General features: G+C 44.3%; 1 protein-coding gene across 4 annotated transcripts; it reads right to left on the minus strand.

The window, feature by feature from the left end:
• Nucleotides 1-16,668: 16,668 nt before the first annotated feature.
• Nucleotides 16,669-218,984, minus strand: LOC121568045 (kin of IRRE-like protein 3). Of its 4 annotated transcripts, none has more exons than XM_041878607.2 (16): nt 218,509-218,984; nt 81,698-81,847; nt 73,930-74,079; nt 56,280-56,437; nt 48,184-48,334; nt 40,775-40,880; nt 34,602-34,750; nt 34,307-34,434; nt 33,565-33,691; nt 28,895-28,995; nt 27,910-28,108; nt 25,394-25,501; nt 25,057-25,140; nt 24,660-24,769; nt 23,886-23,972; nt 16,669-20,903 (listed from the first exon to the last, which is right to left on the minus strand). In XM_041878607.2, exons 1-16 carry the CDS (start codon nt 218,549-218,551, stop codon nt 20,433-20,435), a joined length of 2,322 nt encoding a protein of 773 aa, XP_041734541.1. In that variant the 5' UTR covers nt 218,552-218,984; the 3' UTR covers nt 16,669-20,432. The 4 variants fall into 4 exon arrangements, with proteins under 4 accessions (XP_041734541.1, XP_041734540.1, XP_041734543.1 ...); XM_041878606.2 differs by having other exon boundaries at nt 24,654-24,769; XM_041878609.2 differs by lacking the exon at nt 25,057-25,140.
• Nucleotides 218,985-288,358: the final 69,374 nt, after the last annotated feature.

Here is a 288,358-nt window from a genome sequence, read left to right on the forward strand (position 1 = left end):
GGTTCGGGATAGGCCCCTTAGTTGCAGTGAAGCCGAAATCTTAACGCTACAGCATACAATGACATTCTAGATGATTCTGTGCTTCCAACTTTATTTATTTATTTATTTATTTAACCTTTATTTAACTAGTGTCACGCCCTGACTCATGGGACTCTTGTATGTTGAGTCAGGGTGTGGATAGTCTATGTTAGTTTTTCTATGTTTACGTTCTAGGTGTTGTAGTTCTATGTTTGGCCGGGTGTGATTCACAATCAGAGACAGCTGTCGCTCGTTGTCTCTGATTGGGGATCATACTTAGGCAGCCTATTGGCATTCATTAGTTGTGGGATCTTGTTCCGTGTTAGAGGCTTGTATTGTGTTTAGCCTTAGGACTTCACGTTTCGTTGTTTTGTTAGTGTGTTTAGTGTGTTTTGCCTTGGTCTGACCCGTCCTTAAACGAACGTGACAACTAGAGAAGTCAGTTAAGAACAAATTCTTATTTACAGTGACGACCTACCAAAAGGCAAAAGGCCTCCTGCTGGGACGGGGGCTGGGATTAAAAATTTAAATATTAGACAAAACACACATCATAACAAGAGAGACACCACAACACGACATAAAGAGAGACCTAAGACAACAACACAGCATGGCAGCAACACATGACAACACAGCATGGTAGCAACACAACATGACAGCAGCACAACATGGTAACAGCACAAAACATGGTACGAACATTATTGGGCACAGACAACAGCACAAAGGGCAAGAAGGTAGAGACAACAATACATCACGCGAATCAGCCACAAGTGTCAGTAAGATTGTCCATGATTGAGTCTTTTAAAGAAGAGATGGCGATAAAACTTTCCAGTTTGTGTGTTTTTTGCAGCTCGTTCCAGTCGCTAGCTGCAGCGAACTGAAAAGAGGAGCGACCCAGGGTTGTGTGTGCTTTGGGGACCTTTAACAGAATGTGACTGGCAGAACGGGTGTTGTATGTGGAGGATGAGGGCTGCAGTAGGTATCTCAGATAGGAGGGAGTGAGGCCTAAGAGGGTTTTATAAAAAAGCATCAACCAGTTGGTCTTGCAACGGGTATACAGAGATGACCAGTTTACAGAGGAGTATAGAGTGCAGTGATATGGCAACAGTTTGGGGATGGCCCTTTCCTGTTTCAGCATGACAATGCCCCCGTGCACAAAGCGAGGTCCACACAGAAATGGTTTGTCGAGATCGGTGTGGAAGAACTTGACTGGCCTGCACAGTCAACTGTAAACTTCTGACCCACTGGAATTGTGATACAGTGAATTATAAGTGAAATAATCGGTCTGTAAACAATTGTTGGAAAAATTACTTGTGTCATGCACAAAGTAGATGTCCTAACCAACTTGCCAAAACTATAGTTTGTTAACAATACATTTGTGGAGTGGTTGAAAAACAAGTTTTAATGACTCCAACCTAAGTTTATGTAAACTTCCGTATTCAACTGTACCTCGTACCACTGCACATCGACTCGGTGCTGGTACTCCCTCTATATAGCCATGTTATTTTTACTCATTATTGTTATTCGTTATTCACAGTGGTGGAAAAAGTACCCAATTGTCATACATGAGTAAAAGTAAAGATACCTTAATAGAAAATTACTCAAGTAAATGTGAAAGTCACCCAGTAAAATACTACTTGAGTAAAAGTCTAAAAGTATTTGGTTGTAAATATAATTAAGTATCAAAAGTAAAAGTAAAAGTATAAATCATTTCACATTCCTTATATTAAGCAAACCAGACGGCACGATCTTCTTGATTTTGTTATTTACAGATAGTCAGGGGCATACTCCAACACTCAGACATTATTTACAAACAAAGCATTTGTGTTTAGTGAGTCCGCCAGATCAGAGGCAGTAGGGATGACCAAATATATTATCTTTGATAATTGCGTCAATTGGACCATTTTCCTGTCCTGCTAAGCATTCGAAATGTAAAGAGTACTTTGGGGTGTCAGAGAAAATGTATGGAGTATAAAGTACATTATTTTCTTTAGGAATGTAGGGGAGTAAAAGTTGTCAAAAATAGAAATAGTAAAGTACAGATAACCATAAAAACTACTTACAGTAGGTTGTACTTTACACCACTGGTTATTCAATGTGTATTTATTCCTATATTTTTTTGTGTTTTTTATCTTTATCGTTAACTCTGCATTGTTCACATGTTATTAAACATTAGATTTGATTTCAGACTATCCCTTGGCCTTGCCAGGGCACTGAAAATCAACTGCCGTAGGACTTTTGGCTTTGTTTTTACCAGGGAATCTGGATTAAATGTTAGGAATAGATAAATAAATCTCCCCTCTTGATTACAAGTAGAGTTAAGAGCAGAATCCCTGTCAACATCTTAAATTGATTATTGATCCTGTGACCTTTCTCTGGTTTAAGGTTTTCTCTTGTTTGTTCCAGTGGTGTTGACTTAACTCACACTATAGACAGTGTTGATTCATCAAACATTAATTTCCATATTAGACTGTCAATTACCCACGCCTATGTTTGCACACAATTTAAACAGGTGACACGTGACAAAGAGGAGTCGCTCTCTCGTAACGCTATCACCTGCTTCTCAGCCTGTTTGGACATGGTTGTACTCTAGTATTGAATTGAATTACTTTTATTTTTCCAGAAGGAACTTCAGCTGTTGGACAAGATAAAGATACAGATATACTGTATAGTAAACATATAAACAGCAACATTCACATATGACCAATACAAATGCTTACATGGTACACTACATGACTCGTTTTTCAACCACTCCACAAATGTCTTGTTAACAAACTATAGTTTTGACAAGTTGGTTAGGACATCTACTTTGTGCATGACACAAGTAAGTTTTCCAACAATTGTTTACAGACAGATTATTTCACCTATAATTCACTGTATCACAATTCCAGTGGGTCAGAAGTTTATATACACTAAGTTGACTGTGCCTTTAAACAGCTTGTAAAATTCCAGAAAATGATGTCATGGCTTTAGAAGTTTCTGATAGGCTAATTGACATAATTTGAGTCAATTGGAGGTGTACCTGTGGATGTATTTCAAGGCCTACCTTCAAACCCAGTGCCTCTTTGCTTGACATCATGGGAAAATCAAAAGAAATCAGCCAAGACCTCAGAAAAATAATTGTAGACCTCCACAAGTCTGGTTCATCCTTAGGAGCAATTTCCAAACGCCTGAAGGTACCACGTTCATCTGTACAAACAATAGTACGCAAGTATAAACACCATGGGACCACACAGCCGTCATACCACTCAGGAAGGAGACGCGTTCTGTCTCCTAGAGATGAACGTACCTTGGTGCGAAAAGTGAAAATCAATCCCAGAACAACAGCAAAGGACCTTGTGAAGATGCTGGAGGAAACAGGTACAAAAGTATCTATATCCACAGTAAAATTAGTCCTATATCGACATAACCTGAAAGGCAGCTCAGAAAGGAAGAAGCCACTGCTCCTAAACCGCCATAAAACAGCCAGACTACGGTTTGCAACTGCACATGGGGACAAAGATCGTACTTTTTGGAGAAATGTCCTCTGGTCTGATGAAACAAAAATAGAACTGTTTGGCCATAATGACCATCTTTATGTTTGGAGGAAAAAGGGGGTGGCTTGCAAGCTGAAGAACATCATCCCAACCGTGAAGCACGGGGTGGCAGCATCATGCTGTGGGGGTGCTTTCCTGCAGGAGGGATTGGTGCACTTCACAAAATAGATGGTATCATGAGGAAGGAAAATTATGTGGATATATTGAAGCAACATCTCAAGACATCAGTCAGGAAGTTAAAGCTTGGTCGCAAATGGGTCTTCCAAATGGACAATGACCCCAAGCATACTTCCAAAGTTGTGGCAAAATGGCTTAAGGACAACAAAGTCAAGGTATTGGAGTGACCATCACAAAGCCCTGACCTCAATCCTATAGAAAATGTGTGGGCAGAACGGAAAAAGCCTGTGCAAGCAAGGATGCCTACAAACCTGACTCAGTTACATCAGATTCTGTCAGGAGGAATGGGCCAAAATTCACCCAACTTATTGTGGGAAGCTTGTGGAAGGCTACCGGAAACGTTTGACCCAAGTTAAACAATTGAAAGGCAATGCTACCAAATACTAGTTGAGTGTATGTAAACTTCTGACCCGCTGGGAATGTGATGAAAGAAATAAAAGCTGAAATAAATCATTCTCTCTACTATTATTCTGACATTTCACATTCTTAAATTAAAGTGGTGATCCTAACTGACCTAAGACAGGGAATTTAGGATTAAATGTCAGGAATTGTGAAAAACTGAGTTTAAATGTATAAGGTGTATGTAAACTTCTGACTTCAACTGTAAATGATGTAGCAATGTAGGCCTACATACTGTATAAAGCATCTTAACACACCACAACACACACATACATTTTTTTGCACTAACTCTCCTGCCTGATTCTATGCACACATATTGATGCCACACACACACACGCATGCACACGCACACATAACATGCACACACATGCACACTGACACCACACACACTCACACATACAATTTCACACACCACAAATACTTCTGCTACTGTCTAATAACAGGATAGATAATAGACAGTAGCAGCAGGGTATGTGGTATGTGAAAGTGTGTGTGTGTGTGAATGTGTGTGGCATCAGCGTGCATGTGTGCGCGTGTTATGTGTGTGTGGGCGTATGTAGTGAGTGTGTGGGTAGAGTCCAGTGTGTATGCATAGAGTTAATGCAAAAAAGGGTCAATGCAGGTAGTCTGGGTAGCCATTTGATTAGCTATTTAGCAGTCTTGTTTAGCAGTCTTATGGCTTTGGGGAAGAAGCTGTTCAGGGTCCTGTTGGTTCCTGACTTGGTGCACTGGTACCGCTTGCTGTGCGGAAGCAGAGATAACAGTCTACGGCTTGGGTGGCTGGAGTCTTTGACAATTTTTAGGCCTTCCTCTGACACTGCCTAGTATAGAGTTCCTGGATGACAGGTAGCTCGGCCCCAGTGATGTACTGGGCCGTACTCACCACCCTCTGTAGTGCCGTTCGGTCAGGTGGCTTGCAGTTGCCGTACCAAGCGGTGATGCAGCCAGTCAAGATGCTCTCAATGGTGCAGCTGTAGATCATTCTGAGGATCTGAGGGCCCATGCCACATCTTTTCAGCCTCCTGAGGGGGAAGAGGCACTGTCGTGCCGTCTTCACAACTGTGTTGGTGTGTGTGTGGACCATGTCAATTCCTTAGTGATGTGGACACAGAGGAACTTGAAGCCCTCCACCTGTTCCATTACAGCCCCATCAATGTAGATGGGGGCATGCTCATCCCTTCATTTTTCTGTAGTCCACGATTAGCTCCTTTGTCTTGCTGTCGTTGAGGGAGAGGTTGTTGTCCTTGCACCACACTGCCAAGTCTCTGACCTCCTCCCTATAGGCTGCCTCATCATCATCTGTGTTCAGTCCTACCACCGTCGTGTCATCAGCAGACTTCATGATGGTGTTGGAGTTGTGCTCGGCCACGCAGTAGTGGGTGAACAGGGAGTACAGGAGGGGACTAAGCACACACCCTTGAGGGGCCCCCATTTTGATGATCAGCATGGCGGATGTGTTGTTGCCTACCCTCACAGCCTGGGGGCGGCCCATCAGGAAGTCTAGGAGGTGTTCAGTCCCAGGGTCCTGAGCTTGGTGATGAGCTTGGAGGGGATTATGGTGTTGAATACTGAGCTGTAGTCAATGAACAGCATTCTTACATAGGTTTTGCTTTTGTCCAGGTGGGTGAGGGCAGTGTGGAGAGCAATAGAGATTGCGTAATCTGAGGATCTGTTGGGGCGGTATGCGAATTAGAGTGGGTCCAGGGTGTCTGGGATGATGATGTTGATGTGAGCCATGACCAGCCTTTCAAAGCATTTCATGGCTACAGATGTGAGTGCAACCAGGAGACAGTCATTTAGGCAGGTTACCTTGGCATTCTTGGGCATGGGGACTATGGGACTATGGTGATCTGCTTGAAACAAGTTGTCAGGATAGGTTAAAAATGTCAGTGAATACACTTGCCAGCTGGTCAGCGCATGCTCTGAGTTCACATCCTGGTATTCCGTCTGGCCTGCAGCCTTACAAATGTTAACCTGTTTAAAGGTCTTACTCACATCATCTACGGGGAGCGAGATCACACAGTCGTCTGGAACAGCTGGTGCTCTCATGCATGGTTCAGTGTTGCTTGCCTCGAAGCGAGCATAAGCTCGTCTGATAGGCTCACGTCGCTGGGCAGCTCGCGGCTGGGATTCCATTATTTACAAGCCATGCCACACCAATCGAGCGTCAGAGCCGGAATAGTAGGATTCGATCTTAGTCCTTAATATTGACGTTTTGCCTGTTTGATGGCTCATCGGAGGTCGTACTGGGATTTCTTATAAGAGTCCGGATTAGTGTCCTGCTCCTTGAAAGCGTGTCAGCTCTTGCCTTTAACTCAGTGCGGATGTTGCCTGTAATCCATGGTTTCTGGTTGAAGTATGTACGTATGGTCACTGTGGGGACGACGTCGTCGATGCACTTATTAAGCCGGTGACTGATGTGGTAAACTCCACTATGTTATCGGATGAATCCAGGAACATACAGTCTGTGCTAGAGAAAGAGTAGCTTAGCATCCTCTTCATCCGACTACTTCCGTATTGTGATGGGTGATTTGAAGGAGTCAGGCGCAGGAGGGTAAATCACAGAATACAGAGTTAATTCTGGAATACAGAGTTACGCAGGAATAGCGTCAAACAGTCCAGTGCGCAAAACAGCCGCACTGGAACAAAACAGGCACACGGGGAAAATATACCGCGGCAATACAAAAAACATGCAACCGAGCTACTCTCTCCTCACATTAAACAATCACCCACAAGGACAAGGGGGCAGAGGAAACACTTATACACGTACTAATGAGGGGATATGAACCAGGTGTGTGTAATAGACAAGACAAAACAAATGGAATGATGAGATGTGATGCGGCAATGGCTAGACGGCCGGTGAAGACGAACGCCAAAGCCTGCCCGAACAAGGAGAGGAGGCAGCTTCGGAGGAAGTCGTGACAGTTAACCACCCCCCCCCACCCCCCCGCAACAGGGAGGGATTGAGGATATCTCTCACCGGGACCCAGCACCGTTCTCCGGACCGTACCCCTCCCACTCCACAAGGTACTAAAGGCCCCCCACCAGACGCCTTAAATCCAGGATGGAACGGACGGAGTACGCCGGGGCCCCCTCGATGTCCAGAGGAAGCGGAGGGACCTCCAGCACCTCAGACTCCTGGAGTGGACCAGCCACCACTGGCCTGAGGAGAGACACATGAAACGAGGGGTTAATACGATAATCATGGGGAAGTAGTAACCTATAAGTAACCTCGTTGATCCTCCTCAGGACTTTGAACGGCCCCACGAACCGCGGGCTCAGCTTCCGGCAGGGCAGGGTCGAGAGCCAGACCCAATCACCCGGTACAAAGACCGGGGCCTCAATGTGGTGGCGGTCAGCGTTGGCCTTCTGACGAAGCACGGCACATTGGAGGTGGAAGTGAGCAGTGTTCTGCGTCTCCTCCATGCGCAGAAACCAGTCATCCACCGCAGGAGCCTCGGACTGGCTCTGGTGCCACGGTGCCAGAACCGGTTGGTAACCTAAAATACATTGGAATGGCGTTAGTTTAGTGGAGAAGTGACGGAAAGAGTTCTGGGCATATTCGGCCCATGTCAAGAACACCGACCACTCCCCCGGCCGGTCCTTGCAGTAGGACCGCAGGAACCTACCCACATCCTGATTAACCCGTTCCACCTGCCCATTAGACTCGGGGTGGAAACCAGAGGTCAGGCTGACCGAGACCCCCAGATGTTCCATGAACACCTTCCCGACCTTGGATGTGAACTGGGGACTCCGGTCAGACATTATGTCCTCTGGTACCCCGTAGTGCCGGAAGACATGTGTAAACAGGGCCTCCACAATCTGCAGGGCCGTGGGGAGACCGGGCAGAGGAAGGAGGCAGCAGGCCTTGGAAAAGCGGTCCACAACGACCAGGATGGGTGTGTTACCTTGAGAGAGGGGCAGATCAGTCAGGATATCAATACTTAGGTGAGACCATGGCCGTTGTGGAACTGGTTAAGGCTGTAACTTACCCGCTGGGAGGTGCCTAGGTGCCTTACTCTGGGCGCACACCGAGCAGGAGGAGACATACACCCTCACGTCCTTAACCAAGGTAGGCCACCAGTACTTTCCGGTCAAGCGGCGCACTGTATGACCGATACCTGGGTGACCAGAGGAGGGGGACGTGTGTGCCCAGTAGATCAGACGGTCACGGACAAGAGCAGGCACGTACTGCAGCCCAGCTGGACACTGAGGTGGAGATGGCTCTTTGCGTAATGCCTGCTCTATATCCGCATCCATCGCCCATACTACCAGCACCAGAATGCAGGAGGCCGGGAGTATGGGGGTGTTGTCTCTGGGCCTCTCCTCTGTGTCGTACAGCCGTGACAGTGCGTCTGCCTTCACGTTCTTCGTACCCGGGATGTATGATAGAGTGAAGTCAATCCGGGTGAAGAATAAGGCCCACCTGGCCTGGTGAGGGTTCAGCCTGCCCGGATGTACTCCAGGTTACGGTGGTCCGTCCAGCTGAGGAAAGGGTGTTTCGCCCCTTCGAGCCAGTGCCTCCACATGGTCAGGGCTCGGACAACAGCCAACAGCTCCCGATCACCAACGTCGTAGTTCTGCTCCGCCGGGCTGAGCTTCTTGGAGAAGAAGGCACAGGGGCGGAGCTTGGGTGGCATGCCCGAGCGTTGAGATAGGACAACGCCTATCCCTACCTCGGACGCATCCACCTCCACAATGAACGGTAGTGATGGATCGGGGTGGGCCAGTACCGGTGCTGAGATGAACAGGCCCCTCAGAATACTGAAGGCCCTGTCAACCTCAGCAGACCAGCAGAGCCGGGACGGCCCACCCTTCAACAGAGATGTGATGGGAGATGCGACCTTGCCAAAGTCCCAGATAAACCTCCAATAGTGGTTGGCAAAGCCAATAAAGCGCTGCACCTCCTTTACCGTGGTTGGAGTCGGCCAATTATGCACGGCTGAAATGCGGTCTCCCTCCATCGCCACACCTGAGGTGGTAATGCAGTATCCGAGGAAGGAGACGGACTGTTGGAAAAACAGACACTTTTCTGCCTTGGCATGAAGTTCATTTTCCAATAGTCGGGCCAGCACTTTGCGAACCAGGGACATGATCGGTGCGCATAACGGAATACACCAGAATGTCATCGATATAGACCACTACACCGCGACCAAACATGTCCCTAAACACCACGTTCACAAAGGACTGGAAGACGGATGGAGCATTCATTAAACCGTAAGGCATCACCAGGTATTCGTAATGCCCCGTGGTTGTGCTGAATGCTGTCTTCCACTCATCCCCTTCTCGGACACCTACCAGGTTGTATGCACTCCGGAGATCTAATTTGGTAAAGAAGCTCGCCACATGCATTGACTCAATCACCGAATGAATGAGTGGGAGAGAATAACTCAATCGTGTCGTCTCCTTGTTCAGTGATCGATAATCAATGCACGGGTGCAGACCGCCGTCTTTCTTCTTCACAAAAAAGAAACTAGAGGAGGCGGGTGAAGTGGAGGAACGTATAAACCCCTGGGGCAGGGACTCGTGACATATGTCTCCATAGCCTCCGTTTCAGCCTGTGACAGGTGATACACATGACTCCTGGGAGGCACAGCGTCTACCTGGAGGTTTATCATGCAATCCCCCGCCCAATGAGGTGATAACTTGGTCGCCTGCGTTTTGGAAAACTTGTGCGCCAAATCGAGGTATTCGGGGGGAATGTGCACGGTGGAGGCACTGTCGGGACTTTCCACCGTGGTTGCACCAACGGAAACACCGAGACACCTACCCTGACACTCTCACGACCACCGCGTAGGAACCCCCTTGCGGCCATGAGAAGGTGGGGTTGTGGAGTGCTAACCAAGAAATTCCTAATACAACAGGGAAAGCAGGAGATTCAATAATAAAAACAAGTGACTTGCTCGCGATGAGTCTCGTGGGTAACCATAGTGACTGGTGCAGTAACTTCCCTAACAAACCCGGACCCAAATGGTCGACTGGCAGGTGCTCTGATGGGGAGTGGAATGGATAGGGGAACCAATGAAATGCCTAGACTGTGTGAGAATGACCTGTCCATAAAGTTCCCAGCTGCGCCTGAATCGACTAGCGCCTTACACTGGGGAACTACAACGTAAACAGGAAAGTGGATGGGTAGGGTACAGTGCGCTGCAGAGGGCTCTGAACGAGTGTGGGTGTTTGGTACCTGGGGTGACGCGAGAGTGCCCTGCCTGCCGCCTCCAGACTCAAAAGAATGCTGACGAAATCGTGTGGTGATACAGTGGGGAAAAAAAGTATTTAGTCAGCCACCAATTGTGCAAGTTCTCCCACTTAAAAAGATGAGAGAGGCCTGTAATTTTCATCATAGGTACACGTCAACTATGACAGACAAATTGAGGAAAAAAAATCCAGAAAATCACATTGTAGGATTTTTTATGAATTTATTTGCAAATGATGGTGGAAAATAAGTATTTGGTCACCTACAAACAAGCAAGATTTCTGGCTCTCACAGACCTGTAACGTCTTCTTTAAGAGGCTCCTCTGTCCTCCACTCGTTACCTGTATTAATGGCACCTGTTTGAACTTGTTATCAGTATAAAAGACACCTGTCCACAACCTCAAACAGTCACACTCCAAACTCCACTATGGCCAAGACCAAAGAGCTGTCAAAGGACACCAGAAACAAAATTGTAGACCTGCACAAGGCTGGGAAGACTAAATCTGCAATAGGTAAGCAGCTTGGTTTGAAGAAATCAACTGTGGGAGCAATTATTAGGAAATGGAAGACATACAAGACCACTGATAATCTCCCTCGATCTGGGGCTCCACGCAAGATCTCACCCCGTGGGGTCAAAATGATCACAAGAACGGTGAGCAAAAATCCCAGAACCACACGGGGGACCTAGTGAATGACCTGCAGAGAGCTGGGACCAAAGTAACAAAGCCTACCATCAGTAACACACTACGCCGCCAGGGACTCAAATCCTGCAGTGCAAGATGTGTCCCCCTGCTTAAGCCAGTACATGTCCAGGCCCGTCTGAAGTTTGCTAGAGTGCATTTGGATGATCCAGAAGAGGATTGGGAGAATGTCATATGGTCATATGAAACAAAAATAGAAAATGTTGGTAAAAACTCAACTTGTCGTGTTTGGAGGACAAAGAATGCTGAGTTGCATCCAAAGAACACCATACCTACTGTGAAGCATGGGGGTGGAAACATCATGCTTTGGGGTTGTTTTTTTGCAAAGGGACCAGGACAACTGATCCGTGTAAAGGAAATAATGAATGGGGCCATATATCATGAGATTTTGAGTGAAAACCTCCTTCCATCAGCAAGGGCATTGAAGATGAAACGTGGCTGGGTCTTTCAGCATGACAATGATCCCAAACACACTGCCCGGGCAACGAAGGAGTTTCTTCGTAAGAAGCATTTCAAGGTCCTGGAGTGGCCTAGCCAGTCTCCAGATCTCAACCCTATAGAAAATCTTTGGAGGGAGTTGAAAGTCCGTGTTGCCCAGCGACAGCCCCAAAACATCACTGCTCTAGAGGAGATCTGCATGGAGGAATGGGGCAAAATACCAGCAACAGTGTGTGAAAACCTTGTGAAGACTTACAGAAAACGTTTGACCTGTGTCATTGCCAACAAAGGGTATATAACAAAGTATTGAGAAACTTTTGTTATTGACCAAATACTTATTTTCCACCATAATTTGCAAATAAATTCATTAAAAATCCTACAATGTGATTTTCTGGAAAAGTTTTTCTCATTTTGTCTGTCATAGTTGACGTGTACCTATGATGAAAATTACAGGCCTCTCTCATCTTTTTAAGTGGGAGAACTTGCACAATTGGTGGCTGACTAAATACTTTTTTCCCCCACTGTATGTCCTCTAGTGCCACCAGAGGGACACTGGCGCTGTCGTCGTTCGCTCTCTCGGATCGCCGCTCCACCCAGCTCCATCAGCTCGTGATCCGAGTCGGGCAGGGTTGGAACGGGCAGACCCCCTCCAGGACGTCCTCTGGCTGCCAGCAGGTTGTCCAAGCGGATGGCCATGTCCACCAGTTGAGTGAAGGACAACATGGTGTCCCGGTAGGCTAGCTCCCTTCGGATGTCCTCCCGCAGATGGCACTGGAAGGGGTCGATGAGGGCCCGCTCGTTCCACCCGGACCCAGCTGCTAGAGTCCGGAACTCCAGGGCGAAGTCCTGCGCGGTCCTCGTCCCCTGCCTCAGGTGGACCAGCCGCTCGCCCGCCTCTCAACCCTCAGCCGGATGATCGAAGACAGCCCGAAAGAGGCGAGAGAACTCCCTGTAGTTGTCCAACGCGGCTCCTCCTTCATTCCAGACCGCGTTGGCCCACTCCAGGGCTTTCCCCGAGAGACAGGAGACGAGGGCAGACACCTTCTCCTGCTCCGATGGGGCCGGGCTGATGCTGGAATTAATAGAGCTCCAGTTGGAGGAGGAATCCCTGGCAGAGAGCAGCTGTCCTGTCGAAATCCCTTGGTCGGGATATATGGATCCCTCTGGGTGCTGGGGTGTGGGTGGCTGGATCCGGTCGCCAAGCTGGTCTCGACAGATCGGGTCCTCTCCTCTACAGGCGTTGGACGACCTGGAGAACCCGATCCATCGCTTCTCCCAAGCTGGCAAGCATTGTCGAATGCTCCTGGACCCGTGCCACAACTCCAGGCATGCGCTCCTCTCCCGCTGACTCCATAGCAGGTGGGTGATTCTGTGAGGGGTTATTTGAAGGAGTCAGGTGCAGGAGGGTAAATCACAGAAATTCACAGAGTTAATTCCGGAATACAGAGTTACGCAGGAATAGCGTCAAACAGTCCAGTGCGCAAAAAAGGCGCACTGGAACCAAACAGGCACACAGGGAAAATATACCCCGGCAATACAAAATACACGGAGCTCAACCGAGCTACTCTCTCCTCACATGGGCTCCCGAGTGGCGCAGCGTTCTAAGGCACTGCATCTCAGTGCTTGAGGCGTCACTACAGACCCCCTGGTTCGATTCCAGGCTGTATCACAACCGGCCGTGACTGGGAGTCCCATAGGGCGGAGCACAATTGGCCCAGTGTCGTCCGGGTTTGGCCGGTGTAGGCCGTCATTGTAAATAAGAATTTGTTCTTAACTGACTTGCCTAGTTAAATAAAGGACAAGGGTGCAGAGGGAACACATATACATGTACTAATGAGGGGATATGAACTAGGTGTGTGTAATAGACAAAACAAATGGAATGATGAGATGTGATGCGGCAGTGGCTAGAAGGCCTGTGACGACGAGCGCTGAAGCCTCCCCGAACAAGGAGAGGAGGCAGTCGTGACACGTATTGAGCGCATCACTGGGACTTCCTGTTTGAGTTTTTGCATGTAAGGAGGAATCAGGAAGATAGAGTTATGGTCTGATTTGCCAAAATTAGGGCGAGGGAGGGCCTTGTATGCATTCTTGTGTGTGGAGTAAAGGTGATGTAGAGTTTTGTCGCATAGGTGACATGCTGAGAAAAAAGAGGTAAAATGGATTTCAGTTTCCCTGCATTAAAATCACCAGCCAAGGTGAGTCCGGAACTATGCCGGTTTGTCCTCCTTTTGCCAGTATGTGGTAAATCAAAAAAGTAATTACCATTGTCAAAAGTTTTCGTTTGGTTTGAACTTTGAACATGTTGAAAACTTTTTGGTTCAAAGAGAGAGAAGACACAGGACACCTATAAATGAGTCATTTTATGCCAGCTTTAGTTGGGGGCTTTAGTTAGAGGATCCATAATATACTAAAAGACAGATGTTGGTATAATGAGCTTTCCACTGCAACATCTGTCCTTAAACAAATGACAGTAAGGGAGGGAGTTTACAGGCAATTGCATTGAGGCTACAGCAGCATAGGACTTTGCCAAGTATTGACGTGTTACTCAACTCTATTCAATATCCCATAAAGACACCAGGAGGAAACATTTAGATGAATATTAGTCTGGCATATGCCTACAAGAATAGAATAGATATTGTCACGATCGCTGACTGATGAAACGGACCAAGGCGCAGCATGATAAGCGTACATACTTTATTATACTTAACACACGATCAAAACAATAAACAAACGATACGTGAAGTCCTAGGTTACAACACAAACCCTTTCGGAACAAGATCCCACAAAATACTAGTGCCAAAAGGCTTCCTAAGTATGGTCCCCAATCAGAGACAACGAGCTACAGCTGTCTCTGATTGGGAACCACCCTGGCCAACATAGAAACTAAATGATCTAGAACAAAAACCAATGAAAACTAAACATAGAAAATCCACACCCTGGCTCAACAACTAAGAGTCCCCAGAGCCAGGGCGTGACAGATATATAACATTATTTCCAGAGAACCAAGGTAAGAGGCAGATTTGAGAGAAGTTCAATTAATATGGTCCTCTGTAGCTCAGCTGGTAGAGCACGGCGCTTGTAACGCCAAGGTAGTGGGTTCGATCCCCGGGACCACCCATACACAAAAAATGTATGCACGCATGACTGTAAGTCGCTTTGGATAAAAGCGTCTGCTAAATGGCATATTATTATTATTATTATTAATATTACTGGGTACATCCATTAAGGTTACTGGTATGGACTTAAGAGAGGGAGCACCTTTGTTTGTGTGTATATTTCCGATAAAGAAATGATTGCAGACATAATTTGCATGTCTTCCATGTCAATATCTTTTTGTAGCATGTTACTGAAAGACTAACAAGATATTGATTGGTAGAAAAGAAAATGGAGGGTGTTGTAGCATTTACACCGTAACTGTAGAGATTTACTGTCAGTTTTTCCAGTTTGGTTGGCATCTTCTCATGTGCACTCTCTCAGTGATGGTAAAGATTTGAGAGAAGTTCAATTAATATTACTGGGTACATCCATTAAGGTTACTGGTATGGACTTAAGAGAGGGAGCACCTTTGTTTGTGTGTATATTTCCGATAAAGAAATGATTGCAGACATAATTTGCATGTCGGGCCTCACTACGCAGGCCGTCGTTGTACAGTTCCCTCCCTCTTTCCCTCTTTCCATCTCTCTCTGCCACCTCTCATATGCCATGTAATAGCTGTCTGTAGATAATTCTGTAATGGAGTGCTTCAGTGCATCAAATGCTGATTCTGCCATCCGCACCAATTTTGGGCCTTTTGTCAAATTGGATTTCAAATCCAATTATCAGGCAAGGTAATTCACAACATAATAACCTGCTGTAATCACTCATTTGGGAGGATGCAGAGTCATTTGGGAGTTGTTTCGGGAACAATCCTGCATCTGTGGGAATAGGTGATGATGCCCGGGGAGGGTTTGGGGAGGGAGTTGAGGAAGCCCCCTACTTTGTCTGGAAATGTAATAATTAGAGGTCAGTCAGGAATATGTGTTTCAAATGTATTGGTGAGGTGGATGTGGATGACTTTACTGTAATGTTGTTATGCACCGTCTGGGTTGTATTGAATTAGTTTCTTGATGATTTTACTGGTCCAATTCATGTTGTATTTTCCGTACTATGCAGATGCTGTGTTTATCATCAAATATATTTCATGACACATTTTCAATGACAGGTAAGTGTTACATTTTAAGACCACAAGAGAACTTGAGAACTTGTCGTGGCATTGGCTTTGAAGAAACTTTCTTTACATGCAGGAACAACAAGTGCACCGTCTGTCTGGTTACCTGTTTGATGTAGAGAAGAAAATGTCTTATTTTTCATAGGCTTTCAGGGCTCACAAAGAGAGATAATGCTGTCTGAGACAGGATTTCAAGACTGCAGCTAACACTGTGAGAAGGATAATTTTTTGGAACACAAGTGTTCTGTCTCAGTCGCCTCTTTCTTTCCCTTCACACATATTTGATCCTCAATGGGAATTCTCCATCTGATCAGATGGTGAGCTGATTATAGTTTCAAAGACTAAGAAGAGCATTTTTTTCTCAACTGTATAATAATTCTATAGCTATGTAGACAAGCACCCACACATCTTTTTAGTATTATGTTATTTGTTTTTACCCCTTTTTCTCCCCAATTTCGTGGTATCCAATTGGTAGTTACAGTCTTGTCCCATCGCTGCAACTCCCGTACGGACTCAGGAGAGGCAAAGGTCGAGAGCCGTGCGTCCTCTGAAACCCAACCCAACCGAGCCGCACTGCTTCTTGACACAATACCCGCTCAACCCGGAAGCCAGCCACACCAATGTGTCATAGGAAACATCGTACACCTGGCGACCATGTCAACGTGCACGGCGCCCAGCCCGCCACAGGAGTCGCTAGTGTGCGATGGGACAAGAACATCCCTGCCGGCCAAACCATCCCCTAACCTTGACGACGCTGGGTCAATTTTGCGCCGCCCCATGGGTCTCCCGTTCACGGCTGGCTGCGACAAAGCCTGGACTTTCACCAGGATCTCTAGTGGCACAGCTAGCACTGCGATGCAGTGCCTTAGACCACTGCGCCACTCGGGAGGCAAGCACTCACACATCTGACTCATACATAAACACTCACTCTTCTCTCAATGACAAACAAACAAGCACTCTTGAAGGTGAAATCAAGACACGTTCAGAATTTTGTTTTAAATCTTTTATCTTTTTTCTTCAACCAATATACAGAGCAAAAGCATCATAGATTCACAGACCAGTACGGGTAAAATACATTAGTTTCGTATTTTTTAAAATTTGTTTTAAATACAGAGGGCCACTGCGTGAAAATAGTGGTTTACCCAGTACAATGTTCACTTTCTCTTTACATTACAGTATATACGTTGAGGATTATTTATATTGACTTTTAAAACTTCCATGTCAATATCTTTTTGTAGCATGTTACTGAAAGACTAACAAGATATTGATTGGTAGAAAAGAAAATGGAGGGTGTTGTAGCATTTACACCGTAACTGTAGAGATTTACTGTCCGTTTTTCCAGTTTGGTTGGCATCTTCTCATGTGCACTCTCTCAGTGATGGTAAAGCCATCATTCGGTGAGAGAAACTACACATAACCTAGTGAAAACCACAATTTTCAGGCAGAGCTACATTATGACAGTATCAGTGTTTGGCATGATATATTTCTTCATATATTTTTTTCTACTATTTAATTCAGACCAAGCAAAAGGTTCTGCAGGGCACAAGTCACTGATGCAATATAGCCACTGGGCACAGAAATCATTACAAAGAGAAATATCTACTAATCTGAGACTAGCTCACCGCTCTCTCCCCTACCCAGAAACAGCCTTGTGGGATGGGGAAAATGTGGACCAAACAGTGGTCTTCAACACCACTGAAAAATAGAGGATTTACCTCCCTGGCTCGATGACCCTGGAAATGGATGTTGTGTTTTATCAGGGAAGGGCAGCAACCCCGTGTTATCGTTGTAGGCATATTTATTCATCTGTTTGGCCAAGGCATATTTCTACAACATGGCAAACAGCACCAGCTGGTGCCAAACAAACACCCATTCTCAGGTCAAACATGCAGACTGGTGTACGTGTACCCACATGGGCTTTGATTCCCACAGCAGTACATGTGATGAGCATGGCACAGGTGATATACAGACTCCCACGGTAGCAAGTTGGCGGTGGGAGGTTGGTAGAGTAGCATTTCATTTATTAATCCATGAAGTTTGCTGGTCACACAAAGAGAGATGTTATTAAACCTTACAAACGTTGTGTGTCTGGAGTTGCTGCACCACAGCCCAAGTCAGTTGGTACCATTCTAACCCATCAGTAAGACAGAGCTGTATCTGGGAAGGGAAACAAGTGAAAGAGAGTCTCTTTTCTCTAGGGACATTCTAGCTCCCATCTCACCCCATGAAGAGTTCCCGTGCCACACCCAAGAGCCAAACAGCTTTGACCGTGTAACTGTGTGAGAGAGACTGCCACAAAGAGATTAAAAACTGCTCACACAAACAACTCGTTTGCAAAGACAAGCTTGGTTGGAGATGTCAATGAATGCTGAGAGAAAAAAAAAGGAACGGAAAATTGATTGTCTGTCTGTACAATATTGATGGTATAGGGATTTGTTTTGCACTAATATACTGAAAACTGACTGAGAAAATAAATAACTGCTAAATTATATACAGAGCGCATTGGAGATTTATATACAGTGTTCTAAGAGCCAAGCTGAATTATCAGCATTGAAACAGACCTTTTTGTGTTTAAGCCGTACAATGGGCACCAATCCATTTGTAAAATTAGTCAAACCACCACCACTCAAGTAGAAAAGCCCATTGAAATGCCTTGAATATAATCACATGTAAAGTGCTTACAGCAACAACTTTCTCATTTGTCGAAGGTACAGTCTAACTCTTACAAAGGATAGTCAATTTTCAGCAAGACAACAAAAGTGAAGGACTAGTTCGTACATTTATCTATTCCATTGGCAGAGTATTCCCGCAGAAGAAGACTCATGTAAAATGATTAGATACGAGAGGACTGTTTAAGATTTGAAAAACAGGAAATTACATCATCATTACAACTCAGTGTCTACTGTATTGCGGTAAAACTGGAATATGTTGTTTTCCTGGCATTAGGCTACATTTTACCCTTCTCTAATATATATCTAATACCAATCAAACTGATGTTAGAAAGCAGGGCCTGTCTGTACAGACCTAGAAGCCACCCACAGGAAAACATATTTTACAGGCTTTTGAAAGCTAACTGATGATGTAACCTATTATATAATTGTGAGGGTGAATTGCAGACGAGTAATATACTGTAACTAACTGACACTCCAAGAACTGCCCTTGATAATTACTGTAATTCTGCCCCACCCTACTTAAGACCTCTACAATGGAGGACTCATAAGTATTGTACTGTATGGTAGCTCAGGCCTGACTATATGGTATGTGGTGATATGTAGTGTGGTGGCAAAATGATGTACTGTATATTTTAGTAATTATCACCAACACAACCACATTGATTATCTCCTCCAATACAGTGTGCTGTACTGGATTAACATTATCGTGATTGGTCTTGCCTGGTGTTATACTACTTGTCCTGTACGTGACATGCCCTGTGTTTCATGTGACCGTGTGCCCCTCCACAGCAGGCTAGCTAGCAGAGAGGAGGAATTGTGGATCTACCATACAAGTCCTTTTGTATTAATCAGTGATGTGGTTTGTTTCTGTGTTTCCCTAATCTCTCGACTAAAATGACAACAATGATAATGGTAAAAAAAGTGAACTTTCATATCTGGTATGAATAATACGCTCACTTAAAACAGTCAGCGTATATACAGTAGTCTCACAGCAGCCAAATGAACAAAATACAGGAAATCAAAACAACAATTTACATCATATATTCCTATCCATTGACATTGATGAGCAGCTAGATCACAGTAGGTATCCAGTCTGGATTGACTGAGCTCCAGTGTTAACATGGTATTGGGAAAGCAACATGATGAGAAGCTCTGATACACAAGAAGAAAAAAGGGGAACAAACTCTACTCTCATTTTCCAGTCCGAGTCCTCAAAACAAGTAAAATCAAACAGCCGAGTAAAAATAAAGAATGCCGAATAAAAGATGCATAATGTACACTGATATTATTCCTTTATCTCAGAGTGGCAAACTGTGAAACGACGACTCAGGCTTTCCGGTTGAGATCACGGGCCTCCTTATCTGCAGAGTTCTGAGGGCCGGGAGCCCGGGGAAAAGACTGGCATCAGTTAATTGTTTGGCAAGTCTGGGCAAATGTTGAGAGTTTTACTCCACCCACACACGGGATGAAGTTAGATCAGCCAAGCTTAACATACAGTGTGTGTGAGGGGAGGCTGGGGGGAGAGGGGATAAGAGAGAGGAAAAGCTTTGACAATTAACACACATTCACAGTTGTGCTTAGAACTATAAGAAAGCAGCAGAATATTGGCTTACACGTACCAAGTGATGGGTTACTTTTGCCACCCATAAGAGAGTGGTCTCGCTTTGTTTGAAAGAGAACTTGCTGTAGACCAAGACTCCTAGCCCCAAGCCACAGCGTTATTTTGCTGTCTTATATGGGATCCTATTTCCACTGAAATCAGTGCAACAACCACCTCCACACTTGAGTTGTGTCCATATTGGCAAAATAATTATCTGTGGCACAACTACTGTATGTTTATGGGTTAGTGAAAAACTGGGCAACAGGAGGTGGTTTCTGATGAGCTTAGGATGGGACGTGGGGGGAACGCAAGGCTTCTTGATCCACTGGTTGGAACACAGAGAAGTCTGAACAAGTCCAATGTGAATTAAAGCCACCTATTTCAAGGCTTCCCACAAACACACAATAAACTTTCAAACGTAGTTCCCTTCTCTGTCTCTGGAAGCTGTGTTTCCCATAGCCCCAACCCATGGCTGGATACCCCAGGACAGGTCAGACGTGGGTCTGCATGCGCTTCTGGAGGGGCCGTGTAAGGTCTGAGTTCTGGGAGGAGGACTGGGAGTAGTGGGATGAGGAGGAGGCGGAGGCCTTGCTGTCCTTGTCGAATTGCACGTAGCCGTCCTGCTTGCTGTAGCTGCTGACACTGCTGTCGCACTGCGTGTCGATGAAGGAACTGGAGTCGCTGAGTGATCCTCTCTGGAACTCCCTCTCGCACAGCTCGATGGAGCTGCTGCCCATGCCCAGCACGAAGCGTTGGCTGTAGTCATACAGGCGGTTTGGCCCGGCACCTAGGGTGGAGTAGATGTTGGTGAAGGACATGCCCGTGGGTACCCGCTGCTTGCCCCCAGTGGTGGCAGCGTTGGGATTCCGCATCTCTGTAGTCTGGTTACCTTGCAGGGTGATGGTGGGGGTGGAGTGGTGCTCCTTGAAGGTGTTGACACTGTAGTATCCATTGGTGGGGTCCTTTTGGAGACATTATGGGAGAGGAGAGGAGAGGAGAGGAGAGGAGAGGAGAGGAGAGGAGAGGAGAGGAGAGGAGAGGAGAGGAGAGGAGAGGAGAGGAGAGGAGAGGAGAGGAGAGGAGAGGAGAGGAGAGGAGAGGAGAAAGTTAAAGTAGTTTAATTTGTTTTATCATTGTCAAGTTTGAAAAAATTACCTGACTGGGTATGCCTTGTTGGCAATGCACAATAGATGAGGCAAAACGTCTGAAAACCAGTACATCTTTGGAGGGAAACAGAGAAAAGTAAGCAATCCCCTCGTTTATATGTATTTATTATTCTCAAAGCTTAACCTGTGTTAAGGTCAAACTGGCTTTAATTACCTTTCAAATTGGCAAATAAATAAGGAAACAGGCTGCTGCTGCTGCATGTGTCAGGTCTGAACCGGAATGTTTTTTTAGCTAAAGCTCAATATTATGATTAAGTCTTCTTCTGCATAAACCTCTACAATCATGTTACTTTCTAATTAACAAGCCTTGATGATTCACAGTTTGGAATCCAACAAGTCCTCCCAAAGTTCACTAATACCCCAGTTTTAATTGGTCCAAAATGGTTTGTGAAAACAAAGTCTTGAATTTGATATATGCAAAATAAATGACTTGTGTGGAGCCATGGTTGCTGTTGTCACACAGCTCCTGGCTCTTGCCTCGGCGATTGCTGTTGCTAAGAAGCAGACGTGACAAGGCTGTGAGAATGAACGTGAATGTCAAGACCAACGAGCACAATGCTGCCATTGCTGCAGTGCAGAGGTTGAGGTTGTCACACAGCTCCTGGCTCCTGCATCAACGATGCTGTTGCTAAGAACGTAAATGTCAAGCCCAACGAGAACAATACTGGATCCCAGAAGAGCCATTCTAATCATGGGGAAATGACACAACTATGACAACCTGAGAAAATCCTCATCATTATCCGACTTTGTGTCCCCTTATCTTGTGTCTGGTCCCAGGCGATCTCCTCCCATACACAGACTCATCAATGTGGATCAAAAGAGTCAGGTCCAATGGGAACAGACAGAACACCAGATGAATACTCTCGGGTACTGGGGGAACAATCGTCTGTACAATGGCATAAATAAACAGGACCACCATTTTGTTTTCAACTCCTGATTGGCTTAGGCGTTCTGTGTGTTGAGTCTGCATTGGATATTATTCATAGTGAATTGCTTGTTCCATAGTCTAATGATATTATCTGTGCGTCTTGTTTGAAGGAGGTTTTTATTTCAATATAAAAAATGTTAGAAGTATAACGCCATATCTCCCACACTGTAGATGTGCTAAACTGTGCATGCAGAGTGAGGTAATGGTGCTGTCAGCACAGTGCTTGTCAAATTGAGGAATTTGCATATCTGAGAACCAGGGGGTCTCTTGTTAAAAGACCCCATACTGACTCTTTGCCTGTCTGTTTTAACTATAGCTTCCTCAACTGCCTTATATACCACTCCAAGTGAGAGTGTTTATGTAGAAATAACAAGAATTGGTGTCATGTGTGAGAAGGATTTGGAAAAAAAAGCTTACTGCTCTCCTCATTATCAACATAGAAAGGTACAGGATATCCACCTTTATATTATACAGAGGGAACGTTGTTTAATACTTGTAGCTTATACAGTAAGTCCAGACAGGTATAGTGCGCTGGATTTTGTGAGTTTGTTATAGTGCTATTAACTTACAGTAATATATCTGTTGTCAGAGTGTTGGCAAATTAAAAGCATCTCCCTTGCGATGCACAGACTCACCAAGTCCTCCAAACCGTATCTAAAGTAGCAGTAATGGGGCTTCTCTGGCATAACAAGTATTGTTGACTGAGCATACTGCAATTCTAGCACACTAACCTTTCACAAAATGTTTATCACATTAAGAGCTCTTTCATTACAGTGAAAATATGAGGAAGGAAATCACCGCACTGATTGATCAATTATTGGTTTTGGTTGAAAATAATGGCTCTAGAAATTTGTTTCCACTTTTTAAGTGATTTGATTGCAGAAATGGTTTAACACTAATTCTGCTTTGCCGAAGTGTGACTATATATTACAATGCATCATACGATTCTCTATCTGGTAACTAATAACTTTATGCATTTATTTTTCCAAACCATCCATCAATGTTTACAAATATAATTTTGCCATACACATACTTTATACTGGTTTTCTTTCTAAGTCATTGGTAACTGGAAATGTCAATGTATTCTGCATTCTACAGCATGGCTCCTTCACTTTGAACCTCCAGGGCCAGACACATCCTGATTCCTTATACACCACCTTTGATGACCAACTAATTAATCAAATTAAACCTTAATTGGATACATTTGACCCCTGGTCTTATCCACTCCAAAGCCAAGGTGGACAGAAAATGGTCCTGATTTGAAGATCAATTGGCCCAGTGTCGTCCGGGTTTGGCCGGTGTTGGCCGTCATTGTAAATAAGAATTTGTTCTTAACTGACTTGCCTAGTTAAATAAAGGTAAAATAAAAAATAAATAAAACATTTGATCCCTCTTGCCTGCTTCCTCCCCTCTTACTCCTTCTCCACCTCTATCTCCTTCTGTCCTCCCTCCATCCTCCATGCTCCTGGACCTACCTTGATATGCTGGTACTCCTTCTCCACCTCTATCTCCTTCTGTCCTCCCTCCATCCTCCATGCTCCTGGACCTACCTTGATATGCTGGTACTCCTTCTCCACCTCTATCTCCTTCTGTCCTCCCTCCATCCTCCATGCTCCTGGACCTACCTTGATATGCTGGTACTCCTTCTCCACCTCTATCTCCTTCTGTCCTCCCTCCATCCTCCATGCTCCTGGACCTACCTTGATATGCTGGTACTCCTTCTCCACCTCTATCTCCTTCTGTCCTCCCTCCATCCTCCATGCTCCTGGACCTACCTTGATATGCTGGTACTCCTTCTCCACCTCTATCTCCTTCTGTCCTCCCTCCATCCTCCATGCTCCTGGACCTACCTTGATATGCTGGTACTCTTTCTCCTCCTCTTGCAGCACCTCTAGCTGCTTCAGCACTGACTCCTGCTGGAACTCCCCACGTTCTACCTGCACATAGGCAAAGTACGTTTAGAAATATGAAAATAAGTGTTGGGCTCTCAGCTTCTTTGGTCTCCCTGACGTTATCAAAACAGTCAGAACACAGGAATTTTGCTTTCGAAAAATTCTGTAATAATATTCGGACACATTTCAACTTCAGTGAATCTCCAATTAATCTCATTAGAGAAATGCTGATATGTAAGGTATCACATGCAGACACATTAACTCCCATGAAATGTTACGGAGCATAATATTATCAAAGTCCCCTTGCTGAAACCATAGCCCTGCCCCTTTGCCCTTTCAAAGTACTTATGTAATTCCCCAAAATGATGCAGGTTTTTTTAATAGGCATACAGAGGGCACAATTAAAAATGCCTGCGTCCCCATACGAGTTTCAACATCTCCATAGATACGTCTTACAGCGGCCTTTTCCCTCACAGGGAGAAAGAACGTGGGCCTGTTCTCTAAATATAGGCCAACACAGTGCCTTGATCACAGTGCATACAGCTACACACCTCAGTCCTGTTCCATTATTCAGCAGGTCGCTTTTGTGTCCTAGAACAGTGCTATTAATGCTATCCTAGAGATAATTAACATGAATTATCTGTGAGTATGAAGAGGGCTGGAGGGGATAGGGCTTTCTGTTGTTTTTACGTTGGGTACAGGTGGAAATGGTGGCAGGACACTCACACTCACCATCAGTTGCTTCATGGCGGTGTGCTCCTCGTTTTCCCGGGCCGCGTTGTGGTCTTTGTGGACAATCTCCACTCGGATGTCGTTCTTGGCCGACACCACCCCTTTTAGATCTGGTGGAAACAACAGTAAATTACAGCTCAAGATGCTGAGAAACACAATATTCACAAAGACATTGCACTTCCCCCAATATATTCAATACACTGTACTTAAAATTCCCTTGGCATGGCTATTGAGAGTAGAGTCCCCTTCCTCAACAATACTGAGCAAGAGATGCAGTTTATTTTGTTTTGTTGTCAAGATAAGATTATTTTCTGCGTACATAAGCACATCTCAAACTGGCCTGACGGTGGCTCATTTAGGACAATGCAGTTCATACTGTCGTATAACAAAGTCTTACTTTCTGTCTTAATTTTGCTTGCAAGTTCTCTCTGGTGAGCACAGATGGAGACGGGTAGTGAGGGCATAACCAGGTGTGCTTCCTCTGTGGTATACAACAACAACATGCTGAACGCTAGTAAAGGGTCCCACACAGGAACTCACGCACGCAGCAGCACAGTTTTAGAAAAGCGCAATGCCTGACTGTTTCTAACCTGAGGCACTATTATGGATGGAATATGAGAAAGGATGGAAGTAACTGTAGCTAGCAATTAATAGTGAGGTAAGTTATACTGCTCAATTATGAGACATGAGCCCTCACACCCTGCACTGGGTGACACAGGTACAAGGATACGTACTTCTCTGAGAGCGGGTACAACAGAAAGCTCCGATGGTCCCCATGAGGACGATGAAAGCCACCAAGGCCCCGACTGCCACCCCGATGATGACCGCCACCGGGAGAGACTCTGTGGATGACAAAACATTCCCTTCTACAATAACACATTGCAAATACAACCAGCACACTACACATATATCAATTATACATAAATACAAACATGTAAAATGACGACCAAAGTACAAACAATTCCATTTTAAAATAATAAAGACCACTTCGTTTTACAAATACCCACATCTCAATAACATATTAATCATGAATATTTTCCCAAATGTTTTGGGGGCCAACATAAGAAAAATCTATGTAAGGTTGATAGAAAACATGATTTGTGAACCGTCTTTGTATTTTTTTTACCAAAATCAATTTTAACAGACAGTACATTACCAAAAGTATGTGGACACCTGCTCATCGAACATCTCATTCCAGAATCATGGGGATTAATATGGAGTTGGTCCCCCCTTTGCTGCTATAACAGCCTCCACTCTTCTGGGAAGGCTTTCAACTAGATGTTGAAACATTGCTGCGTGGACTTGCTTCCATTCAGCCACAAGATCATTAGTGAAGTCAGGCACTGATGTTGGGCGATTAGGCCTGGCCCGGAGTCGGCTTTCCAATTCACCCCAAAGGTGTTAGATGGGGTTGAGGTCAGGGCTCTGTGCAGGCCAGTCAAGTTCTTCCACACCGATCTCAACAAACCATTTATTTGTGCACAGGGGCTTTATCATGCTGAAACAGGAAAGGGCCTTCCCCAAACTGTTGCCACATTGTTGGAAGCATAGAATCGTCTAGAATGTCATTGTATGCTGTAGCGTTAAGATTTCTCTTCACTTGAAGTAAGGGGCCTAGCCAGAACCATGAAAAACAGCCCCAGACCATTATTCTTCCTCCACCATACTTTACAGTTGGCACTGTGCATTGGGGCAGGTAGTGTTCTCCTGTCATCCGCCAAAGCCAGATTGTCCGTCGTACTGCCAGGTGGTGAGGCGTGATTCATCACTCCAGAGAACCCGTTTCCACTGCTCCAGAGTCCAATGGCGGCGAGCTTTACACCACTCCAGCAGACGCTTGGCAGTGCGAATGGTAATCTTAGGCTTGTGTGCAGCTGCTCATATATATAGTGTATTTCTTATTACAGTGATGATTCCTTCCATTCACATTTAATGTATAGTCACTTACAGAAGCAGCTGACTGTTGTTTCATTGAGTGGTTAAATAGCAACAGGGCTGTGATTTGAATCAGCCTTAAAGGGATACTTTGAGATTTTGGCAGTGAAGCCCATTATCTAGTTCCCCAGAGTCAGATGAACTCGTGGATACCTTTGTATTGTCTCTGTGTGCAGTTTAAAGAAAGTACCGCAATTACTAACTTGGCGTCAGCGCAATGACTGGAAATCTATGGGAACAGCTAGCATGCTCCTGTAGACGTTCAGTCATTTCGCTTACGTTACAGTAGTTATCATTGGCTTGCGAAACTACCTCTAACTTCCTTCATACTGGACAGAGACATTAAAACGTTATGTTCGAGTTCATCTGACTGGGGAATTACAGTAGATAAAGGGCTTGATTGCCAACATCTTGAAGTATCCCTTTAAAATATCTATGAGTGTCCCGATTTCACTGCTATAATGACGACTTAGTCACCCACCTACATTAATTACCTCCCCGCACTTTAAACAAATGCAACACAACAGAGTGCCTTTTCCCCAGCATTAACGTCTATTTAATGCGTTCATTAATCAATGTCCCTTTCAAATAAGCCAGCAATACATTATAATTTATGGGGAGTGAATAAAAACAAATCTTCCCCATTGAAAAGACAGAGCCACATGTCCAGCTATGAAGCCCAGCCAAACAAATAAAGGCTTTTAATAATAAAGCATTGGTTTAAATAAAGCCATAGTTATATTTGTGTTGTCGTGTGGTATGACTACTGATGTGGTATGACTACGTGACTCTGCACTTGAGTTGCATCTTTTCTTAACTAGCTAATTAATTGCCTACAAATTAATCACACTGTCATTGAAGATATAAAATGAGTGCATTAACTACAAATGCATTGGCTGTTTATTTAATATCTGTCTGATTTCAACAGTCTGGGTCATCCTATTGTCCTAAAGCGAAATAATGTGAAGTGTTGATAAAACAGATACAATAAAAATGTCCCACCCAAATGAGATAGGTGTTGTCAACTCCTAAACACTGAATGGTGCATGTGGGTTTCATTGTGGTTTGTGACTGATAATGATATAATGGTTGGTTCAACACTTGTAAACCCATCAAATCCATTGACATTCATACTGTCTAGTTCTTTTACACGCACGCATGCACACACACACACACACACACACACAAACACACACACACACACAAACCAAAACACAGCACTACTCTATTTGACACTACTCTACAGTATACTAGAACCACGGCCACCACAGTGTTAAAGTAGAGAAGGTGGAACCTGTCGATCCTTGGCTCCCACCTTGTTCCTTGAGGCGGATGATCTCTGTGTCAGACCCAAAGCTGTTCCAGGCTGTGCAGTTGTAGATGGTCTGGAAGTCTGCAGGGACGATGTTACTCATGGTCAGAGTAGAGATGACCCCTTCCTCGGTGCTGACCGTCTCCACCGTGTAACGGCCAGATGTCCCTGACTCCAGCACTGTCTCCTTCCATGACCAGGCCTGTAAGGGGATCACAAGTTAAACATGAGGGGGGAGGAGTTCCCCATATTTCACTGGGTGATCTGGAGCAATTGACAACAATTGATTGCAGACGAAGAAGATTAATTGCAAGCACTTTTCTGGTTGTTAAAGCATATTCATAAGCATGAAAGCAAAATTACTTTCACATTTATCCTGGATAAATATACCTCTTTAGAACCTGCCATCAAATCAACAGCATAGTAATTATGCAGCAAGGTAATGGCCAGCATCAATACACAAAACACTAATTAGTAGATTACAATTATGCAAAAACACACACACTCACATGTGAACTCACATGTGTACGCATGCACGCACGCACGCACACACACACACACACACACACACACACACACACACACACACACACACACACACACACACACACACACACACACACAGTTAATGGAACAAGAGAGGGCTCTGAGAGTAAGCTGTTTATCTAAGGGCCATAAATCTTAATGGGATCTGTGCTAAAAGAGCATCAGCATGCATTCAATTACAAATGAAGTGTCTAAGCTTGCCATGCTTCATACCTTCTCATTCATTCAACAATAAACAGTTAGAATACTATTATAATCATTAAACTGATATCTTTCTCAGTTGTATTGCATGTGTTCTTAGATGGTTTAATCAAATGCTAATAACGCAACAGGAGCCCTGTCAGGTCACCATGGCCGTAATGCAACCCATATACCATGCAATGCTGTGGCCAGTAGAGTAGAAGAGATAGATATTGAAGGAAGTGGTGTTGGTGTTACTCACGATGCGGTCTGGAGGTGGAGTGCTCCGGATGAAGCACTTGATCTCTCCCTTCTCCCCGTGGAGAGCCTGATGTGTCTGGGTACTGGAGATGGTGGGCGGGCCTGTGGAGAGGGCACAGACGATAACATATCAACACTGTACCATGAAGGCCTGTGGAGAGGGCACAGAGGAGAACATATCAACACTGTACCATGAAGGCCTGTGGAGAGGGCACAGAGGAGAACATATCAACACTGTACCAATCACAAACCCACACATTACCACAAACAACCACTTCCAGATTCCTGTGGGTTCACATTCATGCCATGTAACACTGATGCAATCAAGTTGTGCTGCAGTCAATTAAGCGGTATACCCCTAACAGCATTCTTTCACAGTAAACCCTACTTCCAATTTCCAACCGACTCGACATGCCGGCAGTAAACAGTAATTTTAGACTCCCGGCGCTGAGGATTGCATTGTGGTTCGATACGAACATCGCATTTAACCTCCACAATATCACCAAGGGCATGTTAGGGCTGTATGAAGGGCATTCATGTGGGCCCAGCCTTCATTCTGAATTGTGAAAAAGTGGATTTATGGTGCTCTTGATTTCTCCCACTAAGATAAGGGTCATGGTGGCGAGAAGAGAGGCATTTCTATGGGCGTAATCATGATGGGAGAAATGTCATTGCGGAGAGATAACACTCCTCCCTGTGTCTCTGCACATTCAATTTAGCTCTCCAGAGCCTTGCACTTTGACCCGCAGCGATGCCATCAATTGGATAACCTCCAGTCCTCCCTCATGACAACAGAGGAAGCAATCTATCTGCTTAAACAACCAGTAAAAACATTGGAAAAACAATTTATAGTGATTTAAGAGGTTTAAGTATAGAGTAGTGGGGAAACAACTTCATTAGTAAGAAGGTGAGCTTCCTACCAACTCCCCTCCAACCCGTTCCTGTTCTCTCTGCCGATACATAATTGCAGTTTATTACCTGTCTCTTATTAAAATAAATTAGCATTTTAATTAGATTCTGGCAGATGGTGTCTTGGTATTCCACTGCATGCAGGAGACTGGGAGCTAGGCTGCTGCTGCTGTGGAATGATTGCTGCAAACTAACAGCACCGCATTGAGCACTATATGTTGTGAAATTGTTAGATATTCCTTGTTAGATATTACTGCACGGTCGGAGCTAGAAGCACAAGCATTTTGCTACACCTGCAATAACATCTGCTAAACACGTGTATGTGACAAATAAAATGATATTTTATTTTATTTTATTTATGCCGCAACACCACTGTCTTAGTAGCCTATGGTGGACTGGCATGGGCGGTCCGGTCTATGTGGTTGCATGCATAAGAATGTGTGTGTGTGTGGGAGTGTGTGGGTGTGTGTGGCTGGAATGGGCTCCTGTGGTAAACACACTCAGATCTATTCCTCCCGGGCTGCCCAAGGCGAGCGCTGGTGGCTCAGGAGAATCTGCTCTGTGGATCAGGGCTGCAAATGAGGAATATAATTAGATGGTTTTATCTCCCTGCCTCAGACTGCTGGGGTGTGGTGGCTCCTCCAGAGGATAGGGAGGAGTGTGTGTGTGTGTGTGTGTGTGTGTGTGTGTGTGTGTGTGTGTGTGTGTGTGTGTGTGTGTGTGTGTGTGTGTGTGCGTGCGTGCGTGCGTGTGCGTGCGTGCGTGCGTGCGTGCGTGCGTGTGTGTGTGTGCGCGTGCACAAACTGTGTGATCAGAGCAAGAGGGAGTTGGTGGGTGGTGTGAATGGCACAACTACACTGCTCCAACTGTCAGTAGACACAGTCGATATGGTAGGAGACATGTTTTTTTTAGAGAGGCGGGGAGGCTATGGAGTGGGCCGCCTCACAATCTGATTCTTTGTTATCGTTTATTCATCACCTTGTCGAAAGAGCCTACGTCAAAGACCGGGCCTTGCATTTCCAAACAGAGTTGGAAGTATAGTCTGAGCTTTGAAAAGATGTGTCACTTTGTGCTTCCTTGCAGCAGCTCATTTCAAAGCACCTCAGAGCTGTTGTACTCTATTAGTTTCTCTGTCACATCCATTTGAATGGCATTTCTCCGCTGAATTATTCATTTGCGCTGGTTTCTTTAAGCTCTGTCTTGGCACTTGGAGAAGGAATTAAATTCTATTTTATTGAGCATATAAAGACTATGTCTGGGAGAGAAAAAAATAACTACAACAACAAGATGCCCTGTGGGGGACAAGAAGGCACATCGGCCCACTTTCTCCATTAATGTGTTAATGTACTCCCTCTCCCTGGGCTGCCTGACATCTGATTAGACACACATGCAGACAGACATACAGGACAGGAACACCAAGAGATACACATGTGGAAAGATGAAAAGACTCATACCTCTACGAACAAACAGACACACAAATATAATATATTCATGTTCATCGATAGGGACACAAACACATGCAGGCTACAAATCTCATGCATAAATTCAGTCATATACCTACTAGTTTTCTGTGTGCGTACAATGCTTCAGGATGCATTGAACATACAATCAAAAGAACAAGCACCATACAATAGCTTCACTCAAACAAATATTGAAGCTCAGACTGACTGTGAGGATGTAAACTAGGGTGAGCAATATGTATCCAATAGTGACTCCAACATAAACTGCCTCGCCTGATAGCTATTTGACTATAATTAAATTACACCAGTCCCCAGGGAAGGAGAGGATTCTCTTGTCTGTGTTGCTGCGCAGTGGGAGTCGTTGACATGCAACAGAGGAAAGAACATATTGACATATTCTAAACACGTGCATTTTAATTGTTTGGGTAAAATGATCCAGTCATAAGCGATGGGAAGCAAATAACAAAACATCAAACACATACACACACACTCCCCCATACTGTGCATATACTCTTGAGTATTCCTCAGTCTTTCTCACACATGATCAAGGCAGTCTCCCAAAATGCACGGTCATCTGTCATAACTTTCCCTCACTGTCAGAGCCAATTGGATTCTATTGGATGTCAAAGACTGCAGGTTGATGAGGGCTGAGGAGGATGACGCTTCATCTGCCATAAAGACGACAACTTAAAACAATCAAGAAGCAAACCGCGAGTCCTCTCCACGTGCTGCCACTTCAAAGACTCTGTTTGTACTTTCTCGGCTTGACAGTCTGATTCACAGAGAGGACTTGGTAGGGTAGATATGTGAACATTTTGACTGAGGACCCCTTGTGTGGTTTTCAGAAAGCGTGGATTTAAATTATTCAAAAGGTAAAAAATGATGTGGCTTTTTAATGTCAGAGACAGATCCAGGCCGTGAGGCAAGAGAGGTAGAAGAACAGGCTAACATAAACAAATTAAAGAGAAGTCAAAGACCAATAAAGAACTGAACTCTGCAGAGACCAAGTAAACATTTTCCGCTTTGTGTTATTTTTCACAATGATTGTCCTATGAGTTCTGCTATCATATCGTCTTTATTAAAACAATGCATCTTCTCTTTGTATTGTGTTATATACAGAAGTAATGCAATCCCCATAGATAGTTGTACATAAAAGAAAGAACACATCAATTGGAAAAATAAACTTCAACAGAGATTTTGTTTACTAGTCCAGACAGTAAAAATGATGCTGGGATGAAACAAAACTGTTAAGATGTGAATTAGGAATGACTTTGCTCCATAGTATTGGAGCGCTGATCTTGAACAGAACTAGGCTATTGATAGAACAGGGCCTCATAGCACACACTAGTGGTTGTAATCCAATGCCGAAGGGGGCATTTGGATGCTATTCTCTCTGATAAACAGCTACTGTACAAGTTTGAAAATAAGCTCTTGACAAGCAATGTTTGGTACTTGATGTATATTCAGTCCCAAACTAGCAACAACGCTGCTAACGACAGACATTGTACGGTCGCATTCAAGATATCCAATATATTGTTGAGGACAATACCTCATGAAAACATTCATCTCAACATCTTATCTTCTTTTCTTCTATCTACCACCCATGCAAACGGACATGGTGACAAAAAGTCCTTTAAAGAACATGTACATTCTGTGACTGAAAGCTGCTGCAACGCTAATGCACGCTCTGTGAATACCAAGTGGTGGTAATGAAGTCATTTGTCTGAGAGTTGCCGGGTCTCCCACTATTCCATTCCCCGACATTCATTAGTCAGTCACTGCCTGAAAACGTCAACCTCCCTCTCCTCAACTCCTTCAGAATCTAATCGGCATGAAAGCACATTTTCCTGTGTTTAAGGAACGTAAGGCTACATGTGTGCTAGCTATATTTATCCATCCATCCCCGTGTCTTTCTAATAAGGACTGATGAAGCGTAATGGAAAATCAAGTGTAAAGGAAATTAATTGTATCTAATCTGTTACTGTGCGTGCTGTTTCAATAAGGCTGTTAATCTCTCTGCTGTAGTCTACTACACTGAAGCAGAGATGTCTGCAGAGTTGAATTTGAACCCTTTTTCTATTGTAAATGCATTGAGAGATGGCCTCACCAAAAACATTTATTCAGAGCTTAAAGACATGGACAGACTGAGGCCCAATAGCAAACCTTCTCCTTTCACTGTTTTGTTGGAGAGTCCTTGGGGTGAAGATGTGTTTTTGTGTGTAAACCAATGACAAATTGCTTTCTTCTTAGCAGATGTGACCCCCAATCCACCCAAAACATTCCTGACCAGTGTGACACTTACCGTTGACGGTGAGAGAAACCTCCTTCTCCCCAGCGCCTACTCGTGGGACCACGGCACGGCACACATATTTCCCAGCATCTTCCTGTTTCACAGCCTTGAGTGTCAGGATGTTCTCGTTACTTAGTACCTGCCACACAGAGGTCAAGGGTCACTGAATTAGCAGCGAGAGGTCACCTTCACATTTGAGGCAGCACAAAGCAGCCCGTGCTCCTCTTAACGACTTAAAGGCCACCCCTCTTCTATTATTAAAATCCAATTTGGGACCAGGCTCATATGAGAGACGGGCGGTTTTGGTCTCCATCTCCATGCTCTTATGGTTGATGTATACGGAGTTGAGGAATGAGCCTGGCAGATCAATTGCATGCCCCTCTGCTCACCTCAACACATCTCCAGCCAGGAGTCAGGGAGCAGGGGCACTAACGAGCCCAAACCGCTAGCTGCCTCAGGATGTTTGGATTAATGAGACTTTGAAAACAACTGATTTGAGCTCAAAGGGCACTGCTTGGTCACATGAATCCTGAATGACCTCTACAGTTAGATTTTTTTGGTTTTCAAATAGAATAATTAATGAAGTTACTGCTGTGGCCAGCATGATATGGGGGTGGTTGTGGAAAATATATCACTATAAAGTACATGAAATTGAAAGTATCGGCTAAACTGATTGGAACAATCTACAGTGTATTGCACCTACTCAAAACAAATACCAGAAATGATGAAAGACATTGAATATGGGAATACATACCACTCCAGAGCCCCTCTTCATCCAGACGATGGTGAGGGAGGGGTTTCCCGTCCAGGCACAGTTGAACACAGCATCAGACCCCAGATCCACCTGTAAGGACTGGGGCTCTGCAGCCATGCGTGGACCAACTGCAGGAACACAGAGAGACACCCAGTCAGCATCTAATCAATACAACACCACCAGCACCTCAGAAGACTCTATAAATGGTCAGATACAGAATGTCTATAATCTAAATAGGATGCATAACGTTGGCTGGATATCACCACAGAAAGAGCAACACATTAGTAGCACTCACAGTAGACGTCGACATTGCGGCTGATGTTGGTGCTGCCCAGAGGGTTGGTGACCTCACAGGAGACAGGTTCAGTGTAGAAGGAGTGGTCCACAATGACCTCATAAGTGTCCCCAGAGACCTCCTTGATCACGTTGCCTCCTTTGGCCCACCTGTAGTGAAGGGCGAGAGAGAGAGAGAGAGAGAGAGAGAGAGAGAGAGAGAGAGAGAGAGAGAGAGAGAGAGAGAGAGAGAGAGAGAGAGAGAGAGAGAGAGAGAGAGAGAGAGAGAGAGAGAGAGAGAGAGAGAGAGAGAGGAGACCTTGCATGAGAGGGGTGATCTGATAAGAAGCTGTTATTCGCAACTTGCTTTGACCTTAACATTGACCTATGGTCACCTGGCCTATGGTGGTAAGGAAATACTCTGCTGATGGCCCGGAATACCTGCAGTAGAAATACATTTTGAACACAAGTTAGCACCAGACCAATATGAAGAATGGGTTGCTTCTGATTTATAACGTTTCAGTCCTGGTCATCAGTGAGGGATGATGGCACCTGTCTGAAGGATGGTAGGATGTGAGGATGAGGGGAGAGGAAGGTGGGATGAAACATTAAGACCGTTTCTCTCCTTCCCTGTCCATGTCACATTGTTCTCAGAATAAATCATTCCTGTGCAGGTTCTCTGCTGGCTTCAGCATGTTTTTGTGGCAGCCATTCATGCTGTGACATCACAAGCGTCTCAGTGACTGGGGGAGCAGACAGCACGTTCCTCATTACGACAAGCGGAGCGGCGCAGAGCGCAGAGTGGCTAAGAAAAATGTATCACTAAATGACAAACAGGTAGAGTCCCCCCCTGATGATGCCGGATGAAACGTACTGTATGCACATAAAGGCACCTGACGTTAATCAATTTACACAGGATTGCATGAAGAACATCCGTTTGTGTTGGAGCCATGCCTTCTGTCAGAGGGATGCTTTCTCCCAACTGCTGGGTTAATACTTTTCTGATGTCACCGCTTCTGTCTTGCTCGGCACGCCATACTGGATGGTTCCCTGTTGCTGTGGGAGACAGGGACCATTTATTAAAGCGAGCCAGGGCATGAGTGGATATATTGGGCTTCTTCTCTGGAACATTTACAAGGTATTTTGGGACATTCAACTCTATATACTCCTAAACCTCTCCACTTGCTCAGAAAGAGATGTGTTTGCATGCTGATATGGGCGAAGATAACCTTTCAACTTCTAGCTGTCACAAAACATGGATCTATTTTCTCACCCAAGAGCACAGGGAGCACTGTGCAGTATTCCAGGAATAGGGGACTCGCAGTATTCCAGGGATAGGGGACTCATTTGCTATCCATGAGTGAAGCCTTGGTCTATGCTTGACTCAAATAGTATAATTTAAATGAGAATAGACCTCAATCATTCAGAAAGTGAAGTGAAGCACCTTTCTAATTGGCTCCAGTAGATTATTCTCTGCTGCACATTGTGCTGCTGAGGAGACTATGTTTCCACACTATAAGAGCTAGTTCACTGTGTGCAAAATGAAGTCGCTGAGAGCACTGTCAGCTTAATATGCACAGGGACACTTGGGTTTCCAAAAATATTATAATTAGGACAGATGGGTGTGTTTGGCTCATCTGTCCCTTCCTTACATATTTGGTCCAGGAGGAGAATGTGCTGGATTTGGGAAAACATATTATTACCATTGCAGTAAGCTACACACAGCTACACACACACTGTCTGTATTGTCCCTCAAGAAAACAATTCTGTACACAAACTGTTCAATAAAAGATTACGATAATGACTACGATAATGATGATGATGATGATGGTTTCTAAATCTCACAACACACTGTCTATGAATATTAGATAAGAATTCCCTAGACAATGTCAATAAATCCGCTGATGATGACAGCAATCATCAATGCCCTCTGAATCTCAGTGTCGGATGATGAATGACTCCACAGGCTGTGACTGAGAGTGTATGGTTGATAGAGTACTGGAGGAGTTACAGTGAGTTAAGCACAGAAGTTTGGCCAGCAGGTCTCTCCCAATTGGAGTGTGAGGCTGCCAGGGCTGGGAGGTCCACAGTGTAGCGAGAGCAGAGACAGAATGCTAGTGCCTGCAGGGAGTGTGAGAGCTCGGCTGATGTGCTGGTCCCCATCCAAGAGAGTCTAAACATAGCCAGCTCTGCATCCATCAGACACCTGCATCTCCTCTGGGAGGGCAGAGGGGCCAGCGAAAACTTACTCAACAGCTCACTTACCACCCGGACCTATTCAGGGTTTAGGTCACACAATGAGGTGCAAGTCAGGTGTATGCCTCAGGGTGTTTGTGTACGTGTGTGTGTGTGTGTGTGTGTGCGCGCGTGGCAATATCAGTGAAATCAGTGTGTAGCAGGGAAAGAACAACCTTGTTCTCTCCCACTGATATGATTAAGGGGATAGCAATGGTAAACTGAATTATATTAAATTCAACAGCTATCTATGTCATTAGCATATAAAATAAATTGTTATTATTATTATTATCAGCATGGTTAAGTACACCACAGCACAGATTATGTTGCTCATTTGCATTTTCTTAATGTTGAATATATCAAATAACTTATTTCAATGGAAAGTAGAGACTTTGAATGAAATGTTTATATGAAATAAGACAGAAATGTCTCTTGGTTTGACATAATATGACAAAAGGCCCAATATTAGAAGGGAGAACAAAAACATTGTCTATAGTTCCAACACAGTGTGAATGACATTCCAATATTCTGTCTGCCATGAGGTAGGGGACATGAGCAAAGATGATGAGACTGTCAGTTTGGTGCCTCACAATTCATATAAAACCAGGAAGTCTGTTTGTCTGGCAATGAAATCACAACATGGTAGAACATCGCTGTTGTACCTTCCTTTAAAACATTACTGGCATTAGCGGCATGGTACCAGTCAAGATAGTGTGCACAGCCAAAGTGTTTATGCCAGTAGAGCAGACAAGATGGATTTAATTTGCTGTGCCTGCTGCTGTTTTTCTTTTCTCTCTCGCTATCCTCCTCGTCGGCTGGATGCACTGGGTGGCACAAAGCGAGTCGCAGGGGAAGCACGGTCATGGAAAAACAAACAGTGGCGGTGCCCACAGACAACCTGATGGAAAGCGCCATGATGTAAAACCTCTTCATTAGCCACCTCAGAGACACAGACGAGGAGAAGGTAGATGATAGAACTGACAAAGAAAATCAACAAACTAGCAACATCATCATCATTGTTAAACTGGGGAAAGAATTGGGGATGGTGTTTGCTGGGCGTGGAGAGGGATGTCTTTGTTGTCGCGTGGTAGAATGCTCTGACGAGGGACCTGAAACTCCTCTTCTGTCGTGTCCCTCTCTGGAGCGCCTCTTCTTTGAGTAGTGAAAAAAAACCTTTGTGTATTTATGACCAGGGTGTTGAATATGATGTTGATGTATTGTGGTTGCCCCTCATGCTTCCATTAGGCAATGAAGATTCCATAACAGCTCTATTGTTTTACAATTCCTCAATTTACACCAACACACTCAGACAAAAACACAAACTTACTTCCAACAGTACTTCCCTCCCTATCTAGCCTATGCGGAGTCGCAAAAATCAGGTTTTTCAACCTAACTTCCGTTTCCCCTTAAAAATATAAGTGGGAACTCCGCTCAGGCGTCTTTCTACGCCTGCTAAATTAGGTCACTCCCTCTACTCAGTACTATCCCTGAGACACATGCTCTCTCCACCCAGGAGTTAGAGTGCTGGCTCTGCCTGAGAGATATCTGTAGACTAGAGACTTATTTCCATTAGCGTCATAGATCGGCCAATCACAGCAAATAGAAATCACCATGTCATTGTCTCCTCCTCTGCTACCTTGGCTCTGTCTGTGTGCTTATTGAAATGGAGGATGGGATGGCAGTGTGGGCGTGCTGGGGAGGTTGGCAGAGGGGCCATCACTCTAAGGCCTGCCCTGTCCTTGTTCCGTATCTGATCTCCAGAGACAGGGTGTATTAGAGCTGACTAACGGCCACACCACACCGCTAGCTCCCTTCTCTGCACTGCTGTAACTCTCTCTGGGGGACAAGGGGGGTTCTCCTCAGTCAACTCCCCAGTGGAGAGCTCTCCCTGGGAGACATTTACATTTTAGTCATTTAGCAGACACTCTTATCCAGAGTGCATACATTATTTTTTTCATACTGGCCCCCCGTGGGAATCAAACCCACAACCCTGCAAATGCCATGCTCTACCAACTGAGCTACATTCCTGCTGGCCATTGCCTCCCCTACCCTGGACGAATTGTGCGCCGCCCCATGGGTCTCCCGGTCGCGGCCGGCTACGACAGAGCCTGGATACGAACCAGGATCTCTAGTGGCACAGCTAGCACTGCGATGCAGTGCCTTAGACCACTGCGCCACTCGGGAGACAGGAGTGTCCAACACTCCCCCATGTGGACTGAGGCAGGGTAGAGATAAAATAACGTATGGTTCTTTATGAGAACGTGTGCTAAAAGTATCGTAAACTAATCTGCACTGATGCATATTAGAAAAAGGTTACATATTATCACAGTCCAGTGAACAGAAGTGAAGTGTGGGTTCAGATGTGCAAAGGACTCAACTGAAAGTGGTATTGGATCCTAACACTAGTGAAACCCTTCTAGAAAGTGCCTATTTCAGCCTGAAGTTCAACACCCCTCCTTCTTTCATTACTTTTTCCCATGGTTTCCCAGGCCAAAGGAAAATACATCTCAACCACCAAGGCTCCTTAGGACCCAGGCCCTGTAGACATGTCAGCGGAACATTGATCCCCACTACAAAGGAGACTGATTTCCACAGTGATTGTAGCAGAAGACCTGCCTTTGGTGTATACCTGCACAATCAAACACAAGTCTTGTTTGCCTTGATATCTGTTTTTTAAAAGGGCAGAATCCATCAAAGGACCGTCTCTGTTTTGCCACCTGTGAGTGTGTTGTAGATCCATTTAATTTCCCAATACTGCTTCAGACTCAGTGTCGGCCGGGCAATTCCCTTTGCTATTGATTTTGTTCCACTTACTCTTCCCTTGGTTTTAAAACCCACACAGAAAAGCATGTCTTGACAAATCACCTTGGCATTACACCTCTTCAAGGACCAAGTAAGATTTCATGAGAAGAAATAACTTATATTTCTTCTTTATCCCCAATACTCTCTGAGAAGAAAGGAAATGTTTCTTGTGAGAATTGAAAAACTCAGTGCTCCAAATCAAGTCTCTCAGTGTGTGCTTGCAGTTGTCAGGCAAAATCCAAAAAGGATTGCGAAAAATAATAAGACATGGGTTCTGCGTAGGTTCAGAAGATCAACCCACTCCTTCCACTCAAATATCCATTGGCCCTGCTTCAGTACTCTGAGTCCAATGTCGCCCTTTTAACATGAGACCTTGTAACCTTGACAACCTCATCAGATACAACACAATGCCAGCTGTTCTCCCACTCATGGTAGTGTATCTATGTTCAGGGGATATTGACAACATTATCTCAAAACAAAAGCCATGCAAGTCAATCCATTAATTAGTCTCTAAGTACATGACTGGGAATGAATTTCAACAGACATTTGTCATTCGATTTTCCTCTGTATGGCTCTCTGTGAATATTTTCCAAATTGACAAGAGATTTAATAGTGTCACGGCATCATAAGAATTCTCTGACAGTGATTAATACCATCAATAATGAAGTGCCACATTTCACTTAATGTGAGAAGTTATTAGTTACAAGCAACATAAATCAGAGAGGACCTTTGTATATCATTTGAAATTTGTTTCAGCCTTTTTCTTTCTCATTACGGGGCATTGCATAATACAGTATGTCTGGCCCACATATATTTTTCTATGATACATTTCTCCTTTAGGGACTACTAATGGAGTTTAAACTAAAGTTCCCAGACAGCATGTTCAAAGTCTTGCCAAGGAATCAAGTTCAGAGTGAAAATAATCTAATATAGACTTTCATGAGAGAGGGGTGGAGAGAGAGAGAGAGAGAGAGAGAGAGAGAGAGAGAGAGAGAGAGAGAGAGAGAGAGAGAGAGAGAGAGAGAGACAGACAGACAGACAGACAGACAGACAGACAGACAGACAGACAGACAGACAGACAGACAGACAGACAGACAGACAGACAGACAGACAGACAGACATTAGGTATGCATGTACAGTATAGGTAGGTAATCTCACCTATACAGTGTGACGGGTGGGTTAGCCTTGGCCGAGCAGTGGAACTTGACCAGGTTTCCTTCCAGAATGGGTTGAGGCTCCACTGACAGATTGACAAGTGGCAAATCTGTATGGACACACACCAGAGACAGACGACCAATTATAAAAGGCCCCCGTAACTACCTTACAGGAATCTAGGGCAGTTGCTCCATACAGTAGCTTGTGTTGTGTGATATTTTCACAGGTGCGGAAATACACGAACTAAACCAAAAAAAAAAAGTTAATTAGAGACATTAAAGAGCAGAAAAACACAAGAAATCAAAGCAAATACTACAACTCTTGATAATGAGTTTTTCAGTAATTGGCGATTTGCAAATAAGGATGAATTGAAACAGTGATTTGCCCGCTAAACACTCCATTATAATTACAATAATGAATAAACACAGAGATAGACACTATTAAAACTACTCTTAAAATAGCAAACACATAGATTATGTTAATTCAATAAACAGCAATTCAATGTATCTAAATGAAAAAGGTAAAGCATTCTTTTTGAAAATACGTTTTAATCGCTTTTCATCTCTGGAAGGCAAATAGTGTATCCTCCACTTCGGTCCTCCTTTATGTTCAGATAAAACTTTTCAAATACAGCAAGCTATTTTTCAATTAAGTCCAGCATTGATGAAAGGGCCATTGGGATAGCCTGTAAAGTATGTAAAGGGTTTGGAGGGCCAAAAGGCCTCATCAAATACTGGCAGTCTGAGTGATAAAAAAACAATGGTCTTTCAGTATAAGCTCCATCTCTCAACATCATGGGGCGACTCAAAGGTTGTCTGATATCACTAATGGAACACGGCAGTAATGAGCATGGCCCCTCTCGTCTTTCTCTACGGCTGCTGCTTCAATCCAAATGGACTACTGCCTCTTAACTTCTACTGTGGCAACAGTCCAAGCCTTTTCCATTTCTAGCTTCATATGTAGATTGCTTTTAATTCAATCAAGTCCTTGATTCAACTTTGCTTGATGAAATCTAAAGCAACTCTGCTGGGAAATAGGGTGGCATGGCATAAATGATATGACTAATCATATGTACAGTGGGTTCCAGAATTATTGACACCCTTGATAAAGATGAGCAATAATAACTGTATAAAATAAATAATTATAATACTGAGCTATATTGTATGCTAAGGAAATTGGGAAATTATATTATTTTATACATACACTTGCTCAGAAAAATAGATTTAGTTTAACAAGTGATATTTTTTTTCTCAAAAATCTAGAGGTCAAAATTATTGACACCCCTGAAGAGTTTAGTATTTGTCCCATATTCATACTGTAGCACGCAATGACTACATAAAGCTTGGGACACTTGCATTTGCAGTTCGTTTAGGTTGTGTTTCAGTTTAATTTGTGCCCAATTTAAAAGGAATGGTATATAATGTATTGTGTCATTTTGGAGACACCTTTATTGTAAATAAGAATATAATATGTTTCTAAACACTTCTATATGAATGTGGATGCTACCATGATTACAGATAATCCTGAATGAATCGTGAATAATGATGAGTGAGAAAGTTACATAGGGTCAAAGAACATACCCCCAAAGCATGCTAACCTCTCACCATTACCAATACCAGGGGAGGTTAGCATGTCTTGGGGGTATGATCTTTGACCCTCTGTAACTTTCTCACTCACCATTATTCATGATTCATAAAGTAAACTTTTGACAACTTTATCTATTAAAAAAATCTGCAAAATTATGATTACAGGATGTTGTTTCCAATGATAAATTTGGCTTGACCCTACAGCCTACAGATGAATATATGAATGAAGAATGATAGATATGTGCAGCAAGATGTTACATCATCATTATTTCAAACTGGAAAGGTCCAAAGCCTCACCAGACCATAGACCTCCCTAGCCTTAAACTTTGAGAAAGTAGAATAATTACACATCTGTCGTTATGTAATTTGGACAGCCTTGGGCACATTAGCAAAAACAGCAGTAGATTTGACATGGAGAGAAATACAGAGATCCCAGGGGTTGGTGCAGGTGCAGCAAACATCCATTTGGATGGTCCTGTCTCCATGTGCTCTGTGTCCAATTACACTAATGTAACATCCAGGGGCCCAGTTATTTGGATGCAGCGGTAACAGTGTGGTGGGCTGTGGGCACAGCCACTGAGAACAGTTAGGCTGCTGTTGCTCAGCCCAATCCTCCCAGCGTTGTAGGAAGAAGCTTACACTTGAGTCATTCAGCAGACACTCTTATCCAAATCATCTTACGGTAGTGAGTACCTACATTTTCATACTTTTATTCCATACTGTTGCCCCATGGGAATCGAACCCACAACCCTGGCGTTGTAAGCACCATGCTCTAACAACTGAGCCACACGGGACCAGGATGCATGTGAGTGATGAGGTGTGTGTGTGTTTCTGTGTGTGTGTTTGTTCTTGCGCGTAAGTGTGCACAGTGGTGGAAAAAGTACCCAATTGTTGTACTTTAGTAAAAGTAAAGATACCTCAATAGAAAATGACTTAAGTAAAATTGAAAGTCACCCAGTAAAATCCTACTTGAGTAAAAGTCTAAAAGTATTTGGTTTTAAATATACTTAAGTATCAAAAGTAAAAGTAAATGTATAAATTATTTCAAATTCCTTATATTAAGCAAACCAGACAGCACCATTTTCTTGTTTTTTAAATTACGGATGGCTAGGGGCACACTCCAACACTCAGACATCATTTACAAACAAAGCATGTGTTTAGTGAGTCTGTCAGATCAGAGGCAGTAGGGATGACCAGGGATGTTCTCTTGATAAGTGCGTGAATTAGACAATTTTCCTGTCCTGCTAAGCATTCAAAATGTAACGAGTACTTTTGGGTGTCAGGAACAATGTAGGGGTAGGGGGGCTGTTTGCCCTGTGGATGTACAGCTGCTCTAGGCAAGCTCAGCTGCCGCCGCACCCCAGAGGGAGGGTGGTCCAGGTGCCATGCATACCCCTCATCTACTCCCTCAGCAGCTTTTTAGGACACTATGCCCCCTTACAAACATACAACAGCCCACACACCCGTGCCAGGTCTTTCCGGCAGGCCAATGAAGGTAGGAACAACATGCTGGATCCTGGAATACACCAGGCGATCACTAACATGAACCTAGGCCAAGATGTGAGCAGCAGTGTTAGCAGCAGGGTAGGTGTGTAGCACTATGGCTGGCTAACTGGGCAGACAAAGAGGCAGGCAGAGGGAACTGCAGAGAGGCAGAATGGCAGATGTGGAGGCGGTGGCAGTGTACCCTGCTCCTCTGCTTTGTGGTGGGAGATTTTCCATGGTTTACTACCTCGACAAAATTATCCTTATTGTGTGCTTGGACTCTTATTTTTAAATTTTTCAGCTGCTAATGAGACTGTCTATTTTATTTGCAATTGGGCCAGGGAGTTCTTTCATGTCAATCAGCCTGTGAAGACTGACCCTCCCTGAATGAGAGAAGCACCCGAGTGTCTCTCACTTATGAGACATTGTGGCATATTGCCATTATGTCTTTTGTAAATAATAAGGTGAGCGACTTAGCTCTTCTGCTTGGATAGCTCTGTCCTTGGAGAACCAGGGGAAGGGAGTGATTGCTGCCAAAACGCCCGATGAGAGGGACTCTGGGATGGGATCTCTGGTCACCAACTTGCCGCCTCCTGACCCCCATGCAGACAGACAGCCACTTAATAAAGAAGTCTGTTTGTCACTTTGATGTATAAATGCATGAGTGGGAGTGAGCTCGTTTGAGGCTTCATGCGACAGGTTCATCAATATGCAGGGCCGTTATGTCTTCAGATTCATCAGGAGGGTGATATGGAGAGGGTTGGAGGGGAGCTGGGAAAAGCAGAGCTGGTGATGATGGCAGTGGTGGCGACAACAACAGCATGGCTAAAAAAGGAGGAAGACAGTGTAGACTGCTGACAGCTTTTGATCGGAAGTTCAAAGAGAGGAGCAGATGGCATTTTTTAACAATCAGCCAACTTCTCTAGATTTCTCAGAGATGATGCCAACGTAAATTGCTTTCTTCCCTTTCTAAAAGCTCAATTTCCACTCTCTTTGGGTCATTGTAGACAGCTGTTCCTCCATGAGGATAAGCCTCCAGGAGCAACGGCTGGTTCTGAAGGATGGGGAGTCTGTTTATTCGCTACTAGAGCGGAGGCATATCCCTAGCAATATGGAGATGGATGCTGCCTGCTGGTTGGCCAAGTGTATTACTGGAGGCGAGCACACAGGGGCATACAACTGCAGGTTCACAGCTTGACTAACACACAAAGCCAACACCATGCATTTATTTACCCACTCACACAATGCAGACATATGTTTTTGCCATTCAGACTGTAGGCCATATGTTTGGGCTTTTTACATTTTCAAGTATACCTGCAAGGTTCAACAGTAGATCTGACACATGTTTTTTTTTTTCAAAAGTTTGAAGAGAAAACAGTGGAGGCAGGTGCGCATAGCTTAGTTGAGGGTTGGTACAGATACTACTGATTTTCATTCAAAACGTGACATGAAAGTGACGATACAATGAATCCAGATTGAGCCACTGCTCACAAATGCATTCCTTATGATAACATCATTACACCATTACGCCCAAAACTAATTCTAACCCATGTTTCCCTCTCTTTTTTCCAGATCAATTTGTCATTATGTGCTTGATTGGGCACCGAGAGCATGAAGCGGAGCTGGGTAACAAACACAAATCCTCCCCCACCACACATCTGCACTGCATGTTTTCTATTAATTAGTCTCAACAAATGGTATTATTTTGCTGCTGCTAGCCAATGCAAACACATGGTAGCCTTAACCCTCACCCCACTCCTTGTGTGTAGGATGCTGTGCCCTCATGTTTCACTCTGTATGCGTGACAGAAGATCACCATCAACCCTCTCCACAACCATCCTCTCTTTTCCTCTCCCATAATAAGTGGCCTCCATTGAAATAGATAAATAAATCAAAAGCACAACCTAAATACTCAGCGTTCCAGAGAGAATTCCATGCTGGGGGAGCAGACTAACTAAAATAGGACATGGTGTGTGGATGTGTAGCGTTGCTTCACCAGCACCTCAAAGACTCTCTGTACTGTATCTAACCTTCATGAAAGCCTAGGCAGGACTAATAGCCTTCATTCACCTGGAACTGGCATCGATCCTGCCTGCCTTGTTGAAGGGGCCTGGGAACACTTGTTCACCAGTCATAACACATGAGATACAACATACAAAGGCAACGAACATTGATTTTTTCTTAGTACTTGACATGGACTACACAAATGGCTGTAATGTATGCTATTCAAGGCTTTTCATCTAGAGTTTGTCTCTGTAACACAGCAACTGTACTATTAAGTTACCCATTCAGGTTTGAATGTTGTGTGGGGCCCAATGGAATATTTGGTTTGAGGAGGGTTTAAAGCAACCCTCAAGAGTTGTAGCGAACATGGTCATGTATTCTCTTAGCTTAGCCTTGATCTGGTGGGTGCCGAAAAAATTAAACATGTTCAATCTACATCATCCTGCAAAATGGCTTGACTTAGTCTTACATCTCTGTGTGTGTCTGTTTCGGTGTGAAAGGGCTGGAGTGGTATTTATTTTGGTCCTTCCTCCACTATTCCACTCCCCCAGGTACCTCCCTGTTCTGTGAGCAGACAGCTGTCTTTCATCAATATTTACCGCCCCCTGTCCTACACTGTCCCCTGTAGAGAGGAAAACAGGGCCTCTGTGGTGACTACTCTGCCAACGGGAGGTTTGGGGGGAAAGAGGATGCATGTCTACCTCTCTCTACCTTGCCAATCGCTCCATCATTTATTCATTCGACACCTGTTTTATTTTGTAGCAATGGGAAACCAGATGGATACCTATCTTTACACACTTCCTCTACTAGAAAATTCTCCCTTTGTATTCACACTCAAGTGGTCTTTAGGCTGTCTATAAATGCTCATTGGAATCTGATCCTATTAGCTCTATCAAGTGTTTAAACTCTCATCACCCACCTCCTGATATATACCTCATTGCACATAGGCTACAAACTCATCGCTCTCATTTTCCTCTGAATTATAATATTTTCAACAATGTATTTTGAGCGTTTCATATCCAGTTGCCGAGGCATGAACCCTATAATCAAATGAGTCAGCATTGGAAGTTATTAAATTGCTACCCAGCACCAATGACTCAAAGTTAAAGGAAAGTGCCTTTTATTTCTCATGTGGCTTAATTAGTGTGGATCTCATCTTGAGCACCGGAGACAGAGGCGGGGAACACCAGCCTCGCTACCTGTCCACAGGCTAAGAGTGGAGGTGGAGGTGGAGAGTGGCAGAAGGTGAGTGGGAGGCCTGGGGTTACACAAGAGGTGAGTGGGAGGCCTGGGGTTATATGAGGTGAGTGGGACGCAACATAACGCTAGTCAATTTCCTCCTGCTCACACTCATTTGTTCTTCACCCTGTGAAAAGCTGTAGTTGAAGCCCCAGTTTTGCAAGTTGCAAATATTGTTTTTCGGGATTGTTTGTTAGCAACTACTCCTTCCCTTTGTTAAGCCTTGTGGCACGCCCACAGGAACACCGATGTGGAGCGTGGAGGGAACACGCCCGTCACAGCCATCATACCGTAGCTCCTCACTACTCTCCGTTTCACACAATCACACCACACTTCCTCTCACTTTGCATGACAAAAACATTAGAACAAACTGTGAGGGTTGCAAACACCAACAACTGTTAATCATTTTTACACAGGCGCCTCCATTCGCCTGCATGCTGGCAATGAGCCGGAATGCGCCTCTTGTGGCATATATAATGAAAAGAATGGAGCCGTCACTTGTAATTGATCTCTAAATAGCATTTTCTGCTTTATTAGTCGTACTTAATGGTGTTGAAGGGGGCTGATGCGAAATCCCTTTGTTCAGAATCACACTCTTACTGTGAATAGTTATTGATCAAAAAAGATTCTCTGACAATTGAGGCTCAATGTGTTTTACACGCTGGGCTTACTTTTCCTATTTTGAGGGGAATTGTGCATGCTTTCGTCAAAAAGATTGATGGCATAGGAGAGGAAATAAAAGAGCCAGGGATATGTGCATAATGCTGCGGAGAGATTGTTGGAGCAAAGAGAAAATCCCATTCACTTATATTTCATCACTGGACCAACCCACACAAGAAATGTGAACTCAATACCAATTATGCATATGCATCAGAGCTTATTAAAATGAATCTAGATGTTTATAACTGCAACTGTCAAAATGGCCTCTTTGTGCTCAAAATACCTCGTCTTTCAAGATGAAATGGTAAACATAGAGAGACACAAACAAACATATTATCCATCGAGTCTGGGGCTGATACTGTGGTGGGAAATACCTTAGGGCACACTAAAGTTTGGTCAGGGACCAGGGTATAGGCCTTTAGAGGAGGGGAAACTCACGCTGGATGTCGATATTGACGCTGGTCTCTTTGCCATTGGGCACAGCCTTGTTGGATGCTCGACAGATGATCTGCTGGCCTGTCTCAATGTTGGATGCAGACAGGTAGAGGGTGCTAACCGTACTCTCCCTCCTTCCATCACGAAGCAGTGTCTGAGAGGAAAAGAGAAAAGGAAAGAGTTCAGAGTTCACAGATGAAGTGGTAGTGGACATAGTGGAACATTTTGAATAACATCATCAATCGAAACTCAAGGCCTGGAACCCAAATGCAGCAAGTCACCTGGATGCCCTGGGGACAACAAAGACAAATACCCCTGGCATGCTCAAGCCTGTAGTCTTGCTCCAAGGCTGATTGAGCTGAAAAAAGGAATCTGTTTCTGAGCCTCTTTTGTGTGACTGGAGAGTTGTGCTCTGGCGCATGGCTTGTCATACACCACAAAGGAAATCAATCTTCTTTTCAGTGCTCATCCTCTGAGCTGCAGCCCTACTCGCATTGTGAGAGACATCTGAAGGCCGCCCGGTACAATTCTGCCTTGCCTGGTTCTCAGGGAGGACTGTGGGAGCCCTGCTAACCACCATGCCACAGTGCATGCTCACCCACCAGAACAAATTGGCCATGCCAGGAGCACTGTGTAGCCAACCACAAAGTCAAGACTGACATGGCTTCAAATTATAAACTATTGGTGCTCTATACAAAGATACTGTCAATTACCACGACCTTTGGGTTGGCTTTACAAATAAACTACTGGGATTCACAGTAGAAGCTCTTTCAATATCATATTATTTTCTTGGCTCTGCTGGTCCCACACTATGAAACGAGCAAAAACGTGATGGCCATTCAGTTTTATTTTCACTTATAGAGGTCCAGCTATAGAGGACATATTAGATAAGGCCAAGTTGGGACATGTTGCTCTTCATTATTTAAATGCCCTTGTTGCTTTGTGTGTGTGTGTGTTTGTGTGTGTTTGTGTGTGTGTGTTTGTGTGTGTCACACTATAGCCACAAAACAAAATGCTCCTCTGCAATTTCTCTACAGTTTATTCAGGATTTAATGACACAATTCACAAACAAATAGGTTGTGATGAAACCCTTTATTTGCTAGCAGTACTATGAGGAGCTCTGATGAGAAAATAGCACAGACAAGAAAGCTCCTCAAACTTCCTTTGAGGATCTTTATGCACTTTTCAAACCGAGGTTATGACTCGCATGGGAGGACAGTTGAGACATCACAGATGCCCTCTTAAACCGGCTCTCCACAAGTCCTTGTATTATAATCATCTCTGTAAGTTCGCCAAAGGTGAAAATATATATTTTAGCCGCAATAATCGTTACGTATTAAGGTGTCAGAATGAAAGCTATTGACAGGTTGCCGGATAATAGTAGTAAGTACCTCCTAATTTCTCTCCCTTCATGGAAGTTTGAGAATCCTAATGAAACCCAGCTAGATGTGCCACACACTGACTGCATATTAAAGTGTTAAGGAACCTGATATTATATTAGTTGTGTGGCAGGAGGTTTGGAGGCTTTGACATACATGTACAGTTGAAGTCGGAAGTTTACATACACATTAGCCAAATACATTTAAACTCAGTGTTTAACAATTCCTGACATTTAATCCTAGTAAAAATTCCTGTCTTAGGTCAGTTAGGATCACCACTTTATTTTAAGAATGTGAAATGTCAGAATAATAGTAGAGAGAATGATTTATTTCAGCTTTTATTTATTTCATCACATTCCCAATGGGTCAGAAGTTTACATCCACACAATTAGTATTTGGTAGCATTGCCTTTAAATTGTTTAACTTGGGTCAAACGTTTCGGGTGGCCTTCCAAAAGCTTCCCACAATAAGTTGGGTGAATGTTGGCCCATTCCTCCTGACAGAGCTGGTGTAACTGAGTCAGGTTTGTAGGCCTCCTTGCTCGCACATGCTTTTTCAGTTCTGCCCACGCATTTTCTATAGGATTGAGGTCAGGGCTTTGTGATGGCCTCTCCAATACCTTGACTTTGTTGTCCTTAAGCAATTTTGCCACAATTTAGTATGCTTGTCCATTTGGAAGACCCATTTGCGACCAAGCTTTAACTTCCTGACTGATGTCTTGAGATGTTGCTTCAAAATATCCACATCATTTTCCTTCCTCATGATGCCATCTATTTTGTGAAGTGCACCAGTCCCTCCTGCAGCAAAGCACCCCCACAGCATGATGCTGCCACCCCCGTGCTTCACGTTTGCGATGGTGTTCTTCGGCTTGCAAGCCACCCGCTTTTTCCTCCAAATATTACGGTGGTCATTATGGCCAAACAGTTCTATTTTTGTTTCATCAGACCAGAGGACATTTCTCCAAAAAGTACGATCTTCGTCCCCATGTGCAGTTGCAAACCGTAGTCTGGCTTTTTAATGGCGGTTTTGGAGCAGTGGCTTCTTCTTTGCTGAGCGGCCTTTCAGGTTATGTCGATATAGGACTCGTTTTACTGTGGATATAAATACTTTTGTACCTGTTTCCGCCAGCATCTTCAGAAAGTCCTTTGCTGTTGTCCTGGGATTGATTGGCACTTTTCGCACCAAAGTACGTTCATCTCTAGGAGACAGAACGCGTCTCCTTCCTGAGCGGTATGACGGCTGCATGGTCCCATGGTGTTTATACTTGCGTACTATTGTTTGTACAGATGAACGTGGTACCTTCAGGCGTTTGGAAATTGCTCCTAAGGATGAAGCAGACTTGTGGAGATCTACAATTGTTTTTCTGAGGTCTTGGCTGATTTATTTTAATTATTCCATAATGTCAAGCAAAGAGGCACTGAGTTTGAAGGTAGGCCTTGAACTACATCCACAGGTACACCTCCAATTGACTCAGATGATGTCAATTAGCCTATCAGAAGCTTCTAAAGCCATGACATCATTTTCTGGAATTTTCCAAGCTGTTTAAAGGCACACTCAACTTAGTGTATGTAAACTTCTGACCCACTGGAATTGTGATACAGTGAATTCTAAGTGAAATAATCTGTCTGTAAACAATTGTTGGAAAAATTACTTGTGTCATGCACAAAGTAGATGTCCAAACCGACTTGCCAAAACCATAGTTTGTTAACAAGAAATGTGTGGAGTGGTTGAAAAACGAGTTTTAATGACTCCAACCTAAGTGTATGAAAACTTCCGACTTCAACTGTATGCCTTTTCATCTTATTACTTTTCTGCTTTCTCCAGTCAATGACTATAAGTCTACTGCCAAAATGTCTTAATAGGGCGTTGGGCCACCATAACCAGAACTGCTTCACTGCACCTTGGCATAGATTCTACAAGTGTCTGGAACTCTATTGGAGGGATGCGACACCATTCTTCCACGAGAAATTCATAATTTGGTGTTTTGTTGATGGAGATGGAAAGCGCTGTCTCAGGCGCTGCTCCAGAATCTACCATAAATGTTCAATTGGGTTGAGATCTGGTGACTGAGATGGCCATTGTATATGGTTTACATCGTTTTCATGCTCATCAAACCATTCAGTCACCATTCATGCCCTTTGGATGGTTGCATTGTTATCCTATGGATTTTTATACATGAACCTAAGCATGATGGGATGTTAATTGATTAATTAACTCAGGAACCACACCTGTGTGGAAGCACCTGCTTTCAATATACTTTGTGTCCCTCATTTACTCAAGTGTTACCTGTACCTAGCCAAGCAAAAATACTATTGTCTTGGAGTTAAATAATATTTATGTAAGGAATACGCAAAATAGCATAAAGATGCATTCATATTTTGTTCTTCTGCATTTGCATGAAAACAAAATGCTTTTGTGAAGAGTGTCTCAGATCTCTCCAGGCTACAGAAGTCCTGCCACTCACCTCTAAAGCAGAACGTATTAGCTGTCAACAGTGGGATGTGTCAATGTAATATCCTTTCTGACACAATCAGGATTGTTTCTCTCATAGCTCTGGACATGTCTAAAGTCATTAATCTTGTACAGGCCCAGCTACAGCATAGAACTCAACACCGAGCCACTAGCTGTTTTAAAATAGCCCGAATTACACACGATTTCTCATGTCACTGCCTGGAGCATGTGAGGAGAATACCTTTCCCAAGTTAAGAAAGGAACTGAAAAATGGAGAGGGAGAGAGTGACGGTTGCTCTTCAAGATATGGGATAAGGGGGCAGAGACAGTAGAAGGTCATATTGAGTGAATATGAGTGAATCTATAGTATAGTGATACATTAGTGATGGTTACATTTCTACTGATAAATATGGAGCTTTTTCGATTTTCAGGAATACCTGCAAGTTTTGTAGTCAATAATATAATTCTGACAGGCTGTATATTGTTTTTACCTAACCTTTACACTAATTGTTTTTCTGTTTATTACAATTAACAGGAAGGCTAATAAACAGTGCTCAGCCTGCAGGCATGTCTGAAATGCCTTGATTAGTTTAGGTTAGAATCCCAGTGAAAGGGAATATGAAGGGAGGCTCAGAGAGATCTCTAGTCCCTGTTTACACTAATCATTTGGCTGACATTAATATTCTGCTGTTAATCTAACGAGCCTTTGATATGTCCAAACTTGAAATATGGCTCCAGGTTAAATTAAATCAGCAATTTTTTAATTGCAGACCACACCAGAAGCACATTTCAAATCCCAACACTGGATATTAATTTCACTTAGGAATAAGATATTTTGCATAAGCTTTGTACTATCTATTTCTACAAAATAATATATTTACATCATTTTTTCTGGTCATGGGGTTAAAGAGGCCTTATTTGATTAACTTATCTTATCCTACTACCTGAAAGTCAGATCCTTTCTACCATTCTGTTTAATAATATTAATAATATTACTATTTTAGTGCTCCCAAGGCCTGGTTTAAATTTCTCTTGCACAAAGCCAGTGAGGTTAATTACATTGACAAGAGAGAAAAACAATGGAAGAGCGAGAGACAGATACTTTTTGAATAATTTGAAACAGGTTAAATGTAGTGAGTAATATGGAAATACTGGAAAAATAGGGGGTATTATAGAATAATATGCAGATAAACTACTGGGAACTCTACCTGTCTCTTGAATGTGAAAAATGTGACATGTATAATACATTCTCTGAAGTTAATTAGCTACTTTTTCCCGGAATGATTTCCCCCTGCCTCACTTGGTGGTGAGCATTACTATTGAAAGGAAATCTCTCTAATTACACAGCAAACTTTGCTGAGATGAAGGTTGGGAGGAAAATAATGAAATTGAAAGACAGATAAAGAAGCATCTTTGAAGGTTTGTGGGGGAGGAATGAGCAGGGACAATATGCAGATCTTCCTTTCTGGTGTCATGCATTTGAATGCTTCACAGAGTAATGGATTCCCTGTGGCTGTTCCTACAGTGACACCCCTTGTGTATTTTCATCAGTTCATCCATGAGGAGCTGACTGAAATGTGGTTTACATTTATATTTACATTATACATTTTAGTCATTTAGTAGACATTCTTATCCAGAGCAACATACAGTAGTGAGTGCATTCATTTTCATACTTTCTTCGCACTGGTCCCCCGTGGGAATCGAACCAATAATGGGACTGTTAGGGTTTCGATATGTTTTCATGATCTGAAGCTTCTACTAGGCCTCCTCAGTGGCTTGTGAAAGCATTCACCCCCCTTTGCATTTTTCCTAATTTAATTTAATTGATTTTTGGGGGGGTTGTATCATTTGATTTACACAATATGCCTACCACTTTGAAGATGCAAAATATTTTTTAATGTGAAACAAACAAGAAATAAGACAAAAAAACAGAAAACTTGAGCGTGCATAACTATTCACCCCCCCTCCCCCAAGTCAATACTTTGTAGAGCCACCTTTTGCAGCAATTACAGCTGCAAGTCTCTTGGGATATGTCTCTATAAGCTTGGCACATCCAGCCACTGGGATTTTTGCCCATTCTTCAAGGCAAAACTGCTCCAGCTCCTTCAAGTTGGATGGCCATATTCTTTCCATTTTAAAAAATGAATTTGATGGTGCTCCGTGGGATGTTCAAAGTTTCAGATATTTTTTTATAACCCAACCCTGATCTTTACTTCTCCACAACTTTGTCCCTGACCTGTTTGGAGAGCTCCTTGGTCTTCATGGTGCCGCTTGCTTGGTGGTGCCCCTTGCTTAGTGGTGTTGCAGACTCTGGGGCCTTTCAGAACAGGTGTATATATACTGAGATCATGTGACAGATCATGTGATACTTAGATTGCACACAGGTGGACTTTATTTAACTAATTATGTGACTTCTGAAGGTAATTGGTTGCACCAGATCTTATTTAGGGGCTTCATAGCAAAGGGGGTGAATACATATGCACGCACCACTTTTCCGTTATTTATTGTTTCAAATTTTTTGAAAAAAGTATATATATTTTTTTACTTCACCAATTTGGACTATTTTGTGTATGTCCATTACATGAAATTCAAATAAAAATCCATTTAAATTACAAGTTGTAATGCAACAAAATAGGAAAACTGGTAAGGGGGATGAATACTTTTGCAAGGCACTGTTCATCCGTAGCTACCAGGTCCAGCCCATACTCAATGCCATTCACATGCAGTATAACCAGATCTTTTTAATGACTGCTTCATACAGTAAGACCATACCAGGTCCAAGTACTTACCACAAAGTAACACCTTAATGAAAGATAAATGGTATATAATTTATCCATAAGGATATTGAGGGAGGTGATTCTGAGACCTATAGGGGTCAAAGCCATCCTGGGAGTGTAGAGGTTGCCATCATCAGGAAACTCCCATCTCACTCTAGCACATTTGGCCACATTACCTCCCATCATCTGTGGGGTGTGGAGCGAGGCAAGGTACCGAGGTGAGGCAGGATGGCCAATTATCCTCTCTAAACCTCCATTATTCAGGAGACAATCATCCGCTTTTAATTGAACGCATTTCTTTTTAATGGTAGTGATATGAGGGGAGGGCAGTGCCTAGAGACTGCATGGCTCAGCTGCTGCTTCTATCCATCAGCTGGGCGACAATGTCCCACATCACTGCTGCTGCTGTTTCAGAAAGAGGAAGTGCAGGCAGGAAGCACGCTATCCCCCTACTGTTAGCAAAAACCACCTCTGGCAATCGTTTTATTCAAATGGATTGAGCCGTATCCCAGCACAATCAATAGAATTGATCTGCTCTTTGGAAATAGCTGATAATGGAATGAGACAGCAGAGAGAGAGTTGGTGCCCGCTCACTCTCCTCGTTTATAAAGAAATTCACACAGCGGTGTTCATTAGCCCGCGGGTTATTGTAATTGAAGTGCCAGAGGGGTCAGATGGCAGTGTGGTGTGGCATGACGTGTGGTGGAATGAATGTTGAGTTGAAGGCTAGGGTTGGTTGGCAGAGCATCTTCTGTGAATACCACAGATCAGGGACGGCTTCTCCAACAGAGAAGTGACCGAACGGATCTCTATATGGACTCTGGATCTCCTTATAGACCCTTGATCTCTATATAGACCCTGGATCTCTATATAGACCCTGGATCTCTATATAGACCCTGGATCTCTATATAGACCCTGGAACTCTTTATAGACCCTGGATCTCTATATACACCCTGGATCTCTATATGAACCCTGGATCTCTATATATACCCTGGATCTCTATATGAACCCTGCCACTGAAAAGAGAGAAGCAGGGCACCTAGTAGACAGCAAAGGTGCTGGAGAGTCACCGACTTTCATTCTTATGGTCCCACCATCTGGTTGTTTGAGTAGAGGAGAAACATCCTTTAGATATCCCAGAGAAGACCTTGGATTTTCAGGGGATTTTATTCCAACCAATCCAGGCTGAATGCTGAGGCACAGTTTACAGATGGCACAAGTAAACACCCGTCACAGATGGTAGTGCTCTTAAAGTGGCTATTCACAACAAACTTCAAGGAAAGGATTGACTAGCTTCAACTGGAATTTGATGAGTGACATAAGCTATTACATAGAGTAAAATATTGTTTGGTTCACTTTGCCGGTGATAATGATTGAGGTCTTTTGCTTTCTATCTATGGGAATGGGTAACTGTCTAACAACCCCCTCAAAAACCCCAGCCCTCCCTCCACCTTTAAAAAACAAACTGTGTATTACACACCTCGATGCTTACCTTGGAGTACATGGCTCCATTGAGTACCTCTCCATTGCGGATCCAGATGATGGATGCGGCTGGCTTGGCGTTGTCAGCATGGCAGGTCAGGTTTAGGGGATCTCCTGCTCTCAGGCTCACCACCGGACCACCACTGATTACTGGGTCCTCAGGAGGAACTGGAGGGAAAACAGCAAGGCATTATGTTGTAGCTATGTTATAAACATGTAATGGCATATACATGTATACAACAACAACTGTTGTTTTCAAGTCAGAGTGTTATATGTTCACTGATGAATGTATTGGTCAAGCCTCAGACTTGTCCATTGGATTGAAAGAAGACATGTCTTGGACTTAAGAAGGTTCATATAAGGTGAGCTCTGCATCTGTGTGACTACAGTGGGGGAAAAAAGTATTTAGTCAGCCACCAATTGTGCAAGTTCTCCCACTTAAAAAGATGAGAGAGGCCTGTAATTTTCATCATAGGTACACGTCAACTATGACAGACAAAATGAGAAAAAAAATCCAGAAAATCACATTGTAGGATTTTTAATGAATTTATTTGCAAATTATGGTGCAAAATAAGTATTTGGTCAATAACAAAAGTTTCTCAATAGTTTGTTATATACCCTTTGTTGGCAATGACACAGGTCAAACGTTTTCTGTAAGTCTTCACAAGGTTTTCACACACTGTTGCTGGTATTTTGGCCCATTCCTCCATGCAGATCTCCTCTAGAGCAGTGATGTTTTGGGGCTGTCGCTGGGCAACACGGACTTTCAACTCCCTCCAAAGATGTTCTATGGGGTTGAGATCTGGAGACTGGCTAGGCCACTCCAGGACCTTGAAATGCTTCTTACGAAGCCACTCCTTCGTTGCCCGGGCGGTGTGTTTGGGATCATTGTCATGCTGAAAGACCCAGCCACGTTTAATCTTCAATGCCCTTGATGGAAGGAGGTTTTCACTCAAAATCTCATGATACATGGCCCCATTCATTCTTTCCTTTACACAAATCAGTCGTCCTGGTCCCTTTGCAGAAAAACAGCCCCAAAGCATGATGTTTCCACCCCCATGCTTCACAGTAGATATGGTGTTCTTTGGATGCAACTCAGCATTCTTTGTCCTCCAAACACGACGAGTTGAGTTTTTACCAAAAAGTTCTATTTTGGTTTCATCTGACCATATGACATTCTCCCAATCCTCTTCTGGATCATCCAAATGCACTCTAGCAAACTTCAGACGGGCCTGAACATGTACTGGCTTAAGCAGGGGGACACGTCTGGCACTGCAGGATTTGAGTCCCTGGCGGCGTAGTGTGTTACTGATGGTAGGCTTTGTTACTTTGGTCCCAGCTCTCTGCAGGTCATTCACTAGGTCCCCCCGTGTAGTTCTGGGATTTTTGCTCACCGTTCTTGTGATCATTTTGACCCCATGGGGTGAGATCTTGCGTGGAGCCCCAGATCGAGGGAGATTATCAGTGGTCTTGTATGTCTTCCATTTCCTAATATTTGCTCCCACAGTTGATTTCTTCTAACCAAGCTGCTTCCCTATTGCAGATTCAGTCTTCCCAGCCTGGTGCAGGTCTACAATTTTGTTTCTGGTGTCCTTTGACAGCTCTTTGGTCTTGGCCATAGTGGAGTTTGGAGTGTGACTGTTTGAGGTTGTGGACAGGTGTCTTTTATACTGACAACAAGTTCAAACAGGTGCCATTAATACAGGTAACGAGTGGAGGACAGAGGAGCCTCTTAAAGAAGAAGTTACAGGTCTGTGAGAGCCAGAAAAATCTTGCTTGTTTGTAGGTGACCAAATACTTATTTTCCACCATAATTTGCAAATAAATTATTAAAAATCCTACAATGTGATTTTCTGGAGAAAAAAAATCTCAATTTGTCTGTCATAGTTGACGTGTACCTATGATGAAAATTACAGGCCTCTCTCATCTTTTTAAGTGGGAAAACTTGCACAATTGGTGGCTGACTAAATACTTTTTTGCCCCACTGTATGTGTAAAACTGCCTGTTCTCTCTTTTTTAATAAAACCTGTGCAAGCCAAGGACAGGGATATTTCTTCAAACACAATACAGCTTTGTGAAGGACAGGTAAGGTGAATGGTTTCAGTTTTTTTTCCTTTTCTCTCCTGTGAAATTGAAATCTCTTGTGTCCATATGCACTGATGCAGCGATGTCATAGGCATATTTGGCAGACTTTGGTCTCATAATATGTGTGGCATGTAAGCAACAATGGAATTAGAATAAGATGCCTCAGAAATCCAAAACACCGTTCAGCTTTGTGCTGTTACTGACAATGTGAATGGATGAAACAGACACTGCTGAATTTTAATCATGACTTTCATATGTCCATACATGGAGGCAAATGGAGCAATCAAACCTTTGAATAGAATTTACAGATTGCTCGGGAATGGCAGTCAGTCGTCATCTCATTCGCAGAAAAGAGACAGATAGAGGAAGAGTGTGGTGGATAACTGTAGAATGCAGGCCCCTGAATGCCACTGATTACACTCCTCTTTTTACACACATGCTGATCACCCTGTTTTTATTCAAACTCAAGTGAATTATTGATTGGCCTGCACACTCATTATAGTGCAGATCTGGGGCATGATGAAATCAAAGGCTACTAGCAGCTGGCATATTCGACTGTGAGGGTGAGAGGGTCGGAGAGAGTGGGCGGGGGTCTTCTGTCAAACAACCAAGGGTTGGTATGAAAAAGGGGGAACTATGGATGGAGTGCTACACTGATTAATTCTTTTATAGATAATGGGGGTTCTTCTAAGCTATATGGAATTGGTTTAAGAAGGTCATACAAATGATAATTTTGCTATTTGATTTTGAATTTTAAGACCCCTTGAAGTATAATTTTAATTAAATTTAAAAAATGATTTGATGAACATTTTTATTTGGCCTTACTGCTATTAGCCCATACAAATGCATTGAATAACAGATTCACTATATGGAACAACAGATAGTCCCCCCAGAAAATCTAATGGAAGTTTGTTATGAAGTGTCTGTCCTATATCTGAGAGATATAAGTAAGATCAGGATTCTTTGTTTGTTTATATATCCATACCAGTCAAAAGTTTGGACACACCTACTCATTCAAGGGTTTTTCTTTATTTGTACTATTTTCTACATTTTAGAATAATAGTGAAGACATCAAAACTATGAAATAACACATGGAATCATGTAGTAACCAAAAAAGTGTTAAACAAATCAAAATGTATTTTATACTTGAGATTCTTCAAAGTAGCCACCCTTTGCCTTGATGACAGCTTTGCACACTCTTGGCATTCTCTCAACCAGCTTCATGAGGAATGCTTTTCCAACAGTCTTGAAGGAGTTCCCACATATGCTGAGCACTTGTTGGCTACTTTTCCTTCACTCTGCGGTCCAACGTCATCTGATGCAGCACTCCATCACTCTCCGTATTGGTCAAATAGCCCTTACAGAGCCTTGAGGTGTGTTTTGGGTCACTGTCCTGTTGAAAAACAAATGATAGTCCCATAAGCGCAAACCAGATGGGATGGCGTATCGTTGCAGAATGCTGTGGTAGCCATGCTGGTTAAGTGTGCCTTGAATTCTAAATAAATCACTGACAGTGTCATCAGCAAAGCACCCCCACACCATCACACCTCCTCCTCCATGCTTCATGGTGGGAACCACTCATGCGGAGATCATCCGTTCACCTACTCTGTATCTCACAAAGGACAGATTTTCACCCGTCTAATGTCCATTGCTTGTGTGTCTTGGCCCAAGCATGTCTCTTCTTCTTATTGGTGTCCTTTAGTAGTGGTTTCTTTGCAGCTATTCGACCATTAAGGCCTGATTCAGTTGATGTTGAGATGTGTCTGTTATTTGAACTCTGAAGCATTTATTTGGGATGCAATCTGAGGTACAGGTAACTCTAATTAACATATAATCTGCAGCAGAGGTAACTCTGGGTCTTCCTTTCCTGTGGCGGTAATCATGAGAGCCAGTTTCATCATAGCACTTGATGGTTTTGCGACTGGACTTGAAGAAATTTTAAATGTTCTTGACATTTTCCAAATCCACCTTCATGTCTTGAAGTAAATATGGACTGTCATTTCACTTTTCACTGTTCTTGCCATAATATGGACTTGGTCTTTTATCAAATAGGGCTATTTTCTCACAACACAACTGATTGGCTCAAATGCATTAAGAAGGAAATAAATTCCACAAATTAACTTTTAACAAGGCATACCTGTTAATTGAAATGCATTCCAGGTGACTACCTCATGAAGCTGGTTGAGAGAATGCCAAGAGTGTGCAAATCTGTCATCAAGGCAAAGGGTGGCTACTTTGAAGAAACTAAAATCTAATTTGATTAATACTTTTTAGGTTACTACATGATTCCATATGTGTTATTTCATAGTTTTGTTGTCTTCACTATTATTCTTCAAAGTAGAAAATAGTAAAAATAAAGAAAAACCCTGGAATGAGTAGGTGTGTCCAAACCTTGACTGGTACTGTATGTATTTAACCCTTATTTTTGGCACTAAACAGTCTCCATATACTGTAGGTGGATGCGGTGGATTGAGATGCATCCAATGCAAAAAAACTTATCTCTAGCTTAAACTGACAGATTTTCATGAGGATTTTTTAATTATACTAATTACATTCCCGCTGGGAATGCAGTCCGGGATGCAGTCCGGGATCTGTTCGAATTGTATTTTTAACATACCATATGAAATTGCTAAAAAACATACATTGTATTTAAAGAAATGCAGGACGTAATATATCATACGAAATAGATGATGTAGTACACAATTGGATGAAGTACTGTAGTGCACAAAAACAGGGACCTCTTTTGGCTCGTGACTTTCAAAACTACTGGATGAAATTATACAAAAGTTCCAGACATCACTTTAATGGTTGGCCTTCCATTCATGACTGAGCCTTACAGTACTAAACAACCCACTTTCAACAGGATCGACACTTACAACCATTCATCAGAATCATGGAGCACTGCCTAGTTAACATCCTGTTTGAGTCATAGCAGACTGTGGATGATCAACAAGGACTGTGTCACCGTCAATACATCTACAACTTCTGACGTAAAATAGAGCTAACATCCAAACTCAGGAAGGAAGCTCATACAGGTTAATTTAACTGCCTCTAGTTAATTTCATTTTGGGGGTTATGGGAGGAAAGAAAACTGCAGACTAAATATAACTGATGCTTTCCCCTGTTTCCACCCACTTCCTCCTTCCTTGGGACAAGCAATTAAAAAGGCAGGGCTGTATAGTATCGGTGACAAAGTGTGAGATTGTGCAGCAGGGGAGCACTGGGGGAAGGGCTGCTTTTCTGCTTTGCCAGTTGAGTCCGGCTAAGCCTTGTGACTCAGCTCCCAGTTGATTCTCCAACCTGTTTCTAGACCAGACCCATAGACAAATTCCTGCCTCTTCAGATGCCTCTGGCATATAGTGTGAAAGGTTTTGTTTGTACAGAAAATATAGTGGTTATTTCATGACCTTTTGATCTGTTGTTCTTCATGATGTAAAGTTTGTGGAAGATATAAATACTGGTTCTTATTTAGAAGACAAAGATATTTGCGGATCTGAACAAATGGACGTACATTGTGGTATGGTAATATTGTGGTGTAAGATTGGAAACAAGGTTTATCCTTCTCTTTGTCACCAGAATGAGAAAAGCCCTATCTGATCAACTTCCATACTGGCCAACCAACCCTCTCATTTGTTTATGAATATATGAATAACAGTGAGGAACAGAGATAGAGAGATGACAGTTGCTTCTAGAGATCCAGTGTTATTGGCTTGCTGTCAGTGCTCACTCAATGCTGCTGAAACATTAATTAATTGTCAAGTTTTTTGAGGTATGCAAAGCTCCCGTCTTCTGAAGGGGCAAATTGAATGGAAAAACTGCTCCATTTGGAGTTCTCTGAGAGCCTAACACTATGTGACTGATGACAGCACAGACATGTATATTAAAGATGGAGTAAGTGGGTTGTGAATTCAGGATGGTATTGGCTGTCACCACTCCAGTCAAAATATCATGCCATCAAGGAAGAGCAATGGCTGTCAACTAATCCAGGTAAAATGTGTTGACTTTCTTCCATAGAACATGACAGCTCAAGGCTTCCAGAAACCAGCTACCCACTGGGCACACACTGGTTGAATCAACTTTGTTTCCACGTCATTTCAATGAAATTGCATTGAACCAACGTGGAATAGACATTACATTGATGTCTGTGCCCAGTAGGTACAGTACAGCCAGGAAGTGATGCGATGCCACTACAGAATATCAAAGAGTGTAATAGTTTAAAGGCTATTTTCAACCCCTCTCCTAAACCCCTACAACTTATCCAGAACGCTGCAGCCCATCTGGTGTTCAACCTTCCCAAAATCTCTCATGTCACCCCGCTCCTCTGCACACTCCACTGGCTTCCAGTTGAAGCTCGCATCTACTACAAAACCATGGTGCTTGCCTACGGAGCTGTGAGGGGAACGGCACCTCCTTACCTTCAGGCTCTGATCAGACCCTACACCCAAACGAGGGCACTACGTTCATCCACCTCTGGCCTGCTAGCCCCCCTACCTCTACGGAAGCACAGTTCCCGCTCAGCCCAGTCAAAGCTATTCGCTGCTCTGGCACCCCAATGGTGGAACAAGCTCCCCCATGACGCCAGGACAGCGGATTCACTGACCACCTTCTGGAGACACTTGAAACCCTACCTCTTTAAGGAATACCTGGAATATTATAACAGTAATCCTTCTACCCCCACTCCCCCACCCCCCATAAAAAATAAATAGGGAGTGGTTGTCCCACTGGCTATCCTAAGTTGAATGCACCAATTTGTAAGTCGCTCTGGATAAGAGTGTCTGCTGAATGACTTAAATGTAAATGTAGAGATGTTATTGACCCATCTTGACCTGTAAAACTGATAATAGTTTATTCTTTAAACCATCCATAAGGTTTCCCTCAGAGAGGACCTGAGTGCCGCTGTAGCGAAGGTTAAACTCTTAAGGATCTAACCCTATTTTTCAATTTTCGCCTAAAATGAAATACCCAAATCTAACTGCCTGTAGCTCAGGACCTGAAGCAAGGATATGCATATTCTTGATACCATTTGAAAGGAAACACTTTGAAGTTTGTGGAAATGTGAAATTAATGTAGGAGAATATAACACATTAGATCTGGTAAAAGATAATACAAACAAAAAAACATATTTTTTTGTTTTTTTGTTCCATCTTCTTCAAAATGCAAGAGAAAGGACACAATATAATATTACAGTTTAGGCGCAATTTAGATTTTGGCCACTAGATGGTAGCAGTGTGTGTGCAAAGTTTCAGATTGATCCAGTAAAGCATTGCAATACTGGACTATTTTGTATCAAGTCTGCCCAAATGTGCTGAATTGGTCAATTGATACATTTTCAAGTACATAACTACAGAGAACATACAAAAATGATATGGTAATACAAAATGTATGGATCATTAGCTTATACACTAACTTTCACACATCTAGATGGCCAGGCGGGGTGGGTGTGGAGCCAGAGACAGCAGGGGTTGAAACTGTAGAACCCAGTTCCTACATTTGAATATAAAAATGGATTTTATCAAACAAAACTATGCTACATTTTATCTCTGGGACCCTTAGGATGACAAATCAGAGCAAGATTACTGAATGTAAGTACATTACTTACCTTCAGAGGTGAATGTATCAAACCAGTTGCCGTGATAAGTTTTTTGTTTTTGTGCACTCTCCTCAAACAACAGCATGGTATTTTTTCACTGTAATAGCTACTGTAAATTGGACAGTGCAGTTAGATTAACAAGAATTTAAGCTTTCTGCCCAAATAAGACAACTCTATGTTCTGGAAAGTTTACTGTTACTTACAACAATCATGCTAATCACATTAGCGCACGTTAGCTCAACCGTCCCGTATACGGGACACCGATCCCGTAGAGGTTAAGATTTAATTAATGGTAATCTCCATGGACGCTGAGGACCATGGCAGCGCACACAGATATTCATTACGCTTTCAGGTCGTGTGCTCAGCTCTGGGAGACAGGAGGTGATGTGTCAAGGGTGGATGGAAAACAGACAAAGAGAACGTCTAGCTTGGCTGCCTCCGACAGGGCCTTTTTCATTTCCTCCATGTGTCTGATGTCTGTCACAAGGATGACGCCGAGGATCTCTGTGTAGAATAAGAGCCAGTGTAATCTCTTTGCTAAGTGATTGGTACAGGTGGCATGCTCTCCATCTGCACACCTCAAGCTCCCACTGTGGGTTCCCCATTTAGGGACGCAGGGGCAATCCCCTCACAAAACAAAAGGCTCATTCAGACGTACTGTAAGTGCTGCCTGACTGAACAAGGAGCAGGTAATTTACCTTAACCCCTCTACCTTACATGCCATAGATCTACGATTGTACATTCTACAATGGACTTTTTACAGTGGACATTGAAGCAACATTAAAGAGTAGCCTATTCTGAGTCACAGTCTAACTGCCAGGACAGTTATAAAAGGAGGTGTAATTCCAGTTCTCTCTCTCTCTCTCTCTCTCTCTCTCTCTCTCTCTCTCTCTCTCTCTCTCTCTCTCTCTCTCTCTCTCTCTCTCTCTCTCTCTCTCTCTCTCTCTCTCTCTCTCTCTTCATACAGGGCTGCTGTTAAGCCATCTTTCCACCACCACCGTCCCTCTTGTGGGCCGGTCTGACAGCCACACAAAGGCCTCGAACCACGCCAGTCATCATCATTACAGGCCTGTTTGCAAACTCGGCAGCCCCTAATGGTTCCAAATTAGCCCTTTACTGCGGCCCCGCGATGAATTTCTCACGAGCCGGTCAGCGGCTCGGATTGATCGCTCCTCTTTAATTACCAGCTGGCTCGCTGAAATACTTCCTCTTTCCCCATTTCTCTCTGGGAGAGTATAATGCAATCTCACACCACACACTTCCACACACATACTGTTCAATAGTTTCGCAACTCCTCGGCTGGAGAGCAAAAAACATCCTCTTGTTGTCTGAGATAGGGCGTGGAAGAGAGATATTCTGTGAGTTTTCTTTAAAGGAGTATATTAATCAAGAGAAGATTAGTTCTGTAGTATGTGTTCTCGTCTTACTTGGCTCATACTGCTAGTTTCCCTGTTTTTCCTTTCTGCTCTGGAAGAGGGATTTCAGGCATGTATTAACATTTTACCTCTAAATGTACTTTGCTTATTACTTTTCCTCCCCTTTAATGATTATCTGGAGGGTTATGGTGTGCCTATCTGTCACTTTTTTTGCGGGCCATCACAGGTGTACCAGTTAATTTCACATATTTATGCTCCAAGCAATCTGTTTCAGGGAGTGCGACTACTAGACAATGTGTGTTTTGAGGGGGCATGCAGTCTGTCACAACTTACATTAGCCCAGCCCTCCGCCTCAGATAAGAGATTCCATTGAAGTTCATTAAAGGAGCACTGGAGTTTAATGGAATTGCATCTCCCCTTCCTGAGAGAGATTACACCAGGGGTTGTTTCATGTTTTGCCCAACCCAGAGCTCAGAGCCATGTTTTACCACAAAACTCAGAGCAGGCTAGGGAAAAGAAGTCAGGTCCGATTGATTGTGTTTTAGTGAGATCATTGACTTTTAGTGTGTAATCAATGATATCTATAAACGAGACTGAGGCATACAGTATGGATTTGTAATTAACCCAACAATGTGGGGCAGTAAGTCTGTCATGGGCAGGGCTTGTCCGAATAAATCTTAAGTATAAACCTGCCCTGTGTCCTGGGAGACATTTCAATACCTCAGAACCTCTGGGATTAGCCTGGTCTGAGAAAACACCTTGATGGCGCCATAACTGGGAGAGAAGTAAAGCCAGTCTATTACCATTGGGGCTCTGCTGATGGCGGACAACCTGAGATATAAACAGCCTTCCAGGAGCAGGAGAGTGGGTTGAAAAGGCAATTTGGAGGTGAGTGAATGAGAGGGATAACCTCAGAAGGAGCTCTGAGATGGGGGAATGTAAAAGGGAGTGTGGGGGGGGGCTGGAAATGCAGTGCTGTGCTTCTGCCGAAGTGTCTGGAACAAAAATGGGTTGGCTCGCCTCATCGGTTTTGGTGGAATACTCACGCCAGCCACCTGTCACCTCAATGCGACGGCGCCGTGGCAGCTTGCAGAGGTTGTGTTCGATAGATCACAAAAGAGAAGGGCGAAAAAACTATCCATCGTAGGTGGAAGACATATGTGTCTCACTGGCCCAAATCACAGGCCTCTTCAAGTGCTGTCACCATACACCTGTTTGTAGGCCTCAAGATTCTGGCTCACACAGACTGTCTCTATCTCTCCCACTCCGCTAATACCATCTGTGTTAGTTTTCCTTTCTTTTTTATTTTCTCATAGATGCATGCATGAATGATGCCTATCCAAAGTATCATAGTGGACACTTTCCATATGAGAAGACAGATGATCAGGGATAGAGATTAATGTGAGTAAAGGTTTGACGGTGTGTGTGTGTGTGTGTGTGTGTGTGTGTGTGTGTGTGTGTGTGTGTGTGTGTGTGTGTGTGTGTGCGTGTGCGTGCATGTGTGTGTGCTGACCCACACAGGGAGAGTGAAGGCAGGGATGGGGAGGTTTTCTGGAGACATGGGAGGAGTGGTGAGATACCAGAGCTGTCAGCAGCACGCAGAGATGGCTCCGTCACAGAGCAGCGATGTGCAGCGCCAAAGCTGCTCTCCACAGATTGGGAGTGCACTGACATTGCCGTTTTTGTGTATGTGTTTGTGTTTGTGTGTGTTTGTGTGTGTGTGTGAGTGTGTTTGTTTGTGTGTAGCTATGTGGCTGTCATTTTTCATTAAATGTAAAAGCAGGCTCCAATTAAATGTTATGGAAATGCTTTGTTCCTTATTGTGTGTCAATCAATCTCTCACCTACTCCAGTTCTAGATTTGGCAATAATAATCATTTGTTTTATGATAATTTATTACTGAACATATCATATGGAATTGAAAAGATTTTCAAAACACAGCTGTGTGTGTTTGAAAAAGTACCCCCTCCCTATTAAAACTCACTCAAACCAAAAAACATGCCCTACCTGCAATCTGTTGGTATTAACATACAGCTGTTCATAGAGTCACTGATGTTATAGATGGTCTCACTTAGATCTCAGACAAGTCAGTAATGTACTTCAATGTAAATCAGGGTAGTGTGAGCAGGATAATATAAATGGTAGAGCCATATTTCTAACAAAATGACTGCTGATCAGGGGTTCCTATCTGGCCCTACTTCAGCGGAGATGCTTGGCTAGAGCCCAATTTACTTTTGTGAGAAATCAATTAGTTACATACAGAACACTAGGTCACTTACACTGCTAAATGAGGTGTTTAAACATTTTCTTTAAAGACTTTGCAATTGTGGCATGCATTCAGAGAGAGAGAGAAAGGGAGAGAGAGCTGCATAAAACCAGTTCCATTAATTTGTTGGAACGGTAAAAGTGGTGCCGATTGAAATACTGCTCCCATTGTAACGGTTACTGGAAGCCAATCAACTTGCATTCTCGCCCTTGTGCTTCTTCAGTAAGGCATTCCCTTCTGCTTTCATACAGTACATCTATTTTGAAACGTTTGATTCAGCAAATCATAAGTGGGATTCAGTGGGTTGAACTACAGGAGACCTAGGGACAATTACTGCTTCTTGTTTGTGTCTTGTTATAAAAACACAATGCTCCCCATGAAGTTGCCCTTCGGTTTAGTGTCGAGATTTCAATAGAGTTCCTTGAGCGAGACAAAATTCTGTTTTCCCTTCAACAACAACAGTTGAAGGACACTTTTTCATTAAATTGTTGAGCTTTTTGTTCCTTTGTATATCAGTGTTTTAAAGTTAAGCTTCATAAAATAGAAATTGCAATGTAATAGAATAAACATATGACTGAACATTTTTAAAGTTACAATTTGATGCACTTCAGTAGAGAGACTACTCAATCAGATGTCATGCTAAGAAGACCCTGCAGTGCAGAGCAGCATTGTTTGGTCCAACACTATTGGAGAAATCTAGTGGATGACCTACACTCCCCAAGGTGTGTTAAAGTCAAATAAGTTATTGGCTCCTTCCCCTGACTGGACAAGTAAAACAATTTCTGAGGACAAAGGAATGACAGGATGAAGAGGTGGATTTGAAGGTAAAAATAACAAAGGGTCATGCTGAACAGACAATCAACCATTTCACCACAGGACGAAAAACTAGACATAAGACAAGAGGTGAGCTGCAAGCAGTAACAGGAGGATACTTGGAAGCAAACTATCTGTGCACAGTTAGATACAACTTCATTTTCTCCTTCCAACGTCATGCTGAGAGGCACACAATGACCCCTTGCACTGTGCAAGGCTAGACCAGCCGGAGAATAAAAATCAACAAGCTTTCATGAAAAATTGTCAAAGGCAAGTCAGAACACAACATAGCACGTCCTTGTCTTTGGATGCTCTAAATAGAAATGTTTAGCCATTTGGAAGGAAGTGTTTTGTCGGATCTCATATCTTACACTCTTGCAATTAAAAGTTAATAATCGGAGTACCTCAGGACGCTCTCTAATGTGACAAACAAGGGCAGAAGACTGTCTGGGACATTACAGCTCTAAGACCTGCTAATAACCTACCGTTATTAATTCTATGCTAAGGAAACTTGATCTTCCCATAGCAGTGTGACTAATTAATAATTAGCTTGACAGCAAATGAAAAACTGAGGCCAGATCAAGCTCTGGTATTTTCTTTGGAGTTAATCTGCAGCAAAGTAAATATTTCCTAATGGGCAATTTCAAAACCTAAATTCCCAGAGAATACTTTTGAATGTATTAGGGCATTGTGGCATTACTTTGTATCCCTTTAATATAGTTTTCATCTTGGATTGCATCACATGTAGTAATCAGAGAGGGCTACGACCTTGCATTAACGAGCAAGACCTAGCGAGGAACAGGAAGGAACAACAAGGGAAAGATAAAAACATAAGCGATTGATGAGGACTGAAGGTTCATTAGAAGACCTGTCGGTGGAGGAATGTCAATGAGCTCTAAATGTCACGGTAGAGTCAACAGCAGACCTCATCACTCAATGTAGGCCTAATCTGAAAACAGCAGCAATAACTTCTTCTCCATCGCTAAATGGTAAATGTTGCACATTTCTCTTACAAAAGACTACCTGGTCTCACAGACCTTATTCCAGAGAGCCCATGCCTTCCCCCTTTGCTCCTACCCCAGACCAAGGTGAACACAATGATGCATAGGTTTGGCTGCCTGCTACCTTGCTGCAGGAGATATAATTAGCCTGAGGACTAACCCCGGACCATAACCCCTAGATCACTCTCCACCTTCATGCCTAATTCAGCAGACCTCAGCCTCCTTGGCCTCCAGGGCTCCATGGCTGCAGCCTGGATCCCATGGCTGCACTCAGATATGGGGTTCAAAGTTCAAGGATTATTATAAGGGGCCATATTTTCTTGAAACATTTCTGAGGAGGGAAGTTGATGCCTGGTTGCTTTATTGACTACCCTTTCATTCCTCTATGGTGTTTCCCGCCATACCGCATTTATTTGATAAGCTTACTTTTTACTCCAAATGCTACTCACATCAGACACTCCAAACTCACCAACACATTTTTTTTGCTAATGTGAAAACAGGAGAAGGGTCAGGTTAGAGACTGTATATCCTATTCTTAAATGCCTACCAAAATTGGATTTGCTAGTGTAACAGGGTTGGTTATGTTTCCACTTGCCTCTAATGAAATGTGTATTTAATGTTCAAGCACTCTTATTGGTTGGTTCAATTCCGATGACAATAAGGCGTGTTGTTATTGGCCCCGCTTGCAGATAGGAGGAGATTGCGAAAGTCAGGTCTCCCCAGTATGAAAATGTGATGCAAGGGGTAGGTCTTCTTCTGAATACTGTATTCTATTTCTAGATTTTACAATGTGTACAAGTTTGCTGTACATTCCTGATTTTATACCTGTGTGGGTATATAATAATATAATATGCCATTTAGCAGACACACTTATCCAAAGCGACTTACAGTCATGTGTGCATACATTTTTACGTATGGGTGGTCCCGGGGATCGAACCCACTACCCTGCCTTTACAAGCGCCATGCTCTACCAATTGAGCTACAGAGGACCACATATGGTACCTTTTTTTTTTTTTCCTCTTATTAGTCTTTAAACCAGTTGAGAACAAGTTCTCATTTACAACTGCGACCTGGCCAAGATAAAGCATAGCAGTGCGATAAAACAACAACACAGAGTTACATATGGGTAAAACAAAAACAAAAATCAAAAAATACAACAGAAATACAATTAATATACAGTGTGCAAATTTAGCAAGTTATGGAGGTAAGGCAATAAAATAGGCTATAGTGCAAAATAATTACAATTTAGTATTAACACTGGAATGATGTGCAGAGATGATGTGCAAATAGAGATACTGGGGTACAGATGAGCAAAATAAATAACAATATAGGGATGAGGTAGTTGGGCGGGCTAATTTCAGATGGGCTGTGTACAGGTGCAGTGATCGGTGAGGTGCTCTGACAACTGATGCCTAAAGTTAGTGAGGGAGATAAGCGTCTCCAGCTTCAGAGATTTTTGCAGTTTGTTTCCAGTCATTGGCAGCAGAGAACTGGAAGGAATTGCGGCCAAAGGAGGTGTTGGCTTTGGGGATGACCAGTGAGATATACTCGCTGGGCGCAGACTCACGGGTGGGTGTTGCTATGGTGACCAATGAGCTAAGATAAGGCGGGGTTTGCCTAGCAGTGATTTATAGATGGCCTGGAGCCAGTGGGTTTGGCGACGAATATGTAGTGAGGACCAGCCAACAAGAGCGTACAGGTCACAGTGGTGGGTATTATATGGGGCTTTGGAGACAAAACGGATGGCACTGTGATAGACAACATCCAATTTGCTGAGTAGAGTGTTGGAGGCTATTTTGTAAATGACATCGCGAAGTCAAGGATCGGTAGGATAGTCAGTTTTACAAGGGCATGTTTGGCAGCATGAGTGAAGGAGGCTTTGTTGCGAAATAGGAAACCGATTCTAGATTTAACTTTGGATTGGAGATTCTTAATGTGAGTCTGGAAGGAGAGTTTACAGTCTAACCAGACACCTAGATATTTGTAGTTGTCCACGTACTCTAGGTCAGACCCGTCTAGAGTAGTGATTCTAGTCGGGTGGGCGGGTGCAAGCAGCGTTCGGTTGAAGAGCATGCATTTTGTTAGGGATTGAGGGGCTTTCTGGGATGTGCTTTGGTATATCATTGCTGTATCTAAGTGTGTTAGCTAGGATGCACCGATGTAATGGTCACATAAGCTCACTGCTAGCACAGTTGTTTTCATGCTACAGATTTTACCATCGACAGCCATCAACATCATTAAGCCCTGCACAACTAACGTGCTGTTTCCTATTTAATCACAGGTATTTACACATTATATTTTGTATTGTATTTTTGTATTTTGTTTATGCCCCAGTATGAAAATGTGACGCAAGTGATTTTACTGTCGACACCCATCAATATCATTAAGCCCTGCACAACTAACATGCTGTTTCCTATTTAATCACAGGTAATAAATAATGATCAACTGAGACCACTGGCTGGGGTGATTTCTTTTAACTAAACACAACGCAAGGTATTTCAAGGATTTTGTGTTTGAACATAATTAAGGTGCAGGAGTGCACCAGTCCTGGAATTGCCTGTAAGACAGAATTTCAAGGCTTTCTGTAATAAATGAACATATTGACACAGTACCATTCTTATGGGAGAATATCGAGCGACAAAAAAGCACTCAAAATCTGGGTCTTTTATCTCTAAATACCAAAGTCATAAAGAAAATGGTTCCCTTTGATATAGAACACAGTAGAGCTGGGACAGATATTGATGAGAGAGAGAGAGAGAGAGAGAGAGAGAGAGAGAGAGAGAGAGAGAGAGAGAGAGAGAGAGAGAGAGAGAGAGAGAGAGAGAGAGAGAGAGAAGGGGAATGTTTTTAGATTTATTTGACAGTCAGGTAGGTAGGAGAGAAGGGAGACTGTTCCACTCTGTGGATGGACCGTCGCTGTCTTCCGAGTCGATAGACACACTCTGTCACCACTGGCGGGTAATTGACAGCTTAGAGTTTGCAGTGACACGGGGCTTGCATATATTTATTGCATTACCTTGCATGTGTGCCTGCCTGGGGGCCCTGCTTTGCAATGTATTCAGGAATCAGCCAGCTAGGCAGGGGATTAAACAAGCATCTTTTGGCGGGGTTTATGAGAAAGGATGATAAGTGTTTCACCCTCAAATAGCCAAAGAGGAATAGAGACAAATGGCTCCCCACGTTTATTGATGATTAATCATTTTAATGGGGCTTGAACAGACAAGCCCTTTCCTCTAAGTAGCCAGCTTTACTTTGTTAGAGAATGTGACTACAGCTCAACAGGCCTGGGTTAGAAACATATCAACTGTTGCATTAGTGTACTGAGCAGAAAAAGGATGCGTTAGTTAAACTCAATGTTTAGCAAGCCCCCAAGAAACACTATCATCAAGAGTCAATTAATCAAATCCAACAGAGAGAAACCACAAATAAATGAAGGGTATGGCAATGCATCCTAAATTATTAATGTCTCATACCTTTCTCCTCTCCTTGAGGCCTTGATCAAACAACTTAGCTGCTGTGAACGGCGGGGTTGGAGGAGGATAAACTGGAGGAAGGGGAGGGGAGGAAGGGGAAGCGGGGTATAGCTCCTTTGACTCTCTGCAAAGAACTCACAATTATTCATTCATATCCATTTGCAGGGGGCGCGGCAGAGTGAGAGACGTTGGGCCTCAATTTGTCTTCCCTCTCTCCTTTCTCTGGCTGCCTCCACCCCTACAGATCATTAGTTTCACTTTTCATTAGCGGAGATCAATAAAGCGGATCAGTCTCTCATGGCGAGGATACTCAGCTCCACGGACCTCCCACTTGCCCTCCTCCTCTCCCCTCAGTCCTTCTCTCTTGTTCTCTGGTTCTGTCATTGACTCCAGCTCCCCCTCATATTACCCATCATCCTCCACAGCAGAAGGGTATACAGGGTGGAGGGCAGAGAGAGTGGGAGTGAGCCTACAGGGATATAGAAAAGAGTGAGCAGTGATTTTACTAATGCTGCCCAATAAGGCAGAACTGGCAATGTTGAATGATAACCCAATAAAGTTTAATTAAGAACCAGTAACCTCTCAGGCTTAATAATGAAGATGGCTGGGTGTGTAGCAGGACATGAAAGTTAAAACATTAGGGACTGGCAAAGTTTAGAGATGCTATACTGTTTCCATTAGCTGTAGCATTATCTTGATAGTTGCTGTTATGCTGATAAAAAGCATAACAGCATCTTGAGGGAAGGGAGGAGCACTACAGATATGACATTGTGGTTGGTTTGAGGTGGCTGCTAAATCACTGCCTGCCCCCATTGCCATTTTATCTGTGCACATTCTTCAAATTGTGTCTGTGCGTATATGTGTGGTGTGGAGCCTCCTGTAGCTCAGTTGGTAGAGCATGGCACTTGTAACGCCAGGGTTGTGGGTTCGATTCTCACAGGGGGGCCAGTATGGAAAATATATGCACTCACTAACTGTAAATCGCTCTGGATAAGAGCATCTGCTAAAAGACAAAAATTTATGTGTGCATTTGTGTGTAAATGTAATCCTCACTTACCCAGCACAGTGAGTCGGGCGGGGCGGGACCTCATGGCTGCCTGGATTGCCTGGCACTCAAAGACCGCGTCATCCATCAGCTCCACACGTTGGATCCGAAGGTGGTGTTCCCCTGTACTGTGGTCCCCAATCACTGTGTAACGAGGGTAGCCTGGAACACAATGCAACATATGCCCTGTCAGAACCTGGAGTCTGGTCTTTCAACCTATGTCAGCACCATTCAATCCAATTGACCTTTTATAAAAGGTAGGACTTTTGTGAAACATCACAGTACAGTTGACAAATATATGGCAAGTAGAAATCCAATATGGATGGTTTTAAGAGATAGATGGGAGGTGTTGAATGGAGCTGAAGGATGGGACAACTAACAACAACTAATAACAACAAGATAACTAATGTAAAGCATACTGTGTCCATAATAAGTATATAGGTTATAGGTTGAGAGCTTTTGTGAAAAAGCACAGTTAGAAAGATATGGCGTATAGAAGCAAACCAGATGGACATCATGAAAATGATCGGAGAGGTTGAGGGTAGAGGAAGTTCAGGAGTAAAAACAAACAAAATAGAATTATTGTAAAATTGACTGTGTCCATAAAACGTATATAGTATGTATAAGCTGGAAGTAGAGGCCTAAGCGTTGTTGTTCACTAGTTTACTCTAATTAGGGAAGGGGTGGTGGGGTTGGAAAGTAATAAAGGGAAATATTTGTTTTTAAAGGATATGTATATATATGTGTGTATATGTATTAATATTTCGAGGAAAAATACATATGGGGGATTGGAAGTGATGCAGACAATTACAGTGGGGAAAAAAAGTATTTAGTCAGCCACCAATTGTGCAAGTTCTCCCACTTAAAAAGATGAGAGAGGCCTGTAATTTTCATCATAGGTACACGTCAACTATGACAGACAAATTGAGAAAAAAAATCCAGAAAAATCCCATTGTAGGATTTTTAATGAATTTATTTGCAAATTATGGTGGAAAATAAGTATTTGGTCACCTACAAACAAGCAAGATTTCTGGCTCTCACAGACCTGTAACTTCTTCTTTAAGAGGCTCCTCTGTCCTCCACTCGTTACCTGTATTAATGGCACCTGTTTGAACTTGTTATCAGTATAAAAGACACCTGTCCACAACCTCAAACAGTCACACTCCAAACTCCACAATGGCCAAGACCAAAGAGCTGTCAAAGGACACCAAAAACAAAATTGTAGACCTGCACCAGGCTGGGAAGACTGAATCTGCAATAGGTAAGCAGCTTGGTTTGAAGAAATCAACTGTGGGAGCAATTATTAGGAAATGGAAGACATACAAGACCACTGATAATCTCCCTCGATCTGGGGCTCCACGCAAGATCTCACCCCGTGGGTCAAAATGATCACAAGAACAGTGAGCAAAAATCCCAGAACCACACGGGTGGACCTAGTGAATGACCTGCAGAGTGCTGGGACCAAAGTAACAAAGCCTACCATAAGTAGCACACTACGCCGCCAGGGACTCAAATCCTGCAGTGCGAGACGTGTCCCCCTGCTTAAGCCAGTACATGTCCAGGCCCGTCTGAAGTGCATTTGGATAATCAAGAAGAGGATTGGGAGAATGTCATATGGTCAGATGAAACCAAAATATAATTTTTTTGGTAAAAACTCAACTCGTCATGTTTGGAGGACAAAGAATGCTGAGTTGCATCCAAAGAACACCATACCTACTGTGAAGCATGGGGTTGGAAACATCATGCTTTGGGGCTGTTTTTTCTGCAAAGGGACCAGGACGACTGATCCGTGTAAAGGAAAGAATGAATGGGGCCATGTATCGTGAGATTTTGAGTGAAACCCTCCTTCCATCAGCAAGGGCATTGAAGATGAAACGTGGCTGGGTCTTTCAGCATGACAATGATCACAAACACACCGCCCGGGCAACGAAGGAGTGGCTTCGTAAGAAGCATTTCAAGGTCCTGGAGTGGCCTAGCCAGTCTCCAGATCTCAACCCCATAGGAAATCTTTGGAGGGAGTTGAAAGTCTGTGTTGCCCAGCGACAGCCCCAAAACATCACTGCTCTAGAGGAGATCTGCATGGAGGAATGGGCCAAAATACCAGCAACAGTGTGTGAAAACCTTGTGAAGACTTACAGAAAACGTTTGACCTGTGTCATTGCCAACAAAGGGTATATAACAAAGTATTGAGAAACTTTTGTTATTGACCAAATACTTATTTTCCACCATCATATGCCAATAAATTCATTAAAAATCTTACAATGTGATTTTCTGGATTTTTTTTCCTCATTTTGTCTGTCATAGTTGATATGTACCTATGATGAAAATTACAGGCCTCTCTCATCTTTTTAAGTGGGAGAACTTGCACAATTGGTGGCTGACTAAATACTTTTTTTCCCCACTGTACATTGATGGAAGTTACAATCTACCTGCAATATTAGAGCTGATCTACACCCCCCCCAAAAAAAATAAATAAATAAATAATAATAATAATAAAAAAAGGTAGGAGATATCAAAGCATGGTACAACAATGCCAGAATGCAGGCAATCACAAATGACTGAAGGATCAGTGGTGCAATATTGATTGTTGACTGCTGTGTTACTGGGCATTTTAGGTCATTTGAGAATAGACCTTATTATACCTGTCTCAGAATTCTTAGTGTCACCCACGTCAAGCCAGATTTTCTCATTACATGGGTAGAAGTAGACATTTTAACACTGGATGAAAACGGGAATTCCGTAGATGAGAATAATGATAGGGGTTGAGGAGGTTTCTGTATTTGGGAGAGCGAGTATGTTTTATTGCAATGGTGAAGAGACACGGCTAGAGATTGAGATGTGTTTCAGCAGGGCAATGGTGTGAGATTAATAGTTTAATAATGCAGGAAGAGGGAGGTATGTCCAGGAGTCCTGGCCATTTTACATCATGGAGTAGTTGGATAGCTCTAAAACTCCAAAAAAGAAGTGAGAAAGGGATATGTTTGATTGTGAAGCTTTCAATATGAAAAACTTGAACAGCTCTCTAAAGGCTGAGCTCGGTGTAACTATTGGATAAATGTGAATTGAAACGAGATTCTTTGCTTGTGAAATTCTCCAAAATGTTCAGTATTTCTTGGCAGTGATTGCTTTCTCTTCCTAAGGTTCTTCTGCAATTCACTGATGACAGAACACGATAGAGTGGAGAGTTTTAAAGCATAACCAGGCCAACAGTTAAACATTTTATCCGATGATGTGGATTGTCAAACTGAACTTCTACATCAGATGGTGTTCCACTCTAACCAGCTACAATCTCTGCCAACCTCACTGTTGAATCACTGCCATTAAAAGTCTGGATGAAAAATGATTCCGTTGCATCCATCAATGAGTCATGTTCTCTTCAAAGATATTCCAGTGACTTAGTATAAAACACTGGGGATTTAAAGAGGTATGTTTTAGCACATGCCACCCAAAATGAGTATAAGAGACTAGGACTAATAGACTAGGAGATATAATGGCTTTTAAGTCCTTGAGTTCGGCTATTGAGACCACTGTGCTCCGAATGTCCAATTATCGTCCATTGCTTTACTGGATCCCATTCACTTTCATAGACCATGAAGTGGCCCTAATTTTCTCATAGCGGGATGAGTTACAGCCATTTAAACCGCTCTGCGTTTCATCTCCCCACATAGCTTTTAATCTTTAGGAGGGTGGGGGGTGGAAGCAGGAGGGAAGAGTACACATAGCCGTGGGAGGTAGGGGTGCTGAGGGTGCTGCAGCAACCCCTGAAAAATCACTTTATAAAAAATCTTAATATTTTTTACAATTATTATTATTACTATTATTATTTCACAAAAGCAGTGCACTGGGCCTTTAATAGTCCTGTATTAGTGGACCAATATTGGCGTCTGCAGCGTCAGCGCGGGCAAAAATATTTGTCCAGGCACTTACCTCCCCCCGTCGACAAAACGTACTCAGTACCCCCCCCACACTTCCTTCGGCTATAAGAGTATTTAGCATAAACATAGAAGGTAGGAGCAGCATACAATGAGGTACCAAACAAAGAGAGGAGGGGGTAGGCCATGTGAGCTCTGAGTGGTTCCTCTGTTTATAGGATCGTCAGATCCTCAAATAGAGAGTGCTATCTCCTGCCCACATACCGCTGGCAGTTATGGGTCTTATTATTCACATTGATACATAAGCTTCCATACAGGGCCAGAAGAAGGTCAAAAAGGTTACACATCACTCTAATATAGTGTTGATCAAACTGAGCAGCACTCGCTTAATAACGTTAATGACCATTGATCTTGAGTTCCATGTGGTTGTTGATTATGCAGCCAGTGAGTCAATGGCTTCGTTGAACTATTTATTAGCAATAAAGCACAGCTTGACTGAAATATTTCTCTGAAGTTGAATGAGACTCCATTCCTGAAATATATGCTTTGACTGAAAGTCCTTCCATGTTGTGTTCAAGTACGAGAACCTGCTTAAGCACAATGCACTGGTGTGACCCTGTGTAAGCTCAGGAGAAAAAGTATGTATGCGCACATGACTGTAAGTCGCTTTGGATAAAAGTGTCTGCTAAATGGCATATTATATTATTATATTAAAAAATACATTATTTCTCCACAACAAGCAGGCATTGTAAATGGTATGACCTTGAGGTGACCCCGTCTATCCAGTGGAGGAGCTTTCTGTCCTAAATATGTACTGTAGGCATATTGTGTTGTCCTCGTGCCCTCTAGCAGATTGAACGTAATAAGATGTCCTGTTGTAATACAATAAAGCTTGCTAACTGAGAGTAAATGGAAAAATACCTTAGCATAAGACCAGTTTAATGGCATTTAAATGCCTTTTAAATAGACATTGGTGTATTTTGTCCCTGTGGCATAACTGGGTTACGTTTATGTCAAACAGATCACACACACAATGGCATTCTTATGTAGAGTGTAGAGCATGCAAAAACATTGGTTTATTGTATGGGAGGAAATTGCAGGGACGTCACTGTTGTATAAATATAACTCACATTGATTTCAATGAATCTCAAAGACAACGTGTGTTAACTAAAGCAAACAATGTAAAATAGCCCCATTAAGGGTAATGAATCCATCAGGACAGAAATTGATTTGTCTTTATGGTGGATCAATGGCAGGGGAAGGGACGATGAATAAAGGCAGGGGGGTAGTGATTTACGCTATTCAGGAAGAACACGTCTCACACTGACACCTCCAGGGATGGAAATTGGGTAGTTGGTGTTGGGAAATGGATGACTAATGTTTAATTTGCTGTCAGGGGACAAGCCAGAGGAGTACACGTGTCAGGTAGCTTCCAATGACTCTACACCACTGTCTAGAATGTTAAGAACACTATCTGGAACATTCTAAGACTTCGGTTTTCAATCATTCCATTGTGCCCTCCAAAAAAGTGCTCACCAGTGGGCACTCTCCATGGACTGCTTGGAGATATAGTCATGCCATTCATGCATATTCATGCCATTCATTTGGTGCAGCTTTGGGCCGGTGCATCTCTCTCTTTAATTAGAATAGAAGGCGCTACACAAAGAGAAGGAGCAGGAATTCAGGGAGCGATAGGAATCATCCTCTTTTGTCCTCTGATTTATCAGACTAAATAGTGAAAGATTTCTCTCATTTTAATCACTGTTCCCCTGAATTGAAACAGGCCCAGGCGGAGCGAGCTATTGCAAACGCAGCTCCTTCTATGAATAGCAGAGGGGTTCCTATATTGAAATGCTCTGCACAATATTTGACGCCTCACACTTTTCTGTATACAGCTGCTTTCCTTGTGTATATAGCCGTGGATATGCCATCATTCTTAATGGCTGACTGTATTGCTTGTTGACATAGGCAGAGACGATAAAAAGAGCAGCTGTGGTACACTTTTTTTCAAAAAGTGACATTCATCTTAATCCACTGCTCTAAGACCCTGTCCATGCTATGCTTTTTAATAAAGATCTCTTTCGTCGATGTATCTCATCGACACAGGCTGTATGGAGAAGGGCTTTCAGATTCTGCCCATCTCTGAGCGTCCTGGCCCGGCCATTGATCCAAATACAGAGTGAAGTGTGGGTTCACAGGGGTGGAGACACGATGAGGTCAGTCCACAGCCTCCGTCCACAGCCTCTCGCCCATGACCGCTAAACTGCTGCTGATGTGCCGTTAAGAGTCGCTCTCACCCTCTCTCACCCTTTCACCCTCTCACCCTCTCTCTCTCTTCTCGTTATCATAAGTCCTTCTCCCTCTCCTCCCTCTCCTTCTCCACTTCAAAACTGTTGTGTCATTGTTTACTGTCTTCCCCAGCCTCCCGGTGGCCTGATAAGGGCCAGACAGGTGAATGGGATGGATTTATTGGGACACCGTCGTCCACTGAGGTTTAATTAAGGAGCTCTATCGGTGACAGAAGGCAGGCAAACTAGAGCAGTCACTGAAGGTCAGAGGGTAGAAGACCCCATATCTCTAGTGGAATACATATTTAATCGCCCGGATCATAAGAGGCCCCGCTTTTAAAGGGCTCCAGTTGGGTTTTTTGTCATGACTTGAATGGCAAGTACTCTGAGAGACAGGCTAGAGATCCCTCAGTGATGGAGGAAGAGAGGTGTGAAAGGAACTTGGCTATTTTCAGACTCATCGCCCTTACTCCCTGTATAAGGCCATAGAATGTCTTGGAATCCCAAGGATTTCTAAAGACAATCGGGGGGATAAAATATATTTTCATAAATAATGCAGATTTTCCAAGCTATACGAATTTACTCTCCCAATAGTTAGTTAAAGTTGTAAATATCTATTTGGTAGAATAGATAGTCATCATGTCTCATGAATATGGATCAGGCGCCAACGTCAAGTGGAGAAACTGTAGGCTACTAAAATGACAGTGCAGCAGTAAGTGGTACTCCAAATTAAACAATTAAGGTAATAATACAAGAGCCACAATGTAATTCCGATTGTGAGTTACTCTTCAAAAGCCCATTTACAAGCTAAAAGAACTTGAAATGTGACCCGTGGCTATATTGATTTCACACTCAGTGTTGATTTTCGAACTTCTTTGCCCACCACAAACTGTTATTGAATTAGGTTTATCTTTCTATTAGATAGTAATGAGGCCTTGTCAACATTTTTGTGGTAGTGCTAAAATGAATACAACTGTCTGGGGTATTTCACTGTATATGTTATTGGATGCTAGATATTTTGGGTGGAAAATGGAGTGTGGTAATTAAATCTTGATTCCCACTGTCACGCCGGTGTGTCATTGGATTCGACTATGTCTTCTGCATCCGCTGATATCAACCATTAGTATGTGTGATTATGAATACATTTTTTATCAGGGTTTTGTTTGGCAGACCTTATTTGTTTATTGACATTTGTAAAAAAAAAAAAAAAAAAACTCATGAATGTAACTGTTTATGTCAAATTGTTTTCATGTTCTACTTGTAGCCCTGTTTGTCCTGAACAGAACATTGTAAAACACTTCAATGTTAGGCTAAATACGAAGACAGAGCAGGCAGATGGATGAAAGTATTGAATTTCAGCTTGTTTAAAGCTTAATGCAAAGTAGTGCATTGTTATAGGATTGTGCTGTATGTTTGTCTACCTGCTGGGTGATATTTCTACAGCGATGAGGAAGAAGACTTAAGCTTTCAAAAGTTGAAAATCAGTGAAGGGAGAAATCCCACATTGACAGATATATGACAGCGTGTAAGTAATATAACTAGTTGTAACAGATTGGAAAAGGGATTGGAAACAGACTGATTAAGAGAGTGACATATGGATTGATAAATGTCTTTCCTTACCTGATAGGTCTCTGCCAACGCCTAGAGCCAGGCCATCTTTGATCCACAGGACAACACCATGGTAGCCAGGGATGGAGCAGGGCAGGGTGACTGGCTGGCCGGCCACCACCACCAGGTCCTGGGGCTGCTGGGAGAACATGGCCTGGACCCCTGGAGAAACACACAGAAAGATAGAGGCACGGTAACATACTATGATCCATAAGCCCTGGGTAACCAGTTCTCTAACACATTCAAAGACATTGCCTTCAAAACACCTAACCCAAAAGAACTGGTGCAAACACCAAACCTAACAATCCCCTAACCCAGGATTTTCAAAATTCAGTCCTGGGCCCCCCCCCCCCTGGGTGCAGATTTTGGTTTTTGCCCTAGCACTATATAGCTGATTGAAATAATCAAAGCTTGATGATGAGTTGGCTATTATTCAGCTGTGTAGTGCTAGGGCAAAAACCAAAACGTGCACCCAGCGGGGGCCATGACCGAGTTTGGGACAACCCTGCCCTAACCCAACAAGATACGTGCATTAGAGGTGTTCCACTTTTCTGAAACTCTACTCGGCAAAAGCAAACGAAGCATTTTCATTTACATATGATTTCACCCATGCAGATTGACTGCTCCTATGACACTCACTAGAAATCACAGCTCTGTCTGCCAACATCACATCTCTGGCACACATTAACTCACACTCACACTCATATACTTCAGCCATTCCTGTTATTAGCCGCACGGTGCTACCAGAGCTCAGGCACAAAGTGTGGTGTGAGGGTGGGTAGGGAGGGGGTGGTGGGGTGGACAGGGGGTACTGGAGGCACAGTGGGGTAATGGCACTTAGTGAGAGGTGTCACTGACATGCAGTGTTGGTGAGCGTGTTGAGGCTCTGATATACCTAAACAGCAGCCCCCCCATCACCCTCCTCCTGCTTGGCATCCTACCACACTGTAGCACAAAGACCGTTGGGTAATTGAAAGGCCTTGTGAGAGGAATAGCGGGGGGAGAAAAAGCTTTTTAAAGTCAGCCTGTCATCTGGGCTATAGCTCTCACCTCCCTGCGTCTCGCTGCCACCATCTGAAACCAGGGTTGACTGAGATGTCAGCCTCTCCAGCACATTGTGTTTACCAGGAGCTAAAGCGCGGTCCTACGGCTTACTTTAATGTAAAGACAGGCAATGCATCTTGGGGTGTTGGGATAAAGCAGGAATCTCGACTGAGGTTAACAAGTGACCCTTGTGGTCTCTCAGATCAATAAGATGGACTCTCGTTTGAGTTCTCTCCTGTTTCCTTCTTTTTCTTATATCTTTTTTAAATTGTTGTGCGAAGCTTAGGATGGCCTTGGCTAGCTTGTTTGTGTTCTCTCCCTCTTATGGACACACATCAACCACCCAAACCCCCCCACACACACACAAAGAAAAGAATGAAGAGATATGTGCTTCCTCCCCTGATAATTCTGTTGCAATATCTCCAAGGGGAGTAAACGCAGCAGATAGGAGAGGAAATGTAACGGAGTTCAATAACAACAATAACAGAATACATAGTAAATGATGTTGCTGTCTTTAATGCACCTCTATCCACACAACATGTTGGATTTGCTTACAATATTCATGTTCTTTTTATGCTTTGGGTTGTTGTTTTCCTATTTTCTGATAGTAATTACAGAGGAGAAACAGATTAGCTTTGTTTTACAATGTTAGTACAAAGCAGAGAGAGGGACAATAATAGATTATGGAAATACAAACACAATGTCTTTAATTCAGTGGAGATATTACATTAGTAAACACATCAGTCATATTCAGTCCTGCGGCCAGTGAAACGTGAGTGAGACTCCATATTGATTTATACAAATTCTCCCCCATTGTATGCCGGGTCTCCTGCATGCACCCCCATTATTAAATCAACATCTGAAAAAATGAGCCGGGAATCCTTAAGCATATATTGGACTATTCATCTTCGGGAACCCGACGGGCCTCTCCGGCATGTTTTCCTGTGACGTTTTTGTTGTGTTGGCCTTGGGTATACTACCCAGACAGCCTTGTTCCGACTCCCCTATGAGGGGTTTATCTTGGCTGCACGCAGCGAACCAGTCAGCGCTCAGACACATGGTAGGAGAGACAGCGGCTTGGCGAAATCTCTTGGCATGTGTCAGAACAAGAGAACGCGAGAGAATTCACTTCTATTCTGCTCTCTATCCTCCCAGTCAGGATTGCTATTATCAACCACTTCAACCTGTGCTGTAATTGATTTAATGTCGGAGGTGTCTCCGCCTTGGCAGCACTAATGCCTCCATACTAGCTTCTCCCCCTTCTAACCCCCTGTTCAAATCCCTCCTCCCCACCCCGTCAAAATCCTTCTCGTCATTGTAACAAATTAGACAGATTAGGATGATTTTCTCAGAGGTTGTCACAGCCTCCCTTCCTCCTGCGTCAGGTCTTCTAATTATTATTATTCACATCCTAGCATAATTATTTGAATTAGCGCTAACATCTAATTAAAACGGTAATGAAAAATAATACAACGCTAAAATAACTCCTGCCAAACAAACATGCTACCCTAAATATTCCCTTCTGGAGATACTCTGTTTCAAGACAGTAGCTAGGTTTCCATCCAATTGGCAACAGATTTTCAAGCAAATATTCTAAAATCCACATGAAGACAATATGCACTCTACCACTCAGATTATGCACAATTCCAGCTTCACTAGGTGAATGGAAACTAGATCAAACAGCGCCGAAGCCATTGTTAACTCCCCAGTATTAATAAACAACCCATTAGTTGATGAAAGAGCCATTCTCCACAGACAGAAATAAGAGAGCACAGAGGTTTCTCAAGAGTACAGCCTCTCCTAGACCCTTACAGACACAGGAGGGCTACAGAAGTCGGTGGAAGAGAGAGAGAGCGAGAGAGAAGCTGGGAGATTAAAAAATACCCTCCCACAGAGAAAAATACAGTCCACCTGGTGTGGCCACTTGACCAGCAAAATGGCGATCTGCTTAATTCACGTAAAAAGGCTATCTATGGAAGTCCACATATGCAGGTCAACAGAGGAGCACTGAGAACAGGTTAGGGGTGGGGGTTAGGGAGGGTGGGTTGGGGGGGCAGAGTAAGCCCATATCAGACTAGAGGTCCTTTAGCAGTGTTGGTGAAGTCACAGCCCTGTGCATCGTACAAGGCTCCGTCGCATCTGCCAGCTTTCCGCTCTGGTGGACGGCAGGGCGGCTTTAGCGGAGCTCCCTCGTTTACCTCCTCCTCTTCCTCCCTGGGCCAGCCACAGGGGCAGCCGAGCATGACGCGCAGTGGAGTGGAGATAACAGATTCCTCTCCTCCTCTCCTCCTCCCCTCCCCATGCAGAAGAATGTGGGTTCAATAACACCAGATGATCAAAAACGAGGAGTGAGAGACAAAAAACTAAAGTGGAGCAAGAAAAACCTAGGCAATTTTATAATAACAAAACAGTGAATGAAAAAGTTGTGTGGGGTTTGGGAGGCGCTGGTAGCCGGTAGTAGGAGAGGGAACTGATTGCAGTGAGGCTCAGGTGCTGGAGGAGATAGAAGAGATCAAAGATCCCTCTTAATAACGCTTTATTAACTTGGAGGAAGATGAGAATGAGTCTTGTGAAACATCTAGACAGCAATATGCTGAGATAAATGGGGCCTGATTAGAGGGGTCAGGTGTGTGTGTGTGTGGGAATGTGTTGGTATTTGTAGAGATAGTGTAGACACCAGGTGTCTATCACTGAGGACACTGAGGGTAGGAGGGAGGGAGGGACTTGGGCTTTCCCACCTAGCAACAGCTCCTCAAGCTAACACTTCACCTGTTTTCACAAACATTTTGTATAAAAAGCGCTGACCGGTAAGTCTCTATTATTCTGTAAATGGGAGGTATGTTTCTCTCAGATGGAGATATCAGAGTGCCACTACATGGTACCTTGGCTCGGCTCTGTCCACAGCAATGGAATAAATGGGGTCTATCCTTTGTTGGTTTTCAAGTAGGGCCATACAGAACATGAATACCTCTCACCATTGACCCATGGGCCTCCAGACCACTGCTCACCCCCTGAGTAGCCTTGCAGCTGCCTCTCTCCCTATTTACCCAACACAAATCACTGCTCATTCACACAACACCTTCTGATTGAACACCATGGGTCAATTGAGGAGGTAAAGGCAGCAGACCTTTGATTGGGAATGAAGGGCTGAGGGTTCTGGAGGAAGCAGGCTGTTAGAGGTGCTGAGCTGGGCCACATAATGCCTGTACGAGCACTCTGCCTTCACCTAATGATTTCATTTCACTTCAGATAATTAGTTTACCATTGGACGGCGACCGCGTTTCCAAACACTCCAGCGCTATTTTCACCCGGCACTAACGGCCTCGCTGCGGCCCCCAATCTAGCCACTGTGCCAATCAGCCCTGGAAATTACCTTTAGTTGCACATCCAGTCCACTTGAGATTACTAATCAGAGCGTCGGCCGCCCAATGCCTGCCATGCTGTCCGTGTTGCCTGGAGCTCAGCTGAGGCTCATAACCAGGGACTATTACCCCCCCCCCTGGTCTTCACATTTCCTCAGGCCTGAGAGAGCTGGAATGTACAATAAGGAAGGAGTGTGCAAGGTAGTTTTAGATATCTTTGGCCGAACGCATGGTGTGGCTTCCCTGATGGCTATATTGGCATGGATCTGCCTTCACCTGCCCCTCCTCCCATCCCTCCCTATACCTTCTCTCCCACCCACTGGGCATGCTGTTTTGGTTTGTTCATTTGCTGGGGGCGGAAGCGCCGTCTCCTATTCCTGTGCCTGTTTACCACGGGGACTGTCTGCCAAGCACAGCTACCTCTAATGAGAGTGTAAAATGAATGAATGAATCCCATCATTATTGTGTTTTCCTTTTCAACATCCAAGGCAACCTCAGTCACATTAGAATCATCATCCACTCAGCTAGTGGGCCCCCACTGTTCCATTTCTTCCTGCCCAAAGATGAAAAGCGCCCCACTGAAGACAGATAGGCAAATTATCTAAGCGCAGCGACAGGCTTTAAATGTACGTGTACCGATGCAATGTGAGTTATTTGAGGACATAATAATGGGTAAAAGGACTCCAGCAGTTCTCCACTAATCCAAGCCCGAGGACCAAAGTAAACACAAACCCAAGCAATATGGATTACTATATCTAAGCCCATCTCTCTCTAATTGAATTCTGCCTATTGGGCCCAACCTGATGGCTGGATCAATCTGAGCTCCCCATCTCTCTGCCTATACCTCCATAGCCAAATGTTTATGTACAGCTCATCCTTCCGGCTTATCGCCCAATGCATCGCTTTGGCTCCCTAATTCTCCTCACTCAATCCCCAACAAGGCACCTCTGTAAAAACAGCTCAAAACAACACAAGTTCAAACCGTGCACCCCTATGTGTGATGTGTAGATTCCACAAAAAATAAAGACTTCAGAGAATATGGAGCAGCAACACAGGGAGGTCAGTGGATGAAGGTTAATCTTACCCTGGACCAAATCCGGCATTAAAAGCACTTCTTTCAGAAGGGCAGACATCACTGAATGAAGTCTTGCTTTAAAAAGTAATCTTCCTATGCTGGAAATGTGATACAAAATTGCATAAATATGACAGCACTTCCATGCATTGGATTTCTCCACGTTGATAACGTTGTTCCCTGCGCGAAGTCTTCAGTACAAGAGTCCCCACAGTAGCATCAAGTCAGGATTTTTGATGAATCTATTTCAGTGTATTCACTTATGGGTTTTGAGGGAATAGGATAACAAGAATACTAAACAAATTACTTGAATGTGATTCTCAACTGTATACAGTTGAGGGCGTCATAAACGTTACACATCAGTAAATGCTCTTTGAAGCCATACTAGACTACACCATACACACAGTACACTCATTTCTTTGTCATTTCTCCTCGAATGGCTTTGTTCCAATCATTTGGCCTTCAACTTATTCAAGTGAAATGCCACATTGTGATTGACAGCAGAGATTTACAATGCATCCGCCTCCATCTCGTCGCAAGTCATCCTTCCTCCTGGAGACAGAGACACATGCTCTTGCCCTTCATCGCCACACGCTGATCAGTCACACACTAACCACTCCACCGCTCGCTCTCCGACTGACCGTGCCGGGTCCGTGATTGACGCACTTAATTATCTGGAGCGCTATCACTAATTCGACAAGAACCGTGCTGTGAGGTGCATCAATTAATTAGTAGGGCATAAAGCAGAAAGCCACAGTGTGTAATACTCAAAGTCATGGCATTTTCCTGAGTTTCTTTCATTAGGTATGAGAACAAGCTAGCTAGCTGCTTCGCTATACTGACTCGCGGCACTACTTATCAATCTCTTTTGTTTCTACCATTACTTCTAGACTGGACTGTGGGGACTAAGAGGCTGACAGGAAGTAAGGTGAGGCTGGACTATTATTAGGATGGGGTGCATGAAGCATTTGACAAACGCTTCATGAACCACAGCAAGGTGAGGCAACAGCTGAGGCCCCACACCCATTTTATCTCTATTATGCTAACAACCAATCAGAGAGAAAAAGAAGGGTCTTCTATGGAATGATTTCAATGCCAACAGAAATTGTATTTGAATTCCATAATTTTTTATTAGGATATTGAATTTGAATGTAACATTATTTATTTTTAAATGTAGAAATTGAATAATTGAATAAATAAATTGAACTTGAATTTCATGATTTGAAAGTTAATAGAGTGAATATTGCATTCAGTTTTAAATTCAATTACAATTTAATTTAACACTCAAATTCAATATTTATATGTTCAGTTTCCATATGGTTGATATTGTGTTAATTGTCTGTGTATCAAGTTTACAAGCTATTATTTCAAGTTCATCAAAGTTTCAAATATTCAACTTCTCTGATGCATTCAGATTCTGTTTTCAAATTCAGTTCTCTAAATTCAGATTCATAACCAGAGACAACATCCTGGTACTTTGCCAGCCAGGAAAGGTAGGAGAGAATCAAACATGTCACTGTGGTAAACAGAAGCTCCTGGTGGTCTCTGACGCCAATGTGGCATGTTTAATTTATTTTCTTCCTATGAATTTGGCTCTAGCATTTGAACCGTTTTGCTAAGACTCTGTGGAACATGGGCGTGCCTTCCGTTTCCCTCAATGATGATCACAGGTCGCGCTAGAAGGGAGTGTAAAAAAAACGCAATTTGGCCCACATAAAAATTCAGTGGTAAATATCCCTGTCATAGCCCTTCTAAGGATAGCCTTTCCACTCCCTAATTAATGTTGCTCTTGTGACTGACTGGGTTCGAACCGGGTCTCCTGCATGTCATTATTCTCTCAATTCAGTTTAAAATCATGAAATACAAGTTATGAATTCAATGATTCAATTTGTGCATTACAAATTCAAAAATATGAAATCCTAATTCACTATCCTAATACAAATTCAAAATTATGAAATCCTAATTCACTATCCTTATACCAATTCAAAATTATGGAATTAAAATACAATTCTGTTGGCACTGAAATCACTCCATGACATTTCCTGACACCCCATAAAAGACTGACTTGTGGACTAAAATGGATGAGTTACAGATTTAATGGATTCCTTTGTTATGATATACTTAGCTGCATGACATCATACTGGGGCCTGATTGTAAGTCATTGTGTTCTGAATGTTCAACTTCAAATCAATGGTCATTAAAATGTAATATAGTATGATAGTATAATAATGAATGACGTAGGAAAATAGTTATGAGAAGATTACGGGTCACTACGTAAGTCCCATATTAACATTTCAATTATTTATCATTAATTTACTTCTTCATAGACATTAATATGCAAATTATAAGGTCACTTTCCTGATGTTTGGTCACCTCGATATTGCATTGCATTCCCACACGCACAGATGTACACACAAGTATCATAATATGATAAGTCGAGAGCTTGGTTCTATCTGCATTTTTGTCAAAATGTAGTTATTGACATAGCCTTGTTCTGTTTATTTTATTTTCTGTTTATTTATTTATTATTTAACCTTTATTTAGCTAGGCAAGTCAGTTAAGAACAAATTCTTATTTACAATGATGGCCTACCAAAAGGCAAAAGGCCTCCTGCGGGGACGGGGGCTGGGATTAAAAATACAAAATAACACACATCACGGCAAGAGAGACACCACAACACTACATAAAGAGAGACCTAAGACAACAACATAGCATGGCAGCAACACATGACAGTACAGCATGGTAGCAACACAACATGACAACAATGTTCAAAGTCTGTTCAATGTTTGATACCTATATAGTACTCTAAATATCCCAATTAATTTTGTTAAATTCAAAAGAACACAAGACACAAATTGTTGACACCATTAAAACCAATGAGTGTTCAGAACTTTAAAGCCAATTATCTCAGAATCATCTTTTTGCAGATAAAACCTTGTAGTCCCAAGCTCTCAAAGTAGCTAATAGTCTTTACATTATGTTTGCTTGAAAGCAGGATAAGACACTTTGCTATTCTTCACACTTTTCTCCTCTGAAATATTATGGATGTCTTCAGAGGGATTCTTTGAGCACAGAATGTCTAGGGCAGACTGACTGATTGACTCTTCAAATGAAAGGGCCTGGAGATGGACAAATGGTTAGCTCGCCAGCCAAGAATAACTCACTTTTGATATGCAGTCAGAGTATAGTAAATGAACTGGTATTACACCTGAAGCCTATGCACCGGAAGGCTTTAAGTGTGCTGTTCAGAAAATCTAAAACATTCTGACAGTAATTGCTTTTGTCCTGATCCAAGTTACTGAAAATTACATTTAATGTAGAACAAGCATTTTGAAAGACTGTCCATAAGAAACATTTACTGGGAATTAAAAGGAAATTAGGCTAATCATCATGGAGAATTTGTCCGCGCCAACAAGGAAATAATCCATTTCTTCATGACAAAGCTACAATTCTATGTATTAGTGATGATGGGCCAAAACTATGAAGTTTGAAGTTTGATTTTTGTATAGGTATTGGTTCAGCCTAGCCTGAAGGTTTTTTTCTCCTCCCCTGCCTGAATCATTAGATTAATTGTCTGAGCTGCACATTACATCATGTGTTGCCTTTTCTGGATACTTCATCAATGTGGACAAAATTGAATCCCTCAGCCACAGATGGCAAAGTTATGACAATAGTTAGCAATAATGAATATTTCATAAAGTGGCTGTGGAATCCATTAGATGAGGCATTGCATTGCTGTCTTTATCTTCCCCTATCAGAATGTACAAACCCATTTTCCTCACCCGGCCACTCCTAAAACAAATAAGCCGATATATGATCAACCAGGCCCTCTCTGCAACGTAATGGCTGCTGTTCTAATGAAGATTTGTCTCTGAGACTGTAAATACATGGAGCAGGAAAGATAAACATCGCAGCTGCCGGAAGCATGTGTATTTATGCCCGCTCTCACGCTGCGCATTAGTGGAACAGGATAGTTGTGCTGTGGCACAATCAAGACGGATTGCTTCCAATGATGAGTTCTATCAAAATTATAAATGGCAACGGGAGACACTCTCCATCATCAGCCACAGGGGCAGAAAGACCCCCTAAAAAATCACAGACAACCGACATTCGAGTATCAGTGCCAGAAACCTTCATTAAATCTTTCTGGCCTGCATTTTTCTTTCAGTTGGCATACAATCAAGTCAAAAGAGCTTTAAGGCTTCAAAAGCCACAGAATACGTTCTTAAGTCCTGCTCTGTCCTATGTTAATTATGTTTCCACATTTTTATAATAGACGGGAAGGAGGGCTTATGGAAATGGCTGGCCAGACAGCCTTTTGAGTTTTTAAGTGGTCAAATGTAGTAGAGATAAATACAAAGTAGGCCTATCATATTTTATTAGGGCTTTTTGCTGTAAACAATGGGACTAATCTGACCAGCGATTGTAATTACTATCATGAAAAAGAGAATACCGTGGGTTTGTTTCCAAGGTAACTCCAGTTGAACAGACATAACAGTTCACTTAGAATAGAATGCAATGTAACACAGAGCAGCCTCTCAGGGTGTGTATTGATTGAAAATACAGAGGCTCTCTTTGTTTTTTTTATAGAAGCTTTAAGTTGTGCATAATGACAAGTAAGAACATTAAATAGATGCTAATGAAAAATGGGGTGAAGGAGTGTGAAGTTCAGATGTGTATGATTGAAATGGAAGGGCCCCTTCTGTTTCCCCAGCATTACATTAGGTTCTCTCTCTATGAACTTCCTCCACTTCACTTCCTCCCTGGCTCTTCAGGCCTCTCCATCACAAAGAGGTGTCTTTGAATGCCAGTGTGTAATGGCAAGACTTCAAGGCGATATCGCAATGGGGTTGTAGCTGAGACATTGAGACCTAGCATTGTCTTGGAATAGTAATGTGGTGAAACGCTTAATGCTTTGTAAATGGAATACGTTTTGCTAGAGATGGACCTTGAAAGGTCCAGTCACAGTGTGATTTTATTGGGATTGATTAGATCCATTATTCTGTGGAGATCTTTGGCCAGCCTCGGTTGAGTTGCTTGATGGATGTGATATAGAGAGGGCCTTCCTTCAATGGGCACATCATACATTTAGAGGGAGAGCCCAATTTTCCATAACATGCTGTGTCACAACAGGTAGAGAGCCACACTGCACTGCCCTTTCTCTAAACATAGCTCGTATGTTGTGGGTTGACAAGATAAAATATATGACTTTTAAGACATATGACTTTCAAGGCACTGAGCAATTCTCTCCTCTTTGACAAAGATCGAAAGATAGATCAAAGTGTTTTGAAATAAGCCCAAAGGCATAACCGCTGTGTCATGAAAGGTTAGGAAATGTGTACAATTCATATCCAGGGTTTAATAAATAGAGAAAAGCTAACCAAGTTAACAATATGTCAAGTTCTGAAATATATGCAATGATATTTGTTCAGCTTTAAAAAGCTGTCAACTCCAGGATTGTAAAGATAATTAAATATGATCAGCAACATGAATTCTTCTATGTGGAAGGTGTTGTTTTTTTCTATTAAATTGATGTCCTCAAATGTTGCTTTGACACTTGTCATGCAATGACTTGTCATGATCTTGGAGCACATGCAACACATTGTCTACAAGTAGTTTGTTTAGAAAATTTATTCACTCTGAAAAGTAAATGTTTTGTGAGTCTTTTTATTGAGGAAATAAAGAGATGACAAAGTCAGCGAGCTGGAGAAGGGCAGTCATTTTTCAGCTGTATTTAATTTTTAGAGTAGACAGGAAAAGGTTTACTCGGAAATATGGAGTTTGTGCGATAAATGGTATCAGCAATTAAATGTAAGCGTTGCTGATGGCTCTTTAGTTCAGCTTTATAAAGCTAGCAGTGCTCAACATAGTAGTCTCCCGAGTGGCGCAGTGGTCTAAGGCACTGCATCGCAGTGCTAGCTGTGCCACTAGAGATCCTCGGTTCGTATCCAGGCTCTGTCGTAGCCGACCCATGGGGCGGCGCACAATTGGCCCAGCATCGTCCAGGGTAGGGGAGGGAATGGCCGGCAGGGATGTAGCTCAGTTGGTAGAGCATGGCGTTTGCAACGCCAGGGTTGTGGGTTCGATTCCCACGGGGGGCCAGTATGAAAGAAAAAATATATAATGTATGCACTCACTAACTGTAAGTTGCTCTGGATAAGAGCATCTGTAAAAATGTAAGTTGTCCCATAATGGGTCGCTGACTTGTTGTATTGTGCCACAATATGTATCTACTTGTTGTGTTGTGCCACAATATGTCTTTCCTTTTCAGGCTTGCTGTGTTGTGCCATAATGTCTCTCCTTTTCAGACTTGCTGCGTCTAGAACAACATTGGGAATACAATATTGCTGTATTTTCTGCTGCTGTGAAGGCCTGGTTTGTCCCAATGACAATTAAAAAGTATGTTGGCCTTGCCAAATGTAATTGATTGACACCATTCTCGTGACAAGTGAGCATTGTTTGAGAAGTGCAACACAGAAGGGTAAATGCAGCTCAAGTTGTTGACCGTTTTCTACAATACAGTATGCTGTTGATGTGTCATATTCTTCATGTTTTTCTCTCAAACCTAACATTTGGAAGAAAAAAAAAATCACAGCAAGCTGTGGATAATTGCATTCTGTTCTCAGTGAAAAAAAGTGTGCTATGTCAGACGCTGGGTTCAGTCTGCCTAGTGTTTGGCAGATTGAACAAGAGTGGAGGGCGTAGGAGAGAGAGAGAGAGAGAGAAATGTATCCTCAACTACTTTGATTCCTTCGATTGATTCTCCTGCTGCAAGTACAAACGACTCTAAAACACAGCCCAAGGCCGCCAGCCAGGGAGGAGGGAGAAAGAATGGGCACAACAAAAATCTGAGCACAACTTTACAAATCAAAATACGTTTTTTTACTCTTATTTTTATAACAAAGCCGGTTGGAGACGGCTCAAGTTAATGCATCTCCTGTTCAGTGTGTGATCATCCCAGGGTTCAGGTCCATTAAAGCACATCTGAGGAATTCTTAAAGGTTCCTGGGTGGCTCTACAGGGGTCTGCTACAATGAATTATTGTCTGAGAGGAAAAAGAGAGAGAGAGCACTGCAACTAATATCTTGCTGGTGAAATAAGGCTGTTAATACATACTCTGATGCTCCAAGAGAAATGGGATTCCAATCCTGGCCTGGTTTCCTCATGGATGTCATCGGAAGGTGGAAAGATAAGCGGGAATAACTGACAGCTTGTTACGTGGCGAGGGGATGAGATGGAATGGAGGGTTGATGAGGCATGGGTGGGTGTAAACCATTCAAACTAATGCTCCCTGCCAGAGCTAGCCAGTAGCCAGGTGTACTGTAGTGAAGGTCAGGATGGTGGTTACATCACTGTTGTTGCCAAGGCTCCTAATTGTCTGCTCAGGAAGCCTCTCTCCCCATAGATGGCCTTTCCCTCACACTACCAGAGGAGTACCTATGACAACAAGGTTGATTAACACAAGTCCATGCAGTCTAAACATAACGTCTTATGATGAAGGGAGCAGTAACGTGGCTTATGCTATTGTTTATATCATGTAAATAGAAACTGTATTACCAAGCTAAGATTGAAAATGATCCTCTGGCAATGGGATATGGGACTCATTAAAAAAGATGCTTGCACTGCTCACGCTTTCTCTTGCTCATAAAAAGCCCATCTAATGCCCTCCAGACAGCGGAGACATCCATTTTCCTCTCATCTTCCCCTATCTCGGCTGCTCCCTTAGCGAGGACCTAGTCTCGTTTTTTTCCGCTGGCCGCCATGACATTGAGAGAGACCCTTAATCAAAACATTTGTCTTTCTTTTAGCCGGCGCTCAGATCGGTGAATGAGAGCTGACACCAGAGGGAGACGTATTTGTCCCAATCAAGGCCCGCCGCCATGTCACCACCAGGCGAATGTTCCGTGTCGACGGGACACTGATGAATCCGCCACTTAGCATTGATTTGGAGGAGCTGCTCCAAACCAAGCAACCATCCCATCACCATAACTCTGACATAATGATCCCACGCTTGTTTATTGTCACATATGCTGTAATTAGGATTTTTATATTGTGCATAAAAAATATTTGTTTTCTTTGCTTTGGTGTGTGTGTGTGTTTGTGTGTGTGTGTGTAGCCGCCACCAGGTTATGACATTAACAACACTCAGCCTGCAGTCCCTTTTCTTGTCTACGTGGCATTGTGTGGCATTAATATAAGCACAGTATTCCATCTCACTGCACATCACCAAATGGACCACATTACATGGTGTCATCCTTTAAGACAGCATGTTGCAACACTTGTGTTGTCAGAGCAGCCAAACACTAAATGCAAATGCTCTCCAATCTAGTCGTGATGCATTTGTAACGCTTCACTCTCTCCCTGCCAGTAGGAATTTGACTTCCCTCTTGTGGCAGAGACAGAGAGAGAGGGTTCTGGGTCAGAGTTCAATGACATTGTCCTGATGACATCGTCATGAGTCTGTGTATTCCATTAAAGCTCTCTTATCTTATCTCAAGTCTGGGGGTTGAGGTGTCAGACTCGCATCATATAAAGAATGCAAGTGATGGAAGTGTCTCTAATGTACTTTGACTTGAGCAGCGTGCAGCATCCATCTCCCCAACACTATCTGTAGCATTAGAGAGGAAGATGAGAGGCAGACTGCAGGTAGCAACCTGTCAGAGATAGGGCTGTTATTACAGGACAAGGGGGGAGAGAAGGCTTTATCAGAAGGTGTGTATGAGGCTGCTGACACGAGATAGCATCCTGAGTCAAAGTGGCATTACACCACTTCGCTAAGAGGAGTCCATTGAGTTCAAAATAAAGAGATCCATTTCAGTCGGGTGCTGCTATAATACATGGCTAAAGAAAGTCATTATCCCTCAAGTGAACACTTCACCATTAGTGTGCAGGTTATAAGGCAATAATAATTTAATTTGGACCTCCTTTGTCTTTCTGTCACGCCCTGGCTCTGGGGACTCTTATATGTTGAGCCATGGTGTTAGTTTTTATGTGTAGTGTCTATGTTTTGTTTTCTATGTGTTCTTTTCTAGATCGTGTGTTTCTGTGTTTCGGGTGGTTCCCAATCGGAGGCAGCTGTGTCTTGTTGTCTCTGATTGGGAACCATACTTAGGCAGCCTGTTGTGCACTTGTCATTTGTGGGATCTTGTTCCGTGTAGGTTTGTGTTTATGACCGAGGACTTCACGTATCGTTTTGTTGTTTTGTTATTGTTAATAGTACTCAATAAAAGATATACGCATTTCACGCTGCGCCTTGGTCCGTTGCTTACGACGATCGTGACAGAAGATCCCACCATAACAGGACCAAGCAGCGTGTCCAGGAGCAGACAGCCTAGACTTGGGAGGAGATCTTGGACGGGCAGGGATCCTGGACTTGGGAGGAAATCCAGGCCGGAATGGATCGGCGTCCGTGGGAGGAGACGGTGGAGGCGCGCCATAGAGAGGAGCAGCGGTGCCAACCGTGCCGACGTCGGACACGCAAGAGGCAACCCCAATACATTTTTTGGGGGGGCACACGGCATGGACGACGGGGCTGCTGGAGGCAGCTACAGGGCGAGTTTGTGGATTAGGAGAGGAGGCCACCGGGTTTGGGGGGCTGGAAGGGAGGTTGCCGGAGCCTAGATGTAGAGCAGAGCCAACTCCCCGTACTCAGGCTAGGCAGCGTGAGACTGGGCAGGTTCCGAGGTATGCGGAGCTGCGTACTGTGCCGCGAGTGGTCCGGCACAGTCCTGTACGTCCTGTGCTAGCACCACGCACGTGTCGTGCTAAGGTGGGCATGCAGCCAGGACGGAGTGTGCCGGCTCAACGCTCGTGGCCTCCAGTACCCCTCCTCGGTCCCGGATATCCTGCGCCAGTGCCACGTGCTGTAGTGCCAGTACAAGTACACAGCCCTGTACGTCCTGTGCTGATGCCTCACACAGAGTGTGTAAAAATAGACATTCAGCCAGGACGGGTTGTGTCAGCTCTTCGCTCCAGATCTCCAGTCCGTCTCCACAGCCCGGTCCGGCCTGTTCCTGTTCCCCGCACCAAGCCTGTGGTGCGCGTCGCCAGCCCGGCCCGGCCTGTTCCTGCTCCCCGCACCAAGCCTGTGGTGCGTGTCGCCAGCCCGGCCCGGCCTGTTCCTGCCCCTCGCACCAAGCCTGTGGTGTGCGTCGCCAGCCCGGCCCGGCCTGTTCCTGCCCCTCGCACCAAGCCTGTGGTGCGCGTCGCCAGCCCGGCCCGGCCTGTTCCTGCCCCTCGAACCAAGGCTGTGGTGCGCGTCGCCAGCACAGCCCGGCCTGTTCCTGCTCCCCGCACCAAGCCTGTGGTGCGCGTCGCCAGCCCGGCCCGGCCTGTTCCTGCCCCTCACACCAAGCCTGTGGTGCGCGTCGCCAGCCCGGCCCGGCCTGTTCCTGCTCCCCGCACCAAGCCTGTGGTGCGCGTCGTCAGCCCGGTCCGGCCTGTTCCTGCTCCCCGCAACAAGCCAGTGGTGCGCGTCGTCAGCCCGGTCCGGCCCGTTCCTGCTCCCCGCACCAAGCCAGTGGTGCGCGTCGCCAGCCCGGTCCGCCCGTTCCTGCTCCCCGCACCAAGCCAGTGGTATGCGTCGTCAGCCCGGTCCGCCCGTTCCTGCTCCCGCACCAAGCCAGTGGTGCGCGTCGTCAGCCCGGTCCGGCCCGTTCCTGCTCCCCGCACCAAGCCAGTGGTGCGCGTCGCCAGCCCGGTCCGGCCCGTCCCTGCTCCCCGCACCAAGCCTGTGGTGCGCGTCGTCAGTCCGGCACAGCCCGTGCCTGTTTCACCGGTGCCTGGTCAGGTACCGGTCAGCTGCTCCACACCGGAGCCTAAGCAATCCGCTCCACCGATGTCCAGTCCAGCTCCAGCCAGCGGGGCCAGACCAGACCAAGGGTGCTACGAGGGGGTAGTTAGAGGGTGGTGGTCACGCCCGGAGCCGAGCCGGATCCGCCTCCGAGGCGGAATGCCCAGCCGGCCCCTCCCCTGTTGGGTTTAGTTGGCGCGGTCGCAGTCCGCGCCTTTGGGGGGGGGGGTACTGTCACGCCCTGGCTCTGGGGACTCTTATATGTTGAGCCAGGGTGTTAGTTTATATGTTTAGTGTCTATGTTTTGTTTTCTATGTGTTCTTTTCTAGATCGTGTGTTTCTGTGTTGGCCCGGGTGGTTCCCAATCGGAGGCAGCTGTGTCTTGTTGTCTCTGATTGGGACCATACTTAGGCAGCCTGTTGTGCACTTGTCATTTGTGGGATCTTGTTCCGTGTAGGATTGTGTTTATGACCGAGGACTTCACGTATCGTTTTGTTGTTTTGTTATTGTTAATAGTACTCAATAAAAGATGTACACATTTCACGCTGCGCCTTGGTCCGTTGCTTACGACGATCGTGACACTTTCTTTGAATCATTCCCTGACAGCATTGTATTAAAGTTTTACTGAAAATGGATGAAGGTGGGTTAAGACTCAGGAAGCCCTTTTGAAAATTTGTACACACAGTATATCCTATTACTGAAAAAAATACAAGATTATGGACTTTCCATGGAAGTGTGGACTTGGTCTAGCATTTCTGTGCTACAGAGGAGGTGATGTGGGCTAAGGCTATAGAATGAGATGAGGTGACATCAATGGCAGAGAGTTGTGTCACAGAGAGGGCTAGACAGACAGTATTGGCAGCTTTCTGGCAACTCCTTGGATGTCCTCTACAACTCTGGGGTTTTCCAGAAGTACATATAATTGCCAAATGGGACCAAAAACATTTCCCTTTGGATTTGTTTTCATGCTGCTACCTTGTACATAACACTTTCATAAAAATCACTCAATCAAAACTGAATTAGCATTTCAAAGTAGCGACTGTACAGCTATGGTGAGGACATAAAATCACATCTGCCTTCAAATAAATAAATGGGAACTCAAAATGGAGTAAAACATATTTTATAAAAGAGGGAGCTGGCAGAAAACAAAGCCATTTATATTTTATGTTGTTTACAGTACATTAACAAATGCCATAAAAGTGCACAGCTGTGCTGTATTCTGTGGGCACAGCATTTAGGAGACTTAAGGCAGTGATATAAACGAGAGGGTAATGATGGAAAAGGTTTGCCAGAGACTCTGTGGGCAAACAGCCCCAGAATGCATCAGTATTAATCAGACGTGTAAGAGATCAATGGAAACACTCCTCTTTATTTTTGCATTTTCACCTGAGAGATGCGCGCTTATCCTACCACTTCCAGGGTGATCTTCAAAAAGCTGTTTATCAAACTACTGCGTTTCAGTGAAGGAGAAAACATATTATGCAATAGCTGAATTCAGGGAGAGAGCAAAATGTCACTATTTAGCTAGATGAAGGAATTGCTCTTAAGTCAAACCCACCCTAAAAAGACTTTGCTCTCAACATAAGAGTTATCCTCTTTATAAATAAACACATACCAATTGTATACTATTAAAAGTGGAATCTGCACTATAGATTACCAGAACACCACTTCTCAAAAAAGGCAGGGCCCTGTATCTCACAGCACATCTCAATCTCCAGTCATTTCAAAGGTATTACAACACCCACACTTCTCCTCCTTGACTGCATGGTAGCAAGCAGAGCCCTGGGGGCATCTGGAGACTAAAGAAGGAGCCAAGACTGGGCATTGTCTGGATAATAGTGAACAGAGAGACCAAGTCCTCTGAGGAGTGCTGGAGGTTTGATGTCGTAGCTCAAGGGAGTCTTATCCCAGGTTACCCTCACTCACTCTGGGCTGCAGGCCTTCCCTCTGGGGCCCATGTCAGATCCCCATTAACACACCCGTGAATTGGAGTGTGAAGCCACAGGACAGCTTTTTTGCATGGTTCCCCTCCTTCAACTCCCGCCTCCTGAACTTTCTGTTGCCAGCAGCACTGCCTTGGGCAATAATTCCGCTCCCGAAAAGTCAGAGAGTTTTGAAACCCATCTACAGCCTCTGTAGATGGGTTTCAAAACTTTCTGACTTTCGTGATTCACACACAGCTTCCAACAAAGGTAAACTTTAGCTTTGTTGGGTCCTGTCTGACTAATGGTATTGAAGTGATTATATACTGGGGCACTTCCCCGACCAGCTGTGACGGAGGTAGCCCAGGCAGTGCAGGACCCAAAGCAGTGTTCAGACACTCCATGGGCACCACTTTCTACCTCAGCGGGCTTGGGAAGTTCACTAACTGTCTCATACAGACTCAACAAGTGCTAATTAACTGTATACCTAACAATGGTTTAAAGTCTGTGTGACCGAATGGGCCCACGGTTCCAGTCTCATTAAGACTGCAGAAGGAGGCTGGTCCCTGGTGAAGACTCCTGCTCTACTTGGGCTTGATGAGGGGAAGAAAAGGCCAGGAGTGAACAGTGAAGTGGGAAAATTTTCAACAATGGCCTTGGCTTTATCTAAAGAGAGCGTAATGGGGATATACTAACTGTATCCTACTGAGAATCCTGAAGTAAGTCTTAGATATTGTGCCATCCACTTCCCTCCCCAGAGGTTAGATATACCTCATTATGTCACAATGAGATCCGCTTAAACCTGTTAATGATATAGCAATACTTGCTCTCCTCTCCACTGCAGTGCCTACTGGGTTATGTGGCATGTCTAAGTAGTGATGATGACATGTGTTCTAAAGCAATTAGAGGGCTTCACAAGGAGAGGGCGACCATTATGACTGGCTGGAGCACAGAGCGCTAGCAGGCCTGCTAATCTCACTGGTGACTGGACTCATTCTTTCACACTCTCCTACACTACACTCATCCACTAGGAGGATAGTACCCTTCCTCGGTGTCGCCCAGGTTAAAGCACGTTATAGCCCTGCTAACAGGCATGACGCCAGCTATCACACCCACAAGTGGGCAGATTCTGCATAGCATCCCTGGTGTAGCCGTGTAACCTCAGGAGTCGCTAATGGCGCTAACATAGCCTTAGAAAGGTCAGGTGGAGAGAGGGAGATTAGAACGCGTGCCCTGCTCTGACAGCTAGTCTGACCTTTAGCAGGCTAATCCTTGCGGGAAGGACCCTGCCCAGCCACGTCTTTCTGGCTCTCCTTGCCTAGCGACATCTCCAACGCCTCTGCCTCCCTCCTAGGCATGGGGGCACTCACCTCACCTCAACCCAAATGGGGACTGGCACACAGTGTGAAAATGCTGCTGTTCCAGCCAGGCAGAGTGAGTTGGACTGGTGCCCTGGGGTGGACTAACACACCTCTGACACACCGCTGCCCCAGTCCCTGCTGTGCTGCCTTCCACGTGTAGGACATATGTGGCTTGTCTACTGTAGGTAATCGGCTAGAGCACAGCTAGGTGAAATTAGCAGTGGGAACAACAGGCATATTAACAGTGATTAGGATGCTCAGTTAAACTGCCCAGTGGTGGCATATGCTGGTATTAGCGCTTCAGCTCATGTACTGTAGGATTACAACATTAACATAGCTACCACGTTTCAGTCTGAAGCCATTAAGAGGTGTTAGGACTTGAGGAGAAGTGGGAGGATAATGATGAGTGCTCTTACTAGAGAACAACTCAGAGATAACAAAGATGACGACTCTGTCTGCTGAACAATTCATTAAATGGCCTCCCAGACTATTTACATTGCCCCACCTATTTACATTGTTTTTACACTGCTGCTACTCGCTGTTTATTATCTATGCATAGTCACTTTACCCCATGTACAAATTACCTTGACTAACCTGTACCCCCGCACATTGACTCGGTACCGGTACCCCCTGTATATAGCCTCGTTATTGTTATTTTATTGTGTTACTTTTTTTGTATAATTTTTTTTTTTACTTATGTTAATTTAGTAAATATTTTCTTAACTATCTTTTCTTAAAACTGCATTGTTGGTTAAGGGCTTGTAAGCAAGCATTTCACGGTAAGGTCTACTATACCTGTTGTATCCGGCGCATGTGACAAATAAAAATTGGATTTGATTTGTCACTGCCACAAACCATGCTTTAGCGATGTACTGTAAATGAGCAGTCTATTGTATGTGGCTGTTTACAGTGAGAAGCTGGAGTCTCTGTTAGTCCATTGTTTGTATTCTGTAAGAGGATGCATGTCTATGTTAGTTCCCAGTGTGTGTCAGGGAGCAAGGCGAGGAGGAGGAGAGGAAGGAGCAGAGAAGGAGCAGAGGAGAGGAGATGTGTGTGACTCTCCCTGGCTGTTCCTATTCCCCCGCAGACTGCAGGCTAACAACTCTCTCCCACACCTGCATGGCTGGAGAGGAGCAGGTTTTCTCTGTAATTAAAATGTCACAACCTAAGCTCTCTCTCGTACTCTCTCTCTCTCTCTCTCTCTCTCTCTCTCTCTCTCTCTCTCTCTCTCTCTCTCTCTCTCTCTCTCTCTCTCTCTCTCTCTCTCTCGCTCTCTCGCTCTGTTTCTCTCTTACACCCAACCTCTTACACCCAACCTATATTGGTATTCGCAAAGTTCGCTGCTTCAGTGTTATGATATATTTTTGTCAGATGTTACTATGGTATACTGAAGTATAATTACAAGCATTCCATAAGTGTCAAAGCCTTTTATTGACAATTACATTAAGTTTATGCAAAGAGTCAATATTTGCAGTATTGACCCTTCTTTTTCAAGACCTCAAGTTCTTGATGATCCGATAAATGGTTGATTTGGTGCAATCTTACTAGCAGCAATATCCTTGCCTGTGAAGCCCTTTTTGTACAAAGCGATGATGATGGCACGTGTTTCCTTGCAGGTAACCATGGTTAACAGAGGAAGATCAATGATTTCAAGCACCACCCCCCTTTTAAATCTTCCAGTCTGTTATTCTAACTCAATCAGCATGACAGAGTGATCTCCAGCCTTGTCCCCGTCAACATTCTCACCTGTGTTAACGAGATAATCACTGACATGATGGCAGCTGGTCCTTTTGTGGCAGGGCTGAAATGCAGTGGAAATTGTTTTTTGGGATTAAGTTCATTTTTATGGCAAAGAGGGACTTTGCAATTAATTGCAATTCATCTGATCACTCTTCATGACATTATGGAGTATATGCAAATTGCCATCATCAAAACTGAGGTAGCAGACTTTGTGAAAATTAGTATTTGTGTCATTCTCAAAACTTTTGACCACAACCGTACTGTTTTACCTCGCCACCACTCGCCACCCCCTCCCTCCTACTCCCCCGCTGGCCCTGGTGTGACCTAGTCATCCACAGTCAAAGTGACAGGAGGTGTGATAACTGCTCTCTTCAGCCCCCAATTAGCAGAGCTTACCCTTGGCCAACAGAAGCCAAACGTGTACTGCAGGTGTGTAGGGGGAAGCACAAGATGCAGCTCAGCTGTCCTCCACATTGTGCCACTAGTGAAAACCACATTGCTTTTTTTCTATCTCCAATGATCAAGGGAAACTAGAGGTGAGTCCTAAATGGTAAGGCAAGGTAACCCAGATGACATGTGACACCATCATAAAGCCATCAAACCATACTACCCATGCAAAACTAGATGTCGTACAGTTAATATATTCCTACCAAACCACCCAAAATATTGCATGAACTAATGTATGCTGCACTGTTCCAAACCAGATACAATGAGGACTTGTTCCTGTGAAGTGCTAAAATGTGTAATTTTGTCATCGAGTTTCAAATTGCCTTGCATCCATATGGACGTGTCAGGTTTTGATTTACCTGTCAGGCATCTCTAGGGCCAAACAGAGTCCCAGTCAATAACAAACACAAGCAGGATAATGAAACAAATAAAGGACATAAGAGTGGTTATCTGATTGAAATGCTTGAGTATGCAGGCGGGGATTCTTGATAACATGAGTGTGGTGTGCATTAACATATAGCCCCTTGTAGTGGCGTCCCGATTACCGAGGTGTCCTCTTCACATTGCTCTTTAACCTTGAAAAAACTGCATGAATAATGGGTTTCAGGTCATTAAAATGTGTGTTGTGCTATCTGGTGTTAAGAATACCTTCAAAGACATTACACAGATGGAGCACTAGACATAGCGTGGAACCCCGTATTATCGGCATATTCAACAGCGTTTAAGAAATATATTACCTTCAACAGTGTTATCTTGTGATCAAGCCATCAAGGTTATGTGATTATTGGTGTCGTAAAAATGTTAGCTAACGAGTTAGCAATTAGCATGTTTGACATTTCAGTGGAAATACTACTGTTATCAGCTTTTTGAGAAGCGGTTGATCAAATTAATACGTACCGTATTATCGGCATACGGTCCCCAGTTATTGGCCACCTTACTATTTTGTTCAATTACAAGATATATCCGTTTAATTGTGTTCAAAAAAGAGCCACCAACCATGTACCCGAAGTGTTTACTAGATAGTTGACTAGTTGGCTAGCCTTCCGGTAAAAAATAATGACTTGCCTGTCGCCCTCCTGTGGACTCTTAAAAAATGGTTCTTCACCAACACATTCAGTGTTGTAACCAAATAATGTCTCATAATTTGTTTTACAGGTTAATCTTATGTTTTGAGAAAGTAGATAACAGTTGAATACTAAAATATGAGTATTAATAATTTACATCAAATAAAACTTTAATTTCAGTTTTGTGCATTGACATAAACAATGAAAACACTGTTGGAGTTTGTGTTGCAGAGATGCACTTGGAAAGTAAAGGAAGAAATACACAAGATGGGTTGAATAAATATATATATATTATATTTTAGACATTTATTTTTGTACAAATAAATAATTTCATATGAACACAAACAAAACAAACAATTAAATCTCGACCTCCATCCCTATATTGTCACAAAAATCACAATACAAATCCAGCTCCACCGCTGCCTCTGGATCCCACTGCACACACCTGCAGTGGAACCAGTACTGGCAGAAGTCACAGCACACCCATGGCACCTCGGATCTACACTCCTGAGGGGAGCTTGCAAGTGGATCATGCTCCCCGCAGCGAGCACAGCAGGTGGTGTCTTCTTTTATAAAAAAATTAATAATAATACAAATTGATTAATATGTTTTTTTTTTTATGTAGAAGTTATTCAACAGCAATAGTAATTGATACAACTGAGAGAGAGAGAAAAAACAGATTATGAAGTACCTGAGAGTGGTGCCATGAGTGGCGTGACAGATGTGACCGGTGGAGCTTTTCTCTTCCTTTTCTGTGCTGCAGTTTGAGAAAAAGTAGTGTTAGACAGAGCATGTTGCATGAAAACCCTTTTCAACTTTTTTACACCAATACCTCTGGAGGAAGCTGCAGAGGTTTTGGAGGAGGTGGAAATGACTTGAGGGCTGATGCTATGGGTTTTATAAAACAGATAACAAACAGTCATTTTTTCATAATTTAACGTTTAATGTGTTTACCTGTGGAGGTGGCGGTATTCAAATTGCAGGGGGCAGGGACACCAGACGAGGCTGCTATGGTGGTGTGACCAGGGGAGACGAAGGAGGCAGTTGGTCCATAGGAGGCCTTGTTGGTGGTGACAGACAGGGGGGGTGGTGTGCATCGTGGTGGTGGTGGACAAACCGCCGACGATGGCTTGGAGGAGCTGGTGTTTGTAATGGTGGGGTTGAGGGGCCGATGATGGTGTGGCCGGGAGAGTAGGCACGTGGCCTTCTTCTGCAGCTGGGGACTCCGGCGGCTCCTACAGGTGTTGCACACTGGGAGGCACTGGCAGTGGTGATGCAGCTGTCAGGAGTAGTTCCAGCAGGGGGTCCAGCAGAGGCGATGGCGTCAATGGTCTCATCCATGGCAGCCCTCTCCTGTGCCCTCTGTGTTCTGAGGGCTGCCCGACGCTCTTTCTCCTCTGCCTCGGCCCTCTCCTTCTCACCCCTCTCCTGCCACTGGCACGTGTATTCCTCCCCGGTGAGGCATGTGGCGACCACAGGGAGTCTTCTGTATCGGTCCAGCTGATACTTCAGGACAGTCTATTAGGGGTGCTCTTCTAGAGCTAGGGCTGGGACTGGAGCAGGGGCTGGGACTGGAGCAGGGGCTGAGGTTCCTCCTGTGGTCACTGGAGAGGAGGTGCTGATGGACTGCACAGTGCTGCTGGTTCCAAGAGAGGCGGTGGTGGGACCCGGTAGGGACCGAGACGGCATTAAACGGGAACCTTCAATGGCTGAAGGGTCAAAAGGGAAGAGGCCATACTTCTTAAACCCTTCCACCACATAGCACATGTCCTTGCATTGCTGGTACGGGTAGCAGAATAATCTGGCAAATTCTGATTTGTTTACCATGTAGGAGTGTTCAAAATGGCTAAGGTCTCCAGCTACCTTGGAGAACTCAGCCTTTAAAGGGCCAAAGTATGCCACGTCCAGCGGCTGCAGGACATGGGTGCAGTGTGGTGGAAGACAAAGAAGTATAACCCCTTCTCTTAGTGCCGTTGCGAGCACCTCCGGGTCCATGTGGCTCTTGTGCCCATCGAAAAGGAGAAGGAGAGGGCGCTCTTTCACTGCATGCTTAATGAAGTGCTGAAACCACTTCCTGAACAGGTCCACGTCAATGTAGCCACTGCTTGACCGTCCATACAAGGCTTGGGGGGGGGGGAGGGGGGCCTCCCACCGGGGAAACACTTGTGGTAGATGATAAATGGGGGGACGTCCTCCCCAGCTGCGTTGAAGCAGGCCAGCACTGTGATGTGCTCCTTGGTCCCCGGAGCCTGCTGGTACATGTGTTTTGCGCCCCGGGGAGCCAGCACTTTGTGCCTGCTCTGGTCGCTACGAAACCCAGACTCATCGCAATTATAGATTTGTCTGGGTTTCTCCCTCAACCCACTCTCCTCCAAGTGCTTTTCATAAGAAGTGAAGAAGGTGTCCATCGTCGGACGTGTGGCACACTCAGCTCTCCCCCTGTCCAGGGTGTCCAGCCTCCTCATGCTCAGATTCTTGTGCCTCCTCCTGAACATTTCCCACCACCTCTTCTCCATTGGTGGGATTGTTTCCCCTGGGTGCCGAAACCTACAATAAAATATAATCCACATTTACATCACACACATTGAGAACAGTCAGTCCACCAATCTACATACATAAACACATAGACCACCAAATACCTGCGTATTTTGTCGGCGTATTTCATCAGCCTCTGTCTGGTGAAGGGGAACCCATGGCTGGCGCAGTAGATACAGTGCTGCACCAGAGAATTTTCATCCTCTGGTGCAAGCAATGTGGGTGGCAATGTGGGTGGTCCACAGCGACAACCATGGGTCACCCGGCCGCTCAGCCTGCATTGAAAGTTGATCAAAGTTTTCACAATAACTGAAAGTGTACCCACGTTTTTTGTTTGATGTTATCTGTAATGAAAATTAGTGTCCCAATTAGTTTAATATTGATGCATACATTGTAACATTTGACTAAATACTGCCTCTATGTACAGTGGGGGAAAAAAGTATTTAGTCAGCCACCAATTGTGCAAGTTCTCCCACTTAAAAAGATGAGAGAGGCCTGTAATTTTCATCATAGGTACACGTCAACTATGTCAGACAAAATGAGAAAAAAAAGATCCAGAAAATCACATTGTAGGATTTTTAATGAAATTATTTGCAAATTATGGTGCAAAATAAGTATTTGGTCAACAACAAAAGTTTCTCAATACTTTGTTATATTTCCTTTGTTGGCAATGACACAGGTCAAACGTTTTCTGTAAGTCTTCACAAGATTTTCACACACTGTTGCTGGTATTTTGGCCCATTCCTCCATGCAGATCTCCTCTAGAGCAGTGATGTTTTGGGGCTGTCGCTGGGCAACACGGACTTTCAACTCCCTCCAAAGATTTTCTATGGGGTTGAGATCTGGAGACTGGCTAGGCCACTCCAGGACCTTGAAATGCTTCTTACGAAGCCACTCCTTCGTTGCCCGGGCGGTGTGTTTGGGATCATTGTCATGCTGAAAGACCCAGCCACGTTTCATCTTCAATGCCCTTGCTGATGGAACGAGGTTTTCACTCAAAATCTCATGATACATGGCCCCATTCATTATTTCCTTTACACGGATCAGTCGTCCTGGTCCCTTTGCAGAAAAACAGCCCCAAAGCATGATGTTTCCACCCCCATGCTTCACAGTAGGTATGGTGTTCTTTGGATGCAACTCAGCATTCTTCGTCCTCCAAACACGACGAGTTGAGTTTTTACCAAAAAGTTATATTTTGGTTTCATCTGACCATATGACATTCTCCCAATCCTCTTCTGGATCATCCAAATATACTCTAGCAAACTTCAGATGGGCCTGGACATGTACTGGCTTAAGCAGGGGGACACGTCTGCACTGCAGGATTTGAGTCCCTGGCGGCGTAGTGTGTTACTGATGGTAGGCTTTGTTACTTTGGTCCCAGCTCTCTGCAGGTCATTCACTAGGTCCCCCCGTGTGGTTTCTGCTCACCATTCTTGTGATCATTTTGACCCCACGGGGTGAGATCTTGCGTGGAGCCCCAGATCGAGGGAGATTATCAGTGGTCTTGTATGTCTTCCATTTCCTAATAATTGCTCCCACAGTTGATTTCTTCAAACCAAGCTGCTTACCTATTGCAGATTCAGTCTTCCCAGCCTGGTGCAGGTCTACAATTTTGTTTCTGGTGTCCTTTGACAGCTCTTTGGTCTTGGCCAGAGTGGAATTTGGAGTGTGACTTTTTGAGGTTGTGGACAGGTGTCTTTTATACTGATAACAAGTTCAAACAGGTGCCATTAATACAGGTAACGAGTGGAGGACAGAGGAGCCTCTTAAAGAAGAAGTTACAGGTCTGTGAGAGCCAGAAATCTTGCTTGTTTGTAGGTGACCAAATACTTATTTTCCACCATAATTTGCAATTAAATTCATTAAAAATCCTACAATGTGATTTTCTGGATTTTCTTTCCTCAGTTTGTCTGTCATAGTTGACGTGTACCTATGATGAAAATTACAGGCCTCTCTCATCTTTTTAAGTGGGAGAACTTGCACAATTGGTGGCTGACTAAATACTTTTTTCCCCCACTGTAGCTGTTGTAAGATGAAACATAGCCAACAGTGATAGGTGTCAAAAAGTTCATGGTTCAAAGTTCCAAATACATTTTTGCAGATTGTGCAAAACACCTCTGTCAGAGGACTCCAATCTTGATACGGTAAAGCTTGACAACATTCAGCTGTTTTCGTGATATGTATTATCTAATGCTTACAATTTCTTTCCTTTTTGCTGTCTTAGCAGTTCTATCAACATTTAGCAACTATGCTAGCAACATTAGTAACTCTGTTAGCTATATTTCAGAGGTAAAAATGTGGATGTTAAATGATGTGTGGTCTGTCGCGCAGTCGTATTTTACAATATGCAGCGTGTCCCACAAAATGTGTACATATATAACTTTTTTGAAAACTCTCAAAACCTAACTTCACTTACATAAATTGCAATGAAAATCGGTGGTCAGCTAGCTAGAAGGATGTCTTTAGTCGCAAAACTTACCGTTATTTTCCAGTCCATTTAAATGTTGAGCTCGAGGTGATTTAGTCCTCCAACCGCTAGAGAGTGTCCGAAGTTAGAGGGTGTCCGATGTTGGGGGGAAATTAGCTAATATTTGCTGGTTCAATTTGAAGGTGCAGTTTTTTTAATTAATCATTGTTGCCGGCCTCTCCGCTCCTCCGCATTAATGAAGTGTCCATGCTGAGAATGGGGACCAGAGATTTGTGATGAGCTACAATAACGGGGGCCGGACCACTAGGCCTAAACTGATGGCTGATAAGGATAAGGGAAAGTGGACAAATTAGCTTGAGATTTTAATAAAAAACATGAAATGATTTATTGAGGTCCACTGCCCACAGATTTAATTTGTATTGACCAGAAACATATCCATCCTTATGGTTTTCTGACTCTTCTGTAACTATATGCAAGAGGTATGTGATGTAATTATGCATAACAACATTTGTAACCCAGAAAACATATTTTTTAAATAAATAAAGCACACATTGATATATTCTGCTTAGCTTTAGTGGCTGGTATGAATGCTCCTATCGGAAAACCATCTGGTGTGTAGGTAGGGAGACATATTAAATTTTTGACTGGTAAGTGTTTAAATAAAGTGGAGAAGGAACACCTAATATGATATACTCCTTTATGTGTCATATCGCTGTTGCAGGCATATTCATTGTCCAACCACCCTGCTGTCTGAGGGAGAGACGTTGTTTACTTTCACTGTTCTGTGCATTTTTATCTCAGCAGCGCTAAGTCTTTTGACAGACAGTGTGCATGCGGCCGGAGGGGAGAAGAAAAAGCTCTAGTGTTTGGGAAGAAACAGGCTAGACAGCTGGAGAGAGAGGTGAGGCTCCATGACAATTAGATCCGCGTGGAGAGTCCAGATTGAGAATCAGAGGAAGCCCCCCTGTGGTCATATGAGGCTAGCGCTGAACGCTAGCTGCCCTGCTAACTGAATGAGCAGCAGGCCAGCAACACAGGGCATGCATACCAAGTGTTCTAGGGCTAGCATGATGGAGCGCAGCCCTACAGGAGGGAAGCCAAGTTATTTACGTTCATAAACTAGCTACTGGCCCTTTGACAGAGAGACAGACACATTCAAACATGATGGGATAATAACAGCAAATGTGTTAATTCTGACCGTAGGCTTGAAGACTGATGTGACAGACGTAAATCCACTCTCTGCCTCCCAGGGGGCACTAGGAATCGTATATGTGGTCACAAACCACCTCTGGGCAGTAGATCTCTCCTGCTCACACACAATTCTGTTGGCTGCCATGTCTCTGCAACAGCTCTGGGCAGTGCGTGTAAAATGCAGGGCTTTACATGATGTGACATTTCATCTGGAGCGCAGTCACATGGTAGGTGTAGATGATGTTCTATCTCTCTCTTGCTGCTGTTCCTCATCATAAGCCTCTGGTGTAATTTTTTCCTTCTGGATTTCTATGACCAATGAATCAGTGTGTTATTAAATGCCAGCCTAAGAGTGCAATTTGTCATCCAGGGGAAGTGTTCTACTTTCTCCAGTCAGGCACAGCATATTGTCATGATCTCAAGGATCAAGGGTTTCCAATGGGAGACTCCATAGCACTCAGTAGCTATATTGTCTGACTACTAATGAGGCCTCTGTATCACTGTTCACAGTTACAAACGCATGGAACTACAAACCTTTACACTGCCGATTGAGCTGTGACCTGGCTAAGCTCTGTCAAATCAAAGGCTATCTTGAGTTCACTCATTATTTATTTGTGACAGTGAGCACAGATCATGATTAAAGGAAGCAAAATGAAATAGAGGAAGAAAACAAATACAGTATAGATAGTTGGAAGAATGCATCAAATATAATACTTCAAAAGAGCTGAAGGTCACAGATGCTAATAAAAAGGAAGAAAACAAATAGCCACGTCTTTATGCCTTGCCACAGCAAGAACCTTGAAGGAAGTGCAGCAAGAAAGGAAAGGAAAAGATAAATGAAACCTCATCATAATGACATTAGTATGATAAAAAGTGTGTGTGTGAGTCACTTTGTCTGAGTTTGTCATCCAACTATGTTACTTTGTCAGGGCACATTTTGGGGTACATTCACTTATTATGCCCCCTGCGTTCATGGTTTTAAAATTAGGACAAGTCATCCTCAGTTGAAAAGGTTGGTCTCGTTAGACAATGGCGGAACGCATCACTATTTCTAATCAGCTGCAAATTAGCTTTGGGGAAGAAGGTTGTTTGGAAAGATGATCCTCAAAGGGAATGATTGTCAAGCCTTTTCCATAGAGAAAAAAATCCAGCATCTTCCATTTTCCTATCCCATTTGCAGCATAATGACATCTCAAACAGAGCCGCTTTTCCTTTATAGCCTGTAAAGACGTCAGGCTGATTCCTAATGAACAAAGGGAAGCTGAAACTAGTAATGGTTCAGCGATGATCTGATGCCAGAATGAAGAAGCTGACAGTGGGTTTTGCATTATCAAAGCTTTGTTGCTCGAGCATATGTTAGTGCAGGCAAACATCCACGCAGACACACTTTAGTCATTAAAAGAAAGCTTTTGGGCATCAAGGCAAATATTTCCTGGAGGATAGTCCGAGGGAGTGGGCACTTGGGGAAAGAGAGTGACTTGCCTGTCCTCGGCAATATCAAGAAAGCTTCATTAGGACTCCAGCTTTTCATTAAGGCCGCCATTAACGTCAGCTCGGTTAACGTAAACCCAGCCAGAGTGCCACGATGGAGGGAGCACCACAGCCATTACCCATACACCCTCCACTTCCTCTTCCCCACACCGCACAGCTACCGGGCCTTTATGACACGTAACGGGACAAACTCCTAGCTAGCACCATAATTAAGAAACGCTGGGCCGGGAGGGGTGACTTCGCCTTTCTTCCCTCGCAGGGGGTCAATCTGTCATGTTGCGCTAATGTGTTTAGTGTACAATACATGGCAGATGGATTTTGAATAAAATCACAAAGGACACTTAGATTGCCGTTACATGGAAGTAGACCTCCAAATATAAACTTCCCCGGTGTGTGTTCATTTCCTGGAAATTACTTTGGTCCTTTGTTGTGATGGTGTACAGGCGATCTTTCTCTCCATGCACCAGAGCATACTATAGCTTAAAAACGAAAGATGTGGGATGCAAGAACATCTTAATTCGATTATTGACTTGGCTGAGATGCAGCCACATGCTGTATCTCAGGAGAACAGTTTCAGATATAGAGGAAATTAAAACTGTGTGGGAAGATATGCATGTACAGTGCACTGCTAATTTGCAACATGGATGCTAATAAGGTTAAATGTGTTGTGTTAATTGTGATGTTATTGGCTAATATTGTGAAATATGTTAGTCAGTCTGAGCCTGACTCTATCTAGAATGCCAGATGTGATATATATGTACTGTATGAGTAAAAGCTCAGTGAAAAATAAGATTCTGCTTAGTGTCAGTTAAAGCTGAGCCACTGAATCTCTTTACGCCAGCCGGCGTTACATTCTTTCCAGCCAACTGATCTATAAAAACAGTTTTTGAGCCGCCGTGTCCAGGGACCACAAGAGTGACACAAGTAGAGGATGGGAGAGAGGGAGGGAGAGAGGAAAAGAGAGAAAGAGAGTGACGTAAATTCATGTTTGATCTTAAGTGACGATTTGCTTTGGCGTTTTTCCAGGAGAACGGACCCTGATGAAAGAGTACATAAATAAGGGATGCAGAAGAGATGTCAGAGAAGGGAATAGTGAAAGAGACAGAGGAAGAGAAGGAAAAGAGGGGAGGAGAGAGGATTGCACCCCGGGCTAGATCCCATTCCCATTACAGACTCTGGATCAGACTTCACATGTCATTAGAGGCGGTGTAAATCAACAATTAGCCGCACACATGAAGAAATGTCAGCCATTACCTGGAGCACAACAGGCCATCAGACTCCGTCACAGAGCGGTGCTGCACACACACACACACACACACACACACACACACACACACACACACACACACACACACACACACACACACACACACACACACACACACACACACAGCCACACACACACACACACACACACACACACACATTCACCCAGACAGACACCCAGACTTAGAAAACCCTCCCCCTCCATGTCAGGGGCAGTTGACTGACTCTGGCAAGAAGGTGGCACTGAGGCGTGTGGCTCAATTAGAGATATTTGTTGTAGTATAGGCATGACAGCTGTCCCGAGAGGACCTGTAGAGACAGCATCCACAGCTCAGGCTCTCAGCTAAACACAGCACAGTGGAGGGTGGAAGAAAGTAAGGAGGGGGAGGAGAGGGAAAAGAAAGAGAAATACAAAGAAAAAAGGAATGAGAGGAAGAGAAGAGAGCTATTTGATGCCTGTGATGCGCACGTACCCCCAAGAAAACTTTGATGAAAGGCAAAGCCTGAGTCAGACACAGAGAGGTGAAAATGGAAATGCAGGGCTTCTCAACCTCCCTTTTTCCTCAATCCCATCCCTCGCTCCCTGAAGGCTGGGAATATTTTACCTCGTATAAAACCGGATAAACCGTGCCATTTCCCCATCTCCATTCACATACATACATTATTAGCTGCAGAACCTCCGTGTGCATGTTTTAACTCTGTCCCGTTTCACATCAGAATACCTGAACACTTGACTTTATTTGCCTTAGTCTTGGCTCAAAACCACTTGCCCTCATTCAACGCCACCCGTCTATCTGAAACCCATTTAGGTACATTGGACATAACATGAGCGGTCCACACACTGGAAGATGATGAGGAAAAGGAAAAGGAGGAGGGGTGTTGAGCAGCAGGCCACTTTCCAGCACAGTCAACAGACTGGCCTAATTATGCAGCCACCCAAACAGAGGGCGCTAATCCGCAGGCACACTGGCCTGTCAGCTCCCCACTACATTCCAGTACACATCCAGTGCCCTGCTTCCCTGCCAACAGGCAGAAGGCATCTACTTAAGGGCTAGAGAATTACACGAGTGCAATAAGATCCAACATGAACACTGGGTGCCCCAGATTCCTCCCTGTCCAAGGGTTGCCAGTGTGTTAGGGATGCTGTTGTAAGTGGAGGAGATAGATGCACCCAAGACCTCAAAAGAAGGAGGATCCCTTTGGGGATTTGCTTACAGTTAATGTGTGTTATTTCACCAAATATCTATGGTTAGCCATGGGGCAGTGGTGTGAAGGGAAAGAATAGCAGAGCAGAGAGGCATTAACATCCCACACTGACACACTCTATCTGATGTTGCTCGCTATGTGGATGAGACCTGATATGACTTCTGTCTTCTTCTGTGTTCATCAGAGCTGTAAAAAGCAACCGCCAGATTCTCTTTGCAATTGGTATGAATTCCTTGCTAGTAGTAATACGCAATTCACAGAGAGACTTGGTAAGAGCCAGGTGACACCAGATGACACCTCATAATGAATGGTTGTTTCCTGTCTGTCACATCATTTTACCCCCGGAGCCACCACCACCTCCTCTCTCCCCCCATCTCTTCCCACTCTACAGCACCTGGTACGCGCTGGCTGTAAAGGAGCCTAGTGCGGTCGTATGGCGCCATGTTGGAACAAACCAATTTACCCCTGTGGCAGCAGGCTACAGGTGTGGAGTGTGGTGTGGAAAAGTGTTACCTGCAGGAACGATAGCAAACGCTACCCCAGAGAGACCATCACTTTATCAGGCTGACTTGTTCATTTGCGTGAGGGCTGGTTCAGTAAGCAGGAGGACTCCAAGTCATACAGAAATAATGAAGCCAGACTTATGAACAACAAATTACATTTCCCTCTCTACACTTTGGAGGGGCCCCAGTCTGCATTTCAAAATGTTGCCATAACGTTTTTTCCTCATAATTGAGTGTGTGTGTGTGTGTTTACGCAGGTTTGTGTGTGTACTTGTTTGTGTTAGTGTGTCATGGTTAGTGAGGCAAAGACTGACGAAAATTAGAGGTTTGCTGACTGGGTGTCTGCTCCTTCTCTCTCTCCCTGACATTTCCCATTTAAAGAAACAGAAAACTGTCAGGACTTGAAGACAGTGGAGATGACTGGACCGGGGGGAAACAACAGGCATGTAGCTGAAGGCAGCAGCTCTCCAGATAGGGGGTTGAGATGTATTCTGTTTCCAGGCCAAGCCTGGCTGTGTGAATAAACCTATGGCATTCAAAAAGCCAGCATCTCTCGCAATAGGAGCTGCCCAGCAGATCTCATTGCTGTGGAGAGTGACTTCCCGAAAATAAAGCCTTGTCGCAGCACAGCAAGGCTCACCACTTCTCACCCAGCCCCAGTTAAGTAAGCACAGCTGTCTGAGTGACTTTTTACCTTCGCTGAAGCCCCTTCTCCTGCCAGCCAACTGCTGTTTGTCTCATTCCCACTGCTTTCCAAAACAAGTCATTTTTGGGGGTGATTTGAGCGCTCTCTCGGGTGGGAGTGTTTGGGGCCGGGTGCTGGCTTCCTGCGACCAGTGTGTGGGAAGACATAATGTGGCAGAGCCCCAGCAGAGCCCCCTACTCCTTGCAAAGCCATCATCTGTAGTGCCCGCGGGCTGCCAGCACAGAGGGAGTAGGAAGCTGAGCTAACTCGCTAACTACTATCTTCAACCCCCCCACCACCAAGAGAGGGCTTTATATGGTAATGAAACTCAGCAGATAAGCAAAGACGGGCAAATAAAGCAGGGGGCATTAAATCAACCCAGCATTAAAGAATAATAATAATGGCTTAATATTGTGTAGTGCGTATTACCGAACAGCTAGACGTCCTGGTTATTGATGTCTCTTTTAAAACAAACCTCCATTGAACAGAGTAGGACGTTAATGCCTGCCCTGTGGCAGGCTGGGGAATCAGCGCCAGGGAATGTTCATTTATTTGCATAAGCGAACAAAAGTATGCTCAGTCAAAAAACATATACTTTAATAATTTAAAATCCAATTTAGTGCCGTTATGAGGCTTGGGAGCATACGTCAACAATAACACTGTCTCTCACAAGTGATTATTCATTATTATTTTGTTTTTGGTTGATGTCAGAGTGTATAGCTTTGGAAAGTGGGCCATAAAAGCACTTATAATTAACCTGATATTGGGGCAGTTTCTCTCCCCCTCTACTGCTCGCCCACAGCCTGATTGTGGCACAGTGGGGAGAGACAGATGCCCCAGGTGCCACAGAGTGACAGAGGGGCTCAGATGGGCCTCGCTCGACCACCATTTTCCCGCCCCGTTGGCAGTGCTTTGCCTCCATATGCTGTGGAGCGCATGGGCGATTCGGGGCAGTCAGCTGTTGCCTGCGGAGGTGAGGGTTGGAGTCTGTGAGTTCAGGGCTGGACGGCCGGGGACACTGCCTCTTTGGTGTTTACAGCTTCTGCAGTAATCTGGTAGCTCATATAAGCCCTCATCAACTGAGCTGGAGAGCAAGGCTGAGAATCCCAGAGCACAGGCACCAACTGGACCTCAGGCTGCAGCAGCCATGGATGGAGATGGACATGAGGAAGTGTTACCTCAGAGAGAACTCAAAGAGGACTCAATTACCACATAGCAAGTATGCATATTGATTGTGTTTCTCCAGAATATTTATCTGTCTGTCCTTGCTGTTGTTGTTACACACTGTGCCTATAGCAGAGGACAGAGTATCCTTCCTTGTAGAGCGAGACGTTCTGAGAGGTAGCTGCCCCATCACATTGGGATAGGACTGGGAGAAGGTCCTTTTCTCTCGACTCCATCTCACCACCACTGACCGAGGAGAGATCCTGCTGATTCCAGACATATGCATGGCAACCACTGACGTGCTCACTGTCATCATCATCATCATCATCATTAGCGCTCTTCTCTCTCTGTTCCAGTACACTAAGCCGAGCTCCACAGCTGAGGTCCCTCTCCTCTCTGTACTCATCCCAGTAGCTCATCTGTCCTCCGGCCTGGGTCTCTCTTCATCCCAGTACCACATCTCTACTCCAGCCTGGGTCTCTCTTCATCCAATTAGCTAATCTCTCCTCCAGCCTGGGTCTCTCTTCATCCAATTAGCTAATCTCTCCTCCAGCCTGGGTCTCTCTTCATCCCAGTACCACATCTCTTCTCCAGCCTGGGTCTCTCTTCATCCCAGTACCACATCTCTCCTCCAGCCTTGGTCTCTCTTCATCCCAGTACCACATCTCTCCTCCGGCCTGGGTCTCTCTTCATCCAATTAGCTCATCTCTCCTCCAGCCTGGGTCTCTCTTCATCCCAGTATCTCATCTCTCCTCCAGCCTGGGTCACTCTTCACTCTGCCCCCTCCAGGCCCAGAGCTCGGTCTCTAATCCCCCTCAACCCCTGTTAGCCCAGGGCCAGGCTGAGAGGTCCTCCACCAACACAATTGGAGCAGAAGAGCTTTCATTCTCCATTTGAGACGGGCAGCATCATCAAATGTGTTTGTGCGGTGGGAACACCAGGCATATTAAATAGCATCTTTGTGTGTGCTTGAGGGAAGATGCCAAGATCCTCACGAAATGCCAAGTTTTTATGTTAACAACCTATGGCTATCTGTGTTAGTAATCAATATTTTCTAAAGCTCTCCAACATCCTCCACTTTTCCAGTGGTGGGTGGACATGCAAAGTTAGTTGATTTCATTTTTTCCTTCCTTTTGTGAACATGATTGTTGCAAACCAGCACAGCTGTGACAGATTTTTAAACCAGCGGGTCAATTGGTTATTGGGAATGGCACAGAAACGGTAATGCATTGAATCACTTTCTGTATAGCGCTGTGGCGTTAATGGGGGGCAAGGGTGACTGCACTGCCGTATGAAATAATAGTCTTGCTGTGTACTGGCTTGTTGTTGCTGCCTAATGGATTTTTTATATTCATTGCCGGGTCGTTCCGGACAGGTGGATATGGCTGTTTAGCCACTATGTCCTTGAAGATAGAGTCACTATGGCTGAGAGGTTGAGGGCTTCGGGAGAAGACAGGGTCAACATTAACTTAATAATTGTCTGCGGTAAGTCGGGCGCTGTCTTGCCCTGTCTGGGTGACTGGAACGTCTCCATCTGCTCTGTGACTAAAAGGTTTTCTCTAATTAACATGGCAGAGGGCGGCGGTGTCTGGATGGAGAGGCCATAATCGGGTTTGAGAGGAGGGGGAACGAGGGCATGCTGACCTGTGAGGAGAGATGGTGGGATGGAGGGATGAAGAAAGCGAGAGGAGGAAGCGACATTGATGACTAGGAGATGCTAAGTGTCTTCTGAGAAGACCTCAGACCTTGGGTGAATCATGTCATATCTCCACAGTAGTGTGTTAGAACCACAGCTTTTAGCATGACAAGGACTTGCTATCGATAAAGCATCATTTTACCTTTCCATTTAACCTCACCCAGGAATTTACGGAGAGAACCTAAGAGTCCTGTTTACTCCTCTGTTTCTCTGAATTAGAGCATATTCTTTGAGCTGGTTTATGAATTCACATTAATTTGCAGGTATGCCTAATTTGACACCTGCCTCATCATTTACAATTAGGCATTATGGGATCTAATTGGCCATCTGCCTCAGCCATCTTGTGTTCCTGGAGAGCGGCCATGTTGGTCTCCAGCTGTTTAGCACTGCCAGGCCACACTGAACACATCAGATGGCCTGGATAGATAATCATAATCTACTGTTCTGACGTGACCACCGTCAGGAAAGGAAATAACAGGACAGACCGGCTGCTGCTATGAGGAACAATGTGGTAGTTCATGTATGTGGAAATAAGTGGCATACATGTTTTTAATAGATATTCATGAGGACTAGCGTTCATTGTTCTGTAATTGCTGAGCAAATGGGCTCATTGTGCTAAAAACGTGCTGGAGACTATTGGTGTGCATGGGAGATTGTCTGACACACAGAAGGAAGGAGAGGGAAAGAAAGAGAGGAGAGGTGGAGGGACAGTAAAATAATGCTCACTCCTTTGTCCTCTAGCTTTGTCAGGTATAATATAACTGTTCTTTCTGTCAATCAGTCTCATCAGTTGTGATGAGACCAGACAAAGTGGCGTAATGGTATGCGGATGAGGAGCCGAATGTGAATTTATCGTGTCAAATGTGAAATTCATATTTCAGAGACAAGGTCAATTACCTTTTCAGTCACAGTAAAGCTGAGACAGAATGGAATGTATGTGTTGGGTGGCTCCTGGATTGAATAGTCATGCTGTACTTCGCTCCGCATGTAATATGACACATTACATTACAATGGAACAATTTGATTAGTGTAATGTTAGCTAGCTACATAGTTGTCTTTGTATTAAAGATAAAGGTGTAGTATAGAGAAACTATCGAGGTTAGCTAGCCAGCTACATTCATTCGCAGCGACGCAGTTTTTTCAAACAAAGTCAACACCGCAGCCATTGCTAGCTAGCCAACACTACCAGCTAGCAGTACTGTAGCAACTAAATACAATATAATTTTAGCCACCTACATTCATTTGCAGCGACGCCGTTTTTCAAACAAAGTCAACACCGCAGCCATTGCTAGCTAGCCAACACCACCAGCTAGCAGTACTGTAGCAACTAAATACAATATAATTTTAGCCAGCTACATTCGTTCGCAGTGACGCCGTTTTTTCAAACAAAGTCAACACCGTAGCCATTGCTAGCTAGCCAACACTACCAGCTAGCAGTAATGTAGCAACTAAATACAATATAATTTTAGTCAATGAGAATTTTGCAACGCAAAGCTTCACTTTCTGAACATTCGAGATGTGTAGTCCACTTGTGTAGCTAGCATGACTGATTTTGTGCTAGCTAGCCAACTCTATCGCTTCCCCAGATGTTTAGTTAATTTTATTCCGATCTCTTTTGCATTATTGTAGCCTTTTCTGTAGCCTGTCAACTATGTGTCTGTCTATCCCTGTTCTCTCCTCTCTGCACAGGCCATACAAACGCTTCACACCGCGTGGCTGCTGCCACTCTAATCTGGTGGTCCCTGCGCGCACGACCCACGTGGAGTTTTCCTCCCGGGAAAGGACTGCCCGCTCCATGATCTCGCCATCACGGTTGACAACTCCGTTGTGTTCTCCTCCCAGAGTGCAAATAACCTTGGCGTGACCCTGGACAACACCCTGTCGTTCTCCACTAACATCAAAGCGGTGACCCGATCCTGGAGGTTCATGCTCTACAACATTCGCAGAGTATGACCCTACCTTACACAGAAAGCGGCACAGGTCCTAATCCAGGCACTTGTCATCTCCCGTCTGGATTACTGCAACTCGCTGTTGGCTGGGCTTCCTGCCTGTGCCATTAAACCCCTACAACTTATCCAGAACGCTGCAGCCCGTCTGGTGTTCAACCTTCCCAAGTTCTCTCATGTCACCCCACTCCTCCGCACACTCCATTGGCTTCCAGTTGAAGCTAGCATCTACTACAAAACCATGGTGCTTGCCTATGGAGCTGTGAGGGGAACGGCACCTCCTTACCTTCAGGCTCTGATCAGACCCTACACCCAAACGAGGGCACTACGTTCATCCACCTCTGGCCTGCTAGCCCCCCTACCTCTACGGAAGCACAGTTCCCGCTCAGCCCAGTCAAAGCTATTCGCTGCTCTGGCACCCCAGTGGTGGGACAAGCTCCCCCACGATGCCAGGACAGCAGAGTCACTGACCACCTTCCGGAGACACTTCAAACCCTACCACTTTAAGGAATACCTGGAATAGTCTAACAGTAATCCTTCTACACCCCCCCTCCCACAGTGGTGGTTGTCCCACTGGCTATCCTACGTTGAATGCACCAATTTGTAAGTCGCTCTGGATAAGAGCGTCTGCTAAATGACTTAAATGTAAATGTAAATCAATGTTCACTGTTCTCATTGCTAAATCCTTTATTTAGCTCCACCTTTATTCCATGCTCTGCCCATTGTGCTACAGTGTCCTGTATAAATCATTCTTAACAACAAGGCAAACATATTGAGTGACCACAACTTCTGTTTCTATGATTCATAGTTTGTGTCTAGACATATGGGGGGAGGGGGGGGTCTCCAATAAGAAAACATAAGAAAATAATTATTGGGGTCTCCAATAAGAAAACATCCTCATGTGTTCAGTGCATTCTGAAATTATTCAGACCCCTTGACTTTTTCAACATTTTGTTACGTTACAGCCTTATTATGAAATTGATAAAAATTGTTCAATCTACACAAAATACCCCATAATGACAAATCAAAATCAGGTTTTTAGAAATTTGTGCAAATGTATTAAAAATAAAACACTGAGAAATGACATTTACATAAGTATTCATACCCTTTACTCAGTACTTTGTTAAAGCACCTTTGTTAAAGCACCTTTGACACTACAAGCTTGGCACACCTGTATTTGGTCCTCTCAAGCTCTGTCAGGTCTCTCCAGAGATGTTAGATCGGGTTCAAGTCCAGGCTCTGGCTGGGCCACTCAAGGACATTCAGAGACTTGTCCCGAAGCCACTCCTGTGTTGCCTTGGCTGTGTGCTTATGGTCGTTGTCCTGTTGGAAGGTGAACCTTCGCCCCAGTGTGAGGTCCTGAGCGCTCTGGAGCAGGTTTTCATCAAGGATCTCTCTGTACTTTGCTTCGTTCATCTTTCCCTCAATCCTGACCAGTCTCCCAGTCCCTGCCTCTGAAAAACATCCCCACAGCATGATGCTGCCACCGCCATGCTTCACCGTAGGGATGACACCAGGCTTCCTCCAGACGTGAAGCTTGGCATTCAGGCCAAAGAGTTCAATATTGGTTTCATCAGACCAGAGAATTTTGTTTCTCATGGTCTGAGAGTCCTTTAGGTGCCTTTTGGCAAACTCCAAGCGGGCTGTCATGTGCCTTTTACTGAGGACTCCCCAAATTTGCCCAATGGCATATTCTGCAATCTATTTTTGTCTTTCTCCAAACTGCAGGTTCTGCCTTCACTTAATGAGAGTCCAGCAATCTTGTTTGTTATGCTTCCCTGTACAATATATTATTTCCAAATAATAACACTTAAAAAAAATATTTTGCCGTGTATTATTTGATTTCATATTCTACACTACATGGCTTCGGGACAAGTTTGCAATTCATTTTGTTGACACTCAAGCATTCTTCCATGTAATTTAGATACAGTATTTGGAAGTCATTGAGTGATAAAAGTTTAGATGATCTTAGAAGTGCAGAGTATTGAAATCTGGCTTGATAAATTCCATCGTACGCAATAAACGCCTGCAGCCTGCAATACTGTCTCAGCTCTCTTCGAAGCAGAGGAGAGGAGAGCGTGGAACATCATACTGAGAGTTTGAGGGCCACTGAAGCTGTGTCTGTAGGGCCTAGCCAACTATGACTTTGCCCTACAACCCTGGTGCCATATCATCCCCTCACACATTTAGATGTAGTCACATCTTCCTTCCACTGCACACACACACACACACACACACACATGCACGCACGCACGCGCACACGCACACAAACACACACACACACACACACACACACACACACACACACACTTCGGCTATGCCAACATGACCCACATTGACACTGCCCCCCTGCCTCAAGGGGACCCGCTGGAGGAGAGAGAGAGTGCTGCTTTGCCTTGTTTCTACAGAACCCATACCAGGGTTAGCAAGGAATCAGCCTAATCATGTCAAGCCAAGTACTCCACTCGCTTGCACTTGCTTGATTCTGTGCATGTTCTTTAAAAGCTTTGCACGCACCTCATTCCTAAGAGCAAAAAATGAATTCTACAAATGTGTTAAACAGTTCAAGACTAACAAGTAAAGCAGGTATTTTCAGATGGGTACTACAGTTGTTTTGAATTCCTCTCAGAGCTATTTGGGAGATGCGATTATAATGAAATTAATTCAGAAGCTGAACCAGAGATATGCAGAGTGAGGAAAAAGAGAAGGTAGAAAGTAAGTTTGAAGATCTTTTGAAAAACGTGTGTTTTTATCTGGCAATCTCTTTTTACTATGAATTGAAATTGCATTGCAGATGCTATAGGGTAAGAACAGATTCCGGTGAATTACATTACAGTGCAGAGATGGCCAGCAGATATTCTTGTTGATTTATTAGTATTTTCTAAATCAATTTTCCCTGACATCAATACTGTCTTGAAGGCTCCACGGTACTGTACGTGAAAAAACAACTCAAATACATCAAACACTACGAACTCAAAGTTTCACATTAGTCTGATATTTGCTGGGATTACATCTGATAGGCCCTTTTTGGCTATGCACCATTTAAAAGCAATGTCACCACCGTCGCGGAGATCGTGTTCAAGGTAAACGCTGCATATTTCAGCTCAATCAGAAATGAGCTTTAAATGTCAAGCATGCTAAGTTACAACGCTGATTCTCTGCGGTCCAGATTTAATCCTGGCCATGCTTTGTTTCTGCCTGTGGATGTGTTTGCCTTGTGCCTGTGAATGTGTTTTCCTTGTGCCTGCGAATGTGTTTGCCTTGTGCCTGTTTAAGTGTGATAATATACTGTAGGAATGAGTGTTTGCTCAAAACTTTATGCATGAGCTCATGTGTGTGTGTCATGTGTTTGTGTGCAGTGTGTGAACCTGTGTGTGTGTATGTGTTTGTGTGCAGTGTGTGAACCTTTGTGTGTGTATGTGTTTGTGTGCAGTGTGTGAACCTGTGTGTGTGCATGTGTGCAGTGTGCAGTGTGTGAACCTGTGTGTGTGTATGTGTTTGTGTGCAGTGTGTGAACCTTTGTGTGTGTATGTGTTTGTGTGCAGTGTGTGAACCTGTGTGTGTGTATGTGTTTGTGTGCAGTGTGTGAACCTGTGTGTGTGTATGTGTTTGTGTGCAGTGTGTGAACCTGTGCGTGTGTATGTTCCTGCCCTACAGTAGAGTTGGGAGCTGAGTCTGACTGGTTGCTGTGTCAGTGTGACATGACATGACAGATGTGTTTGGACAGTGGAGTGCCGGCCCTGCCACACAGCATTAGACTCAACCCGCCAGAGAGGAGAGGACAGGACTATTCCCACATGAGAAGCCCAATCATGTAGATAATAAGGCTTCCTCCACTGAGAGCTACAGTACAGTACCAGTATGGATTCGTTCACCTGAATTGTAAAGAGTGTGATATGGTTCTTGACTAGACTGCTGAGCATATAAAACGTGCTTTTACTTAGCACAGTAATAGTAGGCTTGGAAATGGTGAACGTGCACTGTTTAATAATTATGAATATAAATTCATGATAGAGAGCAATTTTCTCTGAAAATCCTTATTCTTTCATCGTTTATATCATTTTCCTGGACACATTTATCACTCATTTATCACAGGAGTTGAATAGCAGAATAGGCATGGGACATTGACAGGTTTGGCAGGTATCCTGTTTCTGACAGGGGTTCTCATGTTCCTTTCTTGTCTCTCCTTTGACCCAGTGTGAGCAGAGCGCCACTCAGTGAACTACAAAGCAGCCCATTGTAGATAGAAATCTCCAAGCCGACGTTGGAGGACTCTTAAAAAATTCAGTATGCACAATGAATTATGGAATGGCGTAATGAAAGTGGTGGGGGACCTTTCTTCGGCACACACAAGTCCAATTGAGTCATCCTATCTCCCATCCGCCCCATAAAAGAATGGACTTGGACACATAATGAACATACCCTTTTGTCCCCATTATCAGTTCACCTGAAGATTCCCTGAGCCGATATTATTGCGTTAAATGACAGCAATTACCCTCAGTACCAACCTCAACTCAACCTAACGCCACTGACGGAGAGGGACCAAGATGGGGCCTGCAAATAACCTTGGGAAAATGGGTCTCTTATTACCAAAAAATGTATTGCCACATTTATTACATAATAAGCGCATGGACATTTACTGTATTTGAGCAGAGGGAAACCTTTGCTTTGTATGGTGTGGAATATGATTACGCATGGCTTAATTACCATATAGGAATTAATTAACGTGCAAAACCTGGGCAAAGCCAACAGTGTGCGATGCCATCTCAACTGAAGCTGTTTATTTTACTTACAGTGGCTTGCGAAAGTATTCACCCCCCTTGGCATTTTTCCTATTTTGTTGCCTTACAACCTGGAATTAAAATGGATTTTTGGTGGGTTTGTATCATTTGATTTACACAACATGCCTACCAGTTTGAAGATGCAAAATCTTTTTTTTTGGTGAAACAAACAAGAAATAAGACAACAAAACAGAAAACTTGAGCGTGCATAACTATTCACCCCCCCAAAGTCAATACTTTGTAGAGCCACCTTTTGCAGCAATTACAGCTGCAAGTCTCTTGGGGTATGTCTCTATAAGCTTGGCACATCTAGCCACTGGGATTTTTGCCCATTCTTCAAGGCAAAACTGCTCCAGCTCCTTCAAGTTGGATGGGTTCTGCTGGTGTACAGCAATCTTTAAGTCATACCACAGATTCTCAATTGGATTGAGGTCTGGGCTTTGACTAGGCCATTCCAAGACATTTAAATGTTTCCCCGTAAACCACTCAAGTGTTGCTTTAGCAGTATGCTTAGGGTCCCAGTCTCAAATCTCTGGAAGACTGAAACAGGTTTCCCTCAAGAATTTCCCTGTATTTAGCGCTATCCATCATTCCTTCAATTCTGACCAGTTTCCCAGTCCCTGCCGCTGAAAAACATCCCCACAGCATGATGCTGCCACCACCATGCTTCACTGTGGGGATGGTGTTCTCGGGGTGATGAGAGGTGTTGGGTTTGCGCCAGACATAGAGTTTTCCTTGATGGCCAAAAAGCTCGATTTTAGTCTCATCTGACCAGAGTACCTTCTTCCATATGTTTGGGGAGTCTCCCACATGGCTTTTGGTGAACACCAAACGTGATTGCTTATTTTTTTTTTAAGCAATGGCTTTTTTCTGGCCACTCTTCCGTAAAGCCCAGTTCTGTGGAGTGTACGACTTAAAGTGGTCCTATGGACAGATACTCCAATCTCCGCTATTGAGCTTTGCAGCTTCTTCAGGGATATCTTTGGTCTCTTTGTTGCCTCTCTGATTAATGCCCTCCTTGCCTGGTCCGTGAGTTTTGGTTGGCGGCCCTCTCTTGGCAGGTTTGTTGTGGTGCCATATTCTTTCCATCTTTTAATAATGGATTTAATGGTGCTCCGTTGGATGTTTAAAGTTTCAGATATTTTTTTATAATACAACCCTGATCTGTACTTCTCCACAACTTTGTCCCTGACATGTTTGGAGAGCTCCTTGGTCTCCATGGTGCCGCTTGCTTGGTGGTGCCCCTTGCTTAGTGGTGTTGCAGACTCTGGGGCCTTTCAGAACAGGTGTATATATATACTGAAATCATGTGACAGATCATGTGACACTTAGATTGCACACAGGTGGACTTTATTTAACTAATTATGTGACTTCTGAAGGTAATTAGTTGCACCAGATCTTATTTAGGGGTGAATAGCAAAGGGGGTGAATACATATGCACGCACCACTTTTCCGTTATTAATTTTTTTGAATTTTATGAAACAAGTTATTTTTTTCATTTCACTTCACCAATTGGGACTATTTTGTGTATGTCCATTTAATGAAATCCAAATAAAAATCCATTTAAATTACTGGTTGTAATGCAAAAAAATAGGAAAAACGGCAAGGGGGATGAATACGTTTGCAAGGCACTGTATTTTCTAATTTGATTAAATGACACTCTTTAAATTGGGTGGCTGTTAAAGTGTTCCTTTATTAAAACAGATTTTGTTTTTATAAATAAAAATGGCTCAAGCCAAGCTGGCTGGCTGACGTTTGGGGCCATTTCCACACCAGTGCCAAGCCCCCAGTACTATGGAAACACATTGGCTGTTTACTTACATCACGCCGGTGGAGGACAAACTGGCTTTGCATCTGAACAGAACACAAGCTGTTTCTACCTCCCCCAAACACAGCGGAAAGCAACAGACAAAATCCTGAGCAAACATGAAGGAGAGCGAACCCTGAAGTTAACATTGGAGTCGATGGCTTACAATGCTTTGCACGAATGTTGGTTCTTTCTGTTTGCTCTGGTTTCATATCTTCCCTGACGGGCGCAGGCAGCCCACTGAGATGAAAGCCTACTGGAGGAACTCATCTCAGTCAGTCAGTCTGCCTGTGCTGTATGAGTGATATGGCACCACATGGTGTATGGTATTGTGTTAGAATGGGTGGCGGGCGGGTGCAAGCAAGCGAGCGTCTGGTCTCCTCTCTCTCTGAGGATTGTGGACAGATCAGACCTGAGGGAGTGTCTCTGATGTGTGGCTGCTGTCTACACCGCTACGGTCACGGCGGAGGTCAGTGCCGGTTGGCCCCAGGCTAAAGCCAAGGTCTCATCTTTTAATGTCAGGATCACAGTGCTTTCTCTCCCCTCTCTCTCTTTCTCAATATATCTCTCTCAGACATTCTTACTCCCTCGCTGTCCCACCATATCTGTCACATACTCATACATGACACTCATACATTTCAGCTTAAAATCCTGTAATGCAAATCCAATTCACTAAAATGCACTTAAAGAAAATAATGAATGCATTGCTCGTCAGGTATCAAATGATAGACCCTAAGGCTTTTTCACAACTCATTGATTGACCACTAGACAGAAGCTGAGCAGCACATACACAATGAGACGGCATCAGACTGTCCCAAACAACATGAACAGGCTGCGAATGTATCCGAGAGACCGCTCACCAGCCCTGGCTGCCGAGACTCATAGCTGTCGCCATGGCAATTTGCGTCTTCTGATGACAAGCTGTCCACCTTTGCAAGCTCTGAGTCATGGTTTGGCTGACACGCTACAGACTCACACAAGGGAGGTGGTCTACGTATTAATTTATTAGCTCTGATCCTCCTTAAGATCCCAGCCCTCTCATGTTCCCCACATTGGAGGCTAATGAGAACGCACAGCTCTGGAGTTGAGAGTAGTTGTGACATCATACCAGCCAGCAGGGAATTTGACACAGGCTGTGTGTGAGTTCTTTCCAGTGAAGTCTGTGACTTCTTTCTGGTGCATTTTCACATACCTTTCAAGACCCCAGAGCCGCAGGGGGTGGCTAAAAATACTGAGGAGGACGAGAATGAGAAGCCATGTCACAATATTACAACCACCTTCGGTCTGTCTGATACTGCAGTCTAATTGGCCAACCCCTCTTATTAGATGTTTTGACAATATGAGAGAGTGGATACAGTATATAGCACTGACCGGCATAGGAGTCATGACTCACCAACACACAGCAACATGGTGACTGATGGAGAGAGATATTCAACCATAGGTGATGTACACAGTGTGTTTGAGATGTAAAACAATAGATTTAAGTTGACTGGTCAAAGGAGGCCTGACTATCTGGGTGAATCTGGGTGAACTCTAGGCTGGCCTGTACAAACAACTCAGCTGAAATCTCCCTGCCATCTCAACCTCCTGTCTCTCAGTGTGTTTGTCGTTACTCTCCAGGAGCATGGAATAAAATGCAGAGGGTACATTTACCTCTCAAACAAAGCACTGGGTTAGAAATCATCTGCCAGGCCTTGGTTTCCATGCATTCATAAACACCTGGGGCCATGAGAGCATTTGTTTTATCATTTATTTTGAGAGACTTGGGAGATATCAGTTGGGAGGTAAGTTGACTGGGTGGCCCTATATGTGTACCTAAAACAACTTGAACCGCTTGAACTGTTTTGAAGAGGCTACACAGGTCTGTCTGACTGAGAGGTAGAAGGCAGTGTTGTGGAGCAGTTTTCTCAGTATTGAGGCAAAGTGTGGTGTTTTCTCACTGACGTTGATTGACACTGAAGCCCGTGTATTATTAAGACATTGCGCTCCAGCACACTCCAGGCACTACCCTAATGGGAGAAGCATCTAGCCTGGAGGTGTGGGTTTCGGCCCTGCGGCTGTTTTGTGCTGTGCTGGAGTTTTGACCTGCAGCAGAAGAATTAAAAGCAGCATCAGATGCCATGCCAGGTTCGGGCTCCGTGCTCCATTGCACACTGCCCTGCTCCCAGCCTTTTAACCCTCATTGACAGTCTAAAGTCCACTCTTCTGGTGCAGCCTGCGGCACCCCTGGCAGAGAGAGAGAGAGACAGAGAGAGAGAGAGAGAGAGAGAGAGAGAGAGAGAGAGAGAGAGAGAGAGAGAGAGAGAGAGAGAGAGAGAGAGAGAGAGAGAGAGAGAGAAGGAGAGAGACAAGGAGAGAGACAAGGAGAGGGATAGACCCAATATCACAGACAGATAAGTGATCACTGTTGCGAATTATGCCCTCGCTTTATCAGGCTGACTAAATCCAATAACGGACTCCGATATACTGTCTCCGACTTTCCAGAAAAGGCGAACTCCTTTATCTGCTAAACACTGAAGAAGCCACTGAACCAGTCTCTTCATAAGCTCTATAACCCGACTACCCCCTCCCCCCTAAACTCCTAAACCGAGCGCTGTGCTAATCAACAGGAAAGAGGCAAATAAAGCCGAGTTAATCCATTTTGGAATTACGGGGGAGAACAAATTAAGAAACTTCAACTCATTAACTGAGCTTTAATTTGCTGCCCCTCCTGGAGTTATCCCTAAACTCAGCCTCTCCAGTTAATTATAGCAGAGCCAGGCTTGTTGTGGTGTGTTTGTCTCTTCTGTCGGGCGGCTAAGGGGCAGCCGTGACCCCATCAACACATGACCAAGAGGACAGGTCTCACAGAGAGTCGATGAGGAACTGAACAGTGTTTTACCTCAGCTAAACTCACACAAACTTCTGACTAGGGTTGCAAAAGGAGGGTATATTACTGGAAACAGAATTTTGATATCTTTCAAGGATTTTGTGTAATCTATCACAAGACATCTAGTGGACCTTTTGGGTACTTTAGATTATCACAGGTGTCTGTAATTATCTCTGGCCCTCTGTGTGGCCTTATCAAATGTAAAATATATGAAATAATTAATTAAGACAATAAAAAAAATATAATGACATATTTTAAACATTGGTGTCAATGTTTTGGCGTCAAACTGGTGGCAGTTGTGAAAAAAAGTCAATAGTTGGAAGAGTTGCAGAGTTAATTGAAAATAATGCAATTGTTGAGTAGATGCTTTCTTGACCCATATGGTCTATCTACTAGAAACTCATGGACAATATGGACACAGATATAACAAATAAATACTATATATGAATATATATATATGAAGTTATTCAAGTATAAATTACCAAAGGTTACGATAGATTCCCATACATTTTCTGTTAATTACCCAAATTACTGAAGATTCTGGTAACTTTGGTAAACTACCGGTAGCTATACAACCTTACCTCTGACAAATCAACTCTACTTAACTTGTATTATGGGGTGGGCTGGCTACAGGGAGTTCTGATGCATATAATGTACAAAGGCTGGTTAATATGTTGGCGTGTATGGGTATGTGTGTTTTTATTTTATCTGAAGGCTGTGGAAAATACACCCCTCATGAAATGCTAAACACATTTGTTGAAAAATGTGAATAGATTTTTTCTCTCCATTTTTTGGCGTTTACAGGAATGTTTTGAGGCCCTCGTGTGCGGAAAATGCCGGGTATCAGCCCTGTCTGTGCGACTCTCAGATGAGGTGAAATCAGAGAAATCAAAAGGTAAAGGCAGGAACCTTTTCAAGTAGTTACCTGCACTGAGCCAGGCGTTGTGAATGATTTACAGGCTGTGGTGTTTTTCCGCTCTCTCTGAATATTGATCTGTGCAGACATATGATAATACCTTTGCAGGAGATGACTGGCTTGTGGAGGGGGAACCAAAGGAGCGTAAAATGAGATTGGAGCACTCCATGGAAGTGCCCTACATTTGTTTTGAGTGTTTACACATCTGAATATATTATAGATTAGATTAATGTAAAAATCTAGTTAATCTTCATTTAAAGAGGAGAACTGACTAAACATGCAGCCGGATTAAAGTGCATTAAGACACAAAAGATACACACAGAGCTACCACAGTATATACATTGAATTGTACATCATGTCCACCAATAATCAATCCATTTTGTTGTAGCTGACTTGATTACAGTGTTCTTTGTCCTCAACCTGTACCTGCTGGTTGTGCACCTAGAAGTGGAAATCAATAAGAACCATGTTTGATGAATTGCCATGGTGTATAGGAGCAAGTCCACACAAAGGACACACTTACAAAATTAAACACTGCTCTAATTGGATTTGCTGGAACTCAAATAGCGTTTAACTCTTGACACCGGATGGATAAAAAATATATAAAATCTCTCATAATATCCTTTCCTGGGATATGGAGTGTTAAAACATTATATTTTTCAATCCATAATAATGAAGTTCTCTGTTGTGAACTGGCTTCATCTGTTAAATGGGCCTATGGTGACAGAGAGGTCTGTCATAAGAGCAGTTGAATGGCTCTATGAGCTGTGTGGATGGATGAATTGAACTCTTCCATTACATTGGTGATAAGCCACTGATAAGAGACGCTTTATGATTTTCAATATGGATAAGTGGGCTGTGTGGAAAGAAGGATGCGGCTATGGAGGCCTGCACTTTTGTACCACTCCATGTACTCATCTGTCCCAGCGACACATGCAGTGATTGTTGTAATCAGCACAGGCCCTCCAGGAGGACTAAATTGGATGCCATGTAATACCTGTTCCAATTTGTTGTTGTTTATGCTCCACTCACAAGTAGCTTGGCGGTCCGCAATCACCATGGTGATAATTAACCAACGCGTAGTAGCCCAAAGGATGTGGCTGACACTCCACACCGCTCCACGGCCCAGACCCCTCCTCCTGCACCCCGCTGTGAACACATTGATTTGCAGGCCGCTGGGGTTAGTGTGGGGGCCGCTGGCATGGATCTCCCATCAGACTAACGAGGTGTGCCATGACAGCCCGACAGTGGGGCGAGGACCGGCTCACAGTGTGTGCGTTCTGTCAGATGGCAACGTATGTCTAGGCCAATCTCCCAGTCCCTGCACCATACGAGAGCCATTAGGGCCTTATTACAGACATAGGTCAAGATCCTCTGAAGTCCTGATTAGCATTTCAATGATTATGTGATAGTAAGAAGCAGTGGTGTCGCTCTGCTATCTCTCTGCCTGGTGCCATTAATAGGGGCCTTTTCCATTATGTTAATGTTCTGCAATGATACAAGGAAACTAGCATGTAGGTGGCAATGAAGATAGATGAGGGAAGAACAGCAGGAGAGTGATAGAGAGGAGGTGAAGGGGGATGATGCTTGTGTGCAATGTGCAATGTGAATAAGCACTTTACCTTTATCACATTCATAGTTTGAAGTCATGATTCTTTTTAAAAGTATAAAGGTGCAATGTAATGGAAAGAGACCGGGAGAAACAACAGAAAACTTATTTTGATTTCAGTAATTACTTTCTCCACTCTGATGATGTACTGTATGAATCAGTTGTTTTGCTTGTCTCCTCATTGTTTTTCAGATTGATTTGTTCTCTCTCTCTTTTGTCTGACGGCATATCTTCTGTCAGAGGTATGGCAAACCTTGACATTTGAGGAAGTCTATGGAGAAAACTGTGTCTAACTCTACACTACAAGGGTTCCAAAAGTGTTATTCGGCTGTCCCCATAGGAGAACCCTTTTTGGTTTCAGGTAGAACCCTTTTGGGTTCCGTGTAGAACCCTCTGTGGGAAGGGTTCTACATGGAACCCAAAAGGGTTTTACCTGGAACCAAAAGAGTATTACCTGGAACGAATAAGGGTTCTTCAAAGGGTTCTCCTATGGTCATGCATCCATATTGAGCAAATCCCAATTACCTCCCATTTAATCTGAGCCGGACCGAGACACACTCATCTCCATGGTCTACTAATAGGGTGAGGATTCTGGCTCCCCTGAAGGATCAGATGCAAGGAAACTGCATCTACACTCATTCCAGGAGGTCGGCCTCTGCAGAAATAATCTGTATTTAATACCTGCTCCTCATTAGCGGTCAAATCTGGGGTTAATTAACCAAAAAGCATTAAATTAAAGGATTGGGATTTAAATGGCGGCATGCTGGATTAAAACACCAAGGCTGTTTTTCTCAGACCTAGTCATACTTACAGTAGCCTGCCTGAAAATCCCTAGCCCTAGCCCAGCATCACTGTTACGCTCCTGACTTGGAATATCCTCCCTCATCTCTTCTCCCAAGCGTATCTATGTGTGTGTTTTTGTGTGTGTTTGTGTGTGGGTTTGTGTGCTTGTGTGTGCTTGCATGCATGTGTTTATGTGTGTCTGTGTGTGTGTGTGTGTGTGTGTGTGTGTGTGTGTGTATGTGTGTGTGTAACCCCTCCATCACTACATAAAGGTCACCATATTGGCCAGTGATTAATATGTGGTTACAGTATGTGCTTCTCTCCCACGGGGTGTCTGTTTGAGCAGCACTAATGAATGGCATGGCAGGGCCAGAATTAGAAACACCTGTCACATAGTGATATGGTAGCGCTAAAAGGAAATTAGCATCAGCTACCTCAAAGGTACAGTGGTGAAAAAAAGTATTTAGTCAGCCACCAATTGTGCAAGTTCTCCCACTTAAAAAGATGAGAGAGGCCTGTAATGTTCATCATAGGTACACGTCAACTATGACAGACAAATTGAGAGAAAAAAATCCAGAAAATCACATTGTAGGATTTTTAATGAATTTATTTGCAAATTATGGTGGAAAATAAGTATTTGGTCACCTACAAACAAGCAAGATTTCTGGCTCTCACAGACCTGTAACTTCTTCTTTAAGAGGCTCCTTTGTCCTCAAATCGTTACCTGTATTAATGGCACCTGTTTGAACTTGTTATCAGTATAAAAGACACCTGTCCACAACCTCAAACAGTCACACTCCAAACTCCACTATGGCCAATACCAAAGAGCTGTCAAAGGACACCAGAAACAAAATTGTAGACCTGCACCAGGCTGGGAAGACTGAATCTGCAATAGGTAAGCAGCTTGGTTCGAAGAAATCAACTGTGGGAGCAATTATTAGGAAATGGAAGACATACAAGACCACTGATAATCTCCCTCAATCTGGGGCTCCACGCAAGATCTCACCCCGTGGGGTCAAAATGATCACAAGAACGGTGAGCAAAAATCCCAGAACCACACGGGGGGACCTAGTGAATGACCTGCAGAGAGCTGGGACCAAAGTAACAAAGCCTACCAACAGTAACACACTACGCCGCCAGGGACTCAAATCCTGCAGTGCGAGACGTGTCCCCCTGCTTAAGCCAGTACATGTCCAGGCCCGTCTGAAGTTTGCTAGAGTGCATTTGGATGATCCAGAAGAGGATTGGGAGAATGTCATATGGTCAGATGAAACCAAAATAGAACTTTTTGGTAAAAACTCAACTCGTCGTGTTTGGAGGACAAAGAATGCTGAGTTGCATCCAAAGAACACCATACCTACTGTGAAGCATGGGGGTGTAAACATCATGCTTTGGGGCTGTTTTTCGGCAAAGGGACCAGGACGACTGATCCGTGTAAAGGAAAGAATGAATGGGGCCATGTATCGTGAGATTTTGAGTGAAAACCTCCTTCCATCAGCAAGGGCATTGAAGATGAAACGTGGCTGGGTCTTTCAGCATGACAATGATCCCAAACACACCGCCCGGGCAACGAAGGAGTGGCTTCGTAAGAAGCATTTCAAGGTCCTGGAGTGGCCTAGCCAGTCTCCAGATCTCAACCCCATAGAAAATCTTTGGAGGGAGTTGAAAGTCTGTGTTGCCCAGCGACAGCCCCAAAACATCACTGTTCTAGAGGAGATCTGCATGGAGGAATGGGCCAAAATACCAGCAACAGTGTGTGAAAACCTTGTGAAGACTTACAGAAAACGTTTGACCTGTGTTCCACCATATTATTTTTTTCTCATTTTGTCTGTCATAGTTGACGTGTACCTATGATGAAAATTACAGGCCTCTCTCATCTTTTTAAGTGGGAGAACTTGCACAATTGGTGGCTGACTAAATACTTTTTTCCCCCACTGTATATAGCATGTACCCTTTCCCTCAAAGGTATATAGCATGTACCCTTTCCCTCAAAGGCATATAGCATGTACCCTTTCCCTCAAAGGGAGCAGAGTGCAGTAACGAATGCTTAATTGACATGATCAGCTAATGGGCATCACAAAGCTACTGACTCTGTTAATGAGCCCAACTACAAATTAAACCTTTTGTATCTCTCAAATCTTAAGTGTTTCAATCAACATGAATACATTGTTAGGATATAACTATTTCTAACGTAGATATATACAGTTTCGAATGGACTGCTTAACAGCAATTAGGATGGACAGCGTGGATGATGGATGTGTTTTTCATAGGTATGGAACAGGGATTTATGTGTAAGATGTATCATGGTAGAATTTGACTGAATACACTGAGGACAGACCTAAGCATGCATGATGCATAAACATGAATCACCACAGCACTTTAGTGTGTGAGGGGCCAGGCAGGGTCCGGGGTGAAGCGTTTTTAGAATAACAGGTTTGGGTGTTCGATTTGCGGCATGCCCTTGTGACATCACCACATTCAAATGTGTGAAGGAGACAAATAAAAGAGCTCTCTACTCCCACCTCCACTGTCTTCTCTCTGTATCCCCCTGGACTGCAGACAGGCAGCACTGGGTGGGAGTGTGTTTGTGAAAGGAGGGGGGATACATAAACACGGTAAACATGGTGCCACACATCCTCTCCTCAGGGAGAACAAATCATCCATAAGTACCTGGCCTTCGTAGAAGAAAGACCAGCGACAAAATCCAAATCACTGAATAAATATTTACCTCTGCAAGGGCCCCCGCACATCCACAAGCATCCACAAGCATCCACAAGCACCCAAGCTATGCCCCTTCTTCCTTTCCTCCGAACGCACACAGATCTATCAAAACGAAAGCCTGCCACATTTCATTTGCAAGAGTGTCTCGCGACAAACAATCCGCCAGGGGAGGAGAGAGGCAGCACATTGGCCAGTCAGTCTATTTAAGGACAATGGTAGCGTGATGATATCTCTCTGCAGCTAGCACATCAAAGCCAGTGGTTGTTGTCGCAACATGTGCTTGTTGCTCAGGCAGGTTGCTGTTCAGGCTTTCAGCTTTAGTTAGTTTCACTTCAGAGCAACTGCAACTAATGGCATCCACTAGCCTTGTAGTGAGAAACCTGCTCTCCATTACATTTACGTCATTTAGCAGACACTCTTATCCAGAGCGACTTACAGGAGCAATTAGGGTTAAGTGCCTCGCTCAAGGGCACATCAACAGATTTTTCACCTAGTCGGCTCGGGGATTAGAACCAGCAACCTTTTGGTTACTGGCACAACACTCTTAACCACTAAGCTACCTGCCGCCCCATGCCGCCATGAAGACTTCAGGGATGTTTGTGCCTCAAACATCCCTGAACACCCCTCTGTTTGCCTTTAATTGTCCGGCCATGGTGAATACCTCACCGAGATGGACGTTGCTCCATTTTTCTAGCCCTTTTTTATTTTTCTCTTCTTTAATGGGCCTGTCATGTCAAATAGTGTCCCCCTTGCAAAATGTGCATATTTTTTACATTGTAGAATAATAGTGAAGACATCAAAACTATGAAATAACACATATGGAATTATGTAGTAACCAAAAAAGTGTTAAACAAATCAAAATATATTTTATATTTGAGATTCTTCAAGTAGCCACCCTTTGCCTTGATGACAGCTTTGCACACTCTTGGCAATGGAAGACCCATAGAAACCTCTGCTGCAGAGGATAAGTTCATTAGAGTTACCAGCCTCAGAAATTGCAGCCCTAATAAATGCTTCACAGAGTTCAAGTCACAGACACATCTCAACATCTACTGTTCAGAGGAGACTGTGTGAATCAGGCCTTCATGGTTTAATTGTTGCAAAGAAACCACTACTAAAGGACACCAATAATAAGAAGAGACCTGCTTTGGCAAAGAAACAATAGCAATTTACATTAGACAGGTGGAAATGTGTCCTTTGGTCTGGAGTCCAAATTTTAGATTTTTGGTTCCAACCACTGTGTCTTTGTGAGACGCAGTGTGAGTGAATGAATGATCTCCGCATGTGTAGTTCCCACCGTAAAGCATGGAGGAGGAGGTGTTATGGTGTGGGGGTGCTTTTCTGGTTACAATGACTGTGATTTATTTAGAATTCAAGGTACACTTAACCAGCATGGCTACCACAGCATTCTGCAGCGATATGCCATCCCATCTGGTATGGGCTTATTGGGACTGTCATTTGTTTTTCAACAGGACAATGACCCAACTCACCTCCAGACTGTGTAAGGGCTATTTTACCAAGAAGGAGAGTGATGGAGTGCTGCATCAGATGGCCTGGCCTCCACAATCCCCCGAATTCAACCCATTTGAGATTGTTTGGGATGGCACACCTGTTAATTGAATGCATGACTACCTCATGAAGCTGGTTGAGAGAATGCCAAGAGTGTGCAAAGCTGTCATCAAGGCAACAGGTGGCTATTTGAAGAATCTGAAATATAAATATATTTTGATTTGTTTAACACATTTGGTGGTTACTACATGATTCCATATGTGTTATTTCATAGTTTTGATGTCTTCCCTATTATTATACGATGTAGAAAATAGTGAAAAATAAAGAAAAACCCTTGATTGAGTAGGTGTGTCCAAACTTTTTACTGGTACTGTACCTACAGGGGAAGGATGGCCAGCCACACAGGACGGTGATTTTTACTAAGGAGGAGAAGGAGGCCGTGCTGACTGAGATGCATGCTGGCCATTTCGGAGTGAAGCGCATGATCGCCAAAATCAACCTACGCTTCTTCTGACGGGGAGATGTAAAGGAGGTGGACAACTGGGCAAATGAAATAACCTGTTGTTTTTCAATCACATTCTATTATATCTGAAATTATTATGATTTCAATGAATGTCATAACAGAAAGAACACAATGTTTCAATTTGTCACTTTTTGCTTAAAGGTCAGTACCCTGTCTAGTCTGCCAGACGTTTGAGAGGGCGAAGACTGTGGCGCCGGAGTTGAAGCCCATCAAAGTTGTTTCACCATGGCACATGATCAGTAAGTGTCCCAATTCAAATGTTTCACTAATAAGTGTGTGTGTGTGTCAGTATCCTTACAAATATGAAAATCTGCGTACTGTATGACACAGATACGGGTAAGAATTAAGTAATCTTCTCTCTAACACTTTAAATGTTAAGGGTGAACCTCATCGGACCCTTCACGAAATCCAGGAATGGCAACAGCTGGTATCTGATGGTGACCGATCACTTTACCAAGTGGGTGGAGGCACCTGGTAAAGTGGTCAGTAAAGGAAGAGAACGTGCTTAACTCTAAATTCCCTTCTGTAACCAATTAAAAAATATGCTTGGAACAAAAAATAGATTTTAGTTTTGTATAACACCCATCAAGGACGAGACTGGCAAGGCCACCTACAAGGCGATGATGGACATCTTCAACACCCACGATTCTCCTGAGGTCATCTTGAGTGAGGTATGGATGTTATAGGTTACAGTGCCTTCGGAAAGTATTCAGACCCATTGACTTTTTCCACATTTTGTTACGTTACATCCTTATTCTAAAATTTATTAAATTAATAAAAAATCCTCAACAATCTACACACAATACCCCATAAAGCGAAAACAGGTTTTTAGACATAAAAAAAAAACTGAAATACCTTATTTACATAAGTATTCAGACCCTTTGCTATGAGACTCGAAGTTGAGCTCAAGTGCATCCTGTTTTCATTGATCATCCTTGAGATGTTTCTACAACTTGATTGGAGTCCACCTGTGGTAAATTCAATTGATTGGACATGATTTGGAAAGGCACACACCTGTCTATATAAGGACCCAGAGTTGACAGTGCATGTCAGAGCAAAAACCAAGGCATGAGGTCGAAGGAATTGTCCGTAGAGCTCTGAGACAGGATTGTGTCGAGGCACAGCTCTGGGGAAGGCTACAAAAGCATTACGGCAGCATTGAAGGTCCCCAAGAACACAGTGGCCTCCATAATTCTTAAATGGAAGAAGATTGGAACCACCAAGACTCTTCGTAGAGCTGGCCGCCCGGCCAAATTGAGTAATTGGGGGAGAAGGGCCTTGGTCAGGGAGATGACCAAGAACCCGATGATGACTCTGACAGAATTCTAGAGTTCTCTGTGGAGATGGGAGAACCTTCCAGAAGGACAACCATCTCTGCAGCACTCCACCAATCAGGCCTTTATTGTAGAGTGGCCAGACGGAAGCCACTCCTCAGTAAAAGGCACATGACAGCCTGCTTGGAGTTTGCCAAAAGGCACTTAAACACTCTCAGACCATGTGAAACCAAAATTGAACTCTTTGGCCTGAATGCCAAGCTTCACGTCTGGAGGAAGCCTGGCACCATCCCTATGGTGAAGCATGGTGTTGGCAGCATCATGCTGTGGAGATGTTTTTCAGTGGCAGGGACTGGGAGACTAGTCAGGATTGAGGCAAAGATGAACGGAGGAAAGTACAGAGAGATCCTTGATGAAAACCTGGTTCAGAGCGGTCAGGACCTCAGACTGGGGCAAAGCTTCACCTTCCAACAGGACAACGACTCTAAGCACACAGCCAATACAATGCAGGAGTTGCTTCGGGACAAGTCTCTGAATGTCCTTGAGTACCCAGCCAGAGCCTGGACTTGAACCCGATTGAACATCTCTGAGGAGACCTGAAAATAGCTGTGCAGCAACGCTCCCCATCCAACCTGACAGAGCTTGAGAGGATCTGCAGAGAAGAATGGGAGAAACTCCCCAAATACAGGTGTGCTAAGCTTGTAGTGTCATACCCAAGAAGACTCAAGGCTGTAATCACTGCCAAAGGTGCTTCAACAATGTACTGAGTAAAGGGTCTGAATACTTATGTAAATGTAATAGTTCCGTTTTTTTATTTTAATAAGTTAGCAAAAAAATCTAAAAAACAGCTTTTGTTTTGTCATTATGGGGAATTGTGTGTAGATTGATGAGGGGGAAAAAAAACTATTTAATGCATTTTAGAATAAGGCTGTAACATAACTAAATGTGGAAAAAGTGAAGAGGTCTGAATACTTTCCGAAGGCACTGTATATTATGTCACCAATGGTTTGTTGTATTTATTTTTACAATTTGTTTTTGTTTTACCATGGTACATAATCAGACATATTTCAATGTCTTACATTATCAATTGATATTGCTTTCCTACCCCCTCCTCCAGGTTTGGTGAATGGACCAATCAGACCCTCAAAACTGCTATGGGCAAGTCCCTTGATCGGTACCACAAAGGGTGGGAGAACAACCTGAAGGTAATTCTCGTTGCACAGAAAAGCAGCATCCAGGCCTCCACCGAGTACGGACGGGAGCCGCAGCTGTTGACTGAGGTAAACAATGCAATTGTATATACATTTTTTGCATATACTGTAGTCTTTCAAATTTGTGATTGACTTAGTGTTGTTGTTTGTCTATTGCTATTTTTGTATAACATACTTTTAGATCACTGAAACCGCACCTGATGTGGTGGAAGTTGTCGAACAAGATCACAACGCCTTCGAGGACCACATTCAGACACGGACTGAGAAGGATGTGGAGGTTTTTGACCAGGTAAAAATGATTGTATTCCTGTTATCAATCAAGGTGAGACTGAACATGGACAAGGCACAGCAGAAACAGAAGGAGAGCTACCGGAGCAGAATCAAGAAGGGGACCAAGTGCTACGACATCCGGGCGAATAACTTGGTTAGGAAGAAGGCCGAAAGGAATGTGAGACCTGGGAAACCTCGCTGCTCTTTCGCTCCTAGCTGGGGTCACCATCTGTTAAGGTGAATATAAAACATCTCAGATAATAACTATTTGCATTTGCACACAAAATAACCTGAAGCTAGTTTTAGTTTCCCTAACACTGATATTTTTCTCTTTGTCTTCATAGGGTTACCTCGGTGGAAGCCAACAATTTTCTCCAGTTGGACGGTCGACCACTGAAAGCACTGATGCCCTACACTTTGGTGAAGCCCAATAGACAAAGTATGTTAAGCATTGGTTGACATTTGAGAAAGCAAGAAATTGTAGTTATGCTAATTTTATAAAAATGTACCTCTTCAATTCACCTCTCCAAAGGACTTTAGGACCATCGACTTTCCAAGCCCCCCAGGAGGTATCCCATCCCCAAGAGCCAGTGAGTTCGGATCAGTCTGATTCTCTGTGCTCTGAGTCGGAGGAGAACTAGCTTGAGGTAGGCTATACCTTCCAAAAGTGTTGAAAAGTACATATCTCCCATTTATGACACTTCACTAATCCATCAAATTTTCTCAAAGTAAAGTGTAACCTGTGTGTTTTCTTGTTTACGTCTCTGTCGCCTACCCTGTTCCCTTTAACTCTGCTCCTGTTCTCCAGGACCTAGGGGCCTAACACCCAGACGTGGATCCACCTGATGTCCTCCATTACCAACCACCCTCCAACTTTTCATTACATAATCTAGAGCTACTGGCTGCCTGTTGAGAACAAGTGACAGGCAGAACCTCTCACCCACACAGCAACCACCTCCTCTATATTCCACACACCAGAATTCTGTATTTTAGTATATTATTGCCATGTGAGTGTACAAAAAATCTGTGAAAATAAATTAATGACAACTGTAACAAAAAATATCAGTTTATGTATTACATTTTAAATATTGCCAGGTGTGTTTTCACAGCTGTTTCACAAGGTGTTCATTATTGTAAGTTGTAAGGTATCTTTTGATGGTATTTATTTGTTCCACATTAATTATTGTTGTATCCTAGGACAAACAATAGATACATATATATTCAACCACAAGGGTGTAATAATGAGCTATGCGAGATATATATATATTTTTTTTAATAGAGGCCTACTGAAATTATATTATTTCAGTGTAGATAAGGGAAGGGCAGGTTAAAATAAAAACATGACAGCCAGACAAGCCAGTGTGTGAATGAAATGGATTTGCATATGAATGGAGTGGAAATTAGCTGACTTTGTGATCTGTAAGGTAAGTAACTTTAATATGGCAAGCAGATTACACGTTTTCTTTGCTATTTCCGAAACGTAGCAACGTTTAAGACATGGATTTCATGTTGTAATGTTAAAAAGGTACCCAAAAGTAGTTTGAAGTAATGTTTTCATTTTATTAGCTAAACAACAGTTGTTTAAACAGCAAAATTGTCACGGAAATCAGCCTTGTTTGCATAGCGATGATGAAAAGAACGTCATTTAGGCTGTAATGATCTCCAAAATTCGAATCATTAGGTCATCACACCATTGATATAGCAATGGACGATAATAGTTTATCGAATCCCACTGTGACGCAGAGGGGGACACTTTTTGTCCGGGGAACATTATTTGGCATGACAGGCCCTCACACATCGTGTTCCCATTCCCCCTGTTGTAAACTGGTTCCCTGAGTCAACAGAATGAGGGCATGGCACTAGCTGCTTACAGGAACACCTTTTATGTGTTTCTGAAGGAGAGCCGCCAAACAGAACAAGCGTTTACGTGTTAATGCCGTTAGCGTGGTGCCAGACTGAGAGAGTGGCCAAAGGCTGCGGAGAAGCAACGGGTCCCAGTGAGGGATCCCTGTTATGATTTGTCTCTAGCGTTTCGTAGGCCTTAAGTATCCAGATTGTACATTGTTATACCCCCTCCATCGCCATTGGAGACAGGGCCTCGTCAATGTCAGCTGAAGAGCGGGGTGCTCTTATGGACACTTAACAAGCATCACAGCTAGAGTGGCTGTATATAGTCCACAGTACAAAGATAAGACTATGGTATATCTCTCTCTCTCTCTCTCGCTCTCTCTCCTTGTCTCTGTCCATCTTTCTCTGTCTCTGTCTCTGTCTCTGTCTCACACTCACACACTCTCTCTCTCTCTCTCTCTCTCTCTCTCTCTCTCTCTCTCTCTCTCTCTCTCTCTCTCTCTCTCTCTCTCTCTCTCTCTCTCTCTCTCTCTCTCTCTCTCTCTCTCTCTGTAACACAATATATCATTTGTATCCACACACCCTCTCCCCACTCCTCTAACCCCATCCCCTCCCTACCTTTCCAAGCTCATGGCCCTGGCGTCTTGACAACAGATGCATGGGGCTGGGTGACAAACATATTAATAGTCTCTGATACCTGTGTCGGAGGATGCTCACAGGAGAGTAGTGATGGAGCATACCCCTGTTTCCTAGACGTTTGATATGCCCCTCTTGTCTGAGGAGAGGGGGTTTGCAGATTAATAGAACTGTGTCTTTCTGTCTTCCTGTTCCAATTGTTGACCCTGAGTGTAGACATGGTCTCTAAAGCACACAGATTTGATCTCTCCACTCGCGAGTTATTACTGGGCTCTGCTATGGTTGAGACAGAACCCAGTGGCTGTGGTCTGTTTAGTACTACATTATGTCCTACTATGGACATTTTCTACTCAATGAGAACTGTCCTGGTGACCATCTTGTCCTCTGCATAGCTAAAGTAAATGTCCCTATAATTCCTGTGTACTCCCTCAAAGGGACCTGTGTATGTTACAGTCCTACTGACACTAGGCTGGAGACCAAAGGAGTCTTTGGAAGAGATTACTAGAATAATCTGCAGTTTGAGGTGCCCATTGAGAATGAATGGATTACAAAAAAGTAAATTGGAGCTCAATATCTGAGCCCATCCTGAAACCAACGGGGTATATCTTGATATTTGACCATTGTTGTGTCCTCTGGCCTCTTTCTGATACTGAGAGCTAAGTACCTCTGAGACCCTCCAGTCTGTAAACCTCTTTCAATTCATAATACCTCAGAGGTCAAAAGGTCATGCACATACTCTACACACACACTGTACACACGTAAATACCCACACACATGGACGCACCATTCCCCAATAGCACAGACACAGACAGTCCCCCTACTTTCTCTGTTCATATTACAGCGATATGTCCATGTACACTGTCCACAGCATCAATTGAGTGATTCATCTCTGAAAAGCTGGCTTGAAGTGTGATTTGATAAGAGAACATTGGATAGAATCTTCCTTTTCCTCTCCAAGGCAGCGGGCGGGTTGAGAGGTAGCTAGTGGGGCATTACAGAGCAGCCACTGAGATGTGCTGGCTGGCAGTAATGACACAGCAGCCCCCCCATCCCTCACTGCTGCCACTGGCAGGACCCCATCTCCTGGGAGCTGCTGAGGTAACGGCCAGGCTAATCAGCTCCATCTGACATCGTCATCATCAGCCCCACACACACACTCCTCGGCTGTCTGTCGCAGAGCAAAGCTCGGCCCGGCACAGCGGACAGATGAACACGATTAGGGTCCTATAGGCCAGGAGAGGACAGGAGGGGGATGTGTGTGTTGAGGGTGTGTGTGTGAGTGTGTGTGTGTGTGTGTGTGTGTGAGAGAGAGAGAGAGAGAGAGAGAGAGAGAGAGAGAGAGAGAGAGAGAGAGAGAGAGAGAGAGAGAGAGAGAGAGAGAGGACACACACAAATACACAAAGCACGTAATCTCCTCTCATTACAGCGCACACATCCTTTTCCCTTTCCTTTCCCTCAATCACTCCTCTGTGTGATTACTGCGCTCAATAGAGGAGTAACGTAAAGTTACTTATTGACTTTAACAGGGAAGGTTATTTATAACATCAAAGGCTAATTACCCCAAGGCCACTGAATGCTACACTAGCCTGACAAGTTTATGTACCAAGCCAAGGTGGGTTAGTGCTGCAAACGACATCATTTGTTATCCCCTTGGCTGACGTCATCATTGGCTGTTTTGTGTTTGTGCAATTTCACGTAATGATATGGCAATTTATTTTGCCAGTGATTACTTACAGTATTTCAATACTGTAAATGCAATGGGGATAGATGCTAGAAATAGCATATAATACAAATAAAAATACACTTTCAATCACAAAAATCACTATTTTATTATATGCAATAATGAATAAATATAGATTTTAATACAGCTCTAACTACATAGTGTACAAAGCCAGTATACATGCTCATTAAAGTCAAAATGAGCACATTACAGCACTCCTCTCTATGGTCTGGCTGCTGAGGATCTACACCCTGTAATAGATTTCTTTGTTCACTGCAGATGAGACCAAACTTCCTCCGGGTTGCAGACGGAGGTCCCTGCTGGGGTGCATGGTGGGTTAGGGAAGAGTCGCACATCGCCAAGACCTCGCCGCTAATGATCGCCACCCTCTTTAGCATGTCCTTGATATGGAGTTGCGAAATGATCACACGTTTATTAAGTCGGCGATCGAAGAGAGTTGTTTAATGCAAAGGCCCCCTGGCTTATTTGGTTAGCCTCAGGGTTTGGGAGGGAGACCAAACAGCCTTGTGCCTCTGCTTCTGCTCTCTAGGCCTCATCACCTCTTGGCCCCCTGCCTCACAGACATAGGCATAATATATTTGCTCACTACTCCCACTATTGCACAGAACATTATAGATGAATGTCCAGCTTTCATATAAGAAAGAATGGAAGAATAAGGGGAATAAAATGGGAAACAAGTATGTAAGGGAGCGAGAATGAATGTATTTTGTGGAGTATAAATATATGAACAGGAGATAATACAAAAGCCATGCCTCTCTCTCATACCAGAACCTGCTTTGAAGACCATTAGATAATCAAAATGTCTCTCAATGAGTTCAAATAGAATACAGAAATGCCCTGTGCTAGGCCCTCATCCGGATTCAAAGGGGACAGATGAAATGCATACCTGAGGATTTACAAAACCTGCTTCATTAATACGTTATTGTATTTTCAGCCCCTGTTAAGTGGTCCTTTAGCGAAGGGTATCTTTTGTGAATTTTCCATGAAAGAGACTATTTTATCGATACTAAGGGGATTCTATGAGCTGATGCTATTTAAATCCTCGGAATGACTTTCCGCCACAACAGATAAGACCACAAGGTCATCAGGTACAGTTTACCACCATTGTTGACCCTGAGAGCAGACATTTATAAAATGCACAGTCCAAAAACAATGGTGTGTATCAAGCACCATGTACACTGTAAATATGCTACGTCAAATATATTCTTTGCCAGGATCACATATGCCACAAACAGTCTATTTCCTGAAGGGAGAATAAAGTAATGCTTGCTCTGCAGGCAGTGAAACCAATTACCCAAAGTACCACAGTCCAGAAATACATGCTTCACTGTGTGGGCTAAAAGCACTGCATTTTGTGAGGTGTGTGTGTCCATCAATCAGCCATGGCAGCTTGTCCTGCTGGCTATAAGTAGACACAAGAGATCAAAGCAGCAAACTAGCCTGCTGACCACCCCCACACCTGGTCTGAATAGCTGCTGTACTGTATACTGCATGCCCTGCCTGGCCCAGCCTGGATAAGCCCCTGCATTACCCCATCTCTCGCTCCCTGTCCCCTGATCCCTGGTCCCTGGCCAGGACTGAGGCTTGCGCCAACAGCTGGGCATCTGGCTGGGAGCAGCTGCTGTCTGCCTGGAGCAGGAGAGCAGGAGTCATGTCAGGTAAAACATGGCTATCCCTCCCCTTTCAACTAACAAACGCCTCCCTCCCTCCCAGCGATCTGTGCCCCCGCAGAGCAGTCAGGGTCCTCTTATCTTTGAGACAGTTGAATACTGGCAGCCGTGGTAAACCTAGCATTTACCTCAGCTGCTGGGTTCACCAACGGCTGCAATTACAACCATTAGCATGGTTAATTAACAGATTTTCTTGGCAGCAGCCGGTGTCGGCAGCAGACAGAGCCACCTTCTTTTATTCTATGTCCAAACCACCAGGCCCCGGAGCTACTCAGCTAGGTGTGTCATTTGAAAAAAGTGGTACAATTGCCCATTTATTTTATTTTCCCCCTCCCATCCACATACAGTTGGCTCAGCTGACAAAGGCTCCACATTGCCACACACTGATGGTGCAGCATGACGGTGACCTTGGAAGCATTTGATATGCAGGGCTCCAGAGACAGAGGTCTCTGATGTGGCATGGACAATTCATACCAGGCCAGAAAGATAAAAACATAAACAAACACAATGAGAGGAAACACAATCGCTTGTCCTAGTTCGACCGATATGGGAGCTTGGCAGAAATATTATGGTTGGCATCTCTCTGAAACACAAACCAATGTTGTCAGATGCCAAAAACGCACAACAACTCCCCCTTTCCCTATTTTCTAGTGTTTTATTAAAATGGAGACAATACACCATGATCTTGTCAGTGACTTCTTGTCCTCCCCTTAATAAAGTTGTGATTGCCTTCTGACAGGCAAACACAGTTGTTTAGGTGCCTCTGACCTGCCGCTATCCCTTTGACGCCAACTCAACTCATTAGACGGTCAATTAATGACTTTTTAATGAACTCCAAATGGACTCCTTCATATGAAAGTGATTAAAGGGAAGCCTGGATGCTTTGTGAAAAGGAAACATTTTCAATTACCGGCCCTGTTGATAATTTGGCTCAGACATCTTTGTTGTCAAATAACCTTGGCTTCCTCTTCACAACTGCATTACTGGGCGAATTATGTCTTAGAATCTCCCTACTGCAGCAATAATACCAAAAACCACTCATTTATTCTTCCTTGTATAGCCAGCATATTTCAAGGTTTGCATGAGCTTTTAGGAGCATAAAGTAATTGATGAGAAGAAATGAATTGGAGTATAAAAGCTACAATTTGTTTGAATGTGGCATAAATCGGCAGTTGTCAGAACGTGGCATAGATCAGCAGTTGTCAGAACGTGCTTATACAGAATGTGCTTAGTCAATTACGTTGTTGTTCCATTAGTCAAGCTGGAATATAAAACAGAATGAAATGTTTGGCTATTTTATGTTATGGTTGGGCAAGTTACATCTGAATAACTTGGGAATAAAGTTTAACTTTATGGCGATAATGTAACGCTGGAGAGATATTGAAGTAACTTAAGAAACAATTAGATGTGACATGGCCCTCTGGAGGCCTCCTCACACTGGTAGAAATGGATCATGTTCTATTGTGCTTAGCTTATTAAGATGTCATCTGTGCAAACAATGCTGGTTTGAGGTGAATACCCCTGTGGCACATTCTTCTGTGTACAGTCTATCCGCCCTGTCGCTCTTTAGCTGTCGATGGCTCTTTAGTGCCTGTCCCAGGCTACAGAGAGTGCTTCACAAACATATTGTGCTTTTTCACATAATTAGGCTGGAGGGATTTCATTAAAAACACTGGTGCGAGGGCTTTCTACTTGCACCAGTAACATTGAAGCATCTACTGCTCCACTGCTCCCAATCTAGCTAGGGCCTTGCACTCTCTCTCTCTCTCTCTCTCTCTCTCTCTCTCTCTCTCTCTCTCTCTCTCTCTCTCTCTCTCTCTCTCTCTCTCTCTCTCTCTCTCTCTCTCTCTCTCTCTCTCTCTCTCTCTCTCTCTCTCTCTCTCTCTCTCTCTCTCTCTCTCTCTCTCTCTCTCTCTCTCTCTCTCTCTCTCTCTCTCTCTCTCTCTCTCTCTCTCTCTCTCTCTCTCTCTCTCTCTCTCTCTCTCTCTCTCTCTCTCTCTCTCTCTCTCTCTCTCTCTCTCTCTCTCTCTCTCTCTCTCTCTCTCTCTCTCTCTCTCTAAGCTCTCAATTACACACAGCATCTCAGCATCCAAGTATTTAGGACCAACATAGAAAGTGTGATTTTTTTATTGACTGCCTGGCACTTGGCAGCAGTTTAAGATTTCTGTTTGATTTTGGTTTGAGGTCTTCAGGGGTCATATCCACTATTAAAAGTTTACCTAACCATAATGTGCTTTTAATTGAATTCCTTTCTTACTGTATAATGCAAGAAGCAACAGAAATGTACAGTACTCTCCCATTAGATTATAGAAAGAGAGTACTAATCTGAACGCAATTATTCCAGTCCTTTAGTGTGTCACGATCGTCTAAAACAGGAGACCAAGGCGCAGCGTTGCGAGTGAACATGATGACTTTAATTAGAAAAGCACGTCAATACAAAACAAAAGACCAAAGTGAAGTCCTACAGTGACAAAGACTGAACTTGGAACAAAAACCCACAAAATACAAGGTGAAACCACACAGTTTAAATATGGCTCCCAATCAGAGATAACGAGCCGACAGCTGTCACTCGTTACCTCCGATTGGGAGTCACATGAATACAAACAAGGAAGACAACCACCTAGACACCCCAACCAAACAGCACACAACAAAACGAACACACCCTATCCCCAACCTAACCCACACAACACCCAACAATACAAACACACCCTGGTTCAATGACAACGTCCCCGGAACCAGAGCGTGACAGTACCCCCCTAAAGGTGCGAACCCCGGGCGCACCAACATAAGGACTAGGGGAGGGTCTGGGTGGCGTCTGTCCACGGTGGCGGCTCTGGCCCCGGTCGTGATCCCCACCCCACCACAGTCACAACCTGCTTCAGTAGCCTCCTCCCAATGACCACCCTCCAACTAACCCCCACCTGGACTAAGGGGCAACACCGGACTAAGGGGCAGCACCGGACTAAGGGGCAGCACCGGGATAAGGGGCAGCACCGGGATAAGGGGCAGCACCGGGCTAAGGGGCAGCACCGGACTAAGGGGCAGCACCGGGCTAAGGGACAGTACCTGACTAAGGGGCAGCACCGGACTGAGGGGCAGCTCCGGACTGAATGGCGGATCCTGGCTGGCTGGCTCTGGCGGATCCTGGCTGGCTGGCGGATCCGGGCTGGACGGCTCTGGCGGATCCTGGCTGGACGGCTCTGGCGGATCCTGGCTGGACGGCTCTGGCGGATCCTGGCTGGACGGCTCATGGCTGGCTGACGGATCTGGCTGCTCATGGCTGGCTGACGGATCTGGCTGCTCGTGGCTGGCTGACGGATCTGGCTGCTCGCGGCTGGCTGACGGATCTGGCTGCTCATGGCTGGCGGAAGGCTCTGGCTGATCCTGTCTGGCGGACGGCTCTGGCTGATCCTGTCTGGCGGAAGGCTCTGGCTGATCCTGTCTGGCGGAAGGCTCTGGCTGATCCTGTCTGGCGGAAGGCTCTGGCTGATCCTGTCTGGCGGAAGGCTCTGGCTGATCCTGTCTGGCGGAAGGCTCTGGCTGCTCCTGTCTGGCGAAAGGCTCTAGCGGCTCCTGTCTGGCGGAAGGCTCTAGCGGCTCCGGTCTGGCGGACGGCTCTGAAGGCTCATGGCAGACGGGCGGCTTTGCAGGCTCAGTACAGACGGGCGGCTTATGCAACGCTTGGCAGACGGGCAGTTCAGGCGCCATAGGGCAGACGGGCAGTTCAGGCGCCGTTGGGCAGACGGGCAGTTCAGGCGCCGTTGGGCAGACGGGCAGTTCAGACGGCGTTGGGCAGACGGACAGTTCAGGCCCCGTTGGGCAGACGGCAGACTCTGGCCGTCTGAGGCGCACCGTAGGCCTGGTGCGTGGTGCCGGAACTGGAGGTACCGGGCTGAGGACACGCATCTCAGGGCTAGTGCGGGGAGAAGCAACAGGGCATGCTTGGCCCTGGGGACGCACCGTAGGCCTGATGCGTGGTGCCGGAACTGGAGGTACCGGGCTGAGGACACGCATCTCAGGGCTAGTGCGGGGAGAAGCAACAGGGCATGCTTGGCCCTGGGGACGCACCGTAGGCCTGATGCGTGGTGCCGGAACTGGAGGTACCGGGCTGAGGACACGCATCTCAGGGCTAGTGCGGGAAGCAGGAACAGGACGCACAGGACTCGGGGAACACACAGGAGGCTTAGTGCGTGGTGTAGGCACTGGTGGTACTGGACTGGAGACAGGAGGTGGTGCCGGAAATACCGGACCGTGCAGGCGTACTGGCTCCCTTGAGCACTGAGCCTGACCAACCTTACCTGGTTGTATGCTCCCCGTCGCCTGACCAGTACAGGGAGGTGGAATAACCCGCACCGGGCTATGTAGGCGAACCGGGGACACCATGCGTAAGGCTGGTGCCATGTAAGCCGGCCCGAGGAGACGCACTGGTGACCGGATGCGTGGGGCCGGCCTCATGACATCTGGCTCAATGCTCAGTCTAGCCCGGCCGATACGTGGAGCCGGAATGTACCGAACCGGGCTATGCCTGCGTACAGGAGACACCATGCGCTCTACTGCGTAACACGGTGTCTGCCCGTACTCTCGCTCTCCACGGTCAGTCCAGGGAGTAGGCGCAGGTCTCCTACCTGACTTCGCCACACTCCCTTCTAGCCCCCCCCCAAGAAATTTTTGGGTAGTACTCTCGGGCTTCCAGCCTTGCCTCCGTGCTGCCTCCTCATATCGCCGCCTCTCGGCTTTAGCTGCCTCCCGCTCTTCACGAGGACGGCGATATTCTCCCGGTTGATCCCAAGGCCCCTCACCATCCAGAATCTCCTCCCATGTCCATGAATCCTTTATGGGAGTCCATAAATCCTGTGTAGGTAGGTCCTGTTGCCACTTGACACGCTGCTTGGTCTTTTTGTGGTGGGTTTTTCTGTCACGATCGTCTAAAACAGGAGACCAAGGCGCAGCGTTGCGAGTGAACATGATGACTTTAATTAGAAAAGCACGTCAATACAAAACAAAAGACCAAAGTGAAGTCCTACAGTGACAAAGACTGAACTTGGAACAAAAACCCACAAAATACAAGGTGAAACCACACAGTTTAAATATGGCTCCCAATCAGAGATAACGAGCCGACAGCTGTCACTCGTTACCTCCGATTGGGAGTCACATGAATACAAACAAGGAAGACAACCACCTAGACACCCCAACCAAACAGCACACAACAAAACGAACACACCCTATCCCCAACCTAACCCACACAACACCCAACAATACAAACACACCCTGGTTCAATGACAACGTCCCGGAACCAGAACGTGACATAGTGGTTCTCTCTTCTATGCCCCCAGCTCCTCCCCACTCCCCTGTCGACACCCCCAGCCCCACACCACCCGCCCCAACCCCAGTGATACTGACCTGGGTTCAGCAGAGCTGTCAAGGATTCCTGTGAGGAGGATAATAGAATTCCTCCAGCTTCCTACCCATTAATTACTGCAAGCCTGAGCTCTATGTCAATATTTGAACAACAATGTGCATGGTCAATACAACAGACTAACTGCACATTAACACATGGTAACGATGTACGTTATAAAATAACAGAATATTCAGATGATTGAGATATGGTGGAGTAGAGGCCTTAAGTTGCATAGTGTTCAATCTCACGGAGTGAAATCGCTATATCCTAGATGGGTGTTCTGATTTATTAGTGCTTAATGCATACCCCCTGTTGGTAAATACAGATGTAGTTTTATAATATAGAAATAGCAACCACATACATTGTTGTTGAGTTTATATTTTATTAATCAACTTGCTCAAACTAAAAATAGGGTTTACTACAGCTAGTTCAATGATCTGTAATCCCATTGAATTGACATGCTCTTTGGGAGATAAAGGGCCTTACAGAAGTTTGTGTTACTGACAGGTCAAAATGAACTAAAAGTAACTAATTCTCTGTAAATTCTCCTTCATATAATTGTAGCTTCAATAAAACATTTGTAAAGGAATCTTTTCCAAGGCTTGACTGTATAGCTATGACAGATGGTCATATACCACAGTAACAATAGGGCTCTCTCTGATATAAAGCTTGCTATGCAATATATCTCCTCTACACTCTTAGAAAAAAAGGTGCTATCTAGAACCTAAAAGTGTTCTTTGGCTGTCCCCATAGGAGAACCCTTTGAAGAACCCTTTCTGGTTCCAGGTAGAACCCTTTTGGGTTCCATGTAAAACCCTTTCCACAGAGGGTTTTACATGGAACCCAAAAGGGTTCTATATGGAACCAAAAAGAGTTCTACTTTGAAACAAAAAGGGTTCTCCTATAGGGACAGCCGAAGAACCCTTTTGGAACCCTTTTTTTCTAAGACTGTAAAGCTGTACTGAACATGCTGTAAGTACTGTTGAAGTATCAAAGTTTTTCCTGAATTACAACCGTAATGTCAATACACTCTTAGGGGTTTTGCCGGAACACAGACTGCCAGCTGTAAGGTAAAGCAGAGCTACAATCATAGAACAAGCAGGGCATTTGGTTTGACTATGTAGGCAACTATAATGACCAAAAGATACCTGCCGTGTTCAGAAAACCATCAATAGCATAGCTAAACACAGGGCCACATGAGGAATATCCACAGCCGGCGCCTGCAAATCAATCCAGATGGGAGATAACATGCTGGTATCAGTGGGCTGGGGAGGGTAGACAGGCAGAATAATTACAACACATAGCACAGGGTATTTGGTATTGAATGGTTCCTTATCAGGCCACTAATTCAGTCTGAATAACCTGCATGTGGATGTATTGAAATATCTGTGAGGATATAGGAAATGGATACGATGATAATGGAATGAGAGAGATGGTATACACTACATGGCACCCCAATGGTGGAACAAGCTCCCTCACGACGCCAGGACAGCGGAGTCACTCACCACCTTCCGGAGACATTTGAAACCCCACCTCTTTAAGGAACACCTGGGATAGGATAAAGTCATCCTTCTACCCCCCCCCCCCAAAAAATTTTTTTTTGTATAATTGTAAAGTGGTTATCCCACTGGCTATAGGGTGAATGCACCAATTTGTAGTCGCTCTGGATAAGAGCGTCTGCTAAATGACGTAAATGTGCCCTTGAGCAAGGCACTTAACCCTAATTGCTCCTGTAAGTCGCTCTGGATAAGAGCGTCTGCTAAATGACTAAAATGTAAATGTAAATGTAATAGTATAAAGGAATTTAAAGGACACATGTATTGCATGACATTAAAGGTCAGGAAATGACAGATAAATAAATAAATCATATTTCACTTCCATATTTTGAAAACACACACACACTCCCCTCTGCTCCCTGGGCCAGGCAACAGCTGTGTTTGGTGCAAGTGGAAGAGCAGCTAATGAGCCAAACACAATGCTTGACAATTCACATCTACTGCCACTCTCCAACCTCTGCCAGCACCCCAGCCTGACTGGGCCTCCCTGGACAGGGGCCTATGGCCAAGACACACACCTGGGAACAACACCATGGACTCACACACACATACACTCACCTTAAGCAGGCATTACGCTCACATACACACAGTGAGGAATTAGACTGGAGACTACATCCATTCACATCCCTCATCCAACAGCAGTCCCAAATCAAGGGCCATTACATGCTTTCCAGGGAAAGGGTTAGGAACGTCTGATTTCCATTAGCTCTGGTTTCCACCTGAGAGCAACGTGAGACCCCTCTGTGATAGCCATTGCTGCTGCTCATTTCAGGCTTAAAGAGGGGTGTGTTTGACAGGGGCAGCAGAGAGGGAAGAAGAGAGAAGCCCCCTGTTACCAGGGCTGATTTGGTTTTCAAATGCGAGCGGCATTCTGGCCGCAGGCGGTCATCTTCTCCCCTCAGGCTGCTCTCTCACAAAGCCAGCCCAGCCACGGGTGGCACAACCTGGGGTTTGCCACGCTCTCCTTAGGCCTATCTGTCCAGAAGGCTCATTAAACCAGTGCTGGCCCAGTCAAAATAGACCACCAGACCACCCAAACCTACCTTATGTGGTAGTGTGAGTCACAAGCATGTGAGGCCGAGGGGGAGATGTGGATTGCTATTAGAATGTTTTTCTGGAGACAGTGATGATTGTATGCTTGGCTGGCACCAGGCCTCTCTACCTACTGGGCCATCTGGATGGTCTGTGAGAGCAGTATGGTAGAACAGGACGGCTAGACGTGTTCTTATATAGACCAAGAAGACTGGGTATGCATGAGAACACACATATGCAGACATAAGCATGCATGTTCTCGTCTACACACACAAACACACACCCACACACACAAACACACACACTACAGTGATCCCATCTGGTGCCTTAACTTTGTGACAAGTTGCCATGCTGTGACTGTGGAATGGTAAAGTCTGTGCACAGTGCTGTCGTAGTGCAGGGCTGAAAATCTGTACTGTAAAGTGGTCCCCAAGGTGTTTTTGCTGCCTAGTCTGTGACCTCATTTACACAGCAAGAAACAGTTCACCTGCTGGTTGAGCCTGACCACACACCCACATACACACACACACACACACACACACAGACACACATACACACACACACACACACACACACACACACACACACACACACAGACACACATACACACACACACGCAAAGACATGCACACACAAAGACATGCACCCACACATACAGTACACACGCAGAATACACATTAAGCTACCAAAGCCCCCCAGCAGACACCTGCTGAAACCTGTCAGTATCTCCTCCATCCTCCAGGTTTACCCAGGGTCTTATCCCCTTAAAAACGTCCGTCTTTCTCTAATTGCATTTGATAACAATTTTGTCAAGGCTCCTCTGGCAGCCGACGTGTGGTGGTCCCTCCAGCAGCTGTGGCTAATTAGCCACTATCGCTAGCTCTTTTGGCTCGCCCTCTACTGCATCCCCTGGCCCATTCGATCCTAAATAGAAATGATTGGATTGTCGAGGATAGCGAGAGCTGGCGAAGGAGTGAGCGAGAAAATGACGGTGATGAGAAAGAGTGCGAAGGCAAGAAAGATTGAGGGTGAATAGGACTCCAGACTCCCGTTCCTTGATTAAGTGCTCACAGCATTCCAAAGTGTTGTCCTTGGCCATGACAAAAGAGGTTGTTAAGCCAACATAAGGTCACGGTAACTCTTCCAATTACTCTAGTCAATGTGTTTCTGTATTGAACTCAAGTCAAATTGACTTAATGCACTCTCACCCTGGCTCAATGGTGTGTGACATTCCGATAGTCTCTGCACTGATACATTCCAATCACCGTGTGGTTGCCTGCTTCCAGGCATTCTGAGACATTACAATGACCTAAAGATCATTCACTGACCTTAAATTATGAGGAGAAGTTTAGTTTGTGCTGGAGCTAGAGCTATGGGCCAAACAACTCATCTGTCTAACGTAAGATATTACACAGAGACCAAATGCCAAACCCAGTTTGAAACAACATGCACGGATCTAAAAACCAGTGGAATCAGCCTTCCAACAACCCAATAATGATAGTGACTACAGCCTCTGAGCACAACAACATAAGGTGTCAGAGAGTGCAGGTGAATTACCTGATGAAAAATGCTCCCAGATTAAACACAAGTCGACTGGAGAGGGGGGAAAGTCTAGTCAAGGACAGACAGTGAAAACGCACGGCGAACATCTTTTATCCTCTGATTAATGAATAGCTGTGTGCCTCTCCTCAGCCCTCTGTACACAGCCACAGTGTCATCACACGCCTGCCTCTATGTTAATGGGGACCAACACTCAGATAGCTGGAGGTGTGTACGATGATTAACCTACTGACCTCTAAGGGGATTTGGTTGTTGTTTTAATTTCTCATTCTTGTGTGGATGTTTGATATACCTGTATGATGCCTAATTTGATATACCTGTATGATGCCCTAAGTATACCACACCATGATGGGGAACCTACTACATACTTACAAATGTTGTTTGTTAAAATGTTATCCAGGACCTTTCCTTAATAAAAAAAAGTAAATAACAGAAACTCATTATGATAAGGAAGTATATTAATATTTCAAATTTATTCATATTGTGGTGATGAAATAAATACAACAAAAGGTCAAAATAATTTGATTTTAGTAGTTCATTTCCTGAATTGATGGGGAATGAAATGGAACTGAACCCGGGTCTTCAAGATTCAACATGTCAGTGAATAAAATGGTCTCACATGGGCAGGCTGTGGACAGTTCATTTAAGGGAGGGAAATAAATCTTGAGCTTTTCTGGGCTAATGGCTCTTCAAAGACTTGGTCCACAGCCACTGGAGAATAGTAATTTTGCTAAGAAATGACTCCACTGGCATATGTTAATCAAAATCAGCTTCTGAGTGAATCGTGAGGCAGATAAGGGAGAGATAATACATATAATCAGGAAACATTCCTTTAGATTTGAGTGATGTCACATCTCATCATCTCATACAGTATGTGTCACATCTGTGCATACTGAAGCTAGCGCCGCTGCAATTAGTCAAGTTTACAATTTGCTTGTAACTTTTTGACAGCTTTCAAAAACACAACTCTTCTCCTGAATATTTACAATTTCTTCAGATGTTGTTTATGTTGGGCAATGTCGATCAATAACATGGCAACAAAAACATAGATTTGTGGAATATGACTTTATTAATTTAAATAGGCCATCTAGAGGAGAGGGGATCTACTACAGTGGAGAGGCAGCAGAAGTCCTATAGCTTGTTTTTGCATATTGTAGCAGAGCAGCTTAAACCCTATAACCCAGAAGAGCCTGCATGTATTAGGTACAGCTACACTCCCATATCACTAAATCACGAATGAGTATCATTAGTATGGTTACTGTCATAGAGATCCTATTCAACTATTATAATTCCTTATTCAATGTTTATTGTGTTCTCCCTCTCCCTCCAGGTGACTTCTATAGTGGGTCACTATAGTAACCTGAAGTAACCTGTTCTTCCCTAGCAAATAGAAAATACAGTACATGTATCAATCACTTAGGAGTTTGCGTGAAAGATTGTCATTGGACGTCAGTGTTTGTCATGGCACTTTCCACCGTCTGAAGGTTGATGGATGAGAATAGATAACTGTGGCACCTCAGATATATCTTCATTGTAACTATTCATAAAGATGGTCCTGTGAATACTAACTCTGTATGCATTGATATAACTCTGAATGGTCATTTTTACTTAGATGTATAGGATGGATGGATGGACAGGCATGCTATACTTCAGTGGTACAGTAGGACTCTGTAGGACTCTGTCTGTAGTATCCAACACAGTTTTTTCTTTCAAATTATGTATCACAGGAAGATGGAAAGATAGACAGCTGACAAAACCTGAAAAATAGCAGTCAAAGCTAGACTCCAGGCTAATTTGCTATGCTGTATCTAACCTTACATTACACAGTTCAATTCTGTCAAGGGCTTGTTCACTATGCTGCAGGTGGATCTGAATAAAAGACACAGAGACATTGAAGTAGACAGTCTTCTCAGTATCAGACAACAGGTGTTGCAGTACAGTTTGAACATTATGCCAACCGTGCTATTGGTCTCAGTGGGAGAAGAACCAGAGGTGGATTGCGATTCAATCAAGATGGATGATGCAAATGTGCTTGAGTGTTGCATCCTGTATTTACTGGCTTCTTCACTACGCCCACACACACAAGCTTTCGGCACAGCCAGGCTGTGAGGTGTTCAGAGGAAGCTGTGCAAGGGGAAAGTATAAAACAGAAGAAATATGTCACTGGCATGCATCACAAGAATTTTGCATTTGATTTCATAGTTCTTGCCTTGACCTTTACAGGTCAAACACATCTGAAACTATTTTCTCTTATGTTTCTATTGTGTTAGAGTTTTTGTTGCTCGAAGCCAAAATGGACTGTTCTACCCACAAACTCAACACTTTCTGTCAGGAAAGAAGATGGATGTGGGCTGAGAGCGAGAAAAAAAAGATATGTAAAGCAAATGGAACCCCAAACTGTGACCCCACTTAAAATCATTACAGAGTGCCATTTTCAAGTCGCCCGTCATCTCTGATAGCATAGATTTTCTGTCCCGCGACGCCTTCATGAACCCTCTTTCTCCAAACCTGCCTCTCTCCCCTCTGGATGCGGGAGCTATTGAAATGCTGAACCCTGGACTCCTTTGAATGACAAACTGCCCTTTCTACAAAAATCTTTATAAATCACCCAAACAATGGCATGCGCCCCGGTGCCACACTTGACAGATAGGAGATGAATTGCGGGTGCTGCGGGGAAAAGCCAAATGACGCACCTCATTAGCTGTGTGGTAGGGCTATTCAAATCAATAAGCTGTTCAAATCGATAAGCTGCACTCCTGTCCTGAACAGAGCCCACCCCCTTCCCTTGAGGAGCAGACCTGTCTAATAATGACAACAGAACTGTCTGATTATGACACCTCTATTTGGTAACACTGATGCATTCATATGACACATCCTCCTCACCTAAACATCCTCAAAACTAGAGAGAGTTAAGCAAGTGTTACATGCCTCGGACTGAGACATGGTCAGCAGATAATAAACCTGAATTTCCAGGAGAAACGTTAGTGGTGTTCAGTAGTAGGCATTCTTCAAGATTTATTAAACTATTATATTTTCTTCATCTTTTTTTGTTGTTGTCAAAATCAATTATGCATTACCACTCTATTGTAGTATTAAATCTTCACATTCCATATTCCAGTATCCCAAAAAATAAAAGGTCTCAGTTTCAAAAAGCTTTCACCATACTTCTACACATTCATATTATATAGAACTTACTGTACTATCAGTGTCAATTTCTAAAAAGTTGTACATTACTGGAGGCCTGTGCTAAACAATGCTACAATCATTTCACTATAAACCACCAACATGTAAGCTAACATTGACCGAAACCAACTAGCCTAGAGCTAGCTAGTGTCCAGCCAAGATAAATTTGGTTAGCATCAAGCTAACGAACTGTTAAACATCATTTTTGTACAAATATTAACACTTTAACACATTTTATTGTCACATCGCATATTTACATATATTCCCTGAACTAAACTGAGCCTTCATTCATAGAAAATAAACAAATAGGAGCTAAAACGTTGTTGAAAAAAAGTACTAAAAGTTTGGGCGCCATCTTAATCTCTTCTCTTACATGTAAACCATTAGCAACCTAGCCAACCTGCATTACTCACCATAGGGAGAATACCAATGAGTTTTTCACTCAATTAAAACTCCCTCCAATTGCCTTCAAACATCACCAAACTCATGGACTATGTAATTAACCATGTTACCTCAATATTTTGAGTCATATTGCACTTTTGCAAATTACATACTTGAATTAACAGAATAGAATGATGAGAATGAGAAACGTTAGTGGTGTTCAGTAGTAGGCATTCTCCAAGATTGAAGAAGGTGCATTCTCTATGGCTTCCCGAGTGGCGCAGTGGTCTAAGGCACTGCATCGCTGTGTTAGCTGTGCCACTAGAATTCCTGGTTCAAATCCAGGCTCTGTCATTCGTAGCCAACGTCGTCCAGGGTAGGGGAGGGAACGGCCGGCAGGGATGTTGGTAGAGCATGGGGTTTGCAACGCCAGGGTTGTGGGTTCAATTCCCACGGGGGGCCAGTATGAAAAAAAAATGTATGCACTGGATAAGAGCGTCTGCTAAATGACTAAAATGTAAATGTGAGAAGAAACCTCCAAGATCTTACTAACGCTCTCTTTTGACGTCACAGCTCCACCTAGTGTCAGTACTCATTTGCATTACTTTAAATGCAAATACCTAGACCTAGAAAATGATACAATGGGATGGCCCCATAAAATATCAAACAAAATAAAACATAAAAAATATGACCATACATATTTGTGTGTGTCACACAAGTGACGAAACATGACCCGTCTCACCCTGTCTGGGCTACAATGTTTCAGTGAAAAAACTAACAACATACTAGACTTATATGGTGCAATATCAGTAAATATTCTTCAAAGTGCTTAATTGATCATCTTGCCTACCATTGCATTCTCTTTGAGGAATTGTATTGTGCTTTTGGTAGTTGATAAATGTGCTCAATGCTGACATTTAGAAAAACGAATTAATCTCTATAGTAGAACAAATAAATCACTTTCACATTCAAAGTGTGCCATCCCACTGTGCCTAGACCTAAAAACATGGCATCAGGGGGTTGCTTTGATGGATGTTTTTTGAGTAATAACTTAGCGTGCTGTGCTACTCCTCCAGGTCCATGCGCTGCATCCTATCTGGGTGAAGACAAAGCTAATACTGGAGGACGGCGAACAGCGATGTGAGGGATCACTGTGGACTGGGTGACCACGGGGCAGCTGGGCTCATGCCGAGTGTGATATGTACATCTATGACCAGAGGCTCTAGGCTGTAGGTCTCGTCATACACATATCACAAAGATTTACCTCTCTGTCTTGTTCTCTCATGTGTGTGTATGTGTATATGTCTTCAAGCTGTTGACCTAACTGGGATGTCCATTCACAGTTTTCAATGATTTGGCAAGCGTTGTAGATATTGTTGCCCATTTTCTGTGGTTGACTGTCTACATGACAAACAACATTAGCGCGTCTGGGTAGTTGCATTTGCCGCTATTAGTTCAATATAACTTTTTTTCTATTAAAACTGTTGGTCCAGCTATACATCCTCTTCTGATTCTGCATATCATATTGTTTTAACACTTTAGATACAGTGATACTGTTTATTATGTATGTCCAACATGCCAGCCAGTGTCAATGTATCTGTTCCTTGCTCAGAATGGATCATATTTAAAAGGTTGAAAGGCCCTCTCTGGCTAGTTGTAATTCTCCCAAGCTGGAAAGGACCCAAGCCATTTCAGTGCAATCATTTTCAATTTTATTTTGTTTTATCCCCTCTGCATTTTTCTTGTACATTACCATCAATATGTATTTTATCCCTCTGGGCGATGTTTAAAATTACAACAGGCTCGGGGGAAATAGTGAGAGATTTGGGATTCGGCCCATATAGGCACATTTAGCGTAATAAAAGCTCAGGTAACTTGTGACAGGATCCCAATCAACACAACAGGAGAGAACAGAGCTGGTTTGGAGCGTTATGTGCTCAGAGCCAACTGCTGTCATTGACTCCCAGGTGTAAAAGGTGAAGACAATGCTTTCAATCTCTGTTGACTGACTGTGGAGCGCAATGGACAGATACTGTAGTGGAATGATGGGGTTGAGACAGGCAGTTATGTGATTCAACACAGAGTGTAGAAAACAGGCAGTTATCAGATTCACCACAGAGTGGAGAAAATGGTGGAAGCTGGAAACAGAACAGGAAATGAGATGAAGGATGTAGGAAGGAGAGAGATAAATAGAAAAGCCCCACCTGGTCCTCCCGACACCAGGGCAAACATTGAGGTGGTTGGGTTGTGAATAACAAATTAATTAAAAATGAAGCCAGATAGGCAAAGAAAAGGAGGCACATCGTCCGGCGTCCGGGGAAAAAGCCAATCACGGCACAGCGAGCTGTGAGCCCATCCATTATGTGGGGACTGACAAGTTACCAGCAGTCAGGGAGGGAGCTGCACTTAATAAATCAAACCTGACAACTCCTCCTCAGCCCCATCTCAACTACAGCTTTCCCACTTCCCTCCCCTCACAGCCGGTTCAACTTCGCAAATAGTTCAAACACCACTAACCAGCTTTTTACAATCTGTAGCCAAATTACTCATCATTTTACACTTAATGTAAGTCAAAAATCTTCCACTGGCTGCTCAATTAGTTCCTGCCAGGGAGGCAGAAAATAAGCAAGTAATGTGTAAGCATAATTGCTGAGATGTTAAGAGCCTTTTTCCCTCCTAATATAACAAAAGGCCTGGCGTGCTGCATGTGAGGCACGTTGTTTTCACCAATTAACACGTCTTGTTTCTCCCTCTCTTTTCTTCCTTACACAGGTGGCTAGCTTGTAGTAAATGGAAAAAGTTATTTGGGCGAAAGCAATGAAAAAAATCGGAGAAACAATTAGGAGCACAGATGTTTTGACTGGAGACGCCTCTAGAATCAATGCTAATCAAGCAGCTAAAGGTTGCAAATCAACCTTGGCATTCCTTCCCACTCCATCCTCCAAGGAATGGGTTTCTCCATGCACGTTCTCTCTGAGATGTCTTGTGTGGAATCCCAGGCTATATGTGAATGTCAGCGTAAATGAGGCCCTAGTGTGGTGAGTCGGTTTGGCACACGCGAGGCAAACGTCAACATGTGAGAGAAAGCGAATGAGAACAACCTGGCCCTCACTCCCTTGGACACAACAGACCCTCTGGATGGCATCTTCCCAGCATTGTTGCCACTTTCTCAAACATCAGCTGTTTTCTTCAGCCATTATATCCCCCAGTTTTTCTGCTCATACGTCATTTCTAAAGTGAATGAGCATGTAAATCATTGTGGGGTAGGGTTTGTAAATGTTTGTAAATGAGAGAGGATGTTGGTGTTTGTTCACACACTTAGGTGGAATTTTAAATACTGTACATTCTCTAGTCTATTCACCTTTGAATCCATCAAACATTTTCCAGATATGCCTTCATTCCCGATTATGGAAAGGTTAGTTGTCTTCAAATAGACACCACCACAGACCAAATTAAAGGGATGGTTGGAGTGTATACAGAATTCCTGGAAAACTACAAGATACAGTTGAAGTCGGAAGTTTACATACACCTTAGCCAAATACATTTAAACTCAGTTTTTCACAATTCCTGACATTTAATCCTAGTAAAATGCCCTGTCTTAGGTCAGTTAGGATCACCACTTTATTTTAAGAATGTGACATGTCAGAATAATAGTAGAGAGAATGATTTATTTCAGCTATTATTTCTTTCATCACATTCCCAGTGGGTCAGATGTTTACATACAAACAATTAGTATTTGGTAGCGTTGCCTTTAAATTGTTTAACTTGGGTCAAACATTTTGGGTAGCCTTCCACAAGCTTCCCACAATAAGTTGGGTGAATTTTGGCCCATTCCTCCTGACAGAGCTGGTGTAACTGAGTCAGTTTTGTAGGCCGCCTCGCTCGAACACGCTTTTTCAGTTCTGCCCACAAATGTTCTATAGGATTGAGGTCAGTGCTTTGTGATGGCCACTCCAATACCTTGACTTTGTTGTCCTTAAGCCATTTTGGCACAACTTTGGAAGTATGCTTGGGGTCATTGTCCATTTGGAAGACCCATTTGTGACAAAGCTTTAACTTCCTGACTGATGTCTTGATATGTTGCTTCAATATATCCACATAATTTTCCTTCCTCATGATGCCATCTATTTTGTGAAGTGCACCAGTCCCTTCTGCAGCAAAGCACCCCCACAGCATGATGCTGCCACCCCTGTGCTTCACGGTTGGGATGGTGTTCTTCGGCTTGCAAGCCTACCCCTTTTTTCCTCAAAACATAACGATGGTCATTATGGCCAAACAGTTTTTTTTTGTTTCATCAGACCAGAGGACATTTCTCCAAAAAGTACGATCTTTGTCCCCATGTGCAGTTGCAAGCCGTAGTCTGTCTTTTTTATGGCGGTTTTGGAGCAGTGGCTTCTTCCTTGCTGAGCGGCCTTTCAGGTTATGTCGATATAGGACTTGATACTTTTGTACCTGTTTCTTCCAGCATCTTCACAAGGTCCTTTGCTGTTGTTCTGGGATTGATTTGCACTTTTCGCACCACAGTACATTCATCTCTAGGAGACAGAACGCGTCTCCTTCCTGAGCGGTATGACGGCTGCGTGGTCCCATGGAGTTTATAGTTGCGTACTATTGTTTGTACAGATGAACGTGGTACCTTCAGGTTTTTTGAAATTTCTCCCAAGGATGAACCAGAGGTCTACAATTTTTTTCTGAGGTCTTGTCTTATTTCTTTTGATTTTCCCATGATGTCAAGCAAAGAGGCACTGAGTTTGAAGGTAGGCCTTGAAATACATCCACAGGTACACCTCCAATTGACTCAAATTATTTCAATTAGCCTATCATAAGCTTCTAAAGCCATGACTTCATTTTCTGGAATTTCCCAAGCTGTTTAAAGGCACAGTGAACTTAGTGTATATAAACTTCTGACCCACTGGAATTGTGATACAGTGAATTATAAGTGAAATAATCTGTCTGTAAACAACTGTTGGAAAAATTACTTGTGTCATGCACAAAGTAGATATCCTAACCGACTTGCCAAAAATATAGTTTGTTAGCAAGAAATTTGTGGAGTGGTTGAAAAACGAGTTTTAATGACTCCAATCTAAGTGTATGTAAACTTCCGACTTCAACTGTAATTGAAGAAAATATGTTGTTTTCATCCTGAAATACTTTACCTTCACTGACAAAATTATTAAACATACCTGTAGTTTTTTGTTATATGAAAAGATAGATGTCTAACATTTAATCTGCTTGCAGAAAAGTAATTCCTTTCCTATTGCTAAACAAACCTTGCGCAAGATGTGAGCTTGGTCCTAATCTGGAGGCCTCATTTGATGATTAAAAATGTATATCTGAGAGACAAACAAAATAAGCAGAGGAGTCTTTGAACTACAAAAGTCACAGATTCTCTGAAATCCATGGCTTCCTCAGATTCCCATTTCTAAGCAGTTAAATTAAATCGATTTGATTCCCTGCTTCATATACAGTGCCTTCAGAAAGTATTCAGATCCCTTATTCTAAAATATATTAAATTGTTTTTTCCATCATCAATCTTCACACAATACCCCATAATGACAAAGCAAAAACAGTTTTTTTGAAATGTTTGCTAATTTATTAAAAATAAAAAACAGAAATATCACATTTACATAAGTATTCAGACCTTTTACTCAGTACTTTGTTGAATCACCTTTGGCAGTGATTATAGCCTTCTTGGGTATGACGCTACAAGCTTGGCACACCTATATTTGGGGAGTTTCTCCCATTCTTCTCTGCAGATCTTCTCAAGCTCTGTCAGGTTGGATGCCACTCCTGCGTTGTCTTGGCTTTGTGCTTAGGGTCGTTGTCCTGTTAGAAGGTGAACCTTCGCCCCTGTTTAAAGTCCTGAGTGGTTTTGAGGGAAAGATGAACGGAGTCCGAAAGATGTCCAGGGCACTCAGGACATCAGATGCGGGCGATGGTTCACCTTCCAACAGGACAATGACCCTAAGCACACAGCCAAGACAACGCTGGAGTGGCTTCGGGACAAGTCTCCGAATGTCCTTGAGTGGCCCAGCCTGAGCCCGGACTTGAACCCGATCGAACATCTCTGGAGATACCTGAAAATAGCTGTCCAACCAAACTGACAGAGCTTGAGAGGATCTGCAGAGCCAAATGGGAGAAACTCCCCAAATACAGGTGTACCTAGCTTGTAGCGTCATACCCAAGAAGACTCGAGGCTGTAATCGCTGGCAAAGATGCTTCAACAAAGTACTGAGTAAAGGGTCTGAATACTTATGTAGATGTTTTTTTATTTTTTTATTTTTTATAAATTAGCAAAAATGTCTAAAAAACAGTTTTTGCTTTGTCATTATGGGGTATTGTGTGTAGATTAATGAGAATTATATAAAACAAATCAATTTTAGAATAAGGCTGTAAGGTAACACAATGTGGAAAAGGTCAAGGGGTCTGAATACGTGGACACCCTTCAAATTAGTGGGTTCGGCTATTTCATCCACACCCGTTGCTGACAGGTGTATAAAATCGAGCACACAGCCATGCAATCTCCGTAGACAAACATTGGCAGTAGAATGGCCTAACTGAAGAGCTCAGTCACTTTCAATGTGGCACCGTCGTAGGATGCAATCTTTCCAACAAGTCAGTTTGTCAAATTTCTGCCCTGCTAGAACTGCCCTGGTCAACGTTAAGTGCTGTTTTTGTGAAGTGGAAACGTCTAGGAGCAACATTGCTCAGCCATGAAGTTGTAGGCCACACAAGCTCACAGAACAGGACCGCCAAGTGCTGAAGCGTGTAACGCGTAGAAATCGTCTGTCCTCGGTTGCAATACTCACTACGAAGTTCCAAACTGCCTCTGGAAGCAACGTCAGCACAATAACTGTTCGTCGGGAGCTTCATGAAATGGGTTTCCATGGCCGAGCAGCCGCACACAAGCCTAAGATCACCATGCGCAATGCCAAGTGGCAGCTGGAGTGGTGTAAAACTAGCCGACATTGGACTCTGGAAATGCGTTCTCTGGAGTGATGACTCACGCTTCACCATCTGGCAGTCCGACGGACGAATCTGGGTTTGACGGATGCCAGGAGAACGCTACCTGCCCTAATGCATAGTGCCAACTGTAAAGTTTGGTGGTGAAGGATTAATGGTCTGGGGCTGTTTTTCATTGAATCCAGTTAAGCTGCATTGTGGGACGAAAGTAAATGGAACGTCCACCCTCTAACGACAAGCTAATTACCATCCTCTAAGTATAATAAAGCCTACATTTAATTTCTAGCTTTGGGTATAGTGTGGGAGGTGTACAAGTCCTGACAAAGTATATCCATCACCAGTATACTGATAAAGTGCACACCACTGTATATCAATATACCCTCTTGAGGCATTCTACAATATGATGCTGCTATAGAAAACGAATTCCAACCGCATGGACCTTTCGAATCCGATGGAAGTTCTTACCATGTATGACATTAGGTTTCCTCCCTGGCTTAGGTAACTGGTGTGCTTGTCTCTGTCCCTGGAGAGAAAGGAGCTCTCAGGGATGGGGTAACGGTTGAGCAGCAGCAGGTATGCCTTCCAAGAGACTGCTTGATGAGGTCCCATGAGCTCTGTGCATCTGCTGGTCTGATGTGACAACCTAGGGGCTACTAGAGGAGAAAAAAGGTCCCCTTGCTTCCCGATTTCCGATTCAGCTGGAGAGAGAACTTCTCCCTGAGTAATACTTGGAAATCCACAGACAAGCAATCCAAGTTCCCGGTGCTAGAGCCTCGCGGAGTGGAAGGATGGAGGACATTTTAATATAAGACAGGGTAGAAAAGAAGACTGGGCTGTCTAAATGCCACACAACTCTCTCCTTCAGGAAATTTGAGGATTTCCTCTGATTTTAAGTCCAGGAATTATCCCTGAGCAAAATAAAATAAAAATAAAAATATTGAAATCCAGGATACACTCTCCCAACACCAAAGTGCTGTTACATGTCAATTTGTTTTTAAGTCTTAGGTATATACTGTATTCATACTGTATGGTTTCAAATCTGTTTTTCATCAGAAAGAGTTAACAATATATCTGTGTCAGCTTTGCGTAGCCCCCTCCAGGTACCCAATGACCGACAGAAGGCCAGTGAGATATACTTGTGGGATACGTTGCCCTCTTCCCTCAAGTCACCATGTATGACATGAACAAGGCAGAGCCATCCAGAATGACAGCAGTGTCCTCTCCCTCTCCGTCTCTCTCTCTCTCTCTCTCTCTCTCTCTCTCTCTCTCTCTCTCTCTCTCTCTCTCTCTCTCTCTCTCTCTCTCTCTCTCTCTCATTCATTATAAAGACAGACAGGAAAACAAACACGTTTCTCAACAGCTAGCGCAGGAGAACTACACTACAATTAGCTGTTCAGTTATATCAACAACACCAACAACGACAACGGTTACAGCCCTGATAGGGATTTGTTGGCGATGTGTTTATCTACAAGAACACAGCCCACCCAGCATCAGCACAGAAAGACTCCTAAGGCCTTCTCTTTTATAAACCCCCCTATGCGTCTGAGCCAATTAGCCCCTCGCTTCCAGTCATGGCAGATATGGAGGCCTGTTATTATTGCATGGATGTTCTGTTTGGTATGCCACACTGAGGTACACTGAGGCCAGCCAGCCTGGCCCTTTGGGTGTGGAGGGTGTGTTTAGGCTAGAGGAAGCACCAGTGGAGATGTTTAGCCCAGTGTTAATATGGTGGAGATGTGTAATGATGGCTAGTAGAGCATGGATCTGTTAGACATATTAACCAACACTGCCCAGAGTCTGAGAGGACACACCAGTATCTGCACACACAAACACACACACACACACACACACACACACACACACACACACACACACACACACACACACACACACACACACACACACACACACACACACACACACACACACACACACACTACAGTACTGCAGTTAGAGAGGGCACCATGAGCAAGCAGCAGAGTTCAGCTGTTTGAATGTTTGGAGCCATGTCTCTAATATTTATTAGGAAAAGGATGATCGCTGAGGCTGTTCTTTACAACAAACAAACACACAAAGCCTCTGATATGTTGTTGCTTGTGGCTCCACTTTTATCCTAGGTATCAAGTGTCTGTTTGAAAGTTGGGCAACACAAAAGCTCAATAACAATCAAATGTAGAAACCACATTGGAGGATAACTAAGGTTAGCACCATCAGTTGTGTCCTCATATCTAAAAGCATTGGACAAATATCAACTCTAAAATGCCAGTAATGCTCAAAACCAACATAATTAGAGCACATTTTCAGATTGCTCCCAACAAGAATGGACTCAAAATATAGAATATGGCCTATTTGAGATATGGCAGTCGAACAGAGACATGCCCAGTGGCCCAAGCCTTTGCAGCTGGCTGGAGTGTTTTCTCTGTGCTTGGAACTCTCCCTCAAAGGAGCATACAGTACATAATTCTGCAGTGAGAGTGCAGATCTCTCTGGTCCAGATATGGATGAGTGGGTCCGGGGGAATTACTCACATCGAGGCGAGTTGTTGTTCTCCCTCCCACGCTCCCTCGTTCCGCTGAGACTACTTTTAACAGCTTTATTCAAGGTCAAACAACCCATCTGAGAAAACAGTGGACATCTACAGCAAAATAACCTCATGCACCCCTGTGCACCACTTCCGTTTAAATACCTGTTTTCCATTGTCTCTTCTCCACTTATTCAGGTAGTACGTAACAGAGAGATAATGTGGTGCAGTGGTATGTATGGGAATTGTCTCTATACCGTGGCTACCTTGTCTAAGGACAACATTTTCCCCTCTCTATGCACAGAGTACCCTTCAGCAACCACAAGTTTCTGTTTCAGGATGTCTATGATGGACACTGCATTCAGAGAGGGTTCTTTGATAAAACAATGGAGCTCCGTCATAGGGTATTAAACAGCGAACATTCTTCTCAAAGTCACATTCCCACTGTCCCTTCTCAGATGTCTGGCTTAATTAAAACTTTGCTGCCATGTCCCTGCATGAACACCTTGGCAATCGTAAATCCACTTCACCTGTAGATACAACAGAGATTCTGGGGGACAATTTCCATTCCTCTGCCACCCTCTCGACTGCAGCCTTGACCCCTTTGTCACCAATCCGTCAAGGACGTGACTGACAGCTTCTCCGGATCGACTGACAGCTTCGCAGGATCCCTTAACCTTCTTTAATCAAGCTGTCACTCGGCATCACCCTAAACATAAAACCGGTGGAAGGGGGGTGGGGGGAGGCATTTGTCTTTGTATTAGCTCATAGGAAAGGTAAATGTGTTCTCCTTGAGAAGAGGGAGCAGATTCATCAAAGTTATAAAGTGGACTTTGCACTGCGAGAGAGAAGAGAGAGCAACAGGGAGAGAGAGAGAGAGAGAGAGAGAGAGAGAGAGAGAGAGAGAGAGAGAGAGAGAGAGAGAGAGAGAGAAGAGAGCAACAGGGAGAGAGAGTGAAATAAATAAAAGAAGTCCGCTGACCTTTGGTGCATTGCGGGAGTGAGTGCCTCCTCCAAAAGAGGCATAGGGGTGCTCAGTTTGTGTGAGCGTGTGTGGAACCTTGAAACTCAAACGCTTGTGTTTAGAGGGACAACCGATCAATAGCTGTGTGCATTGAAGGAATATGTGTCATGGGATTTCACATTGGAAATTGAGCAAGTTCAGGTGGCTAAACTGCTTGGAGTAACCATGGATTGTAAACTGTCATGGTCAAAGCATATTGATAGCTAAGATGGGGAGAAGTATGTCCATAATTAAGCGCTGCTCTACCTTCTTAACAACACTATCAACAAGGCAGGTCCTACAGGCCACAAAGAGGGACTTGGGAAAATTGCAGTTGGCTCAGAACAGGGCAGCACGGCTGGCCCTTAAAAGTACACGGAGAGCTAACATTAATTACATGTATGTCAGTCTCTCCTAGCTTAGAGTGGAAGAGAGATTGACTTCATCACTACTTGTTTTTGTAAGAAGTGTTGACAAGCTGAATGTACCGAGCTGTCTGTTTGGAATACTGGCACACAGCTCGGACACCCATGCATACCCCACAAGACATGCCACCAGAGGTCTCTTCACAGTCCCCAATTCCAGAAAAGACTATGAGAGGCGCACAGTACTACATAGAGCCATGACTATATGGAACTCTATTCCACATCAGGTAACTGATGCAAGCAGTATAATCAGATAAATAAAAAAAAGGTTAAAATAGACCTTATGGAACAACAGGGACTGTGAAGAGACACACATAAAGGTATAGACACATGCATACGCACATGATCAATAGATACTGTAACCATGTGAGTTAGGACAAATCTTATATATTCTTCAGAAAGGTTTGTCTAGTCGACTGACTTGGTCATTCAGGTGCTGGTAAAATCATCCTTGTTCAGTAGTTAAAGCTTGGGTCTCACAGGAGTGGCAGTAAACCTCCTGATTGAGAGTGTGAGATTTGCGAGGCTAACTCCAGCAGTCTCCACACCAGCCCTCGCAGGCCAAAAGGTCATTAAAAGCAGAGAGGCGGTCATGTAGAAAACAGGATTGGATGGTTCCACTGTTACACAACACCCACTGCTGTTACACCTCTGAAAGCTTAGCTAGCTAGTTGCATCCTGTTTCTGATGCACTGGCTCAGGTAGCAACATGCAGCTTCTTCAAGTGTCCTCCCCTCAGTTGTCTTGGATAGAGAGGAGCATAGCTTTTGTTTGCCACCTGCCAAACATGAGTCTTTTATGACTCATCTTATCACTCACTCATGCACATGAACATTGTCAACTCCCCCACTGAAGAAGATGAGATTTGTGGCAATTAAAGGGAGCTGTGTGTGTTGTCCCAGGTGCATTAGGCTGGTGCTGGTGCTGGTGCTGGTGCTGGTGCTGGTGCTGGTGCTGGTGCTGGTGCAGGTGCAGGTTGAAGGTCACCAGGGACGACCTCATCTTTAATCAGAGGGCACATTCAATGACAGTGAGTAGGAACCAGGATGTCTGCCACGCTCTCTCTCTCTCTTCCTCCTTCCCTCTCTTTCTCGCCCTCTCTTTTTATACATGCCAGACACTAAGACTCATCAAGGGAGAGAAGAAAGATATGTGAGTGTCGAGGAATAATGTTTTATTTTCTCCCCAAAAACTGTTCAGCGAATCTGAACACCACTCTTTCTCTGATAGAATCTTCTGCCGCCACAAGGTGGAAAATATCCCTTTCCCTGGCCTTGACTTGACAGACTGAATAATCAGACCTGGTTTGTGCACTTAGTTAACATTGCTCAGAGAGAGAGAGAGAGAGAGAGAGAGAGAGAGAGAGAGAGAGATGGAGAGAGAGGTGGTGTCTCCACCAGTCCTCTCCCGCCTTGGACTCCCGCCCATCGTGCATCTGTAAACAGTGCAGTCAGTGCACTACCTAACAATCTAAAGACCACAGTAGGCACTTTCTCATACCCTTCCTGATTCTTCAAGGATGTGTCCTCCCATTCACTGGCCTGCCTCAACTACCCGAGGGATCTGAGAGCAAAGCCATCATTAAAAACTATAGTTCATCCAGCTCACTCCGCCATGTAACACTCACCTTTGGCTGTGATAATCTAAGTAGCCGATAATTGATTACCTGCTGGGGCTAAAGGGACTGGAAAGGTACAGCACCCTGCAAAGGACAAACAGCGCAGGCCACGCTGAAAGGTCACAGCCTTACCTTTTAGATGAGGCAGTGGGAGGATGAGCTAACGGGATGCCCAGGGGAGAACACAGCTTGAGTCCTTTTGGGAAAGACAGTAGTGCTTCCTAAATATAAGTAGTCAAGCTGTGCTCACTGGCACAGCTTGATGACCCAGTCTTGACAGAATGGAGGAATCCAGGTCAGGTGGATCTGTTCTGGAGCATTGCTACACACTCAGCAGACCAACAGGAGCTGTTCAATAGTGGAGCTACCATCACAACTGACAAGGAGCACCAGGGATGACTGCTCTACTGGGTGACTAACCAGTCAATAGGCTCCATCCAATCTCAGGTGTATCTGTGTGCTTGAGTATCTGGCCTGTATATGTAATGTATGAGACTCAGCACAACACAGACAACTTTTCTGCAATCTCTTGGCTGTGCTTTAAAAAGTGAAACCCCTCTTCCCGACATCATTACCTCACAGCTTAGCTGTCTCCACAGGAAGTCTTCCCCACGGGAGGGACTCTCTGCATTTCACATTTCACTGGATACGAGTCAATTACTAGCTATTAAATACTGCAAATGCATTTCAGAGGGAGTCGCAGGCATTTCTGCCAGATTAATTAGCTGTGGCTGCGTTTTCGCTTGTGCCAGCACAACTTTGGCTACTTGTAGGTTACACCCAGAGATATGCCTCAGTTCATTACAGCAGCTTGTATGTTTGTCAACTGAAAACTTCCCAACACACACACATACACTCACACTCACACACGTAGGGTTGGAGAGTACATGTAATCTGATTTTGTTTTTAAAACTGTAACTGTAATCAGTTCTGTTACCAGCTAAAATATATTTTTTAACTAGATGACTACTTCTTGGATTACTTTTCAATTCAGAAAAGGTTGTTTTCTGTTTTCTCAATGACATTCAATTCAGCATTGAAAAAAGGTGAGTCAGACACCCCTATTTTGACACGCCAAATGTGTTTGATGGATCATTTGTGTCTTTTTCTAATGCCTCTTAAGGGGAAAGTAATCCAAAAGTAACTGAAAGTAATCAGATTATGTTACTGAGTTTGGGTAATCCAAAAGTGACATTACTGATTACAATTCTGGACAGCTAATTAGTAACTGTAACAGATTACATTTAGAAAGTAACCAACCCAATCCTGCACAAACACACACATACAGTAAACACACACATGAACACACACACACACACACACACACACACACACAGAGTCACACGTTTGTATGGACCTACCAGTATCATCATCTCAACTCATTTCCCTTTCCTGTAGTCAATAGACTATAGCCTCTGTGATTTTACGGCTTAAAAGGTCTGTTATAAAAATGCACACCGGGGTCCATTTGTCAGTGGAGGACTCTCTCTTTGGCCTTTATTCACAGCTCCCAAAACAATATGAAGTGAAATGGAGGCGACAGCCACATCCTCGCCTGAACAGGCCAGACATCCCCTGCCAACACAGGCACAAACTAACAAGACTAATGTACACTTCAAGGGCAAAAGAAAGGTTGAATAATTGAAAGTCTCTTGCTAGGACTACGTGTTAAAAGAGCCTGATGGTCACATCGCATTGCTTTCACGTTTCCACTTGGTTTATCTGCTCTTTGCAGCCTGGTGAACTATTAGCTATTCATTCACGTAAGCCCTATTTCCCCCATGAGCACCGGAGTTGTATTCAAGGTAAGAAAAAAAGGAGAGAGAGATAGTGTCTGCAGTCTTTGATTTACCGATTGGGCCCACGAAGACAAAGACAGCAGAGGGTCAATCTGCACAGAAATCAGTCTTTGATTTATTGATGGGGCCCGCAAAGACAAAGACAGCAAAGGGTCAATCTGCACAGAAAGCAGTCTTTGATTTAAAGATGGGGCTCGCAAAGACAAAGACAGCAGAGAGTCAATCTGCACAGAAAGCAGTCTTTGATTTACCGATGGGGCCCACGAAGACAAAGACAGCAGAGGGTCAATCTGCACAGAAAGCAGTCTTTGATTTACCGATGGGGCCCGCGAAGACAAAGACAGCAGAGGGTCAATCTGCACAGAAAGCAGGCTTTGATTTACCGATGGGGCCCGCAAAGACAAAGACAGCAGAGGGTCAATCTGCACAGAAAGCAGTCTTTGATTTACCGATGGGGCCCGCGAAGACAAAGACAGCAGAGGGTCAATCTGCACAGAAAGCAGGCTTTGTATACAGCGGTTTACCAATGGGGTTCCCTCAGGACTTCGGGCTGCTTGTCAGGTTGCCGCACTTCATGTTGCCATTCGCGCTCTTAGCGAGGGGTCCTTCCTCCATTAGAGCCATCCTTTTAGGCAACGTGGTGTGAAGATGCAGGGGGAAAGAATCAGCAATCACGGCCTTCAATGGAATACAAATTAGAGCCAAAGAACCTTAAATCACAAGCCCACCACTTATATGTTGACTCCTGTGCACTCTCTCCGACACACACGCCGTACGGATGGCAGCTCTCCTCTCTCTGCAGTCTGGTATGGTTCCATTTCACTCTGTATTACCTTTAAGTTAGCCAGCTCCACTTCAGCGTTATCTGACACCTCCTGCTTGGCTTGCAACTCAAAGCCCTTTTTTATTGTTACTGTAGCCCCATGCATTTATCAAGGCATTTTAGTAGTGCTGTGAGGAGACCGCATATGTGCTTTAAGTAAGTAGCCTTGCACAAGCCTAAGCCCTATGAATGGCTCATAGGGAAGGATCCTATCTCCTGTTTCTGTAGTGTAAGGAAGCTTGATGTACAAGTTTACCAAATGGACAGGATACTAGTCTATCGCATGGCCTTACCCCCAAACGATCTCCTTAACGCTGAGTGCCAAGCGGAGACGCATCAGGTCCCATTTTTACAGTTTTGTGTGTGACTCAGCCAGGGATTAAACTCACAACCTTCCAATCTCAGGCCGGACACTCTAACACTCTAAGGCCACTGAGTTGGTCGCATATGTGGTGACACACACAGTACCAGTCAAAAGTTTGGACAAACCTACTCATTCAAGGGTTTTTATTTTCTTTTTACTATTTTCTACATTTTAGAATAAAAGTGAAGACAACAAAACTATGAAATAACACATATGGAATCATGTAACTCCTGAGTGGCGCAGTGGTCTAAGGCACTGCATCGCAGTGCTAACTGTGCCACTAGAGATCCTGGTTCGAATCCAGGCTCTGTCGCAGCCGGCCGCGACCGGGAGACTCATGGGCGGCGCACAATTGGTCCAGGTTAGGGGAGGGAATGGCCGGCAGGGATATAGCTCAGTTGATAGAGCATGGCGTTTGCAACGCCAGGGTTGTGGGTTCAATTCCCACGGGGGGCCAGTATAAAAAAAAAATATGTATTCACTAACTGTAAGTCACTCTGGATAAGAGCGTCTGCTAAATGACTAAAATGTAGTAACCAAAAAAGGGTTAAACAAATCAAAATATATTTTTGATTCTTCAAAGTAGCCACCCTTTGCCTTGATGACAGCTTTGCACACTCTTGGCATTCTCTCAACCAGCTTCACCTGGAATGCTTTTCCAACAGTCTTGAAGGAGTTCCCATATATGCTGAGCACTTGTTCGCTGCTTTTCCTTCACTCTGCATTCCAACTCATCCCAAACCTTCTCAATTGGATTGAGGTCGGGTGATTATGGAGGCCAGGTCATCTGATGCAGCACTCCGTCACTCTCCTTCTTGGTCAAATAGCCCTTACACAGCCTGGAGGTGTGTTGGGTCATTGTCCTGTTGAAAAACAAATGATAGTCCCACTAAGCACAAACCAGATCGGATGGCGTATCGCTGCAGAATGCTGTGGTAGCCAAGCTGGTTAAGTTTGCCTTGAATTCTAAATAAATCACATACAGTGTAACCAGCAAAGCACCCCCACACCATCACACCTCCTCCTCCATGCTTCACGGTGGGAACCACACATGCGGAGATCATCCGTTCACCTACTCTGAGTCTCACAAAGACACGGCAGTTGGAACCAAAAATCTCAAATTTGGACTCATCAGACCAAAGGACAGATTTTCACCGGTCTAACCAAACTTTCAAAGTTCTTGACATTTCCCGGACTGACCTTCATGTCGTAAAGTAATGATGGGCTGTCGTTTCTGTTTGCTTATTTGAGCTGTTCTTGCCATAATATGGACTTGGTCTTTTACCAAATAGGGATATCTTCTGTATACCAACCCCACCTTGTCACAACACAACTGATTGGCTGAAACGAAAGAAAGAAATTCAACAAATTAACTTTTAACAATGCACACCTGTTAATTGAAATGCATTCCAGGTGACTACCTCATGAAGCTGGTTGAGAGAATGCCAAGAGTGTGCAAAGCTGTCATCAAGGCAAAGGGTGGCTACTTTGAAAATATATATTTTCATTTGTTTAACACTTTTCTGGTTACTGCAGGATTCCATATGTGTTATTTCATAGTTTTGATGTCTTCACTATTATTCTACAATGTAGAAAATAGTAAAAATAAAGAAAAACCCTGGTATGAGTAGGTGTGTCCAAACTTTTGATTGGTACTCTACATATTTCTCATATAGTCAACGCTGCAGCTGAAGCCAGCAAAGATATCATAATATCCACTACTTATTTCTGCAAAGTCTTGGGTGGAGATGAGGAGTTGAAAAATATTTGGATATAGTTTTGATATTGATATAGTACAATATTGTATATGTTTTGTTGGACTGATCCGGCACAATACTTGAAACAAAAAAATTACCTTGACATATCCTTTGAATATCAAATATCCCGGCTTACTATAATCCCCTGTAGCTCAGTTGGTAGAGCATGGCACTTGCAACGCCAGGGTTGTGGGTTTGTTTCCCACAGGGGGCCAGTATGAAAATGTATGCACACACTAACTGTATGTCGCTCTGGATAAGAGCGTCTGCTAAATGACTAAAATGTAAGTGAGACATGTCACAGAAAGCAAATGGCACTTCCCTCGGTGCCTGCGTCAAAATGGCAGCAGGGGTCTGCACTCAGGCGGTTAGGCTAGACACCCGCTGACACAAACACAATCATTCACTGCCAGGACCCATCAATCAGTTCCTGGGTAACGGAGGATTCTGACCCAACTGATTGATATTGTGTGTCATTTTAGCGTACATGGAATCTGATTTACAGTGCCTTGCAAAAGTATTCATTCCCCTTAGTGTTTTTCCTATTTTGTTGCATTACAACTTGTAATTTAAATGGATTTTTATTTGGATTTCATGTAATAAACATACACAAAATAGTCCAAATTGGTTAAGTGAAATGAAAAAAATAACTTGTTTCAAAAGATTTCACAAAATAAATAACGGAAAAGTGGTGTGTGCATATGTATTCACCCCTTTTGGTATGACGCCCCTAAATAAGATCTGGTGCAACCAATTACCTTCAGAAGTCACATAATTAGTTAAATAAAGTCTACCTGTGTGCAATCTAAGTGTCATATGATCTGTCACATGATCTCAGTATATATACACCTGTTCTGAAAGGCCCCAGAGTCTGCAACACCACTAAGCAAGGGGCACCACCAAGCAAGCGGCACCATGAAGACCAAGGAGCTCTCCAAATAGGTCAGGGACAAAGTTGTGGAGAAGTACAAATCAGGCTTGGGTTATAAAAAAAATATTTGATAAACTTTGAACATCCCACGGAGCACCATTAAAACATTTTAAGAATATGGCACCACAACAAACCTGCCAAGAGAGGGCTGCCCACCAAAACTCACAGACCAGGCAAGGAGGGCATTAATCAGAGAGGCAACAAGGAGACCAAATATAACCCTGAAGGAGCTGCAAAGCTCCACAGCGGAGATTGGAGTATCTGTCCATAGGACCACTTTAAGCCGTACACTCCACAGAGCTGGGCTTTATGGAAGAGTGGCCAGAAAAAAGCCATTGCTTTAAGAAAAAAATAAGCAAACACGTTTGGTGTTCGCCAAAAGGCATGTGGGAGCCTCCCCAAACATATGGAAGAAGATACTCTGGTCAGATGAGACTAAAATTGAGCTTTCTGGCCATCAAGGAAAACTCTATGTCTGGCACAAACCTCACCACAGTGAAGCATGGTGGTGGCAGCATCATGCTGTGGGGATGTTTGTCATCGGCAGGGACTGGAAAACTGGTCAGAATTGAAGGCATGATGGATGGCGCTAAAAACAGGGAAATTCTTGAGGGAAACCTGTTAGTCATGCACACACAAGTTTTCTGTTTTCCTTTGTCTTATTTCTTGTTTGTTTCACAATAAAACATATTTTGCATCTTCAAGGTGGTAGGCATATTGTGTAAATCAAATTATACAAACCCATTTTAATTCCTGGTTGTAAGGCAACAAAATAGGAAAAATGCCAAGGGGGTGAATACTTTCGCAAGCCTCTGTATGCTTGAATGTCTCCATTTCATTCTGTTGTTATTCCGTCATTTCCCACTCTGTATTTGCCATGGATTCAAAAGATAGGTTTTCCAGGAAGACTCACATCATCTTGTCATTGCTTTGAATTGTTGTAGGTTTATTGAATTGCTTTCAACTAGCATATTATAATAAGGCTTGAGAGAGTTATGGGAGTGGTTAAATGTGTGAGTCCTCAAAACATATACTATATAGTGAATATGTTGCATGTGGACTGTATGCATGGGGCACAGCAGCAGCAAGTCAAAGATAGACATGGATATAATGAACTTGTGAAATCCCTACAGAATAAGAAGAACCACTGCTGAGATCATTAACAAATGAATGGAGGAAGGAGAGGGAGAAAGAGGAGGAAGGAAAAACAGACACCTGAGAACAGACACACACACGTGCACAAACATCCCACTGTTTGAGACAGTAGAGTGATGGCATGTAATGATTTATTCAATGGCCAACCATGGGTTTATCAGAATGTTAATGTTCGCATAATTACAGGCTCCACAATGCTGCGTAGAATGTCAAGCCTGTCGGCCCGTCAATCAGACCTCAAAATAGAATGGCAAATAAGCATGCGCTGCTGTCTCACAAAATGACAGACAGAGCAGCCAGAGCTACAGCCTTTAAGCTGACAAATATCAGGCCGGCACAGGGGTGGAATTATTATATCAGGAAGAGAGGAGAGGAAAGAGGAGAGGGTGGCCATCTCAGCCCAGTGGGACTGGCACCTGATCTTATCACACTGAGAGAGGAAGCACTGAACTGGAGCATGGGATGTAGAGGGGGAGGGAGGGAGGGAGGGAGGGAGGGAGGGAGGGAGGGAGGGAGGGAGGGAGGGAGGGAGGGAGGGAGGGAGGGAGGGAGGGAGGGAGGGAGGGTGAAGTAACACACTGGACACAGTAGAATAAATAATAGCAGAATGGGGAGAATGGAATTGGCCTGTTGTTTACGAGGCATCTGTGGTACAGGGTATAGAAGAGAGAGGACAAAGCATAGCCCCACTGTGCCTGCCTTTCACTTGTTGACACATATTGATTAAAATGGGTCCTCTGGGGCTCAGGAAAAACAAGTAACAAACAGAATCATGGAAAAGATCTCTCTCATACCCACCAGGTCAGCACAACCCCCTCGGCTGGGAGAGAAAAAGAAGAAACTTCTTTAAATGTTTTGGTTGCTGATGTTCGTGGGTCTGTGTGTGTGTGTGTGTGTGTGTGTGTGTGTGTGCGTGTGTGTGTGTGTTTGTGTGTGCGTGTGTGTGTGTTTCTGTGTGTGATATACAGTAAAATGTCATGGAGAGAAGCTTATTGGAGTCCGAGGTACACAGCAAACTCATGCATACCATTTGCCTGTTGTCTGGCACCCATCTCCCTCTCCAAAGCATGGGCTTTGGTGTGCAGGCGACTAATTGAACTTTCCCCTTTAAATTCTGCTGATCAGGTATTCGCCACATATAAAATGTAAGCCAGGAAATAGTGTATCCCCCCTCCTTGGATCGGTGGACACCTCCACTTAGCTGTTGTAATCAGTTGTGACAGCACTTATCTGCTTCGTCTTATTGAAGGATGAAGCTGATTATCATTGTCTCCAGGAATTATTTTCCTGCGATTATTTCTTAGACAGCCACTTAAAGGTGGTTGAACCAGGCAGGGGGGACGGGGATGGAGGTTAGGCCTCTGTAGGGTGTCCTGGTAGAGCCTCCCCCCTCTCCACTCAGGACGCCCCCCCATCACTTTTACGCCCTGCTGAGCTCTCAAGTGGTGTCTGACCGGATAGCAGGATTATGGGCCTTGGGACACCTGCTTCCAATGGACACACACACACACACACACACACACACACACACACACACACACACACACACACACACACACACACACACACTACTACTGTACAGACCACAATGGCAGCCCTGAATTTAATTCCAAGGGACTTAGTCTTTAGATGTGGCTCTTTCCCACTGACCGATGAAGTCTTTGATGTGTACTTTGTTAATCTTTGAAGTTGTTTTTCTTTTTTCGCCTTCTTCAGTATGATTTTAATGGCTACACATACACTACCGGTCAAAAGTTTTAGAGCACCTACACATTCAAGGGTTTTTCTTTATTTTTACTATTTTCTACATTGTAGAATAATAGTGAAGACATCAAAACTATGAAATAGCACATATGAAATCATGGAGTAACCAAAAAAGTGTTAAACAAATCAAAATATATTTTATATTTGAGATTCTTCAAATAGCCACCCTTTGCCTTGATGACAGCTTTGCACACTCTTGGCATTCTCTCAACCAGCTTCATGAGGTAATCACCTGGAATGCATTTCAATTAACAGGTGTGCCTTCTTAAAAGTTAATTTGTGGAATTTTCTTCCTTCTTAATACGTTTGAGCCAATCAGTTGTGTTGTGACAAGGTAGGGGTGGTACAGAGAAGATAGCCCTATTTGGTAAAATACCAAGTTCATATTATGGCAAAAACAGCTCAAATAAGCAAAGATAAACGAAAGTCCATCATTACTTTAAGACATGAAGGTCAGTCAGTCCGGAAAATTTTCTTCAAGTGCAGTCGCAAAAACCATCAAGCGCTATGATGAAACTGACTCTCATGAGGACCGCCACAGGAATGGAAGACCCAGAGTTACCTCTGCTGCAGGGGATAAGTTCATTAGAGTTACCAGCCTCAGAAATTGCAGCCCAAATAAATGCTTCACATAGTTCAACAGACACATCTCAGCATCAACTGTTCAGAGGAGAATGTGTGAATAATATAATAATAATAATATGATATATCATGAATATATGAATCATATGAATATATGAATCAGGCCTTCATGGTCCAATTGCTGCAAAGAAACCAATACCAAAGGACACCAATAAGAAAAAGAGACTTGCTTGGGCCAAGAAACATGAGCAATGGACATTAGAACGGTGGTAATTTGTCCTTTGGTTTGGAGTCCAAATTTGAGATTTTTGGTTCCAACCGCCGTGTCTTTGTGAGACGCGGTGTGGGTGAACGGATGATCTCCGCATGTGTATTTCCCACCGTAAAGAATGGAGGAGGAGGTGTTATGGTGTAGGGGTGCTTTGCTGGTGACACTGTCTGTGATCTATTTAGAATTCAAGGCACACTTAACCAGCATGGCTACCACAGCATTCTGCAGCGATAAGCCATCCCATCTGGTTTGCGCTTAGTGGGACTATCATTTGTTTTTCAACAGGACAATGACCCAACACACCTCCAGGCTGTATAAGGGCTATTTTACCAAGAAGGAGAGTGATGGAGTGCTGCATCAGATTACCTAGCATCCACAATCCCCCGACCTCAACCAAATTGAGATTATTTGGGATGAGTCGGACCACAGAGTGAAGGAAAAGCAGCCAACAAGTGCTCAGCATGTGTGGGAACTCATTCAAGACTGTTGGAAAAGCATTCCAGGTGAAGCTGGTTGAGAGAATGGCAAAAGTGTGCAAAGCTTTCATCAAGGCAAAGGGTGACTATTTGAAGAATCTCAAATATAAAATATATTTTGATTTGTTTTAAAAACTTTTGGTTACTACTTGTGTTATTTCATAGTTGTGATGTCTTCACTATTATTCTACAATGTAGAAAATAGTAAAAATTAAGAAAAACCCTGGTATGAGTAGGTGTGTCCAATCTTTTGACTGGTACTGTATATATATATATATATATATATATATATATATATATATATATATATATATATATATATATATATATATATATATATATATACTATAACTTTATAGTATATATATATATACGATACTGTAACGTTTAAATAAAGGCGTCCTAAAACTTTTGACAGTACGTGTACAGTAACATAGAACGTTTATAGGGATTTGTCTAGCTGTGTAATGCACTGAATAAGGTGCCATTGTTTTGTGTAAAACAGTAAAAAAAAAAAAAAAACTTGTCCACACTCTTCCATTTCAAAAATAATAATATTCTTGAGCAAAACCTATTCCCAGTGATGACGATGAAACAAGATTAATCAAAATATATTTTGTCCTCAAGTGTGTTGTTGACAAAATCACAGTCAAACCCATCACCAACTCCCTCTCCACATGTCACAATCCTTTATGGCATCTCAGCATCCGGCTTGTTTATTTTTCATCTCTGTTTTATTGCAGTCGCCTGGAGATCTGCCTTAAGTAAATTGTGATGGACAGTAGGAATCCACATGTCAGGGATCACGACTATAATTGCAATCAGAAAGGAGTGGAGATATTGCTTGGGTGACTCTGACCACTGTCTTCACCTGCTATGGCAACCGAGGACTAATACTGTCAGTCAGTGGGCTCCGTAGTGTTGTGGAGCATGCAGCCTGAGCTCTAGTCAGCAAGGGCACAGGAAGGCGAAGGAAAGCTTTCCTGTGTAAATCTTTAAACACAGATTTGAGAGAAAGAATGCCTGACCTGGGGGAGAGGAGGGAGGAGCGTGCGATCCAATAGAGCTGAATGGGGTTAACCAAGCAGAAGTGTCTTACAATAATACATTCCCAATTCCATGTCGAGTGCCTCAGATGAATCTGAACAGCAGCAGGAGGAGAGGGTGAACTTTGGGCCCTGCTATCATGCTGCTGGTAAAACATTGGCAGGGGGAGGAAAGGGAGGAATGGAGAAGAGAGAAAGAGGAAAATGGTGCATTGGAAGGGGAGTTACTGAAGCCTGAAAACTCCCTTTTTTAAATATTTAATAATAATACATTCTGGCAAAAACAGCATCCCAGTAGTCATTATCTGGTGTGTTTCTTCCAGTTTCTATTAACAGCCCTTGGACAATGCATTCAATCAACAGCAAATATCGTTCCATTCCACCTTGTGAGGCAATGCATCTAAAATATTGGTACTTTGCAATAAAATGCTCTCTGGTCTGTCATACTAGGACCGAGTCCAGAGTGTTCTGATACTGTTGAAGTGGGAAAGGAACACAGCCACTTGTCATTCTCTTTCTGTTCCTTTGATATCCACATTGTGCTCTAAAGAGCCTCCGAAAACACAAGCAAAGCAAGTAGCCATGGAGACCCAAACAAAGAAGGGGTAAGTGGTACATGTTCTGTACTACAATCTGTCTTGGCAAAAGGCAAACATGTTGAGCAAATGTGTTGTTGGTATAGTGGGTAAATCTAGCTGTGCATACTAATATGTTTATTTCTTCAGGTGGCAACAAGAGTGAGATGTATGGGGTTTTGCAGTGTATAATAGGCAATAACCGTGTTAAAGCAATACGCCTCAGTAAATTGTTTATTGAACCAAGATCTGGAAGTTTATTTTTATTTTTATCGTGACTATCAACATTCAAGAGAGCAGAGAGAGAGAGATAACGAGAGAGAGGCTGTTAAATATTGTCTTTTGACGGGAGAGTATCACTTAATCTGATTCTCCTCCAGGATGACCGTTATCAGAGCAGCCGCCCAACACAACAAGCCTGCACACACACACACACACACACAAACTAATCACCGGGCTCTATCCGGTGAAAACAATATATTTCTTAATTGAGATCAGCAGTTTAGTAGGAGAGTCTCCCACACAGAGCTTACAGGGAAGTCTTTGTTATTTACCAAGTCATTTCTCTTATCACTTAGGCTTTGGAAACAGCTAGTGGGTGGGAGTGCAATCTACTGTGCTATTCATTCAAGTCTTAGAATGAGAAAAGCATATACCTTCCCAATCCATCATTCATGGTAAAGTGGCTAGACTGCTCAATTGGAAGCAATGCTAAATTTTCGCCATACATCACATTTTTGACAAATATGTGTTTTTCATGTTGTGATTTAAAACCCCCAACAAGTAAACACAAAAAGATCTAGTTTATTGAAGATTAACCGTGGAAGCAGCTTGCCGGCGCCCGGCCGTGGTGATTGATGAAGTCGTTGACCTTGTGTAATTGAATCATAACTAATTGTAATGAACAATCAGTGGGCCCGCCCACCTGCTAATGAAGTGCATGCATGCAGGCTAGGAGGCCCACCTCCCCACTGTGACACACACTGACTCTAATGGGGGGTTCAGTCTTCCTTCCAGAGAAACCAGATGAATCATGCAGCACCGACAGGGGAATTAATAACACATATATCAACGCTGAGGAAGGGAAGAGGAAGTGGACATGGGGATACAGCTGTGAATTCCTTTGCAGAGGGACATTGCTAGCAGCCTTTCATGCAGACATATCTTTAAGTGGTAGAGGAGTGGTGAGAGAGAGAGAAGAAGACCGCTACTCTTGGGAGTAAATCAGGTCTTTTGTATATAATCTACGCTAGAATTGATGAAAACAGAGAGAGGATAGTTAGTCGTTGTTGCTTTCAAACTGCCATTACTGGAGAGAGCTGTGTGAGTGCAGTGATGGTTTTGTTCTGTAATATCCCTCTCTACACCCCTCCCCAACTACCACCACACACACTGTTAAATCTCTGAAAATGCCTCCTTTTCACATAATACAAAGATAAGTACGCTATCTCACACCAGTATCTGTTAAGTACCATTAGTTTCCCAGTGATCCTATTTCCCTGTGTGGATCCATGCTCTGTGCTTAGTAATGATAAAGTCACTTATATGGATGGCTCTTCTGCCCGCTGCAGATAGACAGAGACAGAGAGGAGCGGTCCCCACTCTTCCATTACTTCAGATGTTCACCTCGTCTTAGTTTGTGTGCAGTACAGTTTGGAACACAACACTAAACGTGATACACGATTTATTACAAAGGCTTTCTGCACTGTTTAGCTATATCCTTCATGTAGATAACGTTATATTAATAGTACCCGGGTGTGCATCTTCAGAATAGAATGATGAAGAAATTGAGGCGATGAGAGAGCAATGCGCCTCCCCGCTTAACCTACAGGAATAATGTGATCATATATTTGGCATGTAGAAATTGCGCATATAAATAAAGCGCAATATGTGCTGCTCGTTCATTGAAAATTAGCAATTCGTTCGGTGAAAATGCAGTTTCACTTCATGGATGGAGTCTCCGAGGCAGGCTATATATTGTAATAGAATGTGATTTTCAGAGTGCAAATTAGAATTGAGGACTGAGTTTAGAAATGTAAGCTGTCTTTTATAATGTCCATTAATCCCCCCAAATAGGGTTTGAAAAGATCTTCCTCACATTGATGTGTGGACTGAATTTGAGATTTCAGCTCTTTTTAAGTGCGTTCCAGATAACATCACTTGAGCGCTCTTTAATTATTTTAACATTTTTAGTCATTTAGCAGCCGCTCTTATCCAGAGCGACTTACAGTTAGTGCATACATTTTCATACTGGCCCCCTGTGGGAAACGAACCCACAACCCTGGTGTTGCACGTGCCATGCTCTACCAACTGAGCTACAGGAGATGTGTTCAACTACCCCATCCACCCTGTCCTAAATGCATAGAGGCACAATCTTGCGTTGATCTATGATCTCAGCATCTGCAAATCCAGCCAAGCACAGTACATCTTGCTCATGCATAGTGCGCAGCACATTGAATCCCTCCATTGGGTATTGCCATATTAACTTAACACTCCCATACATACTAAATAATTAGTGTCTTTCTAACTTAAGTCCAAGTTCTTTCCCCAGCATTTGTTATGATAAACACATAGTTCAGCACAGACATGTACTAGCCATTGCGAATGCAGCTGGCCCTATGATTTGAGCTCCCAAGCTGCTTATGATAAAAAAATAAATTAAAAAAATTGTGCAAAAGCAGACTAGATCTACTGCTTTACTTGACCTAAAACAATTTAGTGGGAAAGTTCTCTCTTTATCCATCACAGAGTGCATGCCTTAGCAGCAGGGAGAGGGAAGACTAAGACATCTAGACACATCTGTTTTGCAGAGGGAACTGACCAACAGAAGAGCTGCTTACTGCCTAGGTCCCTCTGTAGAGCTCCTTTTCCAATTTAGAGCTGTGCGACTGAATATTGGCTTAATTGCAGGTTAACAATTGTTTATTTTACGGGTCTCTCAACCATAAAGGCTATGCAGTGGGGTTGTTCGGTGCCATTTTAACATCCCATTTGGATAATATTTGGCTATTATGAAAAGCTTAACTAAGTAATTTCAAGACTGAATTCCCATTCAGGGTCATTTACCTTACACAAACAGTACTGTAAGACGTAATCCAGTGGACATCCATGACGACGCAGACCAATCACTGTGAAAAAGCCCCAAATTGCCTGATTTCTCAAATAAGTGGAGCAGTCAGATGAGGCGCTACATGGGTTGTGAGTGCACCAAAACAAGTCGGGCATGATGCAAATACACTCAGAACTGTTCAGCAACTGTGTGTACAGTATAGTTTCCTCTGCCCTGTTTTGGCTCTGCAGGGGATGGGCATGGATTTGCAACCATCCTCTCTCTCTCCTCACCAAGATCCTTCAGGCTGCCATACCGGAACAAGAAACAGCCTGGCTTCCACTCAGCATCAGGCACTCGATTAATATTCATAAATGTGCAACGCAAAAGGATTAAGTGGAATGTCAAAGGATAATGAATTTGATCAGCAGTGATTCAGCTAGGTGCCTTGACGCTTTCTTCCCGTCTCTTTGCAAGACATACGTACTTAGGAAGAGAAGGAAGAGAAGGGACATACATAAACAAATGTGCCTCTATTATTCTGGCATCTAATCCCTCTTAATATCAATGCTGTTGGGCTACTTTGGTTTGAAATCCCTCTTAGACAGCGACTCTGCCAGTCTATTGCCATTCTGTACCACAGAAGACCAGAGAGATGTAAGCCCCCCTTGTTGTTTGGGCCTACTCTCTTGTTTTATAAGGACAGGAACTTGTAGATCTGAAACAGGTTTACTTTCTGACAGTTTTGTGCCTTCAAGTTCTTTCAAGTTCAGAAAGCCTAAAATAGTGATTACATTAATATAAGATTGTTTTAATAAACCCCAAGCATCATAACACAATATATGCATCCCAAAGGAAAGAAACAAAATCAGTGGATCATGGCAGAACATGTTCTCCAACATTTTGTAAAGTTATTTTAACTTTGAAAGTGTCAGCTGAGAGTGCTTTTGATTGATAGGTTGGTGAATGCATAATGTCCTGGTGGAGACCAATTAAACTATTACGCGTAAACTTCAGGAAATGGAAGCATCAATAATGTATTACCCATAAACCCACGCTGGAATTAAATAAACTGTTTTTAAGGAGAAACTGGGACACTTGTCGTCTCTGTCGTGTCGAGGATTTAAGACAGATGAATGCTGTTTATTTTCTACACAGTCGACAGTGTGGAATCAATATTTTAAGTGCATAACAAGAGGGTGTTTTTTGCAAGGTGTCAGAGGCTTGGTCAAATATGAACAACTTATTGTGCGAGCATGAGAGTTGGTTAAGTGATACCCATGAAGAGACATAGGGAACCAGATGGGATACAAGAAAAAAACAAGAAAAAAACTCTGACAACAAACCCTCGGAGTGTATCCGACGACGTGGGCTAACAAATTGAGTAAACAAACAAGATGTCGATAAAAGGCTTCCTGTTGTGAGAGTGGGAGCTTGGGCCGAGTGGAGGGGACCCCTCCGCCCTCCTCTTCCAGTCCCACGGGGTAAGGAAGGGTAGGAGAGGGAGCAGTGGAAAGAATCCTCCCTTCAACATGGGTCCTGGATAGGCGGACAGGCTGTCAGACAGCCTTATGCTCTCGGGAGGAAGGGAAAATAAAACAGAGCAAGTTAGCTATCTGACTGTGTGTTTAGCCAGCACAAAGATGGCACTTAAGAGATAGCAGCGGGAAAACAACAACAATAAGGGAAACTTAAATAAAGTATTTGAGAGTCATACTGATCAGAGTGACAAGTTCTAGAAGCAGTCCGACAAGGCGACACAAAGAAGGATCATTTCTCCACAAAGAAACCAGGGCGAGCTGATGATACAATTCGGTTTGGTTGTATCTCAGATCATTCTCTGAACCTTTCCGGGGGGTTGAGTCAAGGTTGCTTCTTCCCTTATTTTCTCTGCTTTCAGAATAGGCTGTTTGCTTTCCAACCTTCCCTGTGCCAATCCTTAAGTGGGAGGCACTGGTCATTGATCTCTCTAGTGGTCACACCAATCCAGAGCTGCAGGACTCTGGGTGAAAATAGGAGGTGGGGTGTTCAGCCCATTGGAATCATCAGGCAACAGTCAAGCTGCATTTCTTCGATCAAGATCCCTCATCCTATCTAACCCAACACTAAGCCAATTCCTTTTCTTTTTTTCTTTTTTTTTACTGGTAGGTAAAAAAGCAATCTTGGCAAAATAAAATAGGAATTGGCTTAGTGTTGGGTTAGATAGGATGAGGGATCTTGATCAAAGAAATGCAGCTTGAGGGTAGGACCCATTGTTAGTGCATGGTGCACCAGGGCAGAAATTAAAACACTGCCTCTCACTGGCAACGTCCTTATTAGTTTTGAAGATATCATGTTTGTATAGTGCCACTGATACAGAGATTAGAAAATCCGATCCTTACTAGCTGCATACAAGCGTTATGAGAACCAATACAAAACCAATAATTTGATTTCAAATCAATGTAATCTCAAATTGGAGCTATACTCAATCAATTACAACATAATATGCAATATTGCAGTCTATTAAACCCCATAGGAAATATATTGTGCATTAACGGAATTCAAACTCACAGTTCTTTTTTATTTTATTATTCCTCTCACATCAGAGCACCAGGCAACTATCCCCTAACAATCAGTGAGGTCTTTCATTTCAGAATGTTAAGGATCCGTCTGTTACTGATGATGTTGAATATATTTGATAGTGAGGAAGAGTCAGTGCAGGGGATATGGTGTGGTGGGTTGGGTTGGAAGGTAAAGGTCATTGGTGGCTAGGAGAAGTGGTTGAGAACAAAATTCTTGGTGGTCGTCTAGGTTGAGGTTCTAATGATCATAGGATCAGTGATATGACTGGGATCAGGGATGCGTCTGGAAGGTGTTGGAGGGATCAGAGGTCGGAATGGTGGGTGTCTCTCAAGGTGGGAGGGGAGGATGGTGGGTTTTACTGTCCAGTCATGTGGGGTTCTATGTGGATTAAGACGGCCCTAAACTGAGTCCCACAGATTGTCAGGATTTAAGGATTTGGTAGGAGGGATTTGCCGATGGTGCGTGTGGATCGGGGTGGAGATTGAGAGCAGATGGCTGTGATTTGGGTGTGATTATCCCTCCAGAATTTTCACTGATCTCCATCATCCTGTTTCATTTTCCCAGGAAGCCTGGTTTATCTCGGACACTGAATCAAACCCCCCAATCCCTCCCTGACAATGGAGTCCGCTAATGGGAAGGATTGAAGGTGCCTAGCCATCCTCCTCCTCTTGTCTGATTTTTCTATCTTTCTCTCCATCGTTCTCCCCTCTCTAGCATCATCCTCTCTAATACTCAGTCTATCTCAAGCTATTCAATTGACTCCATTTCTCTTTCCCCATCCTCCTCGCCAGTATTTTTTTTCTCAATCACTCGAAACCTAAATGTCAAATATCCTCATGTAGCTAGTGTATGGGTCTATTTTCCCCTCCTCTCATGACTACCTGTAACGTGTATGAGAAGAAAAGACAGACAATGAGGTGGTGGTTCTGACTTTCACATGCCTGTTATAGCATTAGGCAGTGGGTACTGTGCATGTGAGATGAATACTAATCAAATCTTTAGAAACTTTGGATGTAATTTACTTGCCAACAGACCTGTACCAAGACCAATTGCCAAAGCCCGGAATCCAAACTAAGTTGTTGAGAATGTACCTTGAAATATGAGCTAGACAGAGAGAGAGAGAGAGAGAGAGAGAGAGAGAGAGAGAGAGAGAGAGAGAGAGAGAGAGTGAGATAGAGAGAGCGAGATAGAGAGAGAGAGAGCAGAGAGAGAGAGAGAGAGAGAGGGGGAGAGCGAGATAGAGAGAGAGAGAGAGAGAGAGAGAGAGAGAGAGAGAGAGAGAGAGAGAGAGAGAGAGAGATAGAGAGAGCGAGATAGAGAGAGAGAGAGAGAGAGAGAGAGAGGGGGGGCAGAGCGAGATAGAGAGATAGAGAGAGAGAGAGAGAGAGAGAGAGAGAGAGAGAGAGAGAGAGAGAGAGAGAGAGAGAGAGAGAGAGAGAGAGGTTGAGTGCTACAGTACAACATTGTTTACCTCTAATATGAACGTATGACTTCTCCATTCTTGGCACAGTGAGGTCCATTAACAGCCAGGTAATCAGCTGTGATATTTCGCCCCACACCCCGGTCATCCTAAGGTCAACCAATCTTTCCCACACTGCACCGTTAAAACAAGGTTAATCCACTTTCTGTCTGCACCTTATATAGGGTGCACTGATGTGAGTGCTCCATTTAAAAGCTCAGATAGGTTAACCTGAAAGCTTTTGAGCAGACACTTACAAATGGCCACTTTTGAAACACAAACACACACAAACGCCCACTGACACACACACACACACACACACACACACAACCACATGTGGAGACCCTTACAGGTTTGTGAGCCATGATACAATGGGCAGTTACCGTAATGGACATGGTTTTGTTAACTTGGTTCTTACAGTTAACGAGATTTCCTTGCCAGTTCAGTGCTCACTTTCCTTTGAGAAAAGCCATTGGTCAGCATTCAATTGAAATTCTGGTAAAACTTTTTTCCTATAACAAATTCCTGTTTGTGCATTTTAGTCAACATATAAATCATACTATATGATTTTTTAATTGCAAGTTTAGCTTTTGATAATATTTTTTGTGTTTCATGTAGGTAAAGATTTAAAAAAAAAATAGTTTGATATAACCAATACTCTTTTGTAGACGGCCTCTCTTTAGGGTTATTTCACACATGTGGACCTGTCAATCACATCAAGCAGTCAGGACAGCCATCATATGCCTGATGACAAAATAAGGACAGACATGCCTTCTACCTCCCAGCCATTGTTCACTCCATTTGAGTTCATGTTTTATTTATTTGAATAAAACACAATTCCAATAGAAACTAAGGTAATGTCAAGTTCAATCAGATAAGCAATATTCAATCAAAAACACAGAGTAAGAATAAGAAAATACCATTATCAACACCTATTGTCCCTACATTTCTAAATGCACACACTCTATTTTGGCACAGTGACATGTAGAGACAGTGTATGATTGATCTGTGTCCAATCTTCCTGACAGGACTTCTGTAAGGAAGCAAGCCTGAGGATTAACACTGGTGCATAGTGTGGAGATCCCCTCTTCCCCTCTGTCTCTGAGCCAAACGCAGTCTGGCTAATGGGCCCTGTCAGGGGGTGGAGGGGGTTGATATACAGGGCCCAGGGCAGGTGGCTAGCACAGAAGCTCTAAATCTGGAGGTGCTGGCACCTTGGTAATGGGACGAGATAGGGGCAAGATTGGAAGGGCATGATTGGATGACCATGCACGTTGTCTCTTTGTGACACTGTGGTGGAACACTGGAGATGAACTCTACAGTGTGGTCCCCAAATGGCCCAGTCAGTCACCATTGTGCAATGGGTTGTTTAGCTGTAGGTGACTCATACACACTTAATTTATTCTCCTTCATCTCCTCCTATTCAGCCTCTAATCTCTTTATACATGCATCTGGACCTTATGGAAAACACATAGAACAACATTCAATCAACTTTGAAGGACATTTGCTTGCAGAATGGCATTAGAAGGTCATTAAGTAACAAAATGGAAAGCATTGCTTCTATTCTATGTATTGATTGAAATCATTGCTTTTTTAAGATGAAAATTCTGTACAAATGTTGGAACCTTACTACCCTTTTGTCAACTTCTTCAATGCCAGTTACATCTGTTCAGTAAATAACATGACTCAATCTCACTAAACTTCGAAGGACCAAAGACTTTTAGGTCATAAAGTAACTAAACGGAGAGCTTTGCTCCTAATATATGTATCGATGAACTCGTTGTGCTTCAGAAAATGTCTCATGTGAACAAGCAGTACAAGAACAAGGTTTTCCCATTGGTTCTCATGAGTAATGACACACTCTGAGGACTCTTGCTGTCCTCATGTTGGGAGTACACTGGAGTAAATGTCAACAGAGAAAATGCATCCTGAAATGGTCATACTAAAGCGTATGTATGAGGATTGAGGAGAAAGGAAGACATATTCCTATTTGCTTAATGTCTAAGAAGCCAAGTGGTACAAGTAGAAATACAAGTGGCCTTATTAATGTTGATGAGTCACCCACAGCACAGGTTAAACATTCCTCCACTGGCGAGCTAAGTGTTACTGTAAGTGCTTCAGCGAAATGAAATGCCAGGCAGCCGGTAGCCTAGCGGTTAGAGCGTTGGGACAGCAACCGAAAGGTTGCTAGTTCAAATCCCTGAGCCAGTAAGGTGAGAACTCTGTCGATGTGCCCTTGAGCAAGGCTCTTAACCCTGCTCCATGGTCACTGTTGATAATGGTAGACCCTGGCTGTGACCCCACCCTCCAAGGATGGGATATACAAAACATGTGTGAAATAGGACAAGTATAAGCACCCACCAAATTATTATAGTTAGGATGATGATGTGGCATAGGGACACAGTGGTTTTGGTCCTTTTATTTCCGGCTTTTGGAAGCGGACCATTCATATATTTCCTTTATAGGATATAGTATTATGCAAAAGAGTGCTTTCCTTGTAAATAATATATTTTAAGACATGCTGTTGAAAAACATTTTGGCTCCTACCTTGGGAGCTAATTGAGTACTCTGACAATGCTGTGCTCGGCTGATTCACATGGGTGGAAAATTCAATTTCCCAGCAGGTTCAGAGCACTTTATGTGCGGAGAGGAAAAAAAAAACATTGGATTAAAGAGTGTCTGAGCAGGCTGTATGGCTGTGTGTCTGGCCCAGCGTGCCCAATCCTTTCACTTCATTGTTGGATTTTATTGACCAAATGATACTGAGCCTGGATATAAAGAAGAATATCAAAGCTTATCTTTCCCTCAGCTCCCTCATTATACCATTCTGTGTGTTTACATTGATTTTCTGTTCGCCATTGTTTTGTATGTACTCATGCTTCCTATTCTACACTATTTGGCCTGGATGAGGACAGAGGGAGACAGAAGTTCAGGGATCCACTGCTGTAGGGCCTGTCAGAGTGATTGGTAGAACTTCTGAAACTTTTCATTTTTATGTAATAACACAGACAGTCAATGATGCAGGCGAGGGACAGTGACACTACAGAAACACCAGAGACACTAGCTAGCTCCTGTCACTCCTCCTCTGACCCTCTCTGTTGCTGTCTGTCTGTGTGACACTGCATGGGCACTGAGAGTCGCAGAGGGACCCATCTGGCGCTCCTGGCCCTGGACCCTGACCCAGACGCACTACAGGGTCGATGCCAGTCACAGAGGATTGCTCCATGTGCCCGTCTCACAGACACAACTTAGAGGAAGCAGGACAGAGGGAGTCAGTGACATTCAGTGCAAGCCCCTTAGAGGAAGCAGGACAGAGGGAGTCAGTGACATTCAGTGCAAGCCCCTTAGAGGAAGCAGGACAGAGGGAGTCAGTGCCATTCAGTGCAAGCCCCTTAGAGGAAGCAGGACAGAGGGAGTCAGTGCCATTCAGTGCAAGCCCCTTAGAGGACTGAGAGTGTAAATGGCAGACGGAGTTGGCCTCTCATCTTGGTCAGATGACTTTCCAGACATATCAAATCAAATCAAATTGTATTGGTCACATACACGTGTTTAGCAGATTGTATTGCGGATGTAGCGAAATGCTTGTGTTTCTAGTTCTGACACCATCTGACACTGTGTCTCCTCATCAGGGTCCCATCACTGCCCAGTAGAAGGTCTTGGATGATAGTAATTCCTCCATTTCCTTAATAACTCTAAATACATACACCATCATTCTATGCAGAATACATTCCTTTGTGGTTCAATTCAATTCTATAGCTGTGGTTCCATTATGATTGCTGTACCTGAGTCACAACAGCAAGAAACAAATAAACTGGTCCACCTGATTTTTTCTCTTTAGAGTGCTTTCTGGACTGGAATACCATCAGAATACGTTACTGTTTTTTTGGGTTTTTTTGTCAGCTACACATCGCTTTGTGGTTGTTGTTGTGTTCTCTGAATGTGTTGATGAAACCCACAGAAAATAAGATGTTTGAGAGGAAAAACAAAAGAGTACATTGAAGGTGAGGTTATGCCACACTTGGGACAGCCAGTAGACTTCTCATTGTGATCAAATAGTGACAAAAAGAGACACTCTTCCCCACTGCTTGTCCTGGTACAATGGGGGGATACTTATCTCTCTGTGATGGTGAAGTACTGCTGTGCACTTGTCTATTCATTGCTGTTTCAATTCCCTTTGAAAGAGATGTTGTTGGAACAACTTCTTGTCTGACAAATTAAAACCCATGTACAGACCAAAGAGGAGTTGGAACTTGAAAAGGGGAGATGTTCCCCATTTTTTAAAACATTTTGTATCAAAGGTAACGTTGAAGCTCATTTAAACATACAGTTGAAGTCAGAAGTTTACATACACCTTAGCCAAATACATTTAAACTCAGTTTTTCACAATTCCTGACATTTAATCCTAGTAAAAATTCCCTGTCTTAGGTCAGTTAGGATCAACACTTTATTTTAAGAATGTGAAATGTCAGAATAATAGTAGAGAGAATGATTAATTTCAGCTTTTATTTCTTTCATCACATTCCCAGTGGGTCAGATGTTTACATACACACAATTAGTATTTGGTAGCATTGCCTTTAAATTGTTTAACTTGGGTCAAACATTCCGGGTAGCCTTCCACAAGCTTCCCACAATAAGTTGGGTGAATTTTGGCCCATTCCTCCTGACAGAGCTGATGTAACTGAGTCAGTTTTGTAGGCTGCCTCGCTCGAACACGCTTTTTCAGTTCTGCCCACAAATGTTCTATAGGATTGAGGTCAGTGCTTTGTGATGGCCACTCCAATACCTTGACTTTGTTGTCCTTTGGACTTTGGAAGTATGCTTGGGGTCATTGTCAATTTGGAAGGCCCATTTGCGACCAAGCTTTAACTTCCTGACTGATGTCTTGAGATGTTGCTTCATTATATCCACATAATTTTCCTTCCTCATGATGCCATCTATTTTGTGAAGTGTACCAGTCCCTCCTGCAGCAAAGCACCCCCACAGCATGATGCTGCCATCCCCGTGCTTCACGGTTGGGATGGTGTTCTTCGGCTTGCAAGCACCCCCTTTTCCCTCCAAACATAACGATGGTCATTATGGCCAAACAGTTCTATTTTTGTTTAATCAGACCAGAGGACATTTCTCCAAAAAGTACGATCTTTGTCCCCATGTGCAGTTGCAAACCGTAGTCTGACCTTTTTATGGCGGTTTTGGAGCAGTGGCTTCTTCCTTGCTGAGCGGTCTTTCAGGTTATGTCGATATAGGACTCGTTTTACTGTGGATATAGATACTTTTGTACCTGTTTCCTCGAGCATCTTCACAAGGTCCTTTGCTGTTGTTCTGGGATTGATTTGCACTTTTCGCACCACAGTACGTTCATCTCTAGGAGACAGAATGCGTCTCCTTCCTGAGTGGTTTGACGGCTGCGTGGTCCCATGGTGTTTATACTTGCGTACTATTGTTTGTACAGATGAACGTGGTACCTTCAGGCATTTGGAAATTGCTCCCAAGGATGAACCAGACTTGTGGAGGTCTACATTTTTTTTTTCTGAGGTCTTGGCTGATTTCTTTTGATTTTCCCATGACATCATTTTCTGGAATTTTCCAAGCTGTTTAAAGGCACAGTAAACTTAGTGTATGTAAACTTCTGACCCACTGGAATTGTGATACAGTGAATTATAAGTGAAATAATCTGTCTTTAAACAATTGTTGGAACAATTACTTGTGTGATGCACAAAGTAGATGTCCTAACCGACTTGCCAAAACTATAGTTTGTTAACAACACATTTGTGGAGTGGGTAAAAAACTAGTTTTAATGACTCCAACCTAAGTGTATGCAATCTTCCGACTTCAACTGTACCTTTTGTTTCATTACAGTAATTGTTTTGAAGGGAAACTATTCATATTGGAATGTATTGGCTTTGGTCAGGTGCAGATTGGCCATCTGGCATTTTGGTTTATTTTTAACCTAGACTAATAATGGGGCCCTCAAGGAAATAAAATGGACCGGTGTGGCGGCCTCAATGAAAATGATGGGCCAGTGTGTCAGAAATGCCAGGGATGATTTTTGGTCCCAGTCCGCACCCGGCTACAGTAGTATACTGACATTTTGTATTGTGAATATTGTAAGCATCGGCTGAGCTATGGAAAGCAGCTTCTGTGCTCTGCTCTGTGTGAGGACAGGTTCAGTAGGCGAGTGAATTAGCTGCTAGGCATTGTGCTATGAAAGTGAACTCAATCTCCAGCTAAATGACTCTTAATTCAATGTGCCCTTTTCACTTGCAGATTGTCGATACATTTACCATTTAGCGCTGGCAGTGCTATAGATTGAAGTTTGGTATATGGGGGTTGCGACAGGGTCCAGTGTTGTCCATGTACTGCAGTGTGGGGGAGGTAGGGCAGTCGGGGGAGGGAGACAGAGGCAAGAGGCCCTTTCACATCTCCACGTAGTTCTGTCTCTCGTTCACTCGCTCATCCTGGCTTCGCTGCTGGGAGGCTTGTCTGTGGCGTTAATGATGCTCCCCTTGTGTAAATCCTCCGCTGTGTTCCAACATGGCACGAGCGAGAGAGGTAAGGAATTGTGGACGGAAAGAGAAAAATAAAGATTGAGAGATAGAAAGAGAAAGACCAGGGCACTGCTAGAACACGAGGTCCCCAGAAAAAAGACAGAGAGGTGGAGAGGGAGCGTGTTCCATCAGGGGTCTCAGATGTATTTTTTATTTAACCTTTATTTAACTAGGCAAGTCAGTTAAGAAAAATTCTTATTTACAATGACGGCCTACCAAAAGGCAAAAGTTCTCCTGCCGGGATGGGGGCTGGGATAAAAAAAATATAGGATATAAATATAGGACCAAACACACATCACAACAAGAGAGACAACACAACACTACATAAAGAGAATCCTAAAACAACAACATAGCATGGCAGCAACACATGACAACACAGCAAGATAGCAACCCAACATGAAAACAAAATGGTAGCAACACAACATGGCAGCAGCACAACATGGTAGCAACACAAGACATGGTACAAACATTATTGGGCATCGACAACAGCACAAAGGGCAAGAAGGTAGAGAGAACAATACATGACGCGACGCAGCCACAACTGTCAGTAAGAGTGTTCATGATTGAGTCTTTGAATGAAGAGATGAAGATGAAATGGATGGACAGCCTCAGCCTATAGACGGACTGGGTGGGTAGCTGTGACTAACAGCCTCAGCCTATAGATGGACTGGGTGGGTAGCTGTGACTAACAGCCTCAGCCTATAGACGGACTGGGTGGGTAGCTGTGACTAACAGCCTCAGCCTATAGACGGACTGGGTGGGTAGCTGTGACTAACAGCCTCAGCCTATAGACGGACTGGGTGGGTAGCTGTGACTAACAGCCTCAGCCTATAGACAGACTGGGTGGGTAGCTGTGACAAACAGCCTCTCTCTTAGAATAATTCAAAGGTTCATCTTGGACTTCCTACGGGAAACTATCTTGTGGTTCACATCCAGTTTTTCATTGTGTCCCTCACCTGTGAGGTGAAGCTAAAATAGACAAGTCTCTATCTCACCAGCAGGCCAGCATCACTCATCTCTCCACAGCACTAGCTGTCACACAGGCCATATGTCCGAGTTGTCCTGTCATGTTGCGTTCGCTGAACTTTAAGATGTCTTGACCTGCTTTACATTGCCTGAGGAGGGGGAATGGGAGCATACTGGTGCGCCAAGGCCTCTGGGAACAGGTATAAGTGCATATCTGATGTACCGTCATGTTAATACTTTTATGTTTGTATTTATTTCTTTATTTTTCCGTCGTGACACACTACCCCAGCATGCACTGATTCAATTTCCCAGCTCTCACTCAGCCCGTATGACTTAATCAGACTGACAGACTCTGTGTGCCTGTGGAAAGTCTCTCTCTGCAGTCCCTTTTCTCCTCGACATTACACTCCCCGTGACAAACGCACTCTGGCACCTTTCGCAGTGCAGCGCTTCAACACAGCCTCTGCAATTCCATCACACACACACACACACACACACACACACACACACACACACACACACACACACACACACACACACACACATACACACACACACACACACACACAAATGAATGTGCACACCAGACATCCTTCTCCGTCTGTTCCTGTCCTGCTTTCACTTAACGTGCTTATGAAAACAGCTTGCATGCACAAACTGTGCACTAGCAGTCTTTTGTGGAACGCAGCTATTCAACCATTTGTTTTTAGGTGACACTCAAATTAATCACTGCTGTGTCCTATGGAGCCTGACCTCTGTTACATCAGTCCTTTTCAGACTCATAATAAAAGCAGCAGGATATAGAGCAGCGTTGGTTAACCTTGGACCAGAACCGCACAGTCTGTTGAGAGCCTTCCTGCAGGATCAGTTCCTCAGCAATTTAATTCAGTAACACAACATCGCCTCTGTGGCATCTTCAGCCCTTGCAACACTTACTGAGAAACTGAACAACACTGAAACTTTCCCTGGCCCTTTAGGAACAACCGGTTTCTGCTTTTTCCTCTTTTGTCTTCTTTCTTTCTTCGTCTTCCACCTGCTAAAACTTCACAATTCCTGACGTTAAAAGGCTGGTTATTCTCTGTAACAGCATTGTCGCACATTGATAGAAAGCAGAAGGTGAAGGTTTTAAACTGTAAATATGACGGCTGAAGCCAATAGAGCTTATTTGAAATTCAGTCTTCTGTTAATCGGTTTCACGTGACTTGTTTTCATGTCACATCAGCTCAGCCGTTTGACCTCTGTCTCCACTTTGAGCTGGTCTGAAGTCTCTGATACATCTTCATTCGGCTTCGCCCCAAGCCTTTTTCCTATCAAATTAGGTGAAACAACACTCTCACCTGTCAGTTCATATTCTTGAAGACGGAGCTATCTGAGCTTTTCTTGACTCATCTACATCTCATACTATCTTTCGAAGAAACGTTATTCTCCTCCCCTTCACCCTCCTTCACATCCCACTCCCTCTTCCTCACACAAACATCTCTCTCTCTCTCTCTCTCTCTCTCTCACTTTCTCTCTCTTTCTCTCTCTCTGAGAAGTCGAGGAGAGTGGTGGGGTGTCCTATTTTGGCTCCCACTTGACCTGCCTGTCTGGCAGGGGTCTCTAGGTGGGTGGTTATCAGGCTGATTGCACCTGACAAACTCTTCCCCAGACGTAACATTTCTCCTTTCCTCTACATCTCTCAACGCTCCCTTCCACATGTCGAAGCATTCTAATGACATATGGTCACAGGCTTTCTCCAGCCGAGCTGTATTAGTGGAGCGTGGCTTCCTCAGAACAACATGGTGCGCGTGTGTGTGAGGGAGGGAGAAGAAGGGAAGATGGAGGAGGGGATGGAGGGATGGGGATCTGAGGTGGTGATGCTGTTAGAGAACAAGAAGGGGGAATTTGTCGGTCTGTGGAGGGATTCTCTTTCTTTCTCCATTTACATTATAAATAATGATGGAAATGAAAACATATTAAAGTGGCGTTTTGCCAAGTCTGAGCCTTGGTCTTTTTCCTCCTCTCTCTCCTTCTTCTTTCCTCTCATTCCTGGGGTGATCATTTCCACTTTATTTCCATTAGGCTGTTTGTTCACAGCGGTCTGTCGCTGTAATTTATTAGAGCTGTCGGTCTAACTGATGAGGCACGCCGTCTCAGCCAGGCAAACACACTCCACCCCCCCACCCCACCCTCCTTCCTCTTCCATTGAAAGCTGCCCTTCTTTTAGAGATGTGGGGGGGAGGGGGTGACATAGAACCCCCTCCCAGCAGTGATAGAGTTCAGGGACATTGTGGCCTGTTGGATACATTCAGCCCTCAACCCATGGGAGCCCAGGTTGAAATCTGGTTTATGTCTCGGTGGGGGCCACCAAAGCTCCCGCTCCATCATTAATTCAGGGATAACAGATTCTGGAAGCAACAGCCCACTCGCTCCCTCTTTCTGTGTGTGTGTGTGTGTGTGTGTGTGTGTGTGTGTGTGTGTGTGTGTGTGTGCGTGTGCGCGCGTGTGTGTGTGTGTGTGTGTATGTATGTGTGTGTGTGTGTATGTGCATGCGTGTGTGTGTGTTTTGGTAGGGGAAAGATACTACGTGTAACCATCTCTAAACCATGTTGAACTGTCACATGACACAGTAGCCCCAAGAAATGTGGGATGTGGAACGCACAATGTCTCCTTTGGTTTAAGACCCTCCTCATTTCACAACAATACAGAGAGATAGATCAAGTGTACAGTCGTGGTCAAAAGTTTTGAGAAGTATTGGGCTTCATAAAGTTAGCTGCTTCAGTGTTTTTAGATATTTTTGTCAGATGTTACTATGGTATACTGAAGTATAATTACAAGCATTCCATAAGTGTCAAAGGCTTTTATTGACAATTACATTAAGTTTATCCAAAGAGTCAATATTTGCAGTGTTGACCCTTCTTTTTCAAGACCTCTGCAATCCGCCCTGGCATGCTGTCAATTAACTTCTGGGCCACATCCTGACTGATGGCAGCCCATTCTTGCATAATCAATGCTTGGAGTTTGTCAGAATTTGTGGGGTTTTGTTTGTCCACCCGCCTCTTGAGGATCGACCACAAGTTCTCAATGGGATTAAGGTCTGGAGAGTTTCCTGGCCATGGACCCAAAATGTCGATGTTTTGTTCCCCAAGCCACTTAGTTATCACTTTTGCCTTATGGCAAGGTGCTCCATCATGCTGGAAAAGGCATTGTTCGTTACCAAACTGTTCTTGGATGGTTGGGAGAAGTTGCTCTCGAGGATGTGTTGGTACCATTCTTTATTGAATGGCTGTGTTCTTAGGCAAAATTGTGAGTGAGCCCACTCCCTTGGCTGAGAAGCAACCCTACACATGAATGGTCTCAGGATGCTTTACTGTTGGCATGACACAGGACTGATGGTAGCGCTCACCTTGTCTTCTCCGGACAAGCTTTTTTCCGGATGCCCCAAACAATCGGGAAGGGGATTCATCAGAAAAAATGACTTTACCCCAGTCCTCAGCTGTCCAATCCCTGTACCTTTTGCAGAATATCAGTCTGTCCCTGATGTTTTTCCTGGAGAGAAGTGGCTTCCCCGCTACCCTTCTTGACACCAGGCCATCCTCCAAAAGTCTTTACCTCACTGTGCGTGCAGATGCACTCACACCTGCCTGCTGCCATTCCTGAGCAAGCTCTGCACTGGTGGTGCCCCGATCCCGCAGCTGAATCAACTTTAGGAGACGGTCCTGGCGCTTGCTGGACTTTCTTGGGCGCCCTGAAGCCTTCTTCACAACAATTGAACCTCTCTCCTTGAAGTTCTTGATGATCCGATAAATGGTTGATTTAGGTGCAATCTTACTAGCAGCAATATCCTTGCCTGTGAAGCCCTTTTTGTGCAAAGCAATGATGACGGCACGTGTTTCCTTGCAGGTAACCATGGTTAACAGAGGAAGAACAATGATTTCATGCACCAGCCTCCTTTTAAAGCTTCCAGTCTGTTGTTCTAACTCAATCAGCCTGACAGAGTGATCTCCAGCCTTTTCCTTGTCAACACTTTCACCTGTGTTAACGAGAGAATCACTGACATGATGTCATCTTTTTCTTTTGTGGCAGGGCTGAAATGCAGTGGAAATGTTTGTTTTGGGATTAAGTTCATTTTCATGGCAAAGAGGGACTTTGCAATTAATTGCAATTCATCTGATCACTCTTCATAACATTCTGGAGTATATGCAAATTGCCATCATAAAAACTGAGGCAGCAGACTTTGTGAAAATTAATATTTGTTTAATTCTCAAAACTTTTGACCACGACTGTATGTATACTGTATGTCTCTGACACGCTTTGCCTGTTACCTGCTGTGGCTGATGAAATCAGAGCATCAGTTACATGTTCCAATTCATCATCTCACCTCATTAACTGTGGAAAGCATCAGGGTGCCTTTCCAGTTTAGTAAATGGTCAGTTCGCTTTGCACCCTAATTGGACTCGAGCATTTTGATGGTGTCTGGTTTCTCCCTTTTTTCATCTTGCTTTGCTAAAGACAGGGGTCAGAATAAATGTGTGGAGAAACTATGAAATAGATGCCATTTCCTGAGGAGGCCTCAAAGGACAGGCACATAAAGAGACCCCAAAATCCTGACTTTCTGATCTCCTACCCCTGGATACTGATCTCCTACCCCTGGATACTGATCTCCTACCCCATGATACTGATCTCCTACCCCTGGATACTGATCTCCTACCCCTGGATACTGATCTCCTACCCCTGGATACTGATCTCCTACCCCTGGATACTGATCTCTATCTGTGTTATTCTCTTTCTGTACCAGACGTGTGCTGGTTTTAACATGAACACTTGTTTGGCAGCCTTCAAAGAGCCGCCGAGGGACTGAAAATCATTTGTGTTTTCGGGTTGTTCATTCCCCATGTTTCTCCCAATATGGATGTGATCAAGAGATGCACAGCAGAGAAGCAGCAATGATGGCTGCTTTTGGGAGAACAATTACAGGACATGCTACACTGAAACCAGGGCCCACACAGGCACTCCTCATTAGGGTTGTTCTGGTACTTTGGCTCACACAATGAAAGTATGTTTTCCGTAGGGAATTCTGTATGAAGGAACACACTATGAATACCTACGGTTCCATTGAAATAACAGAAAGGATTTGGGTTGAAATTATCCTAGGCAATAGGCTTCCGTGGGAGAAGAGAGAAAAGAGGGGGACAAGATCACATTTGGCAGTTAGAGAGCAGCAGCAGAGGAGGAGTGACGCAGACTCCAAGCCATTAACTCCCCACTCTGTGTGGAACAGGCCCATCCAACTTTTCCCGCCGCAAATCTCTACCATGGCGCCGTGTCTCCCTTAATCCAAACGAGTCCGTCAAGCTAACCAGAGTTTCTCTGGCTGCAGCCCGGAAAAGTGCCTTTTAATGAAATAATTTTAATAATTCAAGCTGGTCCCCATGAACACAAAGACCTGGAGAAGTTTAAGGGCACTCGGAGGACGTGAGTGGGGGATTGGTGACACATCTGAACATCCCACGGTGCACTGCCATGATCAAGTTTAGATGCCCTTCTGCATTTTTTATGTCCTGCCGTGCTAGTGTCACACAGCATTGGCCTGGTGGCATGCACCATCCTTCACCATTATTCAAAGTCATACAAGGGTATTTCAAAACCCATCCCACTGGGCACAGACGTCAGTTGAACATCCAGTTTTGATATACATTTGGTTGAGTTGAATTCAATGTGAAATCAACAAAACATTTCACCATGTCATTGGTTTTAGGTTAAAAGTTTTCCAAGTTGATTCAATGTCATAACATTGATTTTTTGGTTGTTGAAATGACATGGAAACAATGTTGATTCAACCAGTTTTTGCCCAGTGGGATTGTTATTTTCGTACTCCTCAACTATAAGCAAAATTGTGTCCAACGTCACAGAAACCCAATGTGAGAGGCCTTTTAAACTGCAAAAAAACAAGCTGCAATGAGTCAGATACACAAACAATGTATAGTAATACAATTAGCAACCAATGAAAGAGGAGAATAATCTCATTTGCTCTCAGTCACACAAAAACACACATGCACATCCCTAGCCCGGATTAGGACTGCAAGCTTCATATACGTTTAACTTGTGACAACAATCCCCCTTCCCTTTGAGTTTTTTTCTCTCCCTCTTCCAAGCAGGAGATAGCGTTGTTTACCTTGGGAGGTATTGTATTCTGATGTTCTTAATAAGACAACAGTTAGATAACACAGACTTCAGAAAGGAGAGAAAATCCCCAGGAGTCATGTGGAAAAAACAGTTAGCTTACCTAAATACCTCCAAACGTTACTTTGCTGGATACCAGGGAACCTAAGATGCCTCTTCCTTCTTCTTTTTTTTTTACATAGCAGCTTTCTGTGAGCATCAACAACGCAGTGCGCTCTACACCCTCCTGAGAGTGATCCTCTCAGACACACTGCTTTGTCAAACTATAGTACAAATACACTACCAGTCAAACGTTTAAACACATACTTATTGAAGGGTCTTTCTTTATTTTTAGAATAATAGTGAAGACATCAAAACTTTGAAATAACACATATGGAATCATGTAGTAAACATAAAAGTGTGAAACAAATCAAAATATATTTTATGTTTGAGATTCTTCAAATAGCCACCCTTTGCATTGATGACAGCTTTGCACACTCTTGGCATTCACTCAACCAGCTTCATGAGGTAGTCACCTGGAATGCATTTCAATTAACAGGTGTGCCTTCTTAATTTGTGGAATTTCTTTCTTTCTTAATGTGTTTCAGCCAATCAGTTGTGTTGTGAAAAGGTGTGTGTGTGTGGGGGGAGGGGGGGCGTATACAGAAGATTGCCCTATTTGGTAAAAGACCAAGTCCATATTATGGCAAGAACAGCTCAAATAAGAAAAGTGAAATGACAGTCCATCATTATTTTAAGACATGAAGGTCAGTCAATATGGAACATTTCAAGAACTTTGAAAGTTTCTTCAAGTGCAGTCGCAACAACCTTCAAGCGCTGTGATGAAATCGGCTCTCATGAGGACCGCCACAGGAATGGAAGACCCAGAGTTACCTCTACTGCAGAGGATACATTCATTATAGTTACCAGCCTCAGATATTGCAGCCCAAATAAATGCTTCACAGAGTTCAAGTCACAGACACATCTCAACATCAACTGTTCAGAAGGGACTGTGTGAATCAGGCCTTCATGGTCGAATTGCTGCAAGGAAACCACTTCTAAAGGACACCAATTAGCTTTATCTTGGCCAGGTCGCAGTTGTAAATGAGAACTTGTTCTCAACTGGCTTACCTGGTTAAATAAAGGTAAAAATAAAAATAAAAAATAAATTAGAAGAAGAGACCTGCTTGGGCCATTAGACCGGTGGAAATTTGTCCTTTGGTCTGGAGTCCAAATTTGAGATTTTGGGTTCTAACCTCTGGGTCTTTGTGAGACGCGGTGTGGGTGAACGGATGATCTCTGCATGTGTATTTCCCACCGTAAAGCATGGGGTAGGAGGTGTTATGGTGTGGAGGTGCTTTGCTGGTAACACTGTGTGTGATTTATTTAGAATTCAAGGCACATTTAACCAGCATGGCTACCACTGCATTCTGCTGTGATACACCATCCCATCTGGTTTGGGCTTAGTGGGACTATCATTTGTTCTTCAACAGGACAATGACCCAACACACCTCCAGGCTGTGTAAGGGCTATTTTACCAAGAAGGAGAGTGATGGAGTGCTGAATCAGATGAACTGGCCTCCACAATCCCCCGACCTCAACCCAATTGTGATGGTTTGGGATGAGTCGGACCGCAGAGTGAAGGAGCCAACAAGTGCTCAGCATATGTGGGTACTACTTCAAGACTGTTGGAAAAGCAGTCCAGGTAAAGCTGGTTGAGCGAATGCCAAGAGTGTGCAAAGCTGTCATCAAGGCAAAGGGTGGCTATTTGAAGAATCTCAAATAGAAAATATATTTTGATTTGTTTAACACTTCTCTGGTTACTACATGATTCCATATGTATTATTTAATAGTTTTGATGTCTTCACTATTATTCTACAATGTAGAAAATAGTTAAAATAAAGAAAAATCTTTGTATATACTTCCAGCTCACAAACATCTGAGAAAAACATCTCCATTATATGACTTTTAAAATGCCTTTGACATATCTAAGCTAAAATAGCCCTCAAATTGCATCAACATTCCAGGGTTCTATCTGTGACCTTCTGAGCGAAGGCTACACCTGTTCTGATGACCACACCACAGGCCAACTAGAGGTCTTGCAATTGATGGTCCATTTCAGATGAGCTGTTCCCTGCTGTTTGAAAGCTAGCCCTTCCTGTTTTTTCAGAAGAATAAGTGTTGACCATACAGTTGATGCCTATCCGACAAGCTATCTGGCCCATTGTTATATCTATAAGGGCTACCATCCACTCATCCATCATTGCATGACTCTCTGTGGTAACGTTATCACTTTAGATAAGACTACAATAAACTGCACTCTGCTTTTAAGGATCTCTATCCATCTAATCCAATCTCTGACATGTAGTCTGTTTATCCTGTGTCCCTCCACTTCCCCTTACACAGGAAATAATGGACGACCCTTCTTCCTGCCTATGCTAAGGTCTTCCTCCTTCACTGTTTGTTTGGTCTCTCTCAGTGTTAGAGTCATGCCTGTTTTGATTCATTTGATTAAATCAGGTTTAAGGGGAGTCTCCTGTCCCGGTATTGTTGGCCAGAGAAAGTGCTGCCATTTAGCATTGGGTGCTAGCCAAGGGAGAGTGGCAAACTGCGATGACTCCGGTGTGCCTCTGTGATTTGCATTCATGTCCCCCAGGGATTGAGCAATGACCACTGTCAATTCACCCAGGAGGCCGGGCAGATTGAAACCCCTGCCAACAGATTTGAAAGGATAGCAAGTCATTTAATCGCCCAATTGTGCATTAGCATTTTTCATCACCTGGGCCTGACAAAAAAATTATCCCCGCAATATTAATTTGCACTTGAACTTCAGCTCCAAAAGAAAAAGAGAGCGGTGTGAAAAGTGCTCTTGAAGCTCCAAATCATTAAAGAAAAAGAAAATACAAACTCCAATTAATTACAGTTTAATTTACAATGTTTACACTTTTACAGTGTTTACAATGTTTAATTTACAACATTTACCCTTATTTATTTCTGAAACCCATTTGAATTGGCATGGCGATAAACTAAGGAGTTAGAGGAAGACGATGAAAGAGGAATCATATAAAGTAGAGAGTGGGGCTGAGGCCCTGCACTGAGACATGATATCTGCGGATTACTGATAGCTGATCCTGAGTCTGAAAACCAGTTATTATTACATGTAAAAATAGACCTCTTTGTTCCATGTGGAGAGGACTCAGTGAATACGAGCTGCTGTGTATCAGAGACATCAGAGAGACTCTCAATCGATATGGGACCTTGAGTGTGGTGGGTTATATTAATGTTCAGTGTGAGATGCATGCAAACTTGGATATATACTTCAGATGATCAGCAACCAATCAATACAATATTCTGCCTGTATTGAGGCAACTACTCAAGCAGCAGTGGTCTGCTCAGTAGCGCCCCACGAAGGACAGATAGTGAAATGGAGGCATTGGTGTCGGCAGATTGCTCTTCGGTAACTCAGGGAGAGGACTGATGAGGATATAAGAATGAGGCAGGAGGGAGTGGGATGGTTAACAACTCTCATAATGACACAGAGCCACAGGCCTAACAGTAGAGGCTTGTCTGGGGCCCAATGGGATCTTTCTGTCTAAGCACCAACCAAGCGCTCCATCTGACATGTTTCCTAAGCCTGGTGTCAAACGCTCCTACATTTCCTGCAACAAACATGCTAATAAGGCTGGAAGAAAACTGGCGTCATGCCACCGTTGGTTGGAGATGGTAGATGGGTGGCTCTGTTTAGCTCTAATACCAGCCTTCTGATCATGACTGCTGAATGGCTTCTCCCTCAATTGCCTAATTGTCTTAGTGGGACAAGCAGGTGGCTCAACCCCCCGTTTGGCAACTGGTGAAATACTATCCACATCAACAGACTGATGCAGGGGATGGGGCCTGACACTATTAAGGCCTCCTGATTTTCAAAGCCTCCTGAATTTCAAAGTTTAGATGAAGAGAAAGTTTAGCGAATGCTATTGTGTCTGATCTGCTTTGCTGAATAAAACATTTTTCTTGATCAGTGCTGCATTAAATAGTTGTTCAAAGAATAGAGCCTCTCTTAACAATTACTGTATGCCTGGTTCCCACAGAGAACGCTGTTCCCAACGGCCTCCATTAAAAACAAGTATCATCCAGTTGCATTGACCCCGACTGAGCAGGAATGAGATGGGCATACTCCAATGAGCCAATAGTACCAGAGGAACATTACTGTAGGGCTCTATCTGTTAACCATATCCAGACCCCCATGGCCCCCATGTTCTATCAGAGGCCGTCACCTGCTGTCACTGATGTCCGCCACAAGGCATCCCTGGGAGAAGCAAGCTATCATTTGCCGCTGTTCTGTTGTTTCCAGACAGATGCATTGTTGTACTGGCAGGGAAGGACACACATATTTAACCACAGGTGAGTTGGTGAGGCTCTCCTTTCTTTCTTGATTCCCCATGTACCAGTCAAAAGCATGTCAATCTCTCATGGCTCAAAGTGGAAGAGAGATTGACTTCATCACCTCTTGTTTTTGTAAGAAGTGTTGACAAGCTGAATGCGCTGAGCTGTCTGTTTAAACTACTAGCACACAGCTCGGACACCCATGCATACCCAACAAGACATGCCACCAGAGGTCTCTTCACAATCCCCAAGTCTGAAAATACTATGGGAGTACTACATACTGTAGAGCCATGACTACATGGAACTCTATTCCACATCAGGTAACTGATGCAAGCAGCAGAATCAGATTTAAAAAAGAGAGATATAAATACACCTTATGGAACAGAGGGGACTGTGAAGAGACACACACACACAGGTACAGACACGCATAGGCACACAAACGCTAGTGGTATTATACATTTTGTAATGTAGATATGTAGTGGTTTAATAATGTTATATGATGTACTGTTTTATATTTTGTATTATGTGTAATGTAAGTACCTTAATGTCCTTCGACCCCAGGACGAGTAGCTGCTGCCTTGGCAGGAACTAATGGGGATCCATAGTAAATATAAATACAAATACAAAAGGCTCATTTGCATGTATACTGAACAAAACTATAAACGCAACATGCAACAATTTAAACGATTTTACTGAGTTACAGTTCATATAAGGAAATCAGTCAATTGAAATAAATTCATTAGGCCCTAATATACGGATTTCACATGACTGGGAAGGGGCGCAGCCATAGGCCCACCCACTGGGGAGCCAGGCACAGCCAATCAGAATTTGTTTTTCCTCACAAAAGGGATTTATTACAGACAGAAATACTACTCAGTTTCATCACCTGTCCGGTTGGTTGGTCTCAGGTGAAGAAGTCGGATGTGGAAGATCTGGGCTGGCGTGGTTACACGTGGTCTGTGGTTGTGAGGTCGGTTGGACGTACTGTCAAATTCTCTAAAACAACGTTGGAGGCGGCTTATGGAAGAGAAATGAACATTAAATGATCTGGCAGCAGCTCTGGTGGACATTCCTGCAGTCAGCATGCCAATTGCAAGTGCACTCAAAACTTGAGACATCTGTGACAAAACTGCACATTTTAGAGTGGCCTTTTATTGTCCCCAGCACAAGGTGCACCTGTGTAATGATCATGCTGTTTAATCAGCTTCTTGATATGCCACACCTGTCAAGTTGATAGATTATCTTGGCAAAGGAGAAATGTTCACTAACAGGGATGTAAACAAATTTGTGCACAAAATATGAGAGACATATGCTTTTGTGAGTATGGTAAATGTCTGGGATCTTTTATTTCAGCTCATGAAACATGGGATCAACACTTCACATGTTGTGTTTATATTTTTGTTCAGTATACAGTACCAGTCAAAAGTTTGTACACACCTACTCATTCCATTTTCTATATTTTTACTATTTTCTACATTGTAGAATAATAGTGAAGACATCAAAACTATGAAATAATACATATGGAATCATGTAGTAACCAAAAAAGTGTTAAACAAATAAAAATATATTTTACATTTTAGATTCTTCAAAGTAACATCCCTTTGCCTTGATGACAGCTTTGCACACTCTTGGCATTCTCTCAACCAGATTCATGAGGTAGTCACCTGGAATGCAGTTGAATTAACAGGTGTGCCTTGTTAAAAGTTAATTTGTGGAATTTATTTTCATCTTAATGTGTTTGAGCCAATCAGTTGTGTTGTGACAAGGTAGGGTTGGTATTCAGAAGATAGCCCTATTTGGTAAAAGTTTCTTCAAGTGTAGTCGCAAAAACCATCAAGCGCTATGATGAAACAAGCTCTCATGAGGACCGCCACAAGAAAGGAAGACCCAGAGTTACCTCTGCTGCAGAGGATAAGTTCATTAAAGTTAACTGCACCTCAGATTGCAGCCCAAATAAATGCTTCACAGAGTTCAAGTAACATACACATCTCAACATCAACTGTTCAGAGGAGACTGTGTGACTCAGGCCTTCATGGTCGAATTGCTGCAAAGAAAACACTACTAAAGGACACCAATAACAAGAAGAGACTTGCTTGGGCCAAGAAATGTGAGCAATGGACATTAGACCGGTGGAAATCTGTCCTTTGGTCTGATGAGTCCAAATGAGAGATTTTTGGTTCCAACCGCTGTGTCTTTGTGAGATGCAGAGTAGGTGAATGGATGATCTCCGCATGTGTGGTTCCCACGTGAAGCATTGAGGAGGTGTTGTGATGGTGTGGGGGTGTCTTTGCTGGTGACACTGTCAGTGATTTATTTAGAATTCAAGGCACACTTAACCAGCATGGCTACCACACCATTCTGCAGCGATATGCCATCCCATCTGGTTTGCTCTTAGTGGGACTATCATTTGTTTTTCAACAGGACAATGACCCAAATCACACCTCCAGGCTGTGTAAGGGCTATTTGACCAAGAAGGAGAGTGATGGAGTGCTGCATCAGATGACCTGGCCTACACAATCATCTGACCTCAACCCAATTGAGATGGTTTAGGATGAGTTGGACCGCGGAGTGAAGGAAAAGCAGCCAACAAGTGCTCAGCATATGTGGGAACTCCGTCAAGACTGTTGGAAAAGCATTCCTCATGAAGCTGGTTGAGAGAATGCCAAGAGTGTGCAAAGCTGTTATCAAGGCAAAGGGTGGCTACTTTGAAGAATCTAAAAATATTAAATATATTTTGATATGTTTAACACTTTTTTAGTTAATACATGATTCCATATATGTTATTTCATAGTTTTGATGTCTACACCATTATTCTACAATGTAAAAAATAGTAAAAATTAAGAAAAACTCTTGAATGAGTAGGTGTGTCCAAACTTTTGACTGGTACTGTATATTGCCACACAAGGCTTGCAGACGTAATTGCCGTTGCACAGCAGTACCCCCGCAACTCCGACACACATACACACACAAGCATACAGATATGCACGGAACAAACACATACAGCTAGCTTGCATGAAACATTGACATGAGAGAGGGACAACAGAGGGAGAGAAATGGAAGGAGGGAGAGAGGGAGGTAGAGACAGCCGAGTTCATCCAGGTGTAATATTGGTCTGTCCCAGAAACTTCCCGCAAAACACTCTGAAGCTGTTATCAGATCAGAAACCCAATTCCTCAAGTGCCTCCTGTGCCGAAACACCAAATGCATCTAACATTCTCCCTCCAACACGGCCTGTAACAATCCTGTCAATGCATTTACTAGGTGGTTTGCTCACAAATGCTTCAGCCACTACCAGGATACACAACATTATATCGGCAGCACTAGGCAGCGAAGAGGATGGCATGCGATTTACCCAAGGTAATAACTCCTGATCTGAGCTGATAACAATATCAATGCCGGGAGCAACTTTTTTCCCGCTCTGCAAGAGCAATGGGCAGTGAAAAGAGCCGAGACGGGAAAACACATGTGGATTGTTATTTTGAGGCAAAGTCAGGAGTTCTCAAGAACATAATAGACAACCATAACACATTAGAGCTATCATTATTGAACTCTCCAAAGTGGATTGAATTGATAACATAATTTGTTCCTCTATTTTGGCACCAATGGCACTATTACGTGCCATTTATAAATCAAGAGAAACAATGCTCTTAATCCAAACATGCAGTGTATAGCCTCAAACTGATCATATCTGCACACATTTTCGAAACAACACATCCTAAACTATATAATTGAAAAAAATGATCTCTTTACTAAGGGTAGGAAATCGAGTTAACAACTGATGACCAAGCTACACTCAAAGTCATAACACTGCTTCCCCTCTACTACCTCCTTCCCACCCTTTTCTCTGCCCAGCTACCCCCTGCACAGGAACAAGGAGGTAGTTACTGGGTTTTGACCAGCTGTGCCACGCTGACGCTGCCGGAACAGAAGTGTGGTATACGAACCGCCGTTACCCCAGTTCTGTTGACCTCCCCTGCCAAGCCACTGCGCTCGGCTCCCACTGAGAGGGAATAACATTGCCTGTTGTTTCCTGTGCATTAGGCTGCAATTTAGAACCCATTAATCCCCTCTTTAATCTGTGAAAAATTCACAACTGCGCTCAAAGAAGGCAGCTGCCTTCCAGGATGCCCTGCTTCCCCCTTCTGCCATCTCCCCGTACCCTAACACTCCTTATGAGAGACAGACAGGCCACGTATGGTGCTGCCCCACGTCTTCAAGGAAAGAGGGGGAGTAGGGGAAAGGGTGGGACAGAGGAGTGCGGGTGGGTGCTAACCCTCACTCCACAGGTGACCTCATGATCACAACAGCATCTTGTTGAATGACTTAACGTTGCGCCCAGCAGACATGTAATCCGGGATAATGCCCCTTTGCCGAGAGTGCTCCAATCTGGATAAAATCATCCCCTAGGAGTGAGATCCAAGAGCAAAGTCTCAGAGAGGGAGAGAAGGCGGGCTGTGGGTTGGGGGGATATTGGAGTATGTAACTCTGAATGGTAGGGAGGGGGTCTTTGGAGTATACTTATGAACAGTGATGCCATTGGAGAATTGTAATGAACTCCAGTAAACACGGTTTTATTTTTGTTGACTGCTTAAGAGGAAGCGAATCATTGCCTGGTTTGCAAGAATAGTTTCCAAACTAATCATTTTCCTTTCCTCCCTGACCGGAATCCGACTTCAAGAGATTCCATCCATTTAATCAGATGAAGCAGACAGATTCAATATGAAGAGAATAGAGAACATTGCATGTTTCAGAAATGATCTCTTACTTATGCTTGTTTGGCATCTGCTAAAGGCCCATGATGCAAGTATCAAGATACATGATGCATTACAACAAAGTACAAAGACAACAGCTGATTTAAATGCAATAGCTTTAATTACACGGTAACTCAATGATCGAATTACTCTAAAGCCATAACCTATTATAAATCATCAATGAAAGTGAAAAAACTAAAACATTGCCAGCTACTATGAAGGAAAAAACCTACTAAAACAATGTCTATTCACTCAACATAAACCCGTAACCTTATCTAATATTCTTGGAAATAACATTTCGTAAAATGACCCCTTTGAAGGCCTATCCATTGCTAACCACTGGGACCAAGAGCCAAAGCTTTCTAGAGACAGCTCCTGATTATTTATTCATATGTTTACTACCAGAAATATCTATCGGGAAACGTCAGCCTGGATCGGATTAGGCTTAATCTAGCATGACACAAAAATCAGCAGGGGTCATGGGCGACTGAGGTGATTTATATCACTAGCCTTGATGGAACACAAAGCACAAACAAGGAAACAAAGGCTAGCCCACAACGTCACACCCCAATGGAGGACATTAATATCAATCTCACGTGAAGACGTGGCCCGGCTAGGGTTACGTCCTCACCATGTGTAATCAACGAAGAGTGAAGAGTTAGGATAGAAGACATATTATGTGCCTTCCTCTATCTTCTTAGCCACCATGTTGACAACAGAAACAGGAAGATAGACCACAGCAGGAGCTGTGTGAGAAAGTCTGTATGATGAGCACAGGAGGGCTTGTGACAGCATATGGGAAAAATATAAATTAATTTGTTTTAGCTTGTGGTTGAAATGGCAAAATCTATTAATTACAATTGGATTATTATGTGTCATAATCCATACATTTACAAGGGGTTTAACACATGCATTGCTTACAAATAACTATTTAGAATGCAGAATGATGCATTAAAATGGAGACAAAATTGGCCAATGTCATTTGGGGATGATTTGTATTGTGAAATGTGATGGAGCGTTTTTTCTCTTTCAAAGAAGCGAAGAGATTTACTCTAAAATCCAAAAAACCAAACATGACATTGTGTTGACATTTAATTATGAAGCTATTAGGAATTTGGTATCAAAGCTTGTGTTCCGTGAAAAGCGGGTTTAGGTTCAGAATAGGCAGACAGTTAATAGACAGCAGTAAATTAAATAGAGGCTGGTGGGGTGCTAAGACCTTCTTTCCAGGGTTAAGAAACAGCTTAGTGTCATGGCGGGGTGGTGACTTAGCACTAGGAGGTCTAGGAGTGTGCTTGTGAGCTGGGAAGTAGGGAGGAAGCAAGACCACGGAGAGGGAGAAGGAGAGAGAGAGAGAGTGGAATGGTGTCCATTGCAGTGCTGCACTGCCCCCAGTGTGCAAACCGGAGGCCAGCAGAATGATTAGACGTGTTGCCTATAAGTACCATCCAAGCAACTACTGGACAGTTTGCTTATGGATTTAATAAGGAGGCCAGGGATCTGGGTCTAGTTTGAGAGAGAGAGTCACTCCATAAACCTCTGAGTGGTTTTTCGGTTCCAGTCTGCCACAGGGACAGGCATATCCAGTACAAGACTCTATTCTTAAACTGGCTCCCTCCACAGGGACTTTCTGTACTCAGAAATTCGAGCACCATTTACCTGACAGCAGAGATGGTATTCAATCACACTGTACCCCACAAGAGAGCCATGGATAAAGGAAAAGAGAGAGAAAGACAGAGAATGAGAGAGACGGACGAGGTCTTGGGACAGGTTTTGCCAGCGGTGGCTGCCTTCTTGGGGACAGTCTTTCAGGATCCTCCTGGCTCACACCGTGTCATCAGTCAGTAGCAGTCCAGGTGAGTGCCAGGGAGCGAGGGAAGGGAAGGTGCCCTACATACCCCTACATAGAGTACTGGCAGGATTGAGATCAGCACAACTCAGAACCACTCTCTCTCTCTCTCTCTCTCTCTCTCTCTCTCTCTCTCTCTCTCTCTCTCTCTCTCTCTCTCTCTCTCTCTCTCTCTCTCTCTCTCTCTCTCTCTCTCTCTCTCTCTCTCTCTCTCTCTCTCTCTCTCTCTCTCTGAGTCTCACTAGAGAATGTATCTCTCTAGAACTGTGAGTCTCAGCCTCACAATTCCCTCTGTCCCTTTTTCATAAAAGATATCGGCTGAAAGTAGCTGACGACATAAACAGAGTAATAATTTGTAAAACTAGAATTAGCTACAGGGGGATGTGTTCTCCCCAGAGGCTGGCAAAAGGCAAGCAGATGCAGGTTGTTATCTCCTGTTTACCTGCCAGGGCTTATATTATTTTCTATTATGGTAATAACAAACTCAGCTGAATTGCAGAGCAATCTCACACCTGTCTGCATTACCTGAGATATGTGCTGGTTGGTTTTTAGTTGTTTTTCCCAGAACTGAAAGCATCACCTGTAATGAAAGTATGATTCTGGTAAAATAACACACACAGAGCTGATGTATGGAGATCTATGCAGTGAGGTGATTAGAATGTACAATCTGTCTATATGTTATTTAAGCAGGTAGGCTATCATCATCAGGTAGTTTGTCAATGAGCTTCTTAGTTTAAATGGGAAACAATTTCTTGAGGTAGTCATTATGCACATGCAGTGATGGACACACATTAGGCAGACACCTAATGTTAGAGTTTAATTGTGTCCAATTTTAACTTATTTCCAGAGTACACTGATCTCTGAAAAAAAACTTCTGGTCATTAAGAAATAACCTGTGGAATACAGACACTATATAGCTACTCCGTATTTTCTAACTACTTCACAGAAAAACAGTATATTATTGTCAACATCTAACATAACCATCAAAACACATAGTACAACCGACAACCTCCTCAGACGTGATGTACAACTCCTGAACCAGTGGTGCTGAGAGCACTATTAACAGCTTTAGTACCAGAGTCAACATCAAATTAGTGAGTTGTGTAAGTGCGTCCGGGCATAATTTTTTCCCGCTTTAACATACGCGTACATCATTTCTAGTGCCTGGAATAGACATTGAAAAGGGCACCATAGGATGTGTTTGAAAGTGAAAACAAGCTTGACCTTTTGTAAAATTTGTGTGATTTACTTGACTCCTCTCTCTATGTGATATAGAGAACAAGGGGAAATACATTTCGGGAAAATAAATGAAGAGCTCATAACGACAGTTCCCTCTGCTGAAAATGTTCCGATCTCAAAACTCTCAGATTCAGTTCAATCTGACACAAATGAGAAAGATTTCCTCTTTCCACCGTTGATTTTGAACAAAAGGTTATGCCTCCCTCTGTGCACACACACACACACACACACACACACACACACACACACACACACACACACACACACACACACACACTGAGAGAGCTGAGGGACAGAACCCTGCTAAGATGGCTGCCCAGTGTGAGGGGTCAAACTTTGAAAAGAAGCTGTGACAGCTCCGCTGACACTGACACACTCTGGGATTAGCTCCTGTTCCCTTTGTGGGTCAGTTACCATGGCCACAGAGGAGCTAACACACTGTACACACACTCTCCCTACTCTGCGTGACCACGGAGGAGCTAACAAACTCTCTCTACTCTCTGAGTGACCATGGAGGAGTAAACACACTCCCTCTACTCTCTGAGTGAACACAGAGGAGTAAACACACTCCCTTTACTCTCTGAGTGAACACGGAGGAGTAAACACACTCCCTTTACTCTCTGAGTGACCACGGAGGAGTAAACACACTCCCTCTACTCTCTGAGTGAACACAGAGGAGTAAACACACTCCCTTTACTCTCTGAGTGACCACGGAGGAGTAAACACACTCCCTCTACTCTCTTAGTGACCACAGAGGAGTAAACACACTCCCTCTACTCTCTGAGTGACCACGGAGGAGTAAACACACTCCCTCTACTCTCTGAGTGACCACGGAGGAGTAAACACACTCCCTCTACTCTCTGAGTGAACACGGAGGAGTAAACACACTCTCTCTACTCTCTGCCTGGTCTCAGTCCAGCCACATCTCACCCAGAACCCACATAGTGAAGTTCCCAGACTTCTCACTGGTTAATGACAGCGAGAGTTCCATTATTTTCCAAAGACAACCACCTGGTGGCAAGTAGGGGAAACAACCGATCCATCCATCTTCATTTCTAACACACTGTCTAAGAACGAAATCACTTGCAGATTTGGTCCAAGGGGATAGTGTTGTTCAGAGTACTCTGCATTCTAAAGCACTACTTATCTTCCTCTGTGGTCTTGACCAATCCCCGGAACGTCTCCGGTAAAGACATTGTCAGAGTTTCAAAACAATGTGAGTCATGGGGAGCAAACGCTTCAACGAGCTGGGATGTGAGCACTCCAAGGAGCGTGCCGGATGAGTATATTCAGTCTGAAAAGGAGCATCTAACCAGCCTGACAGGGCACAAGCCATGATGAACTCCTGAGACAGGGCACCACCGGCTACAACTGTTAACAGCTCTAAACACAAGTATTCCATTATCATCCAGCAGTTTCCTCCCCATATAGCACAGTGACAGATCATTGAGGCAAAATAAGACAAATCTGACAGCATCAGCTCTGACAGCTCACAGCAGAGAACTTCAGAGAACATGCTCACAATTCACATGCAGTCACGAACCAACACAGATAATAACAGAAGGGCACTAGACAAATGCAGTGGATAAGAGGAAAAGAGCCAGTGGACTTACCATGTCCGGAGATCCACAGGAACACAACGACCCAGGGGAGCATGGCTGGAGAGGAAGAGGGTGAACCTCTGATACACAGTGGGCGAGTGTGTGAAATTAAAGTTGGCACACACACAACAGTGCTCTTCTGTGCAGTTCTGGATGGGTGTTACAGTCCCTCAATGATCTTCCTTTTGCCAGGGATATAGCTTTAACTCTTCTGTTCTGTCTTCCTCTCTTCTCCTCCTCTTCTTCTTCTCTCTCTCCTTCTCTCTATGTCACTCTTCAGAGTTGCCGGTGGTCAGCTTTGCTTCTCTCTCCTGTTGATGTGTAGACTCTCTCAGTGTGAGCTCACTCGCGTTCTCTCGCGCTTACGCTCGCTCGGTCTCACTGCCATTCCATTCTCATTCTCAGAGCATCACTGTCTCTACTGGCACTCTCTCTCTCTCTCTCTCTCTCTCTCTCTCTCTCTCTCTCTCTCTCTCTCTCTCTCTCTCTCTCTCTCTCTCTCTCTCTTTCTCTCTTTCTCTCTCTCTCGCCCACTCACTCAGTCAGTAGAGGCTCCTGGTAAGGCTCCACAATAAGACTCCTCCCTCCAGCTCCCTCTCTCCTTCTCCTCTGTCTCTTTCTCTCCGCCTGCCTGGCTGTTTCAGTGCCCGTGTCGGAGCCTGTGCCAGAGTGGGTCTGGCTGGGAGAATCCGCTTGCTCTAATCTCTGGGAACTAGGACCTCCATTGGAGGGCAGGCAGGAAGGCAGCTCCTCCAATTACATTTAAAAGAGGACCAGCTTTGGCTGCACTGGCCGCGGACAACACAGACGTCCACAAACAAAAGTGCAGCTTTCCTCCATGACTTCCGGCCTAACATGGAACTAGTATTCCGCAGTATCAGATCTGGGTTTGAACCAGTGTGTTTGCCACATAGAGCAGTGAGGATAAAGTAAACACATACATTAGAATTCAAGACCAATGTCCTATAATATTCATTAGCCTGCCATTTCCATCAGGAGTGAGTTAGATTTGCAGTCCTTCATTGATTGAGATCTAATGTAAAGGCTGTAAATCCCTCTAATGCAGTGCTTGCTAACAAATCTGTTTCACCTTGTAAATATTTAAAGGAGCATTCTTTCTTCATCTTTTAACTTGCCTGGCTCAACCAGTTTCCTATACCCAGTCTCATATTTCTAGAAATCAGAGTGCATGGAAAGCACTACAGGGCTACTTATAGCTACTAGGTTAAGGAAACCTTCTTTGTATTTGTATAAATTATTCAGCGAAAATAGCATTGTTTTTTACTGGCCTCCTACAAATGAATGTATACGGAAGTGCATGTGTAAATGAGGATATGTACTGTGAGTGTATGTGCCATCGTGTGTGTTTCTGTGTGTATGATGCTGGGATGTTATTTTGGACTGGAAATTAAACGGCCAAAGAAACATTTTTTTTTTTACAACCCTGCAGAAATATATTAGTTCACAGAGACTGAGCACACAATGTGCTCAAAGCCATGGGTGTTAGTTCAATGCTTTTATTTGGGCAGATTTCAAAATGAGAAACTCAGACAGATCACTCTTTCTACTCCAAGAAACAGAAGACAGGAATCAATATTTAACAGCAGCAGTTTTGTAGTTCTTGCTAGTTAGTTTACTTGATGCACTTCCGAGGCTGTTAGCAGAAGGACACAGTACTGTAGAAGTGCCACGTCTTCAGTTCAGAAAATATAGTACCTACAGCATATTGTGAAACTATGCATTCCAGTTGGCTTTCATATTAACATTAAAGAGACTTCATTCAGCGCAGTACATTATGTCCAATATCCTGAAATGACTCATCTATGACTAATGAAGTTGAGTGTGATTGAAATACAGTGCATTTGGAAAGTATTCAGACCCCTTTACTTTTTCCACATTTTGTTACGTTACAGCCTTATTCTAAAATGGATTGAATAAATCAAAATCCTTATTAATCTACACACAATACCCCATAATGCAAAGCGAAAACAGGTTTTAAGAATGTTGTGCAAATTTATAAATAAATAAAAAACCTTATTTACATAACAATTGCAATGATAATTGAAATTGAGCTCAGGTGCATCCTGTTTCCATTGATTATCCTTGAGATGTTTCTACAACCTGATTGGAGTCCACCTGTTGTAAATTAAATTGATTGGATGTGATTTGGAAGGCACACACCTGTCTATATAAGGTCCTACAGTTGACAGTGAATGTCAGAGCAAAAACCAAGCCATGTGGTCGAAGGAATTGTCCGTAGAGCTCTGAGACAGGATTGTGTCGAGGCACAGATCAGAGGAAGGGTACCAAAACATTTCTGCACAGTGGCCTCCATTATTCTTAAATGGAAGAAGTTTGGAACCATCAAGACTCTTCCTAGAGCAGGCTGCCCGGCCAAACTGAGCAATAGAGGGTGAAGGGCCTTGGTCAGGGAGGTGACCAAGAACCTGATGGTCACTCTGACAGAGCTCCAGAGTTCCTCTGTGGAGATGGGAGAACCTTCCAGAAGGACAACCATCTCTGCAGCACTCCACCAATCAGGCCTTTATGGTAGAGTGGCCAGATGGAAGACACTCCTCAGTAAAAGGCACGTGACAGCCTGCTTGGAGCTTTCCAAAAGGCACCCAACGGACTCTCAGACCATGAGAAACAAGATTTTCTGGTCTGATGAAACCAAGATTGAACTCTTTGGCCTGAATGCCAAGCGTCACATCTGGAGGAAACCTGGCACCATCCCTACGGTGAAGCATGGGGGTGGCAGCATCATGCTGTGGAGATGTTTTTCAGTGGCAGGGACTGGGAGACTAGTCAGGATCGAGGGAAAGATGAACGGAGCAAAGTACAGAGAGATCCTTGATGAAAACCTGCTCAGGACCTCAGACTGGCACAAAGGTTCACCTTTCAACAGAACAACGACCCTAAGCACACAGCCAAGACAACACAGGAGTGGCTTTGGGACAAGTCTCTGAATGTCCTTGAGTGGCCCAGCCAGAGCCCGGACTTGAACCCGATCGAACATCTCTGGAGAAACTTGAAAATAGCTGTGCAGCGACACTTCCCAACCAACCTGACAGAGCTTGAGAGGATCTGCAGAGAAGAATGGGAGAAACTCCCCAAATACAGGTGTGCCAAGCTTGTAGCGTCATACCCAAGAAGACTCGAGGCTGTAATCGTTGCCAAAGGTGCTTCAACAAAGTACTGAGTAAAGGGTCTGAATACTTACGTAAATGTCATATTTCAGTTTTTTTGTATTGTGTGTAGATTGATGAGGGAACATTTTGTTTAATCAATTTTAGAATAAGGCTGTAACGTAACAAAATGTGAAAATATCAAGTAGTCTGAATACTTTCCGAATGCACAGTAATTTAACATCCAAGAAAGGATGCGGTCGTCAGTCAGTTAGAACAAATATAGCATAGGATCTAATTTACCTTTATATCGTGACCACTTGGGTACCAACGGTAAGCACGGCATGGGGTCTAGACTTCAAATCCATTTTATAAAGATAATTACATGAATGCAGTATTGACTATATAATCCATTCAAAAGGCCGGGCCATGACAAGTAGTCTTTTCATCAGCAAGGGCTCCACACGGAAACATTGCAACACAGTAGGGAAAGGGACACAAACAGATTAGCATTTTGTCCAAGAATAAACTGAGCATGACACAGGGAAAAAAAAAAACAATGGAACTTATATGGAACTTATGCTGGCTGCACGATGCTTGCTGTCCTTCCCAGGTTTAAGAGCTTATTTTACTATCCGTAGAACCCACTGTCAAAAGGACATAAGGGGAAAACAGTGAAGACAGTGATGTTAATATGTCAATTCTAGCAGTAAATCTCCCATAATTTTAACTACAGGTAATTCCTACTATACTACTGAATACTATACAAGTTACTGCAAGGTCGTTCTATCTTAACCTGGTTATTGAAATCACATTGCCAATGTAAACATCACAGCCATGCCTCAATACAAGACAACAACACCGTATTGAAGCAGCTGTCATGCTTTGACAAAGGCAAGCAGAAAAAAGGGTGGTCTAGAATCTTAGGACTGGCTGTACTTTTATTTCCTAATAACCATTCTAGCATGAACATATGCAACATGTTCATACTGTCAACAGTTTGCTTTGTTTTTGTATGTCATAATATGGTCCATAAACCCAGCTTTAGAACCATTTTCATGTCTGGGAAGAATCCCCAAAATGTATGTTATGAAAAAAATACACTTATTTTTTTGCAAAACCCAAAAGCCTTAACACTGGGATTAGAAATTGATTTCCATGTTAGCCAGGTTTCAGGACCAACAACATTAGCGGGCAGCAGGCAGACTGGTTTTCTCACTTGGAGAAATGGCAATACATCTTATTTATGCATACTTTCTCATGCCTTCATCTCAAGGTGCTGCACAACACATACATCTCCACCCCACTCGCAGTACGGCCCAGAGGCATGGCAGCAGCTCCAAACTAATGTAATTAATTAAGTAGAGCTGCTACGTGACCTTTGAAACTTGAAGGCTTAAAAATTACCTGGAACAAATTGAGCATCAATCCAAAACTCGGATTCAGAGCAGACGAGTAACTGCGAAGCACTGAATGTCAGATGGTCTACCAGGGAAGATATAATACCAAATTGGCATGGAAAAGAAAAAGAAAAGTCTCTGACTGGAGCAGTAAAACCCAGCTTCCCTGAAACCTACGCTAACAAATATGAATTCAAGTCTATAAATCAATTCAGTCACAGCATGCTAACCATGAAAACCCCCCAGAAACACATGAGATGTGTTTTGAAGATGTACCATAAACATCTTAAGCTCAGTGGTAACTATAAACTCATTTTGGCTCCCTCCCCTCCTCCCAATACCAGATGAACTGCGAGAAGAGGAGACATTCCTACACTCAGTGACATAAAGATGACGGACAGGTCCTCAGTTTTTGAGCTAAATGGATAGTGACATGCCTGTTTATTTATCTGGGGCTGCATATCCCCTACTTGCCGCTGAAAAGCTCCTAACGCTTCTACGAATGCGTGTGCCTGTCGGTGTGTGTCGATTGTGTGTGTGTGTGTGTGTGTGTGTGTGTGTCACCTAGGTGTGTTTCTAGCAATTTATGTTCGAAATGAGTATATCAGCCTCTTGTATTCAAGGAAGGACATCCGCTCAATCTTTGTCAGTCAGATTCCCGGAAAGGGAGATGTCTCCAACCCAGATGTGTTTGATTCTTATTCTAATCAACCCTGTACAGCTCAGCAGCAGAGGCTCTAAATTAATGGAATTAAATAGGAGGGCAACAGGTCGGGAAACAGAAGACAGACGAGACCTTGTCTTCTCCCGGCATGCTTTTTAAGATAAAGACATTGCATAATCTTCAGGGATGTTGGGGCATATTCTTGAATTAAGTTTTACCCTGCGACAAATAGGAAGCCTATTGTGGCTGAATGAGTTATAATTTGTGTTAAGTATTAAAGTATTTTAATCATAGAATTACCACTGTTCAATGGCAAAGTAGTCAAACTCCAGGGCACTTCTTACAGTTACTTTGCTGGTGGTTCTTCTGAGGCAGCCAGGCCCAACTTCAAGGCATCAAAATCAAACTCAAATTCTCTGAGACACAACCAAGGCTTAGCCGAGAGCTTCACTGCCTCCGCTCCAGACAAGATCACACAGCCCCAGGCCTGGCTGTGCCACACGACCCCTTCACATTTGAATTTCATCTGCATTGCATTGAAGGAGATGCAGTTTTACATGCTATGCAAAGACTGTATGGATTTGTTTACCTCGCCTTGTCTGATGTTAAGCGAACAGTGCAGTGGTCAGCAACAGTCTGCACCTTGAGGGACTTGTCACAGGTCAGAGGGCTTTTGCAAATGTCAAGCTTGCCTCATTGATTGAGAGGAAAATTAGAAAAATGTTTTTACATTTGAAAGACTGACTATCGACATCTTCATTGATGACTGCCCTCTCCTGACACACTGATCTGTAAACAACAGCAACGGGTTGAACTGTCGATGTGCCCTCAGGCTGTGGGAAGAACACTCTCTCTACATGGCAGCAAGAGAATACTGCTCATCTCTGTTAACACTACGGTGATACTGGAAATGAAAGTAGCTCTCTGAACCATTCATGCAGATGTTTTTATTAGCCTTACTGTAATGTATGCTGGATGCTCTCCAGTGACAACCACTAATGTCTTTTCAAATAGGTCTCATGCATTTCTCCTCTTAGAATGAAAATGTGTCATCGGTCTCATGCATTCCTCTGTTTAGAATGAAAATGTGTCATTATAAAAATGCATGGTTGAACAAATCAGTTCAAGCATGAAAGTAGTATTTGGCCTACATTACATACCAAATTATATACTGTAATACAATATCACTGATATATTGTATAGTTGATCTATATGAACATGAGTGAATACATTGAGATCCACTAGATACTTCAATCTCCCAGTTTGTGTTAGAAAAGCGGATTGATGTATTTTGAGTTAAAAGTAGAAAAAAAAAGACATCCATCCATATGGAAAACATTCCTATTGAGTGAATATGGTAACTGTTTTTATGCATGTGGGGTGATAGAGGGGGTTCCACATACATTTAGAGGGGAAAATGCTGATGTTTGTGCCGCATGGCATCACAGTAAAACACTGAAAAATACGCTGATTCAGCCCATTATTAGCATAAATTAATATTCAGTTTGGAAATATTTTGCCACTGGTCCCAATTGAAAATGCAAAGTGAAGCAGCCAATATGCTCAATTTCCACACCTTTGAAGCAGCCGGCAGCCCTAAACCCAACCCTCACCCTCTCACACAAGTTACTCCTGAGATATGGAGGAATGCACTTAAAAACATATGGAGGGGTGGTTGATCCCAATCTGCATTTATTTGAAGGTGCTAGCTGCACATGTGGACAGTTGTGGTGTTTTTTAAAACTCATAGCTAGAACTTCAAGAGACAAACAACCACACAGATTAGACCTACACCTCAAGGATTTAATATCTAAAAACATTGCATCACCATTCATTATGGCAGAATATGTATTTAAGAAATAAATAATGTTAATGAAATAACAAAACCATACTGTACAACAACACACAATGTCCAAAAACATTTATTTTATTTCATTTTATTTTTTATATTTTTATAGAGCCTCTTAAGACCTATCCTAATAACTGTAATTTTATCCAGACTAAGCTAAGAGACTGGTAAATGACAGCATTTTAGCAACATGAAATCTTATTAAAGATCTGTTTATATACACACCCAGGAAGAATATAAAACTGTTTTTTAAAATGTTCTGACAAGCGAGCTGTCAGGGCGTGTGTAGGTGTAGTGTAGGAAATCAAATGCAGGACGCCGACTGTAGGTTCCAAATGCTGTATTTCTGGCCCAACACAGGCAACAGGACAACTAAGCCCAAACAGCTAAACTACGCACAAGGCGAAAAGGCAAATGCGCACAAACAGGTGCGACAAACGAAGTGGTGCACGAACAAGTGCAACTGTGCTCCAGCGCAGTGGAGAAAATATGCTCAACCGAGCAAACACAACACTGACGAAAAACAATCATACACAACACATGACAAACACAACGAGAAACTTATAGGACACTAATTACGTAAAACAGAAACAGGTGTGACACAAACAGACAAAAGCAAACGAACATGAAACATCTATCGGTGGCAGCTAGAATTCCGGAGACGACGAGCGCCGAAGCCTGCCCGAACAAGGAGGGAGAGGCAGCCTTGGCCGAAACCGTGACAGTACCCCCCTTGACGCGCGGCTCCAGACGCGCGCCCGACTCCGGCCTCGGGGCGGCCAGGGGCGCGGCGCAGGGCGCGTCGGATGCCTCCGATGGAACTCCGTCAGGAGCGACGGGTCCAACACGTCTCTCCCTCGGCACCCAGCACCGCTCCTCCGGACCGTACCCCTCCCACTCCACTAGATACTGGAGACCCCCCATCCGGCGTCTCGAATCCAAGATGGATCTCACGGAGTACGCCGGTGCCCCCTCGATGTCCAACGGGGGCGGAGGAGTCTCCAAGATCTCATCTTCTTGGAGTGGGCCCTTACCACCGGCCTGAGAAGGGACACAATGGAACGAGGGGTTAATACACTTATACTCCACAGGAAGCTGTAATCTATAACAAACCTCGTTCAACCTCCTCAGGACTTTAAATGGCCCTACAAACCGCCCGACCCAGTTTCCGACAGGGCAGGCGGAGGGGCAGGTTTCTGGTAGAGAGCCAGACTCGATCACCAGGTGCGTACACCGGTGCCTCACTGCGGTGGAGATCAGCGCTCGCCTTCTGACGTCGGAGGGCCCGCTGCAGGTGGACGTGTGCAGCGTTCCAAGTCTCCTCCGAGCGCCGCGCCCACTCATCCACCGCAGGAGCCTCGATCTGGCTCTGCTGCCAGGGTGCCAGAACCGGCTGGTAACCTAACACACATTGAAATGGGGTTAGGTTCGTGGAGGAATGGCGTAGGGAATTCTGGGCCATCTCGGCCCAGGGAACGTACCTTGACCACTCCTCCGGCCGGTCCCGGCAGTATGTTCTGAGAAACCTACCCACATCCTGGTTTACGCGTTCCACCTGCCCATTGCTCTCCGGGTGGTAGCCCGAGGTGAGGCTCACCGAGACCCCCAACCGCTCCATAAACGCTCTCCAGACCCTGGAGGTGAATTGGGGACCCCGATCAGCCACAATGTCCTCGGGCACCCCGTAGTGCCGGAACACATGGGTAAACAGTGCCTCGGCAGTTTGCAGGGCCGTAGGAAGACCCGGCATGGGGAGCAAACGACAGGCCTTAGAGAACCGGTCCACAACGACCAGGATGGTAGTATTCCCTTGGGAGAGGGAAGGTCAGTTATAAAATCCACCGAGAGGTGGGACCATGGTCGTTGTGGAACGGGCAGGGGCAGTAACTTACCCCTAGGCAGATGTCTAGGCGCCTTACACTGGGCGCACACCGAGCAGGAGGAAACATAAACCCTCACATCCCTGGCCAACGTGGGCCACCAATATTTGGCACTAAGACAGTGCACTGTCCGGCCGATACCGGGTGTCCAGAGGAGGGTGACGTGTGAGCCCAATAGATCAATCGATCCCGACACTCGAGCGGAACATACTTCCCGACCCTCCGGGCATTGTGGTGGACTAGGGTCGGTGCGTAATGCCCGCTCGAGCTCAGAATCGAGCTCCCACACCACCGGTGCCACTAGACACGACTCCGGCAGTATGGGAGTGGGCTCCACGAACCTCTCCTCCCCGTCATACAGCCGAGACAGCGCATCTGCCTTCCCGTTTTGTGACCCAGGGATGTAGGTGATCTTAAAAGAGAAACGGGTCAAAAACATACTCCATCTAGCCTGCCGAGGGTTCAGCCTCCTCGCTGCCCGGATGTACTCCAGGTTACGGTGGTCCGTCAAAATGAGGAAAGGGTGTTGAGCCCCCTCAAGCCAGTGCCTCCACACCTTAAGGGCCTGTACCACAGCTAACAGCTCCCTGTCCCCTATGTCATAATTTCGCTCCGCCGGGCTGAGCTTCTTGGAATAGAAGGCACAGGGGCGGAGTTTAGGTGGCGCGCCTGACCGTTGTGAAAGCACGGCGCCAATACCGGCCTCAGACGCGTCCACCTCTACCTGAAATGGTAAAGAGGGATCCGGATGCGCCAGCACCGGGAGCCGAGGTAAACAGGTCCTTCAGCCTCCCAAACGCCCTGTCCGCCTCGACTGACCACTGCAGACGCACGGACCCCCCTTCAAGAGAGACGTGATGGGAGCTGCCACTTGCCCAAAACCCCGGATAAACCTCCGGTAGTAATTCGCAAACCCCAAAAATTGCTGCACCTCTTTCACAGTGGTTGGTGTTTGCCAATTACGCACGCCGAGCCTTCGGTCTACCTCCATCTTCACCCCTGACGCTGACAACTGATACCCCAAAAAGGAGATCGACTCCTGGAAAAACAGACACTTCTCTGCCTTCACATACAGGTCGTGCTCCACCAGCCTCAAAAACACTCTGCGCACCAGGGCCACATGCTCGACACGGGTAGGTGAGTACACGAGAATGTCATCTATGTACACAACGACTCCCTGTCCATGCATGTCCCTGAAGATCTCATCCACAAATGATTGGAAAACCGACGGAGCATTCATCAACCCGTATGGCATGACTAGATACTCGTAATGGCCCGAGGTGGTACTAAAGGCTGTTTTCCATTCATCATCCTTCTTGATGCGCACCAAGTTGTACACGCGCTCCTGAGATCTAATTTCGTGAAGAAACGCGCCCCATGCAACGACTCAGTCATGGTCGCAATCAGCGGGAGTGGATAACTATACTTCACCGTAATCTGATTGAGACCACGGTAATCGATGCACGGACGCAAACCACCATCCTTCTTCTTCACGAAAAAGAAACTCGAGGACGCGGGGAAGTGGACGGCCGTATGTATCCTTGTCTCAGCGATTCGTCTATGTAAATCTCCATAGCTTTCTTCTTCTCCTGAGACAGAGGATACACATGACTCCGTGGGAGCGCAGCTCCCTGCCTGAAGGTTTATCGCACAATCCCCCTGCCTATGGGGTGGCAACCGCGTCGCCCTCGCCTTACTAAACGCGATAGCCAAATCCCCATACTCAGGTGGAATGTGCAATGCGGGCACCTGGTTTGGACTCTCCACCGAGGTAGCCCCTACGGAAACGCCCAAACATCTACCCACACACTGAGCAGACCACTCCATCAGAGCCCTCTCCTGCCACGAAATCACTGGGTTATGGGTACTCAACCAGGGCATGCCCAGCACCACCGGATACGCAGGAGAGTCAATCAGGAACAGCTGAATCATCTCCTGATGATCCCCCTGCGCACACATCCTAAGTGGCGCCGTGACCTCCTGATCAAGCCCGTACCCAACGGACGACTATCTAGGGCGTGAACGGGAAAAGGAACATCAACAGGAATGAGGGGAATCCCTAACGCTAAATAAAACTTTTTTATCAATAAAATTCCCAGCTGCGCCTGAATCTACCAGCGCCTTATGCTGGGCATGAGGTGCTACCTGTGGAAAACATACAGGCATACAGAAATGGGCAACAGAGAGCTCTGGGTGAGTGGGGCGCCTACTCACCTGGAAGGAATCCCCAGTGCGGGGCCTGTCGTCATCTCCCCTAGGAGGCCATCCCCAGCACCTAGCCGCGGTGTGTCCTCCCCCGACCACAGTTGGTGCAGTGGATGGACCCCCTAGCCTGCCGACCCCTCCTCTCTCTAGCGCCAGCGCCCCGAGCTCCATGGGACAAGGCTCGGAGGCGCTGGAGGGTGGAAATGGACGGACCCTCCGCAAGACGTCCGCGGGTAGCCAGCAGGTTATCCAGCCTGATGGACATATCCACCAGCTGGTCGAAAGTGAGACTGGTGTCCCTGCACGCCAGCTCCCGACGGACGTCCTCACGTAGGCTGCATCGGTATAGATCGATGAGGGCCCGATCATTCCACCCTGCATCTGCCGCAGAGTACGGAATTCGAGCGCGAATTCCTGGGCACTTCTCCTCCCCTGTCGGAGGAAGACCAGACGCTCCCCGCCGCTTTTCCCCTCCGGGGATGGTCAAACACCGCCCTGAAGCGGCGGGAGAACTTCGGTGTACGTGATGGTCGTGGCGTCGATCTTCCTCCACTCCGCGTTGGCCCACTCCAACGCTTTTCCCGGCCAGGCAGGAGATCAGGGCGGACACGCTCTCATGCCCTGAAGGTACCGGGTGCACGGTGGCCAGGTATAGCTCTACCTGGAGCAGGAATCCTTGACACCCAGCCGCTGTCCCGTCGTAAGCCCTCGGGAGAGATAGTCGGACTCCTCGAGGTTCCGGGCGCTGGAATGGGCGGGCTGGCCGATGGTGCTGGCAGGGCGGGCGGTGGTGGAGGCGAACCCCAGCCTCGGAGTGTGGTAATCACCTCCTGCAGGGCGTTCCCCATCTGCAGGAGTTGCTCTTGCTGGTCCCGAACCTGGGCTTCCAGTCTTGTCTGGGCTGCTTCGGCTCCCTGCTGATTCCATGACTGGTGTATGATTCTGTCAGGGCGTGTGTAGGTGTAGTGTAGGAAATCAAATGCAGGGACGCCGACTGTAGGTTCCAAATGCTGTATTTCTGGCCCAACACAGGCAACAGGACAACTAAGCCCAAACAGCTAAACTACGCACAAGGCGAAAAGGCAAATGCGCACAAACAGGTGCGACAAACGAAGTGGTGCACGAACAAGTGCAACTGTGCTCCAGCGCAGTGGAGAAAATATGCTCAACCGAGCAAACACAACACTGACGAAAAACAATCATACACAACACATGACAAACACAACGAGAAACTTATAGGACACTAATTACGTAAAACAGAAACAGGTGTGACACAAACAGACAAAAGCAAACGAACATGAAACATCTATCGGTGGCAGCTAGAATTCCGGAGACGACGAGCGCCGAAGCCTGCCCGAACAAGGAGGAGAGGCAGCCTCGGCCGAAACCGTGACAGAGCACTATTGTCATTTTCTCATTTTCATAAATTTTTAGATTGTTTGGGAATTACGTATACTAAGGCATTTGTGAAAATTCTATAGCAATATAGAGTAGGAACGTGGCCGTGCGTTGGGACAATTAATAGACACTGCAGTAAATAAAACCTAATAAAAATATCGGTCTCGACCAAGACCGGAGTCTACGCAGACCGGTGTGGCATAGCCAATCAGAGGTACAGTAGTCATTTATGCAAACAAGCCATTTTCCACACAGGCCTGCTATCATTCACTTTAAACTGGACTGAGCGGAAATGGAGGAAAACTAGACTCCCTGCGGACCTGGCATCTTTTCACTCCCTCCTCTCTACATTCTCTTCATCTGTTTCTGCTGCTAAAGCCACTTTCTACCACTCTAAATTCCAAGCATCTGCCTCTAACCCTAGGAAGCTCTTTTCCACCTTCTCCCCCCTGCTGAATCCTCCTCCCCCTCCCCTCCCCTCCCCTCCTCCCTCTCTGTGGATGACTTCATCAACCATTTTGAAAAGAAGGTTGACGACATCCGATCCTCGTTTATTAAGTCAAATGACACTGCTGGTCCTGCTCACACTGCCCTACCCTATGCTTTGACTTCTTTCTCCCCTCTCTCTCCAGATAAAATCTTGCGACTTCTGACGGCCGGCTGCCCAACAACCTGCCCGCTTGACCCTATCCCCTCCTCTCTTCTCCAGACCATCTCCGGTGACCTTCTCCCTTACCTCACCTCACTCATCAACTCATCCTTGACCGCTGGCTATGTCTCTTCCGTCTTCAAGAGAGCGAGAGTTGCACCCCTTCTCAAAAAACCAACACTCGATCCCTCTGATGTCAACAACTACAGACCAGTATCCCTTCTTTCTTTTCTCTCCAAAACGCCTGAGCGTGCCGTCTTTAGCCAACTCTCTTGCTATCTCTCTCAGAATGACCTTCTTGATCCAAACCAGTCAGGTTTCAAGACTGGTCATTCAACTGAGACTGCTCTTCTCTGTGTCACGGAGGCTCTCCGCACTGCTAAAGCTAACTCTCTCTCCTCTGCTCTTGTCATTCTAGACCTGTCTGCTGCCTTTGATACTGTGAACCATCAGATCCTCCTCTCCACCCTCTCCGAGCTGGGCATCTCCGGCGCGGCTCACTCTTGGATTGCGTCCTACCTGACCGGTCGCTCCTACCAAGTGGCATGGTGAGAATCTGTCTCCGCACCACGTGCTCTCACCACTGGTGTCCCCAAGGGCTCAGTTCTAGGCCCTCTCCTATTCTCGCTATACACCAAGTCACTTGGTTCTGTCATATCCTCACATGGCCTCTCCTATCATTGCTACGCAGACGACACACAACTAATCTTCTCCTTTCCCCCTTCTGATAACCAGGTGGCGAATCGCATCTCTGCATGTCTGGCAGACACATCAGTGTGGATGACGGATCACTACCTCAAGCTGAACCTCGGCAAGACGGAGCTGCTCTTCCTCCCGGGGAAGGACTGCTCGTGACATGATCTCGCCATCACGGTTGACAACTCCGTTGTGTCCTCCTCCCAGAGTGCGAAGAGCCTTGGCGTGACACTGGACAACACCCTGTCATTCTCCGCTAACATCAAGGCGGTGACCCGATCCTGTAGGTTCATGCTCTACAACATTCGGAGAGTACGACCCTGCCTTACACAGGAAGCGGCACAGGTCCTAATCCAGGCACTTGTCTTCTCCCGTCTGGATTACTGCAACTCGCTGTTGGCTGGGCTCCCTGCCTGTGCCATTAAACCCCTACAACTCATCCAGAATGCCGCAGCCCATCTGAGTTCAACCTTCCCAAGTTCTCTCACGTCACCCCGCTCCTCCGCACACTCCACTGGCTTCCAGTTGAAGCTCGCATCTGCTACAAGACCATGGTGCTTGCCTACGGAGCTGTGAGGGGAACGGCACCTCCGTACCTTCAGGCTCTGATCAGTCCCTACACCCAAACGAGGGCATTGCGTTCATCCACCTCTGGCCTGCTGGCCCCCCTACCTCTGCGGAAGCACAGTTCCCGCTCAGCCCAGTCAAAACTGTTCGCTGCTCTGGCACCCCAATGGTGGAACAAGCTCCCTCACGACGCCAGGACAGCGGAGTCACTCACCACCTTCCGGAGACACTTGAAACCCCACCTCTTTAAGGAATACCTGGGATAGGATAAAGTAATCCTTCTACCCCCCCTTACCCCACCCCCCAAAAAATAAAGAAACATATTGTAAAGTGGTTATCCCACTGGCTATAAGGTGAATGCACCAATTTGTAAGTCGCTCTGGATAAGAGTGTCTGCTAAATGACGTAAATGTAATGTGAAATGTGTGTTTACAGGCAGTTGCAACAGCTCGACTAAAGATTATTAGAACACATTCTCCAAAAGCCACCAAATACTCCTGAATCTGCAAGTATGTAAATACCACGGGAGTCCTCTTACATTTGGAAACTTTACAGTCCTATTGATCAAACAACCATGAAAAGGTAGGCTCTCTTTCCCTCAGTTATGCACATCGATAACAACAAGATCAACAACTAATGCTATCCAGAGAAAGAGGAGCTCAAATCTAATGAAGGAACATTAGATAAACCCTCTCAAACTTTTGCAGCTAGTTACCCATCAAAATTGCACTGATAAACGATGGGGTGTTGTAGCCTATTCATCCTTCTGCAGCTTGCAGAAGAATGAATACCAATGCATTCATTCTTGTCCCAACCAAGCACCCAAGCTAGCTGGCTAAAGTTGGCTAGCTTGATAGCTAGCTACTTCCAGACACAAATGAGAGAAAACCTCACTCTGACCATGTTACTCTCAGTAGCAGAGCTGCTTAGGCTGTAAACATGTTATCTACAGCGTTCGTGGCTATCTATTACTTTTTTTTGCCTACATTTATTCACACACCTGCAACTCTAGCTGTGTATAGCCACCAAAAAACTATATGAGGGGGAAAAGTCAGTCACTCACCCACTCCTCCAATGACATTACATGACATCCTCCTAGCAGCTAGCTATCTAGCTAACGTTAGGCACCGTGTTTTTAGCTTGCTACATAAATAGATACGCTAGCCTATTAGCCATGTTATGACTGACTTGTGATCATTGCCCATGCTGGTTTGATTGTATTGACATTCCCAGACTTAGTTACATTCATCTTTTTTTGTCCAAAATATTGAGTCATTGAAACTGAAACAATGCATACCAAATGAAGGCAACAAACAATGTACCAGGCCAGCTGTGATTTACAACCTGATAGCAATCATTTTTGGACTACCAACAAATGTATTGGTGAATTATATTAATCATGCAGTGAACTGCATCCATCTATTCTGCAAACAATGCCTTAGTGTACGTCATGGAATGTTGAGTCAAATATAACCTATTTTTAAAACCTCTTATGAAGTTGGTTTTGTAGCATCAACTGGGAATTGTATATGTTTGACTGATATTATGATTGTCTGTTTGTTTCATATCTGCAAATTAGTTAAAACGCTGTCAGTTCCACTTTAATTTTGTCCTCATTTGCTGTTTCTGTAGGCATCTTCAACAATGTAATTAGGTCAAATAAACTTTACTAATGTAACCAAATAACTAGCCATAATAAATTCATTATTTTCCTCTCCCTGTTCCAACAAGCTGGCCATAATGTTCTACTGGCTTTAATTGGTCCCATTTCTTCACCAGCAATGAGGCAACCTCTAGTCTGCTTTGCATGTGTGACAACAACATGGTCCATTCAAGAAAACAGTCATCTGGCGTGAACTATAGTTGATTGTTGGTGGTTGTTTGTTGAATTTAAAGTTTAAATTATACAGTAACCTACATCACCCTATTTTACAGTTATTTAAAACAATGAAGTATTTCGTCCTTAATGGCCTCACCAATGAGTTCCAGACACTCTAACGTCGCTTATCACAAATACACCCTTAGGGATCAGCTATGAAAATAAAATAATCTGTACTGGTCATTCATTCTTTATTCTTAAATATATGGTACGGCCTGGACTAAGATATTTGTAATGACTACCCAATGATTCAGGAACCTGATGGTCAATACAGTGCCTTCAGAAAGTATTCACACCCCTTTACTTTTTCCACATTTTGTTGTGTTACAGCCTGAATTTAAAATGGATTCAATTTAGATTTTGTGTCACTGGCCTACACACAATACCCCATAGTGTCAAAGTGGTTTTAGAAATTGTTACAAATTAATTCAAATGAAATGCTAAAATGTCTTGAGTCAATAAGTATTCAATCCCTTTTTTAAGGCAACCCTAAATAAGTTCAGGAGTAAAAATGTGCTTAACAAGTCATATAATACATTGCATAGACTCACTCTGTGTGCAATAATAAGTGTTTAACATGCTTTTAGATTGACTACCTTATCTCTGTACCCCACACATGCAATTATCTGTAAGGTCCCTCAGTTGAACACTGAATTTCAAACACAGATTCAACCACAAAGAGCAGGGAGGTTTTCCAATGACTCGCAAAGAAGGGCACATATTGGTAGATGGGTAAAAATACAAAAATACATTAATATCCCTTTGAGCATGGTGAAGTTATTAATTACACTTTGGATGGTGTATCAATGCACCCAGTCACTACAAAGATACAGTGGGGAAAAAAAGTATTTAGTCAGCCACCAATTGTGCAAGTTCTCCCACTTAAAAAGATGAGAGAGGCCTGTAATTTTCATCATAGGTACACGTCAACTATGACAGACAAAATGAGGGAAAAAAATCCAGAAAATCACATTGTAAGATTTTTAATGAATTTATTTGCAAATTATGGTGGAAAATAAGTATTTGGTCAATAACAAAAGTTTCTCAATACTTTGTTATATACCCTTTGTTGGCAATGACACAGGTCAAACGTTTTCTGTAAGTCTTCACAAGGTTTTCACACACTGTTGCTGGTATTTTGGCCCATTCCTGCATGCAGATCTCCTCTAGAGCAGTGATGTTTTGGGGCTGTCGCTGGGCAACACGGACTTTCAACTCCCTCCAAAGATTTTCTATGGGGTTGAGATCTGAGACTGGCTAGGCCACTCCAGGACCTTGAAATGCTTCCTTATGAAGCCACTCCTTCGTTGCCCGGGCGGTGTGTTTGGGATCATTGTCGTGCTGAAAGACCCAGCCACGTTTCATCTTCAATGCCCTTGCTGATGGAAGGAGGTTTTCACTCAAAATCTCACGATACATGGCCCCATTCATTCTTTCCTTTACACGGATCAGTCGTCCTGGTCCCTTTGCAGAAAAACAGCCCCAAAGCATGATGTTTCCACCCCCATGCTTCACAGTAGGTATGGTGTTCTTTGGATGCAACTCAGCATTCTTTGTCCTCCAAACACGACGAGTTGAGTTTTTACCAAAAAGTTATATTTTGGTTTCATCAGACCACATGACATTCTCCCAATCCTCTTCTGGATCATCCAAAGGCACTCTAGCAAACTGGACGGGCCTGGACATGTACTGGCTTAAGCAGGGGGACACGTCTGGCACTGCAGGATTTGAGTCCCTGGCGGCGTAGTGTGTTACTGATGGTAGGCTTTGTTACTTTGGTCCCAGCTCTCTGCAGGTCATTCACTAGGTCCCCCCGTGTGGTTCTGGGATTTTTGCTCACCGTTCTTGTGATCATTTTGACCCCACGGGGTGAGATCTTGCGTGGAGCCCCAGATCGAGGGAGATTATCAGTGGTCTTGTATGTCTTCCATTTCCTAATAATTGCTCCCACAGTTGATTTCTTCAAACCAAGCTGCTTACCTATTTCAGATTCAGTCTTCCCAGCCTGGTGCAGGTCTACACTTTTGTTTCTGGTGTCCTTTGACAGCTCTTTGGTCTTGGCCATAGTGGAGTTTGGAGTGTGACTGTTTGAGGTTGTGGACAGGTGTCTTTTATACTGATAACAAGTTCAAACAGGTGCCATTAATACAGTTAACGAGTGGAGGACAGAGGAGCCTCTTAAAGAAGAAGTTACAGGTCTGTGAGAGCCAGAAATCTTGCTTGTTTGTAGAAGACCAAATACTTATTTTCCACCATAATTTGCAAATAAATTCTTAAAAAATCCTACAAAGTGATTTTCTGGAGAAAAAAAATCTCAATTTGTCTGTCATAGTTGACGTGTACCTATGATGACAATTACAGGCCTCTCTCATCTTTTTAAGTGGGAGAACTTGCACAATTAGTGGCTGACTAAATACTTTTTTACCCCACTGTACCAGTGTCCTTCCTTTCTCAGCTGCCGGAGAGGAAGGAAACCGCTCAGGGATTTCACCATGAGGCCAATGGTGACTTTAAAACAATTACAGAGTTGAATGGCTCCGATAGGAGAAAACTGAGGATGCATCAACAACACTGTAGTTACTCCACAACACTAAACTAAATGACAGAGTGAAAAGAAGGAAGCTTGTACAGAATACAAAATATTCCAAAACATGAATCCTGTTTGCAATAAGGCACTAAAGTAAAACCCCACACATGCAAGTATCTGTAAGGTCCCTCAGTTGAGCACTGAATTTCAAACACAGATGCAACCACAAAGAGCAGGGAGGTTTTCCAATGCCTCGCAAAGAAGGGCACCTATTGGTAGATGGGTAAAAAAACTAATAACACAGACATGAAATATGCCTTTGAGCATGGTGACGTTATTAAATATACTTTGGATGGTGTATCAATACACCCAGTCACTACAAAGATACAGCTGTCCTTCCTAACTCAGTTGCCGGAGAGGAAGGAAACCGCTCAGGGATTTCACCATGAGGCCAATGGTTACTTTAAAACAGTTACAGAGTTTAATGGCTCCGATAGGAGAAAACTGAGGATGCATCAACAACATTTTAGTTACTCCACAACACCAAACTAAATGACAGAGTGAAAAGAAGGAGGCTTGTACAGAATAAAAAATATTCCAAAACATGAATCCTGTTTGCAATAAGGCACTAAAGTAAAACTGCAAAAAAAAAATGTGGCAAGAAAATCCAACACAACACATATTTTCAAGCATGGTGGTGGATGCATCATGTTATGGGTATGCTTGTCATCAGCAAGGATTAGGACGTTTTTTGGGATAACAATAAACAGAATAAAGCTAAGCACAGGCAAAATCCTATATGAAAACCTGGTTCAGTCTGCTTTCCAACAGACTCAGAGACAAATTCACCTCTCAGCAGGACAATAAGCTAAACCAAAGCCAAATAGTTTACCAAGACAAAATTGGATGTTCCTGAGTTGCCTAGTTACAATTTTGACTTAAATCGGCTTGAAAATCTATGGCAAGACTTGAAAATGGCTGTCTAGCAATGATCAACAACCAACTTGACGGGGCTTGAAGAATTTTAAAAAGAATGATGTTCAAATATTGTACAATCCAGGTGTGCAAAGCTCTTAAAGACTTACCCAGAAAGACTCATATCTGCAATCGCTGCCAAAAGAGATTCTAACATGTATTGACTCAGGGGTGTGAATACTCATGTACTGTAAATGAGATATCTATGTATTTCATTTTCCTCAATACATTTGCTAACATTTCTAAAAACATGTTTCACTTTTTCATTAAGGGGTATTGTGTGTAGATGGGTTAGAATAGTTTTTATCAGTATGATTTTAGTATGACTGTATCAGTACATGTGGCAATCATACAATATTTTACTGCTCTCAACCTTATATTTACCATGCAATTTAGGGTTTACCAGAAACAACCTTTGCCAATTTGAACATTTGAAGAATTTGCAGACAGAGTGGCAGAAAGCACAGGGCATTCGATACATTGTAAGAGTGTGTTCCCTCAGCCAATATTGTACACCCTCCACCTCCAGTGTACAAATATGATTACTCTGGTCCTTAATCTATTAGAGAGATGAACCTATCTGTGCTGTCCCAATCTTTCTAATAGATGGTACGCTACTCCATGGGCTTTTAAAGGTCTGTGTCCTTACCCACGCCACATCCCTTAGTGACCTTCAGGGCTTTTTCAGTGGGCGGTAGTGCCATTTAGGCCCTTGGAAAACATGACCCCGGACTCCAATGTACAGGGATGACATTAAAAATAAATTTTCTAAAATGTCCCTGAATAGAGTGTGCATTAATGCAAATGGAAATGGACAGGATGGCAAGAGAAGGGATCACAATAGGTCACATCTTGCTGTTAGAATGAGGCACTCTGCTGGCCTGCTGCTACTGCTGCTGCTGCTCACTAGCCACATCTGATTATTGTTCATCCCCTTTTCCCTGGCTGTTTATACTACAAATACTTTCATATTGGTGTATAAATAAATATTATCCTGCCATGCCTTAAGAGTCCACTGTCCTTATTGTCTGGATTAAGCCTTTGTTGTTTTCCTGTTTGTGTTAATCACATTTTCAAAGAGGGAGCATTCTTTCTTGTTTGAAAGACGCCAGCGCTTTCTGCTAGGCAGGTGTGAGCAATCCCATTAGAGATTGTGTATGTGTTCCACCTTAAAATATATATTTTTTTCCAGGCAGAAGCAGCTACCTTTTGTTACTGGTCCTCAATATGAAGCTTCTCTGCCAAGGATAAATAACTGAATAAGCGTCTGAAAAGGTCAAGGTGACACCCATGTCTGTGCATGTTCTCATTTGTTATTTCAGAGGAAATACTCAATGTATAAATTGTTTTTTAAAAGTATTTGGTCATGTCATTAGTATTTATAATAAATCAAGTGGACTACTACTCAGCTGGACTGTAATGTGGTTTCTGGATTGCTTAACCCCTTGCTATCGATCTATAATATCATTAAATCTTCAGATGTTTTGAAAAGCAGAACAATGATGTGCAATATGTCTGTGTGCTAGCATGTCATACAAGTGATCGAACAAATAATGCTAGTCCATGCAGTCTCATTCAAAGTCATCATGAAGATAGATTTTCTGTTTACAAGTACACTCACTTGTGTCTTCAGCAATGTATGTTATGGGAAGGACACCTATCCACTTTGTCAAGCCCTTCCAACTACTGGGAGACATCCCATCAATAACAAAAACATAAAATAGCATCCACATAGAATTACATCCCACCAAGGAAAATAGACATAATCAAACATCAAAAGAGAAATAATTCCTTGGACAAAACACGAAAAAACAAGAGTTTAGAGACAACTATGCCTCTTTTCAAGGCCTATAACTCAATTAACCTGACCTTGAGAAATTTCTCAGGTAATCCAACATATTTTATAAACAAGATGTTTTACCATACTCCTATTTCCTGGAGAGAATTGAGGAAAGAAGAGTTCAAGTGAAAGGTGAATCGAACTGATCTGTACACTGTGGATGTCTTTGTGAGTCATCATGATATATAGGACCCTCCCCTCTCTGCAGCTATTGCATATCTGACTATTTTTCAGGAATAATGTCCTGAACGTAAGCAGCTTTTTGTTTGCAAATATATCAGTTACTTTTAGCCAGTACTAATCCGGTGGGATTACGGGAGACTCTCTTGGATCAATGGGAGCTTTATGGTTCAGTCTGTTTTATCCCCTGACAGCCTCCAGTGCGCTGCTATCCTCCGCTATGGCCTTGATTAATGGCCGAGAGTGCGATCCTACCCTCAGATGGAAGGTCTTCATCGCCACATGTCTTTGGACAGAGAAAAGCAGTTGACAGGCTCCAGAGTGGTTTTATCGTGTGCATCCCTCCCACTTGCCCCGCCGCTGAAAAAGAAATAAATGGCGCAGACCCAGTGGTTACACAAATGATACCTTTACTGAGCTGGGTGAGAAATGGAAGATGGAGAAAGCTCTATACATGCCTCCCTCCATCAGATGACCCAAAACACAGCTCAGCATGTATTGCTAGCTATAGTCTATGATGGTTATCTCGTTCAAGTGGCGAAAAGGCACTTCATGCTCTTAGAAGAAGAAAAGCTGTTAGATGATGGTTCAGGAATGGGCAGTTTGAAATGTAAACAGCCTTTCAGGACATAGTCTTGCGGTGCTATCAAGCTGAAGTGAAAGCTTCTTCAGACTAATGTTTTGCTAGCTACTGAATGGAGCTATGCTCTAAAATCTGAACAAATTTACGTTTTTCTTTGAAAGTTTCCTTTAATGGAATTCATTACTGTTGACATAATCTTCAAAACCTTTGTTTCAAACTGAATTTCAAGCCAGAGGGATTAAAGAGTTTCAAAGAAGAAGTGACTGCTAGAATTCATTATGCACTCCCTTGGACAAGAAAGAATATTCAGTGGATTATTCTACCCTATATATTGCTTTTCACAGTCATTATTCCATATAAGGATATTCCTACGTATCATGCTCTTTTCATTTTCATGATAGAGCTCCTGCTGAAAATAATCAGCGACCATCTCTGCATTTCGAGTGCTGACGACTTCTTATTCAAACAGATGATTCTCCTCTCTCAGCAGAATGAAAGAAAGAAATACACTTCTGCTCTGAGTGACACTTCAATTAGCCTCTCGTCCTCTCCACCACTAATAATCAGATTGCGAGCCATGTTGGGGACAAGGCAAGTCATTAAGACATCCTCAAAAACCGACAAGATTTACTGTAGGCAATGGATTTAGGTTGCATTTGCTGACAGACCTAGCTGCACTCGCCCTCGCCTCCCCAGATGGAATAAAAGCTATCTAGCGGTAATTGCGGAGGAAAAACTGATTTTGTGGTGTCAGAAACACTATGTTTGCCCTCTCAGTTCACTCTACTCTTGCTTGGATTTCTGCCCCTTTCCCGGTGGCCCTCATCCATTCCACTCAACTCTCGGGTGCTGTTTCATGCCCATTCAAGTGTCTTCTGGCTGCTTGAGTACACTGTACTGAGGTCTTCGAGCAGTATTTGAGACAGAGGCTCCTTGTGTATCAGCTCTCGTCTCTGATGTGGCCAGACTGTCTGAAAACAGTGGGGAGTCTGTCAGGGAGATACACTTGATACAGAGGACGGGGCGCATTTCATTTCCCTATTATGAAGTCAAAACGCCATGCCTAATGTCAATAGCGAGGGCCTCTCGATTGCACAGTGACTATGTGAACTGCAAACACCTATGACTAAAAATGTTGTTTAGTCATTTGTTGAACCACAGAGTTCTAAAGTTACTGTTGGAAGGCAGCTGTTGCATGCTCTGATTCCTGACAGCTGTTCCCAAATGTGTAACGTCACCATCTCAAACACACTTAAACAGACTCTGCTTCACACAGCATGATAGCATCTCAACTCAGAGGTGCTAATCTGGGCTGCTATGCTGCTCTTGAAGTTTTGAGATACTATTCATTCGGATGATGTGTGGATTCCGATTAGGTAGTTGAAGTTTTATGTAATACAGGATAGATAGCTTTTCAGGATCGAACTAGTCTGAGGAGCCAAGACCCAAATGGCTCTCTTTTTGTATGCAAAGGATTTCCTTCTAAATGCATCCAGGAACCCACAGCTTTCAATAAACGTACATTTACGTCATTTAGCAGACGCTCTTATCCAGAGCGACTTACAAATTGGTGCATTCACCTTATAGCCAGTGGGATAACCACTTTACAATATGTATTTATTTATTTATTTAATTTTTTATTTTTTTGGGGGGGTAGAAGGATTACTTTATCCTATCCCAGGTATTCCTTAAAGAGGTGGGGTTTCAAATGTCTCCGGAAGGTGGTGAGTGACTCCGCTGTCCTGGCGTCGTGAGGGAGCTTGTTCCACCATTGGGGTGCCAGAGCAGCGAACAGTTTTGACTGGGCTGAGCGGGAACTATGCTTCCGCAGAGGAAGGGGAGCCAGCAGGCCAGAGGTGGATGAACGCAATGCCCTCAATTGGGTGTAGGGACTGATCAGAGCCTGAAGGTACGGAGGTGCCGTTCCCCTCACTGCTCCATAGGCAAGCACCATGGTCTTGTAACGGATGCGAGCTTCAACTGGAAGCCAGTGGAGTGTGCGGAGGAGGGGGTGACGTGAGAGAACTTGGGAAGGTTGAACACCAGACGGGCTGCGGCATTCTGGATGAGTTGTAGGGGTTTAATGGCACAGGCAGGGAGCCCAGCCAACAGCGAGTTGCAGTAATCCAGACGGGAGATGACAAGTGCCTGGATTAGGACCTGTGCCGCTTCCTGTGTAAGGCAGGGTCGTACTCTACGAATGTTGTAGAGCATGAACCTGCAGGATCGGGTCACCGCCTTGATGTTAGCGGAGAACGACAGGGTGTTGTCCAGGGTCACGCCAAGGCTCTTCGCACTCTGGGAGGAGGACACAACGGAGTTGTCAACCGTGATGGCGAGATCATGGAACGGGCAGTCCTTCCCCGGGAGGAAGAGCAGCTCCGTCTTGCCAGGGTTCAGCTTGAGGTGGTGATCCATCATCCATACTGATGTGTCTGCCAGACATGCAGAGATGCGATTCGCCACCTGGTTATCAGAAGGGGGAAAGGAGAAGATTAGTTGTGTATCGTCATCGTAGCAATGATAGGAGAGGCCATGTGAGGATATGACAGAGCCAAGTGACTTGGTGTATAGGGAGAAAAGGAGAGGGCCTAGAACTGAGCCCTGGGGGACACCAGTGGTGAGAGCACGTGGTGCGGAGACAGCTTCTCGCCACGCCACTTGGTAGGAGCGACCGGTCAGGTAGGATGCAATCCAGGAGTGAGCCGCGCCGGAGATGCCCAGCTCGGAGAGGGTGGAGAGGAGGATCTGATGGTTCACAGTATCAAAGGCAGCAGACAGGTCTAGAAGGACAAGAGCAGAGGAGAGAGAGTTAGCTTTAGCAGTGCGGAGAGCCTCCATGACACAGAGAAGAGCAGTCTCAGTTGAATGACCAGTCCTGAAACCTGACTGGTTTGGATCAAGAAGGTCATTCTGAGAGAGATAGCAAGAGAGTTGGCTAAAGACGGCACGCTCAATAGTTTTGGAAAGAAAAGAAAGAAGGGATACTGGTCTGTAGTTGTTGACATCAGTGGGATCAAGTGTTGGTTTTTTGAGAAGGGGTGCAACTCTCGCTCTCTTGAAGACGGAAGGGACATAGCCAGCGGTCAAGGATGAGTTGATCAGCGAGGTGAGGTAGGGGAGAAGGTCACCGGAGATGGTCTGGAGAAGAGAGGAGGGGATGGGGTCAAGCGGGCAGGTTGTTGGGCGGCCTGCAGTCACTAGTCGCAAGATTTTATCTGGAGAGAGAGGGGAGAAAGAAGTCAAAGCATAGGGTAGGGCAGTGTGAGCAGGACCAGCAGTGTCATTAGACTTAACAAACGAGGATCGGATGTCGTCAACCTTCTTTTCAAAGTGGTTGACGAAGTCATCCACAGAGAGGGAGGAGGGGGGGATTCAGCAGTGAGGAGAACGTGGCAAAGAGCTTCCTAGGGTTAGAGGCAGATGCTTGGAATTTAGAGTGGTAGAAAGTGGCCTTAGCAGCAGAAACAGATGAAGAAATGTAGAGAGGAGGGAGTGAAAAGATGCCAGGTCGGCAGGGAGTTTAGTTTTCTTCCATTTCCGCTCAGCTGCCCGGAGCTCTGTTCTGTGAGCTCGCAATGAGTCATCAAGCCACGGAGCTGGAGGGGAGGACCGAGCCGGCCGGGAGGATAGGGGACACAGGGAGTCAAAGGATGCAGAAAGGGAGGAGAGGAGGGTTGAGGAGGCAGAATCAGGAGATTGGAGGGAGAAGGATTGAGCAGAGGGAAGAGATGATAGGATGGAAGAGGAGAGAGTAGTGGGAGAGAGAGAGCGAAGGTTGCGGCGGCTGTTACCATCTGTGTAGGGGCAGAGTGAGTAGTGTTGGAGGAGAGCGAGAGAGAAAAGGATACAAAGTAGTGGTCGGAGACATGGAGGGGAGTTGCAGTGAGATTAGTAGAAGAGCAACATCTAGTAAAGATGAAGTCAAGCGTATTGCCTGCCTTGTGAGTAGGGGGGGACGGTGAGAGGGTGAGGTCAAAAGAGGAGAGGAGTGGAAAGAAGGAGGCAGAGAGAAATGAGTCAAATGTAGACGTAGGGAGGTTGAAATCCCCCAAAACTGTGAAGGGTGAGCCATCCTCAGGAAAGGAACTTATCAAGGCGTCAAGCTCATTGATGAACTCTCCAAGGGAGGAGACGATAGATGACAAGGATATTAAGCTTAAATGGGCTAGTGACTGTGACAGCGTGGAATTCAAATGAGGAGATAGACAGATGGGTTAGGGGAAAAATTGAGAATGACCACTTGGGAGAGATGAGGATTCCTGTGCCATCACCCCTCTGACCAGATGCTCTCGGGGTATGCGAGAACACATGGTCAGACGAGGAGAGAGCAGTAGGAGTAGCAGTGTTTTCAGTGGTAATCCATGTTTCCGTCAGCGCCAGGAAGTCGAGGGACTGGAGGGTAGCATAGGCTGGGATGAAGTCAGCCTTGTTGGCAGCAGAACGGCAGTTCCAGAGGCTGCCTGAGACCTGGAACTCCAGGTGTGTGGTGCGTGCAGGGACCACCAGGTTAGAGAGGCAGCAGCCACGCGGTGTGAGGCGTTTGTGTAGCCTGTGCGGAGAGGAGAGAACAGGGATAGGCAGAGGCATAGTTGACAGGCTGTAGCAGATGGCTACAATAATGCAGAGGAGATCGGAATGAAATGAACTAAACATCTGGGAAAGGAGAGAGCAAGGCCTCCCTCACCAAAAAAATATAACTCTCCCAACTTCCACCTCAGAAACTATAATTGTTTCACTGAACCACCCGAATAAAACTCTCCCAACTTCCACTTTAGAAATTAGAATTGTTGTAAACTACAGCGGTTCAATGTTTCAAGGACTAGACTCAACTTACTTTATTCCGCTAGCTAACTATGACGCCATAGCTAACTAGCATGCTAGCATCCAATAACACACAGTTTAGCACCAATACTTGGTTACAACAAACTACCAATAGTGTGTTAACACACTAAACAGATAATTCGGTGTCCGTGTCTAGTTCTTTCATAACGCAGCAATGATTAAACGTTGGCTAGCTAGCACAAAGATATTGTATTTAGCTACTGCAGTACAGCTAGCTGGTAGTGTTGGCTAGCTAGCAATGGCTGCTGTGTTGACTTTGTTTGAAAAACGGGCGTCGCTGCGAACGAATGTAGCTGGCTAAAAGGATATTGTATTTAGTTGCTACCGTTGCTAATAGCTACTAGCCAGCTAGTCCAGGAGGTGAGTTAGCTAGCTAGCTTCGTGCTACACCCGGCACCGCCGAATACAAAAGTAACCTACAATAACTACATACAACAACTACCCACAACAGCCCACGATCTATAAACCTACCAATATCAACCCACGATGCCTACCTATAACACCTAACTACAATCTAAATACATAGTTTAAGCCTTACTCGACAAAGCCCAAGCTATGTATAAAGCCAAACTTACCCAACGCCAGCTATCTGGGTGGCAGACTGTAATCAGTAGCTGTAATTAAGTACAGCAGCTACCAACCACCTAACGTTAATGCCTCGGATAATGAGGTTAGAAAAACAGCTGAATGGTAGGTAGCTAGCTGGCTCAATTACAGGTACTCTTAAGCGTGAAATAACATTGGAAACAACTAACCACAGTTGCTAAAAGTTACCAGTAGCTACCCGCTAGCTAGCTAGCTTTGTTGGTCCAAGTAGTGGGTTAGCTAGCACTCGTGCTTCGCCGGGGTCCGCCGAATACAATACTTACCTACAATAATTACCTACAATAACCTACAATAACCTACAATAACTACCTAAGTAAACTACCTATAATACCTGACTACAATACCTACCTACAATCTAAATACATGGTTTAAGCTTTACTCAACATCATATAAGAAGCCAAGCTTACCTCCTGCTAGACAAAACACAACCTCTCCCGACCATATACACAGCCCCTCTCTGACTGGGCTGAGCGGGAACTGTGCTTCCGCAGAGGTAGGGGGGCCAGCAGGCCAGAGGTGGATGAACGCAATGCCCTCGTTTGGGTGTAGGGACTGATCAGAGCCTGAAGGTACGGAGGTGCCGTTCCCCTCACAGCTCCGTAGGCAAGCACCATGGTCTTGTAGCAGATGCAAGCTTCAACTGGAAGCCAGTGGAGTGTGCGGAGGAGCGGGGTAACGTGAGAGAACTTGGGAAGGTTGAACACCAGACGGGCTGCGGCATTCTGGATGAGTTGTAGGGGTTTAATGGCACAGGCAGGGAGCCCAGCCAACAGCGAGTTGCAGTAATCCAGACGGGAGATGACAAGTGCCTGGATTAGGACCTGTGCTTCCTGTGTAAGGCAGGGTCGTACTCTCCGAATGTAGAGCATGAACCTACAGGATTGGGTCACCGAATTGACCGATGAACAAGGACACAACATGCATTGTTTAGGTGCAAATATGATCACTCTCAGAGTGTTGTTTACTCTCCAGAATAGCAATATAATTTATGCCATTCTAATGGTTAACAGGTTTTTGTGTTTGTAGAATAGTTCCATTCTACAGTGTCTTCCCATACCATCCCCCAGCTATTAATTGCCACAGTTTGGACTAAGTTAAAGTCTCTCCTCACCCCACACTGCCTTGCAGGCTCCTCTTAATTTTCAGAGATCCTCTATAAGTTTGTAGCCCATTAAATGTTTTCCCTCTTCCACCAGAAGTTATGCAGGATTATAATAATTGTAAAGAAAAAGTGGCTGATTTACATTTAAATAGAAAATCAGTGTCTCCCTAATAACAATGTGCTATAATCCATCTTAACTATCATCCAAGGAGGTTAAATTGTGAAATGTTACATGCAGTGGCCCATGGACCCTTTTCTTTGTGGGCCCTCCTGGGATCCTAACCTGGGCCCCTGATCATTCCCGTTCCGTTGAAAAGAGAGGAGAGGGAGACAGAGGGAGGAGGTGTGGCAGAGAGTCCACATAGTGTACCATCCCATTATTTTATTATTTTTCAGGTTTGTCTGCAGGTTGCATTACACACTGGGTGTGATGCCTGCTTTTATCTGTTGTGTGGGTATAATTGAAAGGGAGGAGTTGCAGATGTCAATTACAGTGAGGGAAAAAAAGTATTTGATCCCCTGCTGATTTTGTACGTTTGCCCACTGACAAAGAAATGATCAGTCTATAATTTTAATGGTAGGTTTTTGAACAGTGAGAGACAGAATAGCAACAAAAACATCCCAAAAAACGCATGTCAAAAATTTTATAAATTGATTTGCATTTTAATGAGGGAAATAAGTATTTGACCCCCTCTCTATCAGAAAGATTTCTGGCTCCCAGGTGTCTTTTATACAGGTAACGAGCTGAGATTAGGAGCACACTCTTAAAGGGAGTGCTCCTAATCTCAGTTTGTTACCTGTATAAAAGACACCTGTCCACAGAAGCAATCAATCAATCAATCAGATTCCAAACTCTCCACCATTGCCAAGACCAAAGAGCTCTCCAAGCATGTCAGGGACAAGATTGTAGACCTACACAAGGCTGGAATGGGCTACAAGACCATCGCCAAGCAGCTAGGTGAGAAGGTGACAACAGTTGGTGCGATTATTCGCAAATGGAAGAAACACAAAATAGCTGTCAATCTCCCTCGGCCTGGGGCTCCATGCAAGATCTCACCTCGTGGAGTTGCAATGATCATGAGAACGGTGAGGAATCAGCCCAGAAGTACACGGGATAATCTTGTCAATGATCTCAAGGCAGCTGTGACCATAGTCACCAAGTAACACACTACGCCGTGAAGGACTGAAATCCTGCAGCGCCCGCAAGGTCCGCCTGCTCAAGAAAGCACATATACAGGCCCGTCTGAAGTTTCCAATGAACATCTGAATGATTCAGAGGAGAACTGGGTGAAAGTGTTGTGGTCAGATGAGACCAAAATCGAGGTCTTTGGCATCAACTCAACTCGCCATGTTTTGAGGAGGAGGAATGCTGCCTATGACCCCAAGAACACCATCCCCACCGTCAAACATGGAGATGGAAACATTATGCTTTGGGGGTGTTTTTCTGCTAAGGGGACAGGACAACTTCACCGCATCAAAGGGACGATGGACGGGGCCATGTACCGTCAAATTCTGGGTGAGAACCTCCTTCCCTCAGCAAGGGTATTGAAAAAGGTTCGTGGATGGGTATTCCAGCATGACAATGACCCAAAACACACGTCCAAGGCAACAAAGAAGTGGCTCAAGAAGAAGCACATTAAGGTCCTGGAGTGGCCTAGCCAGTCTCCAGACCTAAATCCCATAGAAAATCTGTGGAGGGAGCTAAAGTTTCGAGTTGCCAAACGTCAGCCTCGAAACCTTAATGACTTGGAGAAGATCTGCAAAGAGGAGTGGAACAAAACCCTCCTGAGATGTGTGCAAACCTGGTGGCCAACTACAAGAAATGTCTGACCTCTGTGATTGCCAACAAGTGTTTTGCCACCAAGTACTAAGTCATGTTTTGCAGAGGGGTCAAATACTTATTTCCCTCATTAAAATGTAAATCAATTTATAACATTTTTGACATGCGTTTTTCTGGATTTTTTTGTTGTTATTCTGTCTCTCACTGTTCAAATAAACCTACCATTAAAATTATAGACTGATCATGCCTTTGTCAGTGGGCAAACGTACAAAATCAGCAGGGGATCAAATACTTTTTTCCCTCACTGCATCTATCCTTAGGTATAGTAGCATGTAGACCAAAAGGGTGGCAGACCTTGGGCAGATTTTACCATCCTATAACAGTTTGTCTGTACATTATGAGAAAATCTACCTGCTGTTTCAGACCATACGAAACACATCTGTTTTTTCGGCATGCTTCAGCCCAACACCTGTTTCTGGATAGTCAGAGTTTGTTCTATCTATTGCATTCTAAACACTGTACATAAAAATTCCACCCCCCTGATTTTTCCTTCTCAGCTAGAGAGTATGATGAGGCTAAGAGAGTTCAGCACATATGACCTGAAGGGTCTTGTATTGTGAATTATCACCACCTGGAACAGTGACTGTAAATATAAAACCAAAGCAAGTCCCACTGAACACATCTGTAGCCAGTTATTGGTGAGGCCAGGTCCTGTTTCTACTCTAAGATGTCCTGTTATATCTAATGAGCCATACCCACAGCCTTTACAATGCAGGGAATGGTTAGAATGTCCCTTTAATTCGCTGTATAGCACTCTCCTTAAGGAAATGCATGTCTGCTTGTCACATACAGGTAAAGTAGTTGGTGCTAAACTGGATAAAGAGGCTTGAGTTTGATCAATTCATAGGATAGTGAGCAGCTTCTCTGACATCATCAATATCAGATGCTGTACGAACTACACAATGCTTTCCCCATCTATTTCTCACTCTCCATCAAAGGCCTGGCATTCAATGTTTTTCCTCTGCATTCTTCTCTCTGGGTTTTCCATCGGGGATAGATTGTGCGTCAATTAACTGAGGCACCTCCATTGCTGCAGGTGTGCCTGGTTTCACTGTGAACTAATTTCATAGTCATTAGGGGAACTGGGGAACATGTGAAAAGTGTTTTGCTGACTGAGGCACAATGGTTAGAGCATCAAAGCAAGCAGAGTACCTATTTTCTAATACTTCACCTTGCTTGAAAGTGTTAGTCATAAGAAGGATGAGATCCACAGGCCTATTTTTCACTGGAGGGATTTTCAGAACAATCAGAGCTCTAACCATCTGTCTGATCCTGCATGCTAAAAGAAGCATAAACTCTGCCCCAAGCATTGTCATTACTACTGAAGACTGTGGAACATAAATGTAAAAACAATGAATGCATTTTTAATTTAATATTATTAAGAAGACCGGATGTATAAGATATGTAGCATTCTATAACATTTAGCACATTGTGCAGTGAAGAATTGAAATACTTTGGAGATCAGGCAATTTAGGTGTATTATATTATTCAGTAGAATTGCTTTGACATCAATTACTGTGCTGTGTGAAATAGTGGTCAAAAGTAACTGTAACTGTCCAGTGAAAATCACGTTTTTAAAAGTTTGTATTATGTTAACTAATACCCAAATAATGTTGTTGACTTGTCCTATACTGGTATTTGTGGCCAAAGCAAAAAAATAAATAAAACACTTCAAAAACTCCACTCAAGCTTGTATCTCAAACAGACATTTAAAAATGTGTGCGGAAGTTTACCAAGAAAGTAAAGGGAATAAATGTTGAATCAATTGTAAAACATTTTGACAACAACATTTTGAAGTTTTTGATAAGAGTTTAGCCTCAGACTGTGCTCTAATTGCCTTTCTAGAAGTGTTCATCATTTCTTTTACAGCATTATGCTCTTCAGTATCTGCATAGCCTAGCTATTTTGATTGACACAACTGTATCTTATTTGACCTTGTGTTTTTTTCTGTCTTAAAATAAGATGTTCATCGTGTGAATAAGCTGCACTATTTTCAAATTTCAGAACAGAAGAGGTTTTGCCAAAGTAAGAGTTACAACACAAGATTATGGCCTTCGTGTCCAATTAATCAAATTCAATCAAATCACTCTTTAGATGACAACTCGTCAAATGTGTCTAAGTGTGCAGCATGAATATTACATAAAATAATTGTCTTTGTAGAAGTGCTAATAATGTATTTTGTAGTTTCTATGCTCTTTAGTATCTGCATAACCAAGCTATTTTAATTGAGGAGTGTGTTAACTGTATCTTATTTGAAGTATTTATTTTTCACTGTGTGAATAAGTTCAAATGAACTGTTATTTGTCACATGCTTCGTAAACAACAGTTGTAGACTAACAGTGAAATGCTTACTTACGGGCCCTTCCCAACAATGCAGAGAGAAAAATAAAAAAGTTATAGAAAGATAATAACACAAGGAATAAATACACAATGAGTAACAATAACTTGGCTACATACACAGAGTACCAGTACCGAGTCAATGTGCAGGTGTACGAGGTAATTGAGGTAGATATGTACATATGGGTAGGGGTAAAGTGACTAGGCAACAGGATAGATAATAAGCAGTAACAGCAGCGTATGTGATGAAGTTGCACTATTTTCAAATTTCAGAATGGAGGAGTTTTTGCCAAAGTAAGAATTACAACACTACAAGATTCTGGCCATCGTGTCCAATTAATCATATTCAATCAAATCATAAAAAAGTTAACAGGGACTCTTTAGATGACAACTCATCAAATGTGTCTGAGTGTGCAGCATGTTTATTACATAGAATGTGAAAATGTAAACCCAGTTGTGATGAGGTGATGTTGAAGGAGTCAGGTGCAGGAGGGTAAATCACAGAATAACAGGCTTTATTCCGCAAACCACAGAGTTACGCAGTAACGTGTCAAAACACTCCAGTGCGCAAAACAGGCGCACTGGAAAATACAAGGCACATGGGGAAATATCCCGGCGATACAGAATACAAGGAGCTCCACCGAGCTTCACTACTCTCCACAATAAACAATCACACACAAAGACAAGGGGGCAGAGGGAACACTTATACAGGTACTGATGAGGGGATATGAACCAGGTGTGTGTAATCAACAAGACAAAACAAATGGAATGAGAGATAAGGAGCGGCAGTGGCTAGAAGGCCGGTGACGACGAACTCCGAAGCCTGCCCGAACAAGGAGAGGAGGAAGTCGTGACACCAGTGCTGATGCTGCTTAATGCTTGTCTAAAAATCTATTTCAGCTGAGTTATGAATTGTCAAGGCCTACCCACTAATTGGGCGTAGCTTAATCAATGGCAGCAGGCCACAGAAACAACCTTTGATGAGATCTCATCTCCAATATTCCTTGACACGGGTACTAGCCTTGGTCTTCAAAAAAACACGTAATCAATAACATCATCACTTCAGCTGTCTTCCTCTAAACTGTATTTCTTATCCTCCCTTTTTCCTCCCCGTCCCATTTCTCATCCTCTCACTCTAAATGAAATCCACACATAATTTAGCAGCATTCTCCACTGGACGGATTGATTTACACCCACCACAGTTCAATTGAACTGCACTGGAAGGAGGGGATGGAAATATTCCCTTGGTATATTCCCTTAGTGCTTCATTTCCCCTGGGCATTGGTTTTTCAGCTTTATCTTCCATACCTCATGGTCTTTACAATTGGCTCCATAGGGTGGCCTATAGTGTGCTTTACTGAGCAGAAATGGCTTAGTCTGAGACCATACTGTAGGTTGCTCTGGCTCATCAACACTTAGGAACAGAATTAACCATGGGTATGTCCCAAATACTACTGTCTCTCAAGGCATTGGCTGATATTCTATGATAAGTATATTGATAAGAATATGACAAGGATAGTATTAAAGTACCAGAAAATATGTCATCAGTGAGAGGTGATGTAGTCATCTTCATCAGTATTCAACCACTATGAAGACTTTAGAGAAAATGATAAGTTCTTACAACTCATCACATTCCTACCTTGCAGGCTAAATCCTATTTAAGATCTGTCTCTACTCCTCCGACCCCTACTGCCCCAATACACACCATGGAACACCTTGCATACAGATTCAGCTTAGGTTTTGTTGGGATTCATGGTCAAAACAAGATCAACAAGTAGACATTATGTGAGAAGGGCTTAAACTGGTAAACATTATGTGGAAATGGCTTACAACACAAAACAATATACACTGCTCAAAAAAATAAAGGGAACACTAAAATAACACATCCTAGATCTGAATGAATGAAATAATCTTATTAAATACTTTTTTCTTTACATAGTTGAATGTGCTGACAACAAAATCACACAAAAATTATCAATGGAAATCAAATTTATCAACCCATGGAGGTCTGGATTTGGAGTCACCCTCAAAATTAAAGTGGAAAACCACACTACAGGCTGATCCAACTTTGATGTAATGTCCTTAAAACAAGTCAAAATGAGGCTCAGTAGTGTGTGTGGCCTCCACGTGCCTGTATGACCTCCCCTACAACGCCTGGGCATGCTCCTGATGAGGTGGCGGATGGTCTCCTGAGGATCTCCTCCCAGACCTGGACTAAAGCATCCGCCAACTCCTGGACAGTCTGTGGTGCAACGTGGCGTTAGTGGATGGAGCGAGACATGATGTCCCAGATGTGCTCAATTGGATTCAGGTCTGGGGAATGGGCGGGCCAGTCCATAGCATCAATGCCTTCCTCTTGCAGGAACTGCTGAGACACTCCAGCCACATGAGGTCTAGCATTGTCTTGCATTAGGAGGAACCCAGGGCCAACCGCACCAGCATATGGTCTCACAAGGGGTCTGAGGATCTCATCTCGGTACCTAATGGCAGTCAGGCTACCTCTGGCGAGCACATGGAGGTGTGGCCCCTCAAAGAAATGCCACCCCACACCATGACTGACCCACCGCCAAACCGGTCATGCTGGAGGATGTTGCAGGCAACAGAACGTTCTCCACGGCGTCTCCAGACTCTGTCACGTCTGTCACATGTGCTCAGTGTGAACCTGCTTTAATCTGTGAAGAGCACAGGGCACCAGTGGCGAATTTGCCAATCGTGGTGTTCTCTGGCAAATGCCAAACGTCCTGCACGGTGTTGGGCTGTAAGCACAACCCCCACCTGTGGATGTCTGGCCCTCATACCACCCTCATGGAGTCTGTTTCTGACCGTTTGAGCAGACACATGCACATTTGTGGCCTGCTGGAGGTCATTTTGCAGGGCTCTGGCAGTGCTCCTCCTGCTCCTCCTTGCACAAGGGCGGAGGTAGCAGTCCTGCTGCTGGGTTGTTGCCCTCCTACGGCCTCCTGCACGTCTCCTGATGTACTGGCCTGTCTCCTGGTAGCGCCTCCATGCTTTGGACACTACGCTGACAGACACAGCAAACCTTCTTGCCACAGCTCGCATTGATGTGCCATCCTGGATGAGCTGCACTACCTGAGCCACTTGTGTGGGTTGTAGACTCCGTCTCATGCTACCACTAGAGTGAAAGCACCGCCAGCATTCAAAAGTGACCAAAACATCAGCCAGGAAGCATAGGAACTGAGAAGTGGTCTGTGGTCACGACCTGCAAAACCAGTCCTTTATTTGGGGTGTCTTGCTAATTGCCTATAATTTCCACCTGTTGTCTATTCCATTTGCACAACAGCATGTGAAATTTATTGTCAATCAGTGTTGCTTCCTAAGTGGACAGTTTGATTTCACAGAAGTGTGATTGACTTGGAGTTACATTGTGTTGTTTAAGTGTTCCCTTTATTTTTTTGAGCAGTGTAGGAATATTAAACAATGTTCGGACTTCATAGTCTCCATTTTGTATGAAAGGAAGAATCTCGTGAAATAACATTTAAATTCGAATGTATTAAAAAAAGCACATCAAAAGTATAGTGGAACGCATATACTCAACACACCACCTTTGTTCCCGTAGATGAGCGCCCATGGATTCAACAGCATTCATCCTCAGCCAGTGTTTTTAAACCTCTGCAATAAGCGCTTGAGAGAAAAAAGTCACAAATTAGTAACAAAAAAACCCTGCTGACAGAGACTCGACTAGAGAGAGCCTGTGCTAAATACTGTCATGAAGTTAATTAATGAAAAACCCAATAAAGTTGGAACAAAGCCTACTGTCTCTGGAGCATGGGATTAATCCAAGCTTGTCAAGAGTTTGGGAGGCTGGAGAGGACTTTTTTATTGAATAAGTTTATGATGGCCAGGCTCTGGGACTGGAGAAGTTGATTAATTATCCAAGTATACTGTGCATTTTTTATTTCCTTGTGTTGAGAATGAACTGGAAGACAGTGTCAAGGGAAAGCTCAAATCTGCTTTAGCGTAACATAGTATTGGTGCATCTGCATTGTGTACTATTTACAATAGCAGAGGCCAGGCTTAATCAACGACAGGTCGGCAGATTCCTTTCCATCGGGTGTGTGCCGCAATCGTTGGCAGGCATTGCTTTATCTAATGGTTGACCTCAGGGCAATTCCACATTAAAAGAATGATGCTGAGACTCAGATTTTTCACTTTAAAATGCACGTCAAACAAAAACCAAATTATTGCAAAGTTAAACAAACCATACAACTCTATGCACAAGGACCTCTTTTAACAATTTCTAGTGAATATTTTACAAAACACATTTACTTGAAGAACAGTGCAAATGCAAAGTTTGGTAACAGAATGACAGCTTGATCCAAGATCCATATGCTGTCAATTCGAACACCCCCACCTTCCTTTGCAATGTGATGAATATGCTCTGCACAGAACCTCGAGGAGCAAACTAATTAATCTATATGCTATCCTCACGGCAAGACAAACACATTTGCAAGGATGCCAGGCATGATGAATAAGCAGTGACTCAAATTATAGATGCCATTAAATGATTAGATGTGACTGGCGATGTAGCGACAGAGATGTTCTGGTGGAGATACAGAGGAGAGGAGGGAGGCGAGAGGGTGGTTGAGCCCTCCTGACTTTACAGGCAAACTAGGAGTGAGAGAGCCTTAACTTTGATTACACATTTTTACATTTACATTTTAGTCATTTAGCAGACATGAGTGCATACATTATTTTTTTATTTATTATTATTATTATTATTATTCATACTGGCCCCCCGTGGGAATCGAACCCACAACCCTGGCGTTGCAAACGCCATGCTCTACCAACTGAGCTACATCCCTGCAGGCCATTCCCTCCCCTACCCTGGACGACGATGGGCCAATTGTGCACCAATTGTGCGCCGCCCCACACATCTAATCACATGAGGTAATTGAATGACTGCTCGCCCACTCATGCATAAAGAAAAACACTAGGTGGAAATAAAAATGGACATGGACAGACAAAGGCAATTGTCCATTTGCAGAAATAGGATTGTATTATTCTGACCTCTGACTTCTGTTTGAGCTATACCAGCCAGAGTTTGCCTTTATTGTGAATAGGATGCAAATCAGCTATACATATTAATATCAGTGCTAAAGCCAAAGATATGCATTCTATTTGTTACTGGGCGATTCCATGCCAGAATGCCCCGAAAATATTTTTTATATCACAGATTGTTCTGGCAATTCTCACATAAAAATGGAATTTGGAGTAATAATGCTTAACATGCTTTTTATATTTGTATCACAATCAATTTTTTTGAAAATTATGATGAAAGTGGCCATTTTAGGCCCTTTTTAGACCTATACATGCCTCCTGTAAGACTCTATGATCCCTAACATCTTAAATCGTTATACTTATAGTGTGCTCTAAAATATGGAGTATGTCTATATTCTGAAATATAATTTTTCACATTAATTTATTCAACATTAAAACTATTCTTATTCATCTCAAAAGTACCCTTTTTGATTTAGCTTATTTTCTTTTAGTGTGAAAAGTGATTGCATTCCTTTTGAACCGGGCTGCCTCCCTGGTGTGAGCCGGGTGCCCCGATTAAAGCCGATGGCAAAGTCAGCTCAAAACAGTGACGTGTTTCAAGCACGTGGAGTAATGACTTAAGATTGTCCCAAGGAAAACTGGTTGGAAAATTCAAACATACTTTATGGAAAATACATTATGTGTGTTTCTGAAAGATGCACCATGCTGCATTGTTTCTATTATCACCGGGCGGTGCAGATTATTGTTTGATTTGAGAAGGGCGTTCCTCCCTCACCGCATCAACAACAACATGTGAAGTTCATAAGAGCATGTCAAATTGGGTGTCAATTGAAAGCTAAGAGACTATATTTTTTATCAATTATACATTTTTCAACCATTTTCTATCCAAAACAATTGGAATATGCAAAGGCTTTGATTTCTGGTCAAACAGGTGGAAAAGGGGTCTTAGAGAAAGTCTTCCAGAGAAAGTCTTAAAAGTATTAGAAATACATAAAAACAAAATAATGTTGAAGTAAAGACCCCTGCCAACTAATATCAACACATACAGTGAGGTAAAAAAGTATTTGATCCCCTGCTGATTTTGTACGTTTTCCCACTGACAAAGAAATGATCAGTCTATAATTGTAATGGTAGGTTTATTTGAACAGTGAGAGACAGAATAACAACAAAAAAATCCAGAAAACACATGTCAGAAATGTTATAAATTGATTTGCATTTTAATGAGGGAAATAAGTATTTGACACCCTCTCAATCAGAAAGATTTCTGGCTCCCAGGTGTATTTTATACAGGTAACAAGCTGAGATTAGGGGCACACTCTTAAAGGGAGTGCTCCTAATCTCAGTTTGTTACCTGTATAAAAGACACCTGTCCACAGAAGCAATCAATCAATCATATTCCAAACTCTCCACCATGGACGAGACCAAACAGCTCTCCAAGGATGTCAGGGACAAGATTATAGACCTACACAAGGCTGGAATGGGCTACAAAACCATCGCCAAGCAGCTTGGTGAGAAGGTGACAACAGTTGGTGCGACAATTCGCAAATGGAAGAAACACAAAATAACTGTCAATCTCCCTCGGCCTGGGGCTCCATGCAATATCTCACCTCGTGGAGTTACAATGATCATGAGAACGGTGAGGAATCAGCCCAGAACTACACGGGAGGATCTTGTCAATGATCTCAAGGCAGCTGGCACCATAGTCACCAAGAAAACAATTGGTAACACACTACGCCGTGAAGGACTGAAATCCTGCAGTGCCCGCAAGGTCCCCCTGCTCAAGAAAGCACATATACAGGCCTGTCTGAAGTTTGCCAATGAACATCTGAATGATTCAGAGGAGAAGTGGGTGAAAGTGTTGTAGTCAGATGAGACCAAAATTGAGGTCTTTGGCATCAACTCAACTCGCCGTGTTTGGAGGAGGAGGAATGCTGCCTATGACCCTAAGAACACCATCCCCACCGTCAAACATGGAGGTGGAAACATTATTCTTTGGGGGTGTTTTTCTGCTAAGGGGACAGGACAACTTCACCGCATCAAAGGGACGATGGACGGGGCCATGTACCATCAAATCTTGGGTGAGAACCTCCTTCCCTCAGCCAGGGCATTGAAAATGGGTCGTGGATGGGTATTCCAGCATGACAATGACCCAAAACACACGGCCAAGGCAACAAAGGAGTGGCTCAAGAAGAAGCACATTAAGGTCCTGGAGTGGCCTTGCCAGTCTCCAGACCTTAATCCCATAGAAAATCTGTGGAGGGAGCTGAAGGTTCGAGTTGCCAAACGTCAGGCTCAAAATCTTAATGACTTGGAGAAGATCTGCAAAGAGGAGTGGGACAAAATCCCTCCTGAGATGTGTGCAAACCTGGTGGCCAACTACAAGAAACGTCTGACCTCTGTGACTGCCAACAAGGGTTTTCCCACCACGTATTAAGTCATGTTTTGCAGAGGGGTCAAATACTTATTTCCCTCATTAAAATGTAAATCAATTTATAACATTTTTGAAATGCGTTTTTCTGGATTTCGTTGTTGTTATTCTGTCTCTCACTGTTCAAATAAACCTACCATTAAAATTATAGACTGATCATGTCTTTGTCAGTGGGCAAACGTACAAAATCAGCAGGGGATCAAATACTTTTTTTCCTCACTGTATTTAGCTTTGGAGAAATTATTTGCTTTGTAAATTTAAGAAATATTGCCCTGTGCCTTGATATTCCGTTACCAAAAACCAACATTTCGTTAAGGTATTTTCAAATTTCCACAATGGTGGTGTGACGGGGTCATTGGCTCGATGGAACATGCACTCCTAACGTCGCCCATTACAGATAAATCAACATAAATCAATGCCAGATTGAGGATTTCGGCCTCTGTTGTGCAAATGAAGGCCGGTCTCTTGAATAAGATTTTTTTTTTACTGCCACTATTTCTGCTTGCATAAATCAAGCGACACGATGGGGGGCCTTTGAGAGTTTGATACATCTAACTGTGAACACTGCTAATAAAACATGAGGAAGGTCTTTGATAGCGAACACAGACAGTCAGTAGTTATATTCTATAGCTGTCTCTGTCCACAGATGTTGGTATTAATTATCATAATCCATGATGCAACATTTTCCTTCAGGTGTTCATCATTGTTATACTATAACTGGAGTATTCATAGAGCCTTTGGATGTCTGAACACAAGCCCAGATAATTAATTTGTGATTGGATGTTATTTAGTTGGGATGATAGAAGAGGAGATTGCTTTGGCCATGTCTTTGATGTTACCCAGCTATGCATGACCAATGTGCCTGGCTTGTGCTCCAGTCTGGATAGGCCAAGGAGAGAGGATCCTGGTATCAGGAGCCAAGCAGGTTTTACCCACTGAAAGATGTGGGATAAGTGTCAGGTGCCTGCTATGCCAAAGTGCTAGATTGGTTGAGGAAGGAAATTACTTTCCTCTCCGGCCTCAGTCTCCCTTTGTACCTTGGTCCCCAGGGCAAGTGGTGACAGGAATGTGAAATGGAGAAAGTCAACTCCAGCTCCATGTGCACCACCTTCCCTGCCTCCATCTATTCCTCCCTCTGTCCCAGACTCCACTCTTCTGATTGCAATGACGGCCATTTGATCACATCATCTCCCTCCGTCTGTACTATCTCCAAACATGTCCCTCTCCCTGTACTATCTCCAAGTCTTTCTCTTTCCCTGTGCTGGCTCCAAGCCTGTCCCTGTATGTCTCCAAACCTGTCTCCACCCCAAGACAGCCGTGTTTGTGTGCGCACAGGTGTGTGTGTGTTTGTTTGTTTGTTTGTTTATCTGTGTGTGTCCAAGGATGTGTCTCATTGTGAACACTCTTATAGTGCAATACCAGTACCCTCATCACTCATTGTGACCACTCCAATACCCTCATCACATCTGTAGAAGGGCATAGACAGAAAACAAAAACACAATAGTTCCAGAGACTCTGCTTATTAGTATGCAATACTAACACTGTCAAGTTGTGCTCGCTCAAAGTGTTCACTCTGTTATTAGCAGTCACTCCATGGTGGCACCACTGTCACATTTTGGGAGCTGTGAAATCACTGGAAGTCTACAACACAAAAAGCTGCAGTGTTTATTTTATTGGATTTTTTTCTCCCTCTCCTGTCCATTCAAAACAGAAGTGTTTGCCTCAAAGGCATCAGCATTGAGAAGTATCCTGTTCCTGCTGTCTCTCACTCCCTTTTTGTACTTTGCATTCACAGACAGACTGAGGAAGCGGAGTCCGTTGTACCCGGCACAAATATTGATAAGTGTTATTGTAGCTTTGATTTGCATACCCTTGGTTGTATATATTACAGTGCCCTCGTGAATTATTGGCACCCTAGGTAAATATGTGACCGACCGGCTCGATTCGGTCTTATGTAGCAAAATTTAAATTGTGTTTTTTACATTGGATGAAAGTAGAAACTCAGAGCTAGAAAATTGTATATCATACACTATAGTGGAGGAACAGTGGGAAAGCAGTTATGCTTTGAAAGTTGATAAACTTGTAACCCCACTTTTGAGAAAATGGCTCTTGAATGTTTTGGTAAATCTACTGGACGGCTCTTCTTTGTCTACACTGATTCAACATCGTTCACACCCTCTTAAACCTTAGCCCCACCCATCTCTTTAAGGATTCACATGTGAGGCCATGTGCTAAACACAGTAAGTATTCTAGTGTACTAAACAACTAAAGATTTCAAGACTAAAGGCTGGTTTATACTACGTCTATCGACATGTCTGTATACAGTTGTCGCAGTTATATCATGAAAATTATATTGTCATCCAACAGCAAACTTGTCGTTGTTGTTATGAAAAAATATAAACACAAAAACGACAGGCTGCATGACATCAGCAGCCTGGTCATCCAAAATAACATAACTTGTGTATTTTAACACCAATAAACACATCCGTTTAAAAATGAATTTAGTATATGTCAATCTCGCAAACCAGGCAACTAAAAACAAGTTTCTAAACAATGTTTTGGTTCATTTCTACCTTGTTAGCTAGCTAGCTAAAGTTAAGTTAGCTGGCTATCCAGTTCAAATAATGATCATATCATATAGCTGAGAATGTCTTAACTTTAGCTAATTTGTATTCATTATTACAGGAAAATAAACTCACAACCAGATCATTATTTATACGTTAATGGCGAGCTAATTACAGAAAATAGCTTATGGTTGTGAGTGTGATGAAATAAAAGCAGGGCATTCTACCTGAGGATTTTAGAACTTGGACACTGTCTCGTTGGCCTGACGTTATATCATAATTTTGACTTTGGTGCAGGTCATGTTGTTCTTCACATTACTGTCTCTGGTAAACACACACTATATCAAATAAAATCAAAGTGTATTTGTTACATGCACTAGATACAGAAGGTATAAACGATACAGTGAAATGGTTACTTGCACAGTGGTGTCACGCCCTGACTCAGGGGACAGTTAGTTGTTGAGTCAGGGTGTGTATATTTCGTGTTGTGTTTATTTCTATGTTTAGTTTCTAGATCGTTTAGATCTATGTTGGCCAGGGTGGTTCCCAGTCAGAGGCAGCTGTAGCTCGTTGTCTCTGATTGGGGACCATACTTAGGCAGCCTTTTGGCACCAGTCAGTTGTGGGATCTTGTTCACGTTTCGTTTGTTGTTTTGTCATGTGGTTTATTCGTTAATAAACGTGTATGCTTATCATGCTGCGCCTTGGTCCGTCCAGTTCGTAAACGATCGTGACAGAAGATCCCACCAATCCTGGATCAAACAGCGTGATGAGGAGAGAGGATGGACTTGGGAGGAGATGAGTGAGAGTCAGGCAAGAGGGATGGAGGCCATGATCACGGGGGAGAGACAAGCCCCAAAAAAAATTAGGGGGGGGCTCACGCCATGGACGACGAGGCAGCAGGAGGCCGCGATAGAGCGGTTCAGCCGTTTAGCAGAGGAGGCCGCCAGATTAAGGGGGTCATTGGTGCAGAGGGAGCAGAAGGAAAGTGTAGAGGCACGGCGAGAGGAGCTGGTTAGGCAGCAGAAGGAGCGGGGGTTAATGAAGGAACCCAGTCCCGCTCCTCGCACCAATCGAGTGGTGCGCGTCGCCAGTCCGGTCCGGCCCATTCCTGATTCCCGCACTAAGCCAGTGGTGGTTGTATCCAGTATGGTTCGACCCGTTCCTGCTCCTCGCATCAAGCCAGTGGTGCGCATCGCCAGCCCGGTCCGGCCTGTTCCTGTCCCTCGCACCCAGCCAGTGGTGCGCGTCGCCGGTCCGGTACGGCCCGTTCCTTCTCCCCGCACCAAGCCAGTGGTGCGCGTCATCAGCCCAGTCCAGCCCGTTCCTGCTACCCGCACCAAGCCAGGGGTGCGCGTCGTCAGCCCAGTCCTGCCCGTTCCTGCTCCCCGCACCAAGCCAGTGGTGCGTGTGTCCAGTCCGGCACGGCCCGTGCCTGTTCCACCGGTCAGCTGCTCCACTCCGGAGCCAGAGCAATCTGCTCCACCGGGGTCCAGTCCAGCTCCGGTCAGCGGCTCCACTCCGGAGCCAGAGCAGTCCGCTCCACCGGTGCCTGATCCAGTTCCGGTCAGCGGCTCCACCCCGGAGCCAGAGCAGTTCGATCCACCGTCGTCGGGTCCAGCTCCAGTCAGCGGTTCCAGTCCAGACCCAGACGTCAGCCCCTCTCCAGGTTCGGGGTCTCCCACACCATGGTCCAGACAGGGTGTGGTACTTCGTGGGAGGAAGGAGAGAGGAAGCAAAGCGCCAAGGTCCAGACCAGACCAGGGGCGCAACGGGGAGGTGGTGAGTAAGTGATGGTTACACCCGGAGCTGGATCCGCCTCCGAGGCGGAATGCCCACCCGGCCCCTACCCTGTTAGGTTTATGTGGCGTGGTCGGAGTCCGTACCTTTGGGGGTACTGTCACGCCCTGACTCAGGGGACGGTTAGTTGTTGAGTCAGGGTGTGTATATTTCGTGTTGTGTTTATTTCTATGTTTAGTTTCTAGATCGTTTATGTTGGCCAGGGTGGTTCCCAATCAGAGGCAGCTGTAGCTCGTTGTCTCTGATTGGGGACCATACTTAGGCAGCCTTTTGGCACCAGTCAGTTGTGGGATCTTGTTCCGTGTAAGGTATGTTGTGTGTATGCTACCTTGGACTTCACGTTTCGTTTGTTGTTTTGTCGTGTGGTTTATTCGTTAATAAATATGTATGCTTATCACGCTGCGCCCTGGTCCGTCCAGTTCGTAAACGATCATGACAAGTGGAGTCTTTAGTTCAGACATGTAGCTAGCTAAACAATGAACTATAATCCCAACTCATAATGTTACTACCCTGCATGAATCTGCTGGTAGCTAAAACTAACCAACTAGGTTCAATGAAAGCTAGCTAGCTAATATTAGGCTATAACTAGCAATGCAAATGGCTCTGAGATACAAATAATATTACTATACAGATCATACATGTAACGTTAGCTAGCGAGCCAGCCAGCCAGCTAACGTTAGCTAGCTAGTTCACTGTACACTTTAACTTGCAATGAAAATGACTTTCTGACAAAATTAGAAACGTATAGTATCTAATAATGTAGCTAGCGAGACTCTATTACCCGAATACATGGATGAACACTTCTCCCTCTCTGTCACGGATGCCATGGTTGCCCTTAGTTTGAAGATGTAATCCGGAGACAGGTGTTTTATTCAACAGCCTTCTGTGTGTTCTCTTTTCGACTCCCTCCGCATATTTGCAATAAAACACCTGAATTTCCTTAGCTATCATACTCTGCTTCCACCGGGCAATCTACTGATTTCAAAACTCGGTCCTCCAGAAAGTGGAGAGCATTAGCAAAATGTGCAGTTCTTTGTGATATCTTTTTTTTTAAGCTGCTTTAGAAAGGATAACCTACACAGACTGAGCAGCTCATGTTATAGACAGAAGTGTGTTAAATAGCAGACCAATCCAAACCCATTTCTCGGCATGTCCAGCCCATCCACTATCTCAGCCAATCATGGCTAGCGGGAAAGTTCCTGTCTTTCTCTGTGGCTAAACCAACAAGGCTCATAATTTAACAATTGTATTCATATTTACAGATGGCATTTTGATCAAAGAAAAAATGATTACGTTCAAATGCCTCTCCTGTGAAGTAGTAACGTGCAACATACGCCTAGTGTCCTGAAACGAGTAACATATGAATAAAAAAGGCTGTGGAAAAAATGGCATTGTTGTTTATCAGCTTGATCGTACACTCAAAATATCACATGAAAAAACATAAATGTCACAATTATTGGCACCCCTGCTTTTAGTACTTTGTGCACCCTCCCTTTGCCAAGATAACAGCTCTGAGTCATCTCCTATAATGTTTGATGAGGTGGAAGAACACATAGGATGGAATTTGAGACCATCCCTCTATGCCAGGGGTGTCAAACTCATTTTAGCTCAGGGGCCACATGGAGGAAAATCTATTCCCAAGTGGGCCGGACCGGAAAAATCATGGTATATATAACTTAAAAACAACAACTTCAGATTGTTTTCTTTGTTTTAATACGATCAACATACAACATAAAGCTGGAGCCTGAGGACAGTGTGTCCAAAATAGTACAAGCACAACATCACTATTAATCATAAAACACGTCAAGTTTATTTGAAAATTCTAAAGAAAAAGAACACACAAACACACAATGCCTCAGTGATTAACAGAACTGTTTCACAGATCACAGAACTATATCAGGGTGTCATTTCTCAGGCAGAAATGTAGATACAAATAATGAAATCCTGTTCCCCAAACAAGTGCAAGAACCACAGAGTCAATAATAGGTTAAATATACAAATAAAATAAAATCAATTAAAAACAATAGCACATCAACATAAAAACATATAAACATAAAGCTAGAGCCTGAGGACAGTGTCCAAAAGCACAACATCACTATTAATCATAAAACACCTCAAGTTATTTGAAAGTTCTGAGGACAAAGAACACACAAACACACAATGCCTCAGTGATTCACAGAAGTATATCACAGATCACAGAACTATATCAGGGTGTCATTTCTCAGGCAGAAATGTAGATAAAAATAATGAAATCCTGTTCCCCAAACAAGTGCAAGAACCACAGAGTCAAGAATAGGTTAAATATACAAATAAAATAAAATCAATTAAAAACAATAGCACATCAACATAAAAACATATAAACATAAATCTGAAAGCGTTGCTCAAACTCCCGTAACAGCAGTTATTTTATCTTTGAAACGCTTCATGTCTGCCACATGTTGGGTCGCGCACACATTTTTCAGACAGGGGAAGTGAGCTGCATCACCACCGGCAAGTTGTGTCTCCCACAATGACAGCTTCAACTTGAAAGAACGTATGCTGTCATAATACTGCGTGACAACTTTGTTGCGCCCTTGCAGCTGTTTGTTCAAGTTATTCAGGTGCTCTGTAACATCCACCATAAATGCAAGGTCCGGCATCCATTCTGCGGAATGAAATTCTAACACTGGTTTGCCCTTTTCTTCCATGAACTGTTCAATTTCTTCTCGTAAATCAAAGAAACGCCTCAGCACAGCACCTCGGCTTAACCATCTTACCTCAGTGTGGTATGGCAGGCCATAGATGTGGTCTTTCTCTCTGAGAAGGCTGTCAAACTGACGGTGATTCAGGCTTCTGGATCGGATGAAATTAACAGTTTGGATGACCACCTTCATGACGTTATCCATCTTTAATGACTTGCAACACAAAGCCTCCTGGTGCAAAATACAGTGAAAAGTCAAAAATCACGTCCTCCATTTGCAGATTGCACTTTCTCTCTGAACTTTGTCACAACGCCTGCTTTTTTCCCGATCATTGAGGGCGCACCATCTGTAGCCAGGCTGACAGCGCGGGACCAGTCCACTCCGACCCTGTCCAGCGCGCCCGACGAGTGTGGTAAAAATATCAGCTGCTGTCGTTGTATCTGTCATCGGCACCAACTCCACGAACTCCTCGGTGACGGTCAATGTGTCATCAACTCCGCAGATGAAAAAATGGCCAGTTGTGCAACATCTGTAATGTCCGTGCTTTCATCAATTGCAACCGAAAAACGCAATAAATGACTTTACTTTTTGCTTCAACTGGCTGTCCAAATCCACTGAAAGATCGGAAATCCTGTCTGCAACTGTGTTTCTTGTCAGGCTGATATTTGCAAAAAGCCTGCCGCTTTTCAGGGCACACAATCTCCGCTGCCTTCATCATGCATGTTTTTACAAATTCACCCTCACTAAATGGTTTTGAAGCCACTGCGATTTCATTAGCAATGAGGTAGCTAGCTTTCACTGCAGCGTCACTGATGTCTCGGCTGTGAGTAAACACAGACTGCTGTTTCTTCAGACCCGCCAACAGTTCATTCACCTTTTCTCATCTCCGCTGTCCTTGAAAGTTGTCATATTTGTCGGCATGAAGACTCACATAGTGGCGACGAAGGTTATATTCTTTCAGCACTGCAACATGCTCTGAACACACCAAACATACAGCTTTCCCATTCAATTCCGTGATTAAATAGGATGACCATTTTTCTTGGAACACTCTGCACTCTGCGTCCACTTTTCTCTTTTTTGACAGAGACATATTGGGGCAATGAGGGTGCCAAAGCACATAATGTTAAAAGTAGAAGCCGTAATAAATATCGCGGGCAAAACAAAGTAGCTCATTGGCTGCACGTGCTTGACCTACTTGCTCTGCCCCAGTATAAACAGTTTGCTTGCTTAACACAATTGCTATTGCGCCATCCAGTGGACGCAATTGGAACAGCAGTTTATTTTATTGAAAAATTGCAGCGCATTTTTATACTTAAAAAAAAAAAAAAAAAAGTTTAATCATCTCACGGGCCGGATTAAACCCGTTTGCGGGCCTGATCCGGTCCGCGGGCCGTACGTTTGACACCCCTGCTCTATGCCGAAACTCTCCAGATCCTTCAGAGTCCTTGGTCCTCACTTGTGGACTGTCCTCTTCAGCTCACCCCACAGGTTTTCAATCGGGTTTAGATCAGGGTACTGGGATGGGCATTGCAAAAGCTTGATTCTATGGTCAGTGAACGATTTTCGTGTGGATTTGGAGGTATGCTTTGGGTTGTTGTCCTGCTAGAAGCTCCAACGACGACCCAGTTTTAACATCCTGGCAGAGGCAGACAGGTTTTGGCATAAAATCTCCTTGTACTTGATGGTCCATGATGCCATGTATCCTAACAAGGTTCCCAGGCCCTTTGGAAGTAAAAAAGCCCACAACATCACAGATCCACCACCGTACTTCACAGTGAGGATTAGGTTATTTTCTGCATGACAATGACTATTTTTTCGCCAAACCTACCTATGGTGTTTGTTGCCAAAAAGCTCTATTTTAGTCTCATCAGACCATAGAACCTGATTCCAATCAAAGTTCCAATTTCATTTAGCAAACTCCAGGCGCTTAAGTTTGTGGTTTATTGACAACTGAAGCTTCCTTCTCGCAACCCTTCCAAATAACTTGTTGGAATGGAGGTGGCGTCTAAGAGACTTGGTGACCCCAATATGTAACCAACTTCTGCAATTCTCCAACTGTGATCCTTGGAGATTTTTTTGCAACTTGAACCATCCTTCTCACTGTGTGTGGGGGCAAAATACACTTGCGTCCTCTTCCAGGCAGGTTCATCACAGCTCCAGTTGTTTTACATTTTATAATTATTACCCTAATAGTGGATATGAGTATTTTCAGGCGTGTACCTATATTTATATAGCCATTGCCTGATTTGTGAAGGTCAACAACCTTTTGTCTCATGTAATTTTTGTGTTCTCTGGCTTTTCCCATGTTGATGGATGACTAAGGGAGTTTAGCCTGTGTGTCACCTCATATTTATGCCCCAGTGAAACAGGAAGTCATGGATGACCACTTAAGAGTTCCCAAAGACTCAGATGAACTTAAAAAAGTACAATATTAATCGAAATATACATCAATTAGAATGTATTCTTCTGAATTTCTAAGGGTGCCAATCATTTCTCTAGAATCCTACCCTAGCTTAGTTTATTTTCTCCAAAAACGTTAATTTAATAGCAACTGTTTCATAGGAAGAGAGTGGATGGAATACACGGTTACTGCAGAATTCAATATAATTCCAATGCAAGAACCCAAATGATGCCCCTGGGTATAGCTACATACAGTGCATTCGGAAAGAATTCAGACCCCTTGACTTTTTCCACATTTTGTTACGTTAAAGCTTTATTCAGTAATGTATTAAATACATGTTTTTCCTCATCAATCTATGCACAATACCCCATAATGACAAAGCGAAAACAGGTTTTTAGAAATGTTTGCAAATGTATTTAAAAAACGGAAATATCTTATTTACATAAGTATTCAGACCCTTTGCTATGAGACTTGAAACTGAGCTCAGGCGCATCCTTTTTCCATTGAACATACTTGAGATGTTTCTACAAGTTGATTGGAGTCCACCTGTGGTAAATTCAATTGATCGGACATGATTTGGAAAGGCACACACCTGTCTATATAAGGTTGCACAGTTGACAGTGCATGTCAGAGCAAAAACCAAGCCATGAGGTTGACAGAATTGTCCGTAGAGCTCTGAAACAGAATTGTGTCGAGGCACAGATCTGGGGAAGAGTAGCAAAAAATGTCTGCAGCATTGAAGGTTCCTAAGAACACAGTGACCTCTATCATTCTTAAATGGAAGAAGTTTGGAACCACAAAGACTCTTCCTAGAGCTGGCCGACCGGACAAATTGAGCAATCGGGGGAGAAGTTCTTGGTCAGGGAGGTGACCAAGAACCTGATGGTCACTCTGACAGAGCTCCATAGTTCCTCTGTGGAGATGGGAGAACCTTCCAGAAAGACAACCATCTCTGCAGCACTCCAACAATCAGGCCTTTGTGGTAAAGTGGCCATATGGAAGACACTCCTCAGTAAAAGGCACATGACAGCCCACTTGGAGTTTGCCAAAGGGCACCTAAAGAATCTCAAACCATGAGAAAAAAGATCCTCTGGTCTGATGAAACCAAGATTGAACTCTTTGGCCTGAATGCCAAGCGTCACATCTGGAGGAAAACTACGAAATAATACATATGGAATCATGTAGTAACCAAAAAAGTGTTAAACCAATCAAAATATATTTTATATTTGAGATTCTTCAAATAGCCACCCTTTGCCATGAAGACAGATTTGCACACTCTTGGCATTCTCTCAACCAGCTTCACTTGGAATGCTTTTCCAACAGTTTTGAAGGAGTACCCACATACGCTGAGCACTTGTTGGCTGCTTTTCCTTCACTCTGCAGTCCAACTCATCCCAAACCATCTCAATTGGGTTGAGGTCAGGGGATTGTGGAGGCCAGGTCATCTGATGCAGCACTCTTTCACTCTCCTTCTTGAATAGCCCTTACACAACCTGGAGGTGTGTTGGGTCATTGTCCTGTTGAAAAACAAATGATAATCCCACTAAGCGCAAACCAGATGGGATGGAGTATTGCTGCAGAATGGTGTGGTAGCCATACTGGTTAATTAAGTGTGCCTTGAATTCTAAATAAATCACAGACAGTGTCACCAGCAAATCACCCCTACACCATCACACCTCCTCCTCCATGCTTCATGGTGGGAACCACACATGCAGAGATCATCAGTTCACCTACTCTGCGTTTCACATAGACACGGCGGTTGGAACCAAAAATCTCAAATCTGGACTCATCAGACCAAAGGACAATTTCCACCGGTCTAATGTCCATTGCTCGTGTTTCTTGGCCCAAGCAAGTCTCTTCTTATTATTGGTGTCCTTTAGTAGTGGTTTCTTTGCCGCAATTAAACCATGAAGGCCTGATTCACGCAGTCTCCTCTGAACAGTTGATGTTGAGATGTGTATGTTACTTGAACTCTGTGAAGCATTTATTTGGGCTGCAATTTCTGAGGCTGGTAACTCTAATGAACTTATCCTCTGCAGCAGTGGTAACTCTGGGATTCCTTTCCTGTGGCGGTCCTCATGAGAGCCAGTTTCATCATAGTGCTTGATGTTTTTTGCGACTGCACTTGAAGAAACTTTCAAAAGGTTATTAAAATTGTAAAGTAATGATGGACTGTCGTTTCTCTTTGCTTATTTGAGCTGTTCTTGCCATAATATGGACTTTGTATTTTTCCAAATAGGGCTATCTTCTGTATACCACCCCTACCTTGTCACAACACAACTGATTGGCACAAACACATTAAGAAGGAAAGAAGTTCCACAAATTACCTTTTAACAAAGCACACCTGTTAATTTAAATGGTTTCCAGGTGACTACCTCATGAAGCTGGTTGAGAGAACACCAATAGTGTGCAAAGCTGTCATCAAGGCAAAGGGTGGCTACTTTGAAGAATCTCAAATATAAAATATATTTTTTTTTGTTAACACTTTTTTGGTTACTACATGATTCCATATGTGTTATTTCATAGTTTTGATATCTTCACTATTATTCTAGAATGTAGAAAATAGTAAAAAATAAAGAAAACCCCTGGAATTAGTAGGTGTGTCTTAACTTTTGATTGGTACTGTATATATACAGTCGTGGTCAAAAGTTTTGAGAATGACACAAGTATTGGTCTTCACAAAGTTTGTTGCTTCAGTGTTATTAGATATTTTTGTCAGATGTTACTATGGTATACTGAAATATAATTACAAGCATTCCATAAGTGTCAAAGTATTTTATTGACCATTACATTAAGTTTATGCAAAGGGTCAATATTTGCAGTGTTGACCCTTCTTTTTCAAGACCTCTGCAATCCACCCTGGCATGCTGTCAATTAACTTCTGGGCCACATCCTGACTGATGGCAGCCCATTCTTGCATAATCAATGCTTGGAGTTTGTCAGAATTTGTGGGGTTTTGTTTGTCCACCCGCCTCTTGAGGATCGACCACAAGTTCTCAATGGGATTAAGGTCTGGAGAGTTTCCTGGCCATGGACCCAAAATTTCGATGTTTTGTTCCCCAAGCCACTTAGTTATCACTTTTGCCTTATGGCAAGGTACTCCATCATGCTGGAAAAGGCGTTGGTCATCACCAAACTGTTCTTGGATTGTTGGGAGAAGTTGCTCTCGGAGGATGTGTTGGTACCATTCTTTATTCATGGCTGTGTTCTTAGGCAAAATTGTGAGTGAGCCCACTCCCTTCGCTGAGAAGCAACCCCACACATGAATGGTCTCAGGATGCTTTACTGTTGGCATGACACAGGACTGATGGTAGCGCTCATCTTGTCTTCTCCGGACAAGGTGTTTTCCGGATGCCCCAAACAATCGGAAAGGGGATTCATCAGAGAAAATGACTTTATCCCAGTCCTCAGCAGTCCAATCCCTGTACCTTTTGCAGAATATCAGTCTGTCCCTGATGTTTTTCCTGGAGAGAAGTGGCTTCCTCGCTGCCCTTCTTGACACTATGCCATCCTCCAAAAGTCTTTGCCTCACTGAGCGTGCAGATGCACTCACACCTGCCTGCTTCCATTCCTGAGCAAGCTCTGCACTGGTGGTGCCCCGATCCCGCAGCTGAATCAACTTTAGGAGATGGTCCTGGCGCTTGCTGGACTTTATTGGGCGCCCTGACGCCTTCTTCACAACAATGGAACATCTCTCCTTGAAGTTCTTGATGATCCAATAAATGGTTGATTTAGGTGCACTCTTACTAGCAGCAATATCCTTGCCTGTGAAGCCCTTTTTGTACAAAGCAATGATGACGGCACGTGTTTCCTTGCAGGTAACCATGGTTAACAGAGGAAGAACAATAATTTCAAGCACCACCCTCCTTTTAAGGCTTCCAGTCTGTTATTCTAACTCAATCAGCATGACAGAGTGATCTCCAGCCTTGTCCTCGTCAACACTCTCACCTGTGTTAACGGGAGAATCACTGACATAATGGCAGCTGGTCCTTTTGTGGCAGGGCTGAAATGCAGTGGAATTTTTTGTTGTTGTTGAATTAAGTTCATTTTCATGGCAAAGAGGGACTTTGCAATTCATCTGATCACTCTTCATGACATTCTGGAGTATATGCAAATTGCCATCATCAAAACTGAGGCAGCAGACTTTGTGAAAATTAGGATTTGTGTCATTCTCAAAACGTTTTGCTCGGGGAACAAAACATCGACATTTTGGGTCCATGACCAGGAAACTCCCCAGACCTTAATCCCATTGAGAACTTGTGGTCGATCCTCAAGAGGCTTGTGGACAAACAAAAACCCACAAATTCTGACAAACTCCAAGCATTTATTATGCCAGAATGGGCTGCCATCCGTCAGGATATGACTCAGAAGTCAATTGACAGCACGCCAGGGTGGATTGCAGAGGTCTTGAAAAAGAAGGGTCAACACTGCAAATATTGACCACTTGCATAAACTTAATGTAATTGTCAATAAAAGCCTTTGACACTAATGGAATGCTTGTAATTATACTTCAGTATACCATAGTAACATCTGACAAAAATATCTCATAACACTGAAGCAGCGAACTTTGTGAAGACCAATACTTGTGTCATTCTCAAAACTTTTGACCACGACTGTAGGCTATGTTTTGGTTATTTGGATTGCAATTCGCCTTTTGTTTAGTTTGTTTGTTTAATGTTAATGCAACTAGCCTAAATATAGATTGTGTCATGCCTTTATCGGTCTGAGATTTGTTTATCAGGCCTACTTGGTACCGTGTTTTGTTCTGTTCGCATTCATTCGTTCGCATTCTTAGATATTCAGTATTTTTGTTCAGTACTTTAGTTTTTTGTTTGCATGCATGAATAATTAGGCTACTACTTTCATTTAGTTTGCATTATTTTGGTAAGACAGCTGTGTGTACGGCTGCATCGGCTGTTTGTAATAGGTGAATTACCCTACCTATCTTGTAGCCTATATTCATTACCAAAATGGCCTCACTTTAGTGTGTAGGGCACTGTCCATTGTGCTGGTACAGCGCAGCGGAGATAGGCTACAGATTTCGTGCCAACCGGTCACTTCAAAAGCACTCAGTCAATGGTCTCGGAGTCTCTGCATTTTAACTATATGTTTATTGTGGAATGTGGTATAGCAAGATATAAGCATAATTCAATATAATTCCAATGCAAGAACCCCCCAAAATTGTGCCCCCTCACTGATGTCAACTGCCCCTTTAGTCATTTTATCCTCGTGCCGGGTCTGGAGGTATGTGGAGCCTTGGGGAATTAATTTAAAGGAGGATGTTAAAGAAACTCATGGCTCTGAGAGTAGCTGGAAGGCTTTTTATATGGAAGCAAGTGCTTTACTCTGAATTACTTTTTTACGTTGGTCATTCTGAGTGAATTAAATGGAACCAGGGGTAACAGTAAAGTTAGTAGCATATTGGAGCTCCATTTCTCCCTTATTCCGGCAACAATTTGTTTGCCATTCTCCAGTGGATTGGCACAAGAACACCAACATATCAGAGCTGTCACATAAAGTCATCCACCACCACCACCCCCTCCACCTCTACTTCCACCCCCACCACCACCATCACCACCACCACCACACCACCACCACCACCACCAGCCTGCTATTTCAAATCCACTCAGAAGCGAGCTGGGTTGTGCAGCAGCACTTTGCAGGGATTTGTCTACATGACTGACCATTAGAAACATCACTATCGCTGGGTCCAAGGTGAGGGTGACACTTTCTTGCATGCTGCCTGCTTTGTTGTACTGCTGTCTCCCCACTCTCTGGTGAGGTATGAGGAGACTATACCGTAGCAAGCCTCACTCGCAAGAAAGGCCTTGCATCTTCAAAGGGGCTCACTAAGTCAACATCTTATGCTTTTTCCTTCCATTTTCCATTGGTCCTCCCCCTCCTCCACTCCTCCCTTGACATCCACACCCAAATCATCCTCCCCTTTATCCTCTACATCCCCTATTCCCTGTGCATATCTCCTCTCCTCCTCCTCCTCCTGGGTCTAAATAGAAAGTGACAACTCTTCCAGTTTCCCTACAAAATGTATGATTAATGTTTCATTAATCACATATTTTTTAAACATTAGAGGCCGCTGGGCTTTCGTGCTATCCTTAAATAAAATAATACATGAGCCAAGTGCTTCAGAGCATGGAGAAACATAGCTTTTTCCATGTCAGTCTTTCTTACCAGTCAAATAATGGTCATTGTTTATGGCACCCCTGTACTCAAAGCCACTCTCCCTTTAAGACTAAGGAAATCCAATGACCCCCAGAGTTTAATGTGCTATCTAAATGACATATCTTGTCTTGCCAAGAACTACAGGGATTAAGCAATGCACAGCTTGGGTCTTGTAAGTGATTGAAGGACTAGAGGCACTATGTCACATGTGCAACCAGAGGAAAAAAAACTCTAGACCACCTTTACTCCACACACAGAGACGGATACAAAGCTCTCCCTCGCCCTCCATTTGGCAAATCTGACCATAATTCTATCCTCCTGATTCCTGATTACAAGCAAAAACTAAAGCAGGAAGTACCAGTGACTCGCTCAATACGGAAGTGGTCAGATGACACAGATGCTACGCTACAGGACTGTTTTGCTAGCACAGACTGGAATATCCAATGGCATTGAGGACTATACCACCTCAGTCACCGTCTTCATCAATAAGTGCATCGACGAAGTCGTCCCCACAGTGAGTGTACGTACATTTCCCAACCAGAACCCATGGATTGCAGGCAACATCCGCACCGAGCTAAAGGCTAGAGCTGCCGCTTTCAAGGAGCGGGATACTAATCTGAACGCATTATAAGAAATCCCACTATGCCCTCAGACGAACCATCAAACTGGGAAAGCGTCAATACATGCCTAAGATTGAATCCTACTTCACTACTTCACTGGCTCGGACGCTCGTTGGATGTGGCAGGGCTTGAAAAATATTACGGACTACAAAGGGAAACCCTGCCACGAGCTGCCCAGTGACGTGAGCCTTCCAGATTAGCTAAATCCCTTGCTCACTTCGAGGCAACACTGAAGCATGCATGAGAGCACCAGCTGTTCTGGATGACTGTGTGATCACGCTCTCCGTAGCCGATGTGAGTAAGACCTTTAAACAGGTCAACATTCACAAAGCCGCGGGACCAGACGGATTTCCAGGATGTGTACTCAAAGCATGTGCGGACCAACTGGAAAGTGTCTTCACTGACAATTTCAACCTATCCCTGACCGAGTCTGTAATACCTATATGTTTCAAACAGACCAACATAGTCCCTGTGCCCAAGAAAGCAAAAGTAACCTGCCTAAATGATTACCGCCCCATAGCCCTCACTTTGGTAGCCATGAAGTGCTATGAAAGGCTGTTCATGGCTCACATCAACACCATCATGCCGGAAACCCTAGACCACTCCAATTCACATACCGCCCCAACAGATCCACAGATGACGATATCACAGATGACAATCGCACTCCACACTGCCCTTTCCCACCTGGACAAAAGGAACACCTATGTGAGAATGCTGTTCATTGACTATAGCTCAGCGTTCAAACCATAGTGCCCACAAAGCTCATCACTAAGCTAAGGACCCTGGGACTAAACACATCCCTCTGCAACTGGATCCTGGATTTCCTGACAGGCCTCCCCCGGGTGTTAAGGGTAGGCAACAACACATCTGCCACGCTGATCCTCAACACTGGGGCCCCTCAGGGGTGTGTGTTTAGTCCCCTCCTGTACTCCCTGTTCACCCACGACTGCGTGGCCAAGCATGACTCCAACACCATCATTAAGTTTGCTGATGACACAACAGTGGTAAGCCTGATCACCGACAACGATGAGACAGCCTATAGGGAGGTGGTCAGAGACTTGGCAGTGTGGTGACAGGACAACAACCTCTCCCTCAATGTGAGCAAGCAAGACAAAGGATCTGATCGTGGACTATAGGAAAAGGAGGGCCGAACAGGCCCCCATTAACATCGACAGGGCTGAAGTGGAGCGGGTCGAGAGTTTCAAGTTCCTTGGTGTCCACATCACCAACATACTATCATGGTCCAAACACACCAAGACAGTTGTGAAGAGGGCACGACAACACCTTTTCCCCCTCAGGAGACTGAAAAGATTTGGCATGGGTCCCCACATCCTCAAAAAGTTATACAGCTGCACCATCGAGACCATCCTGACCGGTTGCATCACCACCCGCTATGGTAACTGCTCGGCATCTGACCGTAAGGCGCTATAGAGTGTAATGCGTACGGCCAAGTACATCACTGGGGCCAAACTTCCTGACATCCAGGACCTATATACTAGGCGGTGTCAGAGGAAGGCCCAAAAAATTGTCAAAGACTCCAGTCACCCAAGTCATAGACTGTTGTCTTTGCTACCTGTCACGCCCTGGCTCTGGGGACTCTTAAATGTTGAGCCAGGGTGTGTAGTTTCTATGTTGTGTTTTCTATGTTTAGTTTCTAGATCGTTTAGATCTATGTTGGCCAGGGTGGTTCCCAATCAGAGGCAGCTGTAGCTCGTTGTCTCTGATTGGGGACCATACTTAGGTAGCCTGTTGGCACTAGTGGGTTGTGGGATCTTGTTCCGTATAGGTTTGTTGTGTGTAACCTTAAGACTTCAAGTATCGTTTGTTTGTTGTTTTGTCGTGTTTGCACAGTTATAATAAACATATACGCTTATCACGCTGCGCCTTGGTTCGACCAATCTTTAAACGATCGTGACAGAAGATCCCACCAAATGAGGACCAAGCAGCGTGTCCAGGAGCAGACATCCTGGACCTGGGAGGAGATCCTGGACGGGAAGGGATCCTGGACTTGGGAGGAGATTCAGGCCGGAATGGATCGCCGTCCTTGGGAGGAGACAGTGGAGGCGCGCTATAGAGAGGAGCAGCGGCAACGCAGAAGGTGCCGGCCGAGGAGGAAGCCCGAGAGACAGCCCCAAGAACATTTGGGGGGGGGGCTAAAAGGGTGGTTGGCGGACCCTAGTGTTAGAGCAGAGCCAACTCCCCGTACTCATGCAAGGAAGCGTGTGACTGGGCAGGCTCCGTGTTACCCTGTACGTCCTGTGCTAGCACCACGCACGTGTCGTGCGAAGATGGGCATTCAGCCAGGATGGGGTGTGCCGGCTCAACGCTCGTGGTCTCCAGTACGCCTCCTCGGTCCCGTATATCCTGCGCCGGTGCTACGTACTGTATTGCCAGTACGCGTGCACAGCCCCGTACCTCCTGTGCTAATGCCTCACACATATTGTGTGGAAGTAGGCATCCAGCCAGGACGGGTTGTGTCAGCTCTCCGCTCCAGACCTCCAGTCCGCCTCCACAGTCCGGTACGGCCCGTTCCTGCTCCCCGCACCAAGCCAGTGGTGCGTGTTCCCAGTCCGGCTCGGCCCGTTCCTGCTCCCCGCACCAAGCCAGTGGTGCGTGTTCCCAGTCCGGCCCGGCCCGTTCCTGCTCCCCGCACCAAGCCAGTGGTGCGTGTTCCCAGTCCGGCCCGGCCCGTTCCTGTCCCTCGCACCAAGCCAGTGGTGCGCGTCGCCAGCCTGGTCCGGCCTGTTCCTGCTCCTCACATCAAGCCATTGGTGCATGTGTCCAGTCCGGCACGGCCCGTGCCTGTTCCACCGGTGCCTGGTCCGGCATCGGTCACCTGCTCCACTCCGGAGCTAGAGCAGTCCGCTCCACCGGTGCCTGATCCAGCTCCGGTCAGCGGCTCCACGCCGGAGTCAGAGCAGTTCGCTCCACCGTCGTCGGGTCCAGCTCCAGTCAGCGGTTCCAGTCCAGACCCAGACGTCAGCCCCTCTCTAGGTTCGGGGTCTCCCACACCAGGGTCCAGACAGGGCTTGGTACTTCGTGGGAGGAAGGAGAGGGGAAGCAGCGCGCCGAGGTCCAGACCAGACCAGGGGCGCAACAGGGAGGCGGATAATAGGTGGTGGTCACGCCCGGAGCCGGATCCGCCTCCGAGGCGGAATGCCCACCCGGCCCCTACCCTGTTATGTTTAGGTTGCGCGGTCGGAGTCCGCATCTTTGGGGGGACTGTCACGCCCTGGCTCTGGGGACTCTTAAATGTTGAGCCAGGGTGTGTAGTTTCTATGTTGCGTTTTCTATGTTTAGTTTCTAGATCGTTTAGATCTATGTTGGCCAGGGTGGTTCCCAATCAGAGGCAGCTGTAGCTCGTTTTCTCTGATTGGGGACCATACTTTGGTAGCCTGTTGACACTAGTGGGTTGTGGGATCTTGTTCCGTATAGGTTTGTTGTGTGTAACCTTAAGACTTCACGTATCCTTTGTTTGTTGTTTTGTCGTGTTTGCACAGTTATAATAAACATGTACGCTTATCACGCTGCGTCTTGGTTCGACCAATCTTTAAACGATCGTGACAGCTACCGCACGGCAAGCGGTACCGGAGCACCAAGTCTAGGACCAAAAGGCTCCTTAACAGCTTCTACCACCAAGCCATAAGACTGCTGAAAAATGAATCAAATGGCCACCCGGACTATTTACATCGACCCCCCCCCCACCCCCCCACCCCTTTGTTTTTAAGCTGCTGCTACTCGCTGTTTATGATCTATGCATAGTCACTTTACAAATTACCTCGACTAACCTGTACCCCCGCACATTGACTCAGTATCGGTACCCCCTATATACAGCCTCGTTATTGTTATGTAATTTTCTTGTGTTACTTTTTGATTTGATTTGATTTTTTGACTCGTTTATTTAGTAAATATTTTCTTAACTCTGTTTCTTGAACTGCATTGTTGGTTAAGGGCTTGTAAGTAAGAATTTCAGGTCTACACCTGTTGTATCCGGCGCATGTGACAAATGACATTTTATTTGATTTCATATTCAATCAAATATGTATTACAGGATTGACTGACTCAATAACAATGGCTATACCAAGGTTATCCCATTATTTATATCAAAACATATACGATTGTTATATGTGCATGAATTTACGTAGTATAGCACCATAACTAAATAAATGAAGACATACATGTGTGTAAAACCCAAGCAACCAAATAATTACAGTAGGCAATACTGTTCCAGAATATGGGACATTGTACAGAGGGAGTAACATTTTAAACCCAGTATCTCATCTCAGGCCTAACTTCTGCTCCTCATTCCATCAATACATCATCCCAGGGCATTGTGCTCCAAGAAATGACTTTCAACACTCTCTGCAAGGAATAGCCTTTATAACTGATGGCCTGCCTCGAAGTGGAGGATCAAAAGAGCATTGTCTCACGTCTTATTTCAGTAAACAAGAAAGTATGACCTTTTGGTTAATAATGCTTTCACAACATCTAGGTGGAAAACTTTGATACATTTCTGTGGTACAAGTAGTATCAGATTGAAAATGTTCCCCTGTAATTTCATCTGCTGGAAGAAGATAGCTTGTAGCAGGTGTTTCCTATAATGCATTTAAATGATCTCATCTACGTAACATATTAATTTATGGCTGTATATGGGAGATGGCACTAAAAATGAAGATGAAGTACATTGGCTCAACTGTCTGAAGTCAATGACCTGTGCCCTGATTTTGAGAATTATAGGCCTCAACAGAGTATGCCAACTCCATAATTAACTGTCCAGAACAGGGTGACTTTAAAGGTTATATTTAAAATGGACACACTGAATGTGATTAATGCATAGTCCTTTGGTCTACAAAGTGTCTGCAATATTTTTACTCTATGTAAAAATGTTAAAGAGGTCATAAAACCTAATATATCCTACCCTAATAAATGTGGAAATTCGGACTCCCCGTCTGATATATTAATAGCCAACCTTTACATAATTTGGGTACATTTAATTATATGTAATCAGATGAAATACATGCTCACAGTATGTAATATAAATATGAGGTAAAGAGTGATGGGGGTTAGAAAGGGTTTACAGATGTCTGTGTTCAGAAGGTATTTTGTAGAGATACACCGAGCTGACTCACATATACTAGTATGTTGGCTACACGACGCACTTGTTCTGCTGTTTCACACATCTTGTTTCCAGGTTAGACCTCAGTAGACATTTCTATTCATAATTTTCCAAGGGCTTCCCAAATGACAGCCAATCCAAGGAGGCACTGGATGGATGGAGCTATAAAACGAGTGTGTGGCAGGCAGGCAACAACGACATAAGGCTTCGCTGCAGAAGAGGAGGAATACACAGACTGCTGACACTCCTTTAAAGGACATGAATACTCAGGGAACACAATGCACCTGTTGACCATTCATTTATTTCTCTCCTCTTACTTGGGATCAATACAATTTGCAGAGGGGGTCAATCTTATTAGAATCTAGTGCCATTGATTAAGACTCCTTTATCAGCAGCCTATTGCTGTAATGAGAAAATTCCCCTTCAATGTTGCAGCAGGGTATTCTAATGCACTAGCCCTGCAATAAAGAAACCCATAGGGCAGGAAGAGAATCCATAAGCACCCTCTGATAAGACAATATATGGCCATGATAATTATTGATTTTCCCTCCCTCTCTCCGCATTGTAGCGGGTATATGTGGATGAGGGCTCTTATTGGCATTTATTTGAGGTTGTGAAAATCTATTTTTATTCAGTGTACTGTAGACTCATATATAAGAAGTAAACAACCTCTGGCACAGTCCAAACAAAAGTTTGATATCAGTCTTCAGAAAATTATTATAGACTTGCAAACTTTATTTTCTACTATCTTCAGCTGAGCTTCTGGAACCTGAACAGAAAATATGGGACAGGAGCCAATCAGCTGGATGCAATTGCGCTTGTTGTAAGAACCCAGGGGCCCAATATAAACCTATGAACATGAGAGAGAAAGGGGGGCGGAAGAAGAGAGAGAGAGAGAGAGAGAGAGAGAGAGAGAGAGAGAGAGACAGAGAGACAAAGAGACAGAGAGAGAGTGAGAATTGGGCAATGACACCTTTTGATGAATGTGGCTCTGCATTTTCCACTTCCCTCTGCTCCCTGACAGATTTCCCCCCTGTGGCTTCTGAGATCCATCCCCTCATAATGAGAAGCAGATAGAGCATCACATTAGGTACCCATTATTGTTATGCATATTGGCAATCGAAAAAGCAGCCTCATCAATTGCTCACAAAGCAGCAAACTGTTGGTTGGGGACAAAGTGAGTCATGGATTGTGCATGGAAATACATGGTTGAGTTAAAGTAATACCCTGTGTATTGAAAATACTCTGCTTCACAGAGCCCAACAGTCTGTGCATACGTCATCAACAGCTTGAGTGACTGTATTATTAGTTAGATAACCGTAATGTTTGCCAATGTTACCAAGCACCCATGCAATTGGGAATCAATGACTGGTTCGAAAGCCCTAACAAAATAGATATCTGCTTCTGAATAACTTAATAAGGTTTGAGAAGTTCTCTCCCAGAAACAGACCAATGTATTTGAAGGGAATCTGTGAAGTGTTTGTAAGTGTATAAAGCAGATGTCTTTGGGTGGCAGAATAGGCCTCTAAGCACTCATATCATACTGGGATACAAGAGAGAGCTGCAACAAAGAGTCGGGGCAAGGCTGATAGGGCCATGTACAGCTGTTAACTAGAGTTTAATGATGACCCTCTGAAAGTGTTTCCTGGAAGAGCACAGCATTTTATGTACCCAGGCTACATCCACACAGACTGTAGCAGTTCCTATGAAGAACAAAAAAGAATAGGTCAGAACAGTAGAACACGCACATCGAGTTCTCGCTCACTACATAGTTTAATGACTTACTGAGTGTCAGGGCGTGCTGTAGGTGTAGTGGTGGAATCAAACGCAGGACTCAGAACGATAATCCAAAGACTTGTATTAAAGCCAAAACCAAGGCAAAAAGACAACTGGCCCGCAGGCGAAAATACGCACGAAGGCGAAATAGAAACAGCGCACAAACAGGTGCGAAAATACTCCAGCGCAGTGGAGAGAAGCTCAACCGAGCGACACACACGACTGACGAAAATCAATTACACACAACACTAGACAAACACAACGAGAAACTTATAGGACACTAATTACGCCCAAACTAGAAACAGGTGTGAAAACAAACAGACAAAAGCAAACGAACATGAAACATACAACGGTGGCAGCTAGAATTCCGGAGACGACGAACGCCGAAGCCTGCCCGAACAAGGGAGAGAGGCAGCCTCGGCGAAACCGTGACAGTACCCCCCCCTTGACGCGCGGCTCCAGACGTGCGCCGACTCCGGCCTCGGGGACGACCAGGAGGACGCGGAGCAGGGCGCGTCGGATGCCCCCGATGGAATTCCGTCAGGAGCGACGGGTCCAAAATGTCTCTCCTCGGCACCCAGCACCGCTCCTCCGGACCGTACCCCTCCCACTCCACTAGATACTGGAGACCCCCCATCCGACGTCTCGAATCCAAGATGGACCTCACGGAGTACGCCGGTGCCCCCTCGATGTCCAACGGGGGCGGAGGAGTCTCCAAGATCTCATTTTCTTGGAGTGGGCCCGCTACCACCGGCCTGAGAAGGGACACATGGAACGAGGGGTTAATACACTTATACTCCACAGGTAGCTGTAATCTATAACATACCTCGTTCAACCTTCTCAGGACTTTAAATGGCCCTACAAACCGCCGACCCAGTTTCCGACAGGGCAGGCGGAGGGGCAGGTTTCTGGTAGAGAGCCAGACTCGATCACCAGGTGCGTACACCGGTCCCTCACTGCGGTGGAGATCAGCGCTCGCCTTCTGACGTCGGAGGGCCCGCTGCAGGTGGACGTGTGCAGCGTTCCACGTCTCCTCCGAGCGCCGCGCCCACTCATCCACCGCAGGAGCCTCGATCTGGCTCTGCTGCCAGGGTGCCAGAACCGGCTGGTAACCCAACACACATTGAAATGGAGATAGGTTAGTGGAGGAATGGCGTAGGGAATTCTGGGCCATCTCGGCCCAGGGAACGTACCTTGACCACTCCTCCTGCCGGTCCTGGCAGTATGTTCTGAGAAACCTACCCACATCCTGGTTTACGCGTTCCACCTGCCCATTACTCTCCGGGTGGTACCCCGAGGTGAGGCTCACCGAGACCCCCAACCGCTCCATAAACGCTCTCCAGACTCTGGAGGTGAATTGGGGACCCCGATCAGCCACAATGTCCTCGGGTACCCGTAGTGCCGGAACACATGGGTGAACAGTGCCTCGGCAGTTTGTAGGGCAGTAGGAAGACCCGGCATGGGGCGCAAACGACAGGCCTTAGAGAACCGGTCCACAACGACCAGGATAGTAGTATTCCCTTGGGAGAGGGGAAGGTCTGTTATAAAGTCCACAGAGAGGTGGGACCATGGTCGTTGTGGAACGGGCAGGGGTAGCAACTTACCCCTAGGCAGATGTCTAGGCGCCTTACACTGGGCGCACACCGAGCAGGAGGAAACATAAACCCTCACATCCCTTGCCAACGTGGGCCACCAGTACTTGGCACTAAGACAGTGCACTGTCCGGCCGATACCCGGATGTCCAGAGGAGGGTGACGTGTGAGCCCAATAGATCAATCGATCCCGAACCTCGAGCGGAACGTACTTCCGACCCTCCGGGCACTGTGGTGGACTAGGGTCGGTGCGTAACGCCCGCTCGAGTTCAGTATCGACCTCCCACACTACCGGTGCCACCAGACACGACTCAGGCAGTATGGGAGTGGGCTCCACGGACCTCTCCTCCGTGTCATACCGCCGAGACAGCGCATCTGCCTTGCCATTCTGTGACCCAGGGATGTACGTGATTTTAAAAGTAAACCTGGTCAAGAACATACTCCATCTTGCCTGGCGAGGTTCAGCCTCCTCGCCGCCCGGATGTACTCCAGGTTACGGTGGTCCGTCAAAATGAGGAAAGGGTGTTGAGCCCCTCAAGCCAGTGCCTCCACACCTTTAGAGCCTGTACCACGGCTAACAGCTCCCTGTCCCCTACGTCATAGTTCCGCTCCGCCGGACTGAGCTTCTTCGAATAAAAAGCACAGGGGCGGAGTTTAGGTGGCGCGCCAGACCGTTGTGAAAGCACGGCTCCTAAACCGGCCTCTGACGCGTCCACCTCTACCTGGAACGGCAAGAGGGATCCGGATGCGCCAGCACCGGGGGCCGAGGTAAACAGGCCCTTCAGCCTCCCAAACGCCCTGTCCGCCTCGGCCGACCACTGCAGACGCACCGGACCCCTTCAACAGAGACGTGATGGGAGCTGCCACCTGTCCAAAACCCCGGATAAACCTCCTGTAGTAATTTGCAAACCCCAAAAACTGCTGCACCTCTTTCACAGTGGTTGGTGTTTGCCAATTACGCACGGCCGACACCCGGTCTACCTCCATCTTCACCCCTGACGCAGACAACTGATAACCCAAGAAGGAGACCGACTCCTGGAAAAACAGACACTTCTCTGCCTTCACATACAGGTCGTGCTCCACCAGCCTCCGCAACACTCTACGCACCAGGGCCACATGCTCGACACGGGTAGGCGAGTACACGAGAATGTCATCAATGTACACAACCACCCCCTGCCCCTGCATGTCCCTGAAGATCTCATCCACGAATGATTGGAAAACTGACGGAGCGTTCATCAACCCGTATGGCATGACCAGATACTCGTAATGGCCCGAGGTGGTACTAAAGGCTGTCTTCCATTCATCACCCTCCCTGATGCGCACCAAGTTGTACACGCTCCTGAGATCTAATTTCGTGAAGAAACGCGCCCCATGCAACGACTCAGTCATGGTCGCAATCAGCGGGAGTGGATAACTGTACTTCACCGTAATCTGATTGAGACCACGGTAATCGATGCACGGGCGCAAACCACCATCCTTTTTCTTCACAAAAAGAAACTCGAGGACGCGGGGAAGTGGAAGGCCGTATGTATCCTTGTCTCAGAGATTCGTCTATGTAAATCTCCATAGCTTTCTTCTCCTCCTGAGACAGAGGATACACATGGCTCCGTGGGAGCGCAGCTCCTGCCTGGAGGTCTATCGCACAATCTCCCTGCCTATGGGGTGGCAACCGCGTCGCCCTCGCCTTACTAAACGCAATAGCCAAATCCCCATACTCAGGGGGAACGTGCAATGCGGGCACCTGGTTTGGACTCTCCACCGAGGTAGCCCCTACGGAAACGCCCAAACATCTACCCACACACTGAGCAGACCACTCCATCAGAGCCCTCTCCTGCCACGAAATAGCTGGGTTATGGGTACTCAACCAGGGCATGCCCAGCACCACCGGATACGCAGGGAGAGTCAATCAGGAACAGCTGAATCATCTCCTGATGACCCCCCTGCGCACACATCCTAAGTGGCGCCGTGACCTCCTGATTAAGCCCGTACCCAACGGACGGCTATCTAGGGCATGAACGGGGAAAGGAACATCAACAGGAATAAGGGGAATCCCTAACGCTAAACAAAACTTCTTATCAATAAAATTCCCAGCCGCGCCTGAATCTACCAGCGCCTTATGCTGGGAATGAGGTGCTACCTGTGGAAAACGCACAGGCATACAAAAATGGGCAACAGTGAGCTCTGGGTGAGTGGGGCGCCTACTCACCTGGAGGGAATCCCCAGTGCGGAACCTGTCGTCATCTCCCCTAGGAGGCCATCCCCAGCACCTAGCCGCGGTGTGTCCTCCCCGACCACAATTGGTGCAGTGGATGGACCCCCTAGCCTGCCGACTCCTCCTCTCTCTAGCGCCAGCGCCCCCGAGCTCCATGGGACATGGCTCGGAGGCGCTGGAGGGTGAAATGGACGGACCCTCCGCAGGACGTCCGCGGGTAGCCAGCAGGTTATCCAGCCTGATGGACATGTCGACCAGCTGGTCGAAAGAGAGGCTGGTGTCCCTACAAGCCAGCTCCCGACGGACGTCCTCTCGTAGGCTACATCTGTATAGATCGATGAGGGCCCGATCATTCCACCCTGCATCTGCCGCTAGAGTACGGAATTCGAGCGCGAATTCCTGGGCACTCCTCCTCCCCTGCCGGAGGAAGACCAGACGCTCCCCCGCCGCTTTCCCCTCCGGGGGATGGTCAAACACCGCCCTGAAGCGGCGGGAGAACTCGTCGTAGGTAATAGTCGCGGCGTCGATCTTCCTCCACTCCGCGTTGGCCCATTCCAACGCCTTCCCGGCCAGGCAGGAGATCAGGGCGGACACGCTCTCATGCCCCGAAGGTGCCGGGTGCACGGTGGCCAGGTATAGCTCCACCTGGAGGAGGAATCCCTGACACCCAGCCGCGGTTCCGTCGTAGGCCCTCGGGAGAGAGAGTCGGACTCCTCGAGGTTCCGGCGCTGGCATGGGCGGACTGGCCGATGGTGCTGGCAGGGAGGGAGGCGGTGGAGGCGTACCCCAGCCTCGGAGGGTGGTGATCACCTCCTGCAGGGCGGTTCCCATCTGCAGGATTTGGTCCTGTTGTTCCCGAACCTGGGCCTCCAGTCTCGTCTGTCCTGCTTCGGCTCCTGCTGATTCCATGGTAGGTGTGTAATTCTGTCAGGGCGTGCTGTAGGTGTAGTGGTGGAATCAAACGCAGGACTCAGAACGATAATCCAAAGACTTGTATTAAAGCCAAAACCAAGGCAAAAAGACAACTGGCCCGCAGGCGAAAATACGCACGAAGGCGAAATAGAAACAGCGCACAAACAGGTGCGAAAATACTCCAGCGCAGTGGAGAGAAGCTCAACCGAGCGACACACACGACTGACGAAAATCAATTACACACAACACTAGACAAACACAACGAGAAACTTATAGGACACTAATTACGCCCAAACTAGAAACAGGTGTGAAAACAAACAGACAAAAGCAAACGAACATGAAACATACAACGGTGGCAGCTAGAATTCCGGAGACGACGAACGCCGAAGCCTGCCCGAACAAGGGAGAGAGGCAGCCTCGGCCGAAACCGTGACACTGAGTTGAGTGTTTTTGCATTTAGTTTCAGCTAAAAACAGAACATGCAGCTGTTATGTATGCTAAAGCACTGTTTTGCAATGACTATTTGCAAGTACATTGATTCATGAAAAATGGAATATTCAGAAGACTTTAGTTCTCTGATGATGAGAGGACATGTGACATGATCTACTGAATATCTTCAACTGATCTGGAAATGTGAGCAGTCATGATTTGATTCAGCACAGTACAATAATAAGGACTCATTAGTCTTTCCTGTACTGCTAGAATTACTGTATAAATCACTGCATAAATCTATTTGAATCATACTCCTTCCACATATAAAAACAATGGCATGGTAATATTTCTTCCCATCTGAATGGCACTTAATTATATTTTTTGTGTAAATGTTTTCCCCTTTCCCGTTTTTCCGCACTCTCGCTTACTCAGAATTCCTTAATGTCACTCTGATAATTGGAAAAGCAGGGGCATGTCAGCTTGTGAGCATTTAAGGAGGACGTCAGTAGACCAAATTATGAGAAAGTTGCCTTCCCAAATGAAATACTAACACTCTCTTCCACAGTCAGGCTTTCTGTTTTTTCCCATAATCACAAGCGCATTACTACAATGCAAACGTGATTTATACATTAACCAAAAACAGAAACGCGACATGTAAAGTGTTGGTCCCAGGTCTCATGGCTGAAATAAAATATTCCCGAAATTTTCCAGAAGCACAAAAAGCTTATTTCGCTCATAGTTTGTCCACACATTTGTTTACATCCCTGTCAGTGAGCATTTTAGCCTTTGTCATCCATCCGCCTGACAGGTGTGGCATATCAAGAAGCTGATTAAACAGCATGATCATTACACAGGTGCACCTTGTGCTGGGGACAATAAAAGGACACTCTAAAATGTGAAGCATTGTCACACAACACAATGCCATGGACATCTCAGGTTTTGAGGGAGCATAGAATTGTCATGATGACTGCAGGAATGTC

This window comes from Coregonus clupeaformis, chromosome 6 (assembly GCF_020615455.1).
Source record: "Coregonus clupeaformis isolate EN_2021a chromosome 6, ASM2061545v1, whole genome shotgun sequence".
NCBI lineage: Eukaryota > Metazoa > Chordata > Actinopteri > Salmoniformes > Salmonidae > Coregonus > Coregonus clupeaformis.

Bases quoted from the DNA above. Each gene is read 5' to 3' on its own strand.
- LOC121568045 (XM_041878606.2), bottom strand. From the start codon at position 218,551: ATGCTCCCCTGGGTCGTTGTGTTCCTGTGGATCTCCGGACATG. The intron at 34,435-34,601 runs GTGAGTGCTACT...GTGTTCCTGCAG, and splicing joins CCGCAATGTCGACGTCTACT to TTGGTCCACGCATGGCTGCA. The intron at 33,692-34,306 runs GTATGTATTCCC...TCTGTGTGGCAG, and splicing joins TGAAGAGGGGCTCTGGAGTG to GTACTAAGTAACGAGAACAT.